Below are 288,358 nucleotides of genomic sequence, written 5' to 3' on the forward strand. Positions count from 1 at the left end.
AGGACTGGTGCTCCCTAAGAAAAAGTACTAGGGTGAATAAAACCCTTATCTATCAAATCTTGCAACTGGACTTTCAGTTCCTTCAACTCCACCGTAGCCATTCGATATGGAGGAATGGAAATAGATGCAATACCCAAGAGTAGATCAATAGGGAACTCAAGCTCTCGATCAGGAGGTAGTCCCGGTAACTCATAAGAAATACATTAGAAAACTCACTTACTATTGGGACATCCTCTAACTTAGGTTTCCCCTTTGAAGTATCGATCACGTGTGCTAAATACGCTGGATACCCTTTCTGTATCAGTTTCAAAGCTTTGATGGTTGAGATTACACAGGACGGTAATACTCGATGTTCCCTTGCAAATACAATCTCTGCTCCCTCAAAATTCTGAAGTACAACTTCTTTTCGGAAACAATCCACGTTCGCCCGATGTGCAGTTAACCAGTCCATACCCAATATTAAATCAAAATCTCGGATCTCTAGAGGAATCAAGTCACCCTTAAATTCTTCCTCACCAAACATTACCCCACAGTCTCTATAATAAGTGTTTTTAACTAGCTTATCTCCTAAAGGGATGTGAACTACAATTTTTTCCTCTAATGGTGACAGGTTTCTATCAGAAAATGATGCAAATGTCGCGCTCACATAAGACCTATTCGAGCCAGAATCTATTAAGACATATGCATCTTTATCAAATAAAAACACAGTACCTGTCACTGCTCCAAGTCGGACCCATGCCTCATCCTACGTCACAGTAAACATTCTTGTTGAAGAACGAGTCTGTGGTCTAAAGGGTGGATGTGTTGGGGTGTTACTCTCCACACTGGACCGTATGGCTACTCCCTGTCTCGGTGGTAACCCAGAAGAATCTCTCCTCTGCATATCCGTGCAAGCCTTGGGAGATGATGCAGCTGCAGTGGCTCGTCCTAACTGTGGGCAATCACTCCTCATATGACCTAACCGACCACAATGAAAACATCGTACAAGCCCCCTACACAGCCCAACATGATTTCTCCCACAATTTTTGCATCTATCAGAACCTTCGAAACTCTTCCCAGGAAGAGTTATCGCAAACCTACTAGATCTCGGAGGCCTTTGTTGTGACTATGGAAATGGGGGTCGGGAAGATGCTATGAAAGTAGAAGTAGTACTCCCTGAAGCAAATAAGTCTTTGCCCCTTTTTGTTGGTTGACTAGAAGATATACTAGGATTCCTCCTTTTGGCAAACTCAGCCCGCATTCTCTTATTTTCATTCGCGAGCTTCTCAACCCTTATAGCCATCTGTACCACCTCTTTATGCGGCTCCCTACTTGTCACTGTCATCCGCTCTCTAATCTCATTACGGAGCCCTTCTTCGAAATAACTAGCCTGATCCTGCTCAGTTTTCACTAGATCTGACACATATAACATTAGCTCATTAAAACGATCCTCATACTCCTCTACAGTTAAGTTCCCTTGTTTTAAACTCAAAAATTCTCTCTTCTTTTCCTTCTGATGGAAATAAGTATAATATTGACCATCAAATTCTCTTAGAAAATCTGACCAGGTCGGAGGAGTAGTAGAACGAGATTTTACTGAATTCCACCATATGCGAGCCCTCTTCTTAAGTAATCTTGTGGCCACCATCAACTTCATGTCATCATCCAACCTCATATCAAAAAGTGTTTTCAAAACCTGAATAATCCAATCTTTGGCTACAGTTGCATCCAAATTACCCATAAAAGAAACGCAACCAAGTTGCCTAGCCTCCTTAAGCTTCTTAGAAATAAAGACATCCGGCACTGGTGGTGGAACAGGAGGTGGGGGTGGTGATACTAAAGGTGCGGCTGGCGGAACAGTAGGGGGAGCTTGACCAATCTGAGCCTAGCCAGCAATAGCAGTGAAAATGGCTGCCAATGCCTGAGCTGCCTCGGGAGACATGGCAGGAATACCAGTAGGTGGTGGAGGATGTGGAAGAGTCTCGGTCTGCTCAACAGTAGGTGCTCCTGAATAATAGACACAATCGATTCTCCCTCTACAGGATCTGGCTGACTATGTTCAGAACGACCTCTTCCCCTCCTGACTGATCTAGAGAGAGGTGGGCATCCACATCAAGGAGGCATGGTGACCTATAAAAAGAAACAAAGCGAGTTTAAACAACCTTAAGTTTTATATGCAGATGCATGCATTCAACTCAACCTAACCTAACTTAACTTAGGGCCACACTGACACTGTAATTTTTAAAACAACTTTAAATCCAAAAGCTCTAATACCAATCAAATTGTCACGACCCGATACTCTCCTCGAGCCCGTGACAACTGCCGCGATGTCCCGATAGACATTCATTACCCAAAATGCCAACCAAAACCTCGCAAAGCTTTAATATCAGTTTTCTCACCTCCCCTACGAGCAACAGTTGTTAATATCATATTTTAAAATATTATAAGCTATTTCCAATTTAAAACAATAAAAAAAAAATTCGTCTCACAGGGGTATTTTGGTCATTTTCCCCAAAAATTTTGAAACCATCTAAAAATATAGTATATGAGTGAAAGATACATATTTCATAACCAAAATAAGTTTAGATGTCTAAAACATTCATTTAAAGTGAAATGATAGCTATTAGAATAAAATAAAAAATATTAAATAAAATATTCTATTTTCTTATAAAACAATATTTATAGAGATATTCGTAAATAATTTTTGTAGCGTAAAAGAAATATAAATTCGTACATACAATAACACAGTGAGTCAGAGTGTGTAATTTAATTTACAATGACATGTGGGTCCCCGAAAGACTAAAAGTAACGAAGGCTGCGAACCTACGATTTTTAAGGATACAAATCCAACTGTAGCCTTCGACGAAATCAGCTATCTACAGATTATCCTGAGCCTGAAATGGGTGGAAAGAAGGGTGGTGAGTTTATATAAATTCAGTGACTAAACAAACATCATCTAAAATATTTAAAGCCGAGTAAATGGAGACAACTTAAAATAGTTCATCGTATTATGATTCATAACGTTTCAAACTCATTTCAACTAAACAAAATAAATTCATTTCACTCAAATATTCAACATGGCTTATGAATTTCTTAAAAATTTGGCTCGTGCAAAAACTTATTCTCGAGGATACCTTGGCCGGGGTATCCAACCGAGTCCGCCAAGGCTGTTGAAGAAAAGTTCATATACGCATAAAACACATTTTCATATTTAAAAGCATAGTCGTTCCTTGGAGTTGGCTGAGTTCACCCTCACTTGGTGGTTTAGTGTGTAATGAACTCTAAAGCTTTACCTTAGGAGATACCCTCCGCGCCTCTTGTACTAAGGTAAATATAACGGGGTTTACCATGCCCCTCTAATAGGCAGGTCCATAGAAACCTGCCCTGTCACGACTCGAAACTCCTCTCAAGCCCGTGACCTATTTCGTTCAACAAGCTTTCCTAGCAACCATTTAAATTCAATACATTTAGTGAATCAATTCTACTTTTCTCTCTCTCATTCTATCATAAATCCATTCACCTAATTCACATCTTAATATATTTTTACTATAATTAATTGCATCCTTCGTTCACGTAATTCTTTCGAGTATTAACACCGGTAACTTATTTACGATATTTAGTGCCTATTTCAACCTTCTAAGCAACTTAAATTTACTTCATATCACCAATTAACCAATGCATAATTAAATAAAATAATTTAGCCTTCATATAATCCAATTTCAAAATAAATCATGGTGAAGAGTAAAGAAATTTTACCCAATTAAACTAGGTTGGCCCAAATCTTCACCTTCCTTTTCTTTTGGATTTTTCTTCCTTTGTTGTTTTTGGACTTTTATTCATGGACTTCTCCCATTTCTTTCTAATTGGACCATGTCTATTTTTCCTTTATTGGACCATGTCCATTTTTCTTGCTTGTTGTGCCATGCCCATTTTCCTTGTTATTTTCTTTTCTTGTCTTTCTTTCTTTCTTTCTTTCTTTCTTTCTTTCCCACCATCCAGCAACCTTGTTTGTCTTTCTTTTTCTTCTCTTCACATGCACAAACCGTCCACTCTCTTCCTCTCTCTCCCTCTCACCATCGGTCACCATTTCCTAGCGTTTTATCTTTCAATTTTTTTCAGCAGCTACAGCTGCTCATTTTGGCTCCAAAATCAGCAGTTATGCTGCTATGTTTTTCCTCAAATATTCAGCAGCTAAGCTGCACCTTTAACTCCAAAAATTTGCAGCCAAAAGAATCATAATTAACCATCAAAACAGCACCTCAAAACCTTTAATTTTTTACTGCAAAATTTTGCACTTTTTGGCCTCCAAAACCAGTAGAAAAATGGCACTTTCCAACCTCCAAAACCAGTAAAAAAATGGCTCTTTTCAGCCTCCAAAACTAGCCCTTAAATGGCTCTCTTTTCCTTCTTGAATGGTAGCAAAAACAGCCCCTCAACTCAGCCCTTAAATGGCTCTCTTTTCCTTCTTGAATGGTAGCAAAAACAACCCTTCAACTCAGCTCTCTTTTCCTTTTATTTTTCTTTCTCTCTCGGCTTTCTCTTTGTTCTTTCTTTCTCTCCGTTTCTTCTTTGTTCTTTGGTTTCTCTTTTACACTCCCTAAACCGACCTCTCTCTTCTTTGTCTTCTTTACTTAGTTTACTCAAAGGTATATGTCACGACCCGGAACCTCCCTCAAGCCCATGACAACCGCCGCGATGTCCCAATTGACACTCATTACCCGAAATGCCAATCAGAACCCCGCAAGGCTTACATATCAGTTTCTCCCCTTTTCTGTGAGCAATTGTTTTTAAACAATTTCCAGTAGTTTCCTACTCAAGTAAATCAAAAGATAAAAATATTTTAAAAAGATTTATAGATAAATATCACTATTCAAAATATTGATTAAAATATAGCATTTTTTTATATAAAACAATATTTATAGAAACACGTGTAAGAAATCTTTTGTAACGTGTAAGTAAAATAAATTCACACATACAAAAATTTACAAACTTATAATGTACAATAATGGTTACAATGACAAGGCCCAAAATACACCCAGTGTTGGTGCTAGAAACCTACTGTCTGTGGTAAAGATGTCAACTGGAATCCTCGACAAAATAGGGTATCTATAAGCTACCACAGACCTGAAATGTTTGGAAAGGAGGTGGGTGAGATTTTGCAATCCCAATGAGTAAACAGACATTATCATAAATATTTAAAGGCGAGTAACAGGGAGGCAAGTTTAAACAACAAATCACAAACCATTTCATAATGTTTTCAATTTATTTCTTAAACCATAAACTATTTGTAATTTACCAAAACAGTTGTTAAGGCTTATGTCTTTTATAAAAGAAAACAAGGCTCAAGCCAAAACTAATCCTCGGGGATACCTTGGCTGAGGCATCTAACCGAGTTCGCCAAGGTTGTTATAACATTTACATGTGAAACACATTTTTATTTTTAAAACAAGCCGTTCCTTGGCGTTGGCCGAGTTACACATTTTTATTTTTAAAACAAGCCGTTCCTAGACACATTGCTAAAATTTACTCAATTCATCACATTAATGCTAAATCACTATATATTTGACTTAAATCCTATACTAATGCATCGTATGAAATGCAATAGCCAAAAATGGCTTAAACGCGGTATTAACCTATTTTTGGCACTTTACCCGATAAATTGCTAACGCGCTCCATTTTAGCTCTAAATTGTCCCATTTTCTCCACAACATTTCTAACCATTAAATATCAGCCAATAACCTTCTAAAATCACCAAAATCAGCTCACTTTCCTTCTTGGAAAATTCGGTCAAAATTGGGACATTTACTCGGTTAATTCTCCACTTTGTTTTCCTATCACATTTAACCATTTTTCATCATTTTCTCTTCATTTCTCTTAGAATAAAAATCAGTTCATCATCATTGTACATCAATGCATATTCAGCCAAGGGTGGGTATTGTGAAAATTTAATGCCTTCTTGCCCAATTTAATTTCGAAACACATTTAACTAACTAAAACTACCAATTTAACTAAAAATCAAAACCTAAAAATTCCAAAATCTCTCTGTAAAACTTGACCCTATAAACACATGTCATGACATACATGCACTGAGTAGCATGTTATTATGCTAGGAAAGCACCTAAGAAAAGACGAAACCCGATATCGTACCTAACGGTACACTTGAGTTGATTTAACCTCGAACTAGTTCAAATAGAGATTGTAGGATGAAATTTAATATTTTATAGTCCAGGAATGACTAAAAAAAATGATTGTTTGGAGTTCGAGGGTTCATTTGCGGTAAAATTAGAAATTTTGATGTTCAAGGGCAAAATCGCCATTTTTCCACCTAAGATAATAATTTGATCATGGAGTGAAATTTTTAATCAAGATTAACTATTTGGAGTATAATTTAATGATAGGAAGTGAAAAAAGCTTAATTCTGGTGATTTCTGGAGTGTAGGGGCAAAAATCGTAATTTTGCCACCCGAGGATAAAATTTGAGATTTTGAGAGAATTTAGACCAAATTTGACAAATTGGAGAATGGTATGAGTATAAGGGATGAAAAATATGTCTATGGGCAATTTTTTAGTTTTTTGGGCAAAAATGTAATTTTTCACTTTTACGGGGGCAAAAGTGTAAATTTCAAAAATTACTCCACCGAGACTTTGGATAAGTCTGAGAATTTTATCTAAGCTATGGATATGTGGGACAAGTGTTTGGTGAAAAATGAGAAACAAATGGATGAAATTTTAAAAATGGGCCAATGGGAAAGTGACACGTTTTATTTTTTTTAATGAAATAATATTATTTTAATGAAAAGTCAGCCCATTTAAATCCCATTTTAAGTGCTGGCTGGCCATAAGGAAGAACAAGAGAGGAAACAGAGAGGAAAGGAAGAAGAAAAGAAAACCAAAGAGAAACAAGAAAATTCAAAGGGGAATTCGTGTTTTTCGCCCGTTTACGCGTCTAACGGTAAGATTTTTCTATTTTAGCTTGATTTCTACCTTTCCTATGCCTTTATTTCCATTTAACATGCTTGAGGAGAGAGATCAAAAAGTGATATCAAGGGCTGGACGAAATTCTAGGGGAGAGAAATTGAAATTTTTAGGTTTTGATTTTTAGTTGAATTGATAGTTTTAGTTAGTTAAATATGTTTAGAAATTAAATTGGGCAAGAAATCATTAAATTTTCACAATACCCACCCTTGGCTGAATCTGCAATGAGGTACAATGATGATGATCTGAAATTTATTCTAAGAGAAATGAAGAGAAAATGATGAAAAATGATTAAATGTGATAGAAAAACAAAGTAGAAAATTTACCGAGTTAATGTCTAATTTTTGGCCGAATTTTACAAGGAAGGGAGTGAGCTGATTTTGTTGTTTTTAGAAGGTTATTGGCTGATATTTAATGGTTAAAAATGTTGGAGAGAGAATGGGATGATTTAGAGTTAAAATGGAGCACGTTAGCAATTTATCGGGCAAAGTGCCAAAAATAGGTTAATACCGCGTTTAAGCCGTTTTAGGCTATTGCATTTCATACCATGCATTAGTATAGGATTTAAGTTAATTATATAGTGATTTAGCATCAATGTGATGAATTGTGTAAATTTTTGTAATGTGTCTAGGAGGAGAGCCTTCCGGAAAAGGCAAAGAAGTCGTACCCGACAAGTAGTGATCGGGGCGATTAGAAAGCTTTTAGTTTGTACAAACGATGAGTAAACTTATTATTATTGTAAATTATCTAGAGTTTATTTTTAAATGCCCTTTATGTATTTTATGAAATGAAAACAAGATTAAAACGAGATTTTTGATGTTTTAGAAATAAATGTGATAAATAAAAATATATTGTATTGATTATGAAATTGAGTAATTGGAGGCTGCAAATTGACTTGAAATATATATATTTTCCTAGGAATGGCTTATGAGAAATGAGTATATGTGGCTATATTTTGTGAGTGCATTGCGAAATTTATGTAAGTTGTTTTTACTATGCAGGCTGGATAAATAAATAAAAGCCACGTTATACTGTCGAAATTTTATTAAAATTGGTGGGTTAGTTATTGCAGTGACGGGTTTTCGTGGACTGCCTATTAGAGGGGCACGGTAAACCCAGTTATATAGTTACTCCGATTGTAGAAGCGAGAAGGGTAACTCCCGAGGTAGTATTAGAGCTCACTTCATGTCGAACCCCCACATGAATGTGTAACTTGGCCAACGCCAAGGAACGACTTGTTTTAAAAATAAAAATGTGTTTCATGTGTGAATATTTTGACACCCTTGGTGGACTCGGTTAGATGCCTCGGCCAAGGTATCCCCGAGGATTAGTTTTGGCTTGAGCCTTGTTTTAATAAAAGACATAAGCCTTAACAACTGTTTTGGTAAATTACAAATATTTTATGGTTTAAGAAATAAATTGGAAACATTATGAAATTTGTTGAAATTTGTTGTTTAAACTTGCCTCCATTTTACTCGCCTTTAGATATTTATGATAATGTCTGTTTACTCATTGAGATTTTATAATCTCACCACCCTCCTTTTCACCCATTTCAGGTTCAGTATAAACTGTAGATAGCTGATCTCATCGAGGACTACCATTGGATCTGCATTTTCCAAATCGTAGGTTCACAGTCTTCTTTACTTTTGTTTATTCGGGGGCCCTATTGTTATTGTAAATTAAATTAAATATTTTGGCTTACTGTATTTCAGTATTTATAAATTTATTTAGCTTTTACGCTATAAAAATTATTCATGTATAACTCTATAAATATTGTTTTATAAGAAAATAGAATATTTCCTTTAATATTTCTTTTATTTTCTTATTATATTCAAATAACCGTAATTTCGTTTTAAATGAAGATTTTAGACTTTTAAACTCATTTTGAATATGAATTATGTGTTTTGTACTTGTATATTATGTTTTAGCCAGTTTCAAAATTTTTGAGAAAAAATGACCAAAATACCCTTGTGTGGCGAAAATTTTATTTTCATTGTTTTTGATCTAAAATAGTGTATATTCTCTAAAAACTCGATATTTAACAACGATTGCTAACAGGAAAGGAAAAATACTGATATGTAAGCCTTGCGGGGTTTCGGTTGGCATTCCGGATAATGAGTGTCAATCGGGACGTCGCTGCGATTGTCATGGGCTTAAGGGAGGTTCCGGGTCGTTACAATTCTATTTGTATCAGAGCTTTTGGTTTTAAAGATAAGAGTTTTTGGTTTTAAAGTGGTTTTAAAAATTTACAGTATCAGTGTGGCCCCGGATTAAGTTAGATTAGGTTGAATAGAATGCATGCATTTTCATATAGAGCCTAAGGTTCCCTAAGCTTGCTCGTTTTCTCTTATAGATTATTATGCCTCCTCGACACGGACGCCCACCTCTCATTAGATCGATTGGGAGGGGAAGAGGTCATTCCCAACGTCGTCAACTAGATGCAGTAGGGGAAGAATCGGCTGCGTCTACCATTCGGGCAGCACCTGCTGCTGAGCAGGCCTATAGTCCTCCACATCCTCCACCGCCTCTACCACCTACTGGTATTCCCGCCATGCCTACTGAGGCAGCACAGGCATTGGCAGCTTTCTTTACCGCAATGGCTGGTGGAGCTCAGACTGGTCAAGTTTCACCTATAGTACCACCAGTTACTCCTTTAGTTCCACCATCGGTACAGGATGTATCAATTTTCAAGAAGCTAAAGAAGGCTAGACAGCTCGGTTGTGTGTCTTTCACGGGTGAGTTGGATACCACTGTGGCAAAGGACTGGATTAATCAAGTTTCAGAGACTCTCTCTGATATGAGATTAAACTACGACATGAAGCTGATGGTGGCTACGAGATTATTAGAGAAGAGGGCTCGTACTTGGTGGAATTCAGTGAAGTCCCATTCCACTACTCCTCAAACGTGGTCCAATTTTCTCAGGGAATTCGATGGTTAGTATTTCACTTATTTTCATCAGAAAGAAAAGAATAGAGAATTTCTGAGTTTGAAACAGGGGAATCTAACTGTAGAGGAGTACGAGACTCGTTTTAACGAGTTGATGTTATATGTGCCGGATCTGGTGAAATCTGAGCAGGATCAGGCCAGTTATTTCGAGGAAGGGCTCCATAATGAGATTAAAGAGCGGATGACAGTGACTGGTAAGGAGCCACATAAGGAGGTGGTACAGATGGCTTTACGGGCTGAGAAGCTCGTGACTGAGAATAGGAGGATTTGGACTGAGTTTGTAAAAAGGAGGAATCTTGGTATGTCTTCTAGTCAGCCAGTAAAAAGAGGTAAGGACTCAGCGATTTCAAGGAGTACTACTTCTGTTTTCGTGACATCTCCTCGACCTCCATTTCCACCATTACAACAGAGACCTTCGAAGTTTAGCAGATCTGCTATGACTGGTTCTGGGAAGAGTTTCGGAGGTTTTGACCGATGCAAAAATTGTGGGAATTATCATAGTGGGCTATGTAGAAGGCCAACAAGATGGTTCCAATGTGGACAGACGGGTCATATTAGGAGTAATTGCCCACGATTAGGACCAGCCACGGTAGTTGCATCATCTTCACCAGCTCGCACTGATATGCAGAGGAGAGATTCTTTTGGGTTGCCACCGAGACAGGGAGTGGCCATATGGTCCGGTGTGGAGAGTAATACCCCGGCACATCCACCTTTGAGACCACAGACTCGTACCTCGACAAGAGTTTTCGCTGTGACGGAAGATGAGGCAATGGTCCGACCTGGAGCAGTGACAGGTACTATGTCTTTATTTGATAAAGATGCTTATGTTTTGATATATTCTGGCTCAGATAAGTCTTATGTGAGCACCACATTTGCATCAATTGCTGATAGAAACCTGTCACTATTAGAGGAAGAAATTGTAATTCACACCTCTTTAGGAGAAAAGCTAGTTAGAAACAGTTGTTATAGAGACTATGGGGTAAGGGTAGGCGAGGAAGAATTTAGGGGTGACTTAATTCCTCTAGAGATCTTGGATTTTCATCTAATATTGGGTATGGACTGGTTAATTGCACATCCAGCAAACGTGGATTGTTTTCGAAAGAAAGTTGTTCTTCAAAATTCGGAGGGAGCAGAGATTGTGTTTGTAGGGGAATGCTGAGTATTACCGTTCTGTGTAATATCGGCCATCAAAGCTTCGAAATTAGTGCAAAAAGGGTAACCGGCTTATTTGACATACGTGATTGATACTTCAAAGGGGGAACCTAAGTTAGAGGATGTCCCAGTAGTAAATGAGTTTCCTGATGTATTTCTTGATGATTTACCGGGACTACCTCCTGATCAAGAGCTTGAGTTCCCTATTGATTTACTTTTGGGTACAGCACCTATTTCTATCCCTCCATATAGAATGGCTCCGGCAGAGTTGAAGAAACTAAAAGTCCAGTTGCAAGATTTAGTGGATAAAGGTTTCATTCGCCCTAGCATTTCTCCTTGGGGAGCACCAGTTCTATTTGTCAAGAAGAAGGATGGCACTTTTTGATTGTGTATTGATTACCGTCAGCTGAACCGAGTGACCATCAAGAATAAATATCCTTTACCTCGGATAGATGATCTGTTTGATCAATTACGAGGTGCTATGGTATTCTCTAAGATTGATTTAAGATCTGGGTACTATCAGTTGAGGATTAAGGAGCAGGATGTACCCAAGACTGCTTTCAGCACGCGTTATGGGCATTATGAGTTTCTGGTAATGCCGTTTGGTTTAACTAATGCGCCCACAGTTTTTATGGATCTTATGAATAAGGTGTTCCATCCACACTTGGATAAGTTTGTGATAGTATTCATAGATGACATCCTGGTTTATTCGAAGAATGATGATGAACATGCTGTCCATTTGCGCATTGCGTTGCCAATTTTGCGCGAGAGACAACTCTATGCCAAGTTCTCTAAATGTGAATTCTGGTTGAAGGAAGTGATTTTCTTGGGACATGTGGTGTCTGGAGCTAGAATTTATGTCGATCGCAAGAAGATTGAGGCAATCTTACAATGGGAGCAACCGAGAACGGTAACTGAGATTCGTAGTTTCCTTGGCTTAGCTGGTTATTACAGGAGATTTGTTCAGGGATTTTCTTTGATAGCAGCTCCTCTCACTCGTTTGACTAGTAAAGGACTTAAGTATGAGTGGGATGATGTTTGTGAAAATCGATTTCAAGAGCTAAAGGACCAGTTAACCTCCGCTCCCGTCTTAACACTTCCTGTTAATGGAAAAGAATTTGTGGTATACGTGATGCATCTAAGTTGGGATTAGGGTGCGTATTGATGCAGGATGAAAAAGTAATAGCTTATGTTTCCCGACAGTTGAAGAAGCACGAGATGAATTACCCTACTCATGACTTGGAGTTAGCAGCAGTAGTCTTCGCATTGAAGATTTGGAGACATTATTTATATGGTGAGCGTTGTTGGATTTTTACTGATCATAAAAGCTTGAAATATTTGCTCACCCAAAAAGAGCTTAATTTGAGACAGAGACGATGGTTGGAGTTGATTAAGGATTACGACTTGGTGATTGATTGTCATCGGGGAAAGGCAAATGTTGTAGTGGATGCCTTAAGTCGTAAATCCTCATCGTCGTTAGCAACACTTCGAAGTTCTTATTTTTCGATGTTACTTGAGATGAAATCTCTAGGGATCTAGTTGAATAATGGTGAGGATGGAACCCTACTTGCTAGTTTCGTTGTGAGACCTTCATTGTTGAATCAGATCAGAGAATTGCAGAAATTTGATGATTGGTTGAAACAGGAAGTTCAAAAGCTGCAAGATGGAGAAACTAGTGAGTTTAGACTCAGCGATGATGGTACTTTGATGCTTAGAGATCGAATTTGTGTCCCTAAGGATGATCAGTTGAGACGAGCTATTTTGGAGGAAGCTCATTCTTCCGCCTATGCTTTACATCCCGGAAACACCAAGATGTATCGGACTATTAAAGAAAGTTATTGGTGGCCGGGTATGAAACGAGACATAGCAGAGTTTGTAGCGAAATGTCTCACATGCCAACAGATCAAGGCAGAGCATCAAAAATCGTCACGTACTCTTCAACCTTTACCGATTTTGGAATGAAAGTGGGCACACGTGACTATGGATTTTGTTTTGGGACTACCGCGGACACAAAAGGGAAAGGATGCAAACTAGGTGATCGTAGATCGATTGACTAAGTCCGCTCACTTTCTAGATGTCCATAGTACATACTCTATTGAGAAGCTGGCTCAAATCTGCATAGATGAGATTGTGAGGCTACATGGAGTTCCCGTTTCTATAATGTCAGACCAAGATCCTCGATTCACTTCTCGATTTTGGCCAAAATTCCAAGAAGCTCTCGGAACTAAGTTGAGATTTAGTACTGCTTTTCACCCACAGACGGATGGTCAATCCGAAAGGACTATACAGACTTTGGAGGATATGCTACGGGCTTGCGTCATTGACTTTACTGGGAGTTCGGATAGACACTTGCCGTTAGTGGAATTTGCTTACAACAACAGCTTCCAGTCTAGCATTGGTATGGCACCATACGAAGCTTTATATGGAAGGAAATGTCGTACTCTACTTTGTTGGGATGAAGTGGGTGAAAGAAAGTTAGTTAGTATAGAATTGATCGAGCTAATTAATGACAAGATCAAGATTATACGAAAGAGGCTAAAGGTAGCCCAGGATAGGCAGAATAGCTATGCAGATAAACGGAGAAAAGACTTGGAGTTTGAGATCGATGATAGAGTTTTTCTTAAGGTTTCTCCTTGGAAAGGTAATAATCTGAATGCTTTGTGGTATTAAGTTTTATTTGATTATATTATTGTGGTAAATTATGATATCTTGTTGGATAATGAAAGGTGTGATCCGGTTTGCAAAGCGAGGAAAGCTCAATCCGAGATACATTGGACCTTTTCGTATCATTGAAAAGATTGGGCCAGTGGCTTACAAACTTGAATTACCCCCGGAGTTAGATCGGATCCATAATGTCTTCCACGTCTCGATGTTGAAAAAGTATGTTCCCGATCCTTCCCACGTTCTAGAGACACCACCGATTGAACTGCATGAAGATTTGAAATTCAAGGTGCAGTCGATATATATTCTAGATCGAAAGGATCGAATGCTAAAGAACAAGAGCATTCCAATGGTGAAAGTATTGTGGAAGAATGCTCGAATGGAAGAAATGACATGGGAAGTAGAGCATCAGATGAGGAACCAACACCCGCATCTATTTATCGAATTTGGTAAGTGAAATTTTGAGGTCAAAATTTTATTTTTAAGGGGGTAGAGTTGTAAAACCTGACCCTATAAACACATGTCATGACATACATACACTGAGTAGCATGTTATTATGCTAGGAAAGCACTTAAGAAAAGACGAAACCCGGTATCGTACCTAATGGTACACTTGAGTTGATTTAACCTCGAACTAGTTCAAATAGAGATTGTAGGATGAAATTTAATATTTTATAGTCCAGGAATTACTAAAAAAAATGATTGTTCGGAGTTCGAGGGTTCATTTGGGGTAAAATTAGAAATTTTGATGTTTAAGGGCAAAATCGTCATTTTACCACCTAAGATAATAATTTGATCATGGAGTGAAATTTTTGACCAAGATTAACTATTTGGAGTATAATTTAATGATAGGAAGTGAAAAAGTTTAATTCTGGTGATTTATGGAGTGTAGGGGCAAAAATCGTAATTTTACCACCCGAGGACAAAATTTGAGATTTTGAGAGAATTTAGACCAAATTTGACAAATTGGAGAATGGTATGAGTATAAGGGATGAAAAATATGTCTATGGGCAATTTTTCAGTTTTTTAGGCAAAAATGTAATTTTTCACTTTTACGGGGGCAAAAGTGTAAATTTCAAAAATTACTCCACCGAGACTTTGGATAAGTCTGAGAATTTTATCTAAGCTATGGATATGTGGGACAAGTGTATGGTGAAAATTTGGAAACAAATGGATGAAATTTTAAAAATGAGCCAATGGGAAAGTGACACGTGGCATTTTTTTTAATGAAATAATATTATTTTAATGAAAAGTCAGAACATTTAAACCCCATTTTAAGTGCTGGCCGGCTATAAGGAAGAACAAGAGGGGAAATAGAGAGGAAAGGAAGAAAAAAAGAAAAACCAAAGAGAAACAAGAAAATTCAAAGGTGAATTCGCGTTTTTCACCAGTTTACGCGTCTAACGGTAAGATTTTTCGATTTTAGCTTGATTTCTACCTTTCCTATGCCTTTATTTCCATTTAGCATGCTTGAGGAGAGAGATCAAAAAGTGATATCAAGGGCTGGATGAAATTCTAGGGGAGAGAAATTGAAATTTTTAGGTTTTGATGTTTAGTTAAATTGATAGTTTTAGTTAGTTAAATGTGCTTAGAAATTAAATTGGGCAAGAAATTATTAAATTTTCACAATACCCACCATTGGCTAAATCTGCAATGAGGTACAATGATGATGATCTGAAATTTATTCTAAGAGAAATGAAGAGAAAATGATGAAAAATGATTAAATGTGATAGAAAAACAAAGTAGAAAATTTACCGAGTTAATGTCTCATTTTTGGCCGAATTTTCCAAGGAAGGGAGTGAGCTGATTTTGTTGTTTTTAGAAGGTTATTGGCTGATATTTAATGGTTAGAAATGTTGAAGAGAGAATGGGATGATTTAGAGTTAAAATGGAGCGCGTTAGCAATTTATCGAGCAAAATGCCAAAAATAGGTTAATACCGCGTTTAAGCCGTTTTAGGCTATTGCATTTCATACCATGCATTAGTATAGGATTTAAGTTAATTATATAGTGATTTAGCATCAATGTGATGAATTGTGTAAATTTTTGTAATGTGTCTAGGAGGAGAGCCTTTCGAAAAAGGCAAAGAAGTCGTACCCGACGAGTAGTGATCGGGGCGATTAGAAAGCTTTTACTTTGTACAAACGGTGAGTAAACTTATTATTATTGTAAATTATCTAGAGTTTATTTTTAAATGCCCTTTATGTATTTTATGAAATGAAAACGAGATTAAAACTGGATTTTTGATGTTTTAGGAATAAATGTGACAAATAAAAATATATTGTATTGATTATGAAATTGAGTAATTGGAGGCTGCAAATTGACTTGAAAAATATATATTTTCCTAGGAATGGCTTATGAGAAATGAGTATATGTGGCTATATTTTGTGAGTGCATTGGGAAATTTATGTAAGTTGTTTTTACTATGCAGGCTGGATAAATAAATAAAAGCCACGTTATACTGTCGAAATTTTATTAAAATTGGTGGGTTAGTCACTGCAGTGACGGATTTTCATGGACTGCCTATTAGAGGGGCACGATAAACCCAGTTATATAGTTACTCCGGTTGTAGAGGCGAGGAGGGTAACTCCCGAGGTAGTATTGGAGCTCACTTCACGTCGAACCCCCACGTGAATGTGTACTCGGCCAACGCCAAGGAACGACTTGTTTTAAAAATAAAAATGTGTTTCACGTGTGAATATTTTGACACCCTTGGCGGACTTGGTTAGATGCCTCGGCCAAGGTATCCTCGAGGATTAGTTTTGGCTTGAGCCTTGTTTTAATAAAAGACATAAGCCTTAACAACTGTTTTGGTAAATTACAAATATTTTATGGTTTAAGAAATAAATTGAAAACATTATGAAATGGGTTGAAATTTGTTATTTAAACTTGCCTCCATTTTACTCGCCTTTAGATATTTATGATAATGTCTGTTTACTCATTGGGATTTTATAATCTCACCACCCTCATTTCCACCCATTTCAGGTTCAGTATAGATTGTAGATAGCTGATCTCATCGAGGACTACCATTGGATCTGCATTTTCCAGACCGTTCATTCACAATCTTCTTTACTTTTGTTTATTCGGGGGCCATCTTGTTATTGTAAATTAAATTAAATATTTTGGCTTACTGTATTTCAATATTTATAAATTTATTTAGCTTTTACGCTATAAAAATTATTCACGTATAGCTCTATAAATATTGTTTTATAAGAAAATAGAATATTTTCCTTAATATTTCTTTTATTTTCTTATTATATTCAAATAACCGTAATTTCGTTTGAAATGAAGATTTTAGACTTTTAAACTCATTTTGAATATGAATTATGTGTTTTGTACTTGTATATTACGTTTTAGCCAGTTTCGAAATTTTTGAGAAAAAATGACCAAAATACCCTTGTGTGGCGAAAATTTTATTTTCATTGTTTTTGATCTAAAATAGTGTATATTCTCTAAAAACTCGATATTTAACAATGATTGCTCACAAGAAAGGAAAGAAACTGATATGTAAGCCTTGCGGGGTTCCGGTTGGCATTGTGGATAATGAGTGTCAATCGGGACGTCGCGGCGATTGTCATGGGCCTGAGGGAGGTTTCGGGTCGTGACACTCTCCCCTAGAATTTCGTCCAGCCCTTGGTGTCACTTTTAGATCTCTCTCCTCAAGCATGCTAAATGGAAACAAAGGCATAGGAAAGGTAAAAATTAAGCTAAAGTCGAAAAATCTTACCGTTAGATGCGTAAACGGGTGAAAAACGCGAATTCTCCTTTGAATTTTCTTGTTCCTCTTTGGTTTTTCTTTTTTTCTTCCTTTCCTCTCTATTTTCTCTCTTGTTCTCCCTTATGGCCAGCCAGCACTTAAAAATGGGGTTTAAATGGGCTGACTTTTCATTAAAATAATGTTATATCATTAAAAAAATGCCATGTGTCACTTTCCCATTAGCCCATTTTTAAAATTTCATACATTTGTTTTCAAATTTTCACCATACACTTGTCCCACATATCCATAGCTTAGATAAAATTCTCAGACTTATCCAAAATCTCGGTGGAGAAATTTTTGAAATTTACACTTTTGCCCCCGTAAAAGTGAAAAATTACATTTTTACCCAAAAAACTGAAAAATTGTCCATAGACATTTTTCATCCCTTATACTGATACCATTCTCCAATTTGTCAAATTTGATCTAAATTCTCTCAAAATCTGAAATTTTATCCGCGGGTGGTAAAATTACGATTTTGCCCCTACACTCTAGAAATCACCAAAATTAAACTTTTTCACTTCCTATTATTAAATTATACTCTAAATAGTTAATCTTGGTCAAAAATTTCACTCCATTATCAAATTATTATCTTAGGTGGCAAAATGACGATATCACCCCTAAACATCAAAATTTTCAATTTTACCCCTAATGAACCCTCGAACTCCGAACAATCATTTTTAGTCATTCCTTGACTATAAAATATTAAATTTCATCCTACGATTCCTATTTGAACTAGTTCAAGCTTAAATCAACTCAAGTGTACCGTTAGGTACGATACCGGGTTTCGTCTATTCTTAGGTGCTTTCCTAGCATAATAACATGCTACTCAGTGCATGTATGTCATGACATGTGTTTATAGGGTCGAGTTTTACAGTATATATATATATATATATATATAGTATTTTATTTCTTCATGAATGTTCCACCACATTCCACTTTATTCCAACCGGCCACATCACAATCTTTTTTTTTTCTTTTCTTCCTTCACTTGGCCGCCCCCCCCCCCCTCCAATTCACTAAGGAAAAAGTCTTTGCCTCTTTTATTGACCACATGGGCGGCTGCCCATGTTGGTCCTATAATATTTTTTTTTATACACATACTATTATTATTTTACTCTATGTTAATTTTATTTTTCTCATTAATTTCCATTGCATATCCTTTAACTTTCATATGTTAAATTTGATCCTTTAAATACGTCTAAAAATTCCAATTTTCATTTAACTTCTTTTCTCGATGCGTGTACCACTGAAATATACAAATTGCACCTTAACGCGGTATTACCATAATATTTAAATATTTACTTATCTGCGTTGGTTCGACTTAACAAAACACACGTATTTCACTTTTATCGCTTATTTCTACAAAAATTCACTTGTATTTCTTCTCCCCCACTTGGATCAACCATATGATCCTTCTTCATGATTGATTCCGACATCCGGTTAAATATTAATATTTTAATATTATTTAATTAATAAAAATATTATTTTATTCTAAAAATTTTATCTTGTCTCCTTGGTACCCAAAATACCTTATTATGCCTCACTTGACTTCTGAATCGCCTTTTATCTCACAAATTCTCCTTCGATAAAATTATTATTATTTTATTGATATTTCCTCGCGTGCGGATCATTTTATCCTAAACTATTCCTTTCGTCTTTTATCACTTTTAAATATTTCAATTGACTTCAATTTGCATCCGATCAACTTTATTTATCACTATATCAAAGTACGGGGTATTTCACACCCACTGCAGTAAGCTAATCAATATCCCACCAAATCAATAAAAGTTTCAACAACATGACATGGCAATTATAATACTACCCAGCCTGTTAGGGCAAAACAAACAGTTCATACAATTTCCAATTCAGCCATTCATGCCAATATCACCATAAGCCATTCAATTCAAACCATAAATTTACAACACAAACAAACAGTGTCCAATTACTCAATTTCTAAAATCATCATTCAATTTCAAAATGATTTATAAAACTCATTTCATTTAATCACATTTTATTTATAAAACATAAAGATTTACCATTTTAACTCATTTTTCTATAAAATCACAAAACGAATAAAAACTACTTTAGATAATTAAGACGATAATAAGGTTACTCACAATATTGAGAATCAAGGTACTCCTAATCCCGATCTTTGGGTACAATCTCCTTACCCTTATCAGAAGTTTTACCACCTAGACATAATGCACAACAAGCAATTTACTATATTTGTGCTAAACTGTTATAAAACTAATTTAGGCTCTATATGAGTGCATGAAATGGGATGTGAAATGTTCGGATTGTTATCTAAATATGGTGTTCTACGTGGGTTCAATTGTGTATGGGGCTGAAATGGTATTGACCTGATTCACACTATACGCCGGTTAATTGGCCAAAATATCCAATTCAACTCCAAATAAATTCATTTCACTTCTAATACTCCAAATCATCAAATATAAGCTAGATAACATGAATTATAGCAAAATCATCCTCAACATTTTCTCTTGGAAAAATTCGATCATGGAGGGTTCATGAATAATATGTGGTTTTTCATGCTTGATTTTTATACTTTACATCATAAAACAACTAAAAATACCTAAATAGCATGAAATTCATCAAAGTCCATTTTCCAATTTCTCTCTTGAAAAATTCAGCCAACGAGTGTGGGTGAAGGGCAAATTTCTTGCTTGTTTTCCATGTTAAACATCACCAAACAACTAAAAACACTAGAATAACATGAAATCTAGCTAAATCCAAGATCAAAACCCCTCCCCCCATGTCCGGCCAACAAAGGTATCTTCATGCAAACTTGATTCTCAACCATGGAAAATAAAAAAGAATGCATAGAAAGGTAGATCACAAGCTAAAATCAAGAAATTTTACCTTGCTTAATTCCTTGAAATCCACAAATTTTCCCTTGAATTTTTGCTCACTAAGGTTTGTTCTCTTCTTTTTTCTCTTTATTCTTGGTGAGGCCAAACATATGGGAGTGAAATGGGAGAGTCATGTGCTGATTTTTAATGTAAATTATAAAGAAATGAAAGCTTACCACTTGTCACCATTCCATTGGTCCATGTTTAACACTTAACAACTAAGCTTTCTTTCACCACCACATAAAATATCTCAATTATCCATAATATAAATGTTAATGGATGAAATCCTTAGGCATGACAAGTGTTGAGTGGTGTAAAATTCTAATTTTGCCCTTGGGTGGCAAAATGACCATTTTACCCCTACATCATGAAAATTCCAATTTGACTCCAAATCAATCCTCAAACTCCGAATCACCACATTAAGTCATTCTGGGTTTTTGAAATTCTCGATTTCATCTTAAAATCTCTATTTGGACTTGTTCGAGGCTTAATTCAGTTTAGTTGTACCACTAGGTACACTACTGACTTTTGATGATTTTTTCGAGGTATTCAAGTATGTAAGCATGTTGTCAAATACAGGAATGATATGGCAAATATATTATAGGGCTAGGCTTGATAGTGACTTTGGTGTGGATACTATCATGGGGTGTTCTGGTAAACCTACCGTAAGATGAACAAGAGGAAGCGCCTCTACCTAAGATCCAACTATCTTCGAACTTGAAAACTAAAACATGAAGTTGAAAAGGATGAGTATAAACCCAATGAGTGAACATAAGAAGGGAACAAGCAAACGATAAGGAAATTTTTAGAAAGCATGATGCACTTATATTGAAAACAGTGCAATTTAGTTTAATTTCTTGTTAAAAACAGCTCAATTCAACCCTTGATTATTTAATGCCTTAGTATTGAAAGATCCATGATCAACAATGAAGTTAAAGAGTGAAAACCATAGTAGAGTTCAAGCACGACAAGCATAGCATATCGAATCTCGCTGCAGTGAAATTCAAGGTAAAATTTTGAACCAACCACTTGAGAGTTTCTCGCTGCAGCAAGAATGCATTTTCGCTGTAGTGAAAATCTGAGCTAGTTAAGCCCCCATCACCCGAGAGTTTCTCGCTGCAACGAGAATGAATTTTGCTGTAGCTCTGCAACGTGAAACAAGGCAATGAAATTAAAAAGAATTCTTGTCACAACGAAAATCTTTTTTTTTTTTTTTGCTATAGTGAAAATCAATTGGAAAGCATTTGTCAAACTTTAACATTCAATATTCAACGCAAACACATAATATTTTTCCTAACCTCTCTATGGTATGTTTATACATGTATACAACTCCCATCTCACCAGCTCATGTGCACTCCCACACCGCACAAGGCAATATATCATCAGTGTGTGCACTCACATAGCACACCACTATCACCATCATGTGCACTCCCACACCGCACAAGGTAATATATCATCAGTGTGTGCACTCACACAGCACACCACTATCACCATCATGTGCACTCTCACACCGCACAAGGCATATATCATTAGTGTACGCACTCACACAGCACACCACTATCACCGTCATGTGCACTTCCACACTGCACACGCACGGTCACAATTATCACCCAATAGTGCCATTCAATGTATAACATACACATCAACATAATGTAGAAACACATGAATTCATCACATTCATATTTCATAACATAAAAACGTTTCATCAAGGGCTTGTTCCCATGCAAATTTTAAAGAAAAACCAATAAAATATTTAAAGTGATTCAATCAAGCATATAATTATTTATTCCAAAACGTTTTAATGCAAGTTTACTCACCTTAATAATGCCACCTTACAAGACTAGTGCCCACAAAGTCTTAATCCAAGTATTCTCGAAATACCATTAAAACCTATAATTGTCAATAAACAATAGGAACTTCAAATATATCATAAATTTGAACCTAATAATTCTAATAAGCATACACTTGATAAATTACATCCTAGCCTAATTTTTAACATAGAATTCTAGTCTAATTCTCAAACCCATCATATCAACTATTCCAAATTTAAAGATTCTTTACCTTGGTGAGCTTGGAGGCATGAAGATCAACAAAAAATCTAATATTTTCAAGAAAAAAAATTTGAAGAAATTAAGAAATAAAATCTGAAAATATAACCCATAAATTCATAAATTTCAAGAGTTAAAAATATTTACCTATTAGCTTCAAAAATGAAGATTTGAAGCAAAAAATTCAAAAGTTATTGAAAGTGGAGTAGAAATAGAAAATAAAGAAAAGAAAGAGAGATTTTTCTCTCTCTCTCTCCTATGGTTTAGATGTGCTGAAAAATGGGGTTAGAAGCTACAAGTTTGGTGCCCAAGAAGTTTGGAGAAGGAGGAAGTAAGAAAAGAAAAGAAAATAAAAGAAAACAAGGAAAAGAAAATGAAAAATCTTCATTTTTATGGTGAAGGAACAAAAATTGCTTTGGGAGGAGAAGAAGATGTGTAATACCTCGCACCCTTATTGGACACATATAAGACCTTATTGATCAAACGAATGATCGTTTGATGTGAATTGGCGTGCTAAAGAGCGACAAAGGATGAAAGGAACGTTCAAGAATAAAATATTTCGCACGTGCAGAAACAATAATTAAATAATAATATTTTTCGTTAGAGAGGAATTAGTAAGCTAAAGGATGATTCGAAAGTAAACCGAGATGTAATGATGTGTTTCGGGACCAAAGAAGGCAAGTGAAAAATTTTGAAATAAAATAATATTTTATTTAATAAAATATTATTAAAATATTAATATTTTATATGTTGTCGGAATTAGTCATGAAAAATGGAATATGACTAATTTAAGTGGGGGAGAAAAAGTAAAGAAGAATTTTGAAGGAAAACGACGATAATTGTGTCAGCATGATTTTATTAAATCGAGCTAATGCCGGTAAGTAAATATTTAAATATTATGGTGATACCGCGTTGAAATGCGATCTCGATATTTTGATTATACACGTATAAAAAAAGGAAGATAGAAGGCAATTGGAATTTTTACATGTGTCGGAAGAATTAATTTTAAAATATGAAAATTTTAGGGAGGTGTGTTAAATAAAATGAAGTTAAGGCATAATATGTAAATTTTATTGTTTTGAAGAAGTAAAAATAAAATGAAAATAAAATGGATAATAAAATAATGAAGAAAAGTTGTTGAAAAGTCAAACAATATTTTTATATGTACATGAGTGCCCACATGAGTCAAGAATGGAATGAGGACAAAAACAAAAGAAAGGAATAAAGATGGAATGGGGGGGCCGGCCACAAGAATAAAAGAAAAAAAGGAAGAAAGACAAAAAAAAAAAAGCAAAGAAAACAAAAGAGAAGAATGTAGAAATGATGGTGGGGCTTACCATGTGAGATGAAAGAAATGAAAAAGAGATAAAAGAGAAAAAGGAGAGGAAGTCGGTTGAGAGTGGGAGAAGAAAAATAAAACAAAGAACCAAAAGCCGAGCAAAAGAAAGGAAAGAAGAACTGTGGGAGAGGAAGGAAAAAGAGAGCTTTTGCTGCAATTTTTGGAGGAAGAAGAAAGCTAAAAATTTGTGAGGTAAGAAGCTGATTTTTGCTGCACTTTGAGAGAGGAGATTTGGTGCTTTTTGGAGGGATTTTGGTGCTGAAAATTCAAGGTTTTTACTGCTGAATTTTGAGGTTATGTTGTTGGAAATTTTTAGAGATTTTTGCTGCCATTGAAAGACAACTTTGGCTAGTGAAAATTTGAGCTATTTGCTGCCAATTTGTGCAGAAAAAAATTTGAGTTGTTTGTTGGTAGTTTGTACAGGAAAATTGGACAGCTTTGTGCTGCGAAAATTAAGAAGTTTTGTTGCTAGAAATTTGAGCTGGAAATCTACTGATTTTAAAGCAGAAAATGGCAGCAAAAAGGGTGAGAAAACGAGGCTTTTGTTGATCTATTTTGAGAGGAAAGGAAGAGAGGAAGCCACGGTGGTGAAGAGAGTGACGAGTTGGAAAATAAAAGAAGAAACGTGGAAAAAAGAAAAAGAAAGAAAAAGAAAAAAAAAGAAATAGAAAATATGTAAAGCCCGACCTTATAAAATACTATTCATGACTTACATGTGATGATAGCATGATTGCATGCTAGGAGAGTCCCGAAAAATTTACAAAAGTCGGTATTGTACCTAGAGGTACAACAAAGTTTATTTAATCCTCAAACTAGATCAAATAGGAATTTTAAGGTGAGATAAGAGTTTCACAGTTCATGGATGACTTAAAATGGTAATTTGGAGTTTGAGGATCAATTTGGAGTCAAATCGGAATTTTCACTAACTAGGGGTAAAATGGTCATTTGCCACTTGGGGACAAAATGGGAATTCTAAAAAAGAATTTTTTTGGCCCAATTTGACTTATTGGAGTATAATTTGACTTATTGAAGTATGATTTGAGGTTTAGAAGTGAAAAATTTTAATTTCGGTATAATTTGGAGTATAGAGGTAAAATGGTAATTTTGCAACCTTAGGGGCAAAATTGTAATTTTCTACCACCAGGATATTTTTTCCAGCACATGGTCTTAATTTGTCTTCATCTTTGACCCTTGACTAAATATGTGGTGGAGATAAAATGTTTAAATTTTTAAAATTTTAAAAACGGGCCAATGACATGATGCCATGTGTCATGCCTTTATTAATTTATTATTTTTCCTTTTTAAAAGGCACAAAATCAGCCCATCTTCCACCCCATGGCCGGCCAAACCAGCAAGAAGAGAGAGAAAACAAAAACAAAATACTAGAGAGAGAAAATCAAAGAAAAAGTGTGAATTTTCAAGGAAATTAAGTGAAAAATGTGAGATTTTTTCTATTAAGCTTGAGTTTTCTTATTCCCAAGCATTTCTCTTTATTTTCCATGATTAAATTACATGTTTTCATGATGAATTCAATTCTGGAAAAATGGGTTAGGAGAGAGAAAGTTGTTGGATTTATTTGATTTTAATTTATGTTAGTGTTTTTAGTTAGTTTAGCATATTTAGAAACAAAACAACAAGAAAAGAATTTATTTTCTCCCCCAACCATTAATGGCTGAATTTACCATGTAGTGAGTGAGGATGAGTTTGATTTTATTCTAGGAGAATTGGTTAAGGAATGATGAATTATGAGCCTAGAAAAATAATGGGAATTTTCGGAGCAAAAATACGAATTTTTACCCACTAGGGGTATTTTCGTAATTTGCTGTTGGGACTGATAATTTGCACCACACTGAGGGACATTAAGTTAATTTGGGTGCAATTGAGGTATAGAAACTGAAAAGAATTAAATTGGAGTTTAAACAGACCCGTTAGGAATTTAATCGGGTGATAAGACGAATTAGGCCAATACCGGGTTTAGATAGTTACCAGTGCATTTTTGCATTCCATATCATGCATTGGTAATCTAAATTAGTTTAATTTTGATTTAGTACCAACTTGGTGAAACTCTCGATTTTGTATTGTGTCAAGGTGGTGAGTCCTCCGATAAAGGCAAGAAAATTGCATCCGAGGACCAGTAGACAGAGTGCTTCGAAAGTCTGCATTCTAGACATTGTGAGTAAACTTACTATCATTTTAATTATCTAGGGTGGTTTTTAGATGCTTTCATGAATTCTATGGAAAAAGGAATTTAAAAAGATAAATTTTCATGTTTTATGAATAAATGAGTTTCAATGAAATTAAATTATAAATTGTTTTGAAATTAATAGTGATTTTGAAAAATAGAGTACACGGAGACTGTTAATTGTGGCAATTTGATTGTTTAAATTAACTGGCTTATGATAAATCGAGCATGATTGGCTAGTTGGCAATTGTATTGAAATGCGAATTGTTTAGTTACCTTGAAAAACTACGAATTAAAAAATTGCCATATCATGTTATTGAGTTTATTATATGGTGGATTATATATTAATTAATCACTGCAGTAGGGGGTTTCTGTGGACCAGCCTTTTAGAGGGGCACGGTAAACCCCATTATATTCTTACCTCGAACGGAGAGGCGCGTAGGGTATCTCCTGGGGTAAAGTTTAGGGTTCACTTCACGCTAAACCACCACGTGAGGGGGAACTCAGCCAACGCCAAGGAACGGCTATGTTTTCAAAACAAAAACATGATTTATGTGAAATGTGAATTTTAATAGCCTTGGCGGTCTCGGTAGGATGCCTCGGCCAAGGTGTCCCCGAGAATGGATTTATGGCACAAGCCTAGATTTTTATGAGATTCATAAGCCTTTTTAGGTATCTTGAACGAGATGTGTTCTAATTGTATAACCCAGTTTATGATAATTTACTTTATTGTCTCCATGTACTCAACTCTAGATGTTTATGATGATGTCTGTTTACTCATTGGGATTTTATAATCTCACCACCTTCATTTCCACCCATTTCAGGTTCAGTATAGACTGTAGATAGCTGATCTCATCGAGGACTACAGTGGGATCTGCATTTTCCAAACCGTAGGTTCACAGTCCTCTTTACTTTTGTTTATTCGGGGGCACTCTTGTTATTGTAAATTAAATTAAATATTTTGGCTTACTGTATTTAAGTATGTATAAATTTATTTAGCTTTTACGCTATAAAAATTATTCACGTATAACTCTATAAATGTTGTTTTATAAGAAAATAGAATATTTTACTTAATATTTCTTTTATTTTCTTATTATATTCAAATAACCATAATTTCGTTTTAAATGAAGATTTTAGACTTTTAAACTCATTTTGAATATGAATTGTGTGTTTTGTACTTGTATATTACGTTTTAGCCAATTTTAAAATTTTTGAAAAAAATGACCAAAATACCCTTCTGAGATGAAAAATTAATATTTTATTTGTTTAAAGTTGGAAACAGCTTAAAATCTTTTAGAACACGATATTTGACAATGGTTGCTCACAAGGGAACAGAGAAATTGATAGTAAAGCCTTGCGGGGTTTCGGGTTGACATTCCGGGCAATAAGTGTCTACGGGGACATCGCGGCGGTTGTCACAGGCTCGAGGGGAGTACCGGGTCATGACAATTCGATTGGTATCAGAGCTTTTGGTTTTAAAGATCAAAGTTTTTAGTTTTAAAGTTGTTTTAAAAATTTACAATATCAGTGTGGCCCCGGATTAAGTTAAGTTAGGTTAGGTTGAATAGAATGCATGCATCTGCATATAGAGCCTAAGGTTACCTAAACTTGCTCGTATTTTTTTATAGATTACAATGCCTCCTCGACGCGGATGCCCACCTCTCACTAGATCGGTTGGGAGGGGAAGAGGTCGTTCCCAACGTCATCAGCCAAATACAGTAGATGAGGAATCAGCTGCATCTACCATTCAGGCAGCACCTGCTGCTGAGCAGGCCGATAGTCCTCCACATCCTCCATCTCCTCAGCCACCTACTGGTATTCCCGCCATGCCTACTGAGGCAGCACAAGCATTGGCAGCTTTCTTTGCAGCAATGGCTGGTCAAGCTCAGACTGGTCAAGTTCCACCTGTAGTGCCTCCAACTACTCCTTTAGTTCCACCACCAGTACAGGATGTATCCATTTCCAAGAAGCTGAAGGAGGCTAGGCAATTGGGTTGTGTATCTTTCACGGGTGAGTTAGATGCCACTGTGGCAAAGGACTGGATTAATCAAGTTTCAGAGACTCTCTCTGATATGGGATTAGATGACGACATGAAGCTGATGGTGGCTACGAGATTATTAGAGAAGAGGGCTCGTACTTGGTGGAATTCGGTGAAGTCCCGTTCCGCTACTCCTCAGACATGGTCTGATTTTCTCAGGGAATTCGATGGTCAGTATTTCACTTATTTCCATCAGAAAGAAAAGAAGAGAGAATTTCTGAGTTTGAAACAGGGAAATCTAACTGTAGAGGAGTACGAGACTCATTTTAACGAGTTGATGTTATATGTGCCGGATCTGGTGAAATTTGAGCAGGATCAGGCCAGCTATTTCGAGGAAGGGCTCCGTAATGAGATTAGAGAGCGAATGACAGTGACTGGTAGGGAGCCACATAAGGAGGTGGTACAGATGGCTTTACGGGCTGAGAAGCTCGTGATTGAGAATAGGAGGATTCGGACTGAGTTTGCAAAAAGGAGGAATCCCGGTATGTCTTCTAGTCAGCCAGTAAAAAGAGGCAAGGACTCAACGACTTCAGGGAGCACTACTTCTGTTTCCGTGACATCTCCTCGACCTCCATTTCCACCATCACAGCAGAGACTTTCGAGGTTTAGCAGATCTGCTATGACTGGTTTTGGGAAGAGTTTTGGAGGTTCTGACAGATGCAAAAATTGTGAGAATTATCATAGTGGGCTATGTAGAAGGCCAACAAGATGTTTCCAATGTGGACAGACAGGTCACATTAGGAGTAATTGCCCACAGTTAGGACGAGCCACTATAGCTGCATCATTTCCACCAGCTCGCACTGATATGCAGAGGAGAGATTCTTCTGGGTTACCACCGAGACAAGGAGTAGCCATACGGTCCGATGTGGAGAGTAATACCCCGTCACATCCACCTTCGAGACCATAGACTCGTACCGCGACAAGAGTTTTTGCTGTGACAGAAGATGAGGCACGGGTCTGACCTGGAGTAGTGACAGGTACTATGTCTTTATTTGATAAAGATGCTTATGTTTTGATAGATTCTGGCTCAGATAGATCTTATGTGAGTACGACATTTGCATCAATTACTGATAGAAACCTGTCACCATTAGAGGGATAAATTGTAGTGCATACCCCTCTAGGAGAACAGTTGATTAGAAATACTTGTTATAGAGACTGTGGGGTAAAGGTAGGTGAGGAAGAATTTAGGGGTGACTTAATTCCTCTAGAGATCTTGGATTTTGATTTAATATTGGGTATGGACTGGTTAACTGCACATCGGGCGAACGTGGATTGTTTCCGAAAAGAAGTTGTTCTTCGGAATTCGGAGGGAGCAAAGATTGTGTTTGTAGGGGAACGTCGAGTATTACCATCTTGTGTAATCTCAGCCATCAAAGCTTCGAAATTAGTGCAAAAAGGGTATCCAACTTATTTGGCATACGTGATCGATACTTCAAAGGGGGAACCTAAGTTAGAGGATGTCCCAATAGTAAGTGAGTTTCCTGATGTATTTCCTGATGATTTACCGGGACTACCTCCTGATCGAGAGCTTGAGTTCCCTATTGATTTACTTTCGGGTACCGCACCTGTTTCTATTCCTCCATATAGAATGGCTCCAGCAGAGTTGAAGGAACTAAAAGTCCAGTTGCAAGATTTGGTGGATAAAGGTTTCATTCGCCCTAGCATTTCTCCTTGGGGAGCACCAGTCCTATTTGTAAAGAAGAAGGATGGCACTCTTCGATTGTGTATCGATTACCGTCAGTTGAACCGAGTGACCATCAAGAATAAATACCCTTTACCCCGGATAGATGATCTTTTTGATCAATTACGAGGTGCTATGGTATTCTCTAAGATTGATTTGAGATCTGGGTACTATCAGTTGAGGATTAAGGAGCAGGATGTACCTAAGACTGCCTTCAGGATGCGTTATGGGCATTATGAGTTTCTGGTGATGCCGTTTGGTTTGACTAATGCCTCGGTAGTTTTTATGGATCTTATGAACAGGGTGTTCCATCCATACTTGGATAAGTTTGTGATAGTATTCATCGATGACATCCTTGTTTATTCGAAGAATGATGATGAACATGCTGCCCATTTGCGCATTGTGTTGCAAACTTTGCGCGAGAGACAACTCTATGCCAAGTTCTCTAAATGTGAATTCTGGTTGAAGGAAGTGGTTTTCTTGGGACATGTGGTGTCCGGAGCTGGAATTTATGTCGATCCTAAGAAGATAGAGGCAATCTTGCAATGGGAGCAACCAAGAACGGTTATAGAGATTCGTAGTTTCCTTGGCTTAGCCGGTTATTATCGGAGATTTGTTCAGGGATTTTCTTTGATAGCAGCTCCTCTGACTCGTCTGACTCGTAAAGGAGTTAAGTTTGAGTGGGATGATGTTTGTGAGAATCGATTTTAGGAGCTAAAGAACCGGTTAACCTCTGCTCCCGTTTTAACACTTCCTGTTAGTGGAAAAGAGTTTGTGGTACATAGCGATGCATCTAAGTTGGGATTAGGGTGTGTGTTGATGCAGGACGAGAAGGTAATAGCTTATGCTTCCCGACAGTTGAAGAAGCACGAGACGAATTACCCTACTCATGACTTGGAGTTAGCAGCAGTAGTATTCGCATTGAAGATTTGGATACATTATTTATATGGTGAGCATTGTCGGATTTTTTCTGATCATAAAAGTTTGAAGTATTTGCTCACCCAGAAAGAGCTTAACTTGAGACAGAGACGATGGTTGGAGTTGATTAAGGATTATGACTTAGTGATTGATTATCATCCGGGAAAAGCAAATGTTGTAACGGATGCTTTAAGTCGTAAATCCTCATCGTCGTTAGCAACACTTCGGAGTTCTTATTTTTCGATGTTACTTGAGATGAAATCTCTAGGGATCCAGTTGAATAATGGTGAGGATGGAACCCTACTTGCTAGTTTCGTCGTGAGACCTTCATTGTTGAATCAGATCAGAGAATTGCAGAAATCTGATGATTGGTTGAAACAGGAAGTTCAAAAGCTGCAAGATGGAGAAGCTAGTGAGTTTAGACTCAGCGATGATGGTACTTTGATGCTTAAAGACCGAATTTGTGTCCCTAAGGATGATCAGTTGAGACGAGCTATTTTGGAGGAAGCTCATTCTTCCCCCTACGCTTTACATCCCGGAAGCACCAAGATGTATCGGACTATTAAAGAAAGTTATTGGTGGCCTGGTATGAAACGAGACATAGCAGAGTTTGTAGCGAAATGTCTCACATGCCAACAGATCAAGGCGGAGCATCAAAAACCGTCAGGTACTCTTCAGCCTTTACCGATTCCTGAATGGAAGTGGGAACATGTGACTATGGACTTTGTATTGGGTTTACCGCGGACACAAAGTGGGAAGGATGCTATTTGGGTGATTGTGGATAGATTGACTAAGTCCACCCATTTCTTGGCTATCCATAGCACGTATTCTATTGAGAGGCTGGCAAGACTTTATATAAATGAGATTGTGAGATTACATGGAGTTCCAATTTCTATTGTGTCAGATCGAGACCCTCGATTTACTTCTCGATTTTGGCCAAAATTTCAGGAAGCTCTTGGAACTAAATTGAGATTTAGTACTGCCTTTCATCCACAAACAGATGGTCAATCTGAGAGAACTATTCAGACATTAGAGGATATGTTACGGGCTTGTGTCATTGACTTTATCGGGAGTTGGGACAGACACTTGCCATTGATGGAGTTTGCTTATAATAACAGTTTTCAGTCTAGTATTGGGATGGCACCATACGAGGCTTTGTATCGAAGGAAATGCCGAACTCCGCTCTGTTGGGATGAAGTAGGTGAGAGGAAATTGGTGAATGTGGAATTGATTGATTTGACAAACGATAAGGTCAAAGTTATCCGAGAGCGATTAAAGACAGCTCAAGATAGGCAGAAGAATTATTCGGATAAACGAAGGAAAGATTTGGAGTTTGAAGTCGACGATAAAGTTTTTCTTAAGGTTTCTCCTTAGAAAGGTAATAAATTGAAAATTTCAAGTATTAAATCTTATTTGATTATACTATTGTGATAATTTGTGGTATTTATTGAATGATGAAAGGTGTGATTCGATTCGCGAAGAGGGGAAAGCTCAATCCAAGATACATTGGACCCTTTCGTATCATTGAAAGGATTGGGGCAGTGGCTTACAGACTTGAATTACCCCCAGAGTTAGATCGGATTCATAATGTTTTCCACGTCTCAATGTTGAAAAAGTATGTTCCCGATCCCTCTCACATTTTAGAGACACCTCCCATTGAGTTGCATGAGGATTTGAAGTTCGAGGTGAAGCCTGTACGTATTCTAGATCGAAAGGATCGAGTGCTAAGGAACAAGAGCATTCCAATGGTGAAAGTATTGTGGAAGAATGCTCGAATGGAGGAGATGACGTGGGAAGTCGAGAGCCAGATGAGAAACCAATATCCACATCTTTTATTCGAATCAGGTAAGTGAAATTTTGAGGTCAAAATTTTATTTTAAGGGGGGTAATGCTGTAAAGCCCGACCTTATAAAATACTATTCATGACTTACATGTGATGATAGCATGATTGCATGCTAGGAGAGTCCCGAAAAATTTACAAAAGTCGGTATTGTACCTAGAGGTACAACAAAGTTTATTTTATCCTCGAACTAGATCAAATAGGAATTTTAAGGTGAGATAAGAGTTTCACAGTTCATGGATGACTTAAAATGGTAATTTGGAGTTTGAGGATCAATTTGGAGTCAAATCGGAATTTTCACTAACTAGGGGCAAAATGGTCATTTGCCACTTGGAAACAAAATGGGAATTCTAGAAAAGAATTTTTTTGGCCCCATTTGACTTATTGGAGTATAATTTGACTTATTGAAGTATGATTTGAGGTTTAGAAGTGAAAAATTTTAATTTCGGTATAATTTGGAGTATAGAGGTAAAATGGTAATTTTGCCACCTCAGGGGCAAAATTGTAATTTTCCACCACCAGGATATTTTTTCCAGCACATGGTCTTCCTTTGTCTTCATCTTTGACCCTTGACTAAATATGTGGTGGAGATAAAATGTTTAAATTTTTAAAATTTTAAAAACGGGCCAATGACATGATGGCATGTGTCATGCCTTTATTAATTTATTATTTTTCCTTTTTAAAAGGCACAAAATCAGCCCATCTTCCACCCCATGGCCGGCCAAACCAGCAAGAAGAGAGAGAAAACAAAAACAAAACCCTAGAGAGAGAAAATCAAAGAAAAAGTGTGAATTTTCAAGGAAATTAAGTGAAAAATGTGAGATTTTTTCTATTAAGCTTGAGTTTTCTTATTCCCAAGCATTTCTCTTTATTTTCCATGATTAAATTGCATGTTTTCATGATGAATTCAATTCTGGAAAAATGGGTTAGGAGAGAGAAAGTTGTTGGATTTATTTGATTTTAATTTATGTTAGTGTTTTTAGTTAGTTTAGCATATTTAGAAACAAAACAACAAGAAAAGAATTTATTTTCTCCCCCAACCATTAATGGCTGAATTTACCATGTAGTGAGTGAGGATGAGTTTGATTTTATTCTAGGAGAATTGGTTAAGGAATAATGAATTATGAGCCTACAAAAATAATGGGAATTTTCGGAGCAAAAATATGAATTTTTACCCACTAGGGGTATTTTCGTAATTTGCTGTTGGGACTGATAATTTGCACCACACTGAGGGACATTAAGTTAATTTGGGTGCAATTGAGGTATAGAAACTGAAAAGAATTAAATTGGAGTTTAAACGGACCCGTTAGAAATTTAATCGGGTGATAAGACGAATTAGGCCAATACCGGGTTTAGATAGTTACCAGTGTATTTTTGCATTCCATATCATGCATTGGTAATCTAAATTAGTTTAATTTTGATTTAGTACCAACTTGGTGAAACTCTCGATTTTGTATTGTGTCAAGGTGGTGAGTCCTCCGATAAAGGCAAGGAAATTGCATCCGAGGACCAGTAGACAGAGTGCTTCGAAAGTCTGCATTCTAGACATTGTGAGTAAACTTACTGTCATTTTAATTATCTAGGGTGGTTTTTAGATGCTTTCATGAATTCTATGGAAAAAGGAATTTAAAAAGATAAATTTTCATGTTTTATGAATAAATGAGTTTCAATGAAATTAAATTATAAATTGTTTTGAAATTAATAGTGATTTTGAAAAATAGAGTACACGGAGACTGTTAATTGTGGCAATTTGATTGTTTAAATTAACTGGCTTATGATAAATCGAGCATGATTGGCTAGTTGGCAATTGTATTGAAATGCGAATTGTTTGGTTACCTTGAAAAACTACGAATTACAAAATTGCCATATCATGTTATTGAGTTTATTATATGGTAGATTATATATTAATTAATCACTGCAGTAGGGGGTTTTTGTCGACCAGCCTTTTAGAGGGGCACGATAAACCCCATTATATTCTTACCTCGAATAGAGAGGCGCGTAGGGTATCTCCTGGGGTAAAGTTTAGGGTTCACTTCACGCTAAACCACCACGTGAGGGGGAACTCAGCCAACGCCAAGGAACGACTATGTTTTCAAAACAAAAACATGATTTATGTGAAATGTGAATTTTAATAGCCTTGGCGGTCTCGGTAGGATGCCTCGGCCAAGGTGTCCCTGAGAATGGATTTATGGCACAAGCCTAGATTTTTATGAGATTCATAAGCCTTTTTACGTATTTTGAACGAGATGTGTTCTAATTGTATAACCCAGTTTATGGTGATTTACTTTATTGTCTCCATGTACTCAACTCTAGATGTTTATGATGATGTCTGTTTACTCATTGGGATTTTATAATCTCACCACCTTCATTTCCACCCATTTCAGGTTCAGTATAGACTGTAGATAGCTGATCTCATCGAGGACTACAGTGGGATTTGCATTTTCCAAACCGTAGGTTCACAGTCCTCTTTACTTTTGTTTATTCGGGGGCACTCTTGTTATTGTAAATTAAATTAAATATTTTGGCTTACTGTATTTAAGTATGTATAAATTTATTTAGCTTTTACGCTATAAAAATTATTCACGTATAACTCTATAAATATTGTTTTATAAGAAAATAGAATATTTTACTTAATATTTCTTTTATTTTCTTATTATATTCAAATAACCATAATTTCGTTTTAAATGAAGATTTTAGACTTTTAAACTCATTTTGAATATGAATTGTGTGTTTTGTACTTGTATATTACGTTTTAGCCAGTTTTAAAATTTTTGAGAAAAATGACAAAAATACCCCTGTGAGACGAAAAATTAATATTTTATTTGTTTAAAGCTGGAAACAGCTTAAAATCTTTTAGAACACGATATTTGACAATGGTTGCTCACAAGGGAACAGAGAAACTGATAGTAAAGCCTTGCAGGGTTTCGGGTTGACATTCCGGGCAATAAGTGTCTACCGGGACACCGCGGCGGTTGTCACGGGCTCGAGGGGAGTACCGGGTCGTGACAAAATAAGTGGGCATGGCCCAATAGGAAATAAAAATAAATGGGCTTAGCCCAAATAGGAAAAATGGAGAAGCCCATGGAGAGGGCCCAATGGTAAGTTAATGTTATATTTTAAGGTTTATGGGTAGTTTAATATTGTGCATATTTTGGATGAAAAATATGCAAGTTGCTTAAGGAATTTTTAATTAAGTTGCTACCTATACAAATGTGTGATTAAGTATACTGAGTTTAAATTGTTGCTAGGAAAGTTTGTCGTGGAGGCGTGCCGAACGAAGTATGTGACTGACAAATAAGAATAATTATATACGCGTATGAATCAATAGTGAAATAATATCCCACTATTATGAGGTGAGTAGGGGGTGTCAATTTTAAAAATTTCATATATATATACATGTACGTATATTTTACGTGAAGTGCAAAATTTATGGAAAGCATGAGTTGATAGAATTTTAAGGAATTGTGGGTGTAAGTTACTTTTAGAAATCATTTGAAATATATATATATATATTATACGTAAAGTGTTTTAAACCGAGAAACAAGCTTTTCGAAAAGATTTACATCAAAGGAAATTGTGCCTTATTGTGTGTGTGGGGTGCATTCATGAAATTTATTACATATTCACCATGCTATTTTGATACAAAATATCATGCAAATATTTACAATGAACATTTTGCGAAAAGAGAGTTTTAACGTGATGTGGGGATCAATATTTTTATAAAGATTTAAAATATCCCCTTGAAGATCAAATTTTAATTCTTTTAAAAGGTGATTTCATTTTAACCAAGAAATTCAAGAGTAATTGGAGACTGCTACTTGTTGTGTTATAAATTGTATTTTGAATCGAATGGCTTATGATAATGTGGGCATGATTGGTTGGATTAGTAAATGTGTTGAAAATGTATAAACTATTGTTTGCCTTGATAGGCTGGGTTGTAAAATAATTGCCATGTCATGCTATTGAATTTTTATTGATTTGGTGGGTTATAAATTGGTCACTGCAGTGGCGGGTTCTGTGGATCAACCTTTTTGGGGGGCACGAAATCCGGGTATATTCTTACCTCGGTACCAGAGGCGTGTAGGGTAACTCCTGAGGTTCAACTTTAGAGTTCACTTCACGCCAAAAAACCACCTGAGGGTGAACTCAGCCAACACCAAGGAACGACTATGTTTTCAAAACAAAAACATGATTTATTGGTACATGACTTTTTAACAGCCTTGGCGGACTCAGTTGGGATAGCTCCAGGCCAAGGTATCCCTGACAACCGAGTATGAGAATGATTTTGGCACAAGCCAAGTTTTTAAGAAAGTCATAAGCCATGTTGTTTATGTTTGACAAAAATGTAATGGTTTTATATGAGTTGAAATAAGTTTTAATATTATGAATTATATTTCTCTGCATGGTGAAAATGGAATTAAACGATTTTTCATAGCTCCCTTATTTGTTTATCTGTGAAATGAATCTGTAATTCCTTGCATATGGGCCGAGTTATGATTTGTGCATGATTTTAAATATTTTTTGGTTTCGCGGGAACTTGCTAAATTTTATTGATTTGATTCAAAAATGATTATTAATATATTTTGATGCGAAAAATTTTATTACCTAAATTATTTATACTTTATAAGAAATTCTCGATTTCTATATGAGGCACAAACCCTCGTTTGAAACGAATTGCTTTTATAATCTTGCATTTTTATATTTAACTGATCTGTCGTTTGCTTGTTTTCCCATCTACGCTCTACTCGCTGAGTCGATGATTATCACTGAGTCTATGAGACTCACACCCCTTTATTTCTCCTTTTGCAGATAGGGATCAGCCTAGCGTGTCGTCATTAACGCATTCAGTCCACCGTGAATAGGTAAAGGCATCTCCTAGCATTTTATTCCGAGTCACTTCGCTATTAGAGGTCAAGTTGTAGCATTTTATTTATTAAGTTGTAAACGAATTCTAAATTTTTATATAAGCATTAATTTGGAGATTATAGATTTTAATGCATATACTTACGAATAAAAGGAAAAAGTTTGTATTCATTTTTATATTTATGGTTCAATTTAGTATATGAAAGTATCAATATTATATGGTGATTGAATGTAATGGATTAATGAGCAAATTCTAGACAGGCTTGTTCGAGACTTGGCGGGTCTTTTTCGAAAGTCTTGGACGCCGGCAGCGAACGGGGAGAGGTCGTTGCAATAGTGGTATCAGAGCCCTAGGTTTAGTTGAGTCCTAGGATATTCTTATGTCAAACAGGTGAGTAGTGGAGTCGACGTAGAGTCTTGTTTATAGTCAGTGACTGCAGCACCGATTATAGACAAGAGGCTGTGTAGACACTTTATCTTAGAAAACCACCTTGTCTAATCATAAATGATGATTAAATAACAAAAATTGATTGCCGATGTCCAGGTTTGAGATGCCACCCGAGACACGAACTATTGTTGGAAATATTTTAAGTAAATGCTTCTAATGAAGGGTGATATGATGATATACTCCTTCGACCAAGAGTGGAGGAATGTGAAGTCGGACTAATAAGTCTGTAATAACTCATTCACTTGGTGGAGTTAAAACTTGAGCCATGATTGTCAATGGAAAGAAATTTGATGACTATGGACGGTGTTTGAGGACGATATAAAGGAGAACCTACGATAATGTTAATAAGAGGTATATTTTGACTAGAATAAATAATGATCGTTGAGATCCACTCGAGGTTTATAAATTTAAGTATTAAGGAGGTGTAAACTAATGCTCACGTGCATGGAAGTTAGTGCACTGTGATGATTAAGTTTGTGCTGCTTATATATATAAATGGTGCTGAACTTTCGAGATATTTTAAATGCGAATATGTGGTGTATAGCAGCTTAAATGGAGCTGGTTTTGAATCTAATTAAGTAACGATGAGATCCCAAGGTTTGATGGAACTATGTTGGGTTATAGTTATTAGTGCATGAATTAGCTCAAGGTTGAAATTAGATATTGGCGATAATGTCGAGGGACATTTAAGTAACATGTATATTAAGTTTTATAAATATCAGAGTTGATTGTGTAGATGTTAAAGGGAAAGTAATGGTATATTGGTGTAAAGTGATAACACAAAGACGATTGAAGGTAATCCCAATAATGAAATTGGTTAATGAGAATCCCCTTATGTAGAAATTGAAATTCAAAAATGCAAGAGGTGCATATGACTCCTATGAATCTAAATCTTAAGTGAGTAATTAATATCAAAATGAATAAAGATGTATCCGATGAACGTACAAAAGGTAAATGAGAAATGAGAATGACTTTTAGGAATTGTGATATTGTTGTGAGAATGCACTAGTTTGACTATTTATAAAAGTTCGAACTTGGATGATCATCAATGGCTGGTGAGTAACCAAACAATGTGTAAGTAAATGAACAAAGGGAGTTACGATTGGTAGGTAAGAGTGGAACTCTAATGATGAGATTGTGTTCACTGCTTTTGGCATTGAACTATTAGTTATGAACTTGTATCCACTCTGTGAACACCTTGATGATATAGTTCGAGAAATTTTTCATTATGAGAAACATTAAAGCTCAAGGAGCAAAAGGCTATATGGTCAAGTTGGGATTCGTGACTAATATGTCACATAAGTATGAAGATGAATTGCAAACATATAAGGATGTTTGGTAATGGTGGTTTGAGGCAATGATTATCTCATCGATATCTAGATCTGATGAAGTTGTGGTCTCGATATACTTATAAATACAAGACATAAATTGTGAAATATACCTTCCTCATCAGTTTCAATTTATTTAATTAATTATCAAGGTAAAGTGCCTAAAAAGGATAGGCAAAGGATAAATTGTGTTACGAATATTTAAAGAACAAGGGTGATATGGTTTGATTAAATGATATTACCCTTAGTGAAGGAATAAAAATACGTTACGGGAATTATAAAGATCCATTTAGGAAGAGAAGAGGATTTGAGATTTTGAATATTCATATACTAGCAAAGGCTTTGGTAATGAGACCATGAGATTTGGCATTTAGAGTAAATTTGAGGAATTTCAAGTTAGATATGTTGTATGCGGTTGATGATGAACAAATTAGTTATTGATTAAAGAGATTGATTAAGATTATAAAGATATATACAAGAATATCGTTAATTATCGAAATCTCTTGTGGTATAAGTTGAAATTATCTAGCGAGCACTCGATCATGAAAGTACTGGAGTTTTATTTTCGAGAATATAGTTACTAATGGTTATTAGATTTGAATAATCTCTGATGTTAAATATATCTTAAATAAATAAAACATGTCTTGATCTTTATGTATTATGAAATGCTCGCATGGTAATGGTATGGAAGTGTGTAAACCGAAATAAAGATAGGTTGACAAGTTAGACCCGTAGTCAATGGTGGATAAATGTTCGAATGTCGGAAGGTTTAATAAAGGATCAAGGTAGAGGACATTGTGGATGGCTATGTAAACATGCATAATTGATGATTTAAGAATGATTTGATGGAGGTGTGACTAGGTTTAATGACATATTTAATTTCTCTTTATAAGAGGAAGAATAATATCAATTTAATTTGAGAAGTGTGGTACTTATAAATAAAAGTAATATGACATTGCCGAGTTTTTTATAAAGATTGGAAATAGATTTAATTCATAAGATCGAGATCTTATATGGAGAATGTCCAACGAAAGTGATGTAGAAGAATTTTAGAATTTTGATTGTTCACCGTATGTTGGTTAGAATTCGAGGGCGAATTTATTTTTAAGTGGGGGAGATTGTAATACCCCGCACCTTCGTTGGACACAAATAAGACCTTATTGGTCAAACGAATGATCGTTTGATGTGAATTGGCATGCTAAAGAGCGACAAAGGATGAAAGGAACGTTCAAGAATAAAATGCTTCACGTGTGCAGAAACAATAATTAAATAATAATATTTTCGTTGGAGAGGAATTAGTAAGCTAAAGGATGATTCGGAAGTAAACCGAGATGTAATGATGTGTTTCGGGACGAAAGAAGGCAGGTGAAAAATTTTAAAATAAAATAATATTTTATTTAATAAAATATTATTAAAATATTAATATTTTATATGTTGTCGGAATTAGTCATGAAAAATGGAATATGACTAATTTAAGTGGGGGAGAAGAAGTAAAGAAGAATTTTGAAGGAAAACGACAATAATTGTGTCAGCGTGATTTTATTAAATCGAGCTAACGCGGGTAAGTAAATATTTAAATATTATGATCACACCACGTTGAAATGCGATCTCGATATTTTGATTATACACGTATAAGAAAAGGAAGATAGAAGGAAATTGAAATTTTTACACTTGTTGGAAGAATTAATTTTAAACTATGAAAATTTGAGGGAGGTGTGTTAAATAAAATGAAGTTAAGGCATAATATGTAAATTTTATTGTTTTGAAGAAATAAAAATAAAATGAAAATAAAATGGATAATAAAATAATGAAGAAAAGATGTTGAAAAGTCAAACAATATTTTTATATGTACATGAGTGCCCACATGAGTCAAGAATGGAATGAGGACAAAAACAAAAGAAAGGAATAAAGATGGAATGGGGGGGCCAGCCACAAGAATAAAAGAAAGAAAGGAAGAAAGACAAAAAAAAAAAAAAAGCAAAGAAAACAAAAGAGAAGAATGTAGAAATGATGGTGGGGTCGGCCATGTGAGATGACAGAAATGAAAAAGAGATAAAAGAGAAAAAGGAGAGGAAGTCGGTTAAGAATGGGAGAAGAAAATAAAGGAAAGAACCAAAAGTCGAGCAAAAGAAAGGAAAGAAGAATCGTGGGAGAGGAAGGAAAAAGATAGCTTTTGTCACAATTTTTAGAGGAAGAAGAAAGCTGAAAATTTGTGAGGTAAGAAGCTGATTTTTGCTGCACTTTGAGAGAGGAGATTTGGTGCTTTTTGGAGGGATTTTGGTGCTGAAAATTCAAGGTTTTTACTGCTGAATTTTGAGGTTATGTTGCTGGAAATTTTTGGAGATTTTTGCTACCATTGAAGGACAACTTTGGCTGATGAAAATTTTAGTTGTTTGCTGCCAATTTGTGCAGAAAAAAAATTTGAGCTGTTTGTTAGTAGTTTGTACAGGAAAATTGGACAGCTTTGTGCTGCCAAAATTGAAAAGTTTTGTTGCTGGAAATTTGAGTTGGAAATCTGCTGATTTTAGAGCAGAAAATGGCAGCAAAAAGGGTGAGAAAACGAGGCTTTTGGTGATCGGTTTGAGAGGAAAGGAAGAGAGGAAGCCACGGTGGTGAAGAGAGTGACGGGCTGGAAAAAAAAAAGAAGAAACGTGGAAGAGAGAAAAAGAAAGTAAAAGAAAAGAAAAGAAATAGAAAATAAGTGGGCATGGCCCAATAGGAAATAAAAATAAATGGGCTTAGCCCAAATAGGAAAAATGGAGAAGCCCATGGAGAGGGCCCAATGGTAAGTTAATGTTATATTTTAAGGTTTATGGGTAGTTTAATATTGTGCATATTTTGGATGAAACATATGCAAGTTGCTTAAGGAATTTTTAATTAAGTTGCTATCCATACAAATGTGTGATTAATTATACTGAGTTTAAATTGTTGCTAGGAAAGTTTGTCGTGGAAGTGTGCCAAACAAAGTATGTGACTGACAAAAAGGAATAATTATATACGCATACGAATCAATAGTGAAGTAATATCCCACTATTATTGTCAAGCTCGACTCTACAATATGTTTATTATGCCATTGTTACATAAGAATGCATGTTTGCTTACTTGGGTACTTTGGAAATCGTTAAAGGACAAAACTGTACCAAATGGTACAATTAAGTTGAATTAAGCCTCAAACTAGTCTGAATAGAGATTTTAAGATGAAATAGAGAATTTTAAAACCCTAGAATGACTTAAAATTGTGATTCGGAGTTTGAGGACCGATTTGGAGTCAAATTGGAATTTTCATGACCTAGGGACAAAATGGTCATTTTGCCATCCGAGGTTAAAAATTGGAATGTTGGAAGAAGTTTTTTTATCAAGATTGATCATTGGGAGTATAATATGCGTTTGAGAAGTGAAGAATTTTAATTTCGACATTTTTTTAAGCATAGGGGTAAAATAGTCATTTTGCCACCCTAAGGGCAAAATTGTAATTTTACACCACCCAACACTTGTCCAGCACATGGATTTTACCAAATATTATTATGGATAATTGAGAAAATTTAAGTGGTGGAGAGAGATTGCTTAATGGCTAAGTATGACACATGAACCAATGGAATGGTGACATGTGTCAAAATCTCATCCATTCATTATTTTTGTAAAACCCGACCCTATAAATACATGTCATGACATACATGCACTGAGTAGCATGTTATTATGCTAGGAAAGCACCTAAGAAAAGACGAAACGCGATATCGTACCTAACGGTACACTTGAGTTGATTTAACCTCGAACTAGTTCAAATAGGAATTGTATGATGAAATTTAATATTTTATAGTCCAAGAATGACTAAAAATTATTGTTCGGAGTTCGAGGGTTCATTTGGGGTAAAATTAGAAATTTTGATATTCAATGGCAAAATCGTCATTTTGCCACCTAAGATAATAATTTGATCATGGAGTGAAATTTTTTTACCAAGATTAACTATTTGGAGTATAATTTAATGATAGGAAGTGAAAAAGTTTAATTCTGGTGATTTCTGGAGTGTGGGGGTAAAATCGTAATTTTGCCACCCACGGACAAAATTTGAGATTTTGAGAGAATTTAGATCAAAATTGACAAATTGGAGAATGGTATGAGTATAAGGGATGAAAAATATGTCTATGGGCAATTTTTCAGTTTTTTTTGGGCAAAAATGTAATTTTTACTTTTACAAGGGCAAAAGTGTAAATTTTAAAAATTACTTCACCGAGACTTTGGATAAGTCTGAGAATTTTATCTAAGCTATGGATATGTGGGACAAGTGTATGGTGAAAATTTGAAAACAAATGGATGAAATTTTAAAAATGGGCCAATGGGAAAGTGACATGTGGCATTTTTTTAATGAAATAATATTATTTTAATGAAAAGTCAGCCCATTTAAACCCAAATTTTGAGTGCTGGCCGGCCATAAGGAAGAACAAGAGAGGAAATAGAGAGGAATGGAAGAAAAAAAGAAAAACCAAAGAGAAACAAGAAAATTCAAAGGGAAATTCGCGGTTTTCGATCGTTTACGCGTCTAACGGTAAGATTTTTCAATTTTAGCTTGATTTCTACCTTTCCTATGCCTTTATTTCCATTTAGCATGCTTGAGGAGAGAGATCAAAAAGTGATATCAAGGGCTGGACGAAATTCTAGGGGAGAGAAATTGAAATTTTTAGGTTTTGATTTTTAGTTAAATTGATAGTTTTAGTTAGTTAAATGTGTTTAGAAATTAAATTGGGCAAGAAATCATTGAATTTTCACAATACCCACTCTTGGCTGGATGCTCAATGCTGTACAATGATGATGAATTGATTTTATTCTAAGAAAAATGAAGAGAAAATGATGAAAAACGATTAAACGTGATAGAAAAACAAAGTAGAAAATTAACCGACTTAATGTCCCATTTTTGGCCGAATTTTCCAAGGAAGGGAGTGAGCTGATTGTGTTGTTTTTATAAGGTTATTGGCTGATTTTTAATGGTTAGAAATGTTGGAGAGAGAATGGGATGATTTAGAGCTAAAATGGAGTGCGTTAGCAATTTATCGAGCAAAGTGCCAAAAATAGGTTAATATCGCGTTTAAGCCGTTTTAGGCTATTTCATTTCATACCATGCATTAGTATAAGATTTAAGTTAATTATATAGTGATTTAGCTTCAATGTGATGAATTGTGTAAATTTTTGTAATGTGTCTAGGAGGAGAGCCTTCCGGAAAAGGCAAAGAAGTCGTACCCGACGAGTAGTGATCGGGGCGCTTAGAAAGCTTTTAGTTTGTACAAACGGTGAGTAAACTTATTATATTGTAAATTATCTAGAGTTTATTTTTAAATGCCCTTTATGTATTTTATGAAATGAGAACGAGATTAAAATGGGATTTTTAATGTTTTAGGAATAAATGTGACAAATAAAAATATATGTATTGATTATGAAATTGAGTAATTGGAGGCTGCAAATTGACTTGAAAAATATATATTTTCTTAGGAATGGCTTATGAGAAATGAGTATATGTGGCTATATTCTGTGAGTGCATTGGGAAATTTATGTAAGTTGTTTTTACTATGCAGGCTGGATAAATAAATAAAAGCCACGTTATACTGTCGAAATTTTATTAAAATTGGTGGGTTAGTCACTGTAGTGACGGGTTTTCGTGGACTGCCTATTAGAGGGGCATGGTAAACCCAGTTATATAGTTACTCCGGTTGTAGAGGCGAGGAGGGTAACTCCCAGGGTAGTATTAGAGCTCACTTCACGTCGAACCCCCACGTGAATGTGTAACTCGGCCAACGCCAAGGAACGGCTAGTTTTAAAAATAAAAATGTGTTTCACGTGTGAATATTTTAATACCCTTGGCGGACTCGGTTAGATGCCTCGGCCAAGGTATCCCCGAGGATTAGTTTTGGCTTGAGCCTTGTTTTAATAAAAGACATAAGCCTTAACAACTGTTTTGGTAAATTACAAATGTTTTATGGTTTAAGAAATAAATTGGAAACATTATGAAATGGGTTGAAATTTGTTGTTTAAACTTGCCTCCATTTTACTCGCCTTTAGATATTTATGATAATGTCTGTTTACTCATTGGGATTTTATAATCTCACCACCCTCCTTTCCACCTATTTCAGGTTCAGTATAGACTGTAGATAGCTGATCTCATCGAGGACTACCATTGGATCTGCATTTTCCAAACTGTAGGTTCACAGTCCTTTTTACTTTTGTTTATTCGGGAGCCCTCTTGTTTTTGTAAATTAAATTAAATATTTTGGCTTACTGTATTTCAGTATGGATAAATTTATTTAGCTTTTACGCTATAAAAATTATTCACGTATAACTCTATAAATATTGTTTTATAAGAAAATAGAATATTTCCCTTAATATTTCTTTTATTTTCTTATTATATTCAAATAACCGTAATTTCGTTTTAAATGAAGATTTTAGACTTTTAAACTCATTTTGAATATGAATTATGTATTTTGTACTTGTATATTACGTTTTAGCCAGTTTTGAAATTTTTGAGAAAAAAATGACCAAAATACCCATATATGGCGAAAATTTTATTTTGATTGTTTTTGATCTAAAATAGTATATATTCTCTAAAAACTCGATATTTAACAATGATTGCTCATAGGAAAGGAAAGAAACTGATATGTAAGCCTTGCGGGGTTTCGGTTGGCATTCCGGATAATGAGTGTCAATCGGAACGTCGCGGCGATTGTCATGGGCCTGAGGGAGGTTCCGGGTCGTGACAATTTTCCTTAAAAATTAGCATAAAATCAGCCCATTTCTCATTCATATGGCCAGTCAAAGAAGAACAAAGGAAGAAAAGAAAGAACAAGAACCCTAGGTGGAGAATTTCAAGAGAAAAAGTGTGGAAAATCAAGGAAAACAAGTGAAAAAGGTAGGATTTGTCAATTTAAACTTGAAATCTATTTTCCTTAAGCATTTCTCCTTATTTTCCATGGTTAAATTTCATGTTTTCATGGTGAATTCATGGCTAGCCGAATGGGTATGGAGAGAGAATGATGTTGGATTGATTTGATTTCAAGTTATGTTAGTGTTTTTAGTTAGTTTACCATGTCTAGAAGCAAAACAACAAGAAAAGAATTCATTTTCCCCATCACCCATCAATGGCCGAACCTACCCTGTATTGAGTGAGGATGAATTTGATTTTTTATTTTAAGAGAATTGGTTAGAAAATGATAAATTAGGATGTGGAAAAGTAGTAGGAAAAATCACAATTTTAATGCACCATTATTGACCAAAAATTCTAAGAAGAAAAGTGAAGATGGTTTTCCCAAATTTTAGGTTATTTGACTTTGTGTTTGGTGAATTAAGGTATTGGAAAAGAATTGGAGCAATTTGGAGCTAAATTGGACGCATTGGCCAATTAATCGGGTGATAAGACGAATTAGGCCAATATCGAGTTTAGATGGTTACTCGTGCATTTTGCATTCCATATCATGCATTGGTAGTCTAAATTAGTTTAATTTTGATTTAGTACCAATGTAGTAAGTTTCTCGATTTTGTACTATGTCAAGGTGGTGAGTCCTTCGATAAAGGCAAGGAAATTGCATCCGAGGACTAGTAGTCAGAGTACTTCAAAAATTCGCACTCTAGACATTGTGAGTAACCTTACTATTGTCTTAATTATCTAAAGTGGTTTTTATCCAATTTTGTGAATTTCATGGAAAATAAATTAAATGATTACTTTTTCGATTTTATAAACAAAATATGATTTTATAAAATTGTTTTAAAATTGAATGATGGTTTCAAAATAGAGTAATTGGAGACTGTTTTTGCGTGTTGTAAATTCATGATTCTTATTGATTGGCTTATGACAATATTGGCATGAATGCTTGAATTGGTATTTGTGTTGAAATGTATAAACTGTTGTTTGCCTTGATAGGCTGGATAATGATAAAATTGACATGTCATGCTATTGAATTTTTATTGTATGGTGAGTTTAGCTTCATACAGTGGGCTGGTTCTGTGGACTAGCTTATTAGAGGGGCACGGAACCTGGTCATATTTTACCTCGGTTGGACAGGTGTGTAGGGTAACTCCCGAGGTATAACTTTAGAGTTCTCTTCACGCCAAACCACCTCGTGATGATGAATTCTGCTAACGCCAAGGAACGACTATGTTTTTAAAATAAATACATGATTTATGCGTACATAACTTTTTAACAGCCTTGGCGGACTCAGTTGGGATAGCCCTTGATCAAGGCATCCCTGATAACTGGGTATAAAAATGATTTTTCACACGAGCCAAAGCTTTTAAGAAATTCGTAAGCCATGTTGATTACTCGATTTATATGAATTGATTTTAATTGATTGAAATGAGTTGAAAGGTGATGAATTACAATATAGTAAACTGTTTTATTTGTTTCCATTTACTTGGCTTTAGATATTTTAGATGGCATTTGTTTACTCATTGGGATTATATAATCTCACCACCCTTCTTTCCACCCATTTCAAGCTCAGGATAGTCTATAGATAATTGATTTCATCAAGGACCACCATTAGATTTGCATCCTCCAAACTATAGGTTCACAATTTTTCTTACTTTCAGTTGTTCGAGGGCCCACTTGTTACTGTAAATTAAATTAAATACTCTAGTTTACTGTATTACGATATATATGAATTTATTTTGCTTTTACGCTGTAAAAATTTATTTATGCAGTGTTATAAAAATATTATTTTATGAGAAAATTGAATATTTTATTCAATATTTTTATTTTATTCTAATAGTCATAATTTCATTTTAAACGAATGTTTTAGACATCCAAATTTATTTTTGATTATGAATTATGTGTTTTGTACTCGCATACTACATTTTTAGCGAATTTCGAGATTTTTGAAGAAAAATGACCAAAATGCCCTTGTGAGAAAAAAATGTTTTTCTATTGTTTTGATTTGGAAAGATGTTTATAATCTCTCAAAACATAATTTTAGTGACTAATACTCATAGGGGAAGCGAGAAAAACTAATGTTAAGTCTTGCGAGGTTTCGATTGACATTCCGGGTAATGAGTGTCTATCTGGACGTTGCGGCAGTTGTCACGGGCTCGAAGGGAGTTCTGGGTCATGACAATTAAGTTGGTATCAGAGCTTTTGGTTTTAACGATTAGAGCTTTTGGGTTTAAAGTTGTTTTAAAGTTATTTTAAAAACTGCAGTGTCAGTGTGGCCCCGAGTTAAGTTAGGTTTGATAGAATAGAATACGTGCATCTGCATATAGAATTTAGAGTTGTTTAGACTTGTTCTGTTTCTTCTTATAGATCTTATGGCAGCATAAGTCATAGACAGGGAGCTATATGACCTCCTGTTCCCAGTAATCCACTTCTTTGTTAATGTCATGCAAAGGTCATAAGTAGGGCCGTTGTTCGGGTTTAAGATGCCACCCGTGACACGAGCCAGTGTTAGAGAGATCTTAAAACGAATGCTCCTAATGAAAGATTAATGAAATGATATATCCCTCCGATTAAGGATGGAGAAATTTGGAGTTGGACTAATAGGCTGTGATAATTTATTCATTTGGTAGAGTTATAATTGAACTCATGGTTGTCAATTGGAAAAATATTTGGGGACTATGGATTGTATTGGGGTTAATATAAAGGAGCACGTGTGATAATGGTAATAAGGGGCGTACTTTGATTAGAATGAATAGTGATGGTTGTAATTCACTTGGAGTGTATAAATTAAGCATTGAGGTAAGAGTAAACCCATACTTATGTGCATGAAGATAAGAACACTATGTTAATTGAGCTTGTTATGCCCATATAAAAGTTGTGTTGGGATTTTGAAATATTTTATATGTGAATATGTGTTGAATTGGTACAGCAGCTTAGAGGGAACTGGTGTTGATTTCAATTAAGCAATTGTGATATTTCAAGAATTAATTGGACCTATTATAGTTCATGAATATAAGCACGTGAATTAACTCGAGAGTGAGTATCAATGATTACTATAATTGATGTGTGGTCATGAAGTAAGAAATTAGTAAACAAATCTGCTCTAAGGATGAGCTTGAACTTTGCTATGCATAGAAAAAAGGGGAGCCAAGGGATTAAAGGACTAAATGTGGAATTGGCAGCTTGAGGTTAAATGATTTGGAAATGTCGAATCTAGTCTAAGTGCCATATGAAGTTCTATAATTAAGACTGATATACGAATTACTTGAAAGATCAATTTAAAAGTTTTTTCGACTCAAAGTCTGGCCTATGATACGACTGATCAGTCGTGAAGGTGATCTCCCCAGAGTAAGGAATTTAGAAAATGTTGATGTTTGGATATACTCTAAGAGAGAGAACTTCTGCATCCTAAGTTTATGACAACTTTGATCTTATGATCGAAAAGGCAAGGTGTAATAATTAAGTAAATTATTCACTTAATAAATGTGATTGGTTATTGATGAATAAAGTGAAGATCTTAACATTTAGTGGTATGCAATTTGATAATTATGTATTTAAGAGTTATTTGGAGACAATTGCTTCATCAAATTTGCACTAAATGCTATGGTAAAGGCATATCAATGTTAATATGGAAATGTATCCAGGAATGATCTTAACATACCACCAAAGGAGAATTAAACATGTTGAAATTAATGTTCTAATAGTGTGCATATGATCGAAAGCTAGTTTGTAAGTTGTAGTTTTCATGATCATGAAATATATAAAGATTATCAATCTATGGACATACACTTGGAGTTGTAATTTACAAGTTTGGAGTATTTAAGATATGATTAAATGGAATTAGCATTAGTTAAGGTACGTAAATCTTTTAATTAATTTCTGTGGAGTATGCATGATAGTAGAATGGAGGAACATAATGCCATGATACTATATGGTGAAGTTACTATACAATATGGAAAGAGTATTCTAAAGTGGGATTTATTGATTGTTGACAAGTGTTATAGGATGAGATGAATTTGAAAATATCGACTTTACCTATTATATGTGATAAGCACAAGAGGATATAAATGGTTATGGAAAATTGTGACGTAAGCTTAGAGGGAAACCAAACGGTTGAGAATGACTAGTGTAGTAACCTTAAATATAGATGAATAACATTGATTAAGTAAACTCCAACAGCCATCGTGCCTCGGTGTTAAGAACACTTCATGTCTAAGACGCATGAATAAAATGAGACAGATGTGAAGTTGAACTTATGAGTTGACCTAAAGTCATTGAACTTGATTCTAAGTTTTGTTAACTAGAGTTTTAAGGTTTTGGAAGGTATCGATATGAATGAGTTAAAGCTGAAATGGTTACAGGCGTTCCCTTCGGGGGGGGGGGGGGGGGGGGAAGCAAAAAGGTTTGGGGTTCGAAACTTGGCGAGAAGATCCTACAGGGCCCGTCGTGTCGTCCTTAGGTGCGGCGTATGTGAGTAAGTCAAGTGATGGGGACCCAGACGTAACAATACCTCAGAGTAGGCCCCAAAGAGGATGCCACATAAATGGCTAAGTTACAAGTTAAGTGATCACATGTTGTGAGACATAAGTTTAAGATAGATATCCCCAAGGAAATACTCAAGAGAAGTTCTACCATGGATCTCATGAAAGCAAGCACTAAATTATGTGGTTATAAAAAGGAAGCTGTAAGCTGAGAGTGATATTAGTATTAATATTGAAAAGTACTTGAGGAGAATCTAGTTTCAAGTCTTGCAATTTCAAGTACAATTTGTAAATTGGTTAAGGAAGAATGATGTTATATTCATATGAAAGAGTGGAACAAAGGATGATTGAAGTTGACCTTGATAATGAAGTCAGATAATGAAACTTTCCAAATATATTATGGAAATTAGAATTCGAAGATGCTTGAGGCATACATGATTCAAATGAGTCTAAGTTTTAAGTGACAAATCAATATCGGAATGCAAGAAGGATACAAGGTAATATAGAGGCATGAAGAATAATCGAGGAAAAAGGATGACTCTTAGGAATTGTGGTATTGCATAAGATGCAATAATCAAGTCAAGATAAATCTTTGAAGTATCAATGGGATTATAAAGCATACACGCATAATAGATTATAATTCAATGGAGATGACATTATGATGCAATGATATATAGTATAAGGAAACCTAAGCATATAATTGGAAATGATAAGAAGAAAGTATAAGTATGTAAATGATGTGGAACTATGCACAGGCATGATGAGAATTTATGTAATACCCCGCACCCTCGTTGGACACAAATAAGACCATATTGATCAAACGAATGATCGTTTGATGAGAACTAGCGTGCTAAAGAGCGACAAAGGATGAAAGGAACATTCAAGAATAAAATGCTTCGCACGTGCAAACACAATAATTAAATAATAATATTTTCATTAGAGAGGAATTAGTAAGCTAAAGGATGATTCGAAAATAAACCGAGATGTAATGATGTGTTTCAGGACTAAAGAAGGCAAGTGAAAATTTTTGAAATAAAATAATATTTTATTCAATAAAATAATATTAAAATATTAATATTTTATATGTTGTCGGAATTAGTCATGAAAAGTGGAATATGACTAATTTAAGTGGGGGAGAAGAAGTAAAAAAGAATTTTGAAGGAAAACGATGATAGTTGTGTCAGCGTGATTTTATTAAATCGAGCTAACGCGGGTAAGTAAATATTTAAATATTATGGTGACACCGTGTTGAAATGCAATCTCGATATTTTGATTATACACGTGTAAGAAAAGGAAGATAGAAGGAAATTAGAATTTTTACACGTGTCGGAAGAATTAATTTTAAAATATGAAAATTTGAGAGAGGTGTATCAAATAAAATGAAGTTGAGGAATTACATGTAAATTGCATTATTTGAAGAGAATAAAATAAATAAATAATAAAATAAAGAGGAAATAAAAAGGATGGGAATGATGTGGTTGGGATAGGAATGTTGAAAAGTCAAACCAAAAAAATTCCAAGGTGAATGGCGGGCCATACAAAAATCAAAGGAAGAAAGATAAAAGAAAAAAACAAAGAAAACAAAAGAGAAGAATGTAGAAATGATGGTGGGGCCGGCCATGTGAGATGAAAGAAGAGATAAAAAAGAAAATAGAGAAGTCAGTTGTAAGTGAGAGTAAAAGAAAAGGAAAGAAAAACCGTGGGAGAGGAATAAAGAAATGAAGAGAAAAAGATAGAGAAAGAACCGTGGGAGAGGAAGAGAAAAGAGAACGGCTTTGCTGCACTTTGAGGGAGGAAAAGAGAGCTTTTTACTGCAATTTTTGGAGGAAGAAAAAGCTGAAAATTTTAAGGTAAGAAAGCTAATTTTTTTTTTTAGGTTAATTGCTGGAATTTTTGAGGTTTTTATGGCTGATTTTGGATGCTGAAAAATTAGAGTTGTTTGCTGCCAATTTGTGCAAAAAAATTGGACAGCATTATACTACCAATTTGAGGGAGAAAAGAAAGCTTGGTGCTGCTAAATTTTTTAGGAAAAGAGAGCTGAAAGTGCTACCACCGGAGGAGGAAGAAAACGAGCCAAGAAGAAGAAATGTGGAAGAGAGAAAAAGAAAGAAAAAGAAAAGAAATAGAAAATAAATGGGCATGGCCCAATAAAAAATAAATGGGCATGACCCAATAGAAAATAAGTGGGCATGGCCCAATAGGAAATAAAAATAAATGGGCTTAGCCCAAATAGGAAAAATGGAGAAGCCCATGGAGAGGGTCCAAAGGTCATAAAGAAATGAAAAAGGGCCAATGGTAAGTTAATGTTATATTTTAAGGTTTATGGGTAGTTTAATATTGTGCATATTTTGGATGAAAAATATGCAAGTTGCTTAAGGAATTTATAATTAAGTTGCTACTCATACAAGTGTGTGATTAAGTATACTGAGTTTAAATTGTTGCTAGGAAAGTTTGTCGTGGAGGCATGCCGAACGAAGTATGTGACCGACAAATAGGAATAATTATATACGCGTACAAATCAATAGTGAAGTAATATCCCACTATTATCAGGTGAGTAGGGGGTGTCAATTTTAAAAAATTTCGTATATATATACATGTACGTATATTTTATGTGAAGTGCAAAATTTATGGAAAGCATGCGTTGATAGAATTTTAAGGAATTGTGGGTGTAAGTTATTTTTAGAAATCATTTAGAATATATATATATATATATATATATATATTATACGTAAAGTGTTTTAAACCGGGAAACAAGCTTTTTGAAAAGATTTACATCAAAGGAAATTGTGCCTTATTGTTTGTGTGGTGTGCATTCATGAAATTTATAACATATTCACCATGCTATTTTGATACAAAATATCATGCAAATATTTACAATGAACATTTTACGAAAAGAGAGTTTTAACGTGATGTGGGGATCGATATTTTGAGAAAGATTTAAAATATCCCCTTGAAGATCAAATTTGAATTCTTTTAAAAGGTGATTTCATTTTAACCAAGAAATTCAAGAGTAATTGGATACTACTACTTGTTGTGTTATAAATCGTATTTTGAATCGAATGGCTTATGATAATATAAGCATGATTGGCTGGTTGGCAATTGTATTGAAATACGAATTGTTTGTTTACCTTGAAAGGCTGTGAATTACAATAATTGCCATATCATGTTATTGAATTTTATTGACTGGTGGGATAATTATTAGCTTACTGTAGTAGGCGGGTTCCGTGGACCAGCCTATGAGAGGGGCACGGTAACCCCATTTATATGTGCTCACCTCGATTGTACAAGAGCGTAGGGTAGCTCCTAAGGTGATATTTGAGTTCACTTCACGCCGAACCAGCACGTGATGGTGAACTCGCCAATGCCAAGGAACAGTTATGTTTTAAAAAAAATATATGATTTATGCGAACATTACTTTTTAACAGCCTTGGCGGATTCAGTTGGGATAGCCCAAGGCCAAGGTATGCCTGACAACCGAGTATGAAAATGATTTTGGCACAAGCTATGTTTTTAAGAAAGTCATAAGCCATGTTGTTTATTTTTGACAAAAATGTAATAGTTTTATATGAGTTGAAATAAGTTTTAACATTACGAATTATATTTCTCTTCAAGGTGAAAAAGGAATTAAACGATTTTTCGCAGCTCCCCTATTTGTTTATCTGTGAAATGAATCTGTAATTCCTCACATATGGGTCGAGTTATGATTTGTGCATGATTTTAAATATTATTTGGTTTCACGAGAGCTTGGTAAATTTTATTGATTTGATTCAAAAATGATTATTAATATATTTTGATGCAAAAAATTTTATTACCTCGATTATTTATACTTTAGAAGGAATTCTTGATTTCTATATAAGGCACAAACCCTCGTTTGAAACAAGTTGCTTTTATAATCTTGCATTTTTATATTCAACTGATCTATCGTTTGCTTGTTTCCCATCTACGCCCTACTCGCTGAGTCGATGATTATCACTGAGTCTATGAGACTCACACTGTAAAGCCCAACCTTACAAAATACTTGTCATGACATACATGTGATGGATATCATGTTTGCATCCTAGGAAAATCTTGAAAAATTTACAAAAAGTCGGTATTGTACCTAGAGATATAACAAAGTTGATTTAAGCCTAGAACTAGATCGAATAGAGATTTTAAGATGAAATTGAGAATTTTAAATTCTCAGAATAACTTAAAATGGTGATTCAGAGTTTGAGGACTAATATGGAGTCAAATTAAATTTTTCATGATCCGGGTGCAAAATGGTCATTTCACCACCTGAGGTTAGGATGTGAGAGTTAGATGAAAATTTTGACTAAGATTTACTATTTAGAACATAATTTGAGTTTGAGAAGTGAAAATTTTTAATTTCGACATTTTTTCGAGCATAGGGGTAAAATAGTCATTTTGCCACCTCAAGGGCAAAATTGTAATTTTACACCACCAACACTTGTCCAGCACATGGATTTTACCCAATATTATTATGAATAATTGAGAAAATTTAAGTGGTGGAGAGAGATTGCTTAATGGGTAAGTATGACACATAAACCAATGGAATGGTGACATGTGTCAAGTTTATATCCATTTATTATTTAGCTTTAAAATTAGCATAAAATCAGCTTATTTCCTTCATATGGCCGGCCAAAACAAGAAGTGAAGAGGAAAGGAAAGAACACAAACCCTAGGTGGGAAAATTGAAAAAAAAAAGTGTGGGATTTCAAGGAATTAAGCTAATAAAGGTAAAATTTTGTCATTTTATCTTGTGATTTACACTACCCATGCTTTTTTTTTCATTTTTCATGCTTAGAACTCAAGTTTGCATGATGAACCCATGCTGGCCGAATTTGAGAGGAGAGGTTTTGAGCATTGATTTTGCTAGATTTCAAGCTAATTAAGTGTTTTTGGTTGTTTGGTAATGGAAAGTATGAAAATCTAGCAAGGAATCACTTTGTTCTTCACAAACACACAAGAGGCTGAATTTTCTAGGGATGATAATGGGATGAAATTGATGATATTTCATGATATTTTAGTGGTATTTAATGATTGGTGAGGCTAGAAATTTAATGAAAAATTTTGGCATGAAAATCTGAATTTTTACCTAATGTATAGACATGTGCGATTTATGGTTCGGACAGATAAATTGAATCATATTCATAGTCATTGAGGTATTTTAAGTATAATTGGAGTGTAGAAAGTGAAAGAAATCAATTTGGAATTAAATTGGAGGTTTTAGCCAATTACACTAAGAGTATTGCGAATTAGGTCGAATACCATATTTAAACGGTTATTCAGACATTTTGTATCACATTTCGTGCATTCATATAGATTTATAGAGCCTGAAATAGTTTATGATAAATTGATACAATTTATCGAAATTCGTGTCACGTATGATGTATAGGTGGTGAGCCCTCTAACAAGGGTAAAGAGATTGTGCCCGAAGATCGAGAATAAGAGTATATCAAACTCCTAGAACTATGAGTAACCTTATCATCGTTTTAATTATCTAAAGTGATCTTTTTATTCGATTTTGTGAATTTTATGGAAAATGGTTTAAATGGTTAATTTTTAGGTTTTATAAACAAAATGTGTTTAAATGAAAAGATTTTATAAATTGTCTTAAAATTGAATGATGGCTTTGAAAATAGAGTAACTAGAGACCACTTGATGTGTTGTAATTTATGATTCTAATTGATGGCTTATGATAATGTGTTGGCATGACTGGCTGGAATTGTGATTTGTGAGCTGTATGAATTGTTCTGTTTTACATTTACAAGCTGGGTAATATAATATTAGTCATGTCATGCTGTCAAAATTTTATTGTATGGTGGGTTTAGCTTGCTGCAGTGGGCGGGTTCTGTGGACTAGCCTATCAGAGGGGCACGAAATTCGGTTATATATGTACCTCGGTTGAAGAGGCGCGTAGGGTATCTCCTGAGGTATGGTTAGAGTTCACGTCATGTTGAACCACCTCGTGATAATGAACTCCGCTAACGCCAAGGAACGGTTGTGTTTTCCAAACTAAAAATATGTTTATGTGTATACAAAACTTTTTAACAGCCTCGGCGAACTTGGTTAAATGCCTCTTCCAAGGTATTCCCGAGAATGATTTTGGCAGGTGCCAAGCTTTTAAGATACTCATAAGCCATGTTGATTATTTAAATGAAATGAATATTTATGTTATGAAATACATATTGAGATAGAATATTTTAATCGTCTCCTTTTACTCAATTTTAGATATTTTGAATGGTGTTTGTTTACTCACTAGGATTATAAAATCTCACCACCCTCCTTTCCACCCATTTTAGGCTCAAAATAGGCTGTAGATAGTTGTTTTTCATTGAGGGCTACCATTGGAGTTGCATCCTCCAAACTGTAGGTTCACAGTCTTTTCTTTTTTTTGGTTATTCGGGGGCCCACTAGTTATTGTAAATTAAGTTAAATACTCTGGCTTATTGTATTACAGTATGTATGAATTTATTCAACTTTTACGCTACAAAAAATATTTACCAGTAATTTTATAAATATTGTTTTATAAGAAAATAGAATATTTTATTAAATATTTTTATTTTATTCAAATAATCGTAATTTCATTTTAAATGAAGGTTTTAGATGTTTAAACTTACTTTTGATTATGAATTACGTGTTTTGTACTCGCTTACTACATTTTTAGCAGATTTCGAGACCTTAGAGGAAAAATGACCAAAATGCCCCAATGAGGAAAAGTTTATTTTTCTATTATTTTGAATTGGAAATAGTTTGTAATCTCTCAAAACATGATTTTAGTAACTAATACTCACGGAGGAAGCGAGAAAAACTGATGCTAAGCCTTGCAAGGTTTCGATTGACATTTCGGGTAATGAATGTCTATCGGGACGTCACAATGGTTGTCACGGGCTCGATGGGAGTTTCGGGTCGTGACAATTCGATTGGTATTAGAGCTTTTGGTTTTAAAGATTAGAGTTTTTAGTTTTAAAGTTGTTTTAAAAATTTACAGTGTTAGTATGGCCCCAAGTTAAGTTGGATGAGGTTGAATATGATGCATGCATTTGCATATAGAGCCTGAGGTTGCCTAAACTTACTTGTTTCCCCTTATAGATTATCATGCCTCATCGACGCGGATGCCCACCTCTCACTAGATCGGCTGGGAGGGGAAGAGGTTGTTCCCAACGTCGTTAGCTAGATGCAGTAGAGGAAGAATCGACTGCATCCACCATTCGGGCAACACCTGCTGCTAAGCAGGCAGAGACTCCTCCACATCCTCCGCCACCTACTAGTACTCCTGCCATGTCTCCTGAGGCAGTCCAGGCATTGGCAGCCTTCTTTACCGTTATTGCTGGCCAAGCTCAGGTTGGTTAGGCTCCTCCTATAGTACCACCAGTTGCTCCTTCAGTACCACCACCCCCGCCTCCAATTTCACCGTCAGTACAGGATGTATCTATTGCTAAGAAGTGGAAGGAAGCTAGACAACTGGGTTGCGTTTCTTTTACGGGCGATTTGGATGCAACCATAGCCAAAGATTGGATTAATCAGGTTTCGGAGACACTGTCTGATATGAGGTTGGATGACGACCTGAAGTTGATGGTGGAATTCAGTAAAATCTCGTTCCACTACTCCTTTGACCTGGTCAGACTTCCTAAAAGAATTTGATGGTCAATATTTCACTTATTTCCATCAGAAAGAAAAGAAGAGAGAATTTCTGAGTTTGAAATAGGGGAATTTAACGGTAGAGGAGTGTGAGGCTCGTTTTAACGAGCTGATATTATATGTGCCGGATCTGGTGAAATCTAAGCAGGATCAGGCCAATTATTTTGAGGAAGGGCTCCGTAATGAGATTAGAAAGCGGATGACAGTGACTGGTAAGGAGCCACATAAGGAGGTGGTACAAATAGCTTTAAGGGCCGAGAAGCTTACAAATGAAAATAGAAGGATTCGGACCGAGTTTGCAAAGAGGAGAAATTCGAGTATATCTTCCAGTCAACCACCAAAAAGAAATAAAGACTCATCTGCTTTAGGGAGTACTACCTCTGTTTCAGTGATGTCTCTTTGACCTTTATTTCACAGTCACAGCAGAGGCCTCCAAGATTCAGCAGATCTGCGATAACTTATTTTGGGAAGAGTTTCAGAGGTTTTGATAGATGCAAGAAGTGTGGGAGGAATCATGTTGGGTAGTGTAAGGGACCAGTACGATGTTACCATTGTGATTAGTCGGGCCACATTAAGAGTGAGTGCCCACAGCTAGGACGAGTTACTACAATTACTCCATCTCCACCAGCTCATACGGATATGCAGAGGAGAGATCCTTTTGGGTTACCACCGAGGCAGGGAGTGGCTATATAGTCTAGTGTAGAGAGTAACACCCCGGCATATCCATTTTCGAAACCACAGACTCGTACTTCGACAAGAGTCTTCGTTGTGACAGAAGATGAGGCACGAGTCAGACTTGGAGCAGTGACAGGTACTATGTCTTTATTTGATAAACATGCTTATGTTTTGACAGATTCTGGCTCAGATAGGTCTTATGTGAGTATGGCATTTGCATCAATTGCTGATAGAAACTTGTCACCATTAGAGGAAGAAATTATAGTTCATACTCCTTTAGGAGAAAAGCTAGTTAGAAACAGTTGTTATAGAGATTGTTGAGTAATGGTTGGTGAGGAAGAATTTAGGGGTGACTTGATTCCTCTAGAGATCCAAGATTTTGATTTGATATTAGGTACGGACTAGTTAATTGCATGTCATGACCCGGTACTCCCTTCGAGCCCGTGACAACCGTCGCGATATCCTGGTAGACACTCATTGCCCGGAATGTCAACCCGAAACCCCGCAAGGCTTTACTATTAGTTTCTCTGTTCCCTTGTGAGCAACCATTGTCAAATATCGTGTTCTAAAAGATTTTAAGCTGTTTCCAACTTTAAACAAATAAAATATTAATTTTTTTGTCTCATAGGGGTATTTTTGTCATTTTTCTAAAAAATTTTGAAACTGGCTAAAACGTAATATACAAGTACAAAACACATAATTCATATTCAAAATGAGTTTAAAAGTCTAAAATCTTCATTTAAAACAAAATTATGGTTATTTGAATATAATAAGAAAATAAAAGAAATATTAAGTAAAATATTCTATTTCCTTATAAAACAATATTTATAGAGTTATACATGAATAATTTTTATAGCGTAAAAGCTAAATAAATTTATACATACTTAAATACAGTAAGCCAAAATATTTAATTTAATTTACAATAACAAGAGTGCCCCCGAATAAACAAAAGTAAAGAGGACTGTGAACTTACGGTTTGGAAAATGCAGATCCCACTATAGTCCTCGATGAAATCATCTATCTATAGTCTATACTGAACCTGAAATGGGTGGAAAGGAGGGTGGTGAGATTATAAAATCTCAATGAGTAAACAGACATCATCATAAACATCTAGAGTTGAGTACATGGAGACAATAAAGTAAATCATCATAAACTGGGTAATACAATTAGAACACATCTCGTTCAAAATACGTAAAAAGGCTTATGAATCTCATAAAAATCTAGGCTTGTGCCATAAATCTATTCTCGAGGACACCTTGGTCGAGGCATCCTACCGAGACCGCCAAGGCTATTAAAATTCACATTTCACATAAATCATATTTTTATTTTGAAAACATAGCCGTTCCTTGGCGTTGGCTAAGTTCCCCTTCACGTGGTGGTTTGGCGTGAAGTGAACCCTAAGCTTTACCCCAGGAGATACCTTACGCGCCTTTCCGTTCAAGGTAAGAATATAATGGGGTTTACCGTGCCCTTCTAAAAGGCTGGTCCACAGAAACCCCCTACTGTAGTGATTAATTAATATATAATCCACCATATAATAAAACTCAATAACATGATATGGCAATTTTGTAATTCGAAGTTTTTCAAGGCAACCAAACAATTCGCATTTCAATACAATTGCCAACTAGCCAATCATGCTCGATTTATCATAAGTCAGTCAATTTAAACAATCAAATTGTCACAATTAACAAACTCCGTGTACTCTATTTTTCAAAATCATTATTAATTCCAAAACAATTTATAAATTAATTTCATTGAAACTCATTTATTCATAAAACATGAAAATTTACCTTTTTAAATTCCTTTTTCCATAGAATTCATGAAAGCATCTAAAAACCACCCTAGATAATTAAAATAACAGTAAGTTTACTCACAATGTCTAGAATGCAAACTTTCGAAGCACTCTATCTACTAGTCCTCCGATGCAATTTCCTTGCCTTTATCGGAGGACTCACCACCTTGACACAGTACAAAATCGAGAATTTCACCAAGTTGGTACTAAATCAAAATTAAACTTATTTAAACTACCAATGCATGATATGGAATGCAAAAATGCACTGGTAACTATCTAAACCCGTTATTGACCTAATTCGTCTTATCACCCGATTAAATTCCTAACGCGTCCGTTTAAACTCCAATTTAATTCTTTTCAGTTTCTATACCTCAATTGCACCCAAATTAACTTAATGTCACTCAGTGTGGTGCAAATTATCAGTCCCAACAACAAATTATGAAAATACCCCTAGTGGGTAAAAATTCATATTTTTGCTCCGAAAATTCCTCACCTAGGGTTTGTTCTTCCTCTCTTTCTCTCTCTTCCTTGCTTGGCCGAATATTTGGGGAGTAAATGGCTGATTTATGCTGATTTTTTTAGTTAAATAATAAAATATCTTAAGCTTGACACATGGCATTTTCTTATTGGTCCATTTTTAAAATTTTAAAAATTTAAACATTTTATCTCCACCACATGATTAGTCAAGGGTCAAAGATGAAGATAAAGGAAGACCGTGTGCTGGAAAAAATATCCTGATGGTGGAAAATTACAATTTTGCCCCTGAGGTGGCAAAATTACCATTTTACCCTTTTACTCCAAAGTATAACGAAATTAAAATTTTTCACTTCTAAACCTCAAATCATACTCCAATAAGTCAAATTATACTCCAATAAGTCAAATGGGGTCAAAAAAATCTTTTCTAAAATTCTCATTTTGTCCCCAGGTGGCAAATGACCATTTTGCCCTTAGTTAGTGAAAATTTCGATTTGACTCCAAATTGATCCTCAAACTCCAAATTACCATTTTAAGTCATCCATGAGCTGTGAAACTCTTAATCTCACCTTAAAATTCCTATTTGATCTAGTTCGAGGATTAAATAAACTTTATTGTACCTCTAGGTACAATACCGACTTTTGTAAATTTTTCGGGACTTTCCTAGCATGCAATCATGCTATCATCACATGTATGTCATGAATAGTATTTTATAAGGTCGGGCTTTACACTGCACATCGAGCGAATGTGGATTGTTTTAGAAAAGAAGTTGTTCTTCAGAATTCGGAGGGAGTAGAGATTATATTTGCAAGGAAACGTCGAGTATTACCGTCCTGTGTAATCTCGACCATTAAGGCTTTGAAACTAGTACAGAAAGGGTATCCGACTTATTTGGCTCACGTGATTGATACTTCAAAGGGGAAACCTAAATTAGAGGATGTCCTAATAGTTAGTGAGTTTCCTGATGTATTTCCTGATGAATTACCGGGACTACCTCCTGAGCGAGAGCTTGAGTTTCCTATTGATTTACTTTCGGGTACCGCACCTATTTCTATCCCCTATATCGAATGGCTCTAACGTAGTTGAAGGAACTAAAAGTTCAACTGCAAGATTTGGTGGATAAGGATTTTATTCGCCCTAGCACTTCTCCTTGGGGAGCACCAGTCTTATTTATAAAGAAGAAGGATGGCACTCTTCGGTTATGTATTAACTATCGTCCGTTGAACCAAGTGACCATCAAGAATAAATACCCTTTACCACAGATCGATGATCTTTTTGATCAATTACGAGGTGCTATAGTGTTTTCTAAGATTGATTTGAGATCTAGGTATTATCAATTGAAGATTAAGGAACAGGATGTACCCAAGATTGCTTTTAGGACTCGTTATGAGCATTATGAGTTTCTGGTGATGTCGTTTGGTTTGATTAATGCCCCGGCAGCTTTTATGGATCTCATGAACAGGGTGTTCTATCCATACTTAGATAAGTTTGTGATAGTATTCATAGATGACATCCTGGTTTATTCGAAGAATGATGATGAACATGCTGCCCATTTGCACATTGTGTGGCAAACTTTACGTGAGAGACAATGTAAAGCCCGACCTTATAAAATACTATTCATGACATACATGTGATGATACCATGATTGCATGCTAAGAGAGTCTCGAAAAATTTACAAAAGTCGGTATTATACCTAGAGGTACAACAAAATTTATTTAATCCTCGAACTAGATCAAATAGGAATTTTAAGGTGAGATTAAGAGTTTCACAGCTCATGGATGACTTAAAATGGTAATTTGGAGTTTGAGGATCAATTTGGAGTCAAATCAGAATTTTCACTAACTAGGGGCAAAATGATCATTTGCCACCTGGGGACAAAATGGAAATTTTAGAAAAGATTTTTTTGGCCCCATTTGACTTATTGGAGTATGATTTGAGGTTTAGAAGTGAAAAATTTTAATTTCGGTATAATTTGGAGTATAGGGGTAAAATGGTAATTTTGTCACCCTAGGGGCAAAATTATAATTTTCCACCACTAGGATATTTTTTTCAGCACATGGTCTTCCTTTATCTTCATCTTTGACCCTTGACTAAACATGTGGTGGAGATAAAATGTTTAAATTTTTAAAATTTTAAAAATGGACCAATTAGAAAATACCATGTGTCAAGCTTAGGATATTTTATTATTTAATTTAAAAATCAGCACAAATCAGCCCATTATTCCCCAAATATTCGGCCAAGCAAGGAAGAGAGGGAAAGAAAGGAAAAACAAAACCTAGGTGAGGAATTTCAAGAGAAATAGTGTGGAAAATCAAGGAAAACAAGTGAAAAAGGTAGGATTTTTCAACTTCAGCTTGAAATCTATTTTCCTTAAGCATTTCTCTTCATTTCCCATGCTCAAATTGCATGTTTTTATGATGAATTGTTGGCTGATCAAAATGGGTTAGGAGAGAGAAAGTTGTTGGATTTATTTGATTTTAATTTATGTTAGTGTTTTTAGTTAGTTTAGCATATTTAGAAACAAAACAATAAGAAAAGAATTTATTTTTTCCCACAACCATTAATGGCTGAATTTAGCATGTATTGAGTGAGGATGAGTTTGATTTTTATTCCAGTAGAATTGGTTAAGAAATGATGAATTATGAGCCTAGAAAAATAATGGGAATTTTCGGAGCAAAAATATGAAATTTTACCCACTAGGGGTATTTTCGTAATTTACTATCGAGATTGATAATTTGCACCACACTGAGGGACATTAAGTTAATTTGGGTGCAATTGAGGTATAGAAACTGAAAAGAATTAAATTGGAGTTTAAACGGACGCGTTAAGAATTTAATCGGGTAATAAGACGAATTAGGCCAATACTGAGTTTAGATAGTTACCAGTGCATTTTTGCATTCCATATCATGCATTGGTAGTCGAAATTAGTTTAATTTTGATTTAGTACCAACTTGGTGAAATTCTCAATTTTGTACTATGTTAAGGTGGTGAGTCCTCCGATAAAGGCAAGGAAATTGCATCCGAGGACCAATAGACAGAGTGCTTCGAAAGTCTGCATTCTAGACATTGTGAGTAAACTTACTGTCATTTTAATTATCTAGGGTGGTTTTTAGATGCTTTCATGAATTCTATGAAAAAAGGAATTTAAAAAGGTAAATTTTCATGTTTTATGAATAAATGAGTTTCAATGAAATTAATTTATAAATTGTTTTGGAATTAATAATGATTTTGAAAAATAGAGTACACGGAGACTATTAATGTGGCAATTTGATTGTTTAAATTGACTGACTTATGATAAATCGAGCATGATTGGCTAGTTAGCAATTGTATTGAAATGTGAATTGTTTGGTTGCCTTGAAAAACTGCGAATTACAAAATTGCCATATCATGTTATTGAGTTTTATTATATGGTGGATTATATATTAATTAATCACTGCAGTAGGGGGTTTTTGTGGACCAGCCTTTTAGAGAGGCACGGTAAACCCCATTATATTCTTACCTCAAACAGAGAGGCACGTAGGGTATCTCCTGGGGTAAAGTTTAGGGTTCACTTCACACTAAACCACCACGTGAGGGGGAATTCAGCCAACGCCAAGGAACGGCTATGTTTTCAATACAAAAACATGGTTTATGTGAAATGTGAATTTTAATAGCCTTGGGGGTCTCGGTAGGATGCCATGGCCAAGGTGTCCCCGAGAATGGATTTATGGCACAAGCCTAGATTTTTATGAGATTCATAAGCCTTTTTACGTATTTTGAACGAGATGTGTTCTAATTGTATAACCCAGTTTATGATGATTTACTTTATTGTCTCCATACACTCAACTCTAGATGTGTATGATGATGTCTGTTTACTCATTGGGATTTTATAATCTCACCACCCTCCTTTCCATCCATTTTAGGTTCAGTATAGACTGTAGATAGCTGATCTCATCAAGGACTACCGTTGGATCTGTATTTTTCCAAACCGTAGGTTCACAGTCCTCTTTACTTTTGTTTATTCGGGGGCCCTTTTGTTATTGTAAATTAAATTAAATATTTTGGCTTACTGTATTTAAGTATGTATAAATTTATTTAGCTTTTACGCTATAAAAATTATTCACTTATAACTCTATAAATATTGTTTTATAAGAAAATAGAATATTTTACTTAATATTTCTTTTATTTTTTTATTATATTCAAATAACCATAATTTCATTTTAAATGAAGATTTTAGACTTTTAAACTCATTTTGAGTATGAATTATGTGTTTTGTACTTGTATATTACGTTTTAGCCAGTTTTGAAATTTTTCAGAAAAATGACCAAAATACCCCTGTGAGATGAAAAATTAATATTTTATTTGTTTAAAGTTGGAAATAGCTTAAAATATTTTAGAACACAATATTTGACAATGGTTCTCACAAGGGAACAGAGAAATTGATAGTAAATCCTTGCGGGGTTTCGGGTTGACATTCCGGGCAATGAGTGTCTACCGGGACACCGCGGCGGTTGTCACAAGCTCGAGGGGAGTACCGGGTCGTGATAGACAACTCTATGCCAAGTTCTCTAAATGTGAGTTCTGGTTGAAGGAAGTGGTTTTCTTGGGACATGTGGTGTCCGAAGCTGGAATTTATGTCGATCCCAAGAAGATTGAAGCAATCTTGCAATGGGAGCAACCAAAAACGGTAATAGAGATTCGTAGTTTTCTTGGCTTAGCCGGTTATTATCAGAGGTTTATTCAAGGATTTTCATTGATAGCTGCTCCTTTGACTCGTTTGACTCGTAAAGGAGTTAAGTTTGAGTGGGATGATGTTTGTGAGAGTCGATTTCAGGAGCTAAAGAACTGGTTAACCTCCGCTCCTGTTCTAACACTTCTGGTTTGTGGGAAAGAATTTGTGGTATACAGTGATGACTCTAAGTTGGGATTAGGCTGTGTATTGATGCAGGATTAAAAAGTAATAGCTTATGCTTCTCGACAGTTAAAGAAGCACGAGACGAATTACCCTACCCACGATTTGGAGTTAGCAGCAGTAGTTTTTGCATTGAAGATTTGGAGGCATTACTTATATGGTGAGCGTTGTCAGATTTTTACCGACCATAAGAGTTTGAAATATTTGCTCACCCAAAAAGAACTTAATTTGAGACAAAGACGGCGGCTAGAATTGATTAAGGATTATGACTTAGTGATTGATTATCATCTAGGAAAGGCAAATGTTGTAGCGGATGCCTTAAGTCGTAAATCCTCATCGTTGTTAGTAACGCTTCGGAGTTCTTATTTTTCGATGTTACTCGAGATGAAGTCTCTAGGGATTCAGTTGAATAATTGTGAGGATGGAACCCTACTTGCTAGTTTCTTTGTGAGACCTTCATTGTTGAATCAAATCAGATAATTGCAGAAATCTGATGATTGGTTGAAACAGGAAGTTCAAAAGTTGCAAGATGGAGAAACTAGTGAGTTTAGACTCAGCGATGATGGTACTTTGATGCTTGGAGATCGGATTTATGTTCCTAAAGATGACCAGTTGAGACGAGCTATTTTAGAGGAAGCTCATTTTTTTGCCTACGCTTTACATCCCAGAAGCACCAAGTAGTATCGAACTATCAAGGAAAGTTATTGGTGGTCGGGTATGAAACGAGACATAGCAGAGTTTGTAGCGAAATGTCTCACATGCCAATAGATCAAGGCGGAGCATAAAAAACCATCAGGTACTCTTCAGCCTTTACCTATTCCAGAATGAAAGTGGGAACACGTGACTATGGACTTTGTATTGGGTTTACCCCTGACACAGAGTGGGAAGGATGCTATTTGGGTGATTGTGGATAGATTGACTAAGTCCGCCCATTTCTTAGCTATCCATAACATGTATTCTATTGAGAGATTGGCTAGACTTTATATAGATGAGGTTGTGAGATTACATGGAGTTCCAGTTTCTATTGTGTCAGATCGAGACCCCCGATTTACTTCTCGATTTTGGTCAAAATTTCAGGAAGCTCTCGGAACTAAATTGAGATTTAGTACTCTTTTCACCCGTAGACAGATGGTCAATCTGAAAGGACTATTCAGACTTTGGAGGATATGTTATGGGCTTGTGCCATTGACTTTATTGGGAGTTGGGATAGACACTTGCCATTGGTGGAGTTTGCGTATAATAACAGTTTTCATTCTAGTATTGGGATGGCGCCATACGAGGCTCTGTATGGAAGGAAGTGCCAAACTCCACTCTGTTGGAATGAAATGGGTGAGAGGAAATTGGTTAATGTGGGATTGATTGATCTGACAAATGACAAGATTAAGATTATTCGAGAGCGATTAAAGATAGCTCAAAATAGGCAAAAGAGTTATTCTGATAAACGAAGGAAAGATTTGGAGTTTGAAGTGGACAATAAAGTTTTTCTTAAGGTTTATCCTTGGAAAGGTGTGATTCGATTGGCGAAGCGGGGAAAGCTCAATCCGAGATACATGGGACCCTTTCGTATCATTGAAAGGATTGGGTCAGTGGCTTACCCCCAGAGTTAGATCAGATTCATAATGTCTTCCACGTCTCGATGTTGAAAAAGTATGTTCCCGATCCCTCCCATATTCTAGAGACACCACCGATAGAGCTGCATGAAGATTTGAAATTCGAGGTGCAGCTTGTACGTATTCTAGATCGAAAGGATCGAGTGTTGAGGAACAAGAGCATTCCAATGGTAAAGTATTGTGGAAGAATGCTCGAATGGAGGAGATGACATGGGAAGTCAAGGGCCAGATGAGAAACCAACATCCACATCTTTCCTTGGAATCCGGTAAGTGAAATTTTGAGGTCAAAATTTTATTTTAAGGGGGGTAGTACTGTAAAGCCTGACCTTATAAAATACTTGTCATGACATACATGTGATAGATAACATGTTTGCATGCTAGGAGAATCCTGAAAAATTTACAAAAAGTTGGTATTGTACCTAGAGGTACAACACAGTTGATTTAAGCCTCGAACTAGATCGAATAGAGATTTTAAGATGAAATTGAGAATTTTAAATTTCCAAAATAACTTAAAATGGTGATTCGGAGTTCGAGCACCGATATGGAGTCAAATTGGAATTTTCATGCTCTAGGGGTAAAATGGTCATTTCGTCACCCGAGATTAAGATGTGAGAGTTAGATGAAATTTTTTACTAAGATTTACTATTTACAACATAATTTGAGTTTGAGAAGTGAAAAATTTTAATTTCGACATTTTTTCGAGCATAGGGGTAAAATAGTCATTTTGCCAACCCAAGGGCAAAATTATAATTTTACACCACCTAACACTTGTACAGCACATGGATTTTACCCAATATTATCATGGATAATTGAGAAAATTTAAGTGGTGGAGAGAGATTGCTTAATGGGTAAGTATGACACATGGACCAATGGAATGGTGACATGTGTCACGTTTATATCCATTTACTATTTAGCTTTGAAATTAGCATAAAATCAGGTTATTTCCTTCATATGGCCGGCCAAAACAATAAGTGAAGAGGAAAGGAAAGAACACAAACCCTAGGTGGGAAAATTGAAGAAAAAGTGTGGGATTTCAAGGAATTAAGCTAATAAAGGTAAAATTTTGTGATTTTATCTTGTGATTTACACTACCCATGCTTTCTTTTTCATTTTTCATGCTTAGAACTCAAGTTTGCATGATGAACCCATGCTGGCCGAATTTGAGAGGAGAGGTTTTGAGCATTAATTTTGCTAGATTTCAAGCTAATTAAGTGTTTTTGGTTGTTTGGTAATGGAAAGTATGAAAATCTAGTAAGGAATCACTTTGTTCTTCACCAACCCACAAAGAGGTCGAATTTTCTAGGGAGGATATTGAGGCTAAAATTGATGATATTTCATGATATTTTGGTGGTATTTAATGATTTATGAGGCTAGAAATTTAATGGGAAATTTTGGCATGAAAATCTGAATTTTTACCTAATGTATAGACATGTACGATTTATGGTTCGGACTAATAAATTGAATCATATTCATAGTCATTGAGGTATTTTAAGTATAATTGAGTGTAGAAAGTGAAAGAAATCGATTTGGAGTTAAATTAGAGGTTTTAGCCAATTACACCGAGAATAGTGCAAATTAGATCGAATACCATATTTAAACGATTATTCGAACATTTTGTATCACATTTCTTGCATTCATATAGATTTATAAAGCCTGGAATAGTTTATGATAAATTGATACAATTTATTAAAATTCGTGTTACGTATGATGTATAGGTGGTGACCCCTCTAACAAGGGTAAAGAGATTGTGTCCGAAGACCGAGAATAGGAGTATATCGAACTCCTAAAACTGTGAGTAACCTTATCATCGTTTTAATTATCTAAAGTGGTCTTTTTATTCGATTTTGTGAATTTTATGAAAAATGAGTTTAAATGGTTAATATTTAGGTTTTATAAACAAAATGTGTTTAAATGAAAAGATTTTATAAATTATCTTAAAATTGAATGATGGCTTTGAAAATAGAGTAACTGGAGACCACTTGATGTGTTGTAATTTATGATTTTAATTGATGGCTTATGATAATGTGTTGGCATGACTGGTTGGAATTGTGATTTGTGAACTGTATGAATTGTTCTATTTTCGATTTATAGGCTGGGTAGTATAATATTAGTCATGTCATGCTGTCAAAATTTTATTGTATGGTGGGTTTAGCTTGCTGCAGTGGGCGGGTTTTGTGGACTAGCCTATTAGAGGGGCACGAAATTCGATTATATATGTACCTCGGTTGGAAAGGCACGTAGGGTATCTTCTAAGGTATAGTTAGAGTTCACGTCACGCCGAACCACCTCATGATGATGAACTCTGCTAACGCCAAGGAGCGATTGTGTTTTTCAAATTAAAAATATGTTTATGTGTATACAAAACTTTTTAACACCCTTGGCGAACTCGATCAAATGCCTTGGCCAAGGTATTCCCGAGAATGATTTTGGCAAGTGCCAAGCTTTTAAGATACTCATAAGGCATGTTGATTATTTAAATGAAATGAATATTTATGTTATGAAATACATATTGAGATAGAATATTTTAATCGTCTCCTCGTACTCAACTTTAGATATTTTGAATGGTGTTTGTTTACTCACTGGGATTATAAAATCTCACCACCCTCCTTTCCACCCATTTCAGGCTCAGAATAGGTCGTAGATAGCTGTTTCATCGAGGGCTACCATTGAAGTTGCATCCTCCAAACTGTAGGTTCACAATCTTTTCTTATTTTTGGTTATTCGGGGGCCCACTGGTTATTGTAAATTAAGTTAAATACTCTGACTTACTGTATTACAATATGTATGAATTTATTTAGCTTTTACAGTACAAAATTTATTTACCGGTAACTTTATAAATATTGTTTTATAAGAAAATAGAATATTTTATTGAATATTTTTATTTTATTTAAATAATCGTAATTTCATTTTAAATGAAGGTTTTAGATGTTTAAACTTTTTTTTGATTATGAATTATGTGTTTTATAATTGCTTAGTACATTTTTAGCGAATTTCGAGACCTTAAAGGAAAAATGACCAAAATGCCCCTGTGAGGAAAAATTTATTTTTCTATTGTTTTGAATTGGAAATAGTTTGTAATCTCTCAAAACATGATTTTAGTAACTAATACTCACAAGGGAAGCGAGAAAAATTGATGTTAAGTCTTGCGAGGTTTCGATTGACATTTCGGGTAATGAATGTCTATCAGGATGTCGCGACGGTTGTTACGGGCTCGATGGGAGTTCCAGGTCGTGACACACACCCTTTTATTTCCCCTTTTGTAGATAGGGATCAGGCTAACGTGTAGTCAGTGACGCGTTCGGTCCACCGTGAATAGGTAAAGGTATCTCCTAGCAATTTATTTCGAGTCGCTCTGCTATTAGAGGTCAAGTCGTAGCATTTTATTTATTAAGTTGTAAACGAATTCTAAATTTTTATATAAGCATTAATTTGGAGATTATAGATTTTAATGCATATACTTACAAATAAAAGGAAAAAGTTTGTATTGATTTTTATATTTATGGTTCAATTTAGTATACGAAAGTATCGATATTATATGGTGATTGAATGTAGTGGATTAACGAGCAAATTCTAGATAGGCTTGTTCGAGACTTGGCAGGTCTTTTTTGAAAGTCTTGGACGCTGACAGCGATCGGGGAGAGGTCGTTGCAATTTATATGAATTATGAAGATTATTCTATTGAATCTTGGTTATGGATGGAAATGAACAAAGACAAATTTAGTCTGAAGGTATTTGAAAACAGAGACCCGTATACATAATGAGGAATATGGACATTTGAATGTGCGTGTATACGTATGTGTGGAGTTAGTGATGTACCCAACTAAAATGAAGAATGGTTTTAGAGGTTCAAGATTTGAACTTAATATATTTGATGAGTTGTATAGATAATGTAATGATCAAGAATCTTATCAAAAGTCGATTTATGGAGACCTAAGGAATTTTGGGAAATAGTTAAGAAAATGTAATCTATAGTGTGATTAAGCCATATGAGATGGATTAATAGGATTAAGAAGATTGAAATTTCCTAAATGCAAGGTAAACATGAAGTATGTGGAGATAATTGAAGCCATTAATCTTCCCTAACGCTGAGGATATGTACAGGAATGAGTATGACATGTTAATGATACTGTAAACTACATAATATTGTATGAGGATGGAATGAATGAATGAAAGTCGAGAAATTTGATATGGAATGAAGTAATAAGATAGTGATTGGTATACCTAAATAAGTATAAAATGCGATCGAAATTGATATGATTGAAATGGAGTTATGGTTCAAGATTAATGATAGTAATAGAAGCATGCTTGGTGTCTCGATATAAGAGATCATAATTGTGAAGGTTACTGTTGATCTGATTTTAAAGGATAATAATAGACATAAGTGAAGTACTCAAGTTGAATTGGAGGTGAATGAGGTGAACAAATTGAAATTCCCTATAAAGGGGAGGACATAAGAAGTCGAGGATTAGATGAGAAAACAATACCCCCACCTTTTCTCTAAGTTTAGTAATTAAAATTTTGAGGTCAAAATTTTATTTTAAGGGGGGCAGTGTTGTCAAGCCCGACTTTGCAATATGTTTATTATGCCATTCTTACCTAAGAATGCATGTTTGCTTACTTGGGTACCTTGAAAATCGTTAAAAAACGGTATTATACCAAATGGTACAATTAAGTTGAATTAAGCCTCGAACTAGTCTGAATAGAGATTTTAAGATGAAATTGAGAATTTTAAAACCCCAGAATGACTTAAAATGGTAATTCGGAGTTCGAGGATCGATTTGGAGTCAAATTGGAATTTTCATGATCTAGGGGCAAAATGGTCATTTTGCCACCCGAGGTTAAAAATTGGAATGTTGGAAGAAGGTTTTTATCAAGATTGATCATTGGGAGTATAATATGAGTTTGAGAAGTGAAGAATTTTAATTTCGACATTTTTTTGAGCATAGAGGCAAAATAGTCATTTTGCCACCCCATGGGCAAAATTGTAATTTTACACCACCCAACACTTGTCCAGCACATGGATTTTACCCAATATTATCATGGATAATTCAGAAAATTTAAGTGGTGGAGAGAGATTGCTTAATGGCTAAGTATGACACATCGACCAATGGAATGGTGACATGTGTCAAAATCTCATCCATTCATTATTTTCCTTATAAATTAGCATAAAATCAGCCCATTTCTCATTCATATGGCCTGCCAAAGAAGAACAAAGGAAGAAAAGAAAGAACAAGAACCCTAGGTGGAGAATTTCAAGAGAAAAAGTGTGAAAAATCAAGGAAAATAAGTGAAAAAGGTAGGATTTCTCAATTTAAACTTGAAATCTATTTTCCTTAAGCATTTCTCCTTATTTTCCATGGTTAAATTTCATGTTTTCATGGTAAATTCATGGCTAGCCGAATGGGTATGGAGAGAGAATGATGTTGGATTGATTTGATTTCAAGTTCTGTTAGTTTTTTTAGTTAGTTTACCATGTCTAGAAGCAAAACAACAAGAAAAGTATTCATTTTTCCCATCACCCATCAATGGCCAAACCTACCTTGTATTGAGTGAGGATGAATTTGATTTTTTATTTTAAGAGAATTGGTTAGAAAATGATGAATTATGGTGTGGAAAAGTAGTAGGAAAAATCACGGTGTTAATGCACCATTATTGACCGAAAATTCTAAGAAGAAAAGTGAAGATGGTTTTGCCAAATTTTAGGTTATTTGACTTGTGTTTGGTGAATTAAGGTATTGGAAAAGAAATGGAGCAATTTAGAGCTAAATTGGATGCGTTGGCCAATTAATCGAGTGATAAGAAGAATTAGGCCAATATCGGGTTTAGATGGTTACTTGTGCATTTTACATTCCGTATCATGCATTAGTAGTCTAAATTAGTTTAATTTCGATTTAGTACCAATGTAGTAAGTTTCTCGATTTTGTACTATGTCAAGGTGGTGAGTCCTCCGATAAAGGCAATGAAATTTCATCCGAGGATCAGTAGTCATAGTACTTCAAAAATCCACACTCTAGACATTATGAGTAACCTTACTATCGTCTTAATTATCTAAAGTGGTTTTTATTCGATTTTGTGAATTTCGTGGAAAATGAATTAAATGATTAATTTTTCGATTTTATAAATAAAATATGATTTAATAAATTGATTTTATAAAATTATTTTAAAATTGAATGATGGTTTGAAAATAGAGTAATTGGATACTGTTTTTGCGTGTTGTAAATTCATGATTCAAATTGATTGGCTTATGACAATATTGGCATGAATGGCTGAATTGGTATTCGTGTTGAAATGTATAAACTGTTGTTTGCCTTGATAGGCTGGATAATGATAAAATTGCCATGTCATGCTGTTGAATTTTTATTGTATGGTGGGTTTAGCTTGCTGCAGTGGGCTAGTTCTGTGGACTAGCCTATTAGAGGGGTACGAAACCTGGTCATATTTTACCTCGGTTGGAGAGGCAAGTAAGGCAACTCCCGAGGTATAACTTTAGAGTTATCTTCAGGCCAAACCACCTCGTGATGATGAACTCCACTAACACCAAGGAACGTGTCACGACCCAGAACTCCCCATCGAGCCCGTGACAATCGCTGCTAAGCCTCGATAAATATTCTTCGCCCCGAATGTCGATTGAAACCTCGCAAGGCTCTCGTATCAGCTTTCGCACTTCCCCGGTGAGCAATAGTTATCAAATAATCAAAATATTTATTTTTACAAATCATTTCCAAATCATAACATAACATATCCAATTATTTAAACTGCTATTTTACATTCCGTTCGAGTCATACAAAATAAAAGCCACTCTTAACTCCTTTACACAAGTAACTACTACATTTTCCCTTAAACAACACTTGCCTAAATTTATGATAATACAACTTCAACTAAAGTATTAAACATCTTTAGGTTCCTCATTGTCTTGATCCGGGCACATCAATGGATCCTCTTCCTCCTGAGATTTTCTCCTTTGTTCTTCAATCTCCTACGTTCCTCATCACTTATCGGTGCAGCATTTCTTCCACAACCAGGAGGAAAATGTCGTACGCCTGACACTTTTCTAAGGGGTTTACTCGCCACTGTTACTTTCTCCTTATCCTTTTCTAGTTGTTCCCTTACATTTCTCCCACTGTCTGGTGGAAAGTGTTGGACTACTATCACGCTCTTCCTAGAACGAATACCTCCTTTGGCTATCCTTAATTTTCCCCTTTCTTTAGCATATTTCTTAGATTCTCTCAAAAGGGAACCTCTCATGCTTACATTAATATTATTACTATCTGCACTTTTTGGACTACTCGGTTCGGGCTGCCATCGGCTCCTAGTAGTAGAATCTACCGATCCCTCGCTAATACTATAAGAGACGTCGGGACAACCGTTTCTCCTAGACACGGTGTGTGTGTCACCATGCACCTCAAAACCTATATGCAATCAACTAGTAATTGTTTAATTATTTATGCATCTCAAAAGTAGGTAGATTTTTATATGTAGATGCATATATTCTATTCAATCTAACCTAACTTAACTTATCTTAACTGGACTTGGGGCCACGCAATGTCAGTGTAGATTTCTTAAAACAACCTTAAAATCAAAAACTTTAAAATCCAAAGCTTTAAAATCAAAATATATGATCTTTAAACCATGCTCTGATACCAATCCAAATTGTGACGACCTAGAACTCCCCATCGAGCCCGTGACAACGGCCGCGAAGCCTTGATAAACATTCTTCGCCCCGAATGTCGATCGAAACCTCGCAAGGCTCTCGTATCAGCTTTCGCACTTCCCCGGTGAGCAATAGTTATCAAATAATCAAAATACGAAGGATTACAAATCATTTTCAAATCATAACATAACATATTGTTTTTTTTTTTTGCTCACAAGGGCATTTCGTCATTTTTGTCGAAAACCTCGAAACTTGCTAAAAATGTAGTAGGTAAGCCGAAAATATATATTTAATGATTTAAAAAAAATTAAGTATCTAAAACGTTCATTTGAAGTGAAAATTTGACCATTTGAATATAATAAAAATATTCAATAAAATAAACTATTTTCTTGTAAAATAATTTTCATAAAACTATCGGTACATAATTCTTATAGCGTAAAAGATAATTATATTCATATATACTATAAAGCAAATAACCAAAGCATAAAATTTCTTCTACAGTGACACGTGGGCCCACATCTATCCAAAATGCATCGGAAGCTGAAAACCTACAGCTTTTACCGATTCGAGTCCAAATGAAGGTCCTTGTCAAAGTCAGCTAACTATGGAGTTCCCCGAGCCTGAAATGTGAGGTAATGAGGGTGGTGAGATTATAAAATCTCAGTGAGTAAACAGATACCATCTAAACTATCTAAAGTCGAGTAAATGGAGACAATTAAAATAAATCATCATACTGTAATTTCATTACCTTTCAACTCATTTCAACCAAATAAAATCAATCCATAAAAATCGAGTAATCAACTTGGCTTATGAATTTCTTAAAACTTTGGCTCGTGCCAAAACTCATACTTGGTGATACCTTGCGCAGGGCATCCAACCGAGTCCGCCAAGGCTGTTAAAATTTTGTATACACTTAAAATATATTTTTAGTTTGAGAAAAATACAGCTGTTCCTTGGCGTTGGCTGAGTTCCCCTTCACATGGTGGTTTGGCGTGAAGTGAACCCTAAGCTTTACCCCAGGAGATACCCTACGCGCCTCACTGTTCGAGGTAATAATATAATGGAGTTTACTGTGCCCCTCTAACAGGCTAGTCCACGGAACCCCCTCTGCAGTAAATAATTAATATATAATCCACCAATCAATAAAATTCATTCTAGCATGACATGGCAATTTATCGCAACCATGCCTCTCAAGGCTGAATACATAGTATAAATAATTCTAACACCAAAATCAATTTACCCATTCATGCTCATTTATTGTCATAAGCCATTCAATTCAAAACCATAAATTTGCAACAGAAGCAGGCAGTCTCCAATTACTCTATTTTCAAAACCAATATTCGATTTTTCAAAAAATTTATAAAATCATTTTATAAAATTACAATTTCTCTTAAAACATAGCAATTTATCATTTAAACCCATTTTCCATAAAATCACACAGTTGTATAAAACTACTCTAGATAATTAAGACGATAATAAGTTCACTCACAGTTCTAAGAGTCGATGTACTCCTAATCCCAGTCTCCAAGCACAATCTCTGTACTTTTACCAGTGTACTTTGTTCACCACCTATCCACAATATACAATACATAATTCACCACATCAATACTTGACCATTATAAAATCAATTCAGGCTCGGTATATATGCATGATATGATATACAACTTATCCGACAACAGCTTAAATGCAGTGTTGACCTAATTCGGCCTATTATCTCCAATTTAACTCCAAATCAATTCTTCTCACTTTCTACACTCCAATTATAACTAAATTACCTCCATGACTGTGAATGAGATTCAATTTATCAGTCTCGGTAGCAAATTATAAAAATACCCCTAGTGGGTAAAAATCGTATTTTTGCTCTGAAAATTTCCATTATTTTTCTAGGCTCATAATTCATCATTTCTTAACCAATTCTCCTAAAATGAAAGTCAAATTTATCCTCACTCAACACATGATAAATTCGGCCATTAATGATTGCGGGAGAAAATAAATTCTTTTCTTGTTGTTTTGTTTCTAAATATGCTAAACTAACTTAAAACACTAACATAACTTAAAATCAAATTAATCTAACAACTTTCTCTCTCCTAACCCATTTTTTCAGAATTGAATTCATCATGAAAACATGTAATTTAATCATGGAAAATAAAGAAAAATGCTTGGGAATAAGAAAACTCAAGCTTAATAGAAAAATCTCACCTTTTTCACTTAATTTCCTTGAAAATTCACACTTTTTCTTTGATTTTCTCTCTCTAGGGTTTTGTTTTTATTTTCTCTCTCTTCTTGCTGGTTTGGCAGGCCATGGGGTGGAAGATGGGCTGATTTTATGCTTTTTTATAAAGAAATAATAAAATAATAAAGGTATGACACATGGCATCATGTCATTGGTCCGTTTTTAAAATTTTTAAAATTTTAATCCTCTTTATCTCCACCACACAATTAGTCAATGGTCAAAATGAGGATAAAGGAAGACCATGTGCTGAAAAAATGTCCTGGTGGTGGAAAATTACAATTTTACCCCTAGGGTGGCAAAATTACCATTTTACCCTTTTACTCCAAATTATACCGAAATTAAAATTTTTCACTTCTAAACCTCAAATCTTACTCCAATAAGTCAAATGGGGCCAAAAAAATCTTTTCTAAAATTCCCATTTTGTCTTCAGGTGGCAAATGACCATTTTGCCCCTGGATAGAGAAAATTTCGGTTTGATTGCAAATTGATCCTCGAACTCTGAATCACCATATTAAACCATTCTGGGACTTTAAAATTCTTAATTTCATCGTAAATTCTCTATTTGATCTGATTCGAGGCTTAAATCAACTTTATTGTACCTCTAGGTACAATACCGACTTTTATAAATTTTTCGAGACTCTCCTAGCATGCAAACATGTTTTCCATCACATGTATGTCATGACAAATATTTTTATAAAGTCGGGCTTGTCATCTTCTCCCCCACTTGGATCAACCATATGATCTTTCTTCTTGATTGACTTCGACATCCGGCTAAATATTAATATTTTAATATTATTTTATTAATAAAATATTATTTTATTCTAAAAATTTTATCTTGTCTCCTTGGTACCCAAAATACCTTATTATGCCTCACTTGACTTCCGAATCGCCTTTTATCTCACAAATTCTCCTCCGATAAAATTATTATTATTTTATTATTATTTTCTCACTTGCGAAATATTTTATCCTAAACTACTCCTTTCATCTTTTATCACTTCTAAACATTTTAATTGACCTCAATTTGCATTCGATCAACTTTATTTATCACCATATCAAAGTATGGGGTATTTCAGAACGACCATGTTTTTAAACTAAAAACATGATTTATGCGTACATAACTTTTTAACAGCCTTGGCGGACTCGATTGGGATAGCCCTCGATCAAGGCATCGTTGATAACTGGGTATAAAAATGATTTTTAGCATGAGCCAAAGCTTTTAAGAAATTCATAAGCCATGTTGATTACTCGATTTATATGAATTGATTTTATTTGATTGGAATGAGTTGAAAGGTGATGAATTACAGTATGTTAAACTATTTTATCTGTCTCCATTTACTCGGCTTTAGATATTTTAGATGGTATTTGTTTACTCACTGGGATTACATAATCTCACCACCCTCCTTTCCACCCATTTTAGGCTCAAGATAGTCTATAGATAGCTGATTTCATCGAGAACCACCATTGGATTTGCATCCTCCAAACTGTAGGTTCCCAATTTTTCTTACTTTCGGTTGTTCGAAGGCCCACTTGTTACTGCAAATTAAATTAAATACTCTGACTTATTGTATTACGATATATATGAATTTATTTTGCTTTTTCGCTGTAAAAAATTATTTATGCAGTGTTATAAAAATATTGTTTTATGAAAAAATTGAATATTTTATTCTAATAGTCATAATTTCATTTTAAACGAATGTTTTAGACATCCAAATTTACTTTTGATTATGAATTATGTGCTTTGTACTCACATACTACATTTTTAGCGGATTTCGAGATTTTTGAGGAAAAATGATCAAAATGCCCCTGTGAGAAAAAAAATTGTTTTTCTATTGTTTTGATTTGGAAAAAAGTTTATAATCTCTCAAAACATAATTTTAGTGACTAATACTCATAGGGGAAGCGAGAAAAACTGATGTTAAGCCTTGCGAGGTTTCGATTGACATTCCAGGTAATGAATGTCTATCGGGATGTTGCGACTGTTGTCACGGGCTCGAAGGGAGTTTCGGGTCGTGACAATTATGAGGTGAGTAGGGAGTGTCAATTTTAAAAATTTCGTATATATATACATGTATGTATATTTTACATGAAGTGCAAAATTTATGGAAAGCATGCGTTGATAGAATTTTAAGGAATTGTGGGTGTAAGTTATTTTTAGAAATCATTTGAAATATATATATATATATATTATACATAAAGTGTTTTAAACCGGGAAACAAGCTTTTCGAAAAGATTTACATCAAAGGAAATTGTGCCTTATTGTTTGTGTGGCACCATTCATGAAATTTATTACATATTCACCATGCTATTTTGATACAAAATATCATGCAAATATTTATAATGAACATTTTACGAAAAGAGAGTTTTAACGTGATGTGGGGATCGATATTTTGAGAAAGATTTAAAATATCCCCTTGAAGATCAAATTTGAATTCTTTTAAAAAGTGATTTCATTTTAACCAAAAAATTCAAGAGTATTTGGAGACTGCTACTTGTTGTGTTATAAATTGTATTTTGAATCGAATGGCTTATGATAATGTGGGCATGATTGGCTGCATTAGTAAATGTGTTGAAAATGTATAAACTGTTGTTTGCCTTGATAGGTTGGGTTGTAAAATAATTGCCATGTCATGCTGTTGAATTTTTATTGAATTGGTGGGTTATAAATTGGTCACTGTAGTGGCGGGTTTTGTGGACTAGCCTTTTTGAGGGGCACGAAATCCGAGTATATTCTTACCTCGGTACGAGCGACGTGTAGGTTAACTCTTGAGGTACAACTTTAGAGTTCAGTTCACACCAAATGTAAAACCCGACCCTATAAACACATGTCATGACATACATGCACTGAGTAGCATGTTATTATGCTAGGAAAGTCCCTAAGAATAGAAAAAACCCGATGTTATACCTAACGGTACACTTGAGTTGATTTAACCTCGAACTAGTTCAAATAGGAATCGTAGGATGAAATTTAATATTTTACAGTCCAGGAATGACTAAAAATGATTGTTTGGAGTTCGAGGGTTCATTTAGGGAAAAATTGAAAATTTTGATGTTTAGGGGCAAAATCGTCATTTTACCACCTAAGATAATAATTTGATCAGGGAGTGACATTTTTGACCAAGATTAACTATTTGGAGTATAATTTAATGATAAGAAGTGAAAATTTTCAATTTCGGCAATTTTCGAAACATAAGGGCAAAACGGTAATTTTGTCACCCCGGGGTAAAAACCTTAATTTTCACCACCCAAAACTTGTCAAAAGCAAATGATTTACTTATTTTTTGTATGAATAACTATGGTATGTTAAGTGGTGAAAAATTGAAGTTTAAAGGATGAAATTTTAAAAACGGGGCCAATGGAAAAGTGACAAATGACATTTTTTTAATTGTTTAGTATTATTTAAAGGCAAATCAGCCCATTTAAACCCCACATCAGGTGATGGCCGGCCATAAGGAGAAAAGAAGAGAGAAAATAGAGAGGAAAGGAAGAAAAGAGAAAAACCAAAGGAAAACTAGAAAATTCAAAGGGGAATTCGCATTTTTTATCCGTTTACTCGTCTAACGGTAAGATTTTTTGACTTTAGCTTGATTTCTACCTTTCCTAAGCCTTTGTTTCCATTTAGCATGCTTGAGGAGAGAGATCAAAAAGTGATACCAAGGGCTGGCCGAATTTCAAGGGGGAGGATTTTGAATTTTTTAGGTTTTGATTCTTAGTTAAATTGGTAGTTTTAGTTAGTTAAATGTGTATAGAAATCAAATTGGGCAAGAAAGTATGAAATTCTCACAATACCCACCCTTGGCTGAATATTCAATGATGTACAATGATGATGAACTGATGAAAAATGGTTAAATGTGATAGAAAAACCAAGTGAAAAATTAATTGAGTTAATGTCCCATTTTTGACTGAAATTTCCAAGAATGAAAGTGAGCTAATTTTGGTGATTTTAAAGGGTTATTGGCTGATATTTAATGGTTAGAAATGTTGGAGAGAAAATGGGACAATTTAGAGCTAAAATAGAGCGCATTAGCAATTTATCGAGTAAAGTGCCAAAAATAGGTTAATACCGCGTTTAAGCCGTTTTAGGCTATTGCATTTCATATCATGCATTAGTATAGGATTTAAGTCAATTATATAGTGATTTAGCATCAATGTGGTGAATTGTGTAATTTTTGCAATGTGTCTAGGAGGAGAGCCTTCCGGTAAAGGCAAGGAAGTCGTACCAGACGAACAATGATCGGGGCACCTAGATAGCATTTAATTTGTACAAACGGTGAGTAAACCTATTATTATTGTAAATTATCAAGAGTTTATTTTTAAATGATCTTTATGTATTTTATGAAACGAAAATGAGATTAAAATGGGACTTTTGATGTTTTAGAAATAAATGTGCCAAATAAATATATGGTGTTGATTATCTGAAATAAGAAACTTTTGATCATGAAATTGCGTAATTGGAGGCTGCCAATTGTCTTGCAAAATATATTTTTCTATGAATGGCTTATGATATATGAGTATATATGTGGCTATATTTGACAATTGCATTGGGAATTTATGTAAGTTTTCTTTTACTATGCAGGCTGGGTAAATAAATAAAAATCACGTTAAATTGTCAAAATTTTATTAAAATTGGTGGGTTTAGTCATTGCAGTGGGGGGTTTTCGTGGACTGCCTATTATAGGGGCACGGTAAACCCAGTTATATAGTTACTCCGGTTGTAGAGGCAAGGAGGGTAACTCCCGGGGTAGTGTTAGAGCTCACTTCACGTTGAACCCCCATGTGAATGTGTACTCGACCAACGCCAAGGAACGGCTTGTTTTCAAAACTAATATGTGTTAACATGTAAATATCTTAACATCCTTGGTGGACTCGGTTAGATGCCTCGGCCAAGGTATCCCCGAGGACTAGTTTTGGCTTGAGCGTTGTTCTTAATAAAAGTCATAAGCCTTAACAACTGTTTCGGTAAATTACAAATATTTTATGGTTTAAGAAATAAATTGAAAACCTTATGAAATGGTTTGTGTCACGACCCGAAACTCCCATCGGGCCCGTGACAACCGCCGCGACGTCCCGATAAGCACTCATTACCTCGAATACCGATCGAAACCCCGCAAGGATTAGCATCAACTTTCGCATCTCCCCGGTGAGCGACAGTTATTAAATCTTGCATTTCAGGAAATCATAAGTTGTTTCCAACTCAAAACAATAAAATATTATTTTCTAGCTCACATGGGCATTTTCGTCATTTTTCATTTTTTTTATTTCGAAATCCGTAAAAATGTAATATGTAAGTGGAAACACATATTTTATGATTTAAATTAAATTTTGAAGTCTAAAACATTCGTTTAAAGTAAAATTATAGCTATTTGAATATAATAAAAATATTAAATAAAATATTATATTTTCTTCAAACACAATATTTTCAAAGTCTTCCTAAAATAACTTTTGTAGCGTAAGAGTAAAATAAATTTATTCATATAGTAAAAAAGATAATTAAAGTATGAAATTTCGTTTGCAGTGACACGTGGGCCCCTAACTAACTAAGAAGGTGTAGAGCTACGAACCCTTACTTCCTATGATGCAACTCCGAGATTAATTCTCGTCTTAATCAACTATCAACAAACTGTCCTGAGCCTGAAAAATGGATAGGAAGAGGGGTGAGATTAAATAATCCCAGTGAGTAAACAATTACCATCAAAAGCATCTAAAGCCAAGTAGATGGAGACAATATAAAAACGTTATATCTCAATAATGTTCATAACACAAATTTCGTTTCAATCTATACCAAACAATTTATTTTCATCAAAATTTCCCAGCTTATGAATTTCTTAAACTTGGCCCCTGCCAGAATCATTCTCACGAGTACCTTCGTCAAGGTATCCGACTCAGACCGCCAAGGCTGTTCAATGACCCATACCCATAAACATGTTTTCACATCTAACACACAACCGTTCCTTGGCGTTGGCTGAGTCTCACTCTCACGTGGTGGCCTAAACGTGAGGTGCACTCAAATCATACCTCAGGAGATACTTCACCCAAAATTTCCCCCCGGAGGTAAGTATATAATTAAGTTACCGTGCCCCTCTCATAGGCAGTCCACGGAAACCCCCACCACTGCAGTGACCGTGAGGTGCACTCAAATCTTACCTCAAGAGATACTTCATCCAACATCTCCCCCCGGAGGTAAATACATAATTGGGTTACCGTGCCCCTCTCATAGGCAGTCCACGAAAAACCCCACCACTACAGTGACTGTTTAATATACCACTAGACCCATAAAAATTTCAGTAGCATAATATGGCGAATAAAATGTAATTCAGTCTACCGAGACCAATCCAAAACTGTTCATATATTCCATGCCAACCCCAAAAATTTAGCCATCATACTACCATAGTGTCATAAGCCCCAATTTCAATAACATATAAAATCATAAATTTCAACACAATCTCCATATACTCAATTTTCCCAAAACAATATTTGATTTCAAAACCAATTTAAATCTCATTTTTATTAAAAAAATATTTTAATTAGAAAACATAATATTTTATAATTTAAGCTCACCATTCAATAAAAGCATCAAACAAGTATAATAACTCTAGATATTTAAGACGATAAGTTGTCCACTCACAGTTCTAAGAGTCGATGTACTCCTAATCCTAGTCTTCAAGCACAATCTCTATACTTTTACTAGTGTAATTTGCTCACCACCTATTCAAAATGTACAATACATAATTCACCACATCAATGCTTGACCATTATAAAATCAATTCAGGCTCTGTATATATGCATGATATGATATACAACTTATCCGACTATCGCTTAAATGCAGTGCTGATATAATTCGGCCTATTACCCGATTAAATGGATATACGCGTCCGTTTAAACTCCAAATTAATTTTTTTCAGTTTCTATACCTCAATTGCACCCAAATTGACTTAATGTCCCTCAGTGTGGTGCAAATTATCAGTCTTGATAGCAAATTACGAAAATACCCCTAATGGGTAAAAATTCATATTTTTGCTCCGAAAATTCCCATTATTTTTCTAAGCTCATAATTCATTATTATTCATCATAATTCCTCAAATAAATATCAAGATCAGCAGCCAATATTCCCCTAGAAAATTTGGCCAATAATGGTAATAGAGGAAAATGAATTCTTTTCTTGTTGTTTTGTCTCTAAATATGCTAAACTAACTTAAAACACTAACATAGTTCAAAATGAAATTAATCTAACAACTTTCTCTTTCTAAACCCATATGATCAGATTTGAATCCATCATCAAAACACATAATTTAGCCATGGAAAATAAGGAGAAATGCATGGAAATGATAAATCTTAAGCTAAGCTTGAAAAATTATACCTTTAAACACTTGATTCCTTGAAAAATCACACTTTTTCTTTGAATTTTCTCACTCTAGGATTTGTTCTTATTTCTCTCTCTCTCCTGCTGGTTTTTGCTGACCATCCCAATGAAGAATTCTGGAATTTTCAAGCCTTTTAATAGGCTTAATAAAATATTATTATTTTATTTACCTTTTGAATATTTTATTATTTTATTTTTTTCTAGCCATCTTTTTGACTTTCTTTTTCTACCACTCAATCCTCTTCACTAATCCATGTCTTCCATGAAATTTCTAGACTTTTCCAAAGTTTTGGTGGAGTAAATTTTTAAAAATTACACTTTTGCCCTCGTAAAGTGAAAAATTACATTTTTACCCCAAAAACTGAAAAATTGCCCATAGACATATTTTTCATCCCTTATACTCATACCATTCTCCAATTTGTCAAATGTGGTCTAAATTCTCTCAAAATCTCAAATTTTGTCCGCGATTGGAAAAATTACGATTTTACCCCTAAATAGTGAAAATTTCTGTTTGACTCCAAATTGATCCTCGAACTCCGAATTACCATTTTGAGTCATCCCTAAACTGTGAAACTCTTAATTTAACCTTAAAATTCCTATATGAACTAGTTCGAGGCTTAATCGACTTAATGATACCATTAGGGGCAATATCGTCTTTCAATGATTTTCTGAAACTTCCTAAATATGTAACCATTCTATTAGGCATGTAAATGAGGTCGTAATTATTTTATAAAATAGGGTTTGACAACACTACCCCCCTTAAAATAAAATTTTGTCTTCAAAATTTCACTTATCAACTCAAAGAAAAGGCGAGGTATTATCTTTTATTCGATGCTTAACTTCTCATGTTATCTCCTTTATAGGGAATCTTGAGTTTCTCCTCGTATTTATTTCCAACTCAACTTGAATACTTCACTTATATCTATTGTTACCTTTTAGAAGTTTGATCAGCAATAATCCTCTCGATCATGAGTCTTTATGTCATTTAGGATTATACTAAGTGGTTTCCCAAGATAAATAGTCTACGTAGCCTCCTGTCTATAATCGGTGCTGCAGTCACTGACTATAAACAAGACTCTACATCAACTCCACTATTTCGCTGTTTACCACAAGAGTTGCTTCATTTAATCACTTTTCATTCAACTGAGTTAATACAAGAATTATAAATCCTCTTAGTAATCCTTTATAGTACTCATTTTCTATGCCACCATCGTAATCCTTTATTCACAAATTCGTTACTTAACATTGATGTCCCTTCTCATTAATCTCTCATCCTCTTTATTTCTTAAGATTTGACTTTGATCAATACATTATTGATCTTAATACTCCACAAGGTAATTTATTTCAATGTAGCCGTTGGAATATACTTAATTTAAACAAATCTTTCACTTTTGGAGTTACTACCTTAGTCATTCTCAACGGCTTGGCTCCTTTTTGAGTCTATACCACAATTAGCAAAGTAAATTTTCTATCACAGATGCATGATCGGGATACTGACCCCAACATATCCATATTATCTATGTGATATGCCACCGTCATCCCTTAGGGCATATTTCATTACCAATATTCACATATCTTTACCATGATAAATTCTCAAATAAATTAAAACTTGTGGGGAAAAACATACTTTACAATTTATATCTCCCTCTATAAGCATCTCCAAAAATCCTCATGTCCTATGTCCCACCTTAGGACAGTCTTCCCATATGGCTCAATAGATCACAACTTCATCACACGCCTAATGATTCATTATTGACAGTATCCCACTATTCTCATAGTCGAAACCGATTATATTCCTCATCTTAAAATTTTACAGTATCACTTTCTAATTCCCTCCATACTCAAATTTATAATCCTTGACTTAACCCCGTTAACTGGTGATCAATTCATAGTACTGTAAGGTTTAATCGTTATTAAATCTAATAATTGCTGGAACCATTAATGGCTTTCTATTTCAACTTTTAATACTTATTTAAAATAATCGATCTTGCCACTAAGATAATTATTCATCCTCAATACTTATATTACTAATCTACCTTTGTCATACTAAAAGATTTTTATACTCCTTCTGTCCTTTAAACAACTACTCCATCATCCGTTTATATTATACAAGACAAAAGTCAACTCTTAAGACTTTTATACAAGGGATTATTATCCTTCTTATACTGCATCTACCTAGGATTACATTATTACAAGATTCAACAAGGCACTAAACATCTTTAGGATCATTATCATCTTGATCCTTTTTTTGAGTCCGTTTCAAGTTCCCCATTTTTCTTCTCTTGCCATTTACTTACATTGCTCCCACAGCTTGGGAGAGAATGTCTAACGACAATCACTTAATCTCTTATACACCTTGAAAACAAATAGGTCTCTATATGCACACTCATGCATTCTATTCGACTTAGTTTAATTTAATCTAGAGCCACGCAATGTCAGTGTGGATTTCTTAAAACAACTTTAAAACCAAAATCTTTGATCTTTAAACCATGCTCTGATGCCAACCGAATTGTCACGACCCGGAACTCCCATCGGGCCCGTGACAACCGTCGCGACGTCTCGATAAGCACTCATTACCCCAAATGCCGATCGAAACCCCGCAAGGCTTAGCATCAACTTCCGCATCTCCCCGGTGAACGACAGTTATTAAATCTCGCATTTCAAGAAATCATAAGTTGTTTCCAACTCAAAACAATAAAATATTATTTTCTAGCTCACAGAGGCATTTTCGTCATTTTTCTTTTTTTTTTATTTCGAAATCTGTAAAAATGTAATATGTAAGTGGAAACACATATTTCATGATTTAAATTAAATTTTGAAGTCTAAAACATTCGTTTAAAGTAAAATTATAGCTATTTGAATATAATAAAAACATTAAATAAAATATTATATTTTCTTAAAACACAATATTTTCAAAGTCTTCCTAAAATAACTTTTGTAGCGTAAAAGTAAAATAAATTTATTCATATAGTAATAAAGATAATTAAAGTATGAAATTTCGTTTACAGTGACACGTGGGCCCCCAACTAACCAAGAAGGTGTAGAGCTACGAACCCTTACTTCCTATGATGCAACTCCGAGATTAATTCTCGTCTTAATCAACTATCAACAAACTGTCCTGAGCCTGAAAAATGGATAGGAAGAGGGGTGAGATTAAATAATCCCAATGAGTAAAGGGTTACCATCAAAAGCATCTAAAGCCGAGTAGATGGAGACTATAAAAACGTTATATCTCAATAATGTTCATAACACAAATTTCGTTTCAATCTATACCAAACAATTTATTTTCATCAAAATTTCCCGGCTTATGAATTTCTTAAACTTGGCCCCTGCCAGAATCATTCTCGCGGGTACCTTCGTCAAGGTATCCCACTGAGACCGCCAAGGCTGTTCAATGACCCGTACCCATAAACATGTTTTCACATCTAACACACAGCCGTTCCTTGGCGTTGGCTGAGTCTCACTCTCACGTGGTGCCCTGAACGTGAGATGCACTCAAATCATACCTCAGGAGATACTTCACCAAACATCTCCCCCTAGAGGTAAGTATATAATTGAGTTACCGTGCCCCTTTCATAGGCAGTCCACGGAAACCCCCACCACTACAATGACCGTGAGGTGCATTCAAATCTTACCTCAAGAGATACTTCATCCAACATCTCCCCCCGGAGGTAAATACATAATTGGGTTCCGTGCCCCTCTCATAGGCAGTCCACGGAAACCCCCACCACTGCAGCGACCGTTTAATATACCACCTGACCCATAAAAATTTCAGTAGCATAATATGGCGAATAAAATGCAATTCAGTCTACCGAGACCAATCCAAAACTGTTCATATATTTCATGCCAACCCCAAAAATTTAGCCATCATACTACCATAGTGCCATAAGCCCCAATTTCAATAACATATAAAATCATAAATTTCAACACAGTCTCCATATACTCAATTTTCCCAAAACAATATTTGATTTCACAACCAATATAAATCTCATTTTTATTAAAAAAACATTTTAATTAGAAAACATAATATTTTATAATTTAAGCTCACCATTCAATAAAAGCATCAAACAAGTATAATAACTCCAGATATTTAAGACGATAAGTTGTCCACTCACAGTTCTAAGAGTCGATGTACTCCTAATCATAGTCTTCAAGCACAATCTCTATACTTTTACTAGTGTAATTTGCTCACCACCTATTCACAATGTACAATACATAATTCACCACATCAATGCTTGACCATTATAAAATCAATTCAGGCTCTGTATATATGCATGATATGATATACAACTTATCCGACTATCGCTTAAATGCAGTGCTGACCTAATTCGGCCTATTACCCGATTAAATGGATATACGCGTCCGTTTAAACTCCAAATTAATTTTTTTCAATTTCTATACCTCAATTGCACCCAAATTGACTTAATGTCCCTCAGTGTGGTGCAAATTATCAGCCCCGATAGCAAATTACGAAAATACCCCTAATGGGTAAATATTCATATTTTTGCTCCGAAAATTCCCATTATTTTTCTAGGCTCATAATTCATCATTATTCATCATAATTCCTCAAATAAATATCAAGATCAGCAGCCAATATTCCCCTAGAAAATTTGGCCAATAATGGTAATAGAGGAGAATGAATTCTTTTCTTGTTGTTTTGTTTTTAAATATGCTAAACTAACTTAAAACACTAACATAGTTCAAAATCAAATTAATCTAACAACTTTCTCTCTCTAAACCCATATGATCAGATTTGAATCCATCATCAAAACACATAATTTAACCATGAAAAATAAGGAGAAATGCATGGAAATGATAAATCTTAAGCTAAGCTTGAAAAATTATACCTTTAAACACTTGATTCCTTGAAAAATCACACTTTTTCTTTGAATTTTCTCACTCTATGGATTGTTCTTATTTCTCTCTCTCTCCTGCTGGTTTTGGCTGACCATCCCAATGAAGAATTCTGGAATTTTCAAGCCTTTTAATAGGCTTAATAAAATATTATTATTTTATTTACCTTTTGAATATTTTATTATTTTATTTTTTTCTAGCCATCTTTTTGACTTTCTTTTTCTACCACTCAATCCTCTTCACTTATCCATGTCTTCCATGAAATTTCTAAACTTTTCCAAAGTTTTAGTGGAGTAAATTTTTAAAAATTACATTTTTACCCTCGTAAAGTGAAAAATTACATTTTTACCCCCAAAACTGAAAAATTACCCATAGACATATTTTTCATCCCTTATACTCATACCATTCTCCAATTTGTCAAATGTGATCTAAATTCTCTCAAAATCTCAAATTTTGTCCGCAATTGGAAAAATTACGATTTTACCCCTAAATAGTAAAAATTTCTATTTGACTCCGAATTGATCCTCGAACTCCGAATTACCATTTTGAGTCATCCCTAAGCTGTGAAACTCTTAATTTCACCTTAAAATTCCTATATGAACTAGTTCGAGGCTTAATCGACTTAATGATACCATTAGGGGCAATATCGTCTTTCAACGATTTTCTCAAACTTCCTAAATATGTAACCATTCTATTAAGCATGTAAATGACGTCGTAATTATTTTATAAAATAGGGTTTGACAACACTACCCCCCTTAAAATAAAATTTTGTCTTCAAAATTTCACTTATCAACTCAAAGAAAATGCGAGGTATTATCTTTTATTCGATGCTTAACTTTTCCTGTTATCTCCTGTATAGGGAATCTTGAGTTTCTCCTCGTATTTATTTCCAACTCAACTTGGATACTTCACTTATATCTATTGTTACCCTTTAGAAGCTTGATCAGGAATAATCCTCTCGATCATGATTCTTTATGTCATTTAGGATTATACTAAGTGGTTTCCCAAGATAAATAGTCTACGTAGCCTCCTGTCTATAATCGGTGCTGCAGTCACTGACTATAAACAAGACTCTACATCAACTCCACTATTCCGCTGTTTACCACAAGAGTTGCTTCATTTAATCACTTTTCATTCAACTGAGTTAATACAAGAATTATAAATCCTCTTAGTAATCCTTTATAGTACTCATTTTCTATGCCACCATCGTAATCCTTTATTCACAAATTCGTCACTTAACATTGATGTCCCTTCTCATTAATCTCTCATCCTCTTTATTTCTTACGATTTGACTTTGATCAATACATTATTGATCTTAATACTCCACAAGGTAATTTATTTCAATGTAGCCGTTGGAATCTACTTAATTAAAACAAATCTTTCACTTTTGGAGTTATTACCTTAGTCATTTTCAACGGCTTGGCTCCTTTTTGAGTCTATACCACAATTAGCAAAGTAAATTTTCTATCACAGATGCATGATCGGGATACTGACCCCAACATATCCATATGATCTATGTGATATGCCACCGTCATCCCTTAGGGCATATTTCATTACCAATATTCACATATCTTTACCATGATAAATTCTCAAATAAATTAAAACTTGTGGGGAAAAACATACTTTACAATTTATATCTCCCTCTATAAGCATCTCCAAAAATCCTCATGTCCTATGTCCCACCTTAGGACAGTCTTCCCATATGGTTCAATAGATCACAACTTCATCACATGCCTAATGATTCATTATTGACAGTATCCCACTATTCTCATAGTCGAAACCGATTATATTCCTCATCTTAAAATTTTACAGTATCACTTTCTAATTCCCTCCATACTCAAATTTCTAATCCTTGACTTAACCCCGTTAACTGGTGATCAATTCATAGTACTGTAAGGTTTAATCATTATTAAATCTAATAATTGTTGGAACCATTAATGGCTTTCTATTTCAACCTTCAATACTTATTTAAAATAATCGATCTTGCCACTAAGATAATTATTCATCCTCAATACTTATATTACTAATCTACCTTTGTCATACTAAAAGATTTTTATACTCCTTTTGTCCTTTAAACAACTACTCCATCATCCGTTTATATTATACAAGACAAAAGTCAACTCTTAAGACTTTTATACAAGGGATTATTATCCTTCTTATACTGCATCTACCTAGGATTACATTATTACAAGATTCAACAAGGCACTAAACATCTTTAGGATCATTATCATCTTGATCCTTTTTTTGAGTTCGTTTCAAGTTCCCCATTTTTCTTCTCTTGCCATTTACTTACATTGCTCCCACAGCTTGGGAGAGAATGTCTAACGACAATCACTTAATCTCTTATACACCTTGAAAACAAATAGGTCTCTATATGCACACTCATGTATTCTATTCGACTTAGTTTAATTTAATCTGGGGCCACACAGTGTTAGTGTGGATTTCTTAAAACAACTTTAAAACCAAAAACTTTAAAATCCAAAGCTTTAAAACTAAAATCTTTGATCTTTAAACCATGCTCTGATGCCAATCGAATTGTCATGACCCGGAACTCCCATAGGGCCCGTGACAACCGTTGCGACGCCCCGATAAGCACTCATTACCCCAAATGCCGATCGAAACCCCGCAAGGCTTAGCATCAACTTTCGCATCTCCCCGGTAAGCGACAGTTATTAAATCTCGCATTTCAAGAAATCATAAGTTGTTTCCAACTCAAAACAATAAAATATTGTTTTCTAGCTCATAGAGGTATTTTCGTCATTTTTCATTTTTTTTTATTTCAAAATCTGTAAAAATGTAATATGTAAGTGGAAACACATATTTCATGATTTAAATTAAATTTTGAAGTCTAAAACATTCGTTTAAAGTAAAATTATAGCTATTTGAATATAATAAAAATATTAAATAAAATATTATATTTTCTTAAAACACAATATTTTCAAAGTCTTCCTAAAATAACTTTTGTAGCGTAAGAGTAAAATAAATTTATTCATATAGTAATAAAGATAATTAAAGTATGAAATTTCGTTTACAGTGACACGTGGGCCCCCAACTAACCAAGAAGGTGTAGAGCTACGAACCCTTACTTCCTATGATGCAACTCCGTGATTAATTCTCGTCTTAATCAACTATCAACAAACTGTCCTGAGCTTGAAAAATGGATAGGAAGAGGGGTGAGATTAAATAATCCCAATGAGTAAAGAATTACCATCAAAAGCATCTAAAGCCGAGTAGATGGAGACTATAAAAACGTTATATCTCAATAATGTTCATAACACAAATTTCGTTTCAATCTATACCAAACAATTTATTTTCATCAAAATTTCTCGGCTTATCAATTTCTTAAACTTGGCCCCTGCCAGAATCATTCTCGCGGGTACCTTCGTCAAGGTATCCCACTGAGACCGCCAAGGCTGTTCAATGACCCATACCCATAAACATGTTTTCACATCTAACACACAGTCGTTCCTTGGCGTTGGCTGAGTCTCACTCTCACGTGGTGGCCTGAACGTGAGGTGCACTCAAATCATACCTCAAGAGATACTTCACCCAACATCTCCCCCCAGAGGTAAGTATATAATTGAGTTACCGTGCGCCTCTCATAGGCAGTCCACGGAAAGCCCCTCCACTACAATGACCGTGAGGTGCATTCAAATCTTACCTCAAGAGATACTTCATCCAACATCTCCCCCTGGAGGTAAATACAAAATTGGGTTACCGTGCCCCTCTCATAGGCAGTCCACGGAAACCCCCACCACTGCAGGGACCGTTTAATATACCACCAGACCCATAAAAATTTCAGTAGCATAATATGGTGAATAAAATGTAATTCAGTCTACCGAGACCAATCCAAAACTGTTCATATATTTCATGCCAACCCCAAAAATTTAGCCATCATACTACCATAGTGTCATAAGCCCCAATTTCAATAACATATAAAATCATAAATTTCAACACAGTCTCCATATACTCAATTTTCCCAAAACAATATTTGATTTCAAAACCAATATAAATCTCATTTTTATTAAAAAAACATTTTAATTAGAAAACATAATATTTTATAATTTAAGCTCACCATTCAATAAAAGCATCAAACAAGTATAATAACTCTAGATATTTAAGACGATAAGTTGTCCACTCACAGTTCTAAGAGTCGATGTACTCCTAATCCTAGTCTTCAAGCACAATCTCTATACTTTTACTAGTGTAATTTGCTCACCACCTATTCACAATGTACAATACATAATTCACCACATCTGTCACGACCCGGTACTCCCCTCGAGCCCGTGACAACCGCCGCGGTGTCCCGGTAGACACTTATTGCCCGGAATGTCAACCCGAAACCCCGCAAGGCTTTACTATCAGTTTCTCTGTTCCCTTATGAGCAACCATTGTCAAATATCGTGTTCTAAAATATTTTAAGTTGTTTCCAACTTTAAACAAATAAAATATTAATTTTTCGTCTCACAAGGGTATTTTGGTCATTTTTCTTAAAAATTTTAAAACTGGCTAAAACGTAATATACAAGTACAAAACACACAATTCATATTCAAAATGAGTTTAAAAGTCTAAAATCTTCATTTAAAACGAAATTATGGTTATTTGAATATAATAAGAAAATAAAAGAAATATTAAGTAAAATATTCTATTTTCTTATAAAACAATATTTATAGAGTTATACGTGAATAATTTTTTATAACGTAAAAGTTAAATAAATTTATACATACTTAAATACAGTAAGCCAAAATATTTAATTTAATTTACAATAACAAGAGTGCCCCCGAATAAACAAAAGTAAAGAGGACTGTGAACCTACGGTTTGGAAAATGCAGATCCCACTGTAGTCCTCGATGAAATCAGCTATCTACAGTCTATACTGAACCTGAAATGGGTGGAAAGGAGGGTGGTGAGATTATAAAATCCCAATGAGTAAACAAACATCATCATAAACATCTAGAGTTGAGTACATGGAGACAATAAAGTAAATCATCATAAACTGGGTTATAGCATTAGAACACATTTTGTTCGAAACACGTAAAGAGGCTTATGAATCTCATAAAAATCTAGGCTTGTGCCATAAATCCATTCTCGGGGACACCTTGGCCGAGGCATCCTACCGAGACCGCCAAGGCTATTAAAATTCACATTTCACATAAATCATGTTTTTGTTTTGAAAACATAGCCGTTCCTTGGCGTTGGCTGAGTTCCCCCTCACGTGGTGGTTTAACGTGAAGTGAACCCTAAACTTTACCTCAGGAGATACCCTACGCGCCTCTCCGTTCGAGGTAAGAATATAATGGGGTTTACCGTGCCCCTCTAAAAGGCTGGTCCACAGAAACCCCCTACTGCAGTGATTAATTAATATATAATCCACCATATAATAAAACTCAATAACATGATATGGAAATTTTGAAATTCGTAGTTTTTCAAGGTAACCAAACAATTCGCATTTCAATACAATTGCCAACTAGCCAATCGTGCTCAATTTATCATAAGCCAGTTAATTTAAACAATCAAATTGCCACAATTAACAGTCTCCGTGTACTCTATTTTTCAAAATCACTATTAATTTCAAAACAATTTATAATTTAATTTCATTGAAACTCATTTATTCATAAAACATGAAAATTTATCTTTTTAAATTCCTTTTTCCATAGAATTCATGAAAGCATCTAAAAACCACCCTAGATAATTAAAATGACGGTAAGTTTACTCACTATGTCTAGAATGCAGACTTTCGAAGCACTCTGTCTACTGGTCCTCGGATGCAATTTCCTTGCCTTTATCGGAGGACTCACCACCTTGACACAATACAAAATCGAGAGTTTCACCAAGTTGGTACTAAATCAAAATTAAATTAATTTAGATTACCAATGCATGATATGGAATGCAAAATGCACTGGTAACTATCTAAACCCGGTATTGGCCTAATTCGTCTTATCACCCGATTAAATTCCTAACGGGTCCGTTTAAACTCAAATTTAATTCTTTTCAGTTTCGATACCTCAATTGCACCCAAATTAACTTAATGTCCCTCAGTGTGGTGCAAATTATCAGTCCTAATAGCAAATTACGAAAATACCCCTAGTGGGTAAAAATTCATATTTTTGCTCCGAAAATTTCCATTATTTTTCTAGGCTCATAATTCATCATTCCTTAACCAATTCTCCTAGAATAAAATCAAACTCATCCTCACTCACTACATGGTAAATTCAGCCATTAATGGTTGGGGGAGAAAATAAATTCTTTTCTTGTTGTTTTGTTTCTAAATATGCTAAACTAACTAAAAACACTAACATAAATTAAAATCAAATAAATCCAACAACTTTCTCTCTCCTAACCCATTTTTCCAGAATTTAATTCATCATGAAAACATGTAATTTAATCATGGAAAATAAAGAGAAATGCTTGGGAATAAGAAAACTCAAGCTTAATAGAAAAAACTCACATTTTTCACTTAATTTCCTTGAAAATTCACACTTTTTCTTTGATTTTCTCTCTCTAGGGTTTTGTTTTTGTTTTCTCTCTCTTCTTGCTGGTTTGGCCGGCCATGGGGTGGAAGATGGGCTGATTTTGTGCCTTTTAAAAAGGAAAATAATAAATTAATAAAGGCATGACACATGGCATCATGTCATTGGCCCGTTTTTAAAATTTTAAAAATTTAAACATTTTATCTCCACCACATGTTTAGTCAAGGGTAAAAGATGAAGACAAGGAAGACCATGTGCTGGAAAAAATATCCTGGTGGTGGAAAATTACAATTTTGCCCCTGAGGTGTCAAAATTACCATTTTACCCCTATACTCCAAATTATACCGAAATTAAAATTTTTCACTTCTAAACCTCAAATCATACTTCAATAAGTCAAATTATACTCTAATAAGTCAAATGGGGTTAAAAAAATCTTTTCTAAAATTCCCATTTTGTCCCCAAGTGGCAAATGACCATTTTGCCCCTAGTTAGTGAAAATTCCGATTTGACTCCAAATTGATCCTCAAACTCCAAATTACCATTTTAAGTCATCCATGAACTGTGAAACTCTTAATCTCACCTTAAAATTCCTATTTGATCTAGTTCGAGGATTAAATAAACTTTGTTGTACCTCTAGGTACAATACCGACTTTTGTAAATTTTTCGGGACTCTCCTAGCATGCAATCATGCTATCATCACATGTATGTCATGAATAGTATTTTATAAGGTCGGGCTTTACAACATCAATGCTTGACCATTATAAAATCAATTCAGGCTCTGTATATATGCATGATATGATATACAACTTATCCGACTATCGCTTAAATGCAGTGCTGACCTAATTCGGCCTATTACCCAATTAAATGGATATACGCGTCTGTTTAAACTCCAAATTAATTTTTTTCAGTTTCTATACCTCAATTGCACCCAAATTGACTTAATGTCCCTCAGTGTGGTGCAAATTATCAGTCTCGATAGCAAATTACGAAAATACCCCTAATGGGTAAAATTTATATTTTTGCTCTGAAAATTCCCATTATTTTTCTAGGCTCATAATTCATCATTATTCATCATAATTCCTCAAATAAATATCAAGATCAGCAGCCAATATTCCCCTGGAAAATTTGGCCAATAATGGTAATAGAGGAAAATGAATTCTTTTCTTGTTGTTTTGTTTCTAAATATGCTAAACTAACTTAAAACACTAACATAGTTCAAAATGAAATTAATTTAACAACTTTCTCTCTCTAAACCCATATGATCAGATTTGAATCCATCATCAAAACACATAATTTAACCATGAAAAATAAGGAGAAATGCATGGAAATGATAAATCTTAAGCTAAGCTTGAAAAATTATACCTTTAAACACTTGATTCCTTGAAAAATCACACTTTTTCTTTGAATTTTCTCACTCTAGGGTTTGTTCTTATTTCTCTCTCTCTCCTGCTGGTTTTGGCTGACCATCCCAATGAAGAATTCTGGAATTTTCAAGCCTTTTAATAGGCTTAATAAAATATTATTATTTTATTTACCTTTTGAATATTTTATTATTTTATTTTTTTCTAGCCATCTTTTTGACTTTCTTTTTCTACCACTCAATCCTCTTCACTTATCCATATTTTCCATGAAATTTCTAGACTTTTCCAAAGTTTTAGTGGAGCAAATTTTTAAAAATTACACTTTTGCCCCCGTAAAGTGAAAAATTACATTTTTACCCCAAAAACTGAAAAAGTGCCCATTGACATATTTTTCATCCCTTATACTCATACCATTCACCAATTTGTCAAATGTGATCTAAATTCTCTCAAAATCTCAAATTTTTTTCGCGATTGGAAAAATTACGATTTTACCCCTAGATAGTGAAAATTTTGGTTTAAGTCCGAATTACCATTTTGAGTCATCCCTTAACTGTGAAACTCTTAATTTCACCTTAAAATTCCTATTTGAACTAGTTCGAGGCTTAATCGACTTAATGATACTATTAGGGTCAATATCGTCTTTCAACGATTTTCTCAAACTTTCTAAGTATGTAACCATTCTATTAAGCATGTAAATGACGTCGTAATTATTTTATAAAATAGGGTTTGACAGTTTGTGATTTGTTGTTTAAACTTACCTCCATTTTATTCGCCTTTAGATATTTATAATAATGTCTGTTTACTCATTGGGATTGAAAAATCTCACCCACCTCATTTCCAAATATTTCAGGCCAGTGGTAGCTTGTAGATACTCGATTTTGTCGAGGATTCCAGTTTACCCCTCTGTCTCTCAGACAGTAGGTTACTATCACCAACACTTGGTGTATTTACGGGCCACTTGTCATTATAATTATTATTGTACATTATAACTTTGTAAATTATTGTATGTATGAATTTATTTTACTTACACGTGTTTCTATAAATATTGTTTTATATAAAAATATTATATTTTAATCAATATTTTGAATAGTAATATTTGTCTATAAATCCTTTTAAAATAATTTTGTCTTTTGATTTACTTGAGCTAGAAACGACTGGTAATTGTTTAAAACGGAACGTTTAACAACGATTGCTCACAAGAAAGGCAAGAAACTGATATGTAAGCCTTGCGGGGTTCCAATTGGCATTTCGGGTAATGAGTGTAAATCGAAACGTCGCAACGGTTGTCGTGGGCTCGAGGGAGGTTCCGAGTCGTGACACTAAACCACCACGTGAGGGTGAACTCAGCCAATGCCAAGGAACAACTATGTTTTCAAAATAAAAACATGATTTACGCGTACTTGACTTTTTAACAGCCTTGGCGGACTTAGTTGGGATAGCCCCAGGCCAAGGTATCCTTGACAACCGAGTATGAGAATGATTTTGGCACAAGCCAAGTTTTTAAGAAAGTCATAAGCCATGTTGTTTATTTTTGACAAAAATGTAATGGTTTTATATGAGTTGAAATAAGTTTTAATATTATGAATTATATTTCTCTGCACGGTGAAAATGGAATTAAACGGTTTTTTACAGCTCCCCTATTTGTTTATCTGTGAAATGAATCTGTAATTCCTCGCATATGGGGCGAGTTATGATTTGTGCATGATTTTAAATATTATTTGGTTTTGCGGGAGCTTGCTAAATTTTATTGATTTGATTCAAAAATGATTATTAATATATTTTGATGCGAAAAATTTTATTACCTCGATTATTTATACTTTATAAGAAATTCTCGATTTTTATATAAGGCACAAACCTTTGTTTGAAACGAATTGCTTTTATAATCTTTCATTTTTATATTCAACTGATCTGCTGTTTGCTTGTTTTCCCATCTACGCCCTACTCCCTGAGTCGATGATTATCATTGAGTCTATGAGACACACACCCTTTTATTTCCCCTTTTGCATATAGGGATCAACCTAGTGTGTAGTCAGTGACGCGTTCGGTCCACCGTGAATAGGTAAAGGCATCTCCTACATTTTATTCCGAGTCACTCCGCCGATAGAGGTCAAGTCGTAGCATTTTATTTATTAAGTTGTAAACGAATTCTAAATTTTTATATAAGCATTAATTTGGAGATTATAGATTTTAATGCATATACTTACGAATAAAAGGGAAAAGTTTGTATTGATTTTTATATTTATGGTTCAATTTAGTATATGAAAGTATCAATATTATATGGTTATTGAATGTAGTGGATTAACGAGTAAATTCTAGACAGGCTTGTTCGAGACTTGGCAGGTCTTTTTCGAAAGTCTTGGACGCCAGCAGCGACCTAGGAGAGGTCGTTGCAAGATGGAAGATGATGCCTTGAACATGATGGCCGGCCATGGGATAAGGATGAAGGGTCAAAGCTTTCTTTAGAAGCTTTGACCAAGCTAATGGTAAAATTACCATTTTGCCCTCCAAGGTTTTCACCCTTTTTAATTAAGTCCTCCCATAATCTTTTAATTCCAATTTCTTCCTATTTTGTTTCCTTAACACTTGTACCAATAAAATATCAATTTTATAGTTCAACGCGATATCACCATAATATTTAAATATTTACTTACCTGGGCTAGCTTTATTTAATAAAGACACGAGGGCCCCATTAACATTATTTTTTTCTCCGAACTTTCCTTGTTCTTCTTCTCCCCTACTTAGATTGACCATATACTCATTTTTCATGGAAAATTTTGGCACTAAATAAAATATTAATATTTTAATATTATTTTATTAATAAAATATTATTTTATTCTAAAATTTTCCTTGTGTCTCTTTGGCACCCAAAATGTCTTATTATGCCCTGGTTCACTTTTGAATCACCTTTTTATCTCGCTAATTAATCTGCAATAAAAAATATTATTATTCAATTGTTTTTCCTTTGCTTGCGGAATATTTTTCTTCAAACTATTCCTTTTACCTTTCATCACTTTTAAATATTCTAATTAACCTCAATTGGCCTCCAATAAGCTTTATTAGCCACCTTATCAAAGTACGGGGTATTACATTTACCATGTGCCCCTCCCAATTTTCATCATTTACAATTTGGTCCTTCCAACCTTTCTTTAATTCCAATTTCCTCCTATTTTCTTTCATTTACACGTGTATAAACAAAATATAAAATTTGCACTTCACTAAGGTAACACTATAATATTTAAATATATACTTACCCGCTCTAGTTTTATTTAATAAAGGCACGCGAGCTCCATTAATGTCGTTTTTCTTTCAAATTCTTTCTTACTTCTTCTCTCCCACTTAGATTAGTCATATAATCCTCCTCCATGACTAATCTCAACAATAAATAAAACATTAATATTTTAATAATATTTTATTAATAAAATATTATTTTATTTCAAAATATTTTTTGCACATGTTATCGCTCTTTTGCACTTAAATTTATGTCAATTGACTCTTCGTCTTATAGATAGTGTCACGACCCAGAACCTTTCTCAGGCCAATGACAATCGTCGCAATGTCCCGATTGACACTCATTATTCGGAATGCCAACCGGAACCCCGCAAGGCTTACATATCAATTTCTTTCCTTTTGCTGTGAGCAATCATTGTTAAATATCGAGTTTTTAGAGAATATATACTATTTTAGATCAAAAATAATCAAAAAAAAATTTTCACCACACAGGGGTATTTTGGTCATTTTTTTCTCAAAAATTTCGAAACTGGCTAAAACGTAATATACAAGTACAAAACACATAATTCATATTCAAAATGAGTTTAAAAGTTCAAAATCTTCATTTAAAACGAAATTACGGTTATTTGAATATAATAAGAAAATAAAAGAAATATTAAGGAAAATATTCTATTTTCTTATAAAACAATATTTATAGAGTTATACGTGAATAATTTTTATAGCGTAAAAGCTAAATAAATTTATACATATTGAAATACAGTAAGCCAAAATATTTAATTTAATTTACAATAACAAGAGGGCCCCCAAATAAACAAAAGTAAAGAGGACTGTAAACCTACGGTTTGGAAAATGAAGATCCAATGGTAGTCTTTGATGAGATCAGCTATCTACAGTCTATACTGAACTTGAAATGGGTGGAAAGGAGGGTGGTGAGATTATAAAACCCCAATGAGTAAACAGACATTATCATAAATATCTAAAGGCTAGTAAAATGGAGGCAAGTTTAAACAACAAATTTCAACCCCTTTCATAAAGTTTCCAATTTATTTCTTAAACCATAAAATATTTGTAATTTACCAAAACAGTTGTTAAGGCTTATGTCTTTTATTAAAACAAGGCTCAAGCCAAAACTAATCCTCGGAGATACCTTGGCCGAGGCATCTAATCGAGTCTGCCAAGGGTGTTAAAATATTCACACGTGAAACACATTTTTATTTTTAAAACCAACCGTTCCTTGGCGTTGGCCGAGTTACACATTCACGTGGGGGTTCGACGTGAAGTGAACTCTAATACTACCCCGGGAGTTACCCTCCTCGCCTCTACAACCGGAGTAACTATATAACTGGGTTTACCGTGCCCCTCTAATAGGCAGTCCACGGAAACCCGTCACTACAGTGACTAACCCACCAATTTTAATAAAATTTCGACAGTATAAAAATGGCTTTTATTTATTTATCTAGCCTGCATAGTAAAAACAACTTACATAAATTTCCCAATGCATTCACAAAATATAGCCACATATACTCATTTCTCATAAGCCATTCCTAGGAAAATATATATTTTTCAAGTCAATTTGCAGCCTCCAATTACTTAATTTCATAATCAATACAATATATTTTTATTTGTCACATTTATTCCTAAAACATCAAAAATCTCGTTTTAATCTTGTTCTCATTTCATAAAATACATAAAGGGCATTTAAAAAAAAACTCTAGATAATTTACAATAATAATAAGTTTACTCACCGTTTGTACAAACTAAAAGCTTTCTAGGCGCCCCGATCACTACTCGTCGGGTACGACTTCTTTGCCTTTTTCGGAAGGCTCTCCTCCTAGACACATTACAAAAATTTACACAATTCATCACATTGATGCTAAATCACTATATAATTAACTTAAATCCTATACTAATGCATGGTATGAAACGCAATAGCCTAAAACGGCTTAAACGCGGTATTAACCTATTTTTGGCACTTTGCTCGATAAATTGCTAACGCGCTCCATTTTAGCTCTAAATCATCCCATTCTCTCTCCAACATTTCTAACCATTAAATATCAGCCCATAACCTTCTAAAAACAACAAAATCAGCTCACTCCCTTCCTTGGAAAATTCGGCCAAAAATGGGACATTAAGTCGGTTAATTTTCTACTTTGTTTTTTTATCACGTTTAATCGTTTTTCATCATTTTCTCTTCATTTTCTTTAGAATAAAATCAATTCATCATCATTGTACAGCATTGAGCATCCAGCCAAGAGTGGGTATTGTGAAAATTTAATGATTTCTTGCCCAATTTAATTTCTAAACACATTTAACTAACTAAAACTATCAATTTAACTAAAAATCAAAACCTAAAAATTTCAATTTCTCTCCCCTAGAATTTCGTCCAGCCGTTGATATCACTTTTTGATCTCTCTCCTCAAGCATGCTAAATGGAAATAAAGGCATAGGAAAGGTAGAAATCAAGCTAAAATCGAAAAATCTTACCGTTAGACACGTAAACGGTCGAAAACCGCGAATTTCCCTTTGAATTTTCTTGTTTCTCTTTGGTTTTTCTTTTTTTCTTCCTTTCCTCTCTATTTCCTCTCTTGTTCTTCCTTATGGCCTGCCAGCACCTAAAATGGGGTTTAAATGGGCTGACTTTTCATTAAAATAATATTATTTCATTAAAAAAATGCCACGTGTCACTTTCCCATTGGCCCATTTTTAAAATTTCATCCATTTGTTTCCAAAATTTCACCATACACTTGTCTCACATATCCATAGCTTAGATAAAATTCTCAGACTTATCCAAAGTCTCGGTGGAGTAATTTTTAAAATTTACACTTTTGCCCCCGTAAAAGTGAAAAATTACATTTTTGCCCAAAAAAATTGAAAAATTGCCCATAGACATATTTTTCATCCCTTATACTCATACCATTCTCCAATTTGTCAAATTTGATCTAAATTCTCTCAAAATCTCAAATTTTGTCTGTGGTTGGCAAAATTACGATTTTGCCCCTACACTCCAGAAATCACCAAAATTAAACTTTTTCACTTCCTATCATTAAATTATACTCCAAATAGTTAATCTTGGTCAAAAATTTCACTCCATGATCAAATTATTATCTTAGGTGGCAAAATGACGATTTTGCCTTTGAATATCAAAATTTCCAATTTTACCCCAAATTAACCCTCGAACTCTGAACAATCATTTTTTAGTCATTTCTTGACTATAAAATATTAAATTTCATCCTACAATTCCTATTTGAACTAGTTCGAGGTTAAATCAACTCAAGTGTACCATTAGGTACAATACGGAGTTTCGTCTATTCTTAGGTGCTTTTCCTAGCATAATAACATACTACTCAGTGCATGTATGTCATGACATGTGTTTATAGGGTCAGGTTTTACAACTCTACCCCCTAAAAATAAAATTTTGACCTCAAAATTTCACTTACCAGATTCGACAAATAGATGGGGGTATTGGTTCCTCATCTGATGCTCTACTTCCCATGTCATTTCCTCCATTCGAGCACTTTTCCACAACACTTTGACCATTGAAATACTCTTGTTTCTCAGTACTCGATCTTTTCGATCCAAGATACTCACAGGTTGTACCTCGAACTTCAAATCGTCATGCAACTCGATCGGCGGTGCTTCGAGGACGTGAGAGGGATCTGGTACATATCTCTTAAGCATGGAGACATGGAAAACGTTGTGGATCCGATCTAACTCTGGAGGTAATTCTAACCGATAAGCCACTGGTCCAATTCTTTCAATGATTCGGAATGGTCCAATATATCTCGGGTTGAGCTTTCCCCTCTTCGCAAATCGAATCACACCTTTCATTATCCAATAAAACACCATAATTTATCATGATAGTATAATCAATAAGATTTAATACTTCAAAGTATTCAAATTATTACCTTTCCAAGGAGAAACCTTAAGAAAAACTTTATCATCGATCTCAAACTCCAAGTCTTTTCTCCGTTTATCTGCATAGCTTTTCTGCCTATCCTGGGCTACCTTTAGCCTCTCTCGTATAACCTTGATCTTGTCATTAGTTAGCTCGATCAATTCCACACTCATTAACTTCCTTTCACCCACTTCATCCCAATAAAGTGGAGTACGACATTTTCTTCCATATAAAGCTTCGTACGGTGCCATACCAATGCTAGACTGAAAGCTATTGTTGTAAGCAAATTCCACCAATGGCAAATGTTTGTCCCAACTCCCAATAAAGTCAATGACACAAGCCCGTAACATATCCTCCAAGGTCTGGATAGTCCTCTCTAACTGACCATCCGTCTGTGGGTGAAAAGCAGTGCTAAATTTCAATTTGGTTCCGAGAGCTTCTTGAAATTTTGGCCAGAATCGAGAAGTGAATCGAGGATCTCGGTCTGACACTATAGAAACGGGAACTCCATGTAGCCTCACAATCTCATCTATATAGAGCTGAGCCAGCTTCTCAATAGAGTATGTACTATGGACAGCTAAAAAGTGAGCAGACTTAGTCAACCGATCTACGATCACCCAGATCCCATCCTTTCCCCTCTGTGTCCGCGGCAATCCCAAAACAAAATCCATAGTTACATGCTCCCATTTCCACTCGGGAACAGGTAAAGACTGAAGTGTACCTGCTAGCCCCTGATGCTCTGCCTTAACTTGCTGACATACGAGACACTTTGTACGAATTCTGCTACGTCTCGCTTCATACCCGGCCACCAATAATTCTCCTTGATAGTCCTATACATCTTGGTGCTTCCGGGATGTAATGCATAGGCAGATGAATGGGCTTCTTCCATGATTGCCTGTCTCAACTAGTTTCCCTCAGGAACACAAACTCGATCTTTAAACATCAAGACGTTATCCTCTCCAAATCTGAACTCAATGACTCCCCCATCGGTCAGTTTTTGAATTTCTTTTCTTAACTCATCATCAGACCTCTGAATGTCCTTGATCTGATTAAGTAACGAAGGTCGCACAATGAAGTTTGCCAATAAGGATGCATCCTTACCATTTCTCAACTGGACCCCAAGAGATTTCATCTCTATTAATGCTGAAAAATAACAACTCTGAAGTGCTGCTAAAGACGATGAAGACTTACGACTTAAGGCATCAGCTACAACGTTCGCCTTTCCCGAATGATAGTCTATCATCAAGTCATAATCTTTTATCAACTCCAACCATCGCCTTTGCCTCAAATTAAGCTCCTTTTGGGTGAGCAAATATTTTAAACTCTTGTGATCCGTAAATATCCGATAATGCTCACCATACAAGTAATGCCTCTAGATTTTTAAAGTAAACACCACTGCTGCTAACTCTAAATCATGGGTAGGGTAATTTGCTTCATGCCTCTTTAGCTGTCTAGAAGCATAAGCTACAACTTTTTCATCCTGCATCAATACGCACCCTAACCCCAACTTTGAGGCATCACTATATACTACAAATCCTTTACTATTAACAGAAAGTGTTAAAACGGGAGCGGAGGTTAACCGATTCTTTAGCTCCTGAAATCGATTCTCACAAACATCATCCCACACAAACTTAACTCCCTTACGAGTTAGACGGGTCAAAGGAGCTGTTATTAAGGAACCTCTGAACAAACCTCTGATAATAACCGGCTAATCCGAGGAAACTACGAATCTCCGTCACTATCTTAGGTTGCTCCCATTGTAAAATTGCCTCTACTTTCTTAGGATCAACATATATTCCAGTTCTCGATACTATGTGTCTCAAGAATACCACTTCCTATAACCAAAACTCACACTTTGAAAACTTTGCATACAATTGTCTTTCCCGCAAAGTTTGTAATACTATACGCAAGTGGGCAGCGTGCTCATCATTATCTCTCGAGTAAATCAGTATGTCATCAATGAACACAATAACAAACTTGTCCAAGTAAGGGTGGAACACCCTGTTCATGAGATCCATAAAAGCTGCGGGTGCGTTAGTTAACCTGAAAGGCATGACTAAGAACTCATAATGACCGTACCGAGTCCTGAACGCTGTCTTGGGTACATCCTATTCTTTAATCCTTAACTGATGATATCTAGACCTTAGATCAACCTTGGAAAACACTGTAGCTCCCTGTAATTGATCGAAAAGATCATCAATCCTCGGTAATGGATACTTGTTCTTAATGGTCATTCTGTTAAGCTGTCGGTAATCGATACATAACCGAAGTGTACCGTCTTTCTTTTTCACAAATAAAACTGGTGCTCCCCATGGAGATATACTAGGGCGTATAAAACCCTTATCCACCAACTCTTGCAATTGTACTTTCAACTCCTTCAACTCTGCTGGAGCCATTCTATATGGAGGGATAGAAATAGGTGCGGTACCTGGAAGTAAATCAATAGGGAACTCAAGCTCTCGATCAGGAGGCAGTTCCGGTAAATCATCAGGAAATACATCAGGAAACTCACTTACTATCGGGACATCCTCTAACTTAGGTTCCCCCTTTGAAGTATCAATCACGTATGCCAAATAAGCCGGATACCCTTTCTGTACTAATTTTGAAGCTTTGATGGCTGAGATTACACAAGACGGTAATACCCGGCGTTTCCCTACAAACACAATCTCTGCTCCTTCCGAATTTCGAAGAATAACTTTCTTTCGAAAACAATCCACGTTCGCCCGATGTGCAGTTAACCAGTCCATACCCAATATTAGATCAAAATCTAGGATCTCTAGAGGAATTAAGTCACCCCTAAATTCTTCCTCGCCTACCCTTACCCTACAGTCTCTATAACAACTGTTTCTAACTAGCTTTTCTCCTAAAGGGGTGTGAATTACAATTTCTTCCTCTAATGGTGACAGGTTTCTATCAGCAATTGATGCAAATGTGGTGCTCACATAAGACCTATCTGAGCCAGAATCTATCAAAACATAAGCATCTTTATCAAACAAAGACATAGTACCTGTCACTGCTCCAGGTCAGACCCGTGCCTCATCTTCCGTCACAGTGAAAACTCTTGTCGAGGTACGAGTCTGTGGTCTCGAAGGTGGATGTACCAGGGTATTACTCTCCACACCGGACCGAATGGCCACTCCCTGTCTCGGTGGCAACCCAGAAGAATCTCTCTCTACATATCAGTGTGAGCTGGTGAAGATGATGCAACTACCGTGGCTCGTCCTAACCGTGGGTAATTACTCCTAATATGACCCGTCTGTCCACATTGGAAACATCTTGTTGGCCCTCTACATAGCCCACTATGATAATTCCCACAATTTTTGCATCGATCGAACCTCTGAAACTTTTCCCAGAACCAGTCATAGCAGATCTGCTAAACCTCGAAGGTCTCTGTTGTTATGGTGGAAATGGAGGTCGAGGAGATGTCACGAAAACAGAAGTAGTACTCCCTGAAATCGTTGAGTCCTTGCCTCTTTTTACTGGCTGACTAGAAGACATATAAGGATTCCTCTTTTTTGCAAACTCAGTCCAAATCCTTCTATTCTCAGTCGCGAGCTTCTCAGCCCGTAAAGCCATCTATACCACCTCCTTATGCGGCTCCCTACCAGTCATTGTCATCCGCTCTCTAATCTCATTACGGAGACCTTCCTCGAAATAACTGGCCTGATCCTGCTCAAATTTCACCAGATTCGGCACATATAACATCAACTCGTTAAAACGAGTCTCGTACTCCTCTACAGTTAGATTCCCCTGTTTCAAACTCAAAAATTCTCTCTTCTTTTTTTTTTGATGAAAATAAGTGAAATACTGACCATCGAACTCCTTGAGAAAATGGGACCACGTCTGAGGAGTAGTGGAACGAGACTTCACTGAATTCCACCAAGTACGAGCCCTTTTCTCTAATAATCTCGTAACCACCATCAGTTTCATGTCGTCGTCTAATCTCATATCAGAGAGAGTCTCTGAAACCTGATTAATCTAGTCCTTTGCCATAGTGGCATCCAACTCACCCATGAAAGACACACAACCGAGCTGTCTAGCCTCCTTTAGCTTCTTGGAAATGGATACATCTTGTACCGGTGGTGGAACTAAAGGAGTAACTGGTGGTACTATAGGTGGAACTTGACCAGTCGAAGCTCCACCAGCCATTGCGGTAAAGAAAGCTGCCAATGCCTGTGCTGCTTAAATAGGTATGGTGGGAATACCCGTAGGTGGCAGAGGAGATGGAGGATGTGGAGGTCTATCGGCCTGCTCAGCAGTAGGTGCTGCCTGAATGGTAGACGCAGTCGATTCTTCCCCTACTGCATCTAGCTGACGACGTTGGGAACGACCTTTTCCCCTCCCAACCGATCTAGTGAGAGGTGGGCGTCCGCGTCGAGGAGGCATAATAATCTATAAGAGAAAACGAGCAAGCTTAGGGAACCTTAGGCTCTATATGAAAATGCATGCATTCTATTCAACTTAACTTAACTTAATCCGGGGCCACACTGATATTGTAATTTTTTAAAACCACTTTAAAACCAAAAACTCTTATCTTTAAAACCAAAAGCTCTGATACCAATAGAATTGTCACGACCCGGAACCTCCCTCAGGCCCATGACAATCGCCGCGACGTCCCGATTGACACTCATTATCCGGAATGCCAACTGGAACCCCGCAAGGCTTACATATCAGTTTCTTTCCTTTCCTGTGAGCAATCATTGTTAAATATCGAGTTTTTAGAGAATATATACTATTTTAGATCAAAAACAATGAAAATAAAATTTTCGCCACACAGGGGTATTTTGGTCATTTTTTTCTCAAAAATTTCAAAACTGGCTAAAACGTAATATACAAGTACAAAACACATAATTCATATTCAAAATGAGTTTAAAAGTCTAAAATCTTCATTTAAAATGAAATTACGATTATTTGAATATAATAAGAAAATAAAAGAAATATTAAGGAAAATATTCTATTTTCTTATAAAATAATATTTATAGAGTTATACGTGAATAATTTTTATAGCGTAAAAGCTAAATAAATTTATACATACTGAAATACAGTAAGCCAAAATATTTAATTTAATTTACAATAACAAGAGGGCCCCCGAATAAACAAAAGTAAAGAGGACTGTGAACCTACGATTTGGAAAATGCAGATCCAATGGTAGTCCTCGATGAGATCAGCTATCTACAGTCTATACTGAACCTGAAATGGGTGAAAAGGAGGGTGGTGAGATTATAAAATCCCAATGACTAAATAGACATTATCATAAATATCTAAAGGCTAGTAAAATGGAGGCAAGTTTAAACAACAAATTTCAACCCGTTTCATAATGTTTCCAATTTATTTCTTAAACCATAAAATATTTGTAATTTACCAAAACAGTTGTTAAGGCTTATGTCTTTTATTAAAACAAGGCTCAAGCCAAAACTAATCCTCGGAGATACCTTGGCCGAGGCATCTAACCGAGTCTGCCAGGGTGTTACATTATTCACACGTGAAACACATTTTTATTTTTAAAACCAGCCGTTCCTTGGCGTTGGCCGAGTTACACATTCACGTGGGGGTTCGACGTGAAGTGAGCTCTAATACTACCCCGGGAGTTACCCTCCTCGCCTCTACAACCGGAGTAACTATATAACTGGGTTTACCGTGCCCCTCTAATAGGCAGTCCACGAAAACCCGTCACTGCAGTGACTAACCCACCAATTTTAATAAAATTTCGACAGTATAACGTGGCTTTTATTTATTTATCCAGCCTGCATAGTAAAAACAACTTATATAAATTTCTCAATGCATTCACAAAATATAGCCACATATACTCATTTCTCATAAGCCATTGCTAGGAAAATATATATTTTTCAAGTCAATTTGCAGCCTCCAATTACTCAATTTCATAATCAATACAATATATTTTTATTTGTCACATTTATTCCTAAAACATCAAAAATCCCGTTTTAATCTCGTTCTCATTTCATAAAATACATAAAGGGCATTTAAAAAAAAACTCTAGATAATTTACAATAATAATAAGTTTACTCACCGTTTGAACAAACTAAAAGCTTTCTAAGCGCCCCGATCACTACTCGTCGGGTATGACTTCTTTGCCTTTTTCGGAAGGCTCTCCTCCTAGACACATTACAAAAATTTACACAATTCATCACATTGATGCTAAATCACTATATAATTAACTTAAATCCTATACTAATGCATGGTATGAAATGCAATAGCCTAAAACGGCTTAAACGAGGTATTAACCTATTTTTGGCACTTTGCTTGATAAATTGCTAACGCGCTCCATTTTAGCTCTAAATCATCCCATTCTCTCTCCAACATTTTTAACCATTAAATATCAGCCAATAACCTTCTAAAAACAACAAAATTAGCTCACTCCCTTCCTTGGAAAATTCGGCCAAAAATGGGACATTAAGTCGGTTAATTTTCTACTTTGTTTTTCTATCACGTTTAATCGTTTTTCATCATTTTCTCTTCATTTTCTTTAGAATAAAATCAATTCATCATCATTGTACAGCATTGAGCATCTAGCCAAGAGTGGGTATTGTGAAAATTTAATGATTTCTTGCCCAATTTAATTTCTAAACACATTTAACTAACTAAAACTATCAATTTAACTAAAAATCAAAACCTAAAAATTTCAATTTCTCTCCCCTAGAATTTCGTCCAGCCGTTGATATCACTTTTTGATCTCTCTCCTCAAGCATGCTAAATGGAAATAAAGGCATAGGAAAGGTAGAAATCAAGCTAAAATCGAAAAATCTTACCGTTAGACACGTAAACGGTCGAAAACCGCGAATTTCCCTTTGAATTTTCTTGTTTCTCTTTGGTTTTTCTTTTTTTCTTCCTTTCCTCTCTATTTCCTCTCTTGTTCTTCCTTATGGCCGGCCAGCACTTAAAATGGGGTTTAAATGGGCAGACTTTTCATTAAAATAATACTATTTCATTTTAAAAATGCCACGTGTCACTTTCCCATTGGCCCATTTTTAAAATTTCATCCATTTGTTTCTAAATTTTCACCATACACTTGTCTCACATATCCATAGCTTAGATAAAATTCTCAGACTTATCCAAAGTCTCGGTGGAGTAATTTTTGAAATTTACACTTTTGCCCCCGTAAAAGTGAAAAATTACATTTTTGCCCAAAAAAATTGAAAAATTGCCCATAGACATATTTTTCATCCCTTATACTCATACCATTCTCCAATTTGTCAAATTTGATCTAAATTCTCTCAAAATCTCAAATTTTGTCTGTGGGTGGCAAAATTACGATTTTGCCCTTACACTCCAGAAATCACCAGAATTAAACTTTTTCACTTCCTATCATTAAATTATACTCCAAATAGTTAATCTTGGTCAAAAATTTCAGTCTATGATCAAATTATTATCTTAGGTGGCAAAATGACGATTTTACCCTTGAATATCAAAATTTCCAATTTTACCCCAAATTAACCCTCGAACTCTGAACAATCATTTTTTAGTCATTTCTTGACTATAAAATATTAAATTTCATCCTACAATTCCTATTTGAACTAGTTCGAGGTTAAATCAACTTAAGTGTACCATTAGGTACAATACCGAGTTTCGTCTTTTCTTAGGTGCTTTTCCTAGCATAATAACATACTACTCAGTGCATGTATGTCATGACATGTGTTTATAGGGTCAAGTTTTACAGATAGGGTCTTATTGGCTTCTATATGAGGGTACAGGGTATAACAATTTTCGTATCAATATTAAACAAGGGATATTATTTACCCATACACATCATTTGATGTTCACATGTAATTTTCACGTTTACCATACCATGGAAGGAATATTCGAAGAAAATCATTTGAAAGGGCTTATGCCCCCTTGTTCAAAGCTACATCATAATAATATATTTACTTAAATAATAGATTGAAAACTTCTTTCAAGACATTTGAATAGGTATTTGAAACCTATGTTTTACCAAAATCATTTAAATCGTGCAATGGTAAATATCTCATCAAAATATGTTCACTTTACATATCCAAAATACTTAAAAAGGTATACTCACTCACCTTGACAAGAAACATATTCTTTTCCTAAGCTTCGAGTCACCAAAATCTTGCTCGTCTGCAATCTCGAGCTTTGGTAATCACCTAACAAAATAATTCCTATAGTAAGTACCTTAGTTTCTTGCAAAACCCAATTTCGAAACTAGTCGAGTCATTGAATATTTTCCATTTAATCTCTAATAAATTTCTAAACTTCAAACCAACCATAAAATGAACAACCTTACGTATCCATACATTTAAGTAAAATCCTAATTTTTACATAAAGGTGAGATGGTAATTTGACCTAATGTTACATTGGACTGTTCCTTGGTGAGTCTTTTTTTATCCTTTATCATACATGATTTCATTTCTTGATTATAGTCCTTTCCATGTTTTCTATCTTTCATGACCTTGCAAACTTGTTTACCTGTCACCATTGAAAGTAGAAATATTTCTAAGCTTGAAAGGGGTCAAAATATGTGATTTTTATAAAACAATATATTGGAAAAAAAGTTAGTGATAATGATTCCCTCGACATTAGATAACCAAAAATGATTTTTCCATAATTTTTGAAGTACGCTTGCTATGGTAAAAGTGAGTCACAAATTTGATTTCAATTGAACATTTTCGATTTTGTTCTTGGAACCAAAATTTAGATTTTGATTCCTTTGGAATTTTATTTTTTAGATTTTTTTATTGAATCCAGATGGGGGGTGTTTCGTTATTTATACTAAATATCTTAAATAAATGGAAAGTAAAATGGAAAGAAATAAAAATAAGGATGTTTACTTAAACGGTATAAAATGTAAAAAAGCTTCGGATGTGTTAAGGGCTACCAAGGATACCCAAAGTTCATTCTGGACAATATCTATTGATAGATGTTCATCATCTACAGAACCAAATCTATCAACAGATTTGCTCAATATATCGATAGATCAGATGCGGATTTGAAAAAATAAGGGTCATTTGGACTTTTGACAATCATTTAAGAACCTCGAAACCCCTCAATCGCCTTTATTCATCCTTACCACAACTTTTTCACCTCTTTTTCTCTCTTTTCACTCCAAACATCAAAGTTCATCTTCAAATGTTTAAAAATCATTCCCAAGCTCAACTTTTGATTTATACACTCCTAAAGGTAAAGTTTTCTCATTTCTCACACTTAAACTTCTAGTTTTGATTTCCATAATTTCGTGATTTCTAACAAATTCGTTTATAATCTTTAAACTCAAGGATTTGTGATGGATTAAACCTTCTCAAGCTCACCAAGGTATGTTTACAAGATGTTCTAGCTAGTTAACTCTTAACACTCATTGTTAAGCTAGATTAATGTCACATCCCATTTTATGGTGGGATATAAACGTCGCATGGACCTAAACGGGTATAGCCTGCTAGGCCTAAGCAAGCCTCATCCCATTCATTCATTAAACATTCATAATCATGTGTGAAAGCTATGAAATCCCACCTTGGTTTATGATACTACATTAAGAAACTCCTTAGGCGAGCATGCATAATCATGATTTGAAACACTTAAATTAAGTTTTAAGCTTGGAAAAATTCATGTTTAGGTGCATAAAGATGATTTACAAGGTTTTGGGCAAAAAAGGAGTCTGAATGGCAAGGTTTTAAGTCTGTTTTTGCTTTTTGGAGTCTATCTATCGATTGATATTCTTTATTAATTGATAGATGTCTTTCGTTTGAACCCAGAGATCATTTTGATGAATATTTATTGATAGATACGCAATATCTATTAATAGATAGCAACCCGAGGACTTTTTAAAAAGAATATTGAAACCCATCTATTGATAGATTACCTCGATCTATTGATAAATGACATTTTCAAAAAAATAAAAAGGGCAAAATAGTATTTTCCTCATCTAAAACTATAAATATGATACATTCTTTGAGGGTTAGCAACCATCAGCCACATTTTTGCTAGCTAAGGTCCTTTCAAACCACTCTCAACTCATTTTTACTTCAAATCATCGTTTTTAATGATTTAAAGCTTGGTTTTTTAATTTTGATGAAAAAAGATTCATTTTTAAGCTTTGAAATCTATAAAGCTTATTTTTTTAACAATGGAATAATTGTTTTAATGCCCAAAAATTTCTATTGGTTGCTAAAGTCCAATGTATTATGGTTTTCGTAAGCATTTAAGTTCATCTAAGGTAAGGGTAAAGGATTTATGGGTTCTTAAGCATTTTTAGTTAATATATCAATGGGCTTAAGCTAGAAAAGTACTTTTAGTTAAACCCAAATAGTTTCGAAAGTGTTGGAAATGTCTACTATTAAATTATTAGACTAGATAATGATTGTTGTAGACACCAAATTTTTCTAGGACTTAATTTATTTCTTTTTTCTTTTTTTTCTTCTTTCTTCTCATTTTATTTTTGGTCTATTTTCCATTTTTTATTTGATCTTTGGGCCTTAGGAATGATGTCTTTATAATCCAAATTGGTTCATCAACCAAATGGTTCAAAATTCAAAAAGGTAATGGCGTTGGGCTGGTACGCCCATAAACAATAAAAGTAGGGTAAACACACACAAACAAAGATAAAAAAAAAACCAAAAGAAAGCAAAGAAAATCAAGATAAAAAATAAAAAAAGGAAGGTCAAAGGAAAAAAAAGATCAATGGAATCCCTATAATCCATCCACAAATCCAAAGGTTTTATACCAAAAAACCTCTCACAGAATAAAAAAAGTCAAGAAAAATAAAATCAAAGATTTGCAATCAAATCAAGATTCTAAAAAAACACCTATAAAACCTGCCAAAAAACATAGCAACATGCACAAAAAAAAAAAGAGAGAAAAAATTACACAAGAATAGTTAGTAAAAAAGAGTATTCTTGGTTTTATTGGGTTTTGAAAATTTTTAGATCCAGCTCTAGGAATTTCGAGAAATTTTTAGAGAAAACAAGTTTGATTGAAAGAAAGATCGACTTGAAAAGGTTTTAGCGATGAATTTTGGTGAGATTCTGACACCGGTGAATTGTGACTGGTGATGGAGAGTGCGGAGGTTGATGAGATTCCGACGATCGGAATGTGGAAAAGAAGGCAAAAGAGAGGTTTTTTTTTTAAACAAAGAAAGAAAGCATCAACATTAGAGAGAGAAAAAATTGAAGAGAGTGGCTTAGGTTTTTTTGAGAGAGGATTTTATATCTTAGTGAAACGATGTGGTTTTGATAATGAGAATTTGGACTTTGGGTTAGTTGCCATGGGGCACTTTTGATTAAGGTCCACTTATCAGGCTAGCTTCTTAGGTTGTTAAATGTGTAGGTTGTCCAAATCCATCTTACTCGGTTCTTTGGATATTTGATTGCAGTCCACTTGACTAAGCCCACTACTATTTAGTTGTTGGTCCACCTACCAGGTATGGACTTTGAACCTTCATATTACTCATTTTATTTATTTATGTTTATTTTTTAAATTTTTTTTGGTATTAATGAAAAATAAAATATAATAAAAAAAAGTTTTGTATTAAATCATAATTAGGTTCGAATGAAATTCTTACAACCATAATTAGTAGCATAAAATTATAAAATAAAAAAAATAATAAAAATTTATAATTATTTAAAAACAAATTTTTTAAATGGAAATTTTAAGGGAAGTTGCAAGGGGCAATTTTTCTTAAAATTTTTAAAATGAAAATAATTATCGGGCTTTCTCATAAGCATTGGGAGTGATCCCATAAATATATTTTACTGAAAAGATTTATTTATAAATAATTAATAAGAACATAGATAAATAAATCATTTCAAGAATGTTATAAGGAATAACTTTCTTAAAAATTTTTAGGTGAGAAATCTTTCTAAATTTTACAAAAATGGTTAGGGAATTTTAAAAAGAATTTTCAATATTAAAGGATATTTATTTATTTTAAAATAATAATAAATTGGAAAAATAATTAAGGGAGATAAATTAAGATATCGAAGTAAAATTAATTTATTAAGGCTAAAAAGAAAACACATAATTAATTAGGTACCATTTTGAATGGGCATTGTGAGGGTGTTAATCCCTTCCTCACATGTAATTGTACTTCTAAACCTAATTAGTTTCGTAGATCGGAATCTATTTTTCTTAATGAACTTAAGTCAAGCCTAAAACCTCATTAGGAAAATAGATTCAATTAGGTGGCCAATCACACCTAAACATAAAATATTGATGGTGACTCTTTTTGTGTCTAATGATTGAGTTTTAAGACTCATACGCTATGATAGCTAAGCAACTTCACTAGGGAATCAAAAAGTCAAGATAATAATTAAATATGTAACATCTTAAGTCTTAACTAGTTAATTTTAATTTGATATTCTAATTCATTTTCTTTAATTAAACATTGCTTTGTTTACTTTGATTGTGTATATTTTTAATTATTTATGAATGATAAAAAATTTTGTACGTCCCATCGCATACACTGCATTTTTGCATATGTGCATGAGCTTTATACCCAAGCTCTAATTTATTTAGGAGGAAGTAGAGTGCCTTACTTTCGTGAAGTGATAACCTCCGTGTGGGCACTCAAAATACTTCTACTTAAAGTGAATCCTTTCCACTGGAATCTTGTAATAGGTGAGGATTGGGTGCTTTACTAGTCCCAAGTGGATGACAGTAAGGAGCAATTTGGGAACCTTTAGCTTTGTGTTAAACTATGCCCAGCATATAGAAAGGCATAAAGGACTAAGCCTAGGTAGAGCCTCACCAAACTCATAAAAGAACACCCATGTAGGTACACATAAAGGGACATTTTTTGCCATGTAAATACCTATTGAACCTTGTACTATGATTTTTTCATGATTATGCATTAACATCATTTTTCACATAGAGGTATTTGTTATGTAACATAGTATGGCAAAAAATACCCCAATTACATCTACAAAGTGACTACTTCACTTCATATCCTTTCCTATCATATATGAAGATGACTTGGACATTAAGACTCTATCATAATAGATTTGGCAATTAGAGGGTGATTGTTTCAAAAAGGGATATGTCTTTAACCTTCCTGAGCAAGTTCATATTGATCTCTAGTAGGATGACCTTACATATTTGATCAAAATTTGGGATCAGTTGGGAGCATCTAAAAAACAGGAATTTGAGAAGAAGTATGGGCATATTGCATCACTCCCTCTTATACCTATTGATGACTAGATGATTAAAGCCTTCATTCAATTTTGGGATCCCTTATATAGATGTTCTGTCTTCAATGAAGTGGATATGACGCCAATAATTGAAGAATACTTGAGTTTACTTTGCATGCACCTTCCAAGTGCAGACAAGAATTACTTGAGATGACAAAGGACAAGTTATCTCAAAAAGATTGAAAAAATCATGTGAATCAGTGTGCAAAAAGTTGACATGAATGTTAAACAAAAGGAGATAGTATTTGTATTCCATGGGAGTTTCTTCATAGTGGCATCATGAAGCATTTAAAAGATGAAACAAGCATGAGTATTATGGCATTAGAAATGTATGGAATGGTTATCTTTCCAAAGGTTTTAGGACATATCGAGGTAGCAGTGGTGGATTTCTTTGAGTAGGTTGAAAATAAAATTAATCCATCATTAGCTATTTTACATAGACCTTTAGATCACTAAGCTACTGTTGGAGAAATGGAAAGGGGCGTTTGATTGGATGTGCACAACTATTGTATGTATGGATTAAAAGCCATTTCGAGTGTGAAAAGAGTAAGTTCTAAGCACCATATCTCTCCACCAATATTTTTATTAGAGAATTTTGTGACAGTGAATGGCTAGAAACGAAATCCAAATAAGACTGGATCTCGAGACTACGAAGCCTCATGAGACAACAAGTGGAACGAAAAGCACCATGGATGGTAGTTCAACCAATGTTGTATAGTTATAGAAATGAAATGTTAGTTCCTCTTTGGGGATTATGGGGGGTAATTAGTTATGCCCCACTTTTGGTATGGAGGCAAATGCGGTTTAAACAATTTGTCCCAATGACTCATAAGCTTGATCAAATTGAGTTTTCTTATGGCGAGCCAAGGTTATTAAAGAAAGTTGAGAAGATTATTAAGGCATGAAAAAAAGCTAGTAGAATAAAATTAAGAAAATCCAGTGATAAGGTTACACTAGAATATTTGGTATGGCATGAACGTAGAATTAAAAACATCATGTTGCCTCTTTAATCTGATTTTATTTGTTTAAAATCTCAAGATGTCCCTATCACCAATTTACAGCTTGAGGTTGAGAGGAATAGATTGAAACAAGAGAATGAAGAATGCAAGAGAAAAATGGAAAAATTGATGGGTGAAGCTAGGGAAGATGAAAAGAAGGTTAGAAAATTGCATAGAGAGAAAGAGGCATAGAAATACATGTTTGATGGACTAAGTAGTACTTATGAATCAGTGACTGTTGAGCTTAATGTGCTACAAAAGGAAAATGAATAGTTGCAAGCAAAATGTCAAGTAATAGAGGAACAAAAGAATGCTCTCCAAGATTTTGTTCATGGTTTAGGACATAAGCTACATGTCCAACAAGGAACTAACCAAGTACTCCAAGGAGAACATGAGCAACTCGCGCATACTATTTGAACACTTCAGATGGAGTATGACTTAGTCTAGAAAGATGTCACGACCCAAATTTCGGGCCATGACCGACGCATGGGCCCAATGGACATAGCCCACTAAGCCCAAGCAAGCCTATTTACATGACTCCATTCATCATTCCATCAAAGTTGCTAAGTCACATTCTATAACTTTGAATCAAAATAATACTAAGCATTGCAAATTCATAGTGGCATACCAATCAAAGTGTACATATATTGTCTAAACGTATATTTTAATAATTTAAATTGGTTTGTCTATACACAACAAAAGAGTACTCGACTTCCAGCAGAGAGACCTGAGCGACGTACAACTATTGAATGCTGAGATACCAACCAAAGAGAAGACTATTTTCTAATATGAAAACATGAAGTTGAAAACGGTGAGTACAAACTCAGTGAGTGAACATAAGAAGGGAACAAGCAATCAATAGGAAGAATTTGGAAATTATGATGCACTTGTTTCAAAAACAATGCAATTGATTTAGTTTCTTACTAAAAACCCCTCATTTCAAACTTTGATTAATAACCTCATAGTGTTGCAAAAACCCAAGATCAATCCATGAAGTTAAATTGGTGAAAAATATGTCAAAATCAAGCAAGGTAGCAAGCATGGCAGCAAGTTTCTCGCTACAGCGAGAAATAGTGTTAGTTTGCATGTATTTCAGTTTTTCTATTATATCTCCCTATACAGAAGTCCAATTGACCTGATTTTGAACCATTAGAAAGCTAAGAGACAGGGCTACAACTTTTATGTTTAATACTTTTCTCAGTTCAGAAGGGAAGGTGGTCAAAATCTTCATCAAAGTGAAAGTACTGCATCAGAACCCGAGAGTTTCTCGCTGCAGCGAAATTTATTCTCGTTGCAGCAAGTTGTTGGCTGCCAAAACAGAATGTTTCTCGCTGCAGCGAGAAGCAGGGCACCTAAGTGTGAAAAAGATCTCTTTTGCACTAAAAATCTATTTGGTGTTGCAATAAAAATCAATTTGCAAGAAAATGGAAAATTCTCAAGATTCATCATGCCAAATTTCACATGCATTACAACCATATACCATATTTATGAACTTTTATCTCACAAGTATATATATACTTATATACATAAATAAACATCAATACCACCATCATCTCACCTAGCTCATGTGCATCCCCCAGATCGTGCACATAGCTGGAGTCATCGTGTGCATCCCCCCATATCGTGCACAGTCAGTGCCATCGTGTACATCCCCCAACATCGTGCACACGAACGGTTTAATTATCACACAATATCAACTATCAATGCACAACATATATATATATATATATATATATATATATATATATATATATCAACATAATGTAGTAGTGCATGAATCCATAACAGCCACATGTCACAACATAGAGACAATTTATCAAGGGCTTGTTCTCAAGATACACGTTTTTAAGAAAAGTTGGATAAAATCAATCAATGTTTTGTGCAAATAGTTTCACATTCCCAAAATAGTTTTGAAATGCAAGTTCACTCACTGGTATTTTGTTGAACCTTTGGTCGACTCTAACTTCCCTAATGGTCTAAATGGGACGATAGGGCTTCGTTGGAACCTTGGTAGCTTTGAATTTAAAATTCTTTCCAAAATCTTTCAAGCTATTATTGAAGCTCCCTCTTTCTCTATCTAAACACCTAGCTAGTGAGAGAAAGTATGGAAATAAGATTTTTCAAGGGTTTTATGTTGGTCCCGTTAATATGTGCTAGGGGGGGTGAATAGCACAATTTGGCTCTTGACAAGGTGTGTTATAATTTCCAAAACTCAAGAAAATAAAAACAAAGTATAAGATGCAAAACAATTTAGAGTGGTTCGGTCCAAGACCTACATCCATTACCTTGATTATCCAATAAAGGATTTTCCTAACAATTCCACTAATAACCGGTGAAATTCACAAGCTTTCACCAAGCTTTACAATGGCTTTTACAAGGCTCAGCCAAAACCTTTTATACTATTTTTTCACAAGCTAAACTAAAACCCAAAGTGATTTTTCAAAGGCTCAACCACAACCTTTCACAATGGTTTTTCACGGGCTCAACCAAAACCCAAAGTGGTTTTTCAAAGCTCAACCACAACCTTTAACAATCACGCTATCCCAAGCTTGAACAACCCCTTAGAGTGACTCCTTCACTCTAAGTATACAAGAAGAGAGGTTAAAAAAAGTACTTATGATCACAAGTTGATCTGAATGGTACAAGATTGAGTGCTAAATACAATGGCAAATAGTAGGTGTTTAAGTGCAGACAAGTGCAATGAAGCTTTTCTGGTTTTTCAACTTTCTACAGCTCAAATCTCAAGGCGTCTTAAAACTTGGTTCTCATTGTTGGAAGACCCTTTTATACTTGGAGATCCAACTATGATGGCAGTTTGACAGTTTATGGCCGTTGGAAACAGTTGAGGATGAGTTATAGCCGTTAATCTGTCTTGTAGTGCTCTGGTTCAAATTGCAAACAGAGAGCTCTTAGTCGACTAACTTGGTTGACTAAGTTGATTCTGTTTATGGTTTGCAGATTCTGGCAGAGGGCACTTAGTCGACTGACTTGGTTGACTAAGTTGGTTTTGTTTCTCAAACTCTACAACCCGTCATTTCTCTAATTTGAAATTTGGTCAACCAATGTTCCTCCTTGTTTCACCAACAAGCTTCCTCCTTGTTATTCAGTTAAATCTTGTTGATTTTATCCCTCTTTTTCTTTCAAAAATACTCTTTGAAGAGTTAAGAAATTAATTTCATATATTAATTTCCTGCACACTTAAGTAAAGGTATTAGATACAAATAAATGAGAATGTTTTATTATCATCAAAAACTAATGGAGCCAACAATCTCCCCTTTGTTTATGATGACTAAACACTCCTTGATTAACAACATAGTGTCATTTTAAATTCTTTTTAGTTTTCTGAAAGAATTGAGGATTACTTCCCCTAAGTATAAGATCCCCCTTAGTGTGTGCATATTTTGCTTATTTTATTTCAGCCAGTTTTATTCTCATCATATAGAAGATGATATTGTATATTTAGAGTATATACATATGTTCAGCAACATGGAGTGATTTGCAGCATGTAAGTATTAGCAGATCATCATTAATCTTTCAACTTTAAATGTTGGCAGATGTTAATCACTATTCTAGTAGCAGTCAATCAGCTTATTGATTCCAGCTTTTATATACATTATTCATGTTTCAATTGATATGTTATATACACTATCTATATCTATTTTCAATAAGAAATTATTCACAATACCACAAAAAAAATCAATTATCAGCATATAATTCAATATCAACATATCATTAGCAGATTTTTGTTCATGACAGTGAAGATACCAAAATAGCAAAATATTAGCAAACTTCAATTTATAACAGTTAAGCAACATAGCCATATCAGTATTCATGTTTCACACACAGGCATATAAACAACATAATTAAAACTAAGTGTTCAAGTGCCACCATAACACAAACAACAGTTAATAAAAAACATTCCGAAATTTTCACCTGGACTATTTTTGCTTCCTATATCCTATTTCTCTAAATTCATGCACACTTGGTTCTACTTTCTTTCCTTTCCTAGGTTCAATCCTGGTTCCTCTACCCTAACATATTTTTTATTCTCTTGTTCCTGCATCCTTGGTTCATGCACCCCTAATTCTGCCATTCTACTCCCTCTTTTTGTCAACATCAAAGAAGTGTGCTTCTAGCAATCTAAGGTGTCAGAGGATGAGGGTTCAATATCATAGTAAGGGTTGAGAGGAAAAGGAAAGGGATCTCGGAGAGGAGATGACTTTCTAGGAGAGGATTCTGGAGAAGATTTGTTTGAAACATGAACTGGACTGTAAGGACAAGAGGCTAAAACTGGTTTGGACTTCTTTGACAATCTGAAAGACTTTTTTCTTTTGAGAAAAGCTGTCTTGGTTGCCATAGTCTTCCTTCATTTCGTTGGTTGTTTTGCCTCAGCTGGTGGTGCTGTGGTGGCTTCTAGTTTCCCTGTTTTTGCCTTTAGTTTGGGTGTTGAAACTGGTTTCTTTCCTTTTCTTACATTTGCACCATCCTTCTAAATTGCTGTCGTGATAGTGTCTTTTTTAGCTTGTTCCTCTCTGACCATTTGGTGAAAAATTTCCATAATGGAAACTTTCTTTGAATTTGGAGAATAGGCTTGATGTTTCTTAATTTCTGCACCAGCTACTTCAGTCCCTTGTTCTGAGTCATTTTTGCTTTGAGGTTTAAGGGAGGGTGTTTTGGCTGGCTGATCAACTCCTTGTGGGGAGTCCTCAATTTGCAAAATAGGACTGGCAGACTTGTAAGTAGAGCCTTCAGCTTGAGTGCCAGAACTTCCAATATGAGGGGCAAACTTCTCTATTGGCTCTGCTGAACCTTCAGCACCTTGATGTGCAGGTGCAATGTTGAATGTGGCAGAACTGTCTGCAACCACAAGTTTAGATGCCATGTTTTCCTTCTCCTTCAGCTTGCTTTCCAACTCAGTAATTTTATCTTCAATTTTCTATAACTTCACTCCTTGGTCAGTCAGCTTACCATCAATCCTCATAAGCAAATTAAAAATCACTTCATTTTAAAATCTAGAGGAAACCTCTGCAGGCTGACCAGGCAGATTGTGTTCTTTTCTTCGACCAGTTTTGGAGGTTTTAATAAACTTCTCTCCATCGACCACATACCCCATCTTAACTAAGCTGCCATAATAAATGGCTTGGTCTATAGTTTTCACCAGGTTCATATCATGCCATTTAGCCCATATTCATTTCTTTTGCACAAGGGATGTAATCACATTCCCATATGGCAGATTGACCTTATCAAGTCTGCAGGCACTTTTCATTTTCTTAATCATAAATCTCCCCAGATTTAGAGACACTCCATTAAAAGCATGCTCGATCAGCCAAAGATCTTGGAGGCTGATGTACTTAAGACTTTCACTCCTCCCTTTAATATTTGCTGTAATAAAGTAATGCAGTATCCTAATCTATGGATTGATTATCAGACTTGAATTGCTTTTAGAGGAGTATTTTTGTCACGACCCGTAACCTCCCTCGGGCCCATGACAACCGTCGCGACGTCCCAATTGACACTCATTACCTGAAATGCCAATTAGAACCTCGCAAGGCTTACATATCAGTTTCTTGCCTTTTTTGTGAGCAATAGTTTTTACACATTCCATTTTAAACAATTTTCAGTAGTTTCCTACTCAAGTAAATCAAAAGACAAAAATATTTTAAAAAGATTTATAGATAAATATCACTATTCAAAATATTGATTAAAATATGGCATTTTTTTTATATAAAATAATATTTATAGAAACACGTGTAAGAAATCTTTTGTAACGTGTAAGTAAAATAAATTCACACATACAAAAATTTACAATGTTATAATGTACAATAATGGTTACAATGACAAGTGGCCCAAAATACACCCAGTGTTGGTGCTAGAAACCTATTGTCTGTGTGGTTGAGATGTCAACTGGAATCCTCGACAAAATAGGGTATCTACAAGCTACCACAGACTTGAAATGTTTGGAAATGAGGTGGGTGAGATTTTGCAATCCCAATGAGTAAACAGATATTATCATAAATATCCAAAGGCGAGTAACAGGGAGGCAAGTTTAAACAACAAATCACAAACCATTTCATAATGTTTTCAATTTATTTCTTAAACCATAAACTATTTGTAATTTATCAAAACAGTTGTTAAGGCTTATGTCTTTTATAAAAGAAAACAAGGCTCAAGCCAAAACTAATCCTCGGGGATACCTTGGCCTAGGCATCTAACCGAGTCTGCCAAGGTTGTTATAACATTTACATGTGAAACACATTTTTATTTTTAAAACAAGCCGTTCCTTGGCGTTGGCTGAGTTACACATTCACGTGGGGGTTCGACGTGAAGTGAGCTCTAATACTACCTCGAGAGTTACCCTCCTCGCCTCTACAACCGGAGTAACTATATAACTGGGTTTACCGTGCCCTTCTAATAGCCAATCCACGGAAACCCGTCATTGTAGTGACTAACCCACCAATTTTAATAAAATTTCGACAGTATAACGTGGCTTTTATTTAGTTATCCAACCTGCATAGTAAAAACAGCTTACTTAAATTTCTCAATGCACTTACAAAATATTGCCACATACACTTATATCTCATAAGCCATTCATTGGAAAATATATAATTTTCAAGACAGTTAACAGCCTTCAATTACTCAATTTCATAATCAACACAATATATTTTTTTTTGTCACATTTATTTCTAAAGCATCAAAAATCCTGTTTTAATCTCATTTTCGTTTCATAAAATACATAAAGAGCATTTTTAAAATAACTCTAGATAATTCACAATAATAATAGGTTTACTCACCGTTTGTATAAACTAATTGCTTTTTAGGTGCCTCGATAACTACTCATCGGGTACGATTTCCTTGCCTTTACCGGAAGGCTCTCTTCCTATACACATTGCAAAAATTTACTCAATTCATCACATTAATGCTAAATCACTATATATTTGACTTAAATCCTATACTAATGCATGGTTGAAATGCAATAGCCAAAAACGGCTTAAACGCGATATTAACTTATTTTTTACACTTTACTCGATAAATTGCTAACGTGCTCCATTTTAGCTCTAAATTGTCCCATTCTCTCTCCAACCTTTCTAACCATTAATTATCAGCCAATATTCCTCTAAAATCACCAAAATCAGCTAACTCTCTTCCTTGGAAAATTCGGCCAAAAATGGGACATTAACTCGGTAAATTTTCTACTTTGTTTTTCTATCACATTTAACCATTTTTCATCATTTTCTCTTCATTTCTCTTAGAATAAAAATCAGATCATCATCATTGTACCTCATTGTAGATTCAGCCAAGGGTGGGTATTGTGAAAATTTAATGGTTTCTTGCCTAATTTAATTTCTAAACACATTTAACTAACTAAAACTACCAATTTAACTAAAAATCAAAACCTAAAAATTTCAAAATCTCTCCCCTAGAATTTCATCCAGCCCTTGATGTCACTTTTAGATCTCTCTCTTCAAGCATGCTAAATGGAAACAAAAGCATAAGAAAGGTAGAAATCAAGCTAAAGTCGAAAAATCTTACCGTTAGACGCGTAAACGGGCTAAAAACGTGAATTCCCCTTTGAATTTTCTTGTTTCTCTCTGGTTTTTCTTTTTTTCTTCCTTTCCTCTCTATTTTCTCTCTTGTTCTCCCTTATGGCCGGCCAGCACTTAAAATGGGGTTTAAATGGGCTGACTTTCCATTAAAATAACATTATATCATTAAAAAAATGCCACGTGTCACTTTCCCATTAGCCCATTTTTAAAATTTCATCCATTTGTTTCCAAATTTTCACCATACACTTGTCCCACATATCCATAGCTTAGATAAAATTCTCAGACTTATCCAAAGTCTCGGTGGAGTAATTTTTGAAATTTACACTTTTGCCCCCGTAAAAGTGAAAAATTACATTTTTGCCCAAAAAATTGAAAAATTGCCTATAGACATATTTTTGATCCCTTATACTCATACCATTCTCCAATTTGTCAAATTTGATCTAAATTCTCTCAAAATCTCAAATTTTGTCTACGGGTGGTATAATTATGATTTTGCCCCTACACTTTAAAAATCACCAGAATTAAACTTTTTCACTTCCTATCATTAAATTATACTCCAAATAGTTAATCTTGGTCAAAAATTTCACTCCATTATCAAATTATTATCTTAGGTGGCAAAATGACGATTTTGCCCCTAAACATCAAAATTTTCAATTTTACTCCTAATGAACCCTTGAACTCCGAACAATCATTTTTAGTCATTCCTTGACAATAAAATATTAAATTTCATCTTACGATTTTTATTTGAACTAGTTCAAGGTTAAATCAACTCAAGTGTACCGTTAGGTACGATACCAGGTTTCGTCTATTCTTAAGTACTTTCCTAGCATAATAACATGCTACTCAGTGCATGTATGTCATGACATGTGTTTATAGGGTCAGGTTTTACAATTTTTCTTTCCTTCCAGTGATGATCTCCCATAGTGAGGACGGATCATATTTTTCTGGAAGTTCAAATTCACCTATTTCACCCTCTATTTTCAGCAGGTTCCCTAAATCTCCAATAGTCACAACAAACTCTTTTGCATTCAAATAGACATTCAAGCCATCTTCTACATAGTCATCAGAATCTATTAATTCCTTTTCTTTCAGAGCAATGCTAGAGTAAAATTCTTTAACCAGACTTGGACTATATGACCTATTCTTAAAAGTGCTATAACCTTTAAGTTTCAGGCCATGAAAGTACTCACATAGACTAGTCTGGATTTCTACATTTTCCTTGAAACTCTTCCAATCAATAAACTTTTCATAAGAGATTGGTGCATTTTCTATATTCTTGAATCTATACTTATGCAGCTTATTTCTAAATTTTAAAGAAGAAGAGGAACTGATACCTTTCTAGAGTGAGGGTTCTGTATCTTCTTGTCTGTTTTCTGCTTATTTTCTCTTAGTTTCTCAACTATTTCCTTCACTAAAGCAGGCACGATTTTTTGTTTTTTTTTCTAACTTTCTGTTATGGTTTCTTCCTCCATTGGCCTTTTTCCTTTATTCTTCTCTGATACTTCTTTACTTTGAGATGTTCTAGCCATTTTGGTTCTAGAAATTTTTGAAGGTCTGAGTCAGTTTTAGTGGCAACTAGGAAGATTTAGGTTTTTATTTTTAGAGCAACGGGTTACAGAGGAGAGGGAAGAAAAGTTTATCACCAGTTATTGCTCAAAAAACTTCTCATCTTCCTTTAAGAACTGCCCTACTTTTATTTCTTCATATTTTCAAATCTCCCTCTAAAATTTTGATTTTTTACCTTTGGCAACTCTACTCTATACCTCTTTACACCTGGTAAATCAAAGTTTTACTACAATTTACTCCTACTTCTTTAAACTCACTGAGTCTTATTATTTAAGGATGTTAGGCCATTCTTAGTTGACTAAGAATTCCTTAGTCGATTGAATGCATTCTGTTTTCAATGTGAGAGCCAAAGATTTTCTTATAATTCCTTCACATTAACCATCCCCAAATTTCTTCTAATCTCACAAAATCTATCTTCACTCAGTGGCTTGGTAAAAATGTCTGCTAATTGATGTAGAGTATTCACAAAATCTATTTTAATGTCATTTTTCACTACATGGTCTCCAATAAAATGGTGTCTAATTTCAATGTGCTTTGTCCTAGAATGTTGCACAGGATTTTTTGATATATTGATTGCACTTGTGTTATCACAGTATATCGGTACATTATGCATAATTATTCCATAGTCTTTTAATTGTTGCTTGATCCAAAAGATTTGTGCACAGTAACTACCAAATGAAACATATTTAGCCTTTACTGTAGATAGTGCTACTGAGTTTTGCTTCTTACTAGACCAAGACACTAGCATCCTTCCTAAAAATTAACATGTTCCACTAGTGCTTTTCCTATCAGTTTTGCTACCAGCAAAGTCAGCATCTGAATATCCAACTAAGCTAAGAGTTGAGTCTCTAGAGTACCATATTCCTAGTTCTTTAGTGTCTATGAGGTATCTAAAAATTCTCTTAACAGTTGTTAGGTGTGATTCTTTAGGTTGTGACTGAAATCTAGCACACAAGCACACACTAAACTGAATATCTGGTCTACTTGCTGTTAAGTAAAGAAGAGAGCTGATCATACCTCTATAGAGCTTTTGATCTACATCTTTTCCTTTTTCAACTATGTCAAGTTAGGTAGATGTACTCATTGGTGTGGAAATTGATTTCAGCTTCAGAATATCAAATTTCTTGAGCATATCATGAGTATATCTTTCTTGGTTGATGAAGATTCCTTTCTCACTTTGCTTAATTTGAAGACCAAGGAAGTACTTCAATTCTCCCATCATGCTCATTTCAAATTCACCTTGCATTTCCTTTGCAAAGCTCTTGCATAAAGCTTCATTAGTTGCACCAAATACAATATCATCCACATATATTTGCACAACAATTAAATCATTTAGATATCTTTTTATGAACAATGTAGTATCGATGCTGCCTCTATCATATCCTTTTTCAACTACAAATTTTGAAAGCCTCTCATACCAAGCTCTAGGAGCTTGTTTCAATCCATACAATGCTTTGTGAAGCTTAAAAACATGATCAGATTTTTCAAAATCTTCAAAACCTGGTGGTTGTTCTACATATACTTCCTCTTGAATTAATCCATTTAAGAATGCACTTTTTACATTAATTTGGTACAACTTAAAATTCATGAAGCATGCAAAAGCTAGCAACAACCTTATGGCTTCAATCCTAGCTAGGGAGCAAAGGTTTCATCATAATCTATTCCTTCTTCTTGGTTGTATCCTTTTGCTACCAGCCTATCTTTGTTTCTAACTACATTTCCTTGCTCATCTACTTTATTTATAAATACCTATTTAGTACCAACAATAGGATGATTTGAAGGTCTAGGTACCAATGACCATACATGATTCCTAGCGAATTGATCAAGTTCTTCTTGCATGGCCATTATCCAATTTTCCTCTTTTCAGCTTCTTCAAAGTTTTTAGGTTCAATTTGAGATATAAAAGCTGAAAACTCATAAGTTTCTCTAGTTGCTTTCCTAGTTCTAACTCCTTGTGAAATGTCACCTATTATTTGGTCTTATGGGTGATCTCTTACAAATCTCCAACTCCTTGGTAGATCATCATGCTGATTTTCTACTCTTTGCAGATTTTCTAGAAATGGAGTTTCATTTTCTCTTCTAGATGAGCTTTCTTCATTATTTTTATTGTTCTCTAAGCTCATTTCCTTCATTTGTTTTTCTAGGATTTCTATATCATCATCATCATCATGAACTTCTTTTTGTAAGGCATTTGACTCATCAAAAACTACATGGACTGATTTTTCAATGGTTAGGGTCCTTTTGTTAAAAACTTTATAGGCCTTTGAGTTTAATGCATATCCTAAAAATATTGCTTCATCACTCTTTGCATCAAACTTCCCTAGGGGCTGTTTTCCATTATTCAATACAAAGCATTTACAGCCAAAACTCCTAAGGTGAGAAATATTTGGTTTCCTACCTTTGTAAAGATCATATGGAGTCATTGAAATCAAGGGTCTTATTAAAACTCTATCAAGAATATAAGTTGTTGTATTTACTGCCTCAGCCCAAAGATATTTAGGTAAGTTGTTCTCACATAACATGGTCCTAGCCATTTCTTTTAATGTTCTATTTTTCCTCTCTACAACTCCATTTTGTTGGGGTGTTCTAGGTGCAGAAAAATTGTGATCTAACCCCTTTTCATTGCAAAATTTTTCAAACTCATCATTCTCAAATTCTCCTCTATGATCACTCCTTATGCTAACTATGGCTAGTCCCTTTTCATTTTCTATTTTCTTACAATAACTTAAGAATTCTTGTAGAGCATCATTCTTATGAGCAAGGAAGTATACCCAAGTATATCTAGAATAGTCATCAACTATTACAAAGCCATAAGATTTACCTCCTAAGCTAGTTGTGCTTATTGGACCAAATAGATCAATGTGCAACAATTCAAATGGTTTAGATGTTCACACTATTTTCTTAGTCTTAAAGGATGTTCTAACTTGTTTTCTTAGTTGGCAAGCATCACATATCCTATCATTTTCAAATTTCAATTCTGACAGTCCAGCAATAAGATTTTTCTTTATTAATTTAGACATAGTATGCATGGTCACATGTCCTAATCTCCTATGCCACAACCAGCTATCATTCTCAGCATTTGCAACAAGACATACTTCACTATTCACATCAAGGTCTTCAAGAAAAATTGCATACATGTTCTTCAACCTTTTTCCTATAAATAAGATTTTATTTGTACTGATATCAATCACTTCACACTTTTTTTAATCAAAACATACTTTAAATCCTTTATCACATAATTGACTAATACTTAGTAGATTATGCTTTAAGCCTTTAACTAGCAACACATGACTAATTTGAGTTTGGGAACTCTTACCAACCGTACCTATACTATGGATTCTACCTTTTGAATCATCTCCAAAGGATACGGCTCCTCCCTTTCTCTTATCCAACTGAGCAAACAACATTTCATGTCTTGTCATGTGCCGTGAACAGCCACTATCCAAGTACCAAGGCTGTTTATTCTTGAGTTGAGCTCTTGAACATGTCTCTTTTAAGTCTAGCTCAACCTATAAAATAGAATTTCTGTTTTTCTTTATAGGTACCCATACTTTGATGGGTCCTTGAGTGTTAGTTGCAGCAAAGGATCCCTTAGGAACCCAAATTTTCTTAACTTTCTACACTTTTCTTTTCTTAAAACAGTCATATGACAAATGACCATGTTTACCACAATTATAACATCTAGGTAATGATTTAGCTGAATATTTATTGTGGTATTCATATCTTTTTGAAGATTCATTTTTCAAACATTTAAGAGCTGTGTTTTCATCAAGAGTTATTTACAAGGCTTCAGACTTGTTTTTCAACTCTTGTTTAAAAAACTCAAAGTCTATTTTTGAGTGTTCTAACTCAACTTGCAAAATATTTCTTTGCTCAAAAACAGAGGTGAACTCTTGTTTGATTTGTTCCAAATCATTTTCAAGTAATGCAGCCTTTTTCTTCAATGATTTGTATTTTGAAAAAAGTTTTTCAAATTCATCATAAAGGCATTCATATTTATATTGTAAATCATCATAAGAATTAATGCAGGGGGATGAGGATACCTTTGATTCATCCTCTTGTGCCGTTAAACATATGTTTGTTCTTTACTTAGATTTTTCATCATCAGTTTTAGAGCTTGAAGTGTCACTGTCCAACCATGCAGCAGCCACCATTGCTTTCTTGGATTTTTTAATTTTCATTGGGGTTTCATCTTTCAGTAATGGACACTCGGACTTGAAGTGACCAAGTTTTTTGCATTCGTAGCAGATCATTTCCTCCTTTCTATTGGAGTCATTTTTATTTCTTATTTTCCATGAAGGACCTTGGTCTTTCTTGAAACCTCTTCTAGCTATCCTTCGGTGTCTTCTGCCCATTAGCTTTTTGAATTTTCTTGCAACCAGAGCTAACTCAACATCATCATCACAAGAAAGCTCTTCTACCTCTTCTTCAAGGATGCTAGCTTTAAGTGTAATACTTTTTTTCTTTTCCTTTGCTTCCCTTCGATCTTCTTCTTCTTCTTCTTCTTGAAGCTCCAGTTCATGAGTGAGAAGAGAACCACAAATCTCATCGAGTGTGATGATGTTCAAATCTTTAGCTTCTCTAATGGTAGTAACTTTTGGTTTCTAGGATTTTGGTAGGCTTCTAAGCAGTCTCTTAACTAATTCATGTTCAGGGATAGGTTTGCCTAGCTGACTCAATTTATTTGTGATGTTTGTAAACCTATCAAACATACTAGTGATGTCTTCACCAGGCTCCATTTTGAACATTTCATAACTATGTGTTAAGAGAGCAATTTTGGACTCATTTACTTGAAAAGTCCCTTCATGGATTATTCTAAGTTTTTCCCACACTTGTTTAGCTGTTGTATAGCTTGAGACTTTGTTGAACTTAGTGGGGGTTAATGCACAATGCCATGTGTTGATGGCCTTCAAATTTATTTGAACTTTCTTAGTTTCAACCTCAGTCCATTCAGACCTTGGCTTGGGCATCAACTCATTTGTAACCACATTCACGGTTGACGGCATAAAGAGTCCATTAGTTATGACATCCCACATTTCATAGTCTATAGCTCTAATGTAAATTGACATCCTAGTGCTCCATTAAGGATAATTAGAGCCATCAAATAGAGGTGGTCTGTTCGTTGATTGTCCCTCAGCTACAATTGATTTTTGAAGAGCCATTTGGATCTTCCTTGAGGATGTTAAGCCTTAAAGACAGGGAACTAGCTCTGATGCCAATTGTTGGTCTTGTTAATATGTGCTAGAGGGGGGGTGAATAGCACAATTTGGCTCTTGACAAGGTGTGGAACTAATTTCAAGAACTCAAGAAAATAAAAACGGAGTATAAGATGCACAATAATTTAGAATGGTTCGGTCTAAGACCTACATCCACTACCTTGATTATCAAACCAAGATTTTCCCAACAATTCCACTAATAACCGGTGAAATTCACAAGCTTTCACCAAGCTTTACAATGGCTTTTACAAGGCTCAGCCAAAACCTTTTACACTAGTTTTTCATAAGCTAAACTAAAACCCCAAAGTGGTTTTTCAAAGGCTCAACCACAACCTTTCACAATGGTTTTTCACGGGCTCAACCAAAACCCAAAGTTATTTTTCAAAGCTCAACCACAACCTTTAACAATCAAGCTATCCCAAGCTTGAATAACCCCTTAGAGTGACTCCCTCACTCTAAGTATACAAGAAAAGAGGTTAAAGAAAGTACCTATGATCACAAGTTGATCTGAATGGTACAAGATTGAGTGCTAAATATAGTGGCAAAGAGTAGGCGTTTAAGTGCAAACAAGTACAGTGAGGCTTTTTCAGTTTTTCAACTTTCTATAGCCCAAATCTCATTCAAGGCTTCTTAAAACTTGTTTCTCATTGTTGGAAGACCCTTTTATACTTGGAGATGCAACTCTGATGACAGTTTGGTAACTTATGGCCGTTGGAAACAGTTAAGGATGAGTTCTAGCCATTAATCTAGCTTGTAGTGCTCTGGTTCAAAATTACAGACAGAGAGCTCTTAGTCGACTAACTTGGTTGACTAAGTTGATTATGTTTTTGGTTTGCAGATTCTGGCTGTCACTACCCGAAACCTCCCTCGGGCCCATGACAACTGCCGCGACGTCTCGATTTACATTCATTACCCGTAATGCTAATCGGAACCCTGCAAGGCTTACGTATCAATTTCTTACTTTTTCTGTGAGCAATCGTTGTTAAACATTCCATTTTAAACAATTACCAGCCGTTTTCGACTCAAGTAAATCAAAAGACAAAATTATTTTAAAAAGATTTATAGACAAATATTACTATTCAAAATATTGATTAAAATATAGTATTTTTATAAAAAATAATATTTATAGAAACACGTGTAAGGAAAATAAATTCATACATACAATAATTTACAAAGTTATAATGTACAATAATAATTACAATGACAAGTGGCCCATAAATACACCAAGTGTTGGTGATAGTAACCTACTGTCTGTGGGATAGAGGGGTTAACTGGAATCATCGACAAAATCAGTATCTACAAGCTACCACAGGCCTGAAATATTTGGAAAGGAGGTGGGTGAGATTTTGCAATCCCAATGAGTAAACAGACATTATTATAAATATCTAAAGGCGAGTAAAATGGAGGCAAGTTTAAACAACAAATCACAAACCATTTCAAAAGGTTTTCAATTTATTTCTTAAACCATAAAATATTTGTAATTTACCAAAACAGTTGTTAAGGCTTATGGCTTTTATTAAAAACAGAGCTTAATCCATAAACCAGTCCTTGAGGATACCTTGGCCGAGGCATCTAACCGAGTCCGCCAAGGTTGTTAAGATATTTACATGTTAAACACATGTTAGTTTTGAAAACAAGCCGTTCCTTGGCATTGGCCGAGTTACACATTCACGTGGGAGTTCGACATGAAGTGAACTTTAACACTACCCCGGGAGTTACCCTCCTCGCCTCTACTACCGGAGTAACTATATAATCAGGTTTACCGTGCCCTTCTAATAGGCAATCCACAGAAACTCGTCACTGCAGTGACTAAACCCACCAACTTTAATAAAATTTCGACAGTATAACGTGGCTTTTATTTATTTACCTAGCCTGCATAGTAAAATACAGCTTACATAAATTCCCAATGCAATTATCAAATATAGCCACATATATACTCATATATCATAAGCCATTCATAGAAAAATATATTTTTCAAGACAATTGGCAGCCTCTAATTACTCAATTTCATGATTAAAAGTTTCTTATTTCAAAAAATCAAGACAATATATTTATCTGTCACATTTATTTCTAAAACATCAAAAATCCCATTTTAATCTCATTTTCGTTTCATAAAATACATAAAGAGCATTTAAAAATAAACTCTAGATAATTTACAATAATAATAGGTTTACTCACCGTTTGTACAAACTAATTGCTTTTTAGGTGCCCCGATCACTGTTCTTCGGGTAAGACTTCCTTGCCTTTACCGGAAGGCTCTCCTCCAAAACACATTGCAAAATTTACCCAATTCACCACATTCATGCTAAATCACTATATAATTGACTTAAATCCTATACTAATGCATGGTATGAAATGCAATAGCCTAAAACAGTTTAAACGCGGTATTAACCTATTTTTGGCACTTTACCCGTTAAATTGCTAACGCGCTCCATTTTAGCTCTAAATTGTCCCATTTTCTCTCCAACATTTCTAACCATTAAATATCAGCCAATAACCTTCTAAAATCATCAAAATCAGCTCACTTTCCTCCTTGAAAAATTTGGCCAAAAATGGGACATTAACTCGGTTAATTTTTCACTTTGTTTTTCTATCACATTTAACCATTTTTCATCATTTTCTCTTCATTTCTCTTAGAATAAAAATCAGTTCATCATCATTGTACATCATTGAATATTTGGCCAAGGGTGGGTATTGTGAGAATTTCATGCTTTCTTGCCCAATTTGATTTCTATACACATTTAACTAACTAAAACTACCAATTTAACTAAGAATCAAAACCTAAAAATTCCAAAATCCTCCCCCTTGAATTTCGGCCAGCCCTTGGTTTCACTTTTTGATCTCTTTCCTCAAGCATGCTAAATGGAAATAAAGGCATAGGAAAGGTAGAAATCAAGCTAAAGTCGAAAAATATTGCCGTTAGACACGTAAATGGACGAAAAACGCGATTTCCCCTTTGAATTTTCTAGTTTTCCTTTGGTTTTTTCCTTTTCTTCCTTTCCTCTCTATTTTCTCTCTTGTTCTCTCCTTATGGCCAGCCATCACTTAATATGGGGTTTAAATGGGCTGACTTTTCATAAAAATAATATTAAATCATTAAAAAGTGCCATGTGTCACTTTTCCATTGGCCCGTTTTTAAAATTTCATCCTTTAAACTTCAATTTTTCACCACTTAACATTCCATAGTTATTCATACCAAAAATAGGTAAATCCTATGATTTTGACAAGTTTTGGGTGGTGAAAATTATGTTTTTTACCCTCGGGGTGACAAAATTATCATTTTGCCCTTATGTTTCGAAAATTGCCAAAATTGAAAATTTTCACTTCCTATCATTAAATTATTCTCCAAATAGTTAATCTTGGTCAAAAATTTCACTCCATGATCAAATTATTATCTTAGGTGGTAAAATGACGATTTTGCCCCTGAACATCAAAAGTTTCAATTTTTCCCCAAATGAACTCTCGAACTCCAAACAATCATTTTTAGTCATTCATGGACTGTAAAATATTAAATTTCATCCTACGATTTCTATTTGAACTAGTTCGAGGTTAAATCAACTCAAGTGTACTGTTAGGTACAATATCGGGTTTCGTCTATTCTTAGGGACTTTCCTAGAGTAATAACATGCTACTCAGTGCATGTATGTCATGACATGTGTTTATAGGGTCGGGTTTTACACTGGCAGAGGACACTTAGTCGACGGACTTGGTTGACTAAGTTGGTTTTGTTTCTCAAACTCTTCAGCTTGCCATTTCTCCAATTTGAAATTTGGTCAACCAATGTTCTTCCTTGTTTCACTAACAAGCTTTCTCCTTGTTATTTAGTTACATCTTGTTGATTTTATCCCTCTTTTTCTTTCAAAAATACTCTTTGAAGAGTTAAGAAATTAATTTCATATATTAATTTTCTACACACTCAAGTACAGGTATTAGACACAAATAAATGGGAATGTTTTACTATCATCAAAAATTAATGGAGCCAACATTTTAAAGTAAGAAAGTGAAAGAGTACAAGGGTTCTATGCAAAAGTGCACAAAAGCTTGACAATTGGAGCTATTTTGAGGAAGGTTATGGAGCTTTCATATCAAGCTTTCATGGAGGATGAAAGCAACGTGAGATGAGAGAAAGAGGAAGAAGAAGAAGAAAAGTTGTTGGAGAATGAAGAAGCTGTTGGAAGAAAGAGATATTTATAGCCTAAGCTTATCCACTCCACTTAAATTACCAAAATACCCTCAACAAGTTAGCTTGTTCTCCTCCAATCCTTTATGCAATCTTTTTACTCTTTTGACACTGAAACAAAGTCCATAATGGTCTAGAAATGCTCGAGTTCATGAAAACTTAAAATTTTTGACTCGAGGTGAAAAATAACCATTTTACCCCTACCGTGGAAATCATCATCATTTTTATTTCCTTCGTCATTTTACCCATATTTTCATCATTCATTTATGCCTTAGGCCTACTTAGGCCTTAATATTGTTTAAAACTTACTTTTAAGGGCTTACTAAAGAAATGATGAAACTACCCCTAGCCCATGTTATTATGTCTATGCCTAGTTACGAGCCTATAGAGGTTGAGATCTCACAAAAGAATGCCATTCGCTTCAAGCATATACAAGAATAAAGAATACAGGTGAGGTGTGGCGACGTTAATTTTTGAAGAACCAAGCCCAAGTTGAGCATTTTGCGAGACAAATCACTAACACAGTTTTTGCGACAAAAGATATGACTGATAAGATGGAAATCCTTAAAGGAAAAGTTCACCCAATGGGAACAGGTGGGCAATGCATGATCAACTTTTTAGATGAGGCATATGATCAATATCAAGAAGTTGGTTATTTTATCTAGATTGTATTAGGGATAAAAGTATATGTAAACAATCTTTGAGGTTAATAAAGGAACTTTTTCTCACCAATACTTGTTATCTAATGAATACCTTGAAACACATTCATTTGTGCATCATGCATTCATACACATTCATTTGTGCATCATGCATTCATACATATTCATTCATGCAATCATCCAATTATCATAACATAAGCACATTCTGATCCATGTTTATGGTACATAAAAAGGTTAAAGACTAGCTCGACCACTAAAAACTCCGAAGTAGCCTGTTCGTCATCCGTACCATACCAGGTCTTAAAACAAGATCATGGAGGATGAATAGATAAGTCAGATTGATAAGATTGAAAAGACTCAATGGGAAATAATGGACAAATTATCAAGGCCAATGGAGATGATAACCGGTAAAGGAAAAAAGATAGTTGAAGAACCTATCACTCTAGATGATGATAGAAAGGAGCCTTTATCCACTTTACCCCAAATGCAGGTATACTAGATGCCAAAAACATCAATTGGAACATATCCACCCATGGGTCAAACAGTGGCCCAAGGACATGTTATGCCAGCTCTGAGTGCCAGTTTTTATGATCTAATTATAATGCTAGGTGTGGATGACGTTAAAGAGAGAGAAAAGTTGAAAGTTGTTGTAGGGGCACAACAAAAGTATGATCACTTAGAGGAACAACTTAGAACTATTGAAGGATTGGACTTTTATACCATTAATGATGCTACAAAATTGTGTTTGGTGCCAGATGTGGTGATTCCACTCAAATTCAAATTGCCAGACTTTGCAAAATATGATGGCACAAAATGTCTAATGGCTCATATTACCATGTATTGTCAACAAATGGATGATCATACAAACAATGATAAGCTTTTGGTTCACGGCTTCCAAGTTAGCCTTACAAGATGTCAAAACCCAAATTCAAGGGTCCGTGACCGAAGTAAGAGCCCAGCAAGCAAGCCCACTGACCCGAGCAAGCCTCAGAGTTCACGACCATATAAATCAAATGCCAAGGGATTTATAATCAAATATTCGTAACAATTTCAAATATATTACATTGTCCCTGGCTTACAATCCATACAATTATACACAAAGCCAAACATTGGCTGTCAAATTGGGTTAGTACATAACAACCCTTAAACACTTCAAATGGCATGTCGAGCTTGACATAATTTATAAATGAACCAAACCTAGAAAGGTAGATGGCCTACATAGACTTAGCGAAGTGACACATTGGGAGGGAGACCTACCAAATGCCTATTACGTGTTTGTCCAATTGATGACTATAAACCCCGTACTTTGATATGGTGACTAATAAAAACTTACTGGATGCCAATTGAGGTTAATTATGATGTTTAGAAATGATGAAAGATGAAACGAATAGTTTGGGATAAAATATTCCGCACACGAGAAAATAAAAGTAAAATAATGATATTTTTATCGGAGAAGAATTTGTGAGATAAAAAGTGATTCAAAAGTGAATTGAGGCATAATAAGGTATTTTGGGTACCAAAGAGACAAAAAGAGACAAGAGAAATTTTTTGAAATAAAATAATATTAAAATATTAATATTTTATTCAATGTCAGAATTTTCCATGAAGGAGGAGTATATGGTCAATCTAAGTGGGGGAGAAGAAGAATGAGAAAAAATTGGAGAAAAATGACATTAATGGGGTCGCGTGTCTTTATTAAGTAAAGATAGCACGGGTAAATAAATATTTTAAATATTATGGGGACACTGCGTTGGAGTACAAACTTCATACTTAGTTTGTACATGTGTAAAAGAAGGTAATAGAAGGAAATTGGAGTTGAATGAATGTTGGGAGGACTAAATTAAAATGGAAGGAAACAAAAAGGGTAAAACGGTTATTTTGCATCGAGTTAAAATTTTTGAGTTTTCATGAACCCGAGCATTTCTAGACCCTTATGGACCTTGTCTTAGTGTCAAAGAAGTAAAAAGATTGTATAAAGGCAATGGAAAAACAAAATGACATAGTTAAGGGTATTTTGGTAATTTTGCTAGAAATTGATAAACTTAAGCCATAAAAATCTAAGTTTCTAGGATGTTCTTCAAATTTCCAGCACTTCTTTTTCTTCTCCTTCCTCTCCCATGTTCTCTCACCCCCCATGAAAGCTTGCCTTGAATTTCCATATATTTCCTTGAAATGACCTCAATTTTTGATGTTTTTCTGTACCCTTTCACAGAGTTCTTTGTGGTCTTCTATTTTTTCACCATAAAACCCTCAAAAACCTTTCCTTATTACACTCTTTCACTAGCTGGATGTTTTAGAGAGAGAAAGTGAGATTTTCATGATAGTTTGAAAGCTTTTAGAAAAGAAATTCAATTGTAAAGCTACCAAGGTGAGTAGTGAAATAGAGTTTATTTCTTTTTAGTTGTTGAGAATGGCTAGTAGCTAGATCGGTGAGTGTTTTGTAGTTGAGGTGGGTTATTCATTGTAGTGTGACTAGAATAGTGAAAATATATAGTCACTTAATGGTAGATGGAAGCTAGTTAAAAATAACTAGCAGAACATGATTTAGTGGATAGCTTTTAGAACTATAATTATGCAAATCAGATTGGTTGTGATGTTGTTGTGGTGTTAGGTCCCAACGAGGCCCCACAGTTCCATTTGGACCATTAATGGACGTTAGAGTCGAGTAAAGATTCAACAAATATCAGTGAGTGAACCTGCACTAAAATGTTTTGGATAGATGTACATACGTTTGAGCAAACCACTTGAATTGTTTAAATTATATTTTCTTCAAAATGCATGGGAACAAGCCTTTAGTGAAATGTTTTTGTGATGTGGAACATGATTGTGATGAATCTATGTACTTATATGACGCTGATATGTATATAAAGATATATGATATATATATTGTTAAGTAATTTTGTATAATTGATGTAACCGTGCATGTGCAGAGTGGGCAGTGCACATGCCAATTAAGTGTCAATGTTGGTATCAAAGCAAAGGGTTTAACCCGATCCCTAGGAACTCTCGCATGTGAATAGTGACGAAGCGTGACTCTCTACCCAAGGGCTTGTAGAGAGGGCTGTCCCTTACAAGTGCTCTGATAGGTATCGTTTGTTGCCACTGTTGAAGGAGGAAAGAGCTGCCTGTAGCGAGGTTTGTCCCCTACGAGTGGAGCCGCAGTTGAAGGAGGAAAGGGTTGATTGTAGCGAGGGTCGTCCCCTATGAGTGGAGCCCAATCGTGCATGTGTAGAGTGGGCAGTGCACATGCCGGTAATGATGCTGTCGTGATATTTATAATCGTGCATGTGCGGAGTGGGCAGTGCACATGCCAGTAAATATGCACATCAACCGAGTGAGGTGATTGTGGTGTAAGTGCTTATATATATACATATTTACTATATAAAGATGTTTGGATTTAAAATGTGATTGCATTGACTGTTGAAAACTTGAGTATTGTCAATTTGTTCAATTTAATGTGCAATGTGGCATGAACGGATTTTTCCGGTGGCAGTGAAAGGCCCTTGGATTTTTATATGGCCAGAATTTCATTGCAGCGAGAATGCCTTTTAGCTGCAGTGAGAGTCAATCTATTATGCTTGACTTGCTTGAAATCTACTAAAGTTTTCACTTCTCAACTTCATTGTTGTTCATAAGTCTTTTGTCATCAAGTAACTAAACGACTAAGGGTTTGAATGAAGAGTTGTTAAATAGAGATAAATTAAATTGCATTGTTTTGAACTTAAGCGCATCATGCTTTCTAAACCTTCCTTAATGTTGCTTGTTCCCTTCCTATGTTCACTCACTAAGTTTGTGCTCACATTTTTTTTGAAATTCATGTTTTAGGTTTTTTGAGTTAAAGGTGATTGGATCCTAGGACGAGGTGTTCCTCCCTATACATTGCTTGATAGGTTTAACGTGCCATTAAGTGTTATCAATCGTGCCTAGAGTCACTCCGCTGATGGTCGAGGTCTAATTATGTGTATATGGATATTTGATGTGAAACGTTAAGGTTCATTTGTTATTCTATATATGTGTATAATGGTTGATGATGCCATCATGAATGCATGACTGGGCTTTATGAATTGTTTTCAAAGGAATTGTAATTTAGTATTACGAATTTCAGATTCTAAAGGAATATGGATTAATGTATAAGATCATGTAAGTAGGCTTGCTTGGGCTTGATGGGTTGAGCCCATTAGGCCCTTGCGTCGGTCATGGCCCAAAAATTGGGCTATGACAACGACATTTGCCAAGTAACCCCATAGCTTATCTTATTTGTACATGGTACAACAAAAAGGTGAGTCATCTAATACTCAATGAGGGGATGCTATCACAGCATAATATTTTACATATAAAATATACTTAGGCTTATCTAGTTATAATACATTCATAGTCAACCATCTCAAATTCAAAAGGTGCGAGGATCATCCTAATATCCTACATGCGTAACTCACCATATCAAGTCCTACCGGATCACATCTCAACGGTGTATTATATCCATAATTCATAAGTTTTGTGTCCTCACATTAAATCATATCAAATCAAGGCTTACCTTTAAAGTCATTACCATCAAACTAGGCTTCATAGGCACACCTTAGTTGCCAAGCCCAACCTCAAGTCTCATTTACAAATAATTTGCTTATCTTAAAGCTTTCCATCAAATCTCATTCATAGTGGTCACCATATATTCATATTTCAAATTAAATCATGCCATTTTCGATGCATGTCATCATAGTCAAACCAAATCAAATGAGTGGTCATGCCCTGCACACAGTCAGATCATGCACGGTGGCCAAGGGTAAAGAATCAAATCACACTCAAGGCAAGCCACTGGCGAAGAAACAGATCATGCATGTGTCGAAGCAATGGGCAAAGAATAGATCACGTACAATGATGAAGCAATTCGCGGAGAACAAATCACTCACATGCCGAAGCAACGGGCAGAGAACAGATCACGCACAATTTCAGAGCAACTGACGAAGAATCATATCATCGATCGGAGTAATCTCCTGATGTCGGCATCAATAGGAGTAATCTCAACAGATGGAATCAAAGCACTATAGGCAAAAATCATAAGCGAGATTAGTGCCACAGTCCCTGCTAACCACCATCCCTGTAGGCACACAAAGTCACAAGTTGTGGGACTCCACTCCACCTCAAGTCAAATCAATGTCTAGAATTTATCCTCAAGCGAAACACATATCCACAAATTAGGCCATCGTGCTTGTGACATTCTATATGTCCGCATCAAAACAAATTCAAATTCACCGAGCTTTAGTCATCTTTAAGCTTAGTACAATTTTAAATGCCTTAAAATCTCTAAGGCATCATCAAACAAAACATAATCAATTTTTAGGCCCCCATACCCATAACCCCACATGGGTATTAATCATATTCAATCAAATCAACCTTGGCTTAACAGCCTTATACTTATTCTCAAATCAACCACAATTATGTGGGCATTCACACATTAATCATGTCCATAAGCAGTCATAGCTTTTCACCCTCACATACTTAACATCACTTCAATCGTTGTGCCATTAACCCAAATACATATTATGCCCATGTACTTAATTGGGCAATCCATTCGTCATAATTTGGCATAGTCCTTAATTCATAATTTGTATCACACCATGGGCAGGCCTCTTGCTCTAGGTCCTATATACCAAGGGTTCCAACACAATGCCACCATGTGGCTCACCATAAATCACACAAACACAAATTTCTTCTTTCAAATAACTAGTTAGCCTAAGCATTCTTATTTAGGCACACAACCATACTTTTTCTCTAGCCTAGGCACATACCTCTAGGTGAACATATATATACATACATATAGATATACACATACACATCAATTCTTTAGCCTAGCTATTTCGTTTAGTCACACCTTATACACATATATATACACACATGTATAGTTTTCAAGCCTAGGTTCATCTGTCTAGGCATGCATCTTTTATCTTAGTACCATGGTAGCACACCTATAGTGCGTTATGCATTACGTTGATTTAACTTAAATCCCACTCACCTGGACAAGCAGAGGCACACAATAATCAAGCTCAACCTTCCCCTCTAGCCATCCTCTAGCTCATAAACTCATGAATAACCTCCATTCTCCCTGTAAACGCATCAAAACATCAAAATCATAATTATTTTCTTGCTTTCAAAAATATCCTAGCTTTTCAAAATTACCCAAATTCAATATATATGCTTAGTCTTCCAACAAATTACCTAAATCTTTACCTTAGAAGTTGGGTTGCACAAATCTAGGCTCCAAGTCTCTAATAAACTCAAGGGGAGAGAGTTTGACCTAATCTGTAAATATTTGGATCCGAGGTTATTAATCGATTAAATCAAAAATGAATCGATAAAAACATGTAATCTTACCTTTGGATCATTTCGCAAGCTTCAATCCACCTCAAGTGGGTTCCAAATGCCATTTGAGGGCTTAGGGTTTGAGTCTTCTAGAGAGAAAAAAGGAGGGAAAGAGTTGAGAGAGAGATAAGGTGGAATGGCTAAAACCCTCTTTTTATTTTTGCTTTCTGTTTATGAAGTATCGATACATCAGCTCTTATTTCCAATAAATGTACCGATACATTGAGGCAACGTATTGATATATTTCTGGTAGAATGGTCCCTGGTGTGCTCTGTTTCAAATGTATCGATACATTGAGGCAATGTTTCAATAAATGTTCATCCTTTGCCAAATCTATTGATACATCCTTAGATGTATCAATAGAATTCCTCTAGAACACCTCATATTGCTCTTCCTACCAAGAATGCATCAATACATTCTCCCTTGTAGGCAATTTTAAGTCTTCCAAAACTTCTAAAATCCAACTTAACACCCACAAATCCATTCCTTGTTAATCTTCTACTTCAAATAATTTATATAATTAAACATCTTCTTACATATATCCTCAAACATGCATCAAGTTAAATCAAATCCTCAATCTATAGGATTAATTCATCATTTTCATCGATATTTACCTTAATGGCATACTTAGATATTAAAGTGCCAAACATCTGCACAATTTCATTAAGGATTTTAATTTAGCCCCCCCCACATATTCATAGCCATTTCTCTCTTGACATAATCATATTCATCAAAACTTAAATAACTCCACAAGTCACTTGGCCAACATCACATATAGGCCATGTCAAAAATCAAGGGTGTTACATTCTCCCCTCCTTATAAAAATTTGTCCTTGAATCTTGTGCAATCTAAATAATGAGCTTTTAACTTATTTTCAAGCATTTCTAATACTAAATAACGCAAGCATCATATAAAATCAAGCTTAACTCAAGCTTATTGCATCATCCCACAAGTATGCATTGTCAACTAGAACCTTGAGCTCCAATCATATTCGTTGATATACATTGGGTCATATTAAATGGTCCACAAGTATACAAAACAATTTTGACCATAATCCAAAATGAAATCATTGTCCTTATACATCTCCACATCAAATAATGATTACTCATAAGGCTATGTCATCACCCATTTTGTTCCAAAATCATAACTGATTCGCGAAGCATGGTTCATGTCTCCAACACATCTCACTTTGCGATCATAAAGCATTAATCTCCATCCTTAAAATTTTGCACATCAAAGTATCAAATGGCTTAGTTGACCTTTAGACGTCAAATCATCAGTCTAGTCAAATTTATCATATTCAAATATCAATATCTAAGAGATTCCACAATCTGGCACATTAGCCCTTAACACATTTTCGAGCAACCACCTCATAAGCTTGTACCAACCATCCACTTGTGAATGTTATGCCATACTTAAAATCCTAATCTAACACTTAAAGTGCTCATTGCAGCCTTTCTAAAACCAATTAATAATTATTGTCCCCCATTTTTAGTTAGCACATACATAAGGGATACATCTAAGTGGAGTTCTAAACAAATCATTGGAATAGTTGACCAACCCCTCAAATAATTCACATGTCTCATCAACTAGTATGCCTTGGCTGTTTCTCCATTGTTTCCTTTTACTAGGGTCTACTTGTACCCCACCTTTTGACATCACATATTTTCGAAAGCCATTATTGCAAATCAAATTCATATTAGGGACTTAACATATATCAATACTCTTTAAGCACAAAATATTGGCCATAAGCACAATTGCAAACTTATTTAGTTGTCTCTTCCAGCTCACAAATCAAAACACCCAATGCTATGGATCGTAATCCAACTTGTGCCTTATCATTATCAAGCAATCCTTCACTTTCATGTGCCTCACATCTATAGGCATATCAAGACTAGAATATCGTCGAGTCTATATAGTGGCGAGAAATCATTACCTCAAAACCACATTCTTATGCATTCTTATCCTTTCAATAAATCCATATACTACATTACATGTTAGCCCAGTGCTCCAACATTCGTACATGTCCATTAGCTCCTTAAGCTTTATCACTTTTTTATTGGGACGTCCATGGATCCACATGGCAGGAGTTGTAGCATCATCTCTTCATCAAAAAGTCAAGTTCATAGTAGATGAAAAGTTGGTCTATGTTTGTGGAGAAGAGGATATACTTGTTACTAAATTTTCCACCACTCCATATGTAGAAGTTGCTGAAGAAGTAATTGAATGCACTTTTAGATCTTTTAAAATTGTCAATGCTACTTATGTGAGTGAAGGTTATAAAATACCCACTCCACACTTATCAAAAGCCTTTAAAATGATCACTAAGTAGACTGTTGGAAGAAGATGCCATGTAGGGTTTGGTTTGGGAAAGAGGCTGTAAGGAGTCAAAAGACCTTTATTAGTGCTAAGGAGTAAGGAAAGATTTGAGCTTGGGTATGATCCTACAAGGAAGGAAAGACTTGAAATGATGTCCAAACAGAAGACAAAAAGAATGGCTCGTCTTAAAGGAATGGAACCAAATGATGCGAAGATATATTTTTCTTCCTTCTATGGGACTTTTCATTCAGAAGGGACATTCATCCAAATTTACCAAAAGGGAGAGATCATGAGTATGAAGTTGTAGTGAATGCAGTGGAAAAAGAGTAATCAAATAAAGCACCATCGATATACATAAGACCCCTTAGTTTGAAGTTAACTAGACAGTCGTGGAGCTACCTATCATCCTCAAGTCTTCTACGAAGTAATAAATTAAATCCCTTAATGCTTGTGCCTAAAAACTTAAGGAGAGTTTCTTAATAAAAAATTAAATCCCTTAATTCAATAATTATTTAATAAAACATATTGTAACACCCCCAATTTTTTATGTAAACTAAGAATGATTTATGAAATATGTGGAGTCTTGAGGACTTTGATGATAGGATATGTATGCCTAGTGTTTTAGAGTGTACATATTGACACTTAGGAAAAATTTGTGGAAACATGTGATAAATCCCAAAATTTGAGGTTTTCATCTAAGTTTGATGTTATGTTTATGGATTTATGTGTATAGGATTAATTTAAATGAATGATTTAAGGTGTAATATCAACCAAGAATAATATTGGAATTTAAATTTTGACTTTTGGAGTTTTTAGGAAGGTTAGAACGGCATACAGAGGTGAAAGTATTAATCCATACCCCAATGTATTAATACATTCATGGTAGGATGAACAACAAAAGCTTGAAGAAGAATATTCTATCGATACATTTGAGAATGTATTGATAGATTTGGCCAAAGATGAACATTTATTGATACATTTGGAGTAGAGAACACCCACGAGGAAAAGTATTGATACATTTTCCCAATGTAACGATACATTCATTCGAAATTAAGGCAAATGTATCGATACATTGCCAAAATGTATCGATACATCAAAGAAGAAAGGCAAAAATAAAAAGGGATTTTGAGCCCTTTAGCCCAACTCTTTCCCTGTCAAGCCCAACTCTACAATATGTTTATTATGTCATTCTTACATAAGAATGCATGCTTGCTTACTTGGGTACCTCGAAAATCGTTAAAGGACGGTAATGTACCAAATGGTACAATTAAGTTGAATTAAGCCTCGAACTAGTCCAAATAGAGATTTTAAGATGAAATTGAGAATTTTAAAACCCTAGAATGACTTAAAATGGTGATTCGGAGTTCGAGGACCGATTCGAAGTCAAATTGAAATTTTAATAACCTAAGGGCAAAATGATCATTTTGCCACCCGAGGTTAAGATGTGAGTGTTGGATGAAATTTTTGACTAAGATTTCTCATTTGGAGTATAACTTGAGTTTGAGAAGTGAAGAATTTTAATTTTGACATTTTTTCGAGTATAAGGGTAAAATAGTCATTTTGCCACCTCAAGGGCAAAATTGTAATTTTACACACCCAACACTTGTCCAGCACATGAATTTTACCCATTATTATCATGGATAATTGAAGGATTTTATGTGGTGGAGAAAGAAAGCTTAATAGTTAAGAATTTAAAAATGGACCAATGGTAAGGTGACAAGTGTCGAGCTTGATTTCTTTATTATTTTCCTAATAAATTAGCACAAAATCAGCCTATTTCTCTTCATTATGGCTGGCCAAAGCAAGAACAAAGGAAGAAAAGAAAGAACAAGAACCCTAGGGTGAAAATTCAAGAGAAAATTGGTGGATTTCAAGTAATCAAGCAATCAAAAGTAAAATTTCTTGATTTTGACTTGTGATCTACCTTTCCCATACATTCTTTTGCATTTTCCATGGTTGAATCACAAGATATCATGAAGGATAGTGTGCTGATCAAACCCTAGAAGAGAGAATTTGATGATGATTTAGGTAGATTTTTAAGATATATGGATGTTTTTAGTCGTTTATGGTGTTAAGTGTAAGAATTAAGCTTGAAATTCCATATTCCTCATGAGTTCATCATTGGCCGAATCTTCCTTGTATAGTATTGGCGGTGGATTTGATTTTATTTCAAGTGAATTGGTTAGGAAATGATGAATTATGGTGAGAAAATGAAGTAGGAAAAATTATAGTGTTGATGCACCCACCATGGCCGAATTTTCCAAGAGAAAATGTGAGGATGATTTTGCCATATTTCAAGTTATTTAATTTGTGTTTGATGATTTGGAGTATTGGGAGAAAAATGAAATTATTTGGAGTTGAATTGGACGTATTGGCCAATTAATCAGGTGATAGATCGAATTAGGTCAATACCATTTTATTTAGGTGCACAATTAAATTTGTGTAGAACAACATGTTTAGACGATAATCCCAACAATTTGCATTCCATTTCATGCATTAGTATAGAGCCTGAATTGATTTTATAACAATTTAGCACAAAATGTAGTAAATGGCTTATTGTGCATTATGTCTAGGTGGTGAGCTTTTTGGTAAAAGTAAAGAGATAGTACCCGAGGATCAAGAATCGGAGTACTTGAAATTCGACTCCCGAGATAGTGAGTAACCTTACTATCATCTTAATTATCTAAAGTGGTTTTTATCCGATTTTGTGATTTTATGGAAAATGAGTTAAATGGTAAATCCTTTTGTTTTGTAATTAAAATGTGATTTAATGAAATGATTTTATAACATTGGTTTGAAAAGAAATGATGGTTTGAAAATAGAGTAATTGGAGACTGTTTTCATGTGTTGTAAATTCATGGTTTGAATCGAATGGCATATGACAATATTTGCATGAATGGCTGAATTGGTATTTGTGTTGAAATATATGAACTGTGTATTTAGCCTTGAGAGGTTGGATTGTGATATAATTGCCATGTCATTCGGTTGAGATTTTATTAAATTGGTGGGTTTAGCTTGCTGCAATGGGCGAGTTCCGTGGACCAGCCTATTAGAGGGGCAAGGTAACCCCGTTATATTCTTACCTCGATCGGAGAGGCTTACAGGGTAACTCACGAGGTACAACTTTAGAGTTCACTTCACGCCAAACCACCACGTGAGGGTGAACTCAGCCAACTCTAAGGAACAGCTATGTTTTCAAAATAAAACATGATTTATGCATACATAACTTTTTAACAGCCTTGGTGGACTCGGTTTGGATAGCCCCAAGCCAAGGTATCCCTGATAACTGAGTATAAGAATGATTTTTGCACGAGCCAAAGTTTTAAGAAATTCATAAGCCATGTTGATTACTCGATTTATATGAATTGATTTTATTTGGTTGAAATGAGTTGAAAGGTGATGAATTACACTATGATGATCTATTTTAATCTGTCTCCATTTACTTAGCTTTAGACATTTTAGATGGTATTTGTTTACTCACTGAGATTATATAATCTCACCACCCTCCTTTCCACCCCTTTCAGGCTCAGGATAGTCGGTAGATAACTCATTTCGTTGAGGGCTATAGTTGGACTTGCATCCTCAAAAATTGTAGGTTTACCGCTTTTGATACTTTTGGTCGTTCGTGGCCCCACGTGGCACTGTAAATTAAATCTTATGCTTTGGTTATCTGTATTACAGTATGTATGAATTTATTTAGCTTTTATGCTACAATAATTATTTACCGGTAACTCTATAAATATTGTTTTATAAGAAAATAGAATATTTTATTGAATATTTTTATTATATTCAAATAGTCATAATTTCATTTTAAACGAATGTTTTAGACATCTAAACTTATTTTGATTATGAAATATGTGTTTTCCACTCGCATACTACATTTTTAGCTAGTTTCAAGATTTTTGAGGAAAAATGACCAAAATGTCCTTGTGAGACAGAAATAAATTTTTTTATTGATTTAAGTTGGAAATAGCTTAAAATCTTTTAGAACATGATATTTCGCAACGGTTACTCACAGGGGAAATGAAAAATTGATATTAAAGCCTTACAAAGTTCTTGTTGACATTTCGGGAAATGAGTGTTAATTGAGACACTGAGCTGTTGTCACAAGCTCGAGGGGAGTACTGGGTCATGACAATTTAGAGTGGTATCAAAGCTTTTGGGTTTAAAGTTGTTTTAAAGTTAATTTAAAAATTTACAGTGTCAGTGTGGCCCTAAGTTAAGTTAGGTTAGGTTGAGTCGAATGCGTGCAATTGCATATAGAAACTTGTCCGTTCTTGTGATGAGTAAACAATTAAGAAATTACTGCTTGATTGCGTATAGGTTTTGAGGTGCGCTGGTTGCACACACCATGTCTATGAGAGACTGTAATCCCAATGCTTCTCATAGTATTAGCGAGGGATCGCTAGATTCTACTGCTAGGAGCCGATGGCAACCCGAACCAAGTAGTCTAGAAAGTGCTAATAGTAATGACATTAATGTAAGCATGAGAAATTCCCTTTTGAAAGAATCTAGGGAATACGCTAAAGAAAAGGGAAAAATCATGATAGTTGAAGGGGATTATCATCCTAGGAAGGTACAAATACCTGTTGTTCGACACTTTCCTCCAAGCTGTGGGATAAATGTAAAGGAACAACAAGAAAAGAATAAAGAGAAAGTAACTGTTACAAATTATCCCCGTAGGAAGGTGAACATTGTACGACATTTTCCTCCTGAATGTGGAATAGGTGCTGCACCTGTGAGTGATGAAGAATACAAGAGAACACAGCAAGCTTGGATTGAGGAACAAAGGAGAAAATCTCAGGAGGAGGAGGACCTGGAGTAGAATCTTCCAATATGTTCAAACTAAGATGATGATCTTAATGGTACTTAATATTTTCGTAGGATTTTGTACTACTTTAACTCTAGGTAGATGTAGTGTAAAAGAGATAATAGTTATCTATACAAAGAAGTTAATAGTTTGGCTTTTAAAGTGTATGACTAGAATGTATTATAAAGTAGCTGTTTAAGTGACTGGAGGTATATGGGAATCTTTTGGTAGGATAGAAGTGGATTAGCACTATGACTATTAAGGAAGGATATTTATCTTAGTGGCATGGTTGATCATCTTAAATAATTATTGAAGATTGATGTGGAAAGTCATTAATGATTAAAGCAATTACCAGATCTAGCAATGAATATATTTTGCAGTACTAAGAAATGGATACCGATTAACGTGATGAACTTTTGGGGTGATAACCCTAGATTTTGACGAGGTATAAAAGGTCATTTGAATTGATGATGTTTGTTGGGAATCATTATTTATCATAGTATGTGAGTTTTTGATATGATTCCGAATGCAAAGCGAAATAAATAAAATTCTGGTTTATGGGACAAATTGTATCAAACAAGATGATTCCCTAGCAAACACATTGAACTAGGGGACTATGTTATAATAAGCGGGTTCAGTTGTTGTAATTGCACAGGATATTGGGAGACAGTGTGGTAAGACTAACAATTAATCATGGAGATGTGAAATTGGGAATCTTAACTGTAGTTACAATTCGAAAGGATATGGAAGAAATCAATGAGGCTCTAGATGACATTTTGAGCGATTAATGTGATAAAGTCAAAGATTGTAAGCTTGTGGGTGGAGGAAGTATAAAATGATGCCATAACATTATAGGAAGATAATCTAATACAAATATGGTCCATTAGAGATAAATGAAGGAACTTGAAAAAGATAAATTTTTTATTAATAAGGATTGTGAGTATAAATGTAGTGAAAGATGAAATATTTTCGTGGTCTTTGTATTGGAAGTTAATAAACTATTGGAGTTATAAGACTAGGAAGATGATCAAAAATGGATAATGAAAATAGTGGGATACCATAAATAATAAGTAATTATGTATATGATGATGAATATATTGTGAATTCATTACACCATATGGGAAAGATGTCCTAAGGTGGGACTTGAAATATGTGGATTTTTGGATATGCTCTAGGAGGGAACTTCTGCATCCTAAATTTGAGATGTCTTGATCTTATAATTGCAAGGACGAGATGTAATAATTAAGTGAATTATCCACTTTATAAATGTAAATGGTTAAGAACCCTTTATGGCTAGAAAGCACGAGCAAATTAGGAGTGGCATGAAGATGAAACTCAAGAGTTGAAGAATGGTCATTGGTTTTGATGCTAAGCTTTGTTGTTTGGAGTCTTAAGTGCATTGGGGAGCTATTAAGATAAAGATGATGAGTGAAATTACAAAGTTTCTTTATTGCCTTATATATTGGCATGTAAAAGAAAGAAAAGTTAGAGAGTTTTTGAAATGGCTACATAAAAATAAATTAACATGTGGAGTGTTAAGATGAATAATATATTGATTGAAGTCAAATCTTAAGAAATAAAGAAGACAAAAGATTAAGCCTTGTTAAAGACTAAAGAGAAAGCGATTGAAAAGTTAGATGAATGTATGAGATATTGATAAGAGATGTCAATACCAAGTGATAAGAGTGTGAATGAAGATTTCAAGGATGATATAGCAAATGAGTTTATATAGAATATTCTTATGAAAATTTACAAATCTTGTCTTGAATTTGTTGAAAGGAAAGGATTAGTGATAACACAAGTAAACTAGGTGGTATGTTAGAAACCCTTGGAGATAAATTGAAGCATGAGTAGTTGAGCATGCCTTTATGGAAATGATATGCTCAGAGTATGAAAGAGTAAATAAGTGATTAAGTGTTTCAAGAATGTTTAAACACCTTTGAGAAAGAATTATAAGTTATACGTGATAAGTATAAGATGTGTGATTTTGAAACTTGCTAAGGAGCCAAATGGTTAAGTCTTGGGTTAAGTGAACACATGCTGTGAGACCTAAGTTTAAGATAGATATCCCCAAGGAAATACTCAAGAGAAGTTCTGCCCTGGATCTCGTGAAAGCAAGCACTAAGTTATGTGGTTATAAAAAAAGGAAATTGTAAGCTGAGAGTGATATTAGTATTAATATTGAAAAATACTAGAGGAGAATCTAGTTTCAAGTCTTGTAATTTCAAGTACAATTTGTAAATTGTTTAAGGAAGAATGATGTTATATTCGTATGAAAGAGTGGAACAAAGGATGATAGAAGTTGACCTTGATAATGAAGTTGAATAATGAAACTTTCTTAATATATTATGAAAAATTGGAATTCGAAAATGCTTGAGGCATACATGATTCAAATGAGCTTGAGTCTTAAGTGACAAATCAATATCGGAATGCAATAAGGATACAATATATGTAAGAGGCATGAAAGATAATTGAGGAATAAGGATGACTCTTAGGAATTATGGTATTGCATAACATGCAATGATCAAGTCAAGGAAATTTTTTAAAGTATCAATGGGATTATAAAGCATACACGCATAATAGATTATAATTAAATGGAGATGACATTGTGATGCAATGATATATAGTACAAGGAAATTTAAGCATATAATTAGAAATGATAAGAAGAGAGTATAAGTATGTAAATGATGTGAAACTATGCATAGGCATGATGAGAATTTGTATGAATTATGAAGATTATTCTATTAAACCTTGGTTATGGATGGGAATGAACAAAGAGAAATTAGTCTGAAGGCATTTGAAAACAGAGACCCGTATACATAATGAGGAATATGGACATTTGAATGTGCGTGTATACGTATGTGTGGAGTTAGTGATGTACCCAACTAAAATGAAGAATGGTTTTAGTGGTTCAAGATTTGAACTCAATATATTTGATGAGTTGTATAGATAATGTAACGATCGAGAATCTTGTCAGAAGTCGATTTATGACGACCTAAGGAATTTTGGGAAAATAGTTAAGGGAATGTAATCTATAGTGTGATTAAGCCATATGAGATGGATTAATAGGATTGAGAAGATTGAAATTTCCTAAATGCAAGGTAAACATGAAGTATGTGGAAATAATTGAAGCCATTAATCTTCCCTAACGCTGAGGATATGTACAGAAATGAGTATGGCATGTTAATGATGCCGTAAACTATACAATAGTGTATGAGGATAGGATGAATGAATGAAAGTCGAGAAATTTAATATGGAATGAAGTAATAAGATAGTGATTGGTATACCTAAATAATTATAAAATGTGATCGAAATTGGTATGATTGAGATGGAGTTATGGTTTAAGTTTAATGATAGTAACAAAAGCATGCTTGATGTCTCGATATAGGAGATCATAATTATGAAGGTTACTGTTGATATGATTTTAAAGGATAATAATAGACATAAGTGAAGTACTCAAGTTAAATTGGAGGTAAATGAGGTGAACAAATTGAAATTCCCTATAAAGGGGAGGACGTAAAAAGTCGAGCATTAGATGAGAAAACAATACCCTCACCTTTTCTCTGAGTTTAGTAAATGAAATTTTGAGGTCAAAATTTTATTTTAAGGCGGCTAGTGCTGTCAAGCCTAACTCTACAATATGTTTATTATGCCATTCTTACATAAGAATGCATGTTTGCTTACTTGGGTACCTCGGAATCGTTAAAGGACGACAATGTATCAAATGGTACAATTAAGTTGAATTAAGCCTCGAACTAGTCCACATAGAGATTTTAAGATGAAATTAAGAATTTTAAAACCCTAGAATGACTTAAAATGGTGATTCGGAGTTGGAGGACCGATTTGGAGTCAAATTGGAATTTTCATGACCTAGGGGCAAAATGATCATTTTGCCACCCGAGGTTAAGATGTGAGTGTTGGATGAAATTTTTTACTAAGATTGATCATTTGGAGTATAATTTGAGCTTGAGAAGTGAAGAATTTTAATTTCGGCATTTTTTCGAGCATAGAGGAAAAATAGTCATTTTGCCACCCCAAAGGCAAAGTTGTAATTTTACACACCCAACACTTGTCCAGCACATGAATTTCACCCATTATTATCATGGATAATTGAAGGATTTTATGTGGTGGAGAAGGAAAGCTTAATAGTTAAGAATTTAAAAAGGGACCAATGGTAAGCTGACAAGTGTCAAGCTTTATTTCTTTATTATTTTCCTTATAAATGAGCACAAAATCAGCCTATTTCTCTTCATTATGGCCGGCCAAAGCAAGAACAAAGGAAGAAAAGAAAGAACAAGAACCCTAGGGTGAAAATTTAAGAGAAAATTGGTGGATTTCAAGTAATCAAGTAATCAAAGGTAAAATTTCTTGATTTTGACTTGTGATCTACCTTTCCCATACATTCTTGTGCATTTCCCATGGTTGAATCAAAAGATATCATGAAGGATAGTGTGCTGATCAAACCCTAGGAGAGAGAATTTGATGATGATTTAGATAAATTTTTAAGATATATGGATGTTTTTAGTTGTTTATGGTGTTAAGTGTAAGAATTAAGCTTGAAATTCACATATTCCTCATGAGTTCATCATTGGCCGAATCTTCCTTGTAGAGTGTTGACGGTGGATTTGATTTTATTTCAAGTGAATTGGTTAGGAAATGATGAATTATGGTGAGAAAATGAAGTAGGAAAAATTATAGTGTTGATGCACCCACCATGGCCGAATTTTCCAAGAGAAAATGTGAGGATGATTTTGCCATATTTCAAGTTATTTAATTTGTGTTTGATGATTTGGAGTATTGGGAGAAAAATGGAATTATTTAGAGTTGAATTGGACGTATTGGCCAATTAATCAGGTGATAGATCGAATTAGGTCAATACCATTTTATTTAGGTACACAATTGAATTTGTGTAGAACATCGTGTTTAGACGATAATCCCAACAATTTGCATTCCATTTCATGCATTAGTATAGAGCCTGAATTGGTTTTATAACAATTTAGCACAAATGTAGTAAATGGCTTATTGTGCATTATGTCTAGGTGGTGAGCTTTTTGAAAAAAGTAAAGAGATAGTACCCGAGGATCAAGAGTCGGAGTACTCGAAATTTGACTCTCGAGATAGTGATTAACCTTACTATCATCTTAATTATCTAAAGTGGTTTTTATCCAATTTTGTGATTTTATGAAAAATGAGTTAAATGGTAAATCCTTGTGTTTTGTAATTAAAATGTGATTTAAAGAAATGATTTTATAACATTGTTTTGAAATGAAATGATGGTTTGAAAATAGAGTAATTGGAGACTGTTTTCATGTGTTGTAAATTCATGGTTTGAATCGAATGGCTTATGACAATATTTGCATGAATGACTGAATTGGTATTTGTGTTGAAATATATGAACTGTGTATTTAGCCCTGAGAGACTGGATTGTGATATAATTGCCATGTCATGCGGTTGAGATTTTATTGAATTGGTGGGTTTAGCTTGCTGCAGTGGGCGGGTTCCGTGGACCAGCCTATTAGAGGGGCAAGGTAACCCCGTTATATTCTTACCTCAGTCAGAGAGGCGTGTAGGGTAACTCCCGAGGTACAACTTTAGAGTTCACTTCACGTCAAACCACGACATGAGGGTGAACTCAGCCAACGCCAAGGAACGGCTATGTTTTCAAAATAAAACATGATTTATGAGTACATAACTTTTTAACAGCCTTGGTGAACTCAGTTAGGATAACCCCAGGCCAAGCTATCCCTGATAACTGAGTATAAGAATGATTTTGGCACGAGCCAAAGTTTTAAGAAATTTAGAAACCATGTTGATTACTCGATTTATATGATTTGATTTTATTTGGTTGAAATGAGTTGAAAGGTGATTAATTACAGTATGATGATCTATTTTAATCTGTCTCCATTTACTCAGCTTTAGATATTTTAGATGGTATTTGTTTACCCACTGGGATTATATAATCTCACCACCCTCTTTTTCACCTTTTTCAAGCTCAAGATAGTCGGTAGATAACTCATTTCATTGAGGGCTACAGTTGGACTTGCATCCTCAAAAACTGTAGGTTTATCGCTTTTGATACTTTTGGTCGTTCGTGGGCCCACGTGTCACTGTAAATTAAATCTTATACTTTGGTTATCTGTATTACAGTATGTATGAATTTATTTAGCTTTTATGCTACAAAAATTATTTACCGGTAACTCTATAAATATTGTTTTATAAGAAAATAAAATATTTTATTAAATATTTTTTATTATATTCAAATAGTCCTAATTTCATTTTAAATGAATATTTTAGACATCTAAACTTATTTTTGATTATGAAATATGTGTTTTCCACTCGCATACTACATTTTTAGCTGGTTTCGAGATTTTCGAGAAAAAATGACCAAAATGCCCCTGTGAGATAGAAATAATTTTTTTTATTGATTTAAGTTGGAAATAGCTTAAAATCTTTTAGAACATGATATTTGGCAACGGTTACTCACAAGGAAAATGAGAAACCGATATTAAAGCCTTGTAGGGTTTCGGTTGACATTTCGGGTAATGAATGTAGATCCGGACACCGCGGTGGTTGTCACGGGCTCGAGGGGAGTACCAAGTGGTGACATTCCCTTTCTCTTTCTAAAAAGTCCAAAACCTTAACCCTCAAAATTGAATTTCTAAGCTATTTAAAGCTATTTGGAGCTTGGGAAACCATTTTAGAGGTAAGATTTAACATTTTTACAAATTATTTTCCAAATTAATTGATTAATAACTTCGAATTTGACTTTTTTCCAAATTTGATATTTTTCCCTCCTTGGCTTGAACTGGGTAATTTGGAGCCCAGACTCATGCAATCCGACTTCCAAGGTATGGGTTTAGCTCATTAATGAAGGATTTGAGCTTAAATGGTAGGATTGCTAAGATTTAGTTAATTGTGTGAAAAGCTTAAATTTTTCGAAAGCTAGGAATAATTAACCTTTTGATGTTTTGATGTGTTTGAAGGGGGAAACGGAGTTAAATCAATTCATTGGCAAGCTAGACGATGATTGGAGGCTAAGGATCGAAGGTTGGTAGGGAGTACCTTTTATTGTCACTGTGAGTGGGATTTAAACTAAATGCGCGTGATGCATAACGCTCTATAAGTGCACTACCATGGTTTTATAATGAAATATGTATGCCTAGGCGAATGAACCTAGGCTAGAAAATGATATGTGTGTATATGTATATACGTGGATTGTGTGCGACTGCTTTGTGATGAGAGCCACATATGTGGCCTATGCTGTGTGTGCCTAGACTAGGACGTCTAGAGGCTAGGATGAACCCCTAGGAGTAGATTACCTTAGGTGAATGATATGTTGAGTTGAATTTATTGAATGATGCCTTGGGACTTAGAGGCTCTTAGAACTTAATCGAGCTTAAGACGATTGAAGCTCGACAAATGTGATTTGTGGTTTGAAGAGAAAATATGTGAATGATAAAGGCATGATGGCCTAGTTTGTGGACTTGTGTTTCATTCGAGGAATGAATTTCGAATGTTGATCTGATTTGCCCCTTTGTGACTATTTGTGTGCTTACAAGGATGGTGGTAAGCAAAGACAGTGGCATTAATCTTGCTTGTGATTCCCACCTGCAGTGCTTTGAAGCCATCCGTTGAGATTACTCTCGGTGATGACAATGTCAGGAGTTTACTCCGATTGATGATTTGTTCTCCACTAGCTACTTCGATGCTATGCACGTTCTATCATCCATCTGTTGCTTCGGCATGCACGTGATCTGTTTATTCACGAATGGCTTTGCCTTGAGTGTGATTTGATTCTCTATTGATTGGCCACCATGCATGATTTGACTATGTCTAAGGGAGGACCACTCGTTGATTTGATTTGTATATGATGTGAGATAGCCATGGTAAGGCTTAGATAAATGTGATATGATTTTGATGTGATACTTTGACGACTAGAGTGTGTTATGGAAAATTATTTGAATAACTTTGATCAGCTTCAAAGGTAACTCTAACGATATGTGTGATGACCTTTGGAGACATTGAGGATGATGATATGCCCTTATATTAGAGATTTAGGGATAATAATATGCTTTGTATTTGGAGATATTTGCTAGAACATCCAGTTGCACGGAAGGTGCATATATTTTATATATATATATATATGTATTTTATATAAGTACATATGATTTTATTTATATACACCACTCACTGAGTATTATAGTACTCACCCATTTGTGTGCAAATAAATAGGCCATAGAGCTGTGTGGTCAAGGTCGTTCGACAATAGACCAATTTTGGCATTTGGTAAGTTCTCCATTTTGGTCACTCTGCTGAGTCAGTTAAAGCCTTCTGTTGTGGATAATGCCATGTTATATGGTGTATTAAGCGTTAATATGTATGAACCCGTTTGGATGGCCAATGTATGGCCTTATTACTATTTGTATGGAAATTAAGAGAAGGATTTTGTACCTTATTTCAATTTATTATGAATATTTGATGATTGAATCCCTTGGCCAATGTATCTTTGAATATGAACTCTGAGGCTTGCTCTAGTCTAGTGGCCTTGCCTACTAGGCTCGTGTGCTGGTCATGGCCACTGGGTTTGGGTCGTGACACATATGGTGCATGGTCATAATTTATTACGACTATTGATTTCCATATCTTTGCCTTCACATCTTTTCAATTTAAATTGCCATTCCTTTTGCTTCCATATTTCCTATATCGTTTCAATTCATTTATTTCTAGGTTTCTAAGTAATGAATATGAGAATAAAAAGGATAACAATCCTAGATTTAATGTCAAAAAGGATACATATGTTGGTGAACTTGATAACAAGGAGGATGTTGATGATTGTCCCATATCCCCTGAATTATTGAGACTGGTTAAGCAAGAGGAAAAACAAATAGAACCTTTTCATGATCCTATAGAAATGATTAATTTGGGAAGTGAGAAGAATAAAAAGGAAGTCAAAATTGGCACAAGTCTTTCTCTTTTGAAAGACAAGAATTGATCAAGTTGCTTCCTGAATATGTCAATGTGTTTGCATGGTCTTATCAAGATATGATATGATTGAGTATGGATATTGCAGTGCACAAGTTATCTTTGAAGTTGGAGTGCAAACTAGTTAAATAGAAATTAAGACGAATGAAATTGGAAATGTTGTTAAAAATCAAAGAAGAAGTGAAAAAGCAATTTGATGCAGGATTCTTAGAGGTGGCTAAGTATCCAAAGTGCGTGGCTAACATAGTCTCAGTTCCTAAAAAAGATGGAAAAGTTCGAATGTGTATAGATTCCTAAGATTTGATTAGAGTGAGCCCAAAAGACAATTTCCTTTTGCCTCATATTGATACCTTTGTTGATAATATAGCCAAGCATTCATTATTTTCATTTATGGATGGGTTTTTAAGGTAAAACCAGATTAAAATTGACCCAAAAGACATAGAGAATACTACATTTGTGATAAGGTAGGGCACATTTTGCTATAAAGTAATGCATTTTGGTTTGAAAAAATGCAAAAGCTACTTATCAAAGAGCTATGGTGACTCTTTCCTATGACATGATGCACAAAGAAATTGAGGTGTATGTGAATGATATGATTGTCAACTCTCATAAAGTAGAAGATCATACAACCAATCTCAAAATTTTGTTTGAGAGATTAAAGAAATTCCATCTCAAATTAAACCCAACTAAATACACTTTCAGTGTTATTCCAAGCAAATTGTTGGGTTTCGTCGTTAATGGAAAAAGGATTAAGGTGGATCCAAATAAAATATAAACAATCCAAAATTTGCCTCCCCCTAAAACCCCAAAGGAAGTAAGGGGCTTCTTGGGGCGTTTGAATTATATTACTCATTTTATATCCTAATTTACTGCTAAACGTGACCCCATTTTCAAACTTCTTCAAAAGCAAAATCTAGGTAAATGAATGAAAAGTGCCAAAATGCATTTGAGAAGATTAAAGAATATCTCTCAAAACCACCAATATTGGTACCTTCAGTTCCAAGAAAGCCACTTATCTTATATGTGATAGTGTTTGAGAAATCTATGGGTTGTGTGTTAGGACAACATGGTCAAAATAGGAAGAAAGAACATGCCATTTACTACTTGAATAAGAAATTCATAGTGTATGAATCTAAGTACTCATCAATAGAAAAAATGTGTTGCGCTTTGGCTTGGATAGCTTATAGACTCAGGCAGTATATGCTATATTACTTGGCTCGTGGCCAAATTGGATCCAATTAAGTATATCTTTGAGAAACCTTCATTGTCAAGAAGGATAGTGAGATAGAAAGTCTTATTTTCGGAGTACGATATTGTATACGTATCCCAAAAGGAAATTAAGGGGACTATAATCACTGAGTTTCTCACAGATCGAGTTGTATACAATTATGAACCCATGATGTAACACCCTCAATTTTTGATGTGAACTAGGAATGATTTATGAAATATGTGGAGTCTTGAGGACTTTAATGATATGATATGTATGCCTAGTGTTTAAAAGTGTATATATTGATAATTAGGCAAAACTTTGAGCAAATATGTGATTAATCCCATAATTTGAGTTTTGATTAAGGTTTGATGTTATGTTTATGAATTTATGTGTATGGGATTGAGTTAAATGAATGATTTGAGGTGTAATATCAATAGGGAATGATTTTGGGGTGTTAAACAAGGATTTTTTTTAAGTTTTTGAAGCTTAGAACTACATACCCCCAATGTATTGATACATTCATGGCAAGATGAACAACAAAAGCCCCAGGAAGAATATTCTATCGATACATTTGAGAATGTTTTGATAGATTTGGCCAAAGATGAACATGTATCGATGCAATGTCCAAATGTATCGATACATTTGAAATAGAGAGCACCTAGGGAGAAAAGTATGGATACATTTCCCATGTGTATTCATACATGTTGGGCAGGGAGCATTCTACCTGAAATGTATCGAGACATTGTCCCAATGTATCAATACATTCATTCGAAATTTAGGTAGATGTATCAATACTGTGACGACCCAAATTTTGGATCATGACCGACGCATGGGTCCAATGGACGTAATCCACTAAACCCAAGCAAGCCTATTATTTATCTTACTTATGATTCTATTTATTATCACTAAGTCCTATTTCATGACTTTGAATCAAAATAGTGATATACATTGCCAACTCGTATTGGCATTACTCTTTTAAAATTTACATTAAGTTCATCTATACATAACAAAATAATACTCGACTTCTAGCGGAGTGACTCGGATGAATATATAGCTACCGAATGCTAAGACACCTACCAAAAGATGGACACAGGTCTACAAGGACACCTCGTCCTAATTATCGACTGCCTCGTGATCTGAAAACATGAATTTGAAAATGGTGAGTATAAACCCAGTGAGTGAACAAGGAAGGGAACAAGCAACAATTAGGGAAAATTTAAAATCATGATGCATTTGTTTCAAAATAATGCAATTTAGTTCATTCCTATTTAAAACCCCTCCAAACCCCAGAGTTTTTCGCTACAGCGAGCATGAATTTCGCTGCAGTGAAAACAGAGCAACAAGAGAACCATTTTTCCTCACTCAACAAAAAAACCATCCTGCTAAATTAATAAAATCAACCTAAAATTCATGAAAATTCTCAAAGTACAATGTGTCAACTTTCATGTACATTACAACCGTAAATCATTGTCCATCAATTTGCTATATCACACATATTTACATATATATATATATATATGTATATACCCATCATCATCATCTCAACAACCCATTATCATCATCACCAGCTCATCATCATCATCACCAACTCATGCGCACTCCCTACTCGCACATGGCTAGGTCATCACCGAGTTATGCGCACTCCCTACTCGCACATAACCGGGTCATCCTCGGCTTATGCGCCTCCCTACTTGCACATAGTCGAGTCAACATAATTACACAACATTATATTCAAGCATATATGTATATCAACATAATGCAACCACATAGAAATTCATAATAACCACATTTCATAACATAAACTTTTTCTCAAACGCTTGTTCCCAAGGCATTCATTTTCATAAAAAAAAATTTCATAAAATCATTCAAACACTTTGTTCAAAACAGTCATATTCTCAAAATAATTTTGATAGGTAGTCCACTCACAAGTGTCAAAAATCTGGAGTCGAGGTGAACTCAAACTAATAGTCCTCAAGCGTAATTCCTTTGCCTTTTCCAAACGTCTCACCACCTTGACAAATAACAAAGTCGAGGAATTTACTATATTGTCCCTAAATTGATATAAATTAATTTAAATTACTAATGCTTGATATGTAAATGCAAAAATGCGTCCGATTATCGCTTAATCTCGGTATTGATTAAATTCGACCGATCACCGGATTAATCGACGATTGTGTCCAAATCACCTCCAAATTAATTCATTTATCCTCTAATACCTTAATTTACCACATACATTTAAATAAAGCCAAATTCAGCATTAGAACCCTCACAGTTCCTTATAGAAAAATTTGGTCATTTGGTGCACTAGCATCGAATTTTTTTCTACATAACTGTTTCACCTTAATTCATCATTTTCCATGCCATTTTCCTTGAAATAAAAACAATCCCCCATTGATATTCAGCCCTCATGGTTCGGCCAACAAGGAACCCTAGAGAAATTGAATATTTCTTTTGTGTTTTTGTTCATAACCATGCTTAACTATCCCTAAACACTAACATAGTCTAAAATCAAATTATTCCAACAACAATTCCTCTTCCATACCCATTTTTCAGAATTGAATTCATCATGATAACTCAATATTCAACCATGGAAATCAAGAACAAAAGCATGGGTAAGCTAGGTATCAAGGAGAATTAAAGAAATTTTAACTTACCTAGCTTGTTTCCTTGATTTCTTCACTTTTACTTTGAATTTCCACCTAGCTTTTCTTGTTTTTCCTTTTGTTCTTCCTTTTTTCTTGTTGCTGGATGCCTAGGCCGAATATGGTGAGGGAATTGGGGATTTAATGGGCTGATTTCTATAGAAAATAATAAAATAATCAAGCATGCCATGTGTCACATGCTTATTGGCCCAATTTTTAACTTTTGCTTTTTCTTCTTAATTTTCCACCACAAATATTCTGGTATTTATCCAATCCTACCACAATTAAAATCCCCTGGTCTTGACAAGTGCTGGGGTGAAAAATTTACCGATTTGCCCCTGAGACGGAAAATTATGATTTTGCCCCTATACTCCGAAATGTACCAGAATCTCATTATTTCTACTTTTCAACCTAAAATAACACTAATATTGATCAATATTAACCAAATGGGGCAAAAATTGTTTTATAAAAAATTTTCATTTAGTCCTTCAGTTTCAAAATTACCATTTTGCCCTTGTGCTCCATAAATACCGAGAATCACAATTTGTTTTTCACTGCTAAACATCATTTTATACTCCAATAATCATAATTATATTTCATATAATTATTCTTGGTCAAATGTGATCAAATCTTGGCTAAAAATCTCCATTTTATCATCAAATGGTAAAATGACTGTTTTATCCCTAATTAGTCAATTTTCTAATGGACTCCAAACTGGACCTTGAACTCCAAATCAATATTCTAAGCCATTCTGTGGGTTTTAAAATTTTCAAATTCCTCTTAGAATTTCTATTTGAACTAGTTCAAGGCTCAATTTAACTTAGTTGTACCACTCGGTACAGTACCGTCTTTTAATCGAGCTTGACAGGGTCTCACATTCTCCCTCACTAATGAAAATTTGGTCCCCGAATTTAAATTCAATGTAGAGTGGCTTACCTTTACATATCGAAGAGGTGTGGATGCTTTGTCCACATCTCATCCTCAGCTTCCCACGTTACCTCCTCGCTAGTGTGATTCCGCCATAACACTTTCACTGAGGCTACATCCTTTGAACGGAGCTTTTTAACTTGCCTATCAATGATAGCTACCGATTGTTCCTTATAGGTTAGATCATCTTGCAACTGAATGGTTTCATACCGTATTACATGTGATGGATTTGGGTTATACTTCCTAAGCATGGACACATGAAACATGAGATGAATATTTGAAAGGTCTGGTGGTAATGCCAAACGATAAGCCACTGCTCCAACCCTTTCTAAGATCTCGAATGGCCCTATATACCGAGGACTTAACTTCCCTTTCTTGCCAAACCTCATTACCCCTTTAGTTGGCGAAATTTTCAAAAATACATGATCTCCTACTTGGAACTCCAAGTCTCTCCTTCGGTTATCAGCATATGATTTCTGTTTACTTTGTGCTGTTAACATCCTCTAACGGATCATGTGTATTTTCTCGGTTGCATCCTGCACCAATTCAGGCCCCAAAAGTTTCCTTTCTCCCACCTCTAGCCATCCAATGGGTGACCTACATCTTCGTCCATATAAGGCCTCAAATGGTGCCATTTGGATGCTAGTTTGGAAACTGTTGTTGTAGGCAAATTCCACTAAGGGTAGATATTGTTCCCACTTGACACCAAGGTCTATCACACAAGCCCTCAACATATCCTCCAATGTCTGTATGGTTTGTTCAGACTGTCCATCAGTCTGAGGGTGGAAAGCTGTGCTGAAATCCAACTTAGTGCCCAATGCTTCTTGCATCTTTCCCTAAAATCTACTAGTAAACTAAGCTCCTCTGTCAGATACTATAGAAATGGGAATACCATGTAGTCGCACTATCTCATCCACATAAACTCAAGCGTATTGGGCAGCACCATAAGTAGTCTTAATCGAAAGAAAATGAGCTGACTTTGTTAACCGGTCCACTACTATCCAAATTAAATCATATCCCTCACTGGTTCAAGGCAAACCCGTTATAAAGTCCATAGCAATATGTTCCCACTTCCACTCGGGTACTGGTAATGGCTGTAGTAGCCCTGCAGACTTTTGATGCTCGGCCTTAACCTGCTGACAAACCAGGCACTTGGAGACAAACTCAGCTACATCTCTCTTAAGTCCTTCCCACCAATACACCTCTTTCAAATCTTGATATATCTTTGTAGCCCCTGGATGTACCACATAAGCTGCCATTTGAGCTTCCTCCAATATTTCTCTCCTCAACCCATCACCATCAGGCACATAAAGTCTGGTTCCATACCTCAACACTCCATCTGTGCCTTTAGTAAACATTTTTCCTTTCCTACCCTGAGGATCCTCTAAGGCCTTAGTCACAAACTCATCTTTACTTTGTGCTTCTTTAATCCTGTCCATTAAAATAGGCCTCACTCTAAAGTGTGCTAGCAAAGCATTTGTCTCCGCAACTTCCAAACGCACACCTATGTCTCCCAAGCTATGGATCTCTCTAACCAAGGATCTCCTACCAGTGGAAATATGTGCCAAGCTTCCCATTGATTTTCGACTCAAGGCATCCGCCACTACATTAGCCTTACCGGGATGATAAAGAATAGTACAATCATAATCCTTTAGCAACTCCATCCATCTACGTTGCCGTAAGTTAAGATCCCTCTGCTGAAATATATACTTCAGACTTTTGTGGTCTGTGTATATCTCGCAAGTCTCACCATACAAGTAATGTCTCCAAATCTTTAAGGCAAACACGATTGCTGCCATTTCCAAATCGTGTATGGGGTAATTCTGCTCATGCCTTTTAAGTTGCCTAGATGCATACGCAATCACCTTCCCATGTTGCATTAATACACATCCTAAACCAACCCTCGATGCATCACAAAACACCGTGTAACCCCCTGTGCCTTGCGGTAGGCTTAACACTAGAGCTGTGGTGAGACATGCCTTAAGCTTCTCAAAACTATTCTCACAAGCATCAGACCACTCAAATTTTGTATCTTTACGTGTCAGCTTAGTCAAAGGGGCAACTATTTTGGAGAAGTCCTTCACAAAGCGACGATAATAGCCAGCTAAACCCACAAAGCTTCTAATCTTCGTAACTGATGTTGGCCTTGGCCATTTTTCCACTGCTTCAATTTTCTTTGAATCAACTTGTATCCCATCCTTAGATACCACATGCCCCAAGAATGCAACACTTTTGAGCCAAAACTCACACTTGGAGAACTTAGCATACAATTGATGTTCTTTCAAAATTTGGATCACTATCTTAAGATGCTGCTCATGCTCCTCTCGACTTTTTGAATATATCAAAATGTCATCAATAAACACCACTACAAACTTATCCAAATAAGGTTTGAACACTCGGTTCATCAACTCCATAAAGGCTGCAGGAGCATTCGTGAGCCCAAATGACATCACTAAGAACTCATAGTGCCCATATCTTGTTCGAAATGCGATCTTGGGTATATCTTCGTTCTGGATTCTCAACTGATGGTACCCAGATCGCAGATCTATCTTAGAAAAACATTGTGCTCCTTGTAGTTGATCAAATAAATCATCTATCCTTAGGAGAGGATACTTATTCTTCACCGTCACTTTATTAAGCTGTCGATAATCAATGCACAGCCTAAGTGACCCATCTTTCTTCTTCACAAATAACACTGGTGCTCCCCATGGGGATACACTAGGTCGGATGAAACCTTTATCCAACAAATCCTCCAACTGATCCTTAAGCTCTTTAAGCTCTGCAGGTGCCATTCTATATGGGGGTATGGATATAGGTCTAGTGTCAGGAATCAAATCTATGCAAAACTCAATCTCCCGTATAGGAGGCAAACCTGGTAGCTCCTCAGGAAATACATCCATGAACTCCTTCACCACCGACACTTGAGTTACATCTCCAATCTTCACCTGAGTATCCTTTACAACAGCCAAGTAACCTGTACAACCCTGTCATAATAATCTTCTGGCAAATATGACCGATATCAAATTGGTTTGAGCATTACTCCTATCCCCCTGAATACTAAATGATGGTTCACCGAGGAAATCAAATTTAACCAATTTATGATAGCAGTCCACACTAGCATGGTAGGGTGATAACCAATCCATCCCCAAGATTACATCAAAGTCTAAGGTGTCTAGCACCACTAGATTCACCGAAGTGTCTTTGTCCTTGACTCGCACTACACAGGACTCATATTCCCACTCGGCCACAAATATCTCCTTTAAAGGAGTAGACACCACTAATTGTTCCTCTCTCCTAACACGATCTTTACCCAACCGAGATGCAAAACATGGAGAGATAAAAGAATGGGTAGCACCAGGATCAAATAGTACCCGAGCATTCATATTACAAATGGAGAGAATACCTGAGACCACGGCATTAGATGCCTGAGCCTCCTGCTGTGTTAAAGCAAACACCCTCGCCTCGCCTCTACCAACAGAACTTTGATGTCGAGACCCAGATGGTCTGCCCTGATATGAAGTACTAGCACCTCTACCTCTCGATCCACTAACCTCCCAGCCAAATGAGACAGCAACTGACTGAGCATATGAAGCTGGCTAGGTAGAACCACGAGCAGAATCTGGTGATTGATGTGCCATCGAACAATCCCTCATAATATGCCCAGGTTGATAGCACCCGTAACAAGTTCTTGTAGTAAGGAAGCACCGTCCACTATGTTGTCTCCCACAAGTATCACAAGAGCGAGTGACTTGACTACTCTGTCTAGAATCTTGCTGCCTCCTAGAACTGAAGGTTCTTTGTCCCACCTTAATATTAGCACCAGGCGCGTCACTCCCCTGTTGAGGTAACTGTGAGTCCCTCTGTGGACCTTGACGGCTAGAAGATGAACCACCACTACTGAAATCTCTACGGCCCTGATAACCCTCTGTCTTGCCCCTTTTTGCTCTATCTCTCGTAGCCCTACTCTCACTGGTCCTCATCTCGATGCGTTGAGCATGATCCACTGCTGCAGAATAGGTAGTGAAATCTCGGGATGCCACAGCCCTAAATAATGGCTCTACTAACCCATCCAGAAACCTCTGAATCTTTATCTCCTCAATAGAAACGAGATAGGGCACATAACGAGCTAGCTGCGTGAACTTGATGTCATACTCAAACACCGTCATGCTTGAAGTCTGTACCAAAGTCTCAAACTCTATGGCTCTGGCATTATGCACACTGAGTGGTAAGAATAGATCCAAGAAGGCTGCACTGAACTCACTCCAGGCCAACGGTGTTGCATTAGTCGGTCTACCTCTACATAAAGAGCTATACCATTCCTGCGCCACATCCTCTAATTGAAAGGCGGCTAGCTCAACTGACCGAACACTAGAACATCCCAAGGCTTTACAAATTTTCTCCATCTTATCCAAGAAAACCTGGGGTTTCTCCGATGCATTAGACCCTGAAAATGTTGGAGGCTTAAGCTTGAGGAAGTTAGGGAGAGAAATATCTAGATGTCCCCTCTCCACCTCATGATGTTGGCGATCGGCCTGTTCTTGAGAGCTAGGGGATTCTCGTACTGTAGGTCTCCCCTCTACTACCCTTTGTATATCTTCCATGCGGGTCGCCATCATCTCTACAACCCGGTTAACTCCTTGTAGGCCTGCCACCAAATCCTCAATAGTAATACCCCTAGCTGCGTGTCTATCTACATCACCTGAGGACTGTCCCTCTTTTTGCCTACTCACAAGCGTATCCGACTTCATCGGCCTAGTAACCCTGCCACGTCTACCTCGACCTCTCCGGGTGGATGCCGATGGTCTATCTGCCATCTCAATGGGAGCATCTTGCTCCCCTGCCCTTCTTGAGGCTGCTCGTGTCTTAGGCAGCATTCTTACCTAGACAAGAGCAAACACCTGTTATTGAACACATATTATAATCATACTTAAGGCAAAAGGCGGTTTCTAAGATAGGGAATCTATGCGGTCATTTGGTTGTAAAATATGCCGCGGTTCACACTTTACAACTGAAGTTCCCACATAAAGACCCGACTTTTCGCTGGACTAACAAAAAGGAAGTTCTATGACCTAGACAAACCTAGAGCTCTGATACCAACATTGTCACGACCCAAATTCTGGGTCATGACCGACGCATGGGTCTAATGGACGTAATCCACTAAACCCAAGCAAGCCTATTATTTATCTTACTTATGATTCTATTTATTATCACTAAGTCCTATTTCATGACTTTGAATCAAAATAGTGATATACATTGCCAACTCGTACTGGCATTACTCTTTTAAAATTTACATTAAGTTCATCTATACATAACAAAATAATACTCGACTTCCAGCGGAGTGACTCAGATGAATATATAGCTACTGAATGCCGAGACACCTACCAAAAGATGGACACAGGTCTACAAGGACACCTCGTCCTAATTATCGGCTGCCTCGTGATCTGAAAACATGAATTTGAAAATGGTGAGTATAAACCCAGTGAGTGAACAAGGAAGGGAACAAGCAACAATTAGGGAAAACTTAAAATCATGATGTAGTTGTTTCAAAATAATGCAATTTAGTTCATTCCTATTGAAAACCCTTCCAAACCCCAGAGTTTTTCGCTACAGCGAGCATGAATTTCGCTGCAGTGAAAACAGAGTAACAAGAGAACCATTTTTCCTCACTCAACAATAAAACCATCCTGCTAAACTAATAAAATCAACCTAAAATTCATGAAAATTCTCAAAGTACAATGTGTCAACTTTTATGTACATTACAACCATAAATCATTGTCCATCAATTTGCTATATCACACATATTTACATATGTATATATATATATATATATGTATATACCCATCATCATCATCTCACCAACCCATTATCATCATCACCAGCTCATCATCATCATCACCAACTCATGCGCACTCCCTACTCGCACATGGCTGGGTCATCACTGAGTTATGCGCACTCCCTACTCGCACATAATCGGGTCATCCTCGGCTTATGCGCACTCCCTACTCACACATAGTCGAGTCAACATAATTACACAACATTATATTCAAGCATATATGTATATCAACATAATGCAACCACATAGAAATCCATAATAACCACATTTCATAACATAAACTTTTTCTCAAACGCTTGTTCCCAAGGCATTCATTTTCATAAAAAAAATTTTCATAAAATCATTCAAACACTTTGTTCAAAACAGTCATATTCCCAAAATAATTTTGATAGGCAGTCCACTCACAAGTGTCAAAAATCTGGATTCCGGGTGAACTCAAACTAATAGTCCTCAAGCGCAATTCCTTTGCCTTTTCCGGAAGTCTCACCACCTTGACAAATAACAAAGTCGAGGAATTTATTGTATTGTCCCTAAATTGATATAAATTAATTTAAATTACTAATGCTTGATATGTAAATGCAAAAATACATCTGATTATCACTTAATCACGGTATCAATTAAATTCGATCGATCACCCGATTAATCGACAATTGTGTCCAAATCACCTCCAAATTAATTCATTTATCCTCTAATACCTTAATTTACCACATACATTTAAATAAAGCCAAATTCAGCATTAAAACCCTCACAGTTCCTTATAGAAAAATTTGGTCATTTGGTGCACTAACATCGAATTTTTTTCTACATAACTGTTTCACCTTAATTCATCATTTTCCATGCCATTTTCCTTGAAATAAAAACAATCCCCCATTGATATTCAGCCCTCATGGTTCGGCCAACAAGGAACCCTAGAGAAATGGAATATTTCTTTTGTGTTTTTGTTCATAACCATGCTTAACTATCCCTAAACACTAACATAGTCTAAAATCAAATTATTCCAACAGCAATTTCTCTTCCATACCCATTTTTTAGAATTGAATTCATCATGATAACTCAATATTCAACCATGGAAATCAAGAACAAAAGCATGGGTAAGCTAGGTATCAAGGAGAATTAAAGAAATTTTAACTTACCTAACTTGTTTCCTTGATTTCTTTACTTTTTCTTTGAATTTCCACATAGGTTTTCTTGTTTTTCCTTTTGTTCTTCCTTTTTTCTTGTTGCTGGATGCCTAGGCTGAATATGGTGAGGGAATTGGGGATTTAATGGGCTGATTTCTATAGAAAATAATAAAATAATCAAGCATGCCATGTGTGACATGCTTATTGGCCCAATTTTTAACTTTTTGACATTTTCTTCTTAATTTTCCACCACAAATATTCTGGTATTTATCCAATCCTACCACAATTAAAATCCCTTGGTCTTGACAAGTGCTGGGGCGAAAAATTTACCGATTTGCCCTCGAGACAAAAAATTACGATTTTGCCCCTATACTTCGAAATGTACCAGAATCTCATTATTTCTACTTTTCAACCTAAAATAACACTAATATTGATCAATATTAACTAAATGGGGCAAAAATTGTTTTATAAAAAATTTTCGTTTAGTCCTCTAGTGGCAAAATTACCATTTTGCCCTTGTGCTCCATAAATACCAGGAATCACATTTTTTTTTTCACTGCTAAACATCATTTTATACTCCAATAATCATAATTATATTTTATATAATTATTCTTGCTCAAATATGATCAAATCTTGGCTAAAATCTCCATTTTATCATCAAATGGTAAAATGACCGTTTTGTCCCTAATTGGTCAATTTTCTGATGGACTCTAAACTAGACCTTGAACTCCAAATCACTATTCTAAGCCATTCTGTGGGTTTTAAAATTTTCAAATTCCTCTTAAAATTTCTATTTGAACTAGTTCAAGGATCGATTTAACTTAGTTATACTACTCGGTACAATACCGTCTTTTAATCGAGCTTGAAAGGGTCTCACAAATACATTGTAAAAATGTATCGATACACCAAAGAGGAAAGACGAAAATAAAAAGGTCTTTCCAGCCATTTCGCCCAACCCTTTCTCTTAGCTCTTTCTCTCCCTTTCACTCTTTAAAAACCCGATACCCTAAAGACTCAAATGGATTTTTGAAGTGATTTGAAGCTATTTGGAGCTTGGGAAACCATTTTGGAAGTAAAATTTAATGTTTTTACTAATTATTTTCTAATTTAATTAATTAAATGCTAAGAAATTCAATTTTTCTCCAAATTTGGTAATTTTCCTCTTTGGATTGGATTGAGGAATTTGGGAGCTAAGACCCGTGCAATCCGACTTTTAAGGTATGGGTTTAGCTCATTAATGAAAGATTTTAGCTTAAATAGTTGGATTACTAAGATTTTGTTAATTATGTGAAAGCTAGCATTGTTCAAAAGCTAGTAATAATTATTATTATTTTTATGTTTTGATGTTTTTGAAGGGGAAAACAAAGTTAAATCAACTCATTGGCAAGCTAGATGACAATTAGAGGGTAAGGATCGAAGCTTGGCAAGGAGTACCCTTATTGTCACTGTGAATGGGTTTAAATAAAATGTATGCAATGCATGACGCATGATAGATGCGCTGCCATGGTATTAGAATGAAATATGTATTCCTAGACGAATGAACCTAGGCTAGAGAACAATATATGTGTTTATGTATATATGTGAATTGTGTGTGATTGTGCATCATGAAGTGAGCCGCATGGGTGGCCTATGCTGTGTGTGCTTAGACTAGGACATCTAGAGGCTATGATGTACCCCTAGGAGTAGATTACCCTAGGTGAATGATATATTGAGACAATTTGATTAAATGATGCCTTGGAGACTTAAAGGCACTTAGAACCCTAACTGAGCTTAAGATGATTGAAGCTCGATGAATGTGATTTGTGGTTTGATGAGTGATAACTCTATTATATAAAGTTATTTTGACACATTTTGGTGGCTTAAGTAGCTAGACTTTTGAGATTGTAGGTTCGGATCTTAGCATTTTAGGTGTTTTTCTAGTTTAAGTTTGATTACATGTTGAGTAGTTAATCTAAGTTATTTTAGTCAAATATTATGTTATTTTGTTTTAAATTACTTTAAGAGTAGTTATTACTAGTTTCTTTTATTGCTTTTATAGGAAATTTGATGAAAAAGGCTCATTTAATGAAAATATGTGCAAAATGGTGATGACTTTATTTGTATATATTTTAGTATTTTTACCATATCTCTCTATACAGAACTTCAAATGAAGTGATTCTCTAACCACAAGAACGGTAAGAAGAAGGGCTACAATGTTTATGTTTACCACTATTTCTAGTTCGGATTGGATCATGGTCAAAATATTTGTCTAACTGAAAGCACTGCAGTGGTGTGCATGGACTGAACATGATGCGGTATTTGGAGCATGCCTTTCACTCTAGAAGTCCAATTAACGTGATTCTTGAGCCATTAGAAAGTTAAGATACAGGGATAAAACTTTTATGTTTACCACTTTGCCCAGTTCAGATCATATTGAGGTGAAAATTACGTTAGATGATGCTCAACCGATGCAGTTTTGCACAAGGCAGCAAGGCAACTGAGGCTGTGGCATTGAGTTACTAATGGCCGCGGCACTGAAGGACCAACCATTGTCATGCTGGAAATTTGTGGCCATGGCACTGGGCTAGATGGGCACATCATACAAAAGCCTGAGAGCATGATGCCACAACATGGAAGAAGTAGCGCTGCGGTGTAACCAAAGTCTGTCTTTGTGCTGTGGTGGCAAGAAATCATTGTTGTGGCGTTACCCCAAGTTCTCAAAAATAGAAAATTTGATGGAATTTTTGAAATTAAGTTGCTTGGAGCCTATTTAAGGGACCTTTTCCAAAGGTTTAGAGGGGGAGGCAGCAAGTGTTTTTCTAGGATTGTGGTGGATTTCAATATGTAGTTTGAATATTAGTTTCTCTTTTATTTATCATGAATGGGTGTTGTTTTGCTTATTCAAATATGTTCTTAATGCGTTTGATTTTTTGGCCAACAATTAACTTATTTGTGAATCTAATTGAGACTCAACAAAGAGATTTTAGATTGGACTTAGGTGATCTGATTCGCGATTTAGGTCAACATAGCCAATTGCCTTACATAGCTACATTAGGACACTTGCTTAATGAACTTAATTTAATTGATTCCTATAGACATATCGTGAACTAATTAAGTTAAGTATTTGTACAAGCAACTTGACGAAGCCTTGTCCATAGCTTGGGATTCTAAGTTAGTAAAACCACCTAGGAAAGATAAATAACATGAAAAGTTGATATTAGATGAAATGTTGAATGAACCCATAATCCTAAGTCTTTAATAAACCATTTTTCTCAACTTATTTAGTTTGTTAGTTTATTTAGTGTTGATTTTTAATTGTTTTTAATTAGTTTTTTCTTAATTTTTTGATTACTTAAATAAGATTAATTTGTTTTTATAATTTTAGTATTTAGTGAAACTTTAAAACAAATTCTTGTGGGAACGATAACCTGGACTTACTATCTATATTACTTGTTCAGCACGTATACTTGCCTATGCAAAATCGACAATAAGTTTTTGACACCGTTGCCAGGGATTTTGTTTTCTTCATTCTTTGCTAATATTAAAAATTCACAAATTAGTCTTAATTTAAGTTTTATTTCTTTGTTTTGCAAGTGTGTTCAGTCGTTGTATGAGAAGAGCAAACAGCTTGGACACTATCCCCATGTGATCTAGAAATTGAGAGAACATTTTGCAGACTTCAATGAGAAAATCAACAAGGTGTTGCTCTAATAAATACAATGGCTGATCAACAAGGTGGATAGCAAATCCAAGAATGCGTAGTAGTTGAAAATCGTTGCTTAAGGGATTATGTTATTCCTTGGGTACAAGGAATTCCATCGAGCAATCGAAAGCAAGCTATTCAACAAACAATTTTGAGATCAAGCCAGCTATTATCACCATGATTCAAACCTCTGTTTAGTTTGGGGGCCTTCCAAATGATAATCCTAATGGTCATATATCAAACTTTTGAGAGATTTTTGACACTTTCAAACATAATGGTGTCACAGATGATGCAATTCGTTTGAGGTTTTTTCCTTTCTCCTTGAGGGATAAAGCTAAAGCATGGTTGAATCTGCTCCCTACTGGCTCAATAACAACATGGGATGATCTTGCTCAGAAGTTCCTTGCTAAGTTCCTTCTTCCGACTAAGATAGTGAAAATGAGGAATGATATCACATCATTCATGCATTCATGCTATCACAGCCCAATTTTTAGGCCATGACTGGCTTGTGGGCCCAATGAGCATATCCCACTAAGCCCAAGCAAGCCTTTTTATGCAATCCTGATCATCATTCCCAGCCATCATTTCTGAAATCACATATTGTAATTCTTAACTATAAATATTTCAGTAACATTTTATAGCAACTCAATATTCACATTTGTATTATGTTAAAATAATGTCACCCGTTTGCCAACCTATAATGGCATCAATAATCAAATATACATATTTGATTTTTAACATGAATCTTAGTGGTCTACATTACTTATACGTATACACAAGCCTAAGACTCTTGACCGTCAGTGGAGTGACCTTGGGTGAAGGTACAGCTACTAAGATGCCATAGTACCTACCAAGAAGGCGAGCATACGTGGACAACTCAATCTAGGTCCCAACTGCCTCTGAATCTAAAAACATGAAGTTTAAAATAGTGAGTATAAAACTCAGTGAGTGAACATAAGAAGGGAACAAGCAACCGATACGGAAAGATTTTGAAAACATGATGCACTTTTGTTAAAGACAATGCAATTTAGTTTAATTTCTTGTAAAACCCCATAATTCAACCTTTGATTGTTAAATCCCTTAGTGTTGAAAAATCCATGATAAACCATGAAGTTGAAAAGAATGAAAGTTTTAGCAAATGTCCAAGTAAGACAAGCAAAACAAAGGGTTTCTCGCTGCAGTGGAAAGGCATTCTTGTTTTGCATATATTTTGGTTTTTCAAGCATATGTTCCACTACAAAAGTTCAATTGACATGATTTTTATATCATTAGAAAGCTAAGAGGCTAGGCTATAACTTTGATATTTACCACTTTCCCCAGTTTTGAACCAAACATGGTTAAAATCATTATCAAATTGAAAGCACTGCACCATAATTTTGGAACCACCCGAGAGTTTCTTGCTGCAGCGAGAATCCATTTTCGCTGCAGAGAAATTCCTCGCTGCAGTGACAATCCATTCTCGCTGTAGCGAAATTCAGAGCATGGATTAAGGCTGCCTACATGAGAGTTTCTCACTGCAGTGAGAAACAGAACAATTTAGTTAAAGTGGTCTTGTTACATCAAAAAGCCATTTTCTTGCTGAAATGTAAAGCAATTTGGGAGTTATTAACAATGCCAACATACAACACATTCATAAATATTTTCATAAACTTTCTATAACATATATATATATATATATACATACATCATCATGCATACCATCCCGCCACAGTCAGCTTCTGTGCACTCCCTACTCGCACATAGCCAGGTCATCATCAGCTCATGTGCACTCCCACAACGCACATAGCTATGTCATCATCAACTCATATGCACTCCCACACCGCACATAGCTGGGTCATTATTATCACACAAAAAGAGCATCCAAAGCATAATATACATATCAATATAATGTGATAACACATGAACTATTCATATTGCACATTTCACAAGATAGAAACATTTCATCAAGGGCTTGTTCCCTAAGTATATTTTTTTAAAGCAAAAAAAAATGAAACTTTCAAATGATTTATTTAAATATGTAAGCACTTCCCAAAACATTTTGAAATGCAAGTTCACTCACCTTACAATAGCGGGATATTACATCGCTATTCCTACTTGCCAATCGCTCGTTATTTTCCCCGACAAACCACCACAGTACGCTACCTTTACTTTTGCACTTCCTTTATGGTTTCTTAACCCGTTCTTGCACTCTAATATTCCTTCAAAACATTAATCATTAAGCTTAGCTTGCTTGAATTAGAAAACCAAGCTTTTCTACCTTTCTTTCTTTTTCTTTCTTCTTCTCTTAGAGTTTAGATGTGCTAAAAATTAGGGTTAGAAGTTGCAGGTTTAGTGCCTAAGAAGTTTGGAGAAGAAATAAGTAAGAAAAGAAAGGAAATGAAAAGAAACAAGGGAAATCACATGAAAAAATTTGATTTTCATGAACTTGAAATGAAAATGGCGTTGAAAGCTTCAAGAAGAAGAAGAAAATATCTTGTTGGAGGAGATAAGGAAGGTCATGGCTGATAAAGATGAGAGTCAAATTATCATTTTACCCTTCAAGTTTCTTCCCTTTTTTAATTTAGTCATCCCAACACTCTTTTTAACTCCAAATTCCTTCTATTATCTTCTTTTACACATGTACAAATGAACGATAAAGCTTGTACTCCAAAGCGGCGTTTCCATAATATTTAAAATATATTTTTTTTCTCGCGTTAATTATATTTAATAACGTTTGGGCCCCACTAGCTTCATTTTTCTCCAAAATTTCCTCGTTCTTCCTCACCCCCACTTAGATTAACCGTATACTCCTTCTTAAAGAAAAATTTTGACACTGAATAAAATATTAATATTTTAATATTATTTTATTCCAAAATTTTCCACTTGTCTCATTGGTACCCAAAATACCTTATTATGCCTCAATTCACTTCCAAATCAGTTTTTATCTCACAAATTCTTTCTCGATAAAATTTTATTATTTTATTATTATTCCCCTGCGTATAAAATATTTTATCTTAAAATACTCTTTTCACCTTTCCTCGCCTTTAAACATTATAATTAACCTTATTTGGCATCCGATAAGCTTCATTAGTCACCATGTCAAAGTACGAGGTATTACACATGTAGCAAGATTATGAATAATTGTACAACGCATGGGAAAGATACAAAGAATTACTTTGATGTTGTCCTCATCATGGTCTTCTAAAGTGGTTGTAAGTGCAAACTTTCTACAATGGTCTGAGTGGGTAGGTTCGAACCACCATTGATGTCGCTACTAGAGGAGCTTTAATGGCTAAATCAATTGATTAGGCATACAATTTGTTAGAGAAGATGGCTGCAAACAACTACCAGTGGCCAACAGAATGAGCAATGTATAAGAGAGTAGCGAGAATTCATGATGTAAATGTTTTTCGACATTATCCGCTTAGGTAGTTGTTTTAACTAAAAATCTTGAATCTTTTGGTACTAATAGTGTGTAAAGTTCTTTTGTAGCTTGTGAGTATTATAGAGATAATCATGCAGGTCATCAGCGTCCAAGCTCAATAGAGACAGTGCAATTTATGGGCAACAGATAGCAGAATAATCCCTACTCCAACACTTAAAACCTAGGGTGGGGGAATCATCCTAATTTCTCTTAGGCTAATAATCAAGGTTCACCCTCAACCACAAGGCCGAATGCACCTCTAGGATTTCACCAGCAAGCTGGCGTACCTATTTTAGAAAAGAAGCCAGTTGTGGAAGATTGTCACATCCCATTTCCTGGAGGGATTGTGACCAACGCATGGACCCAAACGAGCATAGCTCATCAGGCCTAAGCAAGCTTCTTATCATAACATTATTAAAAATTCATCATAACATGCAGAAACATCATATAACATTAATTAATATACTTAGTCATAAGACATACATTCACAAAAATGATTATACAATTAAGGAACTTCTGAACTTAATTGTATAAGCTCAACTTAATACATCTATATGTGTATTAATAAGTGCCATTGTCATAGTGCATGATAATATAGACATTAAACATCATCAGCACCCTCGGGTGTCCATAGACTCTCTCGAGCCATTATCATGATCTCATACATAACATTATTCGTATAAGATGCCCAAACATTGTAATATCAACATAAACATATTCATAGTCTGTAAACATAACATAAAGTAAAGACCGACTCATAAGTGGAACGCGATCAACCCTTTGAGCATCAAGTGGCTGCTAGACACCTACCAAGGAATGAAGATCGGACACTGATATCCACGTCACTGGTTGCTATCAGATGCTATCACTAATGTACAACAAAATAGATGGGGAAAAATAATGTGTGAGTCATAAAGACTCTGTGATTGGATACGTGAAAGGGACAAGTCAGGAGTTAAGAGTATTTCGTAACCATGCATTTATAACTCATGCCGTTCATAACTTCCTAATCATAAAATTCATTATACATGTCGTTTAAATTTATTTAAATACCTTTTATTTGAAAACAAACTTATATAAACCTTTAGAAATCCTTTACCTTTAAAATCCTCATCAAATTCACTCAAACATCTTTTTCTGTACCATATCTATTGATATATTATTGAATGTATTGATACTTTCAAGCATTTATTGATACATTGGTTAAATGTATTAACACATTTCACACAGAAAGCCTTCTATGGCAATCTATTTAGAATGTATCAATACATGCTCCATATGTATGGATACTTTGAACACAAAGACCAAGTTTTTGAACAATTTCAGCATTTTTGCCAATCCTTAAGTTCTCTTATATCTTGAGAACTATCTTTAGGGCCCAATTCTTCTCACTAAGCACATTCTCATGCCATCATAAGGTATAAACCATAAACACTACACAAATGAAGTCAATATACAACATACCATAGACATGTGATGGTTTGACCCCCATTAACCTTGGGCTGGCAACGTACATCCCCATTGCACCTTGGGCATTTTATGATGCATCATAGGAGTAAAGTTGTCACTTGCTCCCCATGAGAGTGGTATCAATCGCACTCTTTGAGTCTCATACTCATAGCATGTGGTATGTGGAATGTCTTTCACATACATGTTTACGCATCTCATAAGGTATATGGAATTTACATCATATACATAATCTCATGGCATTTATCTGTTAGGGATTTAAATCATGCTAAGACAACTCATACGCAATGAAATATTATTAAAATTTTAATCCCCAAAGCCATGGATCACTTTAATTGAAACTAATTTAGAAAAACCACAAAAGAAATTTTGACATACCTGAAAGTCTACTTTCTTTGGTGGAGTCCTCCTTGGCTTTTCGTTTTAACTTTTGTACACCAACTAGGACTTATCAAACCACAGCAGCACAGTTGTCCTGCCTCTAATGGTGATCCACACAGTGATTTTTCGAAATCTCTTACTAAGAGTGTGTGAATCCCTAAGCCGAAGTTTGTGCTAGCAAACTCTCCACTTTTAGTTCCCTTGTGTTTCTCTCTTTTTGGCTATGATCCTATCTCAACGCATGAGAAAATAAAATAGAACTCTTCTTTTTTTTTTTTGCTCAAGAAGCGGTTAAGGGATTCTTTTATAGAGTTAATTAACCTAATTTACAACCAATAAGGATTATAATATGTCTTGGGCTAATTGGGCCTTTATTTAATACTCCATCAAATCGTATTTGATTTAGCCCAATACTTAATTGGATTAAGCCTCTACAAAATCAATTAGATCACATCCAATTGAAATCAAATTAATTTCGACAATTCACCTTATGTGTGTGACTGATTAGGTTCCTAACATATTGGCAATAAATATAAATTAATTCAATTAAGAATTTATATTTATATTTATAGATCATGAGCAGCATCTAGCAATACATCATGACCACCCAAATGTCAAGAGAGTCAATATGATTTGACTAACCTTTCAGTGTACATTATCTCAGTGTAATTCGATCCTTTCATCATATATCCCAAATAGATAGAAAGTCTGGCTCGGTGTCTACTTTCTAACTTATCCATAGTAATCCTGCAGCTTCTATATTGACCTATCAAGATTGCCTTGGCCAAGGACCTATAATCAATATAAGCTAGGAGCAAATGAGATATGTCCCCTTCAAATCACTTGGGGTGGTAAATCCTCTCTGGACTACCCATTCATCTTCGCATGCTTCATGCCATACCCAAAAGCACCCTATTTAAGCATCTGGTCATCTCCAGACCCATAGAGGTGAAATCAAAGCATGACAATTCACATACAAGATGACCTGGTATCACAAGTCTAAGGATTACTTACACTACTGACACATGGGAGTATTTCCATAGACACTTGAGTGAAATACCAAATGGAACTCTCATAGTGGATCATGTTTAATGAACTTGTTCCTTAATAAGCACCTAAATACTATCCCCAAGTATCTCACATACTTCAACTTATGAGATCAATTGCTTACTTCTAAAGTAAGGAGGCTTAGCGTGTACCAGCCTTTGAGCATTGTTAATGCCTTTATTCTTGACAATACAATGACTAGGAACATATTTAGGAACAAGGCTTTGATGCATAAGAATCTCATAATTATAACCTTTATAATTTCTTTGCAAGGCCATTATGTTCGAAGGACTTTATCTACATAAGTCTCTCATAACTCTTTATAAATAAACTCATGGATAAAGAAATACCTCATACATTATATAAAATATCCATAATGTATTTAACATGAAATATGACTAATTAATATAGTGTTTTACAAGCACAAAATCGATTGGCTTGCAGGGCTTACACTAACAATCTCCCACTAGCACTAAAGCCAATTGCCCATGTATCTAATACCAAAGCCTTCCAAGTGGCGATCATATTTCTGCTAGGACAGAACTTTAGTGAAAGGGTTAGTTAAGTTGTCCTCCGTGGGTACTCTCTCTATATTAATATCACCTGTTCCAATGATCTCTCTGATCAAGTGATAACGCCGTAATACATGTTTGGATCGTTGATGAGACCTTGGTTCCTTTGCTTGCGCAATGGCTCCATTGTTGTCATAGTACAAAGTTACAAGATCAACAATGCTAGGAACCACACCAAGTTCAGTTACGAACTTCTTGATCCAAACTCCCTCCTTTGCTGCCTTAGACGCAGAGATGTATTCAGCCTTGGTTGTAGAATCTGCAGTTGTTGCTTGCTTGGAACTTTTCCAGCTAATAGCACCACCATTTAAGGTAAATATAAATCCACATTGCGATTTACTGTCATCGTTATCAGATTGGAATGCAGCATCTCCATATCCTTTAACTTGGAGTTCAACCCCTCCATAGACCAAGAAAACATCTTTAGTTCTTCGCAAGTACTTAAGGATATTTTTCACAGCAATTTAGTGATTTTCACCTAGATTTTATTGGTATTTGCTCGTGACACTCAAAGCATACGGCACATCTGGTCTAGTACATAACATGGCATACATGATGGATCCTATAGCCGATGCATACGGTATCTTATCCATCCTCATCCTCTCATCTTGTGTCTTTGGACACATATCCTTCGAGAGATGAATGCCATGTTACATAGGCAAGTGTCCCTTTTTGGACTCGTTCATGCCAAACCTCTTTATCACCTTGTCTATATAAGTGGATTGGGACAATCCTAACAGCCTCTTTGATCTATCTCTATAGATCCTTATTCCCAAAACATAGGCCACTTCTCCCAAATCCTTCATGGAGAATTGTTTGGATAGTCATATTTTGACAGTCTGTAGCATCAGTATATCATTTCCTATTAATAGTATATCATCAACATAAAGTACTAAAAATACAACTGCTTGTCCATTTACCTTTTTGTAAACATATTAATCATCAAGATTCTTGACGAAATCATATTCTTTAATAGTTTCATCAAATCTAATTTTCCAACTCCTAGATGCTTGCTTCAGCCCATAAATGGACTTTTAGAGTTTGCATACTTTATGCTGATTCTACTTGGATATAAAACCTTCAGGTTGTGTCATATACACTTCCTCTTGCAAATTCCCGTTAAAGAATGCTATCTTTACATCCATCTGCCATATCTCATAATCATAATATGCAACAATAGCAAGCAAAATCCTAATGGATTTAATCATGGCCACAGGTAAGAAGGTTTCCTCATAATCGATTCCTTCAACTTGGTTGTAACCTTTAGCAACCAACCTAGCCTTGTACGTTTGTACATTACCATCCATGTCAGTCTTTCTCTTAAAGACCCATTTGCATCCTATGGGTTTTACCCTTTCAGGTGCATCCACCAAAGTCCATACTTGGTTGACATGCATGGCATCCATCTCGGATTTCATGGCCTCTAGCCACTTATCAGAATCAATATCAGATATTGCTTCCTTATAAGTAGTACTCTCTTTGTCAATTGGCAGAGCATCTCTTTCCATCATAAATCTATATCTCTTTGGAAGTTGTCTTTGTCTCGTAGATCTACGGAGCACTTGTGTTTCTTAAGTGTTGGTTTGAGCATCCAATGCTTCAACCGTCGACTCAAGTTCCAAAGGGATGTTAGTTTGTGGTTCTTGAACCACTTCAAGAATTATTTTACTCCCACTGATCCCTTCAAGTAAAAACTTTTTTTCCAAGAAAGTGGCATGTTTCGAGATAAACACCTTTTGCTCGGTGGGATTGTAAAAATAGTATCCTACAGTTTGTTTAGGATACCCAACAAACTTGCATTTGTCTGATCTAGCTCCAAGCTTATCCGATGATGCACGCTTTACATAAGCCGTACATCCCCAAATCTTTGTATAAGACAAGTTTAGCCTTTTGCCATACCACATCTCATATGGTGTCTTATCAACCGATTTGGTTGGAACCTTGTTAAGAAGGTAAGCAGCAGTCTCTAGGGCATATCCCCAAAAGGATATCGAAGGTCTGCCCACTCATCATGGAATGAACCATGTCCAACAAGGTTCGGTCTCTCCTCTCAAACACTCCATTGTGTTGTGAAGTTCTAGGTGGAGTCCATTGTGATAGAATCCCATGTTCCATTAGATAATCTAGAAACTCCTGACTAAGATATTCTCCTCCTCGATCCGATCTAAGGGTGAGAACACTTTTCCCAGTTTGTTTCTCAACCTCAGCTTTAAACTCTTTGAACTTTTCAAAAGCTTCAGACTTGTACTTCATTAGGTACACATAACCAAATCTAGAATGGTCATCTGTAAACGTAATGAAATATGAATAACCTCCTCTGGCTGGTGTGTTTAAGAGTCCACATACATCCGAATGTATTAGCCTTAGGAGCACATCTGCTCTTTTAGCCTTTCCAATAAAAGGAGTCTTAGTCAACTTACCAAGGAGACAATATTCAGAAGCTTCATATGTATCACAATCAAATGGATCTAGATAACCTTGTTTATATAACTTAGCTATCCTTGTCTCATTGATATGACCAAGTCTACAATGCTAGATGTAGGTTTGATTTGGATTATCTTTTCTAGCTTTCTTGACATCTATATTGAGCATTGGGCTATCAAGATCCATAACATAAAGTCCTCCATGACATGTTGCAGATCCATAAAATACATCATTTAGAATGACAGTGCAACAATTACCTTTCATACTAAATTTGAAATCATCATTTTTAGCTAGGTATGAAACCGAAATGATGTTTCTAGTTAATGCTGGTACACAATAGCACTCTTTTAGCTCTAGCACTAAGCTCGATGGTAAAATAAGATCACAAGTCCCAACGGCCACTGCTACAATTTTTACACCATTGCCTACTCTTAGGACTACCTCATTTTTACCAAGCTTTCTACTATCCTTCAAAGCCTTTATGTTAGTACATAAATGCGATCCACATCCTGAATCTATTATCCAAGATTTAGGATTGACAGTAGAAAGATTAAGCTCAATCATATTTAAAGTTATCTCTTTACTTGTCAAGATTGCACCCTTCCATTTATTGAGAACTTTTCTCAAAGTGATATACCAGTCCAAACATTTTAGGCTGATGGCATCAAGTATGCCAAGCAAAGTAACAATTATTATACCCATTCTAACAACCTTTAAATATAGAAAAAGTATTTGTATTAGCCTTTCATGTTATAAATAAATTTAAGACGAGGTATTAAATCTTACATTGATTCTCCCGCTAATTTTTCGTAATCATAGCCTTCATTATTATATGGAAATCTCTACTAGGTATTTCTAATGGGCTGAGACCCCTTTCGAATTATTGCAACCTTGAGTGACTTAACAAATCACAATAAGCCTAATTGGGTAGATAACGTAGCTTATCAATTGCATCCACATGCAACTCCCAGATCAGTTAGGTGACAACTCATTGTCTAAATGCATCATATGCATTTTGCCTAACCCTGCCTCTAAGACCATGTGGTCAAGTGTGACACATCCAAACCACACAATTTTAGTTGAGTAAGACCCACCAATAACTCAAACGTGCCCGTGTAAAAGTTTGACCTTGAGTGACTTAACAAGTCTCCAATTAAAAGGGTAGCCTGGTTATCTTGTTATATGGTGGAAGGCAACTTAATCATGTGAAACATGTGACACAATATTTTAATGAGGGATTTTTGTTGTTGCTTTTATCTTGTTATTTAGGTCTCATCGAATTTGGCATGCATAGCATTTATAATATTGCATAAAATATATCTATCACATGCATACTACTAGGATGATTATGGACTTTTATCTAATCTAATTTCCTTGAGCCATCGAAGGAAATTAGTTGGTCAAATCCTAAGGGATTACATACAAATATCATCATATCTTGTAGTCTTGTAATCTTCATGTCTCCTTGGCGCCTTCATCCTTCATTCTTGGAATTATAAAATTTTCTTCCTAATCTAATTCTATAAATTCGAATTACATATATGTAAAGAAACCTCAAGTTACATTTGAGGGGAGTAAGATGAGAAGAGAATTTTACAACTCCTGAATAAAATAGAAGAAAGGTAGGGCACACACTCCTATTTATAAAATAAATACCAAATACATTCAGCCATAACCATCCATAACACATTATAGTGGTATAAGTCCATAATCATCCTCATACATTCATAATCATATAATGAACATATAAAACTTATGTTTAATTCAAATTGAAGATCTCATATGTCATTTGGCAATAATATTACTCAACCTTTGAAGATATTAATCCAAATAATTTGATGTCTAAGTCCTATTAAATATCTTGTGCGAATTTAGAAATCCTAGTCCTACTAGGAATTAAATTAAGCATAGACTTTCTAATCCTAAACTGTAAAACTCGACCCTATAAATACATGTCATAACATACATGCACTGAGTAGCATGTTATTATGCTAGGAAAGTCCCTAAGAATAGACGAAACTCGGTATTGTACTTAACAGTACACTTGAATTGATTTAACCTCGAACTAGTTTAAATAGGAATCGTAGGATGAAATTTAACATTTTATAGTCAAGGAATGACTAAAAATGATTGTTCGGAGTTCGAGGGTTCATTTGGAGAAAAATTGAAAATTTTGATGTTTAGGGGCAAAATCGTAACTTTTCCACTCACGGACAAAATTTGAGATTTTGAGAGAATTTAGATCACATTTGATAAATTGGAGAATGGTATGAGTATAAGGGATGAAAAATATGTCTATGGGCAATTTTTCAGTTTTTGGGGTAAAAATGTAATTTTTAACTTTTACGGGGGCAAAAGTGTAAATTTCAAAAATTACTCCACCAAGACTTTGGATAAGTCTGAGAATTTTATCTAAGCTATGGATATGTGGGACAAGTGTATGGTAAAAATTTGAAAACAAATGAATGAAATTTTAAAAACGGACCAATGGGAAAGTGACACATTGCATTTTTTAATGATTTAATATTATTTTAATGAAAAGTCAGCCCATTTAAACCCCATTTTAAGTGATGGCCGGCCATAAGGGAGAACAAGAGAGAAAATAGAGAGGAAAGGAAGAAAAAAAGAAAAACCAAAGAGAAACAAGAAAATTCAAGGCGAAATTCGCGTTTTTCGCCCGTTTATGCGTCTAACGGTAAGATTTTTCAACTTTAGCTTGATTTCTACCTTTCTTATGCCTTTGATTCCATTTAGCATGCTTGAGGAGAGAGATCTAAAAGTGACATCAAGGGCTGGACAAAATTCTAGAGGAGAGATTTTGAAATTTTTAGGTTTTGATTTTTAGTTAAATTGGTAGTTTTAGTTAGTTAAATGTGTTTAGAAATTAAATTGGGTAAGAAAGCATTAAATTTTCACAATACCCACCCCTGGCTGAATGTCCAATGAGGTACAATGATGATGATCTAATTTTTATTCTAAGAGAAATGAAGAGAAAATGATGAAAAATGGTCAAATGTGATAGAAAAACAAAGTAGAAAATTTACCGAGTTAATGTCCCATTTTTGGCTGAATTTTCCAAGGAGGAAAGTGAACTGATTTTGGTGATTTTAGAAGGTTATTGGCTGATATTTAATGGTTAGAAATGTTGGAGAGAGAATGGGATGATTTAGAGCTAAAATGGAGCGCGTTAGCAATTTATCGGGTAAAGTGCCAAAAATAGGTTAATACCGCGTTTAAGCCATTTTTGGCTATTGCATTTCATACCATGCATTAGTATAGGATTTAAGTCAAATATATAGTTATTTAGCATTAATGTGATGAATTGAGTAAATTTTTGCAATGTGTCTAAGAGGAGAGCCTTCCGGTAAAGGCAAGGAAATCGTAACCAACGAGTAGTTATCGGGGCACCTAAAAAGCAATTAGTTTGTACAAACGGTGAATAAACTTATTATTATTGTAAATTATCTAGAGTTTATTTTTAAATGCTCTTTATGTATTTTATGAAATGAAAATGAGATTAAAACGGGATTTTTGATGTTTTAGAAATAAATGTGACAAATAAAGATATATTGTGTTGATTATGAAATTGAGTAATTGGAGGTTGTTAACTGTCTTGAAAATTATATATTTTCCTATGAATGGCTTCTGAGATATACGTATATGTGGCTATATTTTGTAAGTGCATTGGGAATTTATGTAAGCTGTTTTTACTATGCAGGCTGGATAAATAAATAAAAGCCACGTTATACTGTCGAAATTTTATTAAAATTGGTGGGTTAGTCACTGCAGTGACGGGTTTTCGTGGATTGCCTATTAGAGGGGCACGGTAAACCTGGTTATATAGTTACTTCGGTTGTAGATGTAAAGAGGGTAACTCTTGAGGTAGTATTAGAGCTCACTTCACGTCGAACCCCCACGTGAACGTGAATGTGTAACTCGGCCAACGCCAAAGAACGACTTGTTTTAAAAATAAAAATGTGTTTCACATGTAAATGTTATAACAACCTTGGCAGACTCGGTTAGATGCCTCGGCCAAGGTATCCCCGAGGATTAGTTTTGGCTTGAGCCTTATTTTCTTTTATAAAAGACAAAAGCGTTAACAACTGTTTTGGTAAATTACAAATATTTTATGGTTTAAGAAATAAATTGAAAACATTATGAAATGGTTCGTAATTTGTTGTTTAAACTTGCCTCCATTTTACTCGGTTGTAAATATTTATGATAATGTCTGTTTACTCATTGGGATTGCAAAATCTCACCCACCTCCTTTCCAAACATTTCAAGTTTGTGGTAGCTTGTAGATACCTTATTTTGTTGAGGATTCTAGTTGACATCTCTACCACACAGACAGTAGGTTTCTAGCACCAACACTAGGTTTATTTTGGGCCACTTGTCATTTTAACTATTATTGTACATTATAACTTAGTAAATTTTTGTATGTATGAATTTATTTTACTTACACATTACAAAAGATTTCTTACACGTGTTTCTATAAATATTGTTTTATATAAAAATGCTATATTTTAATCAATATTTTGAATAGTGATATTTGTCTATAAATCTTTTTTTTTTTAAATTATCTTTGGATTTATTTGAGTCGAAAATGATCGGTAATTGTTTAAAATGGAATGTTTAACAACAATTGCTCACAAAAAAGGAAAGAAACTGATATATAAGCCTTGCGGGGTTTCGACTGGCATTCCGGGTAATGAGTGTCAATCGGGACGTCGCGACGGTTGTCATGGGCCCAAGGGAGGTTCTGGGTTGTGACAATGCAGTTGGTATCAGAGCTTTTGGTTTAAAAGCTTATGGTTTTGAAAGAAGTTTTTTATTTTTAAAGTTCTTGGATTTAAAGTTATTGTAAAATAATTTACAATGTCAGTGTGGCCCAGTTAAGATTAGTTAGTTGCATGTAGTTTCATATAGAGTCTTAAGTAGTCTAAACCAATTCCATTTTTCTTGTAGATCATTATGCCTCCTCGACGTGAGCTACCACCTATCATTAGATCTACCGATAGGGGAAGAGGTTGCCCTAGATAGAGTCGGTCGGATTCCATAGAAGAGGAGTCGGCTGCATCTTCTTTTAGAACAGTTCCTACTGCTGAGTCTACGGACATTCCTGTACCTCCTCCACCACATGTTGTTACTCCTGGCGTACCTACCATGTCACTCGAGGCAGCTCAGGCATTAGCGACTTTTCTCGCTACTCTTACGAGCCAGGCTCAGGCTGGTCCAGTTCCACCCGCTGATTTCCCTGTAACAGCCCCAATACCACCACCTCCTATTCCACCCCAAACACCGGATGTCTCCATTTCTAAGAAATTGAAGGAAGCTAGACAGTTGGGTTACGTTTCGTTTACAGGTATCGGAGACACTAGCAGATATGGGATTAGATGAGATAAAATTGAAGGTGGCTACACGGTTATTTGAGAAGATAGCCCGCACCTGGTGGAATTCAGTAACGTCTCGCTCTCCTATACCATTGACTTGGACGAATTTCCTCCAAGAGTTTGATGGTCAGTACTACACCTATTTTCATCAGAAAGAGAAAAAGAGAGAATTTTTGAGTTTTAAACAAGGGAACATGACCATTGAGGAGTATGAAACTCATTTTAACGAGCTGATGTTGTATGTACCTGAGTTGGTGAGATTGGAGCAAGATCAGGTCAACTACTTTGAAGAGGGACTCCGTAATGAGATACAAGAGTGTATGATAATGACTGGCAAGGAGTCATATAAGGAAGTTGTACAGATGGCCTTACGGGTTGAGAAACTCGCCATTGAGAATAGAAAAATCCGAGCTGAGTTTGCAAAGAGAAGGAATCCGCCTACGATCCCGGGTCAGTTTTCAAAGAGAGGCAGAGATTTGACATCTACTGTAGGAAGTACTACCTCAGCGTCTGTGGCATCCACTAGACCTCCATCTCAGCAATCACAGCCAAGATTTTCTAGATTTGATCGACCAGTAATGAGTAGTTAGGGGAGGACTTCAGAAGGATTGGACAGATGCCATAATTACGAAAGATTTCATGTTGGGCCATGTAGACAGCCTGTGAAGTGTTTTCAATGTGGCCAACAGGGGCATATCAGGAGAGATTGTCCTCAGTTGAGATGGGGTACAGTAACTACTTATACTCCTTCGACTTGTCCTAGTATACAGCGGAGAGACACTTCGAGATCACAGTCCAGACAAGGCTCAGTGATACGGTCAGGCATGGGGAGTAATACCCTAGAGCAGCCATCTTCTAGACCGTAGCCTCAGATTTCGACCAAGGTCTTTGCAGTGACTGAGGATGAAGCCCGAGCTCGACCTAACACCGTGACAGGTACTATAATTGTGTTTGAAAGAGATGCACATGTTTTGATAGATTCAGGCTCCGATAGATCATACGTGAGCATATCATTTGCATCATTCTCAAATAGGAACCTGTCATCGTTAGAGGAAGAGATTGTAGTGCATACTCCTCTAGGCAAGCGATTAGTAAGAAATACGTATTATAGAGACTGTGGTATTAAAGTTGGGGAAGAAGAATTCATGGGTGATTTAATCCCTTTGGAGATTCAGGACTTTGATTTGATCTTGGGTATGGATTGGTTGTCCACTCATCGAGCAAAGGTGGATTGTTTTAAGAAAGAAGTGATTCTCTAGAGTTTAGAGGTAGCAGAAGTTGTATTTACGGGGGAGCATGGAATATTATCGTTTTGTGTAATCTCGACCCTTAAAGCTTTGAAATTGGTGCGAAAATGATATCCGGCATACTTGGCTCACATGATTGATATATCGAGGGAGGAACCTAAGTTAAAGAATGTCCTTGTAGTAAGTGAGTTCCTTGATGTATTTCCTGATGAATTACTAGGACTTCCTCCCAATCGTGAGTTCGAATTCACTATTGATTTACTTCCAGGTACCGCACCTATCTCTATTCCTCCATATAGAATGGCTCCGGCAGAGTTGAAGGAGTTGAAAGTACAATTGCAAAAGTTAGTGGACAAGGGTTTTATATGCCCTAGTATATCTCCGTGGGGAGCACCAGTTTTATTTGTGAAAAAGAAAGACGGTACATTTCGGTTATGTATCGATTACCGACAACTTAATAGAATGACCATTAAGAACAAGTATCCGTTACTGAGGATTAATGATCTTTTCGATCAATTACAGGGAGCTATAGTGTTTTCTAAGGTTGATCTAGGGTCTGGGTATCATCAGTTGAGGATTAAAGAACAAGATGTACCCAAGACAGCGTTCAGGACTCGGTACGATCATTATGAGTTCTTGGTCATGCCTTTCGAGTTAACTAACGCATCGGCAGCTTTTATAGATCTCATGAACAGGGTGTTCCACCCTTACTTGGACAAGTTTGTTATTGTGTTCATTGATGATATCCTGGTTTACTCGAGAGATAACGATGAGCATGCTAACCACTTACGTATAGTATTACAGACTTTGCGGGAAAAACAATTGTATGCAAAGTTTTTGAAGTGTGAGTTTTGGTTACAGGAAGTGGTATTCCTGGGACACGTAGTATCGAGAGCTGGAATATATGTTGATCCCAAGAAGATAGAGGCAATTTTACAATGGGAGCAACCTAAGACGGTGACGGAGATTCGTAGTTTCCTCGGATTAGCTAGTTATTATCGAAGGTTTGTTCAGGGGTTTTCCTTAATAACAGCTCCTTTGACCTGTCTAACTCGTAAGGGAGTTAAGTTTGAGTGGGATGATGTTTGTGAGAATCGATTTCAGGAGCTAAAGAACCGGTTAACCTCCGCTCCAGTTTTAACACTTCCTGTGAGTGGTAAAGGATTTTTGGTGTACAGTGATGCATCTAAGTTGGGGTTAGGGTGTGTGTTGATGCAGGATGAGAAAGTAATAGCTTATGCTTCCCGGCAGTTGAAGAAGCATGAAGCAAATTACCCTACCCATGATTTAGAGTTAGCAGCTATGGTGTTTGCTTTAAAAATCTGGAGGCATTACTTGTATGGTGAGCATTGTCGATATTTAGGGATCACAAGAGTTTAAAATATTTGCTCACTCAGAAGGAGCTTAATTTGAGGCAAAGGCGATGGTTGGAGTTGATAAAAGATTATGACTTGGTGATAGACTATCATCCGGGAAAGGCGAACGTTGTAGCTGATGCCTTAAGTCATAAGTCTTCATCGTCTTTAGCAGCACTTCAGAGTTGTTATTTTCCAGCATTATTAGAGATGAAATCTCTTGAGGTCTAGTTAAGAAATTGTGAGGATGGATCCTTATTGGCAAACTTCATTGTGCGACCTTGATTACTTAATCAGATCAAGGACATTCAGTGGTCTGATGATGAGTTAAGGAAAGAAATTCAAAAATTGACCGATGGGGGAGTTAGTGAGTTCAGACTCAAAGAGGATAACGTCTTGATGTTTAGAAACTGAGTTTGTGCTCCTGAGGGAAACCAGTTGAGACAGGCGATCATGGAAGAAGCCCATTCATCTGCCTATGCATTACATCCTGGAAGCACCAAGATGTATAGGACTATCAGGGAGAATTATTGGTGGCCGGGTATGAAACGAGACGTAGCAGAATTCGTAGCAAAGTGTCTCGTATGTCAGCAAGTTAAGGCGGAGCATCAGAGGCCAGCAAGTACACTTCAATCTTTACCTATTCCTGAGTGAAAATGGGAGCATGTAACTATGGATTTTATTTTGGGATTGCCACGGACACAGAGGGGAAAGGATGCGATTTGGGTGATCGTAGATCGATTGACTAAGTCTGCTCACTTTTTAGCAGTCCATAGTACATACTCTATTGAGAAGCTAGCTCAGCTTTATATAGATGAGATTGTGAGCCTACATGGAGTTCCTGTTTCTATAGTGTTAGATCGAGATCCTCAATTCACTTCTCGATTTTGGTTGAATTTCAAGAGGCTCTCGGAACCAAATTGAGATTTAGTACTGCTTTTCACCCACAAACGGGTGGTCAATCCGAAAGGACTATTCAGACTTTGGAGGATATGTTACGGGCTTGTGTCATTGACTTTACTGGGAGTTGGGATAGACACTTGCCGTTAGTGGAGTTTGCTTACAACAACAGCTTTCAGTCTAGCATTGGTATGGCACCATACGAAGCTTTATATGGAAAGAAATGTCGTACTCCACTTTGTTGGGATGAAGTGGGTGAAAGAAAGTTAGTGTGGAATTGATCGATTTAACTAATGACAAAATCAAGGTTATACGAGAGAGGCTAAAGGTAGCCCATGATAGGCAGAAGATCTATAGAGATAAACGGAGAAAAGACTTGGAGTTTGAGATCGATGATAAAGTTTTTCTTAAGGTTTCTTCTTGGAAAGGTGATAATTTGAATACTTTGAAGTATTAAATCTTATTGATTATACTATTATGATAAATTATGGTGTTTTATTGGATAATGAAAGGTGTGATTCGATTTGCGAAGAAGGGAAAGCTCAACCCGAGATATATTGGACCCTTTCATATCATTGAAAGGATTGGGCCAGTGGCTTACAGACTTGAATTACCCCCGGAGTTAGATCGGATCCATAATGTCTTCCACGTCTCGATGTTGAAAAAGTATGTTCCCGATCCTTCCCACATTCTAGAGACACCACCGATTGAACTGCATGAAGATTTGAAGTTCGAGGTACAACTTGTGAGTATCTTGGATCGAAAGGATCGAGTACTGAGGAACAAGAGTATTTCAATGGTCAAAGTGTGGTGGAAAAGTGCTCGAATGGAGGAAATGACATGGGAAGTAGAGCATCAGATGAGGAACCAATACCCGCATCTATTTGTCGAATTTGGTAAGTGAAATTTTGAGGTCAAAATTTTATTTTAAGGGAGGTAGAATTATAAAACCCGACCCTATAATTACATGTCATAACATACATGCACTGAGTAGCATGTTATTATGCTAGGAAAGTCCCTAAGAATAGATGAAACCCGGTATTGTACCTAACGGTACACTTGAATTGATTTAACTTCGAACTAGTTCAAATACGAATCGTAGGATGAAATTTAACATTTTATAGTCAAGGAACGACTAAAATGATTGTTCGAAGTTCGAGGGTTCATTTGGGGAAAAATTAAAAATTTTGATGTTTAGGGGTAAAATCGTAATTTTTCCACTCGTGGATAAAATTTGAGATTTTGAGAGAATTTAGATCACATTTGACAAATTGGAGAATGGTATGAGTATAAGGGATCAAAAATATGTCTATGGGCAATTTTTCAGTTTTTGAGGTAAAATTGTAATTTTTGACTTTTACGAGGGTAAAAGTGTAAATTTCAAAAATTACTCCACCAAGACTTTGGATAAGTCTGAGAATTTTATCTAAGCTATGGATATGTGGAACAAGTATATGGTGAAAATTTGGAAACAAATGGATGAAATTTTAAAAAAGGACCAATGGGAAAGTGACACATGGCATTTTTTAATGGTTTAATATTATTTTAATGAAAAGTCAGCCCATTTAAACCCCATTTTAAGTGATGGCCGGCCATAAGGGAGAACAAGAGAGAAAATAGAGAGGAAAGGAAGAAAAAAAGAAAAACCAAAGAGAAACAAGAAAATTCAAGGGAGAATTCGCGTTTTTCGCCCGTTTACGCGTGTAACGGTAAGATTTTTCGACTTTAGCTTGATTTCTACCTTTCTTATGCCTTTGTTTCCATTTAGCATGCTTGAGGAGAGAGATCTAAAAGTGACATCAAGGGCTGGACGAAATTCTAGGGGAGAGATTTTGAAATTTTTAGGTTTTGATTTTTAGTTAAATTGGTAGTTTTAGTTAGTTAAAGGTGTTTAGAAATTAAATTGGGCAAGAAAGCATTAAATTTTCACAATACCCACCCTTGGCCGAATCTGCAATGAGGTACAATGATGATGATCTGATTTTTATTCTAAGAGAAATGAAGAGAAAATGATGAAAAATGGTTAAATGTGATAGAAAAACAAAGTAGAAAATTTACCGAGTTAATGTCCCATTTTTTACTGAATTTTTCAAGGAGGAAAGTGAACTAATTTTGGTGATTTTAGAAGGTTATTGGCTGATATTTAATGGTTAGAAATGTTGGAGAGAGAATGGGACGATTTAGAGCTAAAATGGAGCGCGTTAGCAATTTATCGGGTAAAGTGCCAAAAATAGGTTCATACCGCATTTAAGCCATTTTTGGCTATTACATTTCATACCATGCATTAGTATAGGATTTAAGTAAAATATATAGTTATTTAGCATTAATGTGATGAATTGAGTAAATTTTTGCAATGTGTCTAGGAGGAGAGACTTCCGGTAAAGGCAAGGAAATCGTACTCGACGAGTAGTTATCGGGGCACCTAAAAAGCAATTAGTTTATACAAACGGTGAATAAACTTATTATTATTGTAAATTATCTAGAGTTTATTTTTAAATGCTCTTTATGTATTTTATGAAATGAAAACGAGATTAAAACGGGATTTTTGATGTTTTAGAAATAAATGTGACAAATAAAGATATATTGTGTTGATTACGAAATTGAGTAATTGGAGGCTGTTAACTGTCTTGAAAATTATATATTTTCCTATGAATGGCTTATGAGATATAAGTATATGTGGCTATATTTTGTAAGTGCATTGGGAAATGTATGTAAGTTGTTTTTACTATACAAGTTGGATAAATAAATAAAAGCCACGTTATACTGTCAAAATTTTATTAAAATTGGTGGGTTAGTCACTGCAGTGATGGGTTTCCGTGGACTGCCTATTAGAGGGGCACGGTAAACCCGATTATATAGTTACTCCAGTTGTAGAGGTGAGGAGGGTAACTCCCGGGGTAGTATTAGAGTTCACTTCACGTCGAACCCCCACGTGAATGTGTAACTCGGCCAACGCCAAGGAACGGCTTGTTTTAAAAATAAAAATGTGTTTCACATGTAAATGTTATAACAACCTTGGCAGACTCGGTTAGATGCCTCGGCCATGGTATCCCCGAGGATTAGTTTTGGCTTGAGCCTTGTTTTCTTTTATAAAAGACATAAGCCTTAACAACTGTTTTGGTAAATTACAAATATTTTATGGTTTAAGAAATAAATTGAAAACATTATGAAATGGTTCGTAATTTGTTGTTTAAATTTGCCTCCATTTTACTCGCCTTTAGATATTTATGATAGTATCTGTTTACTCATTGGGATTGCAAAATCTCACCCACCTCCTTTCCAAACATTTCAGGTCTATGGTAGCTTGTAGATACCCTATTTTGTCGAGGATTTCAGTTGACATCTCTACCACACAGACAGTAGGTTTCTAGCACCAACACTGGCTGTATTTTGGGCCACTTGTCATTGTAACCATTATTGTACATTATAACTTAGTAAATTTTTATATGTATGAATTTATTTTACTTACACATTACAAAAGATTTCTTACACATGTTTCTATAAAAATTATTTTATATAAAAATGCTATATTTTAATCAATATTTTGAATAGTGATATTTGTCTATAAATCTTTTTTTAAAAAAAAAAATTATCTTTCGATTTATTTGAGCCGAAAACGACCGGTAATTGTTTAAAATGGAATTTTTAACAACGATTGCTCACAGAAAAGGAAAGAAACTGATATGTAAGCCTTGCGGGGTTCCGGTTGGCATTCCGGGTAATGAGTGTCAATCGGGACATCTCAACGGTTGTCATGGGCCCAATTGAGGTTCCGAGTCGTGACATAAACCTTTTAGGACTATGAATTTAAATCTGACCCTTATTCTCAATAAGGGTTCTAATCATATTAGAAATTTAATATTCAAAGGAATCCTAATCCAATTAGGCTTTCTAATCTTATTAGAAAATTTAATCCTTGTTGTCCTCAATTTTTACAATTCTAGTCCAACTAGAATTAGATCTTTATGGCCAAGAGTCCTATTTCTTTGTCAATTTGATTTTAGAATCTTATTTGGGGCAATCCTAAACTCATTAGGATATATTCCATTACAATTAGGAGTCTAAATTCAGGTCACAACCAAATTAGTACAACTCTTAATTATATAGAGAAGAAATAGCACAAGCTAGTGTAATTTTATTGGGTCTGCATCACCTATGCTGTCCCAAATCCTTTGAAGCTCCATACTTCATTGTTTGCTGTGATTTTGGAACCAATTCAGAGACATCCCATGCCCCAAACATCATGCCAAAAAGCTCTCAAAACCTCAGCAAATTCAGAATACAAATAGCCATGATTTTGCAAGTCCTTGTCACACAAGAATACAATTCCAGCAAACTGTTTGTGCAGAAACATCATCAGATCACCACCCCAACGAAGTAATTAAATGCTGTAAATTTTCAGAGGTTAAGATCATCCTCTTGACCTTCTACCTTACAAAAATCACATTCAAAGTCCATTTCTAAGTACCTCAAAAAAATTTCCAAATCAGATCACGTTATGCTGCCAGATTTTTCAGATTTGGATTCTCTTAAAACAAATCTATAAAATCTTTAAGGACTTATTAAATCTAGATTTTAAATCCATAAATCAAGACTTTAAAGGCCTTTTGAAACATAAATTATTTTTGAAAAAATTCATTCAGAATTATTCTAAATAATTTTTCAAACTTTGCATCAAATCGACATATAAACAAAACAGTTTTTGTAATCTTCAACAACTAAACAAAAAACTAGATTAAATGAATTAAAGGAGGCTATGATACCACTGTTGGGGATTTAAATCATGCTAAGACAACTCATACGCAGCGGAATATTATTAAAATTTTAATCCCCAAAGCCATGGATCACTTTCATTGAAACTAATCTAGAAAAACCACAAAAGAAATTTTGACATACCTAAAAGTCTACTTTCTTTGGTGGAGTCCTCCTTGGCTTTTCGTTTTAACTTTTGTACACCAACTAGGACTTATCAAACAATAGCAGCACAGTTGTCCTGCCTCTAATGGTGATCCACACAGTGATTTGCCGAAATCTCTTCACTAAGAGTATGTGAATCCCTAAGCCGAAGTTTGTGCTAGCAAACTCTCAACTTTTAGCTCCCTTGTGTTTCTCTCTTTTTGGCTGTGATCCTATCTCAACGCATGAGAAAATAAAATAGAACTCTTCTTTTTTTTTGCTCAAGAAGCGGCTAAGGGATTCTTTTATAGAGTTAATTAATCTAATTTATAACCAATAAGGATTATAATATGTCTTGGGCTAATTGGGCCTTTATTTAATACTCCATCAAATCGTGTTTGATTTAGCCCAATACTTAATTGGATTAAGCCTCTATAAAATCAATTAGATCACATCCAATTCAACTCAAATTAATTTCGACAATTCACCTTATGTGTGTGACCCATTAGGTTCCCAACATGTTGGCAATAAATATTAATTAATTCAATTAAGAATTTATATTTATATTTATAGATCATGAGCAGCATCTAGCAATACATCATGACCACCCAAATGTCAAAAGAGTCAATATGATTTGACTAACATTTTAGTGTACAATATCTCAGTGTAATTCGATCCTTTCATCATATATCCCAAATAGATAGAAAGTCTGGCTCGGTGTCTACTATCTAACTTATCCCTATTAGTCCTGCAGCTTCTATATTGACCTATCAAGATTACCTTGGCCAAGGACTTTAATCAATATAAGCCAGGAGCAAATGAGATATGTCCCTTTCAAATCACTTGGGATGATGAATCCTCTTCGGACTACCCATTCATCTTTGCATGCTTCATGCCATACCCAAAAGCACCTTATTTAAGCATCTGGTCATCTCTAGACCGATAGAGGTGAAATCATAGCATGACAATTTACATACAAGATGACATGGTATCACAAGTCTAAGGATTACTTACACTACTGACACATGAGAGTATTTCCATAGACACTTGAGTGAAATACCAAATGGAACTCTCATAGCGGGTGATGTTCAGTGAACTTGTTCCTTAATAAGTACCTACATACTATCCCCAAGTATCTCACATACTTCAACTTATGAGATCAATTGCTTACTTCTAAAGTAAGGAGGCTTAGCATGTACCAGCCTTTGAGCATTGTCAATGCCCTTATTCTTTACAATACAATGACTAGGAACATATTTAGAAACAAGGCTTTGATGCATAAGAATCTCATAATTATAACCTTTATAATTTCTTTGCAAGGCCATTATGTTCCAAGGACTTTATCTACATAATTCTCTCATAACTCTTTATAAATAAACGCATGGATAAAGAAATACCTCATGCATTATATAAAATATCTATAATGTATTTAACATGAAATATGACTAATTAATATAGTGTTTTACAAGCACAAAATCGATTGGCTTGCAGGGTTTACATTAACATTATCATGCTTGCTCAATTATCTCATGTAGTATATGGAATCTACATCACATACACAATCTTATAGTACACATCATGCATACTCGATCATCTCATATGGTATACGGAATTTACATCATATACATAATCTTATGGCATTCATCATACCAAACATACACATCATAGCATCTATAATTAAGCATACAACATCTCGTACCCATACTAGTCCGAAGACTAATGTCATGACCTGGAACTCCCATCGAGCCCGTGACAACCGTCTCGACGTCCCGATAGGCACTCATTACCCCAAATGCCCATCGAAACCCCGCAAGGCTTAGCATCAGCTTTCGCATCTCCCCAGTGAGAGACAATTATTAAATCTCACATTTCAAAAAAAAATCATAAGTCATTTCCAAATCAAAATAATAAAATATTACTTTCTGGCTCACAGGGGCATTTTCGTCATTTTTCTTCAAAAATACCAAAACTCGCCAAAAACATGGTGTAAAAGCTAAATATATTCATACATACTTTAAATCAAATAACTGAAGAATAAAATTACTTTTACAATGACACGTGGGCCCTCAACTGACTAAGAAGATGTAGGGCTACGAACCTTTACTTTTTAGGATGCAACTCCGAGATTAATTCTCGTCTTAATCAACTATCAACAAATTGTCCTGAGCCTGAAAAATGGATAGAAAGAGGGGTGAGATTATGATTACATAATCCCAGTGAGTAAACAATTACTATCAAAAGCATCTAAAGCCGAGTAGATGGAGACAATATAAAAACATTATATCTCAATAATGTTCATAACACAAAATTCGTTTCAATCTATACCAAACAATTTCTTTTCATCAAAATTTCCCAGCTTATGAATTTCTTAAACTTGGCCCCTGCCAGAATCATTCTCGAGGGTACCTTCGTCAAGGTATCCCACTGAGACCGCCAAGGCTGTTCAATGACCCATACCCATAAACATGTTTTCACATCTGACACACAACCGTTCCTTGGCGTTGGCTGAGTCTCACTCTCACATGGTGGTCCGAACGTGAGGCGCACTCAAATCTTACCTCAAGAGATACTTAATCCAACATTTCCCTCCGGAGGTAATTATATAATTGGGTTACCATACCCTTCTCATAGGCAGTCAACGGAAACCCCCACCACTGCAGTGACCGTTTAATATACCACCAGACCCATAAAATTTTCAGTAGCATAATATGGCAATTAAAATTAATCTAGTCTACCGAGACCAATCCAAAGCTGTTTACATATTTCATGCCAACCTGAAAAATTTAGCCATCATGCTACCATAGTGTCATAAGCCACAATTTCAATAACATATAAAATCATAAATTCAACATAGTCTCCATATACTCAATTTTTCCAAAACAATATTGATTTCAAAACCAGTATAAATCTCATTTTTATTAAAAAAAAATATTTTAATTGGAAAATATAATATTTTATAATTTAAAATCACCATTCAATAAAAGCATCAAACAAGTACAATTACTCTAGATATTTAAGACGATAAGTTGTCCACTCACAATTCTAGGAGTCGATGTACTCCTAATCCCAGTCTTCAAGCACAATCTCTGTACTTTTACTAGTGTAATTTGCTCACCGCCTATCCACAATGTACAATACATAATTCACCACATTAATACTTGACCATTATAAATCAATTTAGGCTCGATGTATATGCATAATATGATATGCAACTTATCCGACTACCACTTAAATACGGTGCTGACCTAATTCGGCCTATTATCTCCAATTCAACTCCAATTCCATCCATTTCTATTTCAATTATCCAATTATATTCACAATACCTCAATGACTGTGAATGTGGTCCAATTTATCATTTCGGACCATAAATTACACTTTTACCCCAAGTGGGTAAAAATTTCAATTTTTTTGCACCAAAAATTCCCATTTAATTTCCAACCTCATAATTCATCATTTTTCCACCTAATTCTCTTAAAATAAAGTCAACCTCATCCTCACACACCATTGGCTAGATTTGGCCTAGAGAAATTCATGGAGAAAATGAATATTTTTCCTGTTGTTTTACTCATAAACATGCTAAACTAACACTAAACACTAACATAGTTCAAAATCAAATTAATCTAACAACTTTCTCTCTCTAAACCCATATGATCAGATTTGAATCCATCATCAAAACACATAATTTAACCATGGAAAATAAGGAGAAATGCATGAAAATGATAAATCTTAAGCTAAGCTTGAAAAATCATACCTTTAAACACTTGATTCCTTGAAAAATCACACTTTGTCTTTGAATTTTCTCACTCTAGGGTTTGTTCTTATTTCTCTCTCTCTCCTGCTGATTTTGGGTGACCCTCCCAATGAAGAATTCTGGAATTTTCAAGCCTTTTAATAGGCTTAATAAAATATTATTATTTTATTTACTTTTTGAATATTTTATTATTTTATTTTTTTCTAGCCATCTTTTTGACTTTCTTTTTATACCACTCAATCCTCTTCACTTATCCATGTCTTCCATGAAATTTCTAGACTTTTTTAAAGTTTTAGTGGAGTAAATTTTTGAAAATTACATTTTTGCCCTCGTAAAGTTAAAAATTACATTTTTACCCCAAAAACTGAAAAATTGCCCATAGACATATTTTTCATCCCTTATACTCATACCATTCTCCAATTTGTCAAATGTGATCTAAATTCTCTCAAAATCTCAAATTTTGTCTGCGGGTGGAAAAATTACGATTTTGCCCCTAGATAGTGAAAATTCCTGTTTGACTTCGAATTGATCCTCGAACTCTGAATTACCATTTTGAGTCATCCCTAAACTGTGAAACTCTTAATTTCACCTTAAAATTCCTATTTGAACTAGTTCGAGGCATAATCGACTCAATGGTACCATTAGGGGCAATATCATCTTTTAACGATTTCTCGAACTTCCTAAATATACAAACATTCTATCGAGCATGTGAATGACATTATAATTATTTTACAAAGCAGGGTTTGACAACTAAAGTAATTGAGTGGACTTCAAACATAAGGTGCTTGACTCCATTGTTAAAAACCAATACATAGTAGAGTATTTATATACATATTAGATTCACAAACATTTTAAAAACCATTGAGTAAATCACATCACAATCATTATGAATTTATTTTCTTGGAAAATAATTTTCATTCTAGAATCTCAAATCCTTTGATAACTAATTTAGAGATATAATTTCAGCATACATAAATAATCCTTTTCATCGAAATCATGCTAGTTTTACATACCAAAATAATTTGAAAGTGGTGTATCAACTCACCTAATTGGAGAGTCGATTCCTAACTTCGATCATAACTCCGTTTCGGCGTTATCCATGGAGTTTTCAAGTGTTTCTATCATACAACAATCATCACAATCATTTCTTAGAATAAGAATTTCATAATAATCATCCCAGGTACTTTCGTAACTACTCGACTTTGGCTAAACTAATTTTCAAGCTAAAACCCATGCTTAGAAACCCATAAATCTTCCATCCTTACCTTAGGTGGGCTTAGATGCTTAAGCAAATCATAAAACTTTTAAACTTTAATCACCAACATAAAAATCTAGGCAATAACACAACTATTTAAATTCTGAAAATCCATAACCAAAAGATTTAAACTCGAAAATGTCATCTTTTCCCACAAAAACCCAAACGAAGCTTTGAATCATGAAAATGGAATTTTGGGTTAAAAATGTGTTGAAAGAGCTTAAGAATAGGTGTTTACCTTGCAAATGCGATTGAGGGTTGCCAACTCTTGAAAAATATGATATATGTATACCTTAGGGTGTGAAAATACGTTTTACCCTTTTTATTTTTTTGAAATCGACGAAATGTATCGATACATTTGGTTCTGGGGAAAATGAATCGATACATTATGAACATGTATTGATACATGTTCATTACAAACCCATTTTAGGCTAAATGTATCAATACATTTGAGACAAAATGCAGTTTTTGAGACAAATTGTCTATAAAACATACCCAGCTTATTACATTAAATACCATTTAAGTAAATGTCCTCTTTACTTTTTACTTTCCATTTATTACTTTACTGGTATTTAATGTAAATAAGCAAACAACCCCCCAATTTGGATTCAATAAAAATATCCAAAAAATCAAAATCCAAAAGAATCAAAATCTAAATCTTACTTCCAAGAACAAAATCAAAAAAGTTCAACTGAAATTAAATTTGTGGCTCTTATTTGCCATAGCAAACATATTCTAAAAATTATGAAAAAATCATTTTTGATCATCTAAAATTCTAGGGAATCATTATTATCATTTTTTCCCAACTATTGTTTTATAAAAATCACATATTTTGACCCCTTCCAAACTTAGAAAATTTTTTGCTTTAAAAGTGACAAACTATAATACCTCGTACTTTGAAATGGTGACTAATAAAGCTTATCGGATGCCAATTGAGGTTAATTATACTGTTTAAAAATGATGAAAGATGAAAAGAATAGTTTGAGATAAAATATTCCGTACTCGAGGAAATAATAAAATAATAATATTTTTATCGGGGAAGAATTTGTGAGATAAAAAGTGATTCGAAAGTGAATTGAGGCATAATAAGGTATTTTGGGCACCAAGGAGACAAGAGGAGTGTGAGACCTCAACCTCTATAGACTCGTAACTACTAGTAGACGCGATTACACAAACCAAGGGCAGTTTCATCATTTCTCATGGTGAGCTCCTAGAAGTAGCTCCCAAATAATATTAAGGTCTAAATAGACCTAAGAAATAAATGAATGATGGTAAAATAAATGAAGAAGATAGAAATATTGATAATTTCTATAGTAGGGTCAAAATGGTCATTTTGCATCTCGGGTTTAAAATTTTATGTTTTCGTGAACTCGAGTATTTTTAGACTATTATGGACTTTGTCTCAGTGTCAAAAGAGTAAAAAGGTTGCACAAAGGATGGGAGAAAGACAAAACCACAATGTTAAGGGCATTTTGGTAATTTACATGAGAAATTAGATAAACTTTTTATATAAATATCTAATCTCGAGTAGCTTCCTCATTTTTCCAGTAGCTTCTTCTTCTTCTTCCTCCCATCTCACGTTTCTTTCATCCTCTATGAAAGCTTCTCTCAAAGCTTCCATCACCCTCTCAAACTAACCTTAAATTTCATGCTTTTACACACCCTGTTACAGGGTTTTTCATGCTCTTTCACTCTCTCATCTTAAAACCCTTAAAAAGTCTTACTCCCATACTTTATCTCACTAGCTAGGTGTTTTAGAGAGAGAAAAAGAGAGAGCTTCTATAATAGCTTGAAAATTCGTGGAAAGAAATATACTTACAAAGCTACCAAGGTAAGTGATGAAGTAGAGTTGATTTTTTAGTGTTGAGAATGGCTAGTAATTAGATTTGTGAGTGTTTTGTAGTTGAGGTTGTTTATTCATTTTAGAGTGATTAGGATAGTAAAAATAGATGGCCACTTAATGGCAATTGGAAGCTAGTTAGGAGATGGCTTTTAGAATTTATAGTTATGTGAATTGAGTTAATTGTGATGCTATTGTGATAATAGGTTCCAACGAAGCCCCACCTCCCCATTTGGACTATTAAAGAAAGTTTGAGTTTGGTAAAGATTTAACAAATACCCGTGAGTGAACTTGCATTTCAAAATGTTTTAGGAAGTGCCTACATGTTTAAATAAATCATTTGAAAGTTTCATTTGTTTTTGCTTTAAAAATATACTTGGGGAACAAGCCCTTGATGAAATGTTTCTATCTTATGAAATGTGCAATATGAATAGTTCATGCGTTATCACATTATATTGATATGTATATTATGCTTTGGATGCTCTTTTTGTGTGATAATGATGACCCAGCTATGTGCGGTGTGGGGAGTGCACATGAGCTGATGATGACCCAACTATGTGCGGTGTGGGAGTGCACATGAGCTGATGATGACCCGGCTATGTGCCAATAAGGAGTGCACATGATGATGATATTGCATTGTGCGTGTAAGGAGTGCACATGAGCTGAGTGTGGCGAGATGGTATGCATGATGATGTGTATATATATATATATATATATATATATATATATATATATATATATGTTATAGAAAGTTTATGAAAATATTTGTGATTGTGTTGTATGTTGCCATTATTAATTGTTCCTAAATTGCTTTTCATTTCAGCAAGAAAATGGCCTTTTGATGTAACAAGACCCCTTTCAACTAAATTGCTCTGTTTCTCGTTGCAGCAAGATTCATTTTCACTACAGTGAGAAACTCTCAGGTAGGCAACCTTAATCCATGCTCTGAATTTCACTGCAGCAAGAATGGATTCTCGTTGCAGTGAGGAATTTCGCAACAGCGAGAAACTCTCAAGTGGTTCCAAAATTCTAGTATAGTACTTTTATTTTGACAAAGATTTTGACCACCTTACAGTCAGAACTGGGAAAAGTGGTAAACATAAAAGTTGTAGCCCAGCCTTTTATCTTTCTAATGATTGAAAAATCATATCAATTACACTTCTGTAGTGGGATATATACTTGAAAAACCGAAATATATGCAAACCAAGAATGCCTTCTTACTGCAGCGAGAAAACTCTCTATTTGCTTTTGTTGCCTGGTCATTGCTGAAATTTCTATTCTATTCAACTTCATGGTTTATCATGGATCTTGTAACATTAAGGGCATGCTTGGTTGGGAGGAATGGAATAGCCATTCCTCCTTTATTCTCATTCTTGAGATAAAGCTGTATTTGGTTCAATGGAATGGCTATTCTTCAGAATAACCATTTCAAGAGAAGCCTAAATAGCCATTACTAAGGCCCCCCTTGGTAATAGCTATTCCAAATTGTTGGGAATAAGAAAAAAAGTTGATTAGACAAATATACCCTTTTACAATTTAAAAAATTACCTTATAAAAAATACTAAACCTATTTTTTTCTCTCTCTTCCTCACTCCTCTCTCTAAAGCACAAAAGACACAATTTTTTACTTCATTTTCAAAAAAAGGGAAATGAAAATATTTAAATATTATTTAATATATTACTATTACTTTACTATAATAAATATTATAAAGCATATTACTTAATATTATTATTTGAATATAATAAATGTAACAAAGAATATTATTTAGTATTATTTAAATTTAATGAAGAATATATTTTATCTTTAAATATTAAGTATTATTTAATTATAATAAAAGGTTTAATTATCTTCCAATAAAAAATATTATTAAATTATAATAAAAATATGTTTGTATTTTGGTGAAAATATTATTTAATTATAGTAAAAGTTATTTTGATTTTATTGCTTAGAATATTTTTATCTTTTAACAAAATAAATTCTTTAATTTTAATAAAGAGTATTTATTTCTCATCATAGTTTTTTTTATTTTTTAATTAAAAAATCTTTAAATTTTAATAAAGGATATTTTTATCATTTACCTATTATTTCTTAACCATTCTTAAAATTATTCCTGCCAACCAAATAATGGAATAAGTAATAATAGCAATTTCTATCCTATTCCATTCCCATGAACCAATCTACATAATAGCTATTTTTCCTCTATTCTATTCCCTTGGAATGGCTATTCTATTCCTATTCTATTCTTTCTAGTGAACCGAGCATGCCATAAGGGATTAAGCATTCAAGGTTTGAAAAGAGGGGTTTTAACCAAAAATTAGACCAAATTGCATGGTTTTATCGTAAGTGCATCATGTTTTCTAAAACATTCCTTATCGTTGCTTGTTCCCTTCTTATGTTCACTCACTGAGTTTTATACTCACTCTTTTAAACTTCATGTTTTTAGATTTGGAGGTAGTTGGGACCTAGATTGAGTTGTCCACATATACTCGCCTTCTTGGTAGGTACTATGGCATCTCAATAGCCGTACCTTCACCCACAGTCACTCCGTTGATGGTCAAGAGTCTTATGCTTGTGTATATGTATAAGTAATGTAGACACTAAGATTAATGTTTAAAATCAAATATGTATATTTGATTACTAGTGCCATTATAGGTTGGCATACGGGTGACATTATTTTAACATAATACAAATGTGAATATTGGATTGCTATAAAATATTACTAAAATACTTATAGTTGAGAATTACAATATGTGGTTTTAGAAATGATGGCTGGGAATGATGATCCGGATTGTATAGAAAGGCTTTGCTTGGGCTTAGTGGGCTATGCCCATTGGGCCCATGCACCGGTCATGGCCTGGGATTTGGGTTGTGACACAAACAACAAAAAGTGTCAATACTTATTTTGAAGGTTCAATCTAAGTTTGATGTTCAAACATGTAATCTATATGCTCACCTAAAGATTTCCTAACTTATCATCTTACTCAAGGTGGGATTTCACAAAGATCTGCTAAGGTAATACATGACATAGAATGATAACATTATACAAAGTCAAACAATTTTCATTCAAAGTCAAGTAGCATCAATTCGAATCCTTGAGACTCAAGTTGGTCAACTTGCCAATTTATTAAACAATCAACCTCAAGGAACACTACTTAGCGATATAAAGGTGAATCCAAGGAAAGAAGGTAAGGAACAAGTTATGGCAATCACCCTAAGGAGCAAAAAAAAGGTTGACAATAGTGTTAGGCGAGCTACTCTTTGAGATAAACCTATTGAGAATGAAACAGTGATTAAGACAGCTGACAAGCAAATTCAAGAGAAGGAAGCAAAGACAACTTTACCATCATCACCCTTTCCTTAGTGCCTTCATAAACAAAAGCTTGATAAATAATTCCAAAAATTTCTTGAGGTATTCAAAAAGCTTCACATCAACATTCCTGTTGCAAAAGCTTTAAAGAAAATGCCATCATATATGAAGTTTCTGAAGGAAATATTGACAAAGAAAAGGAACCTAGAGGAATTTAAGGACTAAGGAGTGTAGTGCAATAATCCAGAACAAGCTTCCACCAAAGTTTAATGACTCAGGGAGTTTTTCATCCCCTACTCAGTTGGTAATTTTAATTTTTCAAAAGCTTTATGTGATTTAGGTGCTAATGTCTCGATTATGCCTTTGTTTGTTGCTAGGAGAATTGGACTGAAGGAGATTCAACCCATTACAGTAACCTTGCAACTAGCTAACAAAACGATTAGGCACCCTTGTAGGGTGATAGAGGATGTCTTTTGTCACAGCCCAATTTACGGGCCATGACTGGCGTAAGGGACTAATAGGTTCAGCCACTAAGCCCAAGCAAGCCTACTTACATGATCTTATATGCTAATCCATATTCCTTTAGAATCCGAAATTCAAAATGCTCAATTACAGTTCCTTCGAAAATAACTCATAAAACCCAGTCATGTATTCATAATGGCATCATCAACCATTATATACATACATATAATTTGACAAGTAAATCTCAGCATTTCACAACAATTATTCATATACACGTAATTAGAACTTGACCATCAGCGAAGTGACTCTGGGAACGATTGATATCACTTAGTGTCACGTTAGACCTACTGAGTAATGTATAAGAAGGAGCACCTTGTCCTAGGATCCAATCACCTTTCACTCAAGAAAACCTAAAACATGAATTTTTAAAAACGTCAGTATAAACTCAGTGAGGGAACATAAGAAGAGAACAAGCAACGTTAAGGAAGGTTTAGAAATCATGATGCACATCTTTGAAAACAATGCAACTTAGTTCACGTTCTTATTAAAATCCCTCCATCAAACCTCTGGTTATTAAATTATTTCATAATGAAGGAACCATATTTAGCATGAAATTGGAAAGAGAGAGAATTTCCAGCAATCATCCAAGCAAGGCAGTATAAACATAATATTTCTTGCTACAATAAAATCAATTCACAAGAAAATGGGAAATTTTCAAGATTCATCATGCCATATAATCACATATTATAATCATAATCTTTCTATTGTATATACATGTACTTAAGCATATATCATTTAGTATATCACCACATCTCATCCCGCTCATGTGCATCCCCCCACATCGTGCACATAGCCAGACACCCCATCTCACCCAGCTCATGTGCATCATCACCAGCATGTGCACTGCCCACTCCGCACATGCACGATTGTAAATATCACAACAGCATCATTATCGGCATGTGCACTGCCCACTTCGCACATGCACGATTGTAAATATCACGACAGCATCATTACCGGCATGTGCACTACCCACTCCGCACATGCACGATTGTAATTGTCACGACATTGTCATTCAACCGGCATGTGCACTGCCCACTCCGCACATGCACAGTTACATTAATTATACAAAATTACTTAACAATATATATATATGTATCATATATCTTTATATACATATCAACATCATATAGAAGTACATAGATTCATCACAATCATGTTCCACCTCACAAAAACATTTCACTAAAAGCTTGTTCCCGTGCAAGTTTTTGAAGAAAAACCAATAAAACATTTTAGGGGATTCAATCAAACATAAGTGTGTATATCCCAAAACATTTTAATGCAAGTTCACTCACCTTACCATAGCGGGATATTACATCTCTATTTGATCGGAGGTGTCTCTAACTATTTTCATTGGCCGGTCGCTTGTTATTTAATCCGGCATGCCACCACAGTACTCTAACCTTATCTTTGCACTTCCTAACAATAATACGAACTCAATATATTTAATTATATATGTATACGGGAAGCACTTCAATCAATTAATCCTTACTCAAATTTATATTTTTCATCCTATCATGAAACCATCTTCAATTAACTCACATCTTAATACATTTTTACTAAAATTACTTATATCCATTGCTTACGTAATTCCTTCAATTATATCACCGGCAACTTAATTATGATGTCACGTGTCTACTTCAACCTTTCTAAATAATTTCCACCCAAATTCATCTTATATTTCCACACATAATCCACATATATGGCAGCAACAATCATTCTCACTTTCACTCGATTATTTCCTAGTTTACATGCATTGTTATCTATCTAACTTTCAATACTTTGTTTCTCAATCCTCCATCCACAATATTCCTTTTTCATTTCTTTCAAACAACATGCCATACAATCTTAATAATTTTCAACTAGCTTAGGCAAATAAATCCTTTCAACAACCATAATTCCTCACAATATTCAACTAACCGTAGGCTTTAAAACATAGTGTTAAGCTTACCGTTTTCCTTTTCCACTTTGAATCCTTCATGTACCCATGGATTTATTGGCTTACATGTTACCAATTTTTCTCCAATCAAGCCAATCTTTGCTGCCACAAGACATTTCTCTAAGTCACTAACTCATTTTCAAAGACTACTCAAGCCAAAAACAAGAATTCTTACCGTTCCTTGCTTGAATCACGAAAACCAAGCTTTTTCTTCCTTTCTCTCTTTTTCTTTCTTCTCCTCCTAGGGTTTAGGTGTGCTAGAAATTGGGGTCAAAGGCTGCAAATTTAAAGCTCAAGAAGTTTGGAGAAGAAAGGAAAAGAAAACATGGAAAGGAAAGTGAAGAAAACTTGATTTCATTGTGGATAAAGAGAAAATGGCATGGAAGCTTCAAGAATGGCGTGGAGCATGGATGAAGAAGAAGACAAATTTGCTAGGGGAAAGGACAAGGTCGGTCTTGGCCTAAAAAAATCGGAGTCAAAGCTCCTTTGGAAGCTTTGACTAAACTTCACATAAAATTACCGTTTTACCCTTTTTTGTTTCCTTCCAGTTTAATTTAGTCCTCCCAACACTCATTTAACTCCAATTTCCTTCTATTACCTTCTTCTACATGTGCATAGACAAAGTATGAAGTTCGTACTCCAACACGGTGCCCCCATAATATTTAAAATATTTATTTGCTCGCGCTATCTTTACTTAATAAAGACACGCGACCCCATTAACGTCATTTTTCTCCAAAATTCTCTCATTCTTCTTCTCCCCCACTTAGATTGACCATATACTCCTTCTTCATGAAAAATTTTGACACTGAATAAAATATTAATATTTTAATATTATTTTATTAATAAAATATTATTTTGTTAATAAAATATTATTTTATTCCAAAAATTTCCTCTTGTCTCTGCTTGTCACCTTGGTACCCAAAATACCTTATTATGCCTCAATTGACTTCCGAATCACTTTTTATCTTGCAAATTCTTCTCCGATAAAAATATCATTATTTCATTATCATGTTCTAAAAGATTTTAAGCTATTTCCAACGGAAATAAATAAAAAATGATTTCTACCTCACAGAGGCATTTTGGTCATTTTTCCTCAAAAGTTTCGAAACCAGTTAAAAATGTAGTATGCAAGTATAAAACACATAATTCATAATCAAAAATAAATTTAAATGTCTAAAACTTTCATTTAAAATGAAATTATAACAATTTGAATATAATAAAGATATAGAATAAAATATTCAATTTTCTCATAAAACAATATTTTTAGAACACTGTGTAAATAATTTTTGTAGAGTAAAAGTAAAATAAATTCATATATACTGTAATACAATAAGCCTGAGTATTTAATTTAATTTACAGTAACAAGTGGAGCCCCAAATGACAAAAATGAAAGAAGGCTGCAAACCTACAATTTTTTTTTTTGAAGAAGTAAAGCCAACTGTAGCCTTTGACGATATCAGCTATCTGCATCCTATACTGAGCTTGAAATGGGTGGAAAGGAGGGTGGTGAGATTTTATAATCCTAGTGAGTAAACAAATACCATCTAAAATATCTAAAGTCGAGTAAATTGAGATAGATAAAATAGTTTAACATACTATAATTCATCACCTTTCAGTTTGTTTCAATCAAATAAAATCAATTCATATAAATCGAGTAATCAACATGGCTTATAACTTTCTTAAAAACTTTGGCTCATGCCAAAATCATTATCATACTCAGTTATCAAGGATACCTTGGTCGAGGGCTATCCTAAACTGAGTCCGCCAAGGCTATTAAAAGTTATGTACGCATAAATCATGTTTTTATTTAGAAAACACAAATGTTCCTTGGCGTTGGCTGAGTTCCCCCTCACGTGGTGGTTTAGCGTGAAGTGAACTCTAAAGTTATACCTCGGGAGTTACCCTACTCGCCTCTCCAACCGAGGTAAAATATATCGGGATTTCATGCCCCTTTAATAGGCTGGTCCACAGAAAACCTACCCCCTGCAGCAAGTTAAATACACCATACAACAAAATTTTGACAGCATGACATGACTAATATAATACTATCCAGCCTGTAAATGTAAAACAGAACAATTCATACAGTTCACCAAAAACACAACCCAGCCAGTCATGCCAACACATTAACATAAGCCATCAATTCAAATCATAAATTTACAACACATTAGGGGTCTCCAATTACTTTATTTTCAAAATCATCATTCAATTTCAAGACAATTTATAAAATCTTTTCGTTTAAACACATTTTGTTTATAAACATAAAGGTTCACCATTTAAACCCATTTTCCATAAAATCATAAAATCGGATAAAAATCACTTTAAATAATTAAGACGATAGTAAGGTTACTCACAATGTCTAGAGTGCGAATTTTCAAAGTACTCTGACTACTGGTCCTCGGATGCAATTTCCTTGCCTTTATCGGAGGACTCACTACCTTGACATAGTACAGAATCGAGAAACTTACTACTTTGGTACTAAATCGAAATTAAACTAATTTAGACTACTAATGCACGATATGGAATGCAAAATGCACTGGTAACCATCTAATCCCCGGTATTGGCCTACTTCGTCTTATCACCCGATTAATTGGCCAATGCATCCAATTTAGCTTCAAATTACTCCATTTCTTTTCCAATACCTTAATTCACCAAACACAAGTTAAATAACCTAAAATTTGGCAAAACCATCTTCACTTTTCTTCTTAAAATTTTCGGTCAATAATGGTGCATTAACACCGTGATTTTTCCTACTTAATTTTCTCACCATTATTCATCATTTTCTAAGCCATTTCTCTTGAAATAATAACAATCCATCACCCACACACATCAAGGAAGATTCGGCCAATGAAGATTCATGGGGAAAATGGATTCTTTTCTTGTTGTTTTGCTTCTAGACATGGTAAACTAACTAAAAACACTAACATAACTTGAAACCAAATCAATCCAACATCATTCTCTCTCCATACCCATTTGGCTAGCCATGAATTCACCATGAAAACATGAAATTTAACCATGGAAAATAAGGAGAAATGCATGGGAAAGAAAGATCTCAAGCTTAATTGAAAAATTTTACCTTTTTTTCACTTGTTTCCTTGAATTTTCACACTTTTCCCTTGAATTTTTCCACCTAGGGTTTGTTCTCTTCCTTTTCTTCTTTGGTTTTTCTTTGGCTGGCCATACGAAGAGAAATGGGCTGATTTTTGTGTTAATTATAAAGAAAATAATAAAGAATTAAAAGCTTGACACTTGTCACCATCCCATTGGTCCATTTTTAAAACTTTAAAAAATTTAAACTTTTTATCTCCACCACATATTTTTTCTCACTTATCCATAACATAAAAAGTCAATGGGTGAATTCTGTGAGCATGACAAGTATTGGTGGTGTAAAATTACAATTTTGCCATTGGGGTGGTAAAATTACCATTTTACCCCTATGTTTAAAAAAATACCGAGATTACAATTTTTCACTTCTCAACCTCAAATCATACTCCAATAAGTCAAATGTGATCAAAATCTTTCAAAAATTTTCCATTTTGTCCTCGAGTGGCAAAATTACCATTTTACCCCTAGTAGTGAAATTTTCGGTTTGACTCCCAATTGATCTTCGAACTCTAAATCACCATTTTTAATCATTCCTGCATTGTAAAATTTTCAATTTCACCCTAAAATCTCTATTTAATCTAGTTCGAGGCTTAAATCAACTTTGTTGTACCTCTAGGTACAATACTTACTTTTATAAATTTTTCGGGACTCTCCTGGCATGCAAGCATGCTATCATCACATGTATGTCATGACAAGTATTTTATAAGGTCAGCCTTTATATCTATCGCCACCACAGCTTAAAACTAAACAGTGCTATGATGAGTATGATCCACCACCCTCAATTAATCTTGATTTTAAGGTGGGACAACAAGTGTTACTAACCAAATCAATCAAACTCTTTCCATGGAAATAGAAATCAAAGTAGTCACGTTCATACAAGGTGGTTAAGGTTTATCAGTGTGGTGTAGGTTATATGTCACGACTCAGCACTCTCCTCGAGCCAGTGACAACCGCCGCGATGTTCCGATAGACATTCATTACCTAGAATGCCAACCGAAACTTGGCAAGTTTTTAATGTCAGTTTTCTCACTTCCCCTATGAGTATTAGTTATTAAAATCATGTTTTAAAGCGATATGAACCAATTTCAATTCAAAAACAGTCAAAGAGAAGTTTCAACTACATTGGGGTATTTTGGTAATTTTTCTCAAAAATTTCGAAACCAGCTAAAAATGTAGTATGCGAGTCGAAAACACATATTTCATAATCAAAAATAAGTTTAGATATCTAAAACATTCATTTAAAGTGAAATTATAACTATTTGAACATAATAAAAATATTCAATAAAATATTTTATTTTCTTATAAAACAATATTTATAGAGTTACCAGTAAATAATTTTTGTAGTGTAAAAGCTAAATAAATTCATACATACTGTAATACAGATAACCAAAGCATAAGATTTAATTTACAGCAACACGTGGGCCTACGAATGACCAAAAGTATCAAAAGCGGTAAACCTACAGTTTTTGAGGATGCAAGTCCAACTGTAGCCCTCAACGAAATGAGTTATCTACCGACTATCCTGAGCTTGAAAGGGGTGGAAAGGAGGGTGGTGAGATTATATAATCCCAGTGAGTAAAAAAATACCATCTAAAATATCTAAAGCTGAGTAAATGGAGACAGATAAAATAGATTAGCATAAAAATAATTCTCAGCATTTCGAACTCATTTTAATAAGATAAAATAGATTCATTTCACCAAAATAAACAACGAGGCTTATGATTTCCTAAAAAGTTTGGCTCGTGCCAAAATCATTCTCATACTCAGTTATCAGGGATACCTTGGCCGAGGGATATCCCAACCGAGTCCACCAAGGCTGTTAAAAATTTATGTACGCTTAAATCATGTTTTTATTTTGAAAACATAGCCATTCCTTGGCGTTGGCTGAGTTCACCCTCACGTGGTGGTTTGGTGTGAAGTGAACTCTAAAGTTTTAACCTCAGGAGTTATCCAACCGCACCTCTCATACTGAGGTATGAATATCATAGGGTTACCGTGCCCCTTTAATAGGCTGGTCCATGGAACCCGTCCACTGCAGCGACCAATTTATAACCCACCAATTCAATAAAATTCAACAGCATGACATGGCAATTATTTTGTTTTACAGCCTCTCAAGGCAAATCAACAGTTCATACATTTTTAGCACATTTACCAATTCAACCATTCATGCCAATATTATCATAAGCCATTCAATTCAAACCATGATTTATAACAGAACAATTAGTCTCCAATTACTCCATTTTCAAAACCATCATTCAACTTCAAGACAATTTTATAAAATCATTTCATTTAATCACATTTTTGCTTACAAAACATAAAGATTTACCATTTAAACTCATTTTCCATAAAATCACAAAAATGAATTAAAATTCACTTCAGATAATCAAGATGATGATAAGGTTAATCACTATTTCGAGAGTCGAATTCCGAGTACTCCGATTCTTGATCCTCGGGTACTATCTCTTTACTTTTGCTAGAATGCTCACCACCTAGACATAATGCACAATAAGCCATTTACTACATTTGTGCTAAATTGTTATAAAACCAATTCAAGCTCTATACTAATGCATGAAATGGGATGTAAATTGTTCGAATTATCGTCTAAACATAGTGTTCTACACAAATTCAATTGTGTACCTAAATAAAACAGTATTGGCCTAATTCGATCTATCAGTTGATTAATTGGCCAATATGTCCAATTCAACTCCAATAATTTCATTTTTCTCCTAATACTTCAAATCACCAAACACAAGTCAAATAACATAAAATTTAGCAAAACCATCCTCACATTTCTTCTTGAGAATTTTGGCCATGGTGAGTGCATCAACACTATAATTTTTCCTACTTGATTTTCTCACCATAATTAATCATTTCCTAACCAATTCACTTGAAATAAAATCAAATCCACCATCAACACTCTACAAGGAAGATTCGGCCAATGATGAACTCATGAGGAATATGTGAATTTCAAGCTTAATTCTTACACTTAACACCATAAACAACTAAAAACATCCATATATCTTTAAAATCTATCTAAATCATCATTGAATTCTCTCTCCTAGGGTTTGATCAGCACACTATCCTTCATGATATCTTGTGATTCAACCATGAAAAATGCAAAATAATGCATAGGAAAGATAAATCACAAGCTAGAGTTAAGAAATTTCACCTTTGATGGCTTGATTACTTGAAATCCACCAATTTTCTCTTGAATTTTCACTCTAGGGTTTTTGTTCTTCTTTTCTTCCTTTGTTCTTGCTATGGCCGGCCATAAGAATGAATGTGGAAGAGTTCAAATTGGCTTTAAAAAGGAAAATATTAAATGGACAAAAATTTACCATGTGTCACCATTCTATTGGTCCATGTGTCATACTTACCCATTAAGCAATCTCTCTCCACCACTTCAATTTTCTCAATTATCCATGATAATATTGGGTAAAATCCATGTGCTCGACAAGTGTTGGGTGGTGTAAAATTAATTTTGCCCTTGGGTGACAAAATGACTATTTTATCCTTATGCTCGAAAAAATGTTAGAATTAAATTTTTTCACTTCTCAAACTCAAATTATACTCCAAATGATCAATCTTAGTAAAAAATTTCATCTAACACTCACATCTTAACCTCGGGTGGCAAAATAACAATTTTGTTCTTGGGTCATGAAAATTCCAATTTGACACCATCTGTCGTCGAACTCTGAATCACCATTTTAAATCATTATGGGGTTTTAAAATTCTCAATTTCATCTAAAATCTCTATTTGGACTAGTTCGAGGCTTAATTCAACTTAATTGTACCATTTGGTACATTGTCGTCCTTTAACGATTTTTGAGGTACCCAAGTAAGCAAACATGCATTCTTATGTAAGAATGGCATAATAAACATATTGTAGAGCTGGGCTTGACATGATATTTGTAGTGAAGCTACTGGAACATTCAGAGTAAATGGGCAGCGTCTCCAATATTACTTGGAAGGTGAATTGGAGCGTCAAAGATTCTCAAGTACTTTAGTTGACAACAAAAAAAGGGTATCATAGTCAAGCTAGTGACTGTAAATAAGCACTTTTTAAGAGGCAATCCAAGCTATATCTATTTAAGTTTAGTTGTTTTTTTAGTTTTTTTTTTGTTTTTCTATTTAAATAAGTAGTTCTAACCTCTCTCTAGCTTGTTTTTTGAGTCTATAGGTTTAGAAAGCATGAAGATAAGAAGGACGAATATTAAAGCTTTCAATCCACTATCACCATTGATAAGGGAGTTTCTTTTCCTTATTCTTTTTAGCTTTTCCTATTGAGGACAATGTGCAATTTAAGTTTAAGGGAGGGTTTTATTGCTATTAGTTTTTGTGATAGTTTAGGTTAGTTTATTTTCATTAAATTTTTTATGCATGTGCATTTGCATTTGAACTAGATTTAATTGTGCCAGTTTCATTAAAATTGCCTATCCAATGATGAGAACTCAATTATATTCCTACGTTGATTCTTCGAAACATGTCAATATTGTTTGAGTGTTATGTAAATTCTTATGCTAAGGTTTACTATTAGGTTGAAATTTATACATTTTGAGTACTATGCCTTTTGCTTAGATTCATAGTATATATTTAGAAAAGGTTTATGTGAATGCAAATTTTTGAATTATGTATTAAGTTCTAGAATTTGTTTGATTCTCTCTCAAGGTGAAATTCTAGGCTATTCTTAGTTATGGAGATGATTTAGGCCATTTTTGGATTGATTGAGCCTTTTGTAGCCTTCCTTTACATAAATTAACCTTAGTGTCCCTTTTTTAGCTTAATGACACCTTTTCTTTGTCTAAACACTTAATTTTTACCCTAGATCCTTGTATAGATATTTCCAACAATTTTAGGAAGTATTATTTGCTAAATAGTAAAAAATAAGAAAGTAGAAAAAATTAAAAATGAAGAAAAGTTCAAAAATATGATTCTATTCATCTCACTACCTAATAAAAGAAATAAGTGTGAAATTGAGAAAAAGAAAAGAAGAAAGAAACAATGAAGTGTGGAACAAAAGAATAAGGTTGAGGAAAAAAGAGGCATACTATGTGAAGGAAAATAAAGCTCTGAATAGGTTCTAGATTAACTATGTGCTTAGGATGATTTAAGCTATACATTATTGCATATCCAACCTTAACCCTAGCCATAAATTACAAGCTAGTTAAAGTCCTATTGATCCTTAATTTTGTGTTAGTCAACATTAGTGTGAGACCTTGACCTCCATAGACACGTAATTAGAAGTAGACGTGATAAAACGGAGTAGGGGTAATTTCGTCATTTTCCTTAATGAGCTCCTAGAAGTAGGTTTCAAGCAATATTAAGGCCTAAGTAGGCCTAAGACATAAATGAATGATGAAAATAAGGATAAATGATGTAGGAAATAGAAATAATGATGATTTCCAAGGTAGGGGCAAAATGGTCATTTTTCATCTCAAGTCGAAACAAATTTTTTAAGTTTTCATGAACCCCAGTATTTCTAGACTATTATGGACTTTGTCCTAGTGTCAAAAGAGTAAAAAGATTGCACAGAGGATTTGAGGAAGACAAGCTATAACTTAAGAGCATTTTTGTAATTTAAGTAAAGTTTGGATAAGCTTTAGCTATAAATATCATTTTTCCAGCAGCTTTTTCATTTCTCCAGTAGCTTCTTTGTGAAACCTTGACCTCTATGGACTCGTAAAAGGAAGTATACGCGTTATCCCCGATCAGGGGTAATTTCTTCATTTCCTTAGTGAGCCCATAAAAGTAAGATTTTAAACAAATTTATGGCCTAAGTAGGCCTAAGGCATAAATGAATGATGAAAATATGGGTAAAATGACAAGGAAACAAAAATTTTGATGATTTTCACAATAAGGGTAAAATGGTCATTTTTCACCTTGGATTAGAGTTTTTAAGTTTTCATGAACTCGAGCATTTCTAGACCATTATGGACCTTGTCCCAGTGTCAATAGAGCAAAAAGATTGCATAAAAGATTGAAGGAGAATAAGCTAATTTGTGGAGGGGCAATTTGATAATTTCAAGGGAATGGATAAGCTTGGGCTATAAATATCTTCTCCTTCCAGCAACTTCTTGAATTTCCAGCAACTTGTCTGCTTCTTCTTCTTCCATCTCATGTTGCTTCCAGCCTCCATGGAAGCTTGATATGGAGCTTGCATAATTTTCTCTCTCTAGCTCTAGTTTCATATCTTTGTGCCCTTTTGACTAAAACTCTTATATTCTTTCACTCTCTCACTTTAAAACCCTTGATAAATCTTATTTCCATACTTTTTCTCACTAGTTGGGCATTCTAGAGAGAGAAAGAGAGAATTACCCCATTTATTTGGAAGCTATTGGAAGAGAATTCAACTATAAAGAAACCCTAGGGTGAGTGATGAACCAAGCTTGATTTTTAGCTATGAATAATGGATAGTAATTGAGATTATGAACTGTTTTATTGTTGAGTATGTTCATTCCTTTTTTAGTGATTAAGATAATGAACATAGATAGCCATTTAATGTGGCAATTGAAAGCTAGCTAAGAGATAGCTTTTAGGGTTTATAGTGTGTGAATTGACCTATTGCTTATGCTAATGTGATTCTAGGTTCTAACGAAGTCCCATCCTTCCAATTGGATCATCAGGGAATTAGAGTCAACTAAAGGCTCAACAATATACCGGTGAGTGGACTTGCATTTCAAACTTGTTTTGGGGAAAGTGAATGATTTTATCCAACTTGTCTTTGAAAATGTACCTTGGGAACAAGCTTTTGGTGAAATGATTTTATATTGTGAAAATGTGCGATACAATGGGTTATGTGTTATCAAAATATGATAATATGCATGATATGCATTGGGTGCTTCTTTGTATGTTGATGTGGACCTGGCTATGTGTGAGTAGGAGTGCACATAAGCCGTTGCTGACCCAACTATGTGCGAGTGGGAGTGCACATAAGTCGTTGCTAACCCAGCTATATGCAAGTGGGAGTGTGCATAAGTCGTTGCATATCAGATGATGATGATGAGAGGGTGTACATGATGATTGATATATATATATATATATATATATATATACATATATGGTATATGGTTGTAAAACCTGACCCTATAAACACATGTCATGACATACATGCACTGAGTAGCATGTTATTACGCTAGGAAAGCACTTCAGAATAGACAAAACTCGGTATCGTACCTAACGGTACACTTGAATTGATTTAACCTCGAACTAGTTCAAATAGGAATCGTAGGATGAAATTTAATATTATGCAGTCCAGGAATGACTAAAAATGATTGTTTGGAGTTCGAGGGTGCATTTGGGGTAAAATGGAAAACTTTGATGTTCAGGGGTAAAATCGTAATTTTACCACCCGTGGATAAAATTTGAGATTTTGAGAGAATTTAGATCAAATTTCACAAATTGGGGAATGGTATGAGTATAAGGGATGAAAAATATGTCTATGGGCAATTTTTCAATTTTTTGGGCAAAAATGTAATTTTTCACTTTTACGGGAGCAAAAGTGTAAATTTCAAAAATTACTCCACCAAGACTTTGGATAAGTCTGAGAATTTTATCTAAGCTATGGATATGTGGGACAAGTGTATGGTGAAAATTTTGAAACAAATGGATGAAATTTTAAAAATGGGCCAATGGAAAAGTGACACATGGCACTTTTTAATTGTTTAATATTATTTTAATGGAAAATCAGCCCATTTAAACCCCATTTTAAGTGATGGCAGGCCATAAGGAAAGAACAAGAAAGAAAATAGAGAGGAAAGGAAGAAAAGAGAAAAACCAAAGAGAAACAAGAAAATTCAAAGGGGAATTCACGTTTTTCACCTGTTTACGCGTCTAACGGTAAGATTTTTCGACTTTAGCTTGATTTCTACCTTTCCTATGCCTTTGTTTCCATTTAGCATGCTTGAGGAGAGAGATCTAAAAGTGACATCAAGGGCTGGACGAATTTCAAGGGGGGAGAAATTGAAATTTTTAGGTTTTGATTTTTAGTTAAATTGATAGTTTTAGTTAGTTAAATGTGTTTAGAAATTAAATTGGGCAAGAAAGCATTAAATTTTCACAATACCCACCTTTGGCCGAATCTGCAATGAGGTACAATGATGATGATCTGATTTTTATTCTAAGAGAAATGAAGAGAAAATGATGAAAAATGGTTAAATGTGATAGAAAAACAAAGTAGAAAATTTACCGAGTTAATGTCCCATTTTTGGCTGAATTTTCCAAGGAGGAAAGTGAACTGATTTTGGTGATTTTAGAAGGTTATTGGCTGATATTTAATGGTTAGAAATGTTGGAGAGAGAATGGGATGATTTAGAGCTAAAATGGAGCGCGTTAGCAATTTATCGGGTAAAGTGCCAAAAATAGGTTAATACCGCGTTTAAGCCGTTTTACGCTATTGCATTTCATACCATGCATTAGTATAGGATTTAAGTCAATTATATAGTGATTTAGCATCAATGTGCTGAATTGGGTAAATTTTGCAATGTGTCTAGGAAGAGAGCCTTCCGGTAAAGGCATGGAAGTCGTACCCGACCAATAGTGATCGGGACACCTAGGAAGCATTTCATCTGTACAAATGGTGAGTAAACCTATTATTATTGTACATTATCTAGAGTTTATTTTTAAATGCTCTTTATGTATTTTATGAAATGAAAACGAGATTAAAACAGGATGTTTTGATGTTTTAGAAATAAATGTGACAAATAAAAATATATTGTGTTAATTATGAAATTGAGTAATTGGAGGCTGCCAATTATTTTGAAATATATATTTTCCTATGAATGGCTTATGATATATGAGTATATGTGGCTATATGTTATAATTGCATTGGGAATTTATGTAAGCTGTCCTTTACTATACAGGCTGGGTAAACAAATAAAAGCCACGTTATATTGTCGAAATTTTATTAAAATTGGTGGGTTTAGTCACTGCAGTGACGGGTTTTCGTGGATTGCCTATTAGAGGGGCACGGTAAACCTGGTTATATAGTTACTCCGGTTGTAGAAGCGAGGAGGGTAACTCCCGGGGTAGTGTTAGAGCTCACTTCACGTCGAACCCCCACGTGTATGTGTAACTCGGCCAACGCCAAGGAACGGCTTGTTTTAAAAATAAAAATGTGTTTCACATGTAAATATCTTAACAACCTTGGCGGACTCGATTAGATGCCTCGGCCAAGGTATCCTAGAGGATTAGTTTTGACTTGAGCCTTCTTTTTAATAAAAGTCAGAAGCCTTAACAATTGTTTTGGTAAATTACAAATATTTTATGGTTTAAGAAATAAATTGAAAACCTTATGAAATAGTTTGTAATTTGTTGTTTAAACTTGCCTCCATTTTATTCGCCTTTAGATATTTATGATAATGTCTGTTTACTCATTGGGATTGCAAAATCTCACCCACCTCCTTTCCAAACATTTCAGGCCTGTGGTAGCTTGTAGATATCCGATTTTTTCGAGGATTCCAGTTGAGCCCTCTATCCCACAGACAGTAGGTTACTATCACTAATACTAGGTGTATTTATGAGCCACTTGTCGTTGTAATTATTATTGTACATTATAACTTTGTAAATTATAGTATGTATGAATTTATTTTGTTCTCACGCTACAAAAATTATTTATGTATAGTTCTATAAAAATTGTTTTATAAAAAAATGAAATATATTATCAAATATTTTTATTTAGTCTAGTTAGCCAACTTTTCACTTTAAATGGATGATTTAGATTACAAAAATTTATTTTAAATCGACAGTGGATATTTTCTACCATACGTTGTATTTTTATCAGGTTTTGAAATTTTTTGGTAAAAATGACCAAAATACCCCTATGTGGCAAAAATTTTATTTTGATTGTTTTCGATCTAAAATAGTTTATATTTTCTTAAAACTCAATATTTAACAACGTTTGCTTACAATAAAGGCAAGAAACTGATTCGTTAGCCTTGCGGGGTTCCGATTAGCATTCCGGATAATGAGTATCAATCGGGATGTCGCGACGGTTATCATGGGCCCGAGGGAGGTTCCGGGTCATGACAATGGTTGAAATGCAAAAGTGTGAGTATTTGATTTGTTGAAATTTAGGAGTTTGCATGTGTTACATGTTGCTTTTGTTATTTAACAGGATGGCTTTGTTTTAAGGGAAAATGACATTTTTTCTTAATGTTCTGATTCTCGCTGTAGCGAGAAACTCTCGGGTTTTTGAAGGGTGGCTGACCGAAAACTCTCTGTAGAGTAAAAATACTGTAGCATTCTCACTGCAGCGAGAAAGTTTCTGTCTTGGGGCAAAAATTTCGCTGCAGCGAGATTTATTCTCGCTGCAACAAAAAACATTCTGTTTTGTCTCACATTTTGATCAATTGTGGCCCTAGTTTCCACTTCTTTGCTACCATATTTGAGCATGGATTTCCAACATTAAGGAATAAATGAATTAAGCTTAATATGAGGAGGTTTGGTGAGAAACCCTCAACCAATCAAGAAACCCTCGGTAAGTTGATAATTTAAATCAAGTGTCGCTGCAGCGGAAAGGCATTCTCGTGCAGCGAGGACTCGTCATTTATTTGACCTGATTCGCATGAATGCTATTAAAGTTTTCACTCTCCAAATCCTTTGTTAAATATGGACCCTTTCATAAAGTGATTTACTGATGTGGGGTTTTCATGAGGGGTTTTAATAAGAACAAAAACAAATTGCATTGTTTTGAAAAAGAATGCATCTTGATTTCATTAAACATTCCTTATGATATGCTTGTTCCCTTTCTTGTTCACTCATTGGGTTTATACTCACCGTTTTCAACTTCATGTTTTCAGATCACGAGGCAGCCAATAACTAGGACAAGGTGTCCTTGTAGACTTGTATCCATCTTTTGGTAGGTGTCTCGGCATTCAGTAGCTATACATTCATCCGAGTCCCTCCGTTGGAAGTCGAGTATTCTTTTGTTGTGTATAGACAAACCTAATGTAAATTATTAAGATACATGTTGTAGATAACGTATATACACTTGTTTAGTATGCCAGTATAAGGTGGTAAATGTTTAATATTATTTTGATCCTAAGTTATGAAATGTGACTTAGTAGTTTATGATGGAATGATGAACATGTCAGATTAATAGGCTTGCTTGGGCATAGTGGACTACATCCATTGGGCCCATGCACTGGTCATGACTCGAAATTTAGGTCATGACATTCTTCTTCTTCTTCTTCTTCTTCTCATCCCAACTCATGTTTCTTTCATCCTCCATGAAAGCTTCTCTCAAAGCTTCCATCACCCTCTCAAATTAACCTCAAATTTCATGCTTTTACACACCTTGTTAGAGGGTTTTTCATACTCTTTTACTTTTTCACCTTAAAAACCCTCAAAAGTCTTACTCCTATACTTTCTCTCACTAGCTAGGTGTTGTACAGAGAGAAAGAGAGAGCTTTTATAATAACTTGAAAACTCTTAGAAAGGGATTCAATTATAAAGCTACCAAGGTGAGTAATGAAGTAGAGTTGATTTTTAAATTTTGAGAATGGCTAGTGATTAGACTTGTGATTGTTTTGTAGTTGATGTTGTTTATTCATTTTAGAGTGATTAGGATAGTGAAAATAGATAGCCACTTAATGGCAATTGGAAACTAGTTAGGAGATAGCTTTTAGAATTTATAGTTATGTGAATTGAGTTAATTGTGATGCTATTGTGATGATAGGTTCCAACGAAGCCGCACCGTCCCGTTTAGACCATTAGAGGAAGTTGGAGTTGGGTAAAGATTTAACAAATACCGGTAAGTGAACCTGCACTAAAATGCTGTAGGTATATGCATATATGTTTGAACAAATCACTTGAATTGTTTAAATTGTCTTTTCTTCAAAATGCATACGGGAACAAGCCTTTGACGAAACGTTTTTGCGTTGTGAAATGTGATTGCAATAAATTTGCGAAATCCCTTTATATGTTGATATATATATGTATTGTACATTGGTGATAATATTGTGTAATGAATATAACCGTGCGTGTGTGCGATGTGGGGGATGCACATGCCGGTGATGACAGGGTGTGAGAGTGTGAGGATGACATTGTTGTGCGCGATGTGGGGGTTGACACAATGGCATTAGTTGTGCGCGATATGGGGGTGCACACGATGACTCTTGCTATGTGCGCGATGTGGGGGTTGCACATGAGCTGGGTGAGGCAACGGTGATATGCACGATGATGTATGTATATATATGTTACAGAAAGTTTATGAAAATATTTGTGATTGGGTTGTATGTTGGCAATTGTTAATTTCTCCCAAATTGCTTTTCATTTTAGCAAAAAAATGGATTTTTGATGTAACAAGACCCTTTTAACGAAATTGCTTTGTTTCTTGCTACATTTTCGTTGCAACGAGATTCACTTTTGCTGAAGCTAGAAACTCTAGGGTAGGCAGCCTTAATCCATGCTCTGAATTTTGCTGCAACGAGAATGGATTCTTGCTGCAGCGAGAAACTCTCGGGTGGTTCTAAAATTCTAGTGCAGTGCTTTCACTTTGACAAAGATTTTGACCACCTTCCGATCAGAACTTGAAAAGTGGTAAACATCAAAGTTGTAGCCTAGCCTCTTAGCTTTCTAATGACTAAAAAACCTTTTCAATTGGACTTTTGTAGTGGGAGATATGTTTGAAAAATCTAAACATATACAAAACCAAGAATGCCTTTTCGCTGCAACGAGAAAACCCTCTGTTTGCTTGTCTTGCTTAGTCATTGCTGAAATTTTCATTCTATTCAACTTCATGGTTTATCATGGATCTTGTAACATTAAGGGATTAAATATTTAAAGTTTGAAATGAGGGGTTTTAACCAAAAATTAGACTAAATTGCATGGTTTTATCGTAAGTAAATCATGTTTTCTAAAACATTCCTTATCGTTGCTTGTTCCCTTCCTATGTTGACTCACTAGGTTTATACTCACTCTTTTAAATTGCATGTTTTTAGATTCGTAGATAGTTGGAACCTAGATTAAGGCGTCCACTTGCAATTCACCCTTGGTAGGTATCATGGCATTTGATAGCTGTATCCTCACCCAATTCACTCAGCTGGAAGTCAAAAGTATTTTGCCTGTGTATACGCATACGTAATTTAAACCACTGTGATATATGTCATAAACCGTATATGTTTATTTAGATTAATGTTGCCATTATGACTTGGCTACAATTGAGATTTTTGGGTTGATATAAATGCAAGTGTTTAATTGTCGTAGTACATTATTAAAGTACTTATGATCAAGAATTATGGTATGTGCTTTAGAAACATTGGTCGGAACGATGAATAGGTTACATAAGAAAGGCTTGTTTGGGCTTAGTGGGTCGTGCTCATTAGGCCCATGCGTAGGTCGTGGCCCAAAAATTGGGTTGTGACAATTAATCAAGAGAGAGATGAAAAGCAAACTTATGGAATTTAATTACTAATTTGAATTTTGCATGAATGTAAACTTATACGAATTGTATAGTATTCTAAGTGAAAAGATTGCACACACAAATACACAAAGAAATTCATTAAACGATAAGCTTGCATTTAGACTGAAACATAACTTTAATAATATTTGTGTGTTACCTAGAGTTATGAATATGGATTGACTTTTGAAGATATTAAAGGTGATTAATGAAATGGTGCAATTGAATTCTAGTTAAATATTTTCATGTTTAAGTTATTGCATGTTATTCTATGTTTTGCTCGAGGCCAACCAAAATCTTAAGTTTGGGGGTGTGATAACTCTACTATATAGAGTTAGTTTGACACATTTTGGGGGCTTAAGTAGCTAAACTTTTGAGATTGTAGGTTCGGATTGTGGCATTTTAGGTGTTTTTCTAATTTAAGTTTGAGTACATGTTGAGCAATTAAGTTAAGTTATTTTAGTTAATTTTTTTGTTAGTTTGTTTTAAATTACTTTAAGAGTAGTTATTGTTGGTTTCTTTTATCGCTTGTGTAGGAAATTTGATGAAAAAGGCTCCTTTGATGAAAATCAGTGCAAGTATAGTGATGGCTTTATTTGTATATGTTTTGGTGTTTTAACCATATCTCTCTGCAAATAACAACATATGAAGTGATTCTTGAACCACTAGAACGCAACGAGGAAAGGCTACAACTTTATGTTTACCACTTTAACCAGTTCGGATCCGATCATAGTCAAAATATTTGTCTAATTTGGGGCACTATAGATAAATTGAACATGATGTGGTATTTGGAGCATATCATTCACTCTAGTAAACCAATCGACGTGATTCTTGAGTTATTAGAAAGTTAGCATATAGGGATAAAACTTTTACAATTACCACTTTGCCCAGTTCAGATCATATCGAGATGAAAATAACATTAGAGGGTGCTCGATAGATGTAGTTTTACACAAGGCGACTGAGGCTCACAGTGCTGAAAGAACCATTGTTGCAGCATTGGAAATTTGTGGCGGAGGTGCTAGGCTAGATGGGTGCATTATACAAAAACCTGAGAGCACAGCACTGCGACATGGAAGAAGCAGCACCATGGTGCTACCAAAGTCTTTCTTGGTAAAGTGATTGTCAAGATCCGGAACCTCCCTCAGGCCCATGACAATCGCCGCAACGTCCCTGATTGACACTCATTATCCAGAATGTCAACCGGAACCCCGCAAGGCTTACATATCAGTTTCTTTCCTTTCCTGCGAGCAATCGTTGTTAAATATCGAGTTTTTAGAGAATATACACTATTTTAGATCAAAAACAATCAAAATAAAATTTTCGCCACACAGGGGTATTTTGGTCATTTTTTTCTCAAAAATTTCAAAACTGGCTAAAACGTAATATATAAGTACAAAACACATAATTCATATTCAAAATGAGTTTAAAAGTCTAAAATCTTCATTTAAAACGAAATTACGGTTATTTGAATATAATAAGAAAATAAAAAAAATATTAAGGAAAATATTCTATTTTCTTACAAAACAATATTTATAGAGTTATACTGAATAATTTTTATAACGTAAAAGCTTAATAAATTTATACATACTGAAACACAGTAAGCCAAAATATTTAATTTAATTTACAATAACAAGAGGGCCCCCGAATAAACAAAAATAAAGAGGACTGTGAACCTACGGTTTGGAAAATGCAGATCCAATGGTAGTCCTCGATGAGATCAACTATCTACAGTCTATACTGAACTTGAAATGGGTGGAAAGGAGTTGGGTGAGATTTTGCAATCCCAATGAGTAAACAGACATTATCATAAATATCTAAAGGCGAGTAAAATGGAGGCAAGTTTAAACAACAAATTTCAACTCATTTCATAATGTTTTCAATTTATTTCTTAAACCATAAAATATTTGTAATTTACCAAAACAATTGTTAAGGCTTATGTTTTTTATTAAAACAAGGCTCAAGCCAAAACTAATCCTCGGGGATACCTTGGCCGAGGCATCTAACCGAGTCCGCCAAGGGTGTTAAAATATTCACACGTGAAACACATTTTTATTTTTAAAAACCAGCCGTTCCTTGGCGTTGGCCGAGTTACACATTCACGTGGGGGTTCGATGTGAAATGAGCTCTAATACTACCCCAGGAGTTACCCTCCTCGCCTCTACAACCGGAGTAACTATATAACTGGGTTTACCGTGCCCCTCTAATAGGCAGTCCACGAAAACCCGTCACTGCAGTGACTAACCCATCAATTTTAATAAAATTTCGACAGTATAACGTGGCTTTTATTTATTTATCCAGCCTGCATAGTAAAATCAACTTACATAACTTTCCCAAATGCACTCACAAAATATAGCCACATATACTCATTTCTCATAAGCCATTCCTAGGAAAATATATATTTTTCAAGTCAGTTTGCAGCCTCCAATTACTCAATTTCATAATCAATACAATATATTTTTATTTATCACATTTATTCTTAAAACATCAAAAATCCCGTTTTCATTTCATAAAATACATAAAAGGGCATTTAAAAATAAACTCTAGATAATTTACAATAATAATAAGTTTACTCACCGTTTGTACAAACTAAAAGCTTTCTAAGCGCCCCGATCACTACTCGTCGGGTACGACTTCTTTGCCTTTTCCGGAAGGCTCTCCTCCTAGACACATTACAAAAATTTACACAATTCATCACATTGATGCTAAATCACTATATAATTAACTTAAATCCTATACTAATGCATGGTATGAAATGCAATAGCCTAAACCGACTTAAATGCGGTATTAACCTATTTTTGGCACTTTGCCCGATAAATTGCTAACGTGCTCCATTTTAGCTCTAAATCATCCCATTCTCTCTCCAAAATTTCTAACCATTAAATATCAGCCAATAACCTTCTAAAAACAACAAAATCAACTCACTCCCTTCCTTGGAAAATTCGGCCAAAAATGGGACATTAACTCGGTTAATTTTCTACTTTATTTTTCTATCACGTTTAATCGTTTTTCATCATTTTCTCTTCATTTCCCTTAGAATAAAATCAATTCATCATCATTGTACAGCATTGAGCATCCAGCCAAGAGTGGGTATTGTGAAAATTTAATGATTTCTTGCCCAATTTAATTTCTAAACACATTTAACTAACTAAAACTATCAATTTAACTAAAAATCAAAACCTAAAAATTTCAATTTCTCTCCCCTAGAATTTCATCCAGACCTTGATGTCACTTTTTGATCTCTCTCCTCAAGCATGCTAGATGGAAATAAAGGCATAGGAAAGGTAGAAATCAAGCTAAAATCGAAAAATCTTACCGTTAGACGCGCAAACGATCGAAAACCGCGAATTTCCCTTTGAATTTTCTTGTTTCTCTTTGGTTTTTCTTTTTTTCTTCCTTTCCTCTCTATTTCCTCTCTTGTTCTTCCTTATGGCCGGCCAGCACTCAAAATTTGGGTTTAAATGGGCTGACTTTTCATTAAAATAATATTATTTCATTAAAAAATGCCACGTGTCATTTTCCCATTAGCCCATTTTTAAAATTTCATCCATTTGTTTCCAAATTTTCACCATACACTTGTCTCATATATTCATAGCTTAGATAAAATTCTCAGACTCATCCAAAGTCTCGGTGGAGTAATTTTTGAAATTTACACTTTTGCCCCAGTAAAAGTGAAAAATTACATTTTGCCCAAAAAAACTGAAAAATTGCCCATAGACATATTTTTCATCCCTTATACTCATACCATTCTCCAATTTGTCAAATTTGATCTAAATTCTCTCAAAATCTCAAATTTTGTCAGTGGGTGGCAAAATTACGATTTTGCCCCTACACTCCAAAAATCACCAGAATTAAACTTTTTCACTTCCTCTCATTAAATTATACTCCAAATAGTTAATCTTGGTCAAAAATTTCACTCCATGATCAAATTATTATCTTAGGTGGTAAAATGACGATTTTACCCTCGAATATCAAAATTTCTAATTTTTACCCCAAATGGACCCTCGAACTCCGAACAATCATTTTTAGTCATTCCTGGACTATAAAATATTAAATTTCATCCTACAATTCCTATTTGAACTAGTTCGAGGTTAAATCCATTTAAGTGTACCGTTAGGTACAATATCGGGTTTCGTCTATTCTTAGGTGCTTTTCTAGCGTAATAGCATGCTACTCAATGCATGTATGTCATGACATGTATTTATAGGGTCGGGTTTTATAATTCTACCCCCCTTAAAATAAAATTTTGACCTCAAAATTTCACTTACCAGATTTGACAAATAGATGCGGGTATTGGTTCCTCATCTGATGCTCTACTTCCCATGTCATTTCCTCCATTCGAGCACTTTTCCACAACACTTTGACCATTGAAATACTCTTGTTTCTCAATACTCGATCCTTTCGATCCAAGATACTCACAGGTTGTACCTCGAACTTCAAATCGTCATGCAACTCGATCGGAGGTGCTTCGAGGACGTGAGAGGGATCTGGTACATATTTCTTAAGCATGAAGACATGGAAAACGTTGTGGATCCGATCTAACTTTGGAGGTAATTCTAACCGATAAGCCACTAGTCCAATCCTTTCAATGATTCGGAATGGTCCAATATATCTCGGGTTGAGCTTTCCCCTCTTCACAAATCGAATCACACCTTTCATTATCCAATAAAACACCATAATTTATCATGATAGTATAATCAATAAGATTTAATACTTCAAAGTATTCAAATTATTACCTTTCCAAGGAGAAACCTTAAGAAAAACTTTATCATTGATCTCAAACTCCAAGTCTTTTCTCCGTTTATCTGCATAGCTCTTCTACCTATCCTAAGCTACCTTTAGTCTCTCTCGTATAACCTTGATCTTGTCATTAGTTAGCTCGATCAATTCCACACTCACTAACTTCCTTTCACCCACTTCATCCCAACAAAGTGGAGTACGACATTTCCTTCCATATAAAGCTTCGTACGGTGCCATACCAATGCTAGATTGAAAGCTATTGTTGTAAGCAAATTCCACCAATGGCAAATGTCTGTCCCAACTCCCAATAAAGTCAATGACACAAGCCCGTAGCATATCCTCCAAAGTCTGTATAGTCTTCTCTGACTGACCATCCGTCTGTGGGTGAAAAGCAGTGCTAAATTTCAATTTGGTTCCGAGAGCTTCTTGAAATTTTGGCCAGAATCGAGAAGTGAATCGAGGATCTCGGTCCGACACTATAGAAACGGGAACTCCATGTAGCCTCACAATCTCATCTATATAGAGCTGAGCCAGCTTCTCAATAGAGTATGTACTATGGACAGCTAAAAAGTGAGCGGACTTAGTCAACCGATCTACGATCACCCAGATTGCATCCTTTCCCCTTTGTGTCCGCGGCAATCCCAAAAGAAAATCCATAGTTACATGCTCCCATTTCCACTCGGGAATAGGTAAAGACTGAAGTGTACCTGCTGGCCTCTGATGCTCCGCCTTAACTTGCTGACATACGAGACACTTTGCTAAGAATTCTACTACGTCTCGCTTCATACCCGGCCGCCAATAATTCTCCCTGATAGTCCTATACATCTTGGTGCTTCCGGGATGTAATGCATAGGCAGATGAATGGGCTTCTTCCATGATCGCTTGTCTCAACTGGTTTCCCTCAGGAACACAAACTCGATCTCTAAACATCAAGACGTTATCCTCTCCAAATCTGAACTCACTGACTCCCCCATCGGTCAGTTTTTGAATTTCTTTTCTTAACTAATCATCAGACCTCTGAATGTCCTTGATCTGATTAAGTAACGAAGGTCGCACAATGAAGTTTGCCAATAAGGATCCATCCTCACCATTTCTCAACTGGACCCCAAGAGATTTCATCTCTATTAATGCTGGAAATAACAACTCTGAAGTGCTGCTAAAGACGATGAAGACTTACGACTTAAGGCATCAGCTACAATGTTTGCCTTTCCCGGATGATAGTCTATCACCAAGTCATAATCTTTTATCAACTCCAACCATCGCCTTTGCCTCAAATTAAGCTCCTTTTGGGTGAGCAAATATTTTAAACTCTTGTGATCCGTAAATATCCGACAATGCTCACCATACAAGTAATGCCTCCAGATTTTTAAAGCAAACACCACTGCTGCTAACTCTAAATCATGGGTAGGGTAATTTTCTTCATGCCTCTTTAGCTGTCTAGAAGCATAAGCCACAACTTTTTCATCCTGCATCAATACGCACCCCAACCCCATCTTTGAGGCATCACTATATACTACAAATCCCTTACCATTAACAGGAAGTGTTAAAACGGGAGTGGAGGTTAACCAGTTCTTTAGCTCCTAAAATCGATTCTCACAAACATCATCCCACACAAACTTAACTCCCTTACGAGTTAGACGGGTCAAAGGAGCTGCTATTAAGGAAAACCCCTGAATAAACCTCCGATAATAACCGGCTAATCCGAGGAAACTACGAATCTCCGTCACTGTCTTAGGTTGCTCCCATTGTAAAATTGCCTCTACTTTCTTAGGATCAACATATATTCCAGTTCTCGATACTACGTGTCCCAAGAATACCACTTCCTGTAACCAAAACTCACACTTCGAAAACTTTGCATACAACTGTCTTTCCCTTAAAGTTTGTAATACTATACGCAAGTGGGCAGCGTGCTCATCATTATCTCTCGAGTAAACCAGTACGTCATCAATGAACACAATAACAAACTTGTCCAAGTAAGGGTGGAACACCCTATTCATGAGATCCATAAAAGCTGCCGGTGCGTTAGTTAACTCGAAAGCCATGACCAAGAACTCATAATGATCGTACCGAGTCCTGAACGTTGTCTTGGGTACATCCTGTTCTTTAATCCTCAACTGATGATACCCAGACCTTAGATCAACCTTGGAAAACACTGTAGCTCCATGTAATTGATCGAAAAGATCATCAATCCTCGGTAATGGATACTTGTTCTTAATGGTCATTCTGTTAAGCTGTCGGTAATCGATACATAACCGAAGTGTACCGTCTTTCTTTTTCACAAATAAAACCGGTGCTCCCCACAGAGATATACTAGGGCGTATAAAACCCTTGTCCACCAACTCTTGCAATTGTACTTTCAACTCCTTCAACTCTGCTGGAGCCATTCTATATGGAGGGATAGAAATAGGTGCGGTACCCGGAAGTAAATCAATAGGGAACTCAAGCTCTCGATCAGGAGGCAGTCCCGGTAAATCATCAGAAAATACATCAGGAAACTCACTTACTATCGGGACATCCTCTAACTTAGGTTCCCCCTTTGAAGTATCAATTATGTATGCCAAATAAGTCAGATACCCTTTCTGCACTAATTTTGAAGCTTTGATGGCCGAGATTACACAGGACGGTAATACTCGGCGTTTTCCTACAAACACAATCTCTGCTCCCTCCGAATTTCGAAGAACAACTTCCTTTCGGAAACAATCCACGTTCGCCCGATGTGCAGTTAACCAGTCCATACCCAATATTAGATCAAAATCCAGGATCTCTAGAGGAATTAAGTCACCCCTAAATTCTTCCTCGCCTACCCTTACCCCACAGTCTCTATAACAACTGTTTCTAACTAGCTTTTCTCCTAAAGGGGTGTGAATTACAATTTCTTCCTCTAATGGTGACAAGTTTCTATCAGCAATTGATGCAAATGTGGTGCTCACATAAGACCTATCTGAGCCAGAATCTATCAAAACATAAGCATCTTTATCAAATAAAGACATAGTACCTGTCACTGCTCCAGGTCGGACCTGTGCCTCATCTTTCGTCACAGCGAAAACTCTTGTCGAGGTACGAGTCTGTGGTCTCAAAGGTGGATGTGCCAGGGTATTACTCTCCACACCAGACCGTATGGCCACTCCTTGTCTCGGTGGCAACCCAAAAGAATCTCTCCTCTGTATATCAGTGCGAGCTGGTGAAGATGATGCAACTACCGTGGCTCGTCCTAACCGTGGGCAATTACTCCTAATATGACCCGTCTGTCTACATTGGAAACATCTTGTTGGCTCTCTACATAGCCCACTATGATAATTCCCACAATTTCTGCATCTGTTAGAACCTCCGAAACTCTTCCCAGAACCAGTCATAGCAGATCTGCTAAACCTCGAAGGTCTCTGTTGTGATGGTGAAAATGGAGGTCGAGGAGATGTCACGAAAATAGAAGTAGTACTCCTTGAAATCGCTGAGTCCTTGCCTCTTTTTACTGGCTGACTAGAAGACATACCAGGATTCCTCCTTTTTGCAAACTCAGTTCGAATCCTCCTATTATCAGTCGCGAGCTTCTCAGCTTGTAAAGCCATCTGTACCACCTCTTTATGCGGCTCCCTACCAGTCACTGTCATCCGCTCTCTAATCTCATTACGGAGCCCTTCCTCTAAATAACTAGCCTGATCCTGCTCAGATTTCACCAGATCTGGCACATATAACATTAACTCGTTAAAACGAGTCTCGTACTCCTCTACAGTTAGATTCCCCTGTTTCAAACTCAAAAATTCTCTCTTCTTTTCTTTTTGATGAAAATAAGTGAAATACTGACCATCAAATTCCCTGAGAAAATCGGACTACGTTTGAGGAGTAGTGGAACGAGACTTCACTGAATTCCACCAAGTACGAGCCCTCTTCTCTAATAATCTCGTAGCCACCATCAGCTTCATGTCGTCGTCTAATCTCATATCAGAGAGAGTCTCTGAAACCTGATTAATCCAGTCCTTTGCCACAGTGGCATCCAACTCACCTGTGAAAGATACACAACCCAATTGCCTAGCCTCCTTCAGCTTCTTGGAAATGGATACATCCTGTACTGATGGTGGAACTAAAGGAGTAGCTGGAGGCACTACAGGTGGAACTTGACCAATCTGAGCTTGACCAGCCATTGCTGCAAAGAAAGCTGTCAATGCTTGTGCTGCCTCAGTAGGCATGGCGGGAATACCCGTAGGTGGCTGAGGAGGTGGAGGATGTGGAGGACTATCGGCCTGCTCAGCAGTAGGTGTTGCCCGAATGGTAGACGCAGCCGATTCTTCCCCTACTACATCTAGCTGACGACGTTGGGAACGACCTTTTCCCCTCCAAACCGATCTAGTGAGAGGTGGGCGTCCGCGTCGAGGAGGCATAATAATCTATAAGAGAAAACGAGCAAGCTTAAGGAACTTTAGGCTCTATATGAAAATGCATGCACTTTATTCAACCTAACTTAACTTAATCCGGGGCCACACTGATATTGTAATTTTTTTTTTAAAACCACTTTAAAACCAAAAACTCTTATCTTTAAAAACAAAAGCTCTTATCTTTTAAACCAAAAGCTCTGATACCAATAGAATTGTCACGACCCGGAACCTCCCTCAGGCCAATGACAATTGCCGCAACGTCCCTGATTGACACTCATTATCCGGAATGCCAACCGGAACCCCGCAAGGCTTACATATCAGTTTCTTTCCTTTCCTGTGAGCAATCGTTGTTAAATTTCGAGTTTTTAGAGAATATACACTATTTTAGATCAAAAACAATGAAAATAAAATTTTCACCACACAGGGGTATTTTGGTCATTTTTTTCTCAAAAATTTCGAAACTGGCTAAAACGTAATATACAAGTACAAAACACATAATTCATATTCAAAATGAGTTTAAAAGTCTAAAATCTTCATTTAAAACAAAATTACGGTTATTTGAATATAATAAGAAAATAAAAGAAATATTAAGGAAAATATTCTATTTTCTTATAAAACAATATTTATTGAGTTATACTGAATAATTTTTATAGCGTAAAAGCTTAATAAATTTATACATATTGAAATACAGTAAGCCAAAATATTTAATTTAATTTACAATAACAAGAGGGCCCCCGAATAAACAAAAATAAAGAGGACTGTGAACCTACGGTTTGGAAAATGTAGATCCAATGGTAGTCCTCGATGAGATCAGCTATCTACAGTCTATACTGAACCTGAAATGGGTGGAAAGGAGTTGGGTGAGATTTTGCAATCCCAATGAGTAAACAGACATTATCATAAATATCTAAAGGCGAGTAAAATGGAGGCAAGTTTAAACAACAAATTTCAACTCATTTCATAATGTTTTCAATTTATTTCTTAAACCATAAAATATTTGTAATTTACCAAAACAATTGTTAAGGCTTATGTTTTTTATTAAAACAAGGCTCAAGCCAAAACTAATCCTCAGGCGAGTCCGCCAAGGGTGTTAAAATATTCACACGTGAAACACATTTTTACTTTTAAAAACCAGCCGTTCCTTGGCGTTGGCCGAGTTACACATTCACGTGGGGGTTCGACGTGAAGTGAGCTCTAATACTACCCCAGGAGTTACCCTCCTCGCCTCTACAACCGGAGTAACTATATAACTGGGTTTACCGTGCCCCTCTAATAGGCAGTCCACGGAAACCCGTCACTGCAGTGACTAACCCACCAATTTTAATAAAATTTCGACAGTATAACGTGGCTTTTATTTATTTATCCAGCCTGCATAGTAAAATCAACTTACATAACTTTCCCAAATGCACTCACAAAATATAGCCACATATACTCATTTCTCATAAGCCATTCCTAGGAAAATATATATTTTTCAAGTCAGTTTGCAGCCTCCAATTACTCAATTTCATAATCAATACAATATATTTTTATTTATCACATTTATTCCTAAAACATCAAAAATCCCGTTTTCATTTCATAAAATACATAAAAGGGCATTTAAAAATAAACTTTAGATAATTTACAATAATAATAACTTTACTCACCGTTTGTACAAACTAAAAGCTTTCTAAGCGCCCCGATCACTACTCGTCGGGTACGACTTCTTTGCCTTTTCCGGAAGGCTCTCCTCCTAGACACATTACAAAAATTTACACAATTCATCACATTGATGCTAAATCACTATATAATTAACTTAAATCCTATACTAATGCAGGGTATGAAATGCAATAGCCTAAACCGGCTTAAACGCGGTATTAACCTATTTTTGGCACTTTGCCCGATAAATTGCTAACGCGCTCCATTTTAGCTCTAAATCATTCCATTCTCTCTCCAACATTTCTAACCATTAAATATCAGCCAATAACCTTCTAAAAACAACAAAATCAACTCACTCCCTTCCTTCGAAAATTCGGCCAAAAATGGGACATTAACTCGGTTAATTTTCTACTTTATTTTTCCATCACGTTTAATCGTTTTTCATCATTTTCTCTTCATTTCCATTAGAATAAAATCAATTCATCATCATTGTACAGCATTGAGCATCCCGCCAAGAGTGGGTATTGTGAAAATTTAATGATTTCTTGCCCAATTTAATTTCTAAACACATTTAACTAACTAAAACTATCAATTTAACTAAAAATCAAAACCTAAAAATTTCAATTTCTCTCCCCAAGAATTTCGTCCAGACCTTGATATCACTTTTTGATCTCTCTCCTCAAGCATGCTAAATGGAAATAAAGGCATAGGAAAGGTAGAAATGAAGCTAAAATCGAAAAATCTTACCGTTAGACGCGTAAACGGTCAAAAATCGTGAATTTCCCTTTGAATTTTCTTGTTTCTCTTTGGTTTTTCTTTTTTTCTTCCTTTCCTCTCTATTTCCTCTCTTGTTCTTCCTTATGGCCGGCCAGCACTCAAAATTTGGGTTTAAATGGGCTGACTTTTCATTAAAATAGTATTATTTCATTAAACAATGCCACGTGTCACTTTCCCATTAGCCCATTTTTAAAATTTCATCCATTTGTTTCCAAATTATCACCATACACTTGCCTCATATATTCATAGTTTAGATAAAATTCTCAGACTCATCCAAAGTCTCGGTGGAGTAATTTTTGAAATTTACACTTTTGCCCCCGTAAAAGTGAAAAATTAAATTTTTGCCCAAAAAAACTGAAAAATTGACCATAGACATATTTTTCATCCCTTATACTCATACCATTCTCCAATTTGTCAAATTTGATCTAAATTCTCTCAAAATCTCAAATTTTGTCCGTGGGTGGCAAAATTACGATTTTGCCCCTACACTTCAAAAATCACCAGAATTAAACTTTTTCACTTCCTATCATTAAATTATACTCCAAATAATTAATCTTGGTCAAAAATTTCACTCCATGATCAAATTATTATCTTAGGTGGCAAAATGACGATTTTGCCCTCGAATATCAAAATTTCTAATTTTTACCCCAAATGAACCCTCGAACTCCAAACAATCATTTTTAGTCATTCCTGGACTATAAAATATTAAATTTCATCCTACAATTCCTATTTGAACTAGTTCGAGGTTAAATCCATTTAAGTGTACCGTTAGGTACAATATCGGGTTTCGTCTATTCTTAGGTGCTTTTCTAGCGTAATAGCATGCTACTCAATGCATGTATGTCATGACATGTATTTATAGGGTCGGGTTTTACAGTGATGCCAAGAAATCATGTACACAGCCCTACCCCAAGTTTCCAAAAATAAAAATTTGAAAAAAATTTTGGAAATTAGGTTACTTGGAGCCTATTTAAGGGATCTTTTTCAGAGGTTTAGAGGGGGAGGTAGCAAGAAACTAGTCTAGAGATTGGGAGCCAAGAACAAAGCAAGAAAACAAGAAAATTTGAGAAAGAATTGATATTGCAAAGCTTCAATAGTTTCTTTCTCAACTTTTGTGTTTTTCTTCTTTAACTTGGATTGATGGCTAAATTTCTTTGGATATTGTTTTTATTATATATTATGAGCTAAACTATTTTTCTAGGATTATGGTGGATTTCAACATGTAGTTTCAATATTAGTTGCTCTTTTATTTATCATGAATGGGAGTAGTTTTGCTTATTCAAATATGTTCTTAATGGTTTTGATTGTCAGGCCAAAACTTAACTGATTTGTAAATCTGATTGAGACTCAACAGAAAGATTTTAGATTGGACTAAGGTTTGAATAATGTATGTTCACATTACTTAGGTAATCTGATTTGCGATTCGGGTGGACATATGCCAATTGCCATACATACCCACATTAGGACACTTGCTTAATGAAATTAATTTAATTGATTCCTATAGACATATAGTGAACTAATTAAGTTAAGTATTTGTACAAGCAACTTGATAGAGACTTGTCTATAGGTTTGGATTCTAGGCTAGTAAAACCACTGAGGAAAGATAAATAGCAAGAAAAGTTGGTATCATATGAAATGTTGAATGAACCTATAATTATAGGTCTTTAATATACTATTTTTCTTAGCGTATTTAGTTTGTTAGTTCATTTAGTGTTGATTTTTAATTATTTTTCATTAGCTTTTCCTCAATTTTTGGATTACTTAAATAAGATTAATTTGTTTTATAATTTTATTTTTTAGTGAAACTTTAGAAACAAATCCTTGTGGGAACGATAATCTAGACTTACTGTAAAACCCGACCCTATAAACACATGTCATGACATACATGCACTGAGTAGCATGTTATTATGCTAGGAAAGCACTTAAGAATAGATGAAACTCGGTATCGTATCTAACGGTACACTTGAATTGATTTAAACTCGAACTAGTTCAAATAGGAATCGTAGGATGAAATTTAATATTATGTAGTCCAGGAATGACTACAAATGATTGTTCGGAGTTTGAGGGTTCATTTAGGGTAAAATTGAAAATTTTGATGTTCAGGGGCAAAATTATCATTTTGCCACCTAAGATAATAATTTGATCATGGAGTGAAATTTTGGACCAAGATTAACTAATTGGAGTACAATTTAATGATAAGAAGTGAAAAAGTTTAATTCTAGTGATTTTTTGAGTGTAGGGGCAAAATCGTAATTTTGCCACTCACGGACAAAATTTGAGATTTTGAGAGAATTTAGATCAAATTTGACAAATTGGAGAATGGTATGAGTATCAGGGATGAAAAATATGTCTATGGGTAATTTTTCAATTTTTTAGGCAAAAATGTAATTTTTCACTTTTACGGGGATAAAAGTGTAAATTTCAAAAATTACTCCACCGAGACTTTGGATAAGTCTGAGAATTTTATCTAAACTATGGATATGTGGGACAAGTGTATGGTAAAAATTTGGAAACAAATGGATGAAATTTTAAAAATGGGCCAATGGGAAAGTGACACGTGGTATTTTTTAATGATATAATATTATTTTAATGAAAAGTCAGCCCATTTAAACCCCATTTTAAGTGCTGGCTGGCCATAAGGAAGAACAAGAGAGAAAATAGAGAGGAAAGGAAGAAAAAAAGAAAAACCAAAGAGAAACAAGAAAATTCAAAGGGGAATTCGCGTTTTTCGTCAGTTTACGCTTCTAACGGTAAAATTTTTCGACTTTAGCTTGATTTCTACCTTTCCTATGCCTTTGTTTCCATTTAGCATGCTTGAGGAGAGAGATCTAAAAGTGACATCATGGGCTGGACAAATTTCAAGGGCAGAGAAATTGAAATTTTTAGGTTTTGATTTTTAGTTAAATTGATAGTATTAGTTAGTTAAATGTGTTTAGAAATTAAATTGGGCAAGAAAGGATTAAATATTCACAATACCCACCCTTGGCCGAATCTGCAATGAGGTACAATGATGATAATCTGATTTTTATTCTAAGAGAAATGAAGAGAAAATGATGAAAAATGGTTAAATGTGATAGAAAAACAAAGTAGAAAATTTACCGAGTTAATGTCCCATTTTTGGCTGAATTTTCCAAGGAGGAAAGTGAACTGATTTTGGTGATTTTAGAAGGTTATTGGATGATATTTAATGGTTAGAAATGTTGGAGAGAGAATGGGACGATTTAGAGCTAAAATGGATCGCGTTAGCAATTTATCGGGTAAAGTGCCAAAAATAGGTTAATACCGCGTTTAACCCATTTTTGGCTATTGCATTTCATACCATGCATTAGTATAGGATTTAAGTCAAATTTATAGTTATTTAGCATTAATGTGATGAATTGAGTAAATTTTTGCAATGTGTCTAGGAGGAGAGCCTTCTGGTAAAGGCAAGGAAGTCGTACCCGACCAACAGTGATCGGGGCACCTAGGAAGCATTTCATCTATACAAACGGTGAGTAAACCTATTATTATTGTAAATTATCTAGAGTTTATTTTTAAATGCTCTTTATGTATTTTATGAAATGAAAATGAGATTAAAATTGGATTTTTGATGTTTTAGAAATAAATGTGACAAATAAAACTATATTGTGTTGATTATGAAATTGAGTAATTGGAGGTTGTTAACTGTCTTGAAAATTATATATTTTCCTATGAATGACTTATGAGATATAAGTATATGTGGCTATATTTTGTAAGTGCATTGAGAAATTTATGTAAGCTGTTTTTACTATGCAGGCTGGATAAATAAATAAAAGCCACGTTATATTGTCAAAATTTTATTAAAATTTATGGGTTAGTCACTACAGTGACGGGTTTTCGGGGACTGCCTATTAGAGGGGCACGGTAAACCCGGTCATATAGTTACTCTGGTTGTAGAGGCGAGAAGGGTAACTCTTGGGGTAGTGTTAGAGTTCACTTCACGTCGAACCCCCACGTGAATGTGTAACTCGGCCAACGCCAAGGAACGGCTTGTTTTCAAAACTAGAATGTGTTTAACATATAAATATCTTAACAACCTTGGCAGACTCGGTTAGATGCCTCGGCCAAGGTATCCCCAAGGACTAGATTTTGGCTTGAGCCGTGTTTTTAATAAAGGTTATAAGCCTTGACAACTGTTTTGGTAACTTACAAATGTTTTATGGTTTAAGAAAGAAATTGAAAACCTTATGAAATGGTTTGTGATTTGTTGTTTAAACTTGCCTCCATTTTACTCGCCTTTGGATATTTATGATAATGTCTGTTTACTCATTGGGATTGCAAAATCTCACCCACCTCCTTTCCGAACATTTCAGGTCTGTTGTAGCTTGTAGATACCCTATTTTGTTGAGGATTCCAATTGACATATCTACCAAACAGACAATAGGTTTCTAGCACCAACACTGGGTGTATTTTGGGCCACTTGTCATTGTAACCATTATTGTACATTATAACTTAGTACATTTTTGTATGTATGAATTTATTTTACTTACACATCACAAAAGATTTCTTACACGTGTTTCTATAAATATTATTTTATATAAAAATACTATATTTTAATCAATATTTTGAATAGTGATATTTGTCTATAAATCCTTTAAAAAAAATTATCTTTGGATTTATTTGAGCCGAAAATGACCTGTAATTGTTTAAAGTGGAATGTTTAACAATGATTGCTCACAGGAAAGGAAAGAAACTGATATGTAAGCCTTGCAGGGTTTCGGTTGGCATTCTGGGTAATGAGTGTCAATCGAGACGTCATGGCGGTTGTCATGGGCCCGAGGGAGGTTCCAGGTCGTGACACTTACTGTCTATATTACTTGCTCGATACGTACACTAAAGTGCACAAAATTGATAACAATAAGGAAAGCTGTGAACAATGCAGGCAGGATAGCCTTATTTTTGGATTTATGTTTCCGTTCGAGGGATGAATTTCGAACGTTGATTTGCTCTATGGTTGAGTAGATTTCTATCCCCTTATGACTATGTGTGTGCTTGTAGGGATGGTGGTAAGTAGGGAAGGCAGCACTAATCCCACCTATGATTCCCAGGACTAGTGCTTTGATGCCATTCATTGAGATTACTCCAAGTGATGCCTACGTTGAGAGATTATGCTTGTTGATGATCTGTTCTTCGTTAGTTTCTTTGGCGTTGTGCGTGATCTGTTCTCTGCCCATTGCTTCGGCACATGCATGATTTGTTTATTCACCAGCTGCTTCGGTGTTATGCGTGATTCTATTTCTCTGCCAGTGGCTTTACCCTAAGTGTGATATGATTCTCTACTAGTTGGCTACCGAGCGTGATCTGACTATGTCTAAGGGAAGACCACTCGTTGATTTTATTTGCATATGACGTGAGATTGCCATGGAGAGGCTTAGATATATGTGATATGATTCTGATGTGATACTTTTATGACTAGAGTGTGTCGTGGAGAATGATTTGAATAACTTTGATCAGCTTTGAGGGTAAGCCCAGTGATATGTGTGATGATCATTAGAGACATTTAGGGATAATGAAATGCCCTGTATTTGGAGATGTTTGCTAGAACATCTAGTTGCACATAAAGTGCATATAATTTGTATACGTATTTTACATAAACATATATGATTTTTTATATCTGCACCACTTACTTAGCATTATAGTATTCACCCATTTGTATACCATGTGCAAATAAATAGGTTACAAGTTGTGTGGTAAAGGTCATTTAGCGGTAGATCGATTTTAGCATCTGGTAGGTTCTCCATTTTGGTCACTTTGCTGAGTCAGTTAAAGCCTTTCGCAATGGGCATAGCCCACTAAGCCTAAGCAAGCCTATTTATATGACTTGTTCATCATTCCATCAAAAGTTGCTAAAGTCACATTTCATAATTCCAATTCAAAATAATGCTAACTATTGCCAACTCATAGTGGCATTACCAATCAAAATATACATATATTGTCTAAAGTATATATATTAATAATTTACATCAGATTTGTCTATACACAATAAAATGGATGCTTGACTTCCAGCGGAGAGACCCGGGGGAAAGTATAGTTATTGAATGCCGAGATACCTACCAAGGAGACGAATCTACAAGGACACCTTGACCTAGTTACCGACTACCTCCTGATCTGAAAACATGAAGTTGAAAATAGTGAGTATAAACCCAATGAGTGAACAAAGGAAGGGAACAACCAAGCGATACTAAAAGTTTAAAGAAATCATGATGCACTTATTTTCAAAACAATGCAATTTAGTTTAGTTCTTATTAAAACCCCTCATTAAACCCTTGCTTGGTTAATCACTTCATGATGAAAGATACATGTACAACAAGGAATTTAAAGAGTGAAAACTTCAGTAGCATTCAAGCAAGTCGAGCGAAATAGTTGATTTTCGCTACAGCGAAATTGAGGCTCAAATCATCAACTAACCGAGGGTTTCTCACTAAAACCCCTCATTTCAAACTTAATTAATTAATTCCTTGATGTTGGAAGTCCATGATCAACTATGATGTTAAAGAAGTGGAAAATAGGGCATAAACTAAACAAGGAAGCAAGCACGATAGAAGATTTCTCGCTGCAGTGAAAATATATTCTCACTGCAACGAGTTACAAGATTGTAGCCAGCCTCCCAACCTGAGAGATTCTCGCTGCATCGAGAAACAAAACACCAAGAAGAAAGTTCTCATTATATCAAGACAAGGCCATTCTGCTGTAATGACAAAATCAACTTGAAAATACTTAGCAATTTCCAAGGTTCAACATGCAAGATTTCACATGCATTACAACCATATACCAAATTCATGAACTTTCTATTGCATAAATATATATGCATCCATATATAACCACCAATACCACCACCGCCTCACCCAACTCATGTGCAACCCCCACATCGCGCACATAGCTGGATTCATCGTGTGCATCCCCCACATCGTGCACAGCTAATACCGTCGTGTGCATCCCCCACACCGCGCACAGGCAATATCATCATCCACACTCCCGCACCCATCATCACCAGCATGTGCATCCCCCACATCGCGCACATGCATGGTTATATTTATTACACAATATTAACTATGGATACACAACATATATATATATATATATATATATATAAGCATTTTATAGGAGCCCAAGGATTCATCATATTGCACACTCACCATATAAAACCTTTTACTAAAGGCTTGTTCCCATGCATAATCTTTAAGGAAAAATCCAATAAAAATCATTCACATGCTTCATCCAAATACCAATACATTTTCCAAAATATTTTAAATGCAAGTTCACTCACCTTGGGGGATTTGTAATTGAATTTATTTTCAAAATTCTTCCAAGCTAATAAGGGAAATTACTTCCTCTCTCTCTACATGTCCAACTAGTGAGTGAATGTACTTAAGAAAGACTGTTAAAGGCTGTTGAGGTGTAAAAGTGAGAGAACATGAAAATCCCTATGAAAGGGTGTAGAAAAACATGTGAAATAAAGTTAATTTGGGGAAGTTTTAAAGGTTTCAAAGGATATTTCCATAAAAGGTGCAAAGAAACATGGAATGGAGAGGAGGAGAGGAGGAAGAAAAAGAGAGAAGCTGCTAGAAAACTGAAGAAAAGCTGTTGGAGATTAGATATTTATAGTTAAAGTTTATCCAATTTTCATACAATTTACAATAATGCCCTTAACAAGGCCACTTGTCTTTCTTCTTTCCTTTATGCACCCTTTTTACTCCTTTAAAACTGAGACAACGTCTATAGTCTAAAAGTACTCGAGTTCATAAAAACTTAAAAATTTAGGCTCGAGGTGCAAAATGACCATTTTACACGTACCGTGAAAATTATTAGTATTTATATCTTTTTCATTTATTATACCCTAATTCATTTATTCCTTAGGCCTACTTAGACCTCAATAATATTTGAAAGCCCACTTCTAGGGGCTCACCATGAGAAATAACAAAATTACCTCTAGCTCGTGTTATCGTGTCTACACCTAGATACGAGCCGATAGAGGTCGAGGTCTCACACTTAGTGCCATGTTATATTGTGTGTAATGGTTGTTATGTACGAACCTACCTTGATTGGCCAATGTATGGCCTTTTGAGCATTTGTACAAACTATGTGCTACGGATATTGTATTTTTGTTTGAATTATTTATGAATAGTTGATTATTAAATCCTTTGGCTTATGTTATATGATTTTGGACTTTGAGGCTTGCTCGGGTCTAGTGGGCTTGCCTACTGGGCTCGTGCACCTATCATGGAGCTTCTAGATTTTGATCGTGACACCTCTAAATCTGTAGACAAACTCTACTAGTCATCCTCATCCCTATCGTCATTGTAGGCATCAAAGTCGGAACATTGAAAAATTCAACATTGTGATGATTTTTTTTAATAAAAATAATAAACTTGTTAAAAGAAAAAAAACCGTAATCGAACATCAAAATTTTAAATGTAAAAAATTCAAAATTTAACTAAACTAGACTAAATGAAGAAACAATTGGGTTGCCTCCCAAGAAGCGCTTCTTTATAGTCAATAGCTTGACTAATTCAGCCCATTTTATAGTTCATCAACCTCAACATATGGCATAAGGCTTAATCCATTAACCAGAAGCACTACAGTTGCTTCAATCTCTATTTCTTTTATCTTACACAAGTAGAACTTAATCACTTTAAAAGTACTCGACCATCTCGATTTACGTTTCCATGAAAACAACTTGAAGTGTGAATTAGAATGTATTGAAACTTGTTCCCCTACCTCAAGATCAAGATAAATTGAAGGTGGTAGCTCTAAACTACTGCTCTAAACTAAGGATTGGCTCTTGCTCTATTGGAGGTAGTGGAGGACGCATACTTTTACCTTCATCAGCTAAGTCCATTCTATAGCAATGAACTGTGGATGAATGGTATTTAGTCACACTAAAAATAGTAATTTCAACTACTTCCTTTCCAACTCTTAATGTTATTTTTCCTTCCATTACATCAATGAGTGCATTTGTAGTCACCAAGAATGGTCGTCCTAAGATTAAATGAATTTCCATGTCCTCTTCCATCTTAAGCAAAAAAAAATCCACTAGAAGGTATAAATGCCCAACTTTAACCAAGACATCCTTTATAATCCCAACAAGGTACCTGATTGTTCTATCTGCTAATTGCAAAGAAACTAAAATAGGTTGTATCTTATTAAGTCCAAGTTTCTTGACAATAGACATAGGCATAATTGAAACACCAATACCCAAATCACACAAAGCTTCAAAAAATTTAAAACTACTAATAGTACAAGGGATGGAAAAACTCCCTAGATCCGTAAGCTTTGGTGGAAGCTTATTTTGGATTATAGCACCACACTCCTCGATAAGTGCAACTATTTCAAAGTCTTCTAGTTTCCTCTTCTTAGTTAGGATGTCTATAAAAAACTTCACATAAGAGAGCATTTGCTTTAAAGCTTTTGTAAAAGGTTTGTTATTGTAAAACTTCTTAAACACCTCTAAAAATTTTTGAAATTGACTATCCAAATTTTGTTTCTAGAAGTGCTAAGGAAATAATGGTGGTTATGGGTTTGCTTTTTCTTCCTTCTTTTAAACTTGCTTGTCAGCATTCTCAATCATTATCTCATTCTCAACGGGCTTATCTTGATGTTAGCAAGTTGCCCAACTTGAGTCTCAAGGTTTCTCAATGAGCTTGCTCGACTATGGATGAGAGCATCTATCTTGGCCATGAACTGCAAAAGTAACTTTTCCATCGATGGTTTTTTTTTCGGGTATCGGAGGTCTTGCTAGCTGTTGGAATCTATGAGGCATGTTTGGCCTTGGAACTAAAGATGCTCCCTGATTATTACCCCAAGAAAAGTTTGGATGGTTCCTCCACCCAAGGTTATAGGTGTTTGAGTAAAGGTTGTTCTGTTGTCTGTCCCCCATAAACTAAACTGTCTTTGTATTGCTTTGACACTAATTACTAGCATGCCTATCTCTACAATATCCACAAACTACAATAGGGCTTTGCATTGAGTTAGCACTAAAAGAAGAAAAAGTTTTTTAGTTAGAGCTACTAGCCCTACTGATAAAGTTGTAATGGCATCCACGTTGTGAACTCTATTTACTCTCTTTAGCATTGATCGTTCTAATGGCCAATGGTAATTGTTCGATGCCATATCTTCCAACAGGTCGTATGACTTATCAATCAACTTTACCATGAGAGCTTGTCCAACAGCAAAATCAATAGTGGATTAATCCTAACCACTCAACCCATTGCAGAATGTCTGCACTTAAAGCCACTTCGAAAGACCATGATGAGGGCAACGCCTAAGTAGGTCCTTATATCTTTCCCAAGCCTAGTATAATAATTCAATATCTAATTGCATGAACGATGTGATATCATTCCTCATTTTAGCTGTCTTGATCGATGGAAAGAATTTGGCAAGGAGCTTTATAATTCTATTTTATAAAATTATTTTTATCTCAAATTGTTTTTAAAAATTAGCTAAGTTCTTGAGTTTAGGTAAGAATTTAGTTATTTTTTGTTATTTTTCTAATTAGTTTATTTTTATTAAGCCAATCTAATTTTATGTTTATTTATCTTAGTTTAGTCTTTATTTATTAGTTTTTATGTTTTTGTAGGATTCTAGAAGAATAAGGCTTAATTGGGTTAAGAAAGGTGTTTAGGTAATTTAGACCTTGTTTGTACATGTCGTAGTATTTTGAGCATAACTCCCACTCTAGATGTCCAAACGAAGCGATTCTTGGACCATTGAAAAGCTAAAAAAAATAGAGATAGAACTTCATGTACATCACTTTGACTAGTTATGCTTTGAAAATGGCAAAAATCACGTTGAAAGTTGATATAATGTAGTAATCAACGAGAAGAAGACATGAAACAAAGGGAGTGCATCGGCTTAGATGGGAGGTGTTGTGGCATCGAAGAGGAAATTTTGAAAAATGGCTGTGAGAAAGAATTTAAGTGGGCTAAATTAAGTCTATTAGGCTCTACACTTATTCTAAGCCATATTAAAAGTTTTTAGGTGAAAGTAGTTTAGTTTAGGGAAAATTAAGTTTTAGTTATTAATAGTTAGCTTAAGGAGAAGTTGGCCACACTCATTGAGGAGAAATCCTGAGAGAGATTCAAGAAGCTAGAAGTTGAGGTTGAAGATTAAAGATCAAGGTTGCAAAAGTTTGTTTATTTTCTTCTTCCTTAGATTTTATTATTCTTGTTACTCTTGATGGCTAAACTTCATATGTTTTTATTTACTTTTGCAATTTTGTGTAGTAATTTTTTTTTTCAATGATTACAATTGAACTCATATGTATTTTAAATTTTTAATCTCTTTCTTGCTTATTTTCAATGGTATTGGATTGTTTATTCCAATTTCTTCTTAATACTTTTAATTACCTGATCAGCAATTAATTTGATCTAGAAACCTAAACATAACTTAGGAAAGGGAGTTTAGTGTAGACTAAGTGTCACGACCCGGTACTCCCTTCGAGCCCGTGATAACCGCCGCGGTGTCTTGATCGACACTCATTATCCGAAATGTCAGTCGAAACCCCGTAAGGCTTTAATATCAGTTTCTCATTTCCCCTATGAGTAACCGTTGCCAAATATCATGTTCTAAAAGATTTTAAGCTATTTCCAACTTAAATCAATAAAAAAAATGATTTATGTTTCACAAGGGCATTTTGGTCATTGTTTCTCGAAAATCTTGAAACCAGCTAAAAATGTAGTATGCGAATGGAAAACACATATTTCATAATCAAAAATAAGTTTAGATGTCTAAAACATTCATTTAAAATGAAATTATGACTATTTGAATATAATAAAACTATTTAATAAAATATTCTATTTTCTTATAAAACAATATTTAGAGATTTACCGGTAAATAATTTTTGTAGCGTAAAACCTAAATAAATTCATACATACTGTAATACAGATAACCAAAGTATAAAATTTAATTTACAGTGACACGTGGGCCCATGAACGACCAAAAGTATCAAAAGCGGTAAACCAACACTTTTTTTTAGGATGCAAGTCTAATTGTAGCCCTCAACAAAGTGAGCTATCTACCGACTATCCTGAGCCTGAAATAAGTGGAAAAGAGGGTGGTGAGATTATATAATCCTAGTGAGTAAACAAATACCATCTAAAATATCTAAAGCTGAGTAAATGGAGACAGATTAAAATAGATCATCGTACTATAATTCATCACCTTTCAACTCATTTGAACCAAATAAAATCAATTCATATAAATCGAGTAATCAACATGGCTTATGAATTTCTTAAAACTTTGGCTCGTGCCAAAATCATTCTCATACTCAATTATCAGGGATACCTTGGCCTGGGACTATCCCAACCGAGTCCACTAAGGCTGTTAAAAAGTCATGTACGCATAAATCAGGTTTTTATTTTGAAAACATAGCCGTTCCTTGGCGTTGGCTGAGTTCACCCTCACGTGGTGGTTTAGCGTGAAGTGCACTCTAAAGTTGTACCTCGGGAGTTACCTTGCACACCTCTCCGACTGAGGTAAGAATATAACGGGGTTACCGTGCGCCTCTAATAGGTTGGTCCACGGAACCCTCCCACTACAGCATGCTAAACCCACCATACAATAAAATTTGCAATAGCATGACATGGCAATTGTATCACAATCCAGCCTCTCAAGGCTAAATACACAGTTCATATATTTCAACACAAATACCAATTCAGCCATTCATGCAAATATTTTCATAAGCCATTCGATTCAAACCATGAATTTACAACACATGAAAACAGTCTCCAATTACTTTATTTTCAAACCATCATTTCATTTCAAGACAATGTTATAAAATCATTTCATTAAATCACATTTTAATTACAAAACACAAGGATTTACCATTGAACTCATTTTCCATAAAATCACAAAATCGGATAAAAACCACTTTAGATAATTAAGATGATACTAAGGTTACTCACTGTAATGGAAATCGAATTCCGAGTACTCCGATTCTTGATCCTCGGGTACTATCTCTTTACTTTTGCTAGAAAGCTCACCACCTAGACATAATGCACAATAAGCCATTTACTACATTTGTGCTAAATTGTTATAAAACCAATTCAGGCTCAATACTAATGCATGAAATGGGGTGTGAAATACTCGGGTAACTATCTAAATACAGTGTTCAATATAATTTCAATTATGTACCTAAATAAACAGTATTGGTCTAATTCGATCTATCACCCGATTAATTGGCCAATACGTCCAATTCAACTCCAAATAATTCCATTTTTCTCCCAGTACTCCAAACCATCAAACACAATTTAAATAACTTGAAATATGGCAAAATCATCCTCACATTTCTTCTTAAGAATTTCGGCCATGGTGAGTGCATCAACACTATGATTTTTCCTACTTGATTTTCTCACCATAATTCATGATTTCCTAACCAATTCACTTGAAATAAAATCAAATCCACCATCAACACTCTACAAGGAAGATTCGGTCAATGATGAACTCATGAGGAATATGTGAATTTCAAGGTTAATTCTTACACTTAACACCATAAACAACTAAAAACATCCATTTATCTTAGAAATCTATTTAAATCATCATTAAATTCTCTCTCCTAGGGTTTGATCAGCACACTATCCTTCATGATATCTTGTGATTCAACATGGAAAATGCAAAAGAATGTATGGGAAAGGTAGATCACAAGTCAAAATCAAGAAATTTACCTTTGATTGCTTGATTACTTTGAATCCACCAATTTTCTCCTGAATTCTCACCCTAGGGTTCTTGTTCTTTCTTTTCTTCCTTTGTTCTTGTTTTGGCCGGCCATAATGAAGAGAAATAGGCTGGTTTTGTGCTAATTTATAAGGAAAATAATAAAGAAATAAAGCTTGACACTTGTCACCTTACCATTGGTCCATTTTAAAATTCTTAACTATTAAGCTTTATTTCTCCACCACATAAAATCCTTCAATTATCCATGATAATAATAGGTGAAATTCATGTGCTGGACAAGTGTTGGGTGGTGTAAAATTACAATTTTGCCCCTGAGGTGACAAAATGACTATTTTACCCCTATGCTCGAAAAAATGCTGAAATTAAAATTCTTCACTTCTCAAACTCCAATTATACTCCAAATGATCAATCTTAGCCATAAATTTCATCCAACGCTCACATCTTAACCTCAGGTGGCAAAATGACCATTTTGCCCTTAAGTTATGAAAATTCCAATTTGACTCCAAATCGGTTTTTGAACTCCGAATCACCATTTTAAGTCATTATGGGGTTTTAAAATTCTCAATTTCATCTTAAAATCTCTATTTGGACTAGTACGAGGCTTAATTCAACTTAATTTTACCATTTGATACAATACCGTCCTTTAACGATTTCCAAGGTACCCAAGTAAGCAAACATGCATTCTTATGTAGGAATGGCATAATAAACATATTGTAGAGCTGGGCTTGACACTAAGATTGGAATAGCATATGATCATATTTATTTGCTTGGATGCATAAATTGATTTGTGTATAGGATAAAAATATACCTAGATGCCAAGTGTAGCGAAGATCATAGCTTGAACTTAATGAGTCTATTTTAATTTGAATTCACATAGGAATATAGTGTTTTGGTTAAAGTAGATATTTTTATAAGAGAGTCGAGACAACGTTATAAATAATTGAGGACTCTAGGTTAACAATTCAACCCATTGGAATAAGTTAAGAGAGAAAGATAAGATTTAGATGAAGTGTGAGGGATATTGTAATCCTAGGATTCAATTATCTTTTTGCTTTGATTTTTAGTTAGTGTTAATTAGTTTAGTTTTAGATGATTAGGTTTTAGTTTAAATAGTTATTAAAATTTTAATTATTTGAATAAAACTAAATTGTTTTAACTTTAGTACTTAGTGAATTTTTTAGAACAATTATGTGAGGGATAGATACTCTGCTTACTAATATACTATATGTTCGATATGTGTACTTGTGTAGGTAGAATTTTAACTAACAACTTTTTGGCACCATTGCCGAGGAATTATTTTCTAAAATTTTTTTCTAATACTAATACCAAGCAAATTTAATCTTAATTCAAACCTGATTTTATTTACTTATTTATTTTTCTTGCTTTTAGGCATCTTTGGTTGTTGTATGCAAAGGAGGAACTTGAATCTTATTCCTTTTTATGCAAAGATAAAAGAACCTCTTAAAGACTTCGAAGGGAAAATTTACATGTTCAAACTCTAAATCAAACAACTACTAAAGATAAAAATAATCTTGGTAACAATGCTAGCATTCAAATTACTGAAGAAAACAAAGCTTTGCCAAATTATGTTGCTCGCTTTTTACAAGGCTTGCACCAAAGCATTAGAAGACCTCTTATCAATGGAAATAATTTTTAGATCAAGCCTACTTACATTTAGATAATTCAGTCTTTCATTCACTTTGGTTGATTACTTAATGATGATCCTAATTCTCATCTGGTTAATTTCCTAGAAATCTGCTATGCTTTTAAATATTATGGAGTGATTGATAATGCAAAACTTAAACTTTTTCCTTTTTCATTGAAGGATAAGGCAAAGAGTTGGTTGAATTCATTGCCCATAAGATCTATTACTACATGGGGGGACTTAGCCTAAAAATTCTTGGCAAAATTCTTTCCACTTACCAAGATTGCAATGCTGAAGAATGATATAACTTCTTTCACACAATTTAGTGATGAGTCACTATATGAGGCTTGGTAGCGATTTAAAGATTTTCTTAGAAGATGTCTACATCATGGGCTTCCTCAATGGCTTCAAGTTCAAAAATTCTACAATGGATTGGTCAGTTCAACTAGATCTATAATTGATGCTATTGCTGGTAGGGCATTGATTGGTAAAAATCTTGATGAAGCTTATAATTTGTTAAAAGAGATAGCATCTTATAATTACCAATGGCCTTTAGAAAGATCTAGTACTAGGAAAGTTGTTGGTGTTTATGAGATTGATGCACTATGCTTTGACTACACAAGTAGCTGCATTGATAAAAAGATTTAACACAATGGGAGTTAATGTTGTCCAAAACTCCTTTATAACTTGTAATTTGTGTGGAGATAGCAATTCAAGTGATTAATGTCTAGCTAATTCTGAATTAGTTCAGTTTATTAAGAACTTCAACAAGCAACAAAATAACCCATACTCCAATCCACCTACAGATCACCATGGTGATTTTTTAACACATAGAATGGCATGTAAAATCATAAATCAGAAGCTAACCTTGCCAACATTCTTCTAATCAGAATAGCAATCTCCTTAGTGCAATCTGCGAACACCACAATAAGTAAGAACCTTAGCTAATCAAGCTCTTGACCTCCAAAGGTAGTACACATGATTTTTGTAACACACCGTGACCTAAAACGGTGGTTAACTTGACTTTAAGAACAAGATTAAGACCAATAGAGGTCAATTTAAAAGTTTAGGAGTGATGAAGGAGGAATGGAATATTTTGGAATAAAATATTTCGTATGTAATAAAATAATAATATTTATTGAGGTCATCGTAATGGAGTAAAAAAGAGCAATGGAGTTAAAACGTGATAGATTAAAATGTTTTGGAACCTAGAGAGTTAAATGGAAAATTTTAGAATTTAATAATATTTTATTAGTAAAATATTATTAAAATAATATCAAAATATTCCTATTGTGAGTGGTAGACAAACTCACATAATCTATGTGTTGAACTTAAGTGGGGGAGTTATAACATAATTTTGACCATTTCATGATAAAATATTATTTTATTGATACTAGAATATTATTTTAATGAGTAAAATTTTTGTGATGTAAGTACTAATAATAGTACATGTGAGTTTGGAAGGAATGGAGACATGAAGAATTAATTGGGATAACGAGGATATGTGGGATAATGAGATGTGCATGTGGATTCACTATTACATGCAAATTATTGCATGCAAAAGGGAGAAAGTTAGTGGAGAACATATGGAACCCCCACCATGTGAAGTAAAAAGAAGAATGATAATAAATCCTATTGATTGTAATGAGATTGGCGCATTAAGTGGCCAAATGAGGAAAGAAAAATGTGGGATGCATGTGACTTAAATGGTTTAGTGAATGACCAAATAAAATATAAAGTAAAGGTTATGCATGAAATATGATTGGAGGAATAAGGTGGTGCATGGAATAAAGAATGAAGAAAGAAAGAATGAGGGAGTGAAAGTGGCAGATGGAGAAGATAAATGAGGATAGATATAGGGCCAATGAGCAAGGGAGAAAATTGGTGCATGAAAATTTAGTGGGGGATGAATTGGTCCAATGAAAGGTAAGGAATAAATAACGAAGAGAAGGGTGAAGAAAGGCTTGGGAAAATCGCACCTTTGAGAGAAAAGAAAAAGAATCGGGTTTGAAAGTAAAAAGAGAAGGAAAAAAGGAGAAAGAAGAAAAGAGAAGGAAGAAAGAAGAAAGAAGAAAAGCTAAAAGGAGGTTCAATTTTTAGAGAAATTAGAGGAAAACTGAAAGGTTTTCTCCCATAAGCCATTATTGGAGCTTAAAGGAGAAAGTGGTGGTTCAGCTTAGTGATTCCAAGGTAAGGAAGGCAAAAGTTGTCATTTTGTTTGAATGCATGCCTTGTGAACCGATTGTAGTGTGAGATTCTACTTGTGGTAACAAGAATCTTCAAGGATTCAAAGAACTAGGTGCATGCATCTAGGTTCATCTTAAAAGTATGGTGATTTAAAGTAAGACAAATGATGGGTAAGTGCTTTTAACCTTGAGATCATGAGTGGAAAGGAAAAAATAAAATGTGTATTGATTACTTGTGCTGGTGGCAGCAATGGTGACCGAGGATGAGAGAAGTTTGTGAATTATATGTGGAATTCAAGGTAAAAATCGGAAGGTAAGCATGCAATGTGGGTGCAGTATGTTATATTGGATTTTTTTGGTTAAAAGTTCGTAGATTGCATGTTAGATTTGTCATGACTCGGTACTTTCCTCGAGCCCGTGACAACCACCGCGATATCTCGATAGACATTTATTACCCGAAATGCCAACCAAAACCCCGTAAGATTTTAATATTAGTTTTCTCACCTCCCCTACGAGCAACATTTCCTAATATCATATTTTAAAAGATTATAAGCTATTTCAAAACCAAAACAATAAAAAAATAATTTTCATCTCACAGGGGTATTTTGGTCATTTTTCCTTAAAAATTTTGAAAACATCTAAAAATGTAGTATATGAGTGAAAGATACATATTTCATAACCAAAAATAAGTTTAGATGTCTAAAACATTCATTTAAAGTGAAATGATAGCTATTAGAATAAAATAAAAATAAAAAATAAAATATTCCATTTTCTTATAAAACAATATTTATAGAGATATCCGTAAATAATTTTTGTAGCGTAAAAGCAATATAAATTCGTACATACAGTAACACAGAGAACCAGAGTGTATAATTTAATTTACAATGACATGTAGGCCCTCGAATGACCAAAAGTAACGAAGGCTGCGAACCTACGATTTTTAAGGATGCAAATTCAACTGTAGCCCTCGACGAAATCAGCTATCTATAAACTATCCTGAGCCTGAAATGGGTGGAAAAGAGGGTGGTGAGTTTATATAAACTTAGTGAGTAAACAAACATCATCTAAATTATCTAAAGCCGAGTAAATGGAGACAACTTAAAATAGTTCATCATACTATGATTCATAATGTTTCAAACTCATTTCAACTAAACAAAATAAATTCATTTCACTCAAATAATCAACATGGCTTATGAATTTCTTAAAAATTTGGCTCATGCCAAAACTTATTCTCTGGGATACCTTGGTCGGGGCATCCAACCGAGTCTGCCAAGGCTGTTGAAGAAAAGTTCATATACGCATAAAACACATTTTTATATTTAAAAGCATAGTCGTTCCTTGGCGTTGGCTGAGTTCACCCTCATGTGGTGGTTTAACGTGTAGTGAACTTTAAAGCTTTACCTTAGGAGATACCCTCCGCTCCTCTCATACTATGGTAAATATAACAGGGTTTACCGTACCCCTCTAATAGGCTGGTCCACAGAATCCCGCCCACTGCAGTAAGCTAATAAATATCCCACCAAATCAATAAAAGTTTCAACAGCATGACATGGCAATTATATTACTACTCAGCCTGTCAAGGCAAAACAAACAGTTCATACAATTTCAACACAATTTTTAATTCAGCCATTCATGCCAATATCACCATAAGCCATTCAATTCAAACCATAAATTTACAACACAAACAAACAGTCTCCAATTACTCAATTTCTAAAATCATCATTCAATTTCAAAATGATTTATAAAACTCATTTCATTTAATCACATTTTATTTATAAAACATAAGGATTTACCATTTAAACTCAATTTTCTATAAAATCACAAAAATGAATAAAAACTACTTTAGATAATTAAGACGATAATAAGGTTACTCACAATATCGAGAATCGAGGTACTCCTAATCCCGATCTTCGGGTACAATCTCCTTACCCTTATCGAAAGTTTTACCACCTAGACATAATGCACAACAAGCAATTTACTATATTTGTGCTAAACTGTTATAAAACTAATTTAGGCTCTATATGAATGCATGAAATAAGATGTGAAATGTTCGAATTATTATCTAAATACAGTGTTCTACGTGGGTTCAATTGTGTATGGGGCTGAAATGGTATTGACCTAATTCACACTATACGCCGGTTAATTGGCCAAAATATCCAATTCAACTCCAAATAAATTCATTTCACTTCCAATACTCCAAATCATCAAATATAAGCTAGATAACATAAATTATAGCAAAATCATCCTCAACATTTTCTCTTGGAAAAATTCGGCCATGGAGGGTTCATGAATAATATGTGGTTTTTCATGCTTGATTTTTACACTTTACATCATAAAACAACTAAAAATACCTAAATAGCATGAAATTCATCAAAGTCCATTTTCCAATTTCTCTCTTGAAAAATTCAGCCAATGGGTGTGGGTGAAGGGCATGAAATTTCTTGCTTGTTTTCCATGCTAAACATCACCAAACAACTAAAAACACTAAAATAACATGAAATCTAGCTAAATCCAAGATCAAAACCCCTCGCCCCATGTCCGGCCAGCAAAGGTATCTTCATGCAAACTTGATTCTCAACCATGGAAAATGAAAAAGAATGCATAGGAAAGGTAGATCATAAGCTAAAATCAAGAAATTTTACCTTTACTTGCTTAATTCATTGAAATCTACCAATTTTCCCTTTAATTTTTGCTCACTAGGGTTTGTTCTCTTCTTTTTTCTCTTTGTTCTTGGTGAGGCCGAGCATATGGGAGTGAAATGGGAGAGTCATGTGCTGATTTTTAATGTAAATTATAAAGAAATGAAAGCTTGCCACTTGTCACCATTCCATTGGTCCATGTTTAACACTTAACAACTAAGCTTTCTTTCACCACCACATAAAATATCTCAATTATCCATAATATAAAATGTTAATGGATGAAATCCTTAGGCATGACAAGTGTTGGGTTGTGTAAATTTCTAATTTTGCCCTTAGGTGGCAAAATGACCATTTTGCCCCTACGTCATGAAAATTCCAATTTGACTCCAAATCAATCCTCGAACTCCGAATCACAATATTAAGTCATTCTGGCTTTTTTAAATTCTCAATTTCATCTTAAAATCTCTATTTGGACTAGTTCGAGGCTTAATTCAACTTAGTTGTACCACTAGGTACACTACCGACTTTTGATGATTTTTCTGAGGTATTCAAGTATGCAAGCATGTTGTCAAATACATTAATGATATGGCAAGTATATTAAAGGGCTGGGATTGACAAGATTATTGTGAATAAAAAGGATCAAAAATGTGGAATTAGATTAAAGATTCATTGATTAAGGTGCTGCCCATATGTGTGAAGCCTGGCTTTACAATATTTTTATTATGACATTCCTACATAAGAATGCATGTTTGCTTATTTGGGTACCTCGAAAATCGTTAAAGGACGGCAATGTACCAAATGGTACAACTAAGTTGATTTAAGCCTCGAACTAGTCCAAATAGAGATTTTAAGATGAAATTGAGAATTTAAAATCCTAGAATGACTTAAAATGGTGATTCGAAATTCGAGGACCGATTTGGAGTCAAATTGGAATTTTCATGATCTAGGGGCAAAATGGTCATTTTGCTACCCAAGGTTAAGATGTAAGTGTTGGATGAAATTTTTGACTAAGATTGATCATTTGGAGTATAATTTGAGTTTGAGAAGTGAAGAATTTTAATTTCGGCATTTTTTCGAGCATAAAGGGTAAAATAGTCATTTTGCCACCCCAGGGGTAAAATTGTAATTTTACACCACCCAACACCTGTCCAGCACATGAATTTCACCCATTATTATCATGGATAATTGAAGGATTTTATGTTGTGGAGAAAGAAAGCTTAATAGTTAAGAATTTAAAAATGGACCAATGGTAAGGTGACAAGTGTCAAGCTTTTATTTCTTTCTTATTTTCCTTATAAATCAGCACAAAACCAGCCTATTTCTCTTCATTATGGCCGGCCAAAGCAAGAACAAAGGAGGAAAAGAAAGAACAAGAACCCTAGGGTGAAAATTCAATGGAAAATTGGTGGATTTTAAGTAATCAAGCAATTAAAGGTAAAATTTCTTGATTTTGACTTGTGATCTACCTTTCCCATACATTCTTTTGCATTTTTCATGGTTGAATCACAAGATATCATGAAGGATAGTGTGCTGATCAAACCCTAGGAGAGAGAATTTGATGATGATTTAGATAGATTTTTAAGATATATGGATGTTTTTAGTTGTTTATGGTGTTAAGTGTAAGAATTAAGCTTGAAATTCACATATTCCTCATGAGTTCATCATTGGCCAAATCTTCCTTGTAGAGTGTTGATGGTGGATTTGATTTTATTTCAAGTGAATTGGTTAGGAAATGGTGAATTGGTTAGGAAATGATGAATTATGGTGAGAAAATCAAGTAGAAAAAATCATAGTGTTGATGCACTCACCATGGCCAAAATTCTCAAGAAGAAATGTGAGGATGGTTTTGCTAAATTTTATGCTATTTGACTTGTGTTTGATGGTTTGGAGAATTGGAAGAAAAATGGAGTTAATTGGAGTTAAAATTAGACATATTGGCCAATTAATCGAGTGATAGATCGAATTAGGCCAATACCATTTTGTTTAGGTACACAATTGAATTTGTGTAGAACACCGTGTTTAAACGATAATCCGAATAATTTGCATCCCATTTCATGCATTAGTATAAAGCCTGAATTGGTTTTACAACGGTTTAGCACAAATGTAGTAAATGGCTTATTGTGCATTATGTCTAGGTGGTGAGCTTTCTGGCAAAAGTAAAGAGATAGTACCCGAGGATCAAGAATCGGAGTACTCAGAATTCGACTCCCGAAATAGTGAGTAACCTTATCATCATCTTGATTATCTAAAGTGAATTTTAATTCATTTTTGTGATTTTATGGAAAATGAGTTTAAATGGTAAATCTTTATGTTTTATAAGCAAAATGTGATTAAATGAAATGATTTTATAAAATTGTCTTGAAATTGAATGATGGTTTTGAAAATGGAGTTATTGGAGACTAATTGTTGTGTTATAAATCATGGTTTGAATTGAATGGCTTATGATAATTTTGGCATGAATGGTTGGATTTGGTAAATGTGCTGAAAAAGAATGAACTGTTGATTTGCCTTGAGAGGCTCTAAAATAAAATAATTGCCATGTCATGCTGTTGAATTTTATTGAATTGGTGGGTTATAAATTGGTTGCTACAGTGGACGGGTTCCGTGGACTAGCCTATTAGAGGGGCACGGTAACCCTATTACATTCATACCTCAGTATGAGAGGCGCGGTTGGATAACTCCTGAGGTTAAAACTTTAGAGTTCACTTGACGCCAAACCACCACGTGAGGATGAACTCAGCCAACGCCAAAGAACGGCTATGTTTTCAAAATAAAAACATGATTTATGCGTACATAACTTTTAACAGCCTTGGCGGACTCGGTTGAGATAGCCTTCGGCCAAGGTATCCTTGATAACTGAGTGTGAGAATAATTTTGGCACGAGCCAAAGTTTTAAGAAATTCATAAGCCATGTTGATTACTCGATTTATATGAATTGATTTTGTTTGGTTGAAATGAGTTGAAAGGTGATGAATTACAATATGTTAAACTATTTTATCTGTCTCCATTTACTCAACTTTAGATATTTTAGATGGTATTTGTTTACTCATTGGGATTATATAATCTCACCACCCTCATTTCCACCCATTTTAGGCTCAGGATAGTTGGTAGATAGCTCACTTTGTTGAGGGCTACAGTTGGACTTGCATCCTCAAAAACTGTAGGTTTACCGCTTTTGATGCTTTTGGTCGTTCGTGGGCCCATGTGTCATTGTAAATTAAATTTTATACTTTGGTTATCTGTATTATAGTATGTATGAATTTATTTAGGTTTTACGTTACAAAAATTATTTACCGGTAACTCTATAAATATTGTTTTATAAGAAAATAAAATATTTTATTGAATATTTTTATTATATTCAAATAGGTATAGCTTCACTTTAAATGAATGTTTTAGACATCTAAACTTATTTTTGATTATGAAATATGTGTTTTCCACTCGCATACTACATTTTAACGTGTTTCGAGATTTTTGAGGAAAAATGACCAAAATGCCACTGTGAGAAAAAAATTATTTTTCTATTGTTTTGATTTGGAAATAGTTTATAATTTCTCAAAACACGATACTTAACAACTGTTGCTCATAGGGGAGGTGCGAAAACTGATATTAAAACCTTGCGAGGTTCAAGTTGGCATTTCGGGCAATGAATGTCTATCGACAGGTCGCAACGGTTGTCACGGGCTCGAGGGAAGTACCGGTGTCACGACTCGGAACCTCCCTCAGGCCCATGACAATCGCCGCGACTTCCCGATTGACACTCATTATTCGGAATGCCAACTGAAACCCCGCAAGGCTTACATATCAGTTTCTTTCCTTTCCTGTGAGCAATCATTGTTAAATATCGAATTTTTAGAGAATATATACTATTTTAGATCAAAAAAATTCAAAATAAAATTTTCGCCACACAGGGGTATTTTGGTCATTTTTTTCTCAAAAATTTCGAAACTGGCTAAAACGTAATATACAAGTACAAAACACATAATTCATATTCAAAATGAGTTTAAAAGTCTAAAATCTTCATTTAAAACGAAATTACGGTTATTTGAATATAATAAGAAAATAAAAGAAATATTAAGGAAAATATTCTATTTTCTTATAAAACAATATTTATAGAGTATATACGTGAATAATTTTTATAGCGTAAAAGCTAAATAAATTTATACATACTGAAATACAGTAAGCCAAAATATTTAATTTAATTTACAATAACAAAAGGGCCCCCGAATAAACAAAAGTAAAGAGGACTGTGAACCTACGGTTTGGAAAATGCAGATCCAATGGTAGTCCTCGATGAGATCAGCTATCTACAGTCTATACTGAACCTGAAATGGGTGGAAAGGAGGGTGGTGAGATTATAAAATCCCAATGAGTAAACAGACATTATCATAAATATCTAAAGGCGAGTAAAATGGAGGCAAGTTTAAACAACAAATTTCAACCCATTTCATAATGTTTCCAATTTATTTCTTAAACCATAAAATATTTGTAATTTACCAAAACAGTTGTTAAGGCTTATGTATTTTATTAAAACAAGGCTCAAGCCAAAACTAATCCTCGGGATACCTTGGCCGAGGCATCTAACCGAGTCCACCAAGGGTGTTAAAATATTCACACGTGAAACACATTTTTATTTTTAAAACCAGCTGTTCCTTGACGTTGGCCGAGTTACACATTCACGTGGGGGTTCAACGTGAAGTGAGCTCTAATACTACCCCGGGAGTTACCCTCCTCGCCTCTACAACTGGAGTAACTATATAACTGGGTTTACCATGCCCCTCTAATAGGCAGTCCACGAAAACTCGTCACTGTAGTGACTAACCCATCAATTTTAATAAAATTTCGACAGTATAACGTGGCTTTTATTTATTTATCCAGCCTGCATAGTAAAAACAAATTACATAAATTTCCCAATGCACTCACAAAATATAGCCACATATACTCATTTCTCATAAGCCATTCCTAGGAAAATATATATTTTTCAAGTCAATTTGCAGCCTCCAATTAGTCAATTTCATAATCAATACAATATATTTTTATTTGTCACATTTATTCCTAAAACATCAAAAATCCCGTTTTAATCTCATTCTCATTTCATAAAATACATAAAGGGCATTTAAAATAAACTCTAGATAATTTACAATAATAATAAGTTTACTCACCGTTTGTACAAACTAAAAGCTTTCTAAGCGCCCCGATCACTACTCGTCGGGTACGACTTCTTTGCCTTTTTCGGAAGGCTCTCCTTCTAGACACATTACAAAAATTGACACAATTCATCATATTGATGCTAAATCACTATATAATTAACTTAAATCCTATACTAATGCATGGTATGAAATGCAATAGCCTAAAACAGCTTAAACGCGGTATTAACCTATTTTTGGTACTTTGCCTGATAAATTGCTAACGCGCTCCATTTTAGCTCTAAATCATCCCATTCTCTCTCCAACATTTCTAACCATTAAATATAAGCCAATAACCTTCTAAAAACAACAAAATCAGCTCACTCTCTTCCTTGGAAAATTCGGCCAAAAATGGGACATTAACTCGGTTAATTTTCTACTTTGTTTTTCTATCACGTTTAATCGTTTTTCATCATTTTTTCTTCATTTCCCTTAGAATAAAATCAATTCATCATCATTGTACAGCATTGAGCATCCAGCCAAGAGTGGGTATTGTGAAAATTTAATGATTTCTTGCCCAATTTAATTTCTAAACACATTTAACTAACTAAAACTATCAATTTAACTAAAAATCAAAACCTAAAAATTTCAATTTCTCTCCCCTAGAATTTCGTCCAGCCCTTGATATCACTTTTTGATCTCTCTCCTCAAGCATGCTAAATGGAAATAAAGGCATAGGAAAGGTAGAAATCAAGTTAAAATCGAAAAATCTTACCGTTAGACGCGCAAACGATCGAAAACCGCGAATTTCCCTTTGAATTTTCTTGTTTCTCTTTGGTTTTTCTTTTTTTCTTCCTTTCCTCTCTATTTCCTCTCTTGTTCTTCCTTATGGCCGGCCAGCACTTAAAATGGGGTTTAAATGGGCTGACTTTTCATTAAAATAATATTATTTCATTAAAAAAATGCCACGTGTCACTTTTCCATTGGCCCATTTTTAAAATTTCATCCATTTGTTTCCAAATTTTCACCATACACTTGTCCCACATATCCATAGCTTAGATAAAATTCTCAGACTTATCCAAAGTCTCGGTGGAGTAATTTTTGAAGTTTACACTTTTGCCCTCGTAAAAGTGAAAAATTACATTTTTGCCCAAAAAACTGAAAAATTGCCCATAGACATATTCTTCATCCCTTATACTCATACCATTCTCCAATTTGTCAAATTTGATCTAAATTCTCTCAAAATCTCAAATTTTATCCGCGGGTGGTAAAATCACGATTTTGCCCCTACACTCCAAAAATCACCAGAATTAAACTTTTTCACTTCCTATCATTAAATTATACTCCAAATAGTTAATCTTGGTCAAAAATTTCACTCCATGATCAAATTATTATCTTAGGTGGCAAAATGACGATTTTGCCCTTGAACATAAAAATTTCCAATTTTACCCCAAATGAACTCTCGAACTCCGAACAATCATTTTTAGTCATTCCTAGACTATAAAATATTAAATTTCATCCTACAATTCCTATTTGAACTAGTTCGAGGTTAAATCAACTCAAGTGTACCGTTAGGTACGATATTGGGTTTCGTCTTTTCTTATGTGCTTTCCTAGCATAATAACATGCTACTCAATGCATGTATGTCATGACATGTATTTATAGGGTCAGGTTTTACAATCGAGTCATGAAAATTAGAGTGGTATCAAGGCTTTTGGTCTTAAAGATTAGAATTTTTGGGTTTAAAGTTGTTTTAAAGTTGTTTTAAAAAACTACAGTGTCAATGTGGCCCAAGTTAAGTTAAGTTAGGTTTGATAGAATAGAATACGTGCATCTGCATATAGAATTTGGAGTTGTTTAGACTCGTTCTGTTTCTTCTTATAGATCTTATGGGAGCATAAGTCATAGACAGGGAGCTATATGAACTCTTATTCCCAGTAATCCACTTCCTTGTTAATGTCATCCAAAGGTCATAAGTAGGGCCATTGTCCGGGTTTAAGATGCCACCTGTGACATGAGCCAGTGTTAGAGAGATCTTAAAACGAATGCTCCTAATGAAAGATTAATGAAATGATATATCCCTCCGATTAAGGATGGAGAAATTTAGAGTAAGACTAATAGGCCGTGATAATTTATTCATTTGGTGGAGTTATAATTGAACTCATGGTTGTCAATTGGAAAAAGATTTGGGGACTATGGATTGTATTGGGGTTAATATAAAGGAGCACGTGTGATAATGGTAATAAGGGGCACACTTTGATTAGAATGAATAGTGATGGTTGTAATTAACTTGGAGTGTATAAATTAAGCATTAAGGTAAGAGTAAACCCATACTTATGTGCATGAAGATAAGAACACTATGTTAATTGAGCTTGTTATGTCCATATAAAAGTGGTGTTGGGATTTTGAAATATTTTATATGTGAATATGTGTTGAATAGGTACAGTAGCTTAGAGGGAACTGGTGTTGATTTCAATTAAGCGATTGTGAGATTTCAAGAATTGATTGGACCTATTATAGTTCATGGATATAAGCACGTGAATTAACTCAAGAGTGAGTATCAATGATTACTATAATTGATGTGTGGACATGAAGTAAGAAGTTAGTAAATAAATATGCTCTAAGGATGAGCTTGAACTTTGCTATGCTTAGTAAGGGGAGCCAAAGGATTAAAGGACTCGATGTGGAATTGGCAGCTTGAGGTTAAATGACTTGGAAATGTCGAATCTAGTCTAAGTGCCATATGAAGTTCTATAATTGAGACTAATATACGAATTACTTAGAAGATCAATTTAAAAGTTTATTCAGTTCAAAGTGTGGCCTATGATACGAATGATCAGTCTTGAAGGTGATCTCTCCAGAGTAAGGAATTTAGAAAATGTTGATGTTTGGATATACTCTAAGAGAGAGAACTTTTGCATCCTAAGTTTAGGACAACTTTGATCTTATGATTGCAAAGGCAAGGTGTAATAACTAAGTAAATTATTCACTTAATAAATGTGATTGGTTATTGTTGAATAAAGTCAAGATCTTAATATTTAGTGGTATACAATTTGATAATTATGTATTGAAGAGTTATTTGGAGACAATTCCTTCATCAAATTTGCACTAAATGCTATGGTAAAGGCATATCAATGTTAATATGGAAATGTATCCAGGAATGATCTTAACATACCACCAAAGGAGAATTAAACATGTTGAAATTAATGTTCTAATAGTGTGCATATGATAGAAATCTAGTTTGTAAGTTTTAGTTTTCATGATCATGAAATATATAAAGATTATCAATCTTTGGACATACACTTGGAGTTGTAATTTACAAGTTTGGAGTATTAAAGATATGATTAAATGGAATTAGCATTAGTTAAGGTACGTAAATCTTTTAATTAATTTATGTGGAGTATGCATGATAGTAGAATGGAGGAACATAGTGCCGTGATACCATATGGTGAAGTCACCATACAATATGGAAAGATTATTCTAAAGTGGGATTTATTGATTGTTGACAAGTGTTATAGGATGAGATGAATTTGAAAATATCGACTTTATCTATTATATGTGATAAGCAGAAGAGGAGATAAATAGCTATGGAAATTGTGACGTAAGCTTGGAGGGAAAACCAAACAGTTGAGAATGATTAGTGTCGTAACCTTAAATATAGATGAATAACATTGATTAAGTAAACTCCAACAGCCACCGTGCTGTAGTGCTAAGAACACTTCATGTCTAGGACGCATGAATAAAATGAGACAGATGTGAAGTTAAACTTACGAGTTGGCCTAAAGTCATTGAACTTGATTCTAAGTTTTGTTAACTGGAGTTTTAAGGTTTTGGAAGGTATCGATATGAATGAGTTAAAGCTGAAATGGTTAAAGGCGTTCCCTTCGAGGGGGGAGCAAAATGGTCTGGGGTTCAAAACTTGGCAAGAAAGTCCTGTAGGGCCTGTCGTAACAATACCTTGGAGTGGGCCCCAAAGGGGATGCCACATAAATGGCTAAGTTACGGATTAAGTGATCACATGTTGTGAGACATAAGTTTAAGATAGATATCCAAAAGAAATACTCAAGAGAAATTCTACCATGGATCTCGTGAAAGCAAGCACTAAGTTATGTGGTTATAAAAAGGAAGCCATAAGCTGAGAGTGATATTTGTATTAACATTGAAAGGTACTTGAGGAAAATCTAGTTTCAAGTCTTGTAATTTCAAGTACAATTTGTAAATTGGTTAAGGAAGAATGATGTTATATTCATATGAAAGAGTGGAACAAAGGATGATTGAAGTTGACCTTGATAATGAAGTCGGATAATGAAACTTTCCTAATATATTATGGAAATTAGAATTCAAAAATGCTTGAGGCATACATGATTCAAATGAGTTTGAGTTTTAAGTGACAAATCAATATCGGAATGCAAGAAGGATACAAGGTAATGTAGATGCATGAAGGATAATTGAGGAAAAAGGATGATTCTTAGGAATTGTGGTATTGCATAAGATGCAATGATCAAGTTAAGATAAATCTTTGAGGCATCAATGGGATTATAAAGCATACACGCATAATAGATTATAATTCAATAGAGATGACATTGTGATACAATGATATATAGTACAAGGAAACTTAAGCATATAATTGGAAATGATAAGAAGAGAGTATAAGTATGTAAATGATGTGGAACTATGCAAAGGCATGATGAGAATTTGTATGAATTATGAAGATTATTCTATTGAATCTTGGTTAGGATGGGAATGAACAAAGAGAAATTAGTCTGAAGGTATTTGAAAACAGAGACCCGTATACTTAATGAGGAATATGGACATTTGAATGTGCATGTATATGTATGTGTGGAGTTAATGATGTACCCAACTAAAATGAAGAATGGTTTTAGTGGTTTGAGATTTGAACTCAATCTATTTGATAAGTTGCATAGATAATGTAACGATCAAGAATCTTATTAGAAGTCTATTTATGGCGACCTAAGGAATTTTGGGGAAATAGTTAAGGAAATGTAATCTATAGTGCAATTAAGCCATATGATATGGACTAATAAGATTAAGAAGATTAAAATTTCCTAAATGTAAGGTAAACATGAAGTATGTGGAAATAATTGAAGCCATTAATCTTCCCTAACGTTGAGGATATGTACAGGAATGAGTATGGCGTGTTAATGATGTCGTAAACTACACAATAGTGTATGAGGATAGGATGAATGAATGAAAGTCGAGAAATTTGATATGGAATGAAGTAATAAGATAGTGATTGGTATACCTAAATAAGTATAAAATGCGATCGAAATTGGTATGATTGAGATGGAGTTATGGTTTAAGTTTAATGATAGTAATAGAAGCATGCTTGGTGTCTCGATATAAGAGATCATAATTGTGAAGGTTACTATTGATCTGATTTTAAAGGATAATAATAGACATAAGTGAAGTACTCGAGTTAAATTGGAGGTAAATAAGGTGAACAAATTGAAATTCCCTATAAAGGGGAGGACATAAGAAGTCGAGCATTAAATGAGAAAATAATACCCTCACTTTTTCTCTGAGTTCAGTAAATGAAATTTTGAGGTCAAAATTTATTTTAAGTGGGGTAGTGTTGTCAAGCTCGGCTCTACAATATGTTTATTATGCCATTCCTACATAAGAATGCATGTTTGCTTACTTGGGTACCTCAAAAATCGTTAAAGGACTACAATGTACCAAATGGTACAACTAAGTTGATTTAAGCCTTGAACTAGTCCAAATAGAGATTTTAAGATGAAATTGAGAATTTTAAAACCCCAAAATGACTTAAAATGGTGATTCGGAGTTCGAGGACCGATTTGGAGTCAAATTGAAATTTTCATGACCTAAGGGTAAAATGATCATTTTGCTACCCGAGGTTAAAATGTGAGTGTTAGATGAAATTAAAAGCTCACCTATTTGAAAAATCGACACTGCTTGCCATTCCCAAAACCATCGAGAACCCTTTGTTTATTGATGAATCAACTACCAATAGGACATGTTCGAGCATTGCCCAAGTGTGTATTGAATATGACTGTTTGAAGACTACTATAGATTCTGTTTAGATCATGATAACAGATTACCAAACTGGTGTGAATGTAGGAGGTTATATGCAGAAAAAAGGAGTTTGCCACACTACCAGATTATTGATCTCATTGTTCACATGTTGTCCAACAAGACGCAAACTGTCAAGCCCGACCTTATAAAATACTTTCCATGTCATTCATGTGATTGACAATATGCTTGCATACTTGGAAAGCCCCGAAAGAAAAATCGTTAAAAGACGACAATGTACCAAATGGTACAATTAAGTTAATTTAAGCCTCGAACTAGAACAAATAGAGAATTTAAAATGAAATTAAGAATATTAAAGTCCCAAAATGGCTTATATGGTGATTTGGAGTTCAATGATCAATTTGGAGTCAAACCGAAATTTTTACTGTCCACGGGCAAAATGGTCATTTGCCACCTAGGGACACAATGGGAATTTTTTAAAAAGACATTTTTTGGCCCCATTTGACTTATTGGAGTATAATTTGAGGGTTTGGCAGTGAAAAAGTTTAATTCCGATGATTTCTAGAGTGTAGGGGCAAAATCGTAATTTTACCACCTGCGGACAAAATTTGAGATTTTGAGAGAATTTAGATCAAATTTGACAAATTGGAGAATGGTATGAGTATAAGGGATGAAAAATATGTCTATGGGCAATTTTTCAGTCTTTGGGGTAAAATTGTAATTTTTGACTTTTACGGGGGTAGAAGTGTAAATTTCAAAAAATTACTCCACCAAGACTTTCGATAAGTCTGAGAATTTTATCTAAGCTATGGATATGTGGGACAAGCGTATGGTGAAAATTTGGAAACAAATGGATGGCTAGAATTTAAGGAATTAATAAAACATTAAAAAAAATGAATAAAATAATATTATATTATTTTAGCCTTTAAAAAGGTAAAAGTTCCAGAATTCTCATCTTCTTCAGCCGTCCAAACCAGGGGAGAAAAGGGGGAAAAAAACAAATAAGAACCCCACCCGAAAATTTGGGAAAAATCAAGAGAAATCAAGAAATGAAGCATTGAAAAGGTAAATTTCATTGATTTTCCTTGTGACTTTCAGTACCCATGCATTTTTTTCTCATTTCCATGGAAAATTAGAAAGTGGGTATGGACACCCATGCTGGCCAAACCTCCATGGATGAGTTTTGAGCTTGAGTTTTGGTTGATTTTAGTTAAGTTATATTGAAATATAGCAAAAATAAGCTAGAGATATAATTTTCTCCCATTGAAACCCATTATGCCGAATTTTCTAGGGGAATATTGGCTGCTGATCTTGATGTTTATTTGAGGAATTATGATGAATAATGATGAATTATGAGCCTAGAAAAATAATGGGAATTTTCGGAGCAAAAATATAAATTTTTACCCACTAGGGGTATTTTCGTAATTTGCTATCGAGACTGATAATTTGCACCACACTGAGGGACATTAAGTCAATTTGGGTGCAATTGAGGTATAGAAACTGAAAAAAATTAATTTGGAGTTTAAATGGACGCGTATATCGATTTATCGGGTACAAAACCGAAATAGGCTAACACCGCATTTAGGCAAAAATTTAGACATTTTTGCATTCCATATCAAGCATTAGTAGTCTAAATTAGTTTAATTTTAATTTTGTACCAATGTGGTGAATTTATCGATTTTGTACTGTGTCAAGGTGGTGAGTCCTTCGAGAAAGGGAAGGAAATTGCACCCGAGGACTAGTAGTCTGAGTATTTCGAAAATCCCCACTCTAGACACGGTGAGTAACCTTACCATCATTTTAATTATCTAAAGTATGTTTTTATTCGGTTTTGGTGAATTTTATGAAAATGAGTTCAAATGGTAAATTTTTATGTTTTGTAAATAAAATGAGTTTAAATGAAAATATTTTATAAATTGTCTTGAAACGAAATAACGATTTTGAAAATAGAGTAATTGGAAACCACTGATATGTTGTAAATTTAAAATTGAATTAATGGCTTATGTTCTTGTATTAGCATGACTGGCTAGGTTGTGTTTTTTATGAATTGTATGAATTACTTTATTTTACCCTTGCAAGCTGGGTAGTAATATATTAGCCCTGTCATGCTGTCAAAATTTTATTGTATAGTGCGTTTGACCTGCTGCAGTGGGCTAGGTTCTGTGAACTAGCCTATTAGAGGGGCACAGAATCCTGTTATATTTTTACCTCGATTGGAGAGGCGAGTAGGGTAACTCCCGAGGTATAACTTTAAAGTTCACTTCACGCCAAACCACCACGTGAAGGAGAACTCGACCAACGCCAAGGAACGGCTATGTTTTCAAAATAAAAACACGACTTTCTAATAGCCTTGGCAGACTCAATTGGGATAGCCCTCGGCCAAGGTATCCTAGATAACTGAGTATGATAATAATTTTTGGCATGAGCCAAGCTTTTTAAGAAATTCATAAGCCATACTGATTACTTGCTTTAAATAAATTGATTTCATTTGGTTGAAATAAGTTGAAAGATGATAAATTACAGTTTGATGAAATGTTTTAATAGTCTCCTTTTACTCGACTTTAGATATTTTGAGTGATGTTTGTTTACTCACTAGGATTTTATAATCTCACCACCCTCATTTCCACCCATTTCAGGCTCAGAATAGATTGTAGATAACTGATATCAGCGAGGATTACAGTTGAACTTGCCACATCCAAAGACTGTAGGTTCATTTCTTTTGATACTTTTGGTCATTCGTGGGCTCACGTGTCAATGTAAATTAAATTCTATACTTTGGTTATCTGTATTACGGTATGTAAGAATTTATTTTGCTTTTACGCTATAAAAATTATTTATGCAGTGTTCTTAAAATATCGTTTTATGTGAAAATTGAATATTTTATTTAATATTTTTATTTTATTATAACAGTCATAATTCCATTTTAAACGAATGTTTTAGACATCCAAAATTATTTTTGATTATGAAATATTTGTTTTCCACTTATATACTATATTTTTAGATGATCTTGAGATTTTTGGGATAAATGACCAGAATACCCATGTGAGACAAAAATTATTATTTTATTTGTTTAAGTTGGAAATAGTTTAAAATCTTTTAGAATGTGGTATTTGGAAACAGTTACCCACAGGGGAAATGAGAAGTTGATATTAAAGCCTTGCGGGGTTCCGGTTGACATTCCGGGTAATGAATGTCGATCAAGACGTCGCGACGGTTGTCACGGGCTCGATTGGAGTTTCGGGTCGTGACAATTAAGTTGGTATCAGAGCAAAGGGAAAGATAACCCTATTCCTGGGAACTCTCGCATATGATCGATGGCGAAGTATGACTCTTCGCCCAGGAGCTTGGAAGAGGAGGGAAGGGACTGCTCCCGGTGCGTCTCGGAGTGAAGTGCACCTCTTGCCGAGTGCTCTAATAGGTACCATTTAATGCCATTATGCCCTGAGGGGTTGAGTCGAATTAAGTTGGTATCAGAGTTGTTGGTTTTAAATATTAGAGTTTTGGGTTTAAAGTTATTTTAAAGCTGTTTTAAAAATTTATAGTGTCAGTGTGGTCTCGAGTTAAGTTAGGTTAGGTTGAATAAAATACATGCATAAGCATATAGAGCGTGAGGTTGCCTAAACTCACTTTGTTCCCTCTTATAGATTATTATGTCTCCTCGACGCGAACAACCACCTTTCACTAGATCAGCTGGAAGGAGAAGAGGTCGTTTCCAACGTCGTCAGTTAGGTGCAATAGAGGAGGAATCGATTGCATCCACCATTCGGGCAGCACCTGCTGCTGAACAGACTGAGACTCGTCCACATCCTCCACCTCCTCTGCCACTTACTAGTATTCTTGCTATGCATCTTGAGGCAGTTCAGGCATTAGCAACCTTCTTTACTGCTATTACTGGCCAGGCTCAAGCTGGTCAAGCTCTTCTTACAGTTCCTCTAGCTGCTCCTTCAGTACCACCATCCCACCTCCTGTCCCACCACCAGTGCTGGATGTTTCTAATTCTAAGAAGCTTAAAGAGGCTAGGCAACATAGTTGTGTTTCTTTTATGGGTGAGTCGGACGCAACCGTGGCTAAAGAGGTGGTGCGAATGGCTTTAAGAGCTGAGAAGCTTGCGAATGAAAATAGGAGTTTGTGAGCTGAGTTAGCAAAAAGGAGAAATCTGAGTGTATCTTCTAGTCAGCCACCAAAAAGGGGTAAAGACTCCTCTGTTTCAGGATGTTCAAGTAGATGCAGAAATTGTGGGAATTATCATGCTGGGCCGTGCAGAGGGCTTGCATGATGTTTTCGTTGTGATCAATCGGGTAACATTAGGAGAGATTACCCACAGTTAGGACAGGCTACGGTAGCTGCTCCATCTCCACCAGCTCATACAGATATGCAGAGGAGAGATTCCTCTAGATTGCAACCGAGACAGGGATGATTTTGACATACCACCAAGGGTAGTTTAAATATGTTGAAATTAGTGCCCTAATAAAGTACATATGATAGAAAAGCTAGTTTGTAAGTTGTAGTTTTCATGATCATGAAATATATAAAGATTATCAATATATGGACATACATTTGGAGTTGTAATTTACAAGTTTGAAGTATTTAAGATATGATTAAATGGAATTAGTATTAGTTAAGGTACGTAAATCTTTTAATTAATTTCTATGGAGTATGCGTGATAGTAGAATGGAGGAACATCGTGCAGTGATGCTATATGGTGAAATCACAATACAATATGGAAAGGGTATTTTGGAGTGGGATTTATTGACTGATGATAAGTGATGAGCAATTTGAGATACATGTAGCTATGAATAAATTTGGAGATTTTTGCTTAAGCAAACTTGTATTAAATGTTATGGTAAAGATATATGAATGCTAGTGGCAAAATAAATACGTTAAATCAATGTTTTGATCGCACACTTGTGATAGAAAGTTAGTCTTGCTAATTGTGGTATAGACTCAAAGGGAAGCCACACGATTGTGAATAATTGAGGTAGTAGCTTTAAAGGTGGAAGAGTTGCTAAGATAAAGTGAATTCAAACCGTTGCAACGCCACAGTTCTGACTATTAAACGCTGTCACGTTAAGAACTCCTAATGGCTAGAAAACAAGAGCAAATTGAGAGTGGCATGAAGATGAAACTCACGAGTTGAAGAATGGTCATTGGTTTTCATGCTAAGCTTTGTTGTTTGGAGTCTTAAGTGCATTGGGAGGTATTAAGATAAAGATGATGAGTGAAATTGCAAAGTTTTTTTTATTGCCTTATATAAATTGGCATGTAAGAAAAAGAAAAGTTAAAGAATTTTTGAGATGGCTACATAAAAATAAATTAACATGTGGAGTGTTAAGATGAATAATATGATGACTGAAGTCAAATCTTAAGAAATAAAGAAGACAAGAGATTAAGTCTTGTTGAAGACTAAAAAGGAAGCGAGCGAAAGGTTAGATGAATGTATGAGATACTGATTAAAGATGTCAATACCAAGTGAGGAAAATGTAAATAAAGATTTCAATAATGATATACTTAGTGTATAAAAGAGTAAATAAGTGATTAAGTGTTTCAAGAATGTTTAAACGCCCTTGAGAAAGAATTATAAGTTATACATGATGAGCATAAGATGCGTGACTTTGAAACTTGCTAAGGAGCCAAATGGCTAAGTTACGGGTTAAATGATCATATGTTGTGAGACATAAATTTAAAATAAATATCCCTAAGGAAATACTCAAGAGAAGTTCTACCATGGATCTTGTAAAAGCAAGCACTAAGTTATGTAGTTATAAAAAGGAAGCTATAAGCTGAAGTGTTAACATTAAAAAGTACTTGAGGAGAATTTAGTTTCAAGTCTTGTAATTTCAAGTACAATTTGTAAATTAGTTAAGGAAGAATGATGTTATATTCATATGAAAGAGTGGAATAAAGGATGATAGAAGTTAACCCTGATAATGAAGTCAGATAATGAAACTTTCTTAATATATTATGGGAATTGGAATTTGAAAATGCATGAGGCATACATGATTCAAATGAATCTGAGTTTTAAGTGACAAATCAATATCGAAATGTAATAAAGATACAATATATAGGAGACATGAAGGATAATCGAGGAATAAGGATGACGTTTAGGAATTGTAGTATTGCATAAGATGCAATGATCAAGTCAAGATAAATTTTTGAGATACCAATGGGATTATAAAACATACACGCATAATAGATTATAATTCAATGGAGATGACATTGTGATGCAATGATATACAGTACAAGGAAACTTAAGCATATAATTGGAAATGATAAGAAGAGAATATAAGTATATAAATGATGAGGAACTATACACAGGCATGATGAGAATTTGTATGAATTATGAAGATTATTCTATTGAATCTTGATTGTGGATGGGAATGAATTAAGAGAAATTAGTCTGAAGGCATTTGAAAACAGAGACTCGTATACATAATGAGGAATATAGACATTTGAATGTACATGTATATGTATGTGTGGAGTAATGATGTACCTAACTAAAATGAATAATGGTTTTAGTGGTTCGAGATTTGAACTTAATATATTTGATGAGTTGTATAGATAATGTAACAATTAAGAGTCTTATCAGAAGATGATTTATGGTGACCTAAGGAATTTTGGAGAAATAGTTAAGGGACAATAATCTATAGTACGATTAAGCCATATGAGATGGATTAATAGGATTAAGAAGATTGAAATTTCCTAAATGCAAAGTAAACATGAAATATGTAGAAATAATTAAAGCCATGAATTTTCCCGAACGCTGAGGATATGTACAGGAATGAGTATGGCGTGTTAATGATATTGTAAACTACACAATAGTGCATGAGGATAGGATGAATGAATGAAAGTCGAGAAGTTTGATATGGAATGAAGTAATAAGATAGTGATTGGTATACCTAAATAAGAATAAAATGCGATTGAAATTGGTATGATTGAGATGGAGTTATGGTTTAAGCTTAATGATAGTAATAAAAGCATGCTTGGTGTCTCGATATAAGAGATCATAATTGTGAAGGTTATTGTTGATATGATTTTAAAGGATAATAATAGACATAAGCGAAGTACTTGAGTTGAATTGGAGGTAAATGAGGTAAACAAATCAAAATTCCCTATAAAGGGGAGGACATAAGAAGTCGAGCATTAGATGAGAAAACAATACCCTCACCTTTTCTTTGAGTTCAGTACATGAAATTTTGAGGTCAAAATTTTATTTTAAGGGGGGTAGTGTTGTCAAGCCCAACCTTATAAAATACTTTCCATGTCATTCATATGATTGACAATATGCTTGCATTCTTGGAAAGCCCCGAAAGAAAAATCGTTAAAAGACAACAATGTCCTAAATAGTACAATTAAGTTAATTTAAGCCTCGAACTAGATCAAATAGAGAATTTAAAATGAAATTAAGAATATTAAAATCCCAAAATGGTTTATATGGTGATTTGGAGTTCGAGGATCAATTTGGAGTCAAACCGAAATTTTTACTGTCTAGGGGCAAAATGATCATTTGCCACCTAGGGACACAATGGGAATTTTTAGAAAAGAAATTTTTTGGCCCCATTTGACTTATTGGAGTATAATTTGAGGGTTTGGCAGTGAAAAAGTTTAATTCCAGTGATTTCTAGAGTGTAGGGGCAAAATCGTAATTTTACCACTTGTGGACAAATTTTGAGATTTTGAGAGAATTTAGATCAAATTTGACAAATTGGAGAATGGTATGAGTATAAGGGATGAAAAATATGCCTATGGGCAATTTTTCAGTTTTTTGGGTAAAAATGTAATTTTTGACTTTTACGGGGGTAAAAGTGTAAATTTCAAAAAATTACTCCACCAAGACTTTGGATAAGTCTGAGAATTTTGTCTAAGCTATGGATATGTGGGACAAGTGTATGGTGAAAATTTGGAAACAAATGGATGGCTAGAATTTAAGGAATTAATAAAACATTAAAAAAATGAATAAAATATAATTATTTTATTTTAGCCTTTGAAAAGGTAAAAATTCCAGAATTCTCATCTTCTTCAGCCGTCCAAACTAAGGGAGAAAAGGGGGAAAACAACAAATAAGAACCCCACTTAAAAATTTGGGGAAAATCAAGAGAAATCAAGAAATCAAGCATTGAAAAGGTAAATTTCATTGATTTTCCTTGTGATTTTCACTACCCATGCATTTTTTTCTCATTTCCATGCAAAATTAGAAAGTGGGTATGGACACCCATGCTGGCCAAACCTCCATGGATGAGTTTTGAGCTTGAGTTTTGGTTGATTTTAATTGAATTAAGTGATTTTAGTTAAGTTATATTGAAATATAGCAAAAATAAGCTAGAGATATAATTTTCTCCCATTGAAACCCATTATGCTGAATTTTCTAGGGGGATATTGGCTGCTGATTTTGATGTTTATTTGAGGAATTATGATGAATAATGATGAATTATGAGCCTAGAAAAATAATGGGAATTTTCGGAGTAAAAATACAAATTTTTACCCACTAGGGGTATTTTCGTAATTTGCTATCGGGACTGATAATTTGCACCACACTGAGGGAAATTAAGTCAATTTGGGTGCAATTGAGGTATAGAAACTGAAAAAAATTAATTTGGAGTTTAAATGGACGCGTATATCGATTTATCGGATAAAAGACCGAAATAGGCTAACACCGCATTTAGGCAAAAATTTAGACATTTTTGCATTCCATATCAAGCATTAGTAGTCTAAATTAGTTTAATTTCAATTTAGTACCAATGTGGTGAATTTCTCGATTTTGTACTGTGTCAAGGTGGTGAGTCCTCCGATAAAGGCAAGGAAATTGCACCCGAGGACCAATAGTCTGAGTATTTCGAAAATCTCCACTCTAGACACAGTGAGTAACCTTACCATCATTTTAATTATCTAAAGTATGTTTTTATTCAGTTTTGGTGAATTTTATGAAAATGAGTTCAAATGGTAAATTTTTATGTTTTGTAAACAAAATGAGTTTAAATGAAAATATTTTATAAATTGTCTTAAAACGAAATAACGATTTTGAAAATAGAGTAATTGGAGACCACTGATATGTTGTAAATTTAAAATTGAATTAATGGCTTATGTTATTGTATTGGCATGACTGGTTGGGCTGTGTTTTTTATAAATTGTATGAATTACTTTATTTTACCCTTGCAGGCTGGGTAGTAATATATTAGCGCTGTCATGTTGTCAAAATTTTATTGTATGGTGGGTTTGACCTGCTGCAGTGGGCTAGGTTCTGTGGACTAGCCTATTAGAGGGGCACAGAATCCTGTTATATTTTTACCTCGGTTGGAGAGGCGAGTAGGGTAACTCCCGAGGTATAACTTTAAAGTTCACTTCACGCCAAACCACCACGTGAAGGAGAACTCGACCAACACCAAAGAACGGCTATGTTTTCAAAATAAAAACACGACTTTCTAATAGCCTTGGCGGACTCAGTTGGGATAGCCCTCGGCCAAGGTATCCCAGATAACTGAGTATGATAATAATTTTTGGCATGAGCCAAGCTTTTTAAGAAATTCATAAGCCATACTGATTACTTGCTTTAAATAAATTGATTTCATTTGGTTGAAATAAGTTGAAAGATGATAAATTACAGTATGATGAAATGTTTTAATAGTCTCATTTTACTCGACTTTAGATATTTTGAGTGATGTTTGTTTACTCACTGGGATTTTATAATCTTACCACCCTCATTTCCACCCATTTCAGGCTCATAATAGATTGTAGATAACTGATATCGGCGAGGATTACAGTTGAACTTGCCATATCCAAAGACTGTAGGTTCATTTCTTTTGATACTTTTGGTCATTCGTGGGCCCACGTGTCACTGTAAATTAAATTCTATACTTTGGTTATCTGTATTACAGTATGTAAGAATTTATTTTGCTTTTACGCTATAAAAATTATTTATGCAATGTTCTTAAAATATCGTTTTATGTGAAAATTGAATATTTTATTTAATATTTTTATTTTATTATAACAGTCATAATTCCATTTTAAACGAATGTTTTAGATATCCAAATTTATTTTTGATTATGAAATATGTGTTTTCCACTTATATACTATATTTTTAGATGATCTTGAGATTTTTGGGATAAATGACCAAAATACCCCTGTGAGACAGAAATTATTATTTTATTTGTTTAAGTTGGAAATAGTTTAAAATCTTTTAGAATGTGGTATTTGGAAACAGTTACCCACAGGGGAAACAAGAAGCTGATATTAAAGCCTTGCGGGGTTCCGGTTGACATTTCGGGTAATGAATGTCGATCGAGACGTCGCGGCGGTTGTCACGGACTCGATGGGAGTTCCGAGTCGTGACACAAACTGCTTGGTGTTAGGCGATAGGCCTAAAAAATCTACAAAACAGAGGGTTACAGAGGAAAAATAGGGCATTCAATCTCACAAGATAGTTTGAAAGGCAAAGAAATTTTGGGTGCGACTGATCGAAAAAAGAAGCAGTAGTGGAAAAAGGTAAAAAAGGTGAGAAAAGTGGGGTTAAAAATTTGTAAGGGGCAGAAATTTTTTTGTTCAAGAAGATGATGGAAAACCAAAGCATGATGTCGTTCCCACGAGAAAAATGCCAAACAGTGTCAAAGTAAAATCTCAAAATATTTTAGCTAGTTTGCATGATTTAAATGGACAAAAAAATGATGTTCACCACCCGTCTATGAAAAAGAACCAAGGGGAAAGAAATTTGTGTTGATCCCCAAGGTGTTTCGCCAATTCTTGAAATGTTAAATACGTTTGTAGTGTTTTTGGGAAGGGAGAAGAAGAGCAAGAAGGGGCCTAGGTAATGTGCATAACTATTTAGATGTTCGAGCAGTTGGTCATGTTCAAGTAGTTGGTCATTCTTTAGGTGATGCAAAAGTAGAAAATGTTCTAGAAAATAGCCAGGATGGTTTGGATGATGATGGTGCAGTGCAGTCTTATAACAACATGATAGAGAATTCTCTCTCAATGGAAGATGCTTAACTACAATGGGCTTTACATAATTCTTACAATGTTTCAAGGTGTAGGAGGAATACTTGTAAGGTGGTGCATAAGCATGGTATGTACTGGGAAAGTTCCTCAATGTCGAGAAGAATACATGACAAGCTAGAAAATAGGCAAGAAAAGAATTGTATAGGGGTTGACATGCAGAATTTGTCTAACTTCCATGAAGAAAAAAATACTGCTATAGATAAGGCAATTAAGTTGGCAAATTGTGGTGCTAACATGCAAAATTTCTCTTTGTCATTTCTTGCAGTTCACTCAAGCTAGTAGTTAAAAGTACATCTCTCCAAGGCACGACGTAGAAAGTGGAATGTGCAAGGAATTGTTGGTAAAATTATGCACTGTCGCCTTAAAAAATTAAAGCTTATGCACAATTTAAAAATCATTGCTATTATGGAACTTATAGTTGATAGCATCAAAATTAATTAGTTTAAACATCGTCTAGGTTTTGAAAGAGCAGTTTATAATATTATGTTCTTTTTATAAATGGGCCCTATGCATAAGGTCTTTCTGAAAATAGGCTTATCTATAGTTTTAACTATTTTTTGCCAAGAGAAATAAAATTAAGACAAAATTACCCTTAATGAAATCGACCCATTTGTATGGCTTCGCGCCTCAACCCGGAACCTATTAATGGGTCAAGTATGTTTACAAAATGTATAACTCCTCAATTCTCATCGATAGACCATACATCTCCCTACAAAGAATTCTCTCGAAATTTGTCATACCTCGCACCCTCGTTGGACACAAATAAGACCTTATTGATCTAACGAATGATCGTTTGATGTGAATTGGCATGCTAAAGAGCGACAAAGGATGAAAGGAACGTTCTAGAATAAAATGCTTCGCGCATGTAGAAATAACAATTAAATAATAATATTTTCGTTGGAGAGGAATTAGTAAGCTAAAGGATGATTCGGAAGTAAACCGAGATGCAATGATGTGTTTCAGGACCAAAGAAGGCAAGTGAAAATATTTGAGATAAAATAATATTTTATTCAATAAAATAATATTAAAATATTAATATTTTATATGTTGTCGGAATTAGTCATGAAAAATGGAATATGACTAATTTAAGTGGGGGAGAAGAAGTAAAGAAGAATTTTGAAGGAAAACGACGATAATTGTGTCAGCGTGTTTTATTAAATCGAGCTAATGCGGGTAAGTAAATATTTAAATATTATGGTGACACCGCGTTGAAATGCAATCTCGATATTTTGATTATACACGTGTAAGAAAAGGAAGATAGAAGAAAATTAGAATGTTTACACGTGTCGAAAGAATTAATTTTAAAATATGAAAATTTGAGAGAGGTGTATCAAATAAAATTAAGTTGAAGAATTACATATAAATTGCATTATTTGGAGAGAATAAAATAAATAAATAATAAAATAATAAGGAAATAAAAAGTATGGGGTGAATGTGGTTTGGATGGGAATGATGTGGTTTGGATGAGAATGAAGAAAAGTCAAAGTCATTTGGAATAATAATAAATTTGGAACCAAGTGGAGTGGGTAGCCGGTCAAGTGAGATGGAGTAAAGAAATGAAAAGAAAATAAAAAGAAGAAAGTAAGAAAAAATGTAAGGTGGGGACTAGCTGAACAAAAGAATAAAGAAAGTAAAGAAAAGTTAAGTTGGTTAAGTGAAGAAGAAAAAGAAAAAAGAGAAGTCGGTTGTGAGGGAGAGCAAAAGAAAAGCAAAGAACAAAGAAAAAAAAAAGGAAAGAAAAACCGTGGGAGAGGAAGAGAAAAGGAACGAAAATTCTGCTATTTTCTTGGCATGGTTTTGCTGCACCTTGAAGAAGGAAAAGAGAGCTTTTTGCTGCAATTTTTGGAGGAAGAAAAAGCTGAAAAATTTTGAGGTAAGAAAGCTTAGTTTTTTTTAGGTTAATTGCAGGAATTTTTTATGTTTTTATGGCTGATTTTGGTGCTGAAAATTCAAGGTTTTTGTTACTGAAATTGTGTGAATTTACTGCTGAAAATTTTTGGAGGTTTTTACTACTGTAGGACAACTTTGGATACTGAAAATTTGAGCTGTTTGCTACCAATTTGTGCAAAAAATTTTGAGCTGTTTGCTACCAATTTGTGCAGAAAAATTAGAGTTGTTTGCTAGTAGTTTGTGCAGGAAAATTGGACAGCTTTGTGCTGCCAAAATTGAGAAGTTTTGTTGCTGGAAATCTGCTGATTTTAGAGTAAAAAATGGTAGCAAAAAGGGTGAGAAAATGAGGCTTTTGGTGATCGATTTTAAGAGGAAAGGAAGAGAGGAAGCCACAGTGGTAAAAAGAGTGACGGGCTGGAAAGAAAAAAAAAAAGAAAAGAAGAAGAAACATGGAAGAGAGAAAAAGAAAGAAAAAGAAATAGAAATATAAAATAAATGGTCATGACCCAATAGAAAAAAAGTGGGCATGGCCCAATAGGAAATAAAAATAAATTGGGCTTAGCCCAAATAGGAAAAATGGAGAAGCCCATGGAGAGGCCCAAAGGTCATAAAAAAATGAAAAAGGCCCAATGGTAAGTTAATGCTATATTTTAAGGTTTATGGGTAGTTTAATATTGTGCATATTTTGGATGAAAAATATGCAAGTTGCTTCAGGAATTTTTAATTAAGTTGCTACCCATACAAATGTGTGATTAAGTATACTGAGTTTAAATTGTTGCTAGAAAAGTTTGTTGTGGAGGCGTGCCGAACGAAGTATGTGACTGACAAATAGGAATAATTATATACGCGTACGAATCAATAGTGAAGTAATATCCCACTATTATGAGGTGAGTAGGAGGTGTCAATTTTAAAAATTCCATATATATATATATATATACGTATATTTTACGTGAAGTGCAAAATTTATGAAAAGCATACGTTGATAGAATTTTAAGAAATTGTGGGTGTAAGTTATTTTTAGAAATCATTTGAAATATATATATATATATATTAGACGTAAAGTGTTTTAAACCGGGAAACAAGCTTTTTGAAAAGATTTACATCAAAGGAAATTGTGCCTTATTGTTTGTGTGGTGTGCATTCATGAAATTTATTACATATTCACCATGCTATTTTGATACAAAATATCATGCAAATACTTACAATGAACATTTTACGAAAAGAGAGTTTTAACGTGATGTGGGGATCGATATTTTGAGAAGAATTTAAATTTGAATTCTTTTAAAAGGTGATTTCATTTTAACCAAGAAATTCAAGAGTAATTGGAGACTGCTACTTGTTGTGTTATAAATTGTATTTTGAATCGAATGGCTTATGATAATGTGGGCATGATTGGCTGGATTGGTAAATGTGCTGAAAATGTATGAACTGTTGATTTGCCTTGAGAGGCTGTAAAATAAAATAATTGCCATGTCATGATATTGTAAATTTTATTGTATGGTGGGTTTAACTTGCTGTAGTGTGCGAGTTTCGTGGACCAGCCTATTAGAGGGGCATGATAACCCCGTTATGTTCTTACCTCAGTTGGAGAGGCGTGTAGGGTAACTCCTGAGGTATAACTTTAGAGTTCACTTCACGCTGAACCACCACGTGAGGGTGAACTCAACCAACACCAAGGAACGGTTATGTTTTCAAAATAAAAATATGATTTATGCGAACATGACTTTTTAACAGCCTTGGCGGACTCGGTTGGGATAGCCCCAGGCCAAGATATCCCTGACAACCGAGTATGAGAATGATTTTGGCACAAGCCAATTTTTTTAAGAAAGTCATAAGCCATGTTGTTTATTTTTGACAAAAATGTAATGGTTTTATATGAGTTGAAATAAGTTTTAATATTATGAATTATATTTCTCTACATGGTGAAAATGGAATTAAACGGTTTTTTGCAGCTCCCCTATTTGTTTATTTGTGAAATGAATTTGTAATTCCTCGCATATGGGGCAAGTTATGATTTGTGCATGATTTTAAATATTATTTGGTTTTGCGGGAGCTTGCTAAATTTTATTGATTTGATTCGAAAATAATTATTAATATATTTTGATGCGAAAAATTTTATTACCTCGATTATTTATACTTTATAAGAAATTCTTGATTTTTATATAAGGCACAAACTCTAGTTTGAAACGTTGCTTTTATAATCTTGCATTTTTATATTCAACTGATCTGTCATTTGCTTGTTTCCCATCTATGCCCTACTCGCTGAGTCAATGATTATCACTGAGTCTATGAGACTTACACCCCTTTATTTCCCCTTTTGCAGATAAGGATCAGCCTAGCATGTAGTCAGTGACACGTTCGGTCCACCGTGAATAGGTGAAGGCATCTCCTAGCAATTTATTCCGAGTCACTCTGCTGTTAAAGGTCAAGTCATAGCATTTTATTTATTAAGTTGTAAACGAATTCTAAATTTTTATATAAGCATTAATTTGGAGATTATAGATTTTAATGCATATACTTACGAATAAAAAGGAAAAAGTTTGTATTGATTTTTATATTCATGGTTCAATTTAGCATATGAAAGTATCAATATTATATGGTGATTGAATGTAGTGGATTAACGAGCAAATTCTAAACAGGCTTATTCGAGACTTGACGGGTCTTTTTCGGAAGTCTTGGATGCTAGTAGCGACCGAGGAGAGGTCGTTGCAAAATTCCTTGCCAATTCAACTTTTGAGCACTTTTCACAATGTTAGAAGCATTTTGGAGTGGTTATTTTTTGTATAAAAGTAGTTCACATATTGAGTAGTGAGAGGAAGTTCACATTACTCGAAAAAATGTATAATATATTTTTATTTTTATTTTTAACCATGTGGAGAAATGTTTTAGGGCTATTGTTATTCTTCATGTTTTTCATTTATGGTTTTTGAGCATAAACATAGGCATATTGCTTGTTCATATTGATATTCTTGTTGTTTGAAAGTGTCGAATATAGACATGAAGTTGGTATTGTTGGTGTTTTTGGGGTCGAAAGGTGACAGGGTATGCGTGACAAGTTGATATGCATGCGTTATCACCTTTTTATAGGAATTGGGTATAGGGTTTAGGTATTGCGTGATTGAGGGCTTGTGTACATGGTTGACACCTTATGCATAATTGGATTTTGGCATGGCACCACTTAGGGTATGCGTGATTACGTTAGGTAATGTGTTTAGGGTTTAGCATTTCATGACTAGTTGATAAGTCATTTCGTGAATGGTTGATAGGTCATTGCATGAATACGGTTTAGGCATGGCATTAGTTAGTGTGTGCGTAATTGGTTTAGTTGTTCTTAGCATTGTGTGACTTGTTGATTGGTCATTACGTGATTGAATGCAAGTAATTGTGTAACATCTTGACAAGGTATTGCGTGATTGTTATCTGTATAGAAGTGCGTGAGTGTTATAACAACATGAAATTTATGTGTATGGCATTACATGATCGATATTGTGTTCATTCTGTAATATTTTGGGTCAACTATAATGTTTTAATATGTATATGTTGATTTACTTAATAATCTATGCTCGACACGTGCATTATGAGGGCAGCGATACTGGGGTTGATCTTGATGAGGCAGGTGGCACAAATCAAGCAATTACTTCGACTCCAAACTCACTTCTCACTGCCTCGATCGAAGATCATCCTTCTAGTAGTCCAACTACAACTTCCCCACATTCTACTCTTGTCCCAACTCCACCAAAGGCCCCCCAGTATTGTCAAAGCACACCTTTTCCTAAGGCTCCACTCCACCTTAAGTCAAAAAGGCACCTCATCCTGCGAGTAGTCCAACTATAACTTCTTCGTGTCCTACTCATGTCCTAACTCCATCAAAGGCCCCCCCGCATGGTTAAATCACACCTTCTTCTGAAGCTCTAGCTCCGCCTCAAGTCGAAGATGCATGTGTGAGTATAGGCAGCAAATGCCTTCGAAGTGCATGCGTTAACCCGCTATTTGTTCAATGTAGAGCAAAGTATGATTTGAAGGATAGGTATGAGTCCTTCATGAAAAACAAGGAAGCCAGGTGAAATGATAACAATACATGATATTAGGGTTAACGGTTCTAGATTATTGATTCCATAGACCTTTTGACATGGGTATTATATATATGCAGGGTTAACATTCTAGGCATTGAAGGGCAAGAAGTCCTTGATCTTTTTCGGTGATTGGAGATGCTGAGTGAGGTGTTGGACAGCCAACACATTGACGCATGCATCAACATCATGTGTAAGCGGGCGATCGAGCACCATCCAAAACTCCACAAGTAGAAAATATGCATTATTGACAGCTACTTCTATGTAAATATATTTTAATGAGTTGTAATTATTAAAATGTATGGGGTATTCACGGCATCTAACTATTATGCGTAACTTAATTGACAGCTTATTTTACTGGGTCTGAGCAAAGAAATGTGACCTCCCTCAACCGATAAGACATTCAAGCCGACTGATGTGGTTTTGCTAGAATGTGTGCTTGAATATGTAAGGGGTGGGAGTCCTCGTGGGGTTTTCCATGGCATGAGATTGACTCAATTCTCGTACTGTATTTTTTCGATTGCCATTGGGTGGTAGTGCACATCAACTTGCTTCAATGGAGTATGATGTTAGTTGACTCATTGTACAATCAGACAGATGCAATGAAGTCTGGCGTACGTGATAAGCAGATGGGTCCACTAACAACATTGTTTCCCATTATATGTCA

At 34.8% G+C, this 288,358-nt stretch overlaps 1 long non-coding RNA gene and 2 other non-coding genes across 3 annotated transcripts; 2 read left to right on the plus strand and 1 right to left on the minus strand.

The window, feature by feature from the left end:
- The first annotated feature begins 33,081 nt into the window (after positions 1 to 33,081).
- Positions 33,082 to 34,959, plus strand: LOC148761238 (uncharacterized). Its single transcript, XR_016027813.1, has 3 exons — positions 33,082 to 33,201; positions 33,851 to 33,934; positions 34,769 to 34,959. It is a non-coding gene; the product is annotated as an uncharacterized LOC148761238 (long non-coding RNA).
- Positions 34,960 to 249,706: 214,747 nt separating this feature from the next.
- On the plus strand, positions 249,707 to 249,813 carry LOC148761239 (small nucleolar RNA R71). Its single transcript, XR_016028118.1, has one exon. It is a non-coding gene; the product is annotated as a small nucleolar RNA R71 (small nucleolar RNA).
- Positions 249,814 to 255,070: 5,257 nt separating this feature from the next.
- On the minus strand, positions 255,071 to 255,177 carry LOC148761240 (small nucleolar RNA R71). The gene has a single exon (XR_016028101.1). It is a non-coding gene; the product is annotated as a small nucleolar RNA R71 (small nucleolar RNA).
- Between the last annotated feature and the right edge of the window lie 33,181 nt (positions 255,178 to 288,358).

Source organism: Theobroma cacao, chromosome 8, assembly GCF_053813885.1.
Source record: "Theobroma cacao isolate CCN51 chromosome 8, ASM5381388v1, whole genome shotgun sequence".
NCBI lineage: Eukaryota > Viridiplantae > Streptophyta > Magnoliopsida > Malvales > Malvaceae > Theobroma > Theobroma cacao.